Source organism: Crocodylus siamensis, chromosome 4 (genome assembly GCF_052110815.1).
Source record: "Crocodylus siamensis isolate JL-2025a chromosome 4, ASM5211081v1, whole genome shotgun sequence".
Lineage (NCBI taxonomy): Eukaryota > Metazoa > Chordata > Crocodylia > Crocodylidae > Crocodylus > Crocodylus siamensis.
The window spans coordinates 84853849-85142206 of record NC_143398.1 but is presented as its reverse complement, the minus strand read 5'-3'; the positions used below and the strand labels follow the sequence as shown (position 1 = coordinate 85142206).

Genomic DNA, 288358 nt, shown 5'->3' with positions numbered 1-288358 from the left:
GGACTTGAGTCTTGAGCACAAGGGGTCAAGGAGCCAGAAAAGCAATCTGTAACTGGACAAAGGGTCCAAGTTGGAACCAGGAAAAAAGTATGAAGCCAGGAAGACAACAAGGAGGATTTGCTGAAGAGTGAAGAGAAAATGATCTTTCCTTATAGTAAGTAGCTGAGTAGCAGTATCTAGGGAGCTGAGTCTGCTCATTGTTCGGCTCCCTCTGGATCACTTCCAGCCTTGCTTTTGCCCAGAAGAAGCTTAAGTGACAGAAACTGATATTACTGTATTTTCTCACTTAATGCACGCTACAGTTTCCAGCAGCTGTTTTTTGGGGGAAAAGGTTCATGTTGTATGGGAGAAAATATGGTAACTGAACGTTGACCCTAATGGGTGGTGCTGCTAGGCGTTCATGGTCTAATTTTAATGGTGTGTTCCCTTTACTCTTTTTTTCTGAATTTAGTGGAATTACTTCTGATTTGCACATAAAAGCAGCACAGCATATTTAGACAACAAATTTCGCCAAATCCCTTTCCTCCTCCCAAAAAGAGAAACAAATCAAATTTGCCATGGATTCATTTTTCTGGACTGCACATTGTTGAGCTAGAAATTGGTGAGGGATAGACATTCTGTATGTTAGGGATTGTTTTTGTAAGAAGTTCTTTGCACACTACCACATGGGGCTGAGGAGAAGTGGGGTTGGAGAAGGTCAGGGGACTGGTGAAACAGTAGCTATATGGATTGAATAAATGTTACCTGCTGTGGGAGCCTGGATCCACAGAGTAACTTTGGAATATAACACATGCTGACCACTAGCATCTATGGACATCCAATCAAACAGCATAGCTTGCTAAGTTTCAGACTGAGGTCATAGAACTGGTACCTTTTAATACAGAACTGAGTGTGTATGCTGTTTGGATTCTTTAATGTTAAGTGCACTCAGATATGCCATCTGAATTTACTGGCTTTTGTTGGCTCATCAGTTTTGTCACTGAAGTTTGAACATCAGTTTAAACTGAAAGTTATTTGTGAATTTGCTGGATTGATATCACTGCCCATATTCCCATATACTACCATTCTTAATTCAGTTCCTAACTAGTTTATTTGTACAGTTGGTTTCGAGCATTGTTTCTGTCTGCACTTGGTTAAAATTTAAATTAGCTTCCATGGTTACAAAGGCTACATACAGACAGTCAAAAAGCCCAAGGCTGAATTGATTCAGTCTTTGTAGGTTAGTCTAAGCAGCAAAGATTAAACTGAGATGCAAATGGACAAACATTCAGTTTTGATTCAGAAAATGCAGCCACATACCTGCAGTGGCTCAGGTTAGAAGCCAGGGGACACTAGAGTACAGCTTTCTGACAAGTAGCTAGCATGGGCTGTGTGTTCTCTTCCTCTTCATGCTGCCCCTGAGGTCTCTGGGATTTGCAGTCCAGAATCACAGCAACAGAACTCTGCAGGTTGCTCATCACTTCCTATTCCTGCTTCTAGGTGCCTCTTGGATTTATAGTCCACAGTTTCAACCAGCAGTAAGTTTTTTAGTTTGTCTGGGGGCGGGGGGAGGGAGCACCTGCCTCTCCTTCCCGCCTACCAACCCTACTTCGGAGCAGACAGCACAGCCCAGGCCATCCCAGGGCTGGGATGCTGGTGGACTGTGATTCATCTTGAACCAGGAAGGGGTCTGGGACAAGTTTCATAAACTGGTTTGACACTTAAGTCTGATACTGCATTCAACCAGGTTTATCGTAAACCAATTTCAGCCATCTTGAAACCTGTGTATGTGCATGGAACTTCTGTTCTGTTACTAGTTTAAACCAGTTTCTGAAGACTTAAATCAGTTTGTGTGTCAGAGCCCCCCATGCAGTGTGGGGCAGTGGGGGGCAGCAGGGATTGCTCCCCACTCAGTAGCACCCAGTGAGCACTGGGGCTTTTCTTTAAAGTAGTGAGCTGGGGCCAGCAGGGGCAGGCATGGTGGGGCTGGGGGAGCAGGGAGGGTTGAGAGGGCTGGGGGAGTGGGAGGGAGGTCAGGGGGGCTGGCAGGGGTCTCCCCATGGTCCCCTGCCCCAGTCTTGCTCCCCTGCTCCTAGTACTTACCACTTGGAATGGCTGCAGCTCCCTGCTGCAGCCACCAGGGACTGCCCGAATCATCAAAGCTCTCTGAATCTTTTCCAAAGATTAAGAGAGCTTTGAATTGATTCGGACCTTTAAATTGGTCCTGTGATTCGATTCAGATTTGGAGATTCAGCCACCGAATCGGGCCAAATCGCCTCCAAATTGAATCACCACCTGAAGCTTTGCACAGCCCTAGTGGGTACCTTGGACAGATGAGAATCAGGAACTGGAGAAAAGGATTTCCTATTCAGATAAAAATACAGAAAAAGCTTCAGTTCTTTGCCATCACCCCTACCACTTATGGTGCCTGGGGATGTTTGATATCTATTAGTGTGTCACATGAGAAAAATATGAAAGGAAAAGAGGAGTGCTGTGCTGGACGCCTGTCTACTGAATACACTGAGATCTGACAAACAATTTCTTCTCTTAAAATATGTCAAATTTGAAAGAATACTTGCAATTAAGCTACCAAATTCCTAGCAAAAGGCCCTTTCATTTTTGTTATGGCCTTATGAAAATAGGGCTATGAACAATTTTTTGCTAAGGGCAGCTTTTTAAAGGTATTTTGGTGTCTTGCTTTAGCTGTTAGATGTTTAAATATCTTTAAAAATCTGACCCGAAATATTTTGAGTTGTACCTGTAATGAAGTGTTAAATGTAGTTTAAGGATTTTTGTGCTTTTGCTCTAGTAGACTGAACACTATAGTACAATTGATTTACAATACTCAGAGCAGCTTAACTGTGAACCTGCACCTTTTTTATGGTGGGGGTGTAACATTTACAATCTGTTTACTGCCTTAAGTGGAACAAAACAAGAGTTAGGGAAGAACTAAGTGTAGCTATATTTTCTAGTATTGTATCATAACCAAAAGTTGCATGCTGTTAAGTTACAGTTCCATTAGGGTATGCAAAATAGGATCCGGTGCTAAAATTATTACCTTGCAAGGCAAAATATTAAATAAAAGCCACATTCACCGCACCAGTTATTTCATGCTATGAAGTATTCACTGGATGTTGTTTTTCACAGCTGCTCTTTATAAAGCACGTTATGATAACTGTTGAGTGCCGTAATGTTCGTCTGTATATGGTAAATATTGTATGTATAGATAAGTAAGTAGTTTTCCACAAGTATGTTTATATGAATTGCAGCCAGTGCTTCTCCCTGGAAAACTATGCCAGTGTAATGTCAGGTTTTGTTTAGATTCTTACATACCTCACATCAGTATAATGTCTGTGGGTCCCTCACAAGTGCTTTGAGTGTCATGTTTAGCATCTCTTATATTCGGGCTGAAAGAAATGTGGATTTTAAAATGTAATACTTGGTGTATGTGCTGCACAGTGTGGCTTTTTTGACCTACAGAAGGAGTGCATGGTGATGTTAGTTGTAATGGGGTTTGAGCCCTATGAGAGTTCATTTCACTATCTTGCACTGGTCCTTGGGAAAACTCAGTCTTCTGCACAAGAGCTCGCCCTGGGAGGTGGACAGTTCCATTTTGCCTGAGGACTGGAGCTGTTGTCTGAAGTCCCCTCCATACAGCTGTAGGTGATCTTTTGAGGCACAGCTGATGGGGGAAGACCCAGTCAAGGGCTAAGGCATGGGCCCATCCCATATTGGAGAATTTGTTCTAACTTAACCTGGGGGGCATCCTGTGGCTTGAGCCCTGGCCAGTTACCCTGGTTGCTTGATCCAAGCCAGTTTTGTTCCAAATGTATGTCTGCAATTACAGAAGCTTTAAACTTGCTTCTCACTGGGGTAACTATGCTTCTGTAGCTAGAGTGCTACCAATACCAGAACTAGTTAGTTCTGTCTGCAGCATAGAAATATCCTTGGGTATACAGGGCCCAAATCACTGGGTGTCTTCAAGTGAAGGATGTGTTACTGCATCCTAATCATAAACCCTAAACCAAACACTAAAGGCTATAGAATTTAGTGGTAGTGCCCCTGCCAGCTCTGCCCAGGTCACTAATACACATACATGGCTGATGTTGTGGGGTTTTTTTTGGTTATGCTTTGAGTAAGCTGTCCCTGGATCATGGTGTAATAGAAATTTAGGTGGACACATGTTACAGCTCCCCTGAGAGAGCTTTAGAATTGGGAAGGTGCAAAGGCAAAGTAATGTGACTTTTGCCACCTCCTTTCTTTCATTCTCACTGACTTTTCCAGTATAAAGGGTCAAATTTAGTATGTAAATGCCATATTAGTGTAGACAGTGGCCATCAGCATGAGCATTTTCTGAATCTCTTTGACTAAATGTTGTTGGTGTTTTTTGTTGGTTTTTTCCTCCCTTTCTTGGCTGTTGCGTTTGAACTGAAATGACCTGCAGTCATCTTAGAAGCTGAGCTGTCTGGAAAACATTTTGATCGAAATAGGACACGTTTTTTCCAAATGTTTCTTTTGCCTTGTGCTTGTTACCTCCTGATGCCATTTGTCCACAACACCACCTGCCGTCAAGGGCAGTGTTGGTCATTTGAAACATCTTTATGTTCATCAAGCAGCTATATCTATTAGGTGTTATTTCTGCAAGGAGTTACGAACTGGATGTAATTCAAAACCCACTCTTCCTCCCTTCCCTCCCACCACCAAGAATCTTCTCATTTCATGTGCAAGCAGTGATGAAACTAGGTTGCCAGGAACTCAGCAAGCTTGCTTGCTTTATACCAAATTTAGCATAACATATGTACAGCTTATTGAGGAAGTAGGCCAATATTTCTGAAGTATAGTGTAGAAATCCATCTGTTTTTCTTTACTACAAGCACTGCTGACCCCTTATCCTAATTTAAATAGGGCCTGGTAGCAGGAGAAGAGATAATAAACTGTGAAGATGGAGATTGGGATGAGGGAGTGTTCCAGCAAATATTTTTGTAGCTCCCTCCTATTGCTACAAAAATATTTTAAAACTCCAAAAAGGTTGAATTTTGGAGATGTGCAGGAAAGCACAAAAGAATTCATACGTGACCTTGATACGTGGATTAGAAGAGGGCCAAGCAAAGATGAAACTGAGATTAGAGGCTTGAATGACAGCAGGGAAGTTATATTTTCCTCCTTGATAGGGAGTGGGGAGAGGAGAGAGCTAAAGGGTAAAGATCAGGGGTTCTCTTTTGTCCTTTTTAAATTACATTGAAGTTGATGGCAGGTATCCAGAAAAAGATGCTGGAAAGACATCTTACTGTTGATGTAGGGAGTTACGAGCAGAAAGGTAAATTTGTTAGCTTCAGCATGAAGATGGCATGTTTTGCAGGTTGATCACAAAAAGAATAGGAAGGAGAGGAGAGGACCAATGACAGAGGCTTGTGAATTCCACAGAAAGAGGGGAAGAGGAAAGACCCACTGAATAGGTAAACTGGTGATCAGAAGCAAAAGAAGAACCAGGTAAAATGGTGTCTCAAAAGCTGATGCTGCTCTTTCCTTCCTCTTCTGTCACCCTCATTGCCTCTTTTATTCCATCTCCCTCTTCCTACACTATCCCCAAAATCATATTATACTACCCTTAGCAGTTTCAATATTTAGCAGACATAAGACTTCTAAAATAAATCATGCTTGCACACAAAAATGCTGTCAGTGAGGTATCTGTAATGCCCAAACCACTCAGCTCAGTCTCACACTACTAACCTTGTCCTCAGTGAACATGCATCATGTGTTAGGGCTGTGCGAAGTGGGCCTTATTTGATTCTGATTTGGCCTGAATCAGGGACAGGGATTCAATCCGTTGATTTGGATCACTGTCCCTGATTCAATTCGGCTGAATCTGAATCTGATGATTTGATGCTGATTCAGTGAATCAGCAATTCAGGCACAGATTGAAGTTTTATTTCTACATACTTTGAGGTAGCAGCGTGGCTTGTGATTGCTGCGGTGCTGGGGCAGATGAAGCGTCCCACAGCAGCATGGGGGGTTCTCCAGCATGCTTGGCAGCAAGCCCGGAAGTGGACTGGAAGTGCTTCTGGTCCACTTCTGAGTCTGCTGCCCAGCATGCTGGTGAGCCCCTTGCGCTTCTGTGGGATGCTGCATCAGGGCAACAGGGGGCAATGCATTTCTGGAAGCAGGGAAGGTCAGGGCTCCTCCACTTCCAGGGATACACCCCAGAGATTGCTGGGGGCATGTCTCTGCAAGTGGGGACTCCCTACTTCCCTGCTTCTAGAAACATACCTTGGATATCCTGGAAACGCATCTCTGGAAGTGGCTACAGTATGGACACAACAAAAGAGAGCGGGTAAAGCAACAAGGTCCACCGGGGCTGAAAAGACCTGTGTTCCATTTCCACCTATCATTAACCTGCTGAGGGACCCGAGCGTTCAAACTTGCTACCTAGAGGTATGTAGAAAAATCATTTAAAGCTGTATCTATATCCGAATCGCCGAATCTCTCTAAATCGATTTGAAGGATTCTGGATTGATTTGGAGAGATTAAAGGGTCCTGTGATTTGATGGAGGTTTGGCCACTGAATTGGGCCAAATCTCTGCCAAAATGAATTGGGGACTGAAGCTTCGCACAGCCCTACCATGCATTGTCTGAAACCACTGACTTAACCAACTAGTTGGCTCAGTTTTCCTGATTGCTATCTTTTCCCACTTGTAGGTTTGTGAGAGTGCAAGAGTAGTTGAGGTGATCTCAAAATTGATTTAATTATTTCATGAAGAATAAATTGATCCCAGTGCAATGGAAAGAACATTTACATTTTTAAGGCAACTGTTTAGCTATAGGTCTACCAGCTGCAGTTCATTATTATGGGGTTCATAAGAAATGGCGGCCAACTAGGTAAGTCTCCCTGTACAGCAGGATGATCCTGAAGTGCATATGTTCATACAAAGAGAGTAATAGTAATAATATAAGCATAGTTAGCTCTGAATTCCAAATGTTAAGTAATTTAAATGACTTGCTTAACAGAGCAGGCGGGTTTTTTTTAGCTACTTTTGCTGTTGGTTAAAATATAGTGGTGACACCTAGATCTTATAAAGCACATTTTGTCATCCACTCAGAAGTTAGCTCCATTTTGGATTATTCTCATTGCCAGGTTATTGGCTTTAGTGAAAGTGTGGGTCTCCATTTGATGTTTTATCATGAAAAACCATCAAGTGTCTTGGTTTTGTCCCAAATTAGAATGAAACATATTAGAAATTCTGAAAAATGTTGAAGGGCTGAAAATTTCTTCCCATCCAACTGTATTGGGGAATGCATATGGAGAAAAATCTGGGACAAGCTGTTTTGTGCACAAATGATTTGATCATAGCCCTCTTTGCCTATTTAAAGGTGTTTAGAAACAAATTTCAGTTTCTTCAATGTTTGAATTTATTTTTACTATATGTTTATCCAATGGGATTGTATAGATTGCTGACTAAATGTATATGATGAATCATTCATGGTGGTGTTAATTACAAGCATTCAGAAATCAGGAGTCACACCCTCTAAAATCAAGAAGTTGGGTTAAGCAGAAGAAATTAGGAAAAAATGACAATTTGAGTTCTTATTTGGTTTCGGAAACTTGTATGCACATGAGTCATATTTTTAATTTTCTCTCTGCAGCCATAATGGCTAAGAAACTTACTTTTTAAATGAAAGTTGAGGTTCTTACAAAATAACGTGACACCAGGAACCAGGACTTTCAAAAATACAAGAATTTAGATTTGCAATAACATTCAGATGAGCTAGCAATTATATAACTGAGTTTTTGATAGGAAGGATTTTCAATTTCAGATTATTATTGGTTCACGTAAATCACATGGAACTGTTTTCACCCTTTTGTTGGATCATCTGAGATTTATGAACTGTTTCTATTTACTGTCACCATCTAATCTTTGGTTACAGGTTTGGATTTGCTGTTGTACAAAATTTCATAGGAACAAACTTTTTGTTTGGATGAATATTTTTTGAGGAACCAGTAATGAAGAAATACATATGAAAAAGCCAGGTGAAACTTGGCTTCCAATTCAGTGACTGTTTCAAACATGGTTTTCATACTATTTTAACAACTTTAAAACTGATATTCTCCTGACTCAAAAGAACTCAACAGCTAGTTCAATTTTAATGTTTTTATGTAGTTGGCCCTAAATTTTACATTTGGCTCCAAAGTCTGCAGCACTTGTGTAGGTCTGTGAACACCTGCAGGCCTCAATTACCTAAACACTTTGTGAAAACGTACACTATAACCATGGCAGCACAGTGCTTCCACTGTTAAATGATACCTCAGCTGAGCAAGGGTTTACCAAGCAAATCTGTAGAAAGGGCGTCCCAGAGGATGCACCCTCTTAAAATGAAGTATGAGGAAAATACACTTAAACTGAAAATAGCAGTCTGTGTATTTCAGAAGCAACAAAAAAATGCCAAGAAAAGCATTATAGTCATGCTTTCCAGCTTAAAACAACATTTAAAAATCAGTTCAAGAAGCTTTCTTTTGCAGCTAGAATTCAACACCAGCATGGTTTGAAGATTTTTTTTTATATCTTGCCACCGTATAGATAGAAAATGCATCTTTAAAAAGCATCAATGAAAAATTGTTGCTTTTGAAAAATCAAAGCGTATTCATTACTCGGTTTGAAAACCTGCTGGCAAAGAGGATATCCTGGAAAAAATGACAAAATAATGTGCCAGAAAATATCCAGAGCAAAAAAGAACATCTAAACCAGAGAAATAAACTAATCAAATTAGAGTGAACAACTGACAGATTTATCAGGCTGACAGCTGTAATCCCAAATAAAGAGTGAGTCTGCCTTGTAGTAGTATCTAGTATCCAGCTGAGAGCTGGGGATGGAAACCTTTATTTTGCTTTTATCTAAGAGCTAGTATGACAGTTTGAGCTGTCATGGAACAAACATCATCCCTCTCACAATGTTACACAGTGGTTTTTGCCTTTTACATGTTGCCTAGGGATTATCTTCCTGAGTAAGACTGCTCCTTGTGATGGTTATTAACAGATTAGAAATGGTACAGGACTGGTAAAAATGGACTTCTCAAAACCATTTGCAGTTCAGATATTAAAACCAGTTTCTACCAATTTACTCTTAAAGGACATGAACCTGAAAAATAAATGGCATAGGAATTAAAACCGATACCCCCCTGACTGGGGTGACCAAATCTTAAATATGGTCACTCTAGTCAGACTGTACTGTTGTCAGTGTCGTTTATAGTGTTGGGAGTAGCAGGAATAAATTACATCTTAAAAAGTGGTGTTTTTCCCTATAAATTTCCCACTAGAAATGCTTTGCCTAGATGACTATATCAGTTCAGCGTTGCCAGCAAAGCCTTCTAGTGAACGCATAGCCATTGAAGAATTGCCATCCCACTGACCTTCAGCAACACTTAATGAGCATAAGGGATGAAGTCACTTTTGAAAATGGACTGAGGTATTTTTGGAAGTTCACCTAATGGTTAGACACTTTTTATTTTTAAATAAAAGCTCTAATTCTACAGAGTTGGAGGAAGGTATGAAAGAGCTCCAGTGTGTCCCAGCTGATTCTAATTTCTGGCTCAAACTGGAGAGGAGGGGGATAGGCAGGTCAGGTGATAGATCTATATCTATATCAATTTTTCCCTTCTCCGCCTGCGTTTTCCTTCCTACGCAGTGTAGAATTAGTTGGTAGAATTATTTGGCCGTTGTCAGAAAGGAAGGGAATTCAGGTTTCTGTTGTACCGTATGATATGTCTATTCTATTTAGCGTCAAACCTCAAGGTCACCTTCAGCTAGCCTGAACCATATAAGCTCCATCTTTATTACCTTGTGGCAACAGTATGCACAAAGCATGAGCTAAGTGTTTTTGTCAGCAAGTTTAAATTGGGGGCAGGGCAGGTTTGGCTTGGGATCAGGACTGAGCAGCAGTATAGACACAAAGCAAAGAACTTCCTTCTTTTGATACCAAAAAAAATTGGAAAATTGAAGAGGAAGGAGGGTGTTTGTCTGCCTCAGAATGCATCCGCTCAATTATCTCCCCCTCCTCCATAATGGCAGTCACTCAGCTGTGGCTCCCTGCTTCTCAATCCCTGTGGCTGTCAGTAGTTCTTTGGTGGTCTTGATTTTGGGGACAGCTATTCTTATGGTCACTAAATATACTCAACTGTCCCCTAAATCTTAGAAATTTAAAATGAATACCAATATAGAGCAATAACAGCCCTTCCTCACTGCTTTGCAAAAGGTGGGGCAGGAGAAAAATTGCATGCAACTTTGCTTTAAATATCTACTTATTAGTGATCTAACAGCTATTCTCTTATTTCAGGCATGGAATATTTGTCAGATGTTCCAGTTTTCAGAAAAAAGTTGCTGCAGCATTTCATTTGATGAAAAATAATATATAATATAAAGACTTCAGGCTAATAAGTTATTGTATTGTCTTTAATAATACACTGCTAGTCAATACTATTATCATATGCAGGTGACCTAAAGGTTCCTACTAATGACCATTAAAATGATTAAATTCTTAATTTCATTTTCCCAGTGTAACCTGTCATTCCCTTTCCTTTACTGAACAGTCCTTGCCTGTATATCAAGTAGAGATGAAATGTACTTGCAGCACCATGCTAGTGATATGAGTTTCTTGCATTGCCATATCATTATTGCAAGAGTAAAGCTTTGATTGTCTTTGTCCTCTGAGACTCCAAATAGTTACACAGTGGAAAATGCCACCTAATAAATTTAAATGTCCAGGCATGCTGTTATTTTCATACTGGACATATTTATTATTGTGATTATTTATTAGTTGTGTCTAGAATGTACTGGGAACTTTTCGGCATGTATAATTAGACATAGTCTCTGCTCTTTGAATGCTAAAATTTTGCATTCTCTTAGGATGAATGGCTGGTTGATCTACTCTTGAAATCTGACAAAGAATACCCCTATAAAGGGCATGTCTTACTGTAGTTAATATGTCTCAGTACAGCTCTAGAGATATGAAATGGAGTCTTGCTTCAGATTGGTGCCAAAGGTTGCCCCAGTTGATCCACCTATAAATAGTTACAGGGTCATCTCAGCTGAGGAATCAAAGGTGGCTGGATATGCTGCTAGCTGCATCAGTCCCCTGTGTCATTACAGAAACACATATGCCTCAGCCAAGCTAACTTAATGATCCGCAGGGCTTTGGTGGATCTTGGAATGTTTTACTTCCTGTTTATCTTGGAAAAAGAAAAACAGTAATCCATCTCTAATGGGACCACTGTTACAGTATTCTACTATCCATAAAATTACATCTGAAAAAATGTAATTTTCCATCTAATTGTACTCAATAAGAGTGCTCATTCATTTTATTATGTAAGTTATTTTCAGCCAAAATGATTTTTTTGACCTTGTTTAGGCTCATTACTTTTGGAAAGCTATTGCCAAGAGATGGATCTTACATTTTTTTGTCAAAGTGGTCCATTATCTCTGAAATGAATCTAGTCAATAACTTATGTCACAGTAATGTACTTCTTATTGCAGATGTTTATGACTGCCCTCTTCTGGATAAAATCAGAACTATTCAGGAGCATATCATAAATCATAGACCAAGGGTGGCCAACCTGTGATATGGGTGCCACAAGTGGCACAGGTAGCCTTTAATGTGTGGCATGTGGCCGATCAGAGAGGGTACAGGCAGCAGAGTGACAGATGGGCCAGGAAGCAAAAATCAGAGCAGCAGATCAGACTGGGGAAGGGGATCAGAATGGCACTTGGGGAGGGTGTAGAGCTAATTTGTAACATGCCTACTGAAAAGGTTGCCGCCCTACTGCCCTAGACACCCAGAGCTGCAGACATGTTTTAGACTTAGAAAGGTTCTCCTTTAGATGAAGAAAGTACATGTGGAGGGAGGCTTTTGTTTTTGCAGCAATAAGATTTGAATTTTGCCTGTGCTGCTACTCTGAAGTTCTGAGTGGAGCACAGCAACAGACTTGAAATCATTAAGTTGCCATACTGTTGTCACAGTATACAGCATAACACAGTTAAATCCCAGTTCAAAGCTAACAAAAGTTCAAAACTATGCCTTGGGGTTTTCAAATATGGCCAGCTGGACTGCAAAAGCTGTCACTCGCCAAAGTGGTGTTTTCATCATGTTCTGCACCACAGTACCACAGCTAGGCTGCCCCCGAAAGCTGACATGAAAGAAAAATTGGTAGGAAATGAGAGACTGTTTAGAAGTAAAACAATATTGAGCTTGTTGGAGTGGTGGTGTGCAATCAGTCAAAACCAATATTCCACACAGTAAATTTTGCATTTATGGTGGAAAGAATGTGACCTCCTAAGCAGGCAAATAACTCTGGCAGCTGCTGGATGCTCTGTACGCTGGATGCTTCAGCTCCGGTCTCTGGTTTAATAGTGTAGTGTGAAAACTTAGGGTTCAGCTATGATTCTGCCACAAGCCCTCTCACAACTCTGGGACAGAAGCAGGTGTTTTATATCACTGCAGTATGCGCCCCTCTCCATGTCTGAGAAATACACTGCTATCTATCTGAGATACTTTGGTCTCCTGTCAATCAGGATGTGGATAACTTTGCAGTCTTTAATGAATTTAGGTAGGGAAGTGTTGCAAATCCTCACATTACAGATGTGGGACTGAGGCACAGCAAGGCTTAGGGACTTGCCCAAGGTCACCCAGGGAGTCTGGGGCAGAGCTGGGAACAAACCCCAAGTCTTTCAAATCCCAGGCTTATGACACTGCACCATCCTGCCTGTGGTGGGGGCTGCAGGACTTTTACCTCCTCCCTCCCTCGTCTTAATCCTGAGGACTAGCAATACTTGCCCTTCAAGGCATGCAGGGATTGTTATTGTACTGAGCTCCTAATATATCTTGGCAGCTTTGAGGACAATTTGGTACCAGATGGAGGAAAAAAAGCAAGTTGCCTGCCTTTTTACCCGATGGATAAAAAGTAAACATATTTACATGTTTGAGCTGTACATTTATGAACAATAACTTTAACTAAATTTGCAATTATTTTTTTTTCCACTGGCAACATTTAGCATCCTATTTTGCTATGTTTCCATAGTTTTTGCTGTGTTGTTTAGTTGTGATTGGTTACTTAAGTAACTTACAGTTGTTTCAATTCTGTGATTGGATGAGAGTAATTTATAATCAGCAGGATGACTTTAAAAGAACCACTATGACTTTGACTCGTGGGAAGAGGAATGGGGTTTAGCAGATAAGTACAATTAAGAATTTTAGAAAACTTTACAGCCCCTCCTCCCCCTCTCCCCCCTTTTATGACTAAACAGGCCTTACCTATGGGATCCTGTCTAGAAAGATCAAACTGCCATATGATTTGTTTGCTGGGGACAGTTTAGAGTTAAGATTACTCATTTCATTTACCTGTGAGGGTTATGATCAGAACTGCGTTTGACGTATTCAGTTGCCTCTGTGGTAGGGCATGAACAAAAGGATTTGAGAACTTTCATCTACCTGCTGTGTCAAACTGCATCCCTGGAAACATAACCTTGTGCAAACACTCTTACATGTATGTGTGATGTATGTATCATATTCTAGTTTTGAGGAGGTAGACATTTGAAGTTTGTTACTGAGTGGCAGCTGCTCAGTTAAAGCTCAGCTACTGAAATATTTGGCCGGGCAGTCACAAATGCAGGTGTGAATGAAATGTGAATATTTTTGGTTGTATTTGCTCAGCTCTAACTATAATCAAGGGTAACTATCCCAAGTTTAAATTCTTTTACACCAGTGGTGCTCAACTTTTTTCCTTGTGGGGCAGGAGGGGCAGATGTGCAGTGTCCAATCTGTTCGTAGGCTGGATCTGGCTGGTAGCCCTGATCTGTCACCTGGGGCAGCTGTGGTAGGGCCCCATCCAGCTGCACGCAAGGGTCCATGGGGTGCAACCAGGTCCCGATCCAGCCATGTGGGGGAGGGGGTGTGGCCTGGTTCCATCCCAGCTGTGTGGAGGGAAGGGGGCATGGTCTCACCTTTATACAGCCATGTGGGGAGAAGGGGATGTGGCTTGGTGCTGATCTGGCTATGCTGAGGGAGGGGATGTGGGACTTTGGCACTGGGGGAAGATGTCAGTATTAATTGCCACTGCTCCCCGGCTGCCAAATTTCCTGATTCCTGAGGAGGCCCATGGGTCAGATACAATGGCTCTAAGGGCCACATTCGGATTAGCACCCCTGTTCTAGACAAATACTGAGATAATATGATGGTAGATTAGGTCAAACAGGGATGGGGTAATTTTAGTTCTGTTTGCTCTTATCCCTGTATTAGAGATGGGCAGTCTGAAGCACATAGCTGTGAAATGACTTGCCCAAGGTCACTCATCAAGCCAGGGGCAGAACCCAGACTCTCAGTTTAGTGTGCCAGCAACTTGGCCACACTTTTGAATTGAAGGTGTTACATCCTTGGGTGTTATGATTTGAATGTTTTGTCACTTTACTTAAAAAAATTAATCCGCTGTCTTTTATGTGCTTTTGGCTCCAGATTTCCACAAGGGAAAAAATATAGACAGACAAGGCCACCTCAATGTAGATCCCACTGACACCAATGAGAGTTTGGCTTAGTGAAGGCAAGGCTAGTTCCACTTACCAGACTGACGGCTTTCCTTACAAGAATACATCTGCATCTTTTCTTTCACTGTCTGAATAGGAGTTGCAAATGTGGGTAAAGACAAAGGCCCAGATTCACTTGACCTGTTAAGCATATAATTGCCCAAGTGTGATTCTATTCCACGCTACTCAAATCCCTGTAAAAGTGGTGAAACAAAAGGGGAATGCGTTTTCCTTCTTCTCCTTGTGTCTTTTGTGTAACTCAGTCTTAAGGCTCAGTTGATGATACTTTATAAAAATAGATCTATTCATGGATGTTTCAGGACTTGAGCAGCGTGGAATAGAATCACCGTTAAGCACCTATGGGTCTCGTCACAGGTTACTTTTAGGCTACACAGAGAGTTCTTAACATGTGATTGCCCACATGCATTGAAATGTGAAAGCTAGTTTTAAGCACCCTTTAATCATCACATTTCAGTCTTCCTGCATCCCACAATACAGTTTCCTTGCCCCTCCTTCCGCTCTGTTCTGTGTGAACAAACTTTCCGCTTCCTGAACTCTACTGCCAAGGAGATGGTACTGGCACCAGGCCAACTCCTTCTTCCGCTCCTGGGGCTGTGACCTTCCTGTCCCCAGGGGTGCAGCTCCATGCAAACAGTACAAGCTAGCAACAGCTTGACTTACCTCCAAGCTATCCACCTTTGCCATAAAAAGGACGAGCCAAAGGGTATCTCCCCTGGACCCCATCAGTCTACATCCAGTAGGTAGAATAAAGTCTGGCCCTTATGTATTTTGATTAGTTTTGGGACAAGCTAATTTATTGCATGCTAAATAAATTGGTTCAAATCCTGTAAGATGCTGAGCAGCAGTGGTTCCGATCCTGTTCTACTGAAAATAATGGCAAAACTGTTATTAACTTTTACAGTGCAGGGTTAGTCCCTGTAGACTCTTCAGGGATTCAGCACCTCTCAGGGTCTAGCCCATTATGCCAAAAATAGTATATTATGTAATAACTCTGAATGCACCTTAATGTGGTACAGAATGGCAATGTTCTACCGTATGTGGAATGATCCAAAGCCAAACAGGAAAAAATATTTTCGTACAATATGAATGAGGTTATACTCTAATCATATATTCAGGAATTTACACAACATACTGAACCTGAGTTTCTGACAGGCCTGCGTTATTATACTATATTTTAAAACTTATTCCATTGGAAATAGTGTGAATATTTATAAAACACATAGGACCTGAGTGATATCTCATAGGCTGATGTAAATAAATTCACTCCTCCAGTGTCACAGGTGAAAATAAAATAGATATAAACCAGGGTTAAGGTGTTATGAATGTGTCTGAATAGGACCTTGTTAGGGATCAAAATTAGACCCTATGATGGAAGCAAACAGAGCAAGAATCACTGTGTTTGATCTTTGGTGTTCATGTAGGCCTAAATTGTGGTCAAGTCTAAATGGCCCATGGTGTATTTGGTGAAGCAGGGCCTCACACAGACAGATTTGCAAGTATAAATTTAGATCATCCTAAACTGTGGCCACATCAGAAAAAATGGGCAAGGAGGAACAATGTCATAGCCGTATCCTTTGCATGCCAGTGGCATAACTAATAGGACATCAAAGGGGAACAGTCCCCCCCCCACCCATCATGTTGCATAAAAAGCTGTAATACATTATTTCTTGCAATGTCTGGGAGGTACGTTGGAGGAACAATTGTTCTGGGGAGTGTCTCTGCCTCTTCGGGCAGTCTATTTTACACACCTTTGCTCCGATCTATTTGCAGAGGAACAATTTAGCTTACCCCAATCAATAGCATTTGAAATACATAAAAGGAATAGTTCATATTTGTAAATATTGTTTAAGCAAATGACATGGCAAATGAAGTACAGGTGACCTGAATCTGAGCTGATGCCTGGCACTTTTGTTTATTTTTCAGTCTCTTATAGTCCATTAAGGCTGTCACACTGCATGAAAAGTTCACAAAATGCAGTTTTATTATGATTTATCCTGCATTCATTATTTACAATAGCACACTCTGGGTGTGTCTACACCTGTTGCTACATTGCCATAGCAACACACTATGGCAACATAGTATCCATGGCTGTCTACATGTGACCAGCAGCTATATCGCCATAGCAATCCCATCATAGTGCACCGCTACAGCGAAGTAGCTGCTAAAAATAACCGTCTACCATGTGTACGGCACAGTACAAGCAGTTACTGCACCGTGATTTAGTACTTCCAAAATCATGGCAATTTAGTACTTCCAAAGGGAAGTACTAAATCATAGCACATTAACAACATCTCCATAACGACACGCATAGATGCGACCACTGTGTGCTAGCTGCTTTCCTACTGCTCAAGATAGCAGGATGTTTTTTCCTCTAAGCAGCTTAGAGTCCATGGACAACAAGAGACAAATGGGTGTTGGTCAGATGAATGGGAAAGTGTATGTGAACAAAAGATAATTTATATGCAACAAGGATTTTTTGGGTGATATTTTTATTGGACTAACTATGCGGTCAGAGGAAATCAAGACAGGCTTTCAAGCAACAGAGAGGTCAAATGATTCACTGGAAATAGTGAGTCTTTAAAAAAGTGCTTAGATGTGGATAGGACAGGAGCCTGCTCAAACAAGTCAGATGTTCCAGAGGGGCATGTATGAAAGAAGGTACAGAGGTGATTGTGTGAGAGAAGATGATATAAATGGAGGGCAATGGGCAACATGTAGCTATATGAGTGAGAGAGTTGTGCAGATGTTTGTCATTGTTAGTGGTGGCAGTCCCTCAGTCTTCCAAGTAAATAGGGAAGTCATCAGTAGTTCATAGATGACTGAGAAGGCTGATCCGAGATCTGCATGTTCTGCTGGAGACATACTAAATAGTTCCAGGAGGATGTAATGTACATGTAGTGATCAACTGAAATAGGGGTGGCAGAGTCCATGGAAGAGTTCAGAAAGAGGACTTACATCAGCAAATAGATGGGCAAAGTGGATGATCTCACAGGCTGCCTAGCATATATGCAAGAATTGGGCTCTAACCGTTCTGCGTGGTCTCTGGGTTGTAATATATTTTACATATTCTACTGATCCCAGTGTACACATTCTGTTTAGCATCTCAAATGTTTGTTGGTTTGTCATATAACTTATGCCATGGGCCAAATCCTGCTGATTTTTCTTACATGATACTGTTGACGTTAATGGAGTTACCCATGTAATGAAAATTTGATCTTAAGTTAGTATTTTGGCACAAAGTTTATCTTGACTTTTATTGGATGAGTTGCACCAAGTTAAATACATCTGTTCTAAACACTGTGCATTGAAAAGTCCTATGTTAAAGTCTGCCATAGGAAAACACTACCAGCACATCATGGCATGCTCCTTCATGCTCCTTACATGCAGAAGAATAAATGGTTATATATGATTTCAGAGAAGGCTGCTGGTTTTCAGTCTCTTCAGGAAATTGTAGTGTTTGTTCTCTTGGACAATATTCTTAGTCTGAATAGATTAAACTCATTGCCAAAATTATGGCCACAGTTAAAGTTAATTATATAGTTGCTGGAAACAATCAGAAAAAAGATAATTTTTCACTGTAGACAGTCCACCCACTCATGGGGTCAACTAGTTTCACATACTTGCCATTTCTCACCACAAATCATTAGGGAGAAACCAATAATTACTAACTCTCTTTTGTGGAGGTGGGTGGAGGAAGTGGAGGAAGGAATTTCCTTTCAGACTTTTTTGTGTTCTACGTAGCCACATCCAGTAATGAAATAAACACAATATACTCCTGATTTTTTTTCAAGTGTTTTTCAAACACACATTTATCATGCCACTTGGGAGAAGTACCTAAACATGATTCACTGCTATCCTCTGCTCACAGAGGCAAAAGGGTTGTGAGGGAGAGTGTTAGGATTTCCTAGCTCCCAGTTCCATGCTCCATCCCCTTGAATGGACTTCCCCATTTAGTGAGGGATGTTTGTAGCAAGACAGACCATTTTTAGAAGGTTTTTGCTTTTTTTTGTGAAACCCAGTGACAAAATTATGTTATAAAACAAACCTTTTCTTCTTTCTTCTGAGATATCCTAGAGGGCTGCAGAGAAAGCTCCTAGGTGGGATTTCGTCTTATCAAACATCAGAGTTAGGTGAAAGTAAGGTAAGGACAAGTGTTTTTCTTCCTAGCAAGAAGATCCTAGTGGTTGGTATCAAAAGGATGATTCTGAGTTTGTTTGGTTTACGGGAAAGTTATCCATTTAGGTGTAAAAAATACTGGCCCCTGGGCTCAGGTCATTCTCTCCAATCCAGGAGAGACTCCATTGTGTGCTGATCTTCTTTCCTTCAGTGAAGAAGGGGATAAGTTGCCCACTGTGGTAGCTCAGAGCTCAAGACGATGAGCAAAACTTGTCCTGCGGTTGCTAGACTGCTACTAAAACCAGAGTAGTCTAGTAAAGACAGCAGGGGTATGCCTATGCTGGAATTAATTACTATTGTGGCTGTAGCGTAGACTTAAGTATACAGTGTTATGTTTTTTTTATAAGTTTTTATAAAGGATTCTCCTGGAATAGTCAGATAAAGCTCTGTTTATTTTTCAAGTACTTTAAAGGAAGTCTCTAATCCTGTGTCAAGTGTTGTACACAAAGGACCACAGGACTGGTAGGGGTCTCCTAGAGCTTTCTATGCTCCTCACTGGAGGATGATTTTTAATGAGTGTAGGTCTTAAAACCCAAGTGACTGTCTTATTCATAAAAACCTTACTGCGGTAGATACATACAATATCACAAGACTGTTTAAAATTATGCTGTTGTTGCAACTTTTCTTTCTCTTTCAGATGTTATTGTGAGATCTGGGAAGAGACGAAAGATTCTCAGGCTTTGTGATCTGCACCAAAAAGTAAAAACAATAGGGAAAGGGCAGAGATCAACAATAAAATGAGCCTCTAAGGGTACAGACAGAAGCGACAATTTTTGTCTGATCTGTCCACAGAAAGTGCATGGCTGCAGACTGCTTCAAAAATGGCTGATCGTGTGAAAATCTGAACCCCTGATGCATGAGGGTTCAGATGAAGACGTTTCAAAAGTGTCTTCTGTAGTTTGTGTCTGTGCTGTCTGCCAGCCTCCAAGCTGTCTTCAGAATGGGAGTGGGGAAAGGGAGCAGAGGGAGTTTGGTTTTGTTTTTTTTCAGCCCTGACTGGAGGGTGGGGTTGGGTGTATTGGAGCCCCCGTGAAGGTGGAGGGGCTCCAATTTACTCCCCACCCTGCGCTGGCTGGGAAACCCCTAGAATGAGCTCCCTCTGCTTACTTCCCCCCCTCCCGTTCTGAAAACAGTGACAGGCTGAAAGGGAGGAGTGGACATTGCTTAAGGAAAACCGGCTCCCCTGGAATCTCTCCCCTGGAACCAACAGTGAACTTCTGTTTGGTCCCGGGACTCACTGTAACTCAGAACACTTCCTGCAAAGTATTCTGAGTTACAGTGGGGAGTGGCATTTTTGTCTGCATCCTAAATGTTCTCCTTTCATCAAACCCAGGAGAGCTGATAATCCTAGATCAGTGAAAGTCTGTAGAGGCTTTACCTACAGAAACATGATAGAATCAAAGGATTTAAAAATGTTCTTTACTTGATCTGGGGCGGGGTCCTCTCATTCTTTCCCAGAGTCTTCTACATTCTTTGTTGTCCCCATATTTTGACATTAATTAAAAAAAAGCTACAAAATCTCTTGACTGATCATTGGAACTGAAACCCTTGGTATAAATGTAGGTCTTGAATGTTTAATATTTGAGACCAGACTGCTGAATTTTTGAAGCCACTTCTAAAAAGAGGGAAAAGAATTTTCCCTTCCACTTCTAGAAACAGTAAGACCAGCACATTTAAAGTCATTCTGTACTTAGGTATCAGTGTGTTCTGGTTGGAATGTAGCCAGTACCTTTTTGAAGGATTTGTCATATCTCCTCATATGCACACACCTTTTGAGCTGACTAAAAATATACTTATCTATTATTCAACAATCTCTTCATCTTTCACCTTGCTGCTGGGTTGCTTTGTAAAACTTTAACAAAAAGCTCATTTGATGGAAGTGAAGATAAGGAGCCAGCACCTAATGTGGATTCCTTCTGCAGAGTCCTTTGTGGAACCCATATAGTTGATTGTTTTTTTTCAAAAAACTTTTAGAGAACGTTCATCTGTGAAAAGAAAGAACTGGCTAGATTTCATATATGGTTTGCATGTATAGCATAGAACAAAGTATTTTTTCAACCTTACTATTAAAAATAAATAATATTGCAAAAATAGTGAACTAAGATCTAGTATTTAGGCATAGAAAACCAATTGGTTTACAGACTGATGTAATGAGTAGAACTGCTCTGAAATTTTCTGCTGAAATGCATTTTAATTGAAACCTGCTGCTTCATCAAAGAATATTTGGGAGAGATGTAACAAATTTTGACAGTTCTGAACAAGAACGATTCTGAGATGTAGCATGGAATCTATGGTTATGAGGGAGATGAATGACTATCTGACCTCATTGATGCAAAAGGGATATTTTGATACATTTCTTGATTTGCAAAAAACGATCAAAACATTTTATCTTTGTTCCCATGTGGCATGAAAACAAATTTTAAAAAGTTGAGAGTTGCTGTGAAACAATTCCTGCCTTCTGGCCAGCTCTAATTCTTTTCTTTCCTCATACTTTTCTTTATAGAAGTACTCTCCAGAAGTAATTCCTATGTAAATAGTAAAATATGTGACAGTGGATTAGAAACTGTGTTAGCTGCTAGTGTTAAATGTGATTTTGCCCTTAATATGGACAAAGGACAGATGCCTTTAATAGTGTGCTACCTTGTCACACAACAGTCCTTGTCTGCTCCAAGGGCAAAACTATGTTTAACTCTGTGTTAGTTAAAATGTATGAGTTAAAATATTTTCTAACACTGCATTTTCCCAGAGCAGCAAGGGTTTTAGCTATTCTAATTTTATCTTCAGTAATGGATTCCTAATTTTATTGTTGTGGCTGTTTCTCCCTCAGGGAATCTGGAAATGAGATTCAGCATTTAAAAAGACCTTAGCTATAATAGACTTTTAATAAAGAAATCAATAAAAAAAAAAGTATTTTTGACTATAAATCCTAAGCATTTTAATACAGTGACATAAAACGCTGTTGACATTCTTTTATTGCTAATTTTTCCAGTGTTGTCTCATTTAACCACTTACTTGTCCAAGGATGTTCAAATATACATCTGGAAACTACCACAGAGACCCCTCTGGGTGGCATTTGTTAAATCTTTCACTAGAGTTCTGTGAGTTGTGCTAAGTGTTACAGAAGACTGTGTGGATACTCAGGTGTCCAAGCAGCTTTAAAACAGAAGAAAGCTTTGTAGCCAGTGTACGATTATGACATTGTCCTCAAGAGCCTGTTTTTATTGTGGAGTAGCATCAGACATGTCCTCTGCTGAGATACAAATTGGTGAGATGTCAGTCAAGGCCTGGATGGAGGCTAAAGGGGTGTGCATGTACATGGTTCTTTGAGATTTCTTCAGAGAATTGCATACAGAGATAAGCAAGAGTTTTTTTAGCCTCTCGGAACAAGTGGATCCTTGAAAAATGTTGGAGGCTAAGGTGACCCGTGGAGAGCTGTTGTACCTCTTTGCTCTATGGCTCTCCCTTGCAGTGTTATGTGAACTGTTCATAATGTTTTAAGTGAATGGGTGCTTACGTGAATAAATACCTCAAGATTTTTTAAGGCCGGGTTACCACAATGACGACCACCTCTCTGATAATAGCATCAGTGAGTATTTGAGAAATCAAAAAGCTGAAACTTATAAGCATCTTAATTTACATGTCTAGAGAGCAGCCAAAAAATTGTCATTTGTTGGGTCTTGTTTGCCAAGTATCAGCCTAAAGCAAATTTTTACAGCTGAGTCACAAGTGCCTGCTAATAGGAAGCTCTGTACAATCACTGTACAGTTTTGCTGTTAAAATTGTTTCTTTTGCAAATGTGAATCTGTTTAGTGACTATTTCTTGGTGCTGCTAAAGATTCTGAGTAGCTAGGCAGTTTTGCAGTCTCTGGAGCACATTAAAAGTGCTTTTTGTGACATAAACATACTGTATTTTTGAAGTATGAATCAACTCTGTGTATAAGTTGACCCCACATTTTCAGGTTCGGTTTTAAGAGAAACAGCTTTTCCCTTCAATACAAGTCCATAACTACAGTTATTGTCCCTATAAAATCCCAGAGAATCAAATAACCAAAGGAAGGACACAAAAGAGGAAATGCATTAAAATACTAAAATAAAAACTAGGCTGAAAAAAATTCTGACTTGATATTTGTATTGCAAGCATAAAAATGCTGCAAGTTCAGAAATCAGGATTGTCAGGTACTTGATTGTCAGGCATTTTTCAGGTCAATTCCATGTATAAGTTGAATGCAATTTTTGTGATTCTTTTGGAGGAAACAAAAGGTAGATAAACTCAGAACAATAAGGTAAATTCCATCTAATGACACGAACAGACATTTGCTCTCCCAGGAGACACTCTCCTCAGAGTGATTTAACTCTGGTTGTTCCCAAGTTGTTTTTCTCCTGGAATGGCTATTTTTACCTTGGAAGAGAGTCCTTGAACATCTGTATACTCGTGGCTTCTCCTGGGAGAGCAGTGACTCTCCCAGGAGAAACTAAATGTCTGTATAAGGCCTGAGTCTTATTTAGGCAACTAGGAATGTGATTTGGATCTGGTCCTCACTGCAAGTTAGTGGGTAGCCAGGCCTGCTGTGTACAGGTTTCTCCACCAGGGTTGCCAACTGTCCATAATTTTATAGATGGTCTGTAAAAATCCCGCCTTGGAGGCACAGCCCTGCACCCAGAACCGTAACTGGATAGGGGAAGGAGAGTGAATGGGACAATGGTACCCTAGGTCATTTATGCTCACTGGACTCCTGCACCAGGGTGCAGTGAGCCCGTCCCTCAGCTACAAAAGTCAGCCAGGAGCGGTGGCAGCCACCACCTGAGCATAGACAGCAGGAGCAGGTAAGATTCCTCTCCCTCTCCCTCTCCCTCTCCCTCCACCCCTTTCCTGTTCCCTAGTGATCAGCATAATTCCCCTCTGCCCTACCAACCTCTGTCCTGGGTTCTGAGTAATATCTTGCTTTGCCTCTGGGTGGGGGTCAGGGTGTAGGCTGGGAGGGGTGGTATTGTGTGTGGGTGTGTAGAGGACCTCCTGTACTGGGTTCAGTTGGATATAAAAGCCATTGCTGCAGTCACACAGGGTTGCCAACCCAATTCATTTTGGTTTTTACTGGTAGTAAAAATATGTCAGTAAAACAATTTGTAAAAAGTTTGCAAATTGTCAGTAAAAAAAGATAAATTCTTGGGTAGTGCTTCCCATACAGTACTGCCAAGAAAAATAATGGCTACTTGCATTGCACTTTCCATCTTTACTGTGCCTTACAAACATTAAATGAAATCCTATCCTTACAAGAAGTGGCTGCTGCTGGCTTCACATCTGGCATGAGAGTTATCCTGCTGGCTCAGAACAGGTTGGCTCAAAGCTAATTGTGGGAACATAGCCAGTCAGTGACTCCTGATGCTGTTCCAAAAAGTGGCAGCACATATGACCCCAACTAGCACAAGTACACAACAGTACTTGTTGAATGCAGTTCAGGTTACTTTAGCTATGCAGTACATGACACCCATGTGGAGCATGGCTGTGCATGATAACCAGGGCCAGCTTTATTACAGATAAATTGCCCTCCCACAATTGAGATATAACATTATCAAGATCCTGTTAGGCAATACTTAGAAAATCCTAGTTTGCATATTCAGTTTTTAAATTCGAAGTAGCTTCTATATATAAAGATAAAAAACAGAGGCCTAGCAGGGCAGTGATGGTGTAAAGGAAGTAGCCCCCGAAGGCAGTGCCCCTCCTGCTGTCTCGGTCACCCTTGCTCAGTTACACTACTGGATGAAAATGTACTCGCAGGGCTTCTCAGGTGACTTGATGATGCATGTGACTCTCTACAATAGTGCATTTATTATCATTGGTTTAATTTGACAAACTCACTTTCAATCCTATCTAAATAGTTAAAATAAATATAAAAATATTGTAGCTCAGGATCCATTGAATTTCATGTAATAGGACACATACTTAAGTTAGGAGGAAAACATCACAAATCATATATTCATACTATACTGATAAAGACTGTTCCCAGCTTCTTTAAAGCTGCTGAGTCACACCACTGTGAAGAATACATTCTTCTGGAGTGTCTCGTAGGTGGGGAACAAAGTGTTATAGTTCAAAAGATGCATTGTGTTACAATGTTCAGCAAGAAAGAACTCTGTCCTCTTACAAATACTGAAATGCCTCATCCTACAATGCTTAGAAATAATTGGATATAAAATGTTTTGGGATCTTACTGATGAATTACCTGCCTTTTGATAATTGCTGTTGCAGGTTTAAGATTTGCTCTGGCTCCCCTAAAGGCAATGATAAAACTAGCATTGACAGAATTTATTGTAAGCAAGGGAATGCCTTATAGATTTTTAGGGCTAAATATTGCAGTTTATAAGTTTGATTTTTGCAGGAATGGAAGTTAGCTGGTGTGCACTCTGCTGGCCAATGAGGTTTCTGTAGAGAACATTCTTCATTAGCTTCAAAAAATTATTTGCTTTATGCATTTCTACAAGTGTTTTATGTACACGGCAGATTTTTTGCATCCACATTGATTGTGTCTAGTGCTAATTTTTTTTAATTGGCATGTCATATGGTACTAGATTAAAACCTTACAGAAACTATTGAATCAAAGGAGTTACTTTTTATTAACCAAACTTTTGACCTCAAAGGATGATATTGCTTTGTTTGATAGCCCTATCTTCCATTAAAGTTTATGGGGCATAATTCCCCATCTGTAAAATTAAGGCAATAAACATTCTTTCCTCCTCCCTTTTTTCTGTTTCCATTATCTGCACTTCAGGGCAGGGACTCTGACACATTTGTTCTTCATATGTATGGGGTGCTTAGTACAACTGGGTCTTGACCTAAGGGGGGTTTCATAGCCATTACTGTAATAACTTATGAAACCTTCATTGCTTATCATAGGTGATCTGGGTTAGGCAAGTATTTCAACACCTCACTTAAAAATTGCCTGGTTTTGTATATTTAAGTTGGAACCAAAAGACATGTTTTCAGTTTGAAATTTGCAGATGCAACTCCTATCAACTATATTTAACCATTTAATATTTCAGAGATTTCATTAATTCACTTATCTAAGTTATTGTACAGTAATGCAATATTTTGGAACTTTGTCTTGCTGATCATAAGTTACCTTGTACGACTTTTTTCATGGTGTTGCTTGCACAGTACCTAAACCAAACGTTTAACACTAATTAGTGTTCCTCATTTTTTTGGGCATTAAGTTTGAAACCTTGGGGTCTGCTTTGCAGGTGTGCTCAGCACTCACAGATGCAATTGAAGTACAAACAAGGACACAAAATACTGAATAGAGTTTCTTTGTTGATTCTTCCCACCCTGTGTCTGGAATAAGACGGGGATATTGTAGAAAATATTATGTGATTGTGAAATTAAAACCCATATCCTAATTCATGTGTGCACAAACACAGACACACTTAAAAAGGCACAGGCAACTTAAATTAGAAAATGCCAGAATTCTTGACTGCTTGACTTTATTCTTTTAGTTCAGATTTTTGTCTGTCTCTGATATACAATAGCCATGTCTACATGAGACACTGGCTGCACAGTAGCCTGATACTACTGCGCATTAGCTTCATGTGGCAAAAACTGGGACATGAGACTACTGTGCAGTAGTGTTAGGCTACTGTGCAACAACGTCACAAAAAAGATGCTCATCAGTGCAACTTGTATACAAGTACTTGCTTATACAAGTATACAAGCATCTTGTGTAGGTGAGGCCAATATATTTGTAGATGTGTGTGTGTTCTGAGAACAATAGCAAGATTAGCATACCCTCAGTACTCAGTGAGCCTGGTAAGCAGGGAGAGTGCTGTGAACCTCAGCAATTGTATCTTGTTATTATGACACTTATTCTTTATCAGCTCCTTTCATTTTCCCCAGGATTGTCATTGAAGGCAGAAAGTTTTTGTCGTGCAGGAAAAGAAGAGGACTTGCACCCTCTATGGGCTTTTCTTTTTATTGCTCAAATTGACTAGCTACCAGGGGCAGTACCTTTAACAAATGTAACATAGTCTGGAGATGCCATGAAAAATCTGGCTCTTGGCTGCGGGGGCTGCCTGTCCCTTTTTCAGGCTCTGGGGCCCGGGAGCATGGCCACCTCCCCTTGCGGGGTCTGCTCCCTACTGGGGTCTCTGGCGCGCCAGCTGGAGGAGCTCCAGCCCACAGTCCAGAGACTGCGTGCCATCAGGGACTGTGAGCAGGAGATAGACTCCTACTGCCAGGCCCTTCTCCCCCAGGAGCTACAGGGGAGAGCTCCGTCTCCCTCCGCGACTAAGGAGGACTCTGGGACCTCCCGCTCTGCCCAGGCAGGGGCATGGACCAAGGTGGTCAAGGGCCTCAAGGCCTGCCGCACCAAGGCCCCTGCCCCGCCGGAGCTTAGCAACAGGTTTGCACCTCTTGCAGCCCTAGCAGAGCCCATGCAGTTGCCAGCTCCTGCAGGCAACCCAGGCTCAACCACAGCTACTGCCCCCACTCTCCCCAAGACAAAGTGTAAGGTGTTTGTTGTGGGAGACTCCATCCTGCAGGGGACTGAGGGGGCAATCTGCCGCCCCGACCCCTTAGCCCGGGAAGTCTGCTGCTTCCCGGGGGCCTGCATCCGAGACATTGCGGAGAGGATCCCACAGCTCCTCCGGCCTACAGACCACTACCCCATGCTCCTTATTCATGTGGGCACCAATGACACGGCTCGGAGCACCCCCAGCCAGGTCATGAGGCGCTACAGGGAGTTGGGAGTGGGGCTTAGGGGTCTGGGAGCTCAGGTGGTGTTTTCGTTGATCCTCCCAGTCTCAGGCTATGGGCTGAGGAGGGAGAGGAGGATCCACGCGGTGAACCAAAGACTGCAGCGCTGGTGTTATCGGGAAGGCTTTGGTGTCCATGACCACAGCCCGCTCTTTGGAGAGAGAGGCAGCGAGCTGCTGGAAAGAGATGGCCTCCACCTCTCTCCCCTGGGGAGGAGGCTCTTCTCAGCCAGGCTGGCTGACCTGCTCCACCGGGCTTTAAACTAAGCCCGCTGGGGGATGGGGGGACTACTGCCCCTGCTGGCCCGCTGAACGGCCCTTGCAAAGCCAGCGGACCAAGGCACTTAAGGGGGCACTTAAGGGAGCCCACCCCTGCCCCAGCCCTGGCACAATCTGTGGGCAAGGCAAGAGCCCCCAAGGGCACACTTACTTGCCTGTACACTAATGCCAGGAGCCTGGGCAACAAGCAGGACGAGCTCATCCTCCTGCTCAGTGCAAAGAAATACGATGTCATTGGCATAACAGAGACCTGGTGGGACTCCACCCATGACTGGACCACGGGTATAGAGGGCTATACCCTGTACAGGAGGGATCATGTTGACAAAAGGGGCGGGGGTGTACCTGTCTATGTGAAGGAAAGCTACATGTCCCTCCAAGCTGATGTTGGCGACCGGCATGGACAGCTGGAGACCCTCTGGGTAAAAATTCGTGGGGAATTCGGCACAGGGGACACAACGGTGGGAGTCTACTACAGACCTCCCACTCAAAGTCCCGAGCTTGACCAGGAGTTCGCCCGGGAACTGACTGAGGCTGCTTGCTCCAGGACCTTGGTTGTCATGGGTGACTTCGATTACCCGGACATCTCGTGGGAAGATCACTCAGCTAAATCTGAGCGGGCGCAAAGCTTTCTCTTGTGCGTGGATGACCTCTACCTGACTCAAGAAGTCTATGGGCCAATGAGAGGCAAAGCGCTGCTTGACCTGGTACTGGCTACGGGGGATGACCTAATCGGTGACCTAGTGATTGATGGGAAGTTGGGTGACAGCGACCACGAGCTGATCACCTCCACCATCCACCGTAAAGCTGGCAAGTCAGTCAGCAACACAGAAGTCCTTGACTTCAGAAAAGCCAACTTTGACAAGCTCAAGAGGCTAGTCGGTCAGGCCCTCAGGGACCATGACCCCAGGGAGATGGGAGTTCAAGAAGAGTGGTTGCTTCTCAAGGAAGCGATCCTCTGCACAAGCCAACACGGAGGAAAGGCAGCAAGAAGGCACAGCAGCCCCCCGGCTCTCCAGAGACCTAGCGGACCTACTGTGGCTAAAAAGGAAAGCCTACAAAGGATGGAGGATGGGATTCACCTCCAAGGAGGATTACTCCGCGCTGGTCCGGTCCTGCAGGGACCAAACCAGGAAAGCCAAGGCTGCAACTGAACTCCAACTAGCTTCAGGCATCAAGGACAACAAAAAGTCCTTTTTCAGATATGTGGGGAGCCGGAGGAAAAGCAAGGGCAATGTTGGACCCCTGCTAAACCAGATGGGGCAACTGACAACTGACACCCAGGAAAAAGCCAACCTATTAAATAGGTACTTTGCGTCAGTCTTTCATCAGTCACACGGGATGCCCATGCCTGCTATGGGACAGGGAAATCTGGGTGAAGGGGATCCCCTACCCTCCGGCAATGCTGACCTCATGAAGGAACACCTTGAGAAGCTGGATACCTTCAAGTCAGCTGGCCCCGACAATCTGCACCCCAGGGTACTCAAGGAGCTGGCGAGTGTCATAGCCCAGCCCCTGGCACGGATCTTTGAAAACTCCTGGCGCTCTGGTGTAGTGCCCGAAGACTGGAAGAAGGCCAATGTGGTGCCGATCTTCAAGAAAGGGAGGAGAGTGGATCCGGCTAACTACAGGCCCATTAGCCTGAATTCTATCCTGGGGAAGATCTTAGAAAAGTTTATTAAGGAGGCCATCCTTGATGGACTGGCCCAGGCTAACATTCTAAGGGACAGCCAGCACGGGTTTGTTGCGGGTAGGTCTTGTTTGACCAATCTCATTTCCTTCTATGACCGGGTGACCTATCACCTGGACAAGGGAGAAGAGATTGATGTCATATATCTTGACTTCAAAAAAGCTTCTGATCTGGTATCCCATGATCACCTCTTGGCCAAACTGCCCAGTTGTGGCCTTGGCTCCACCATGATCCGCTGGCTGGGAAATTGGCTTCGTGGGCAGACCCAGAGGGTTGTGATTGATGGCAGTCACTCATCATGGTGCCCTGTGACCAGTGGGGTCCCTCAAGTCTCTGTCCTGGGACCCATACTGTTCAACATCTTCATTAATGATGTGGACATTGGAGTCAGGAGTGGACTGGCCAAGTTCACCGATGACACCAAACTTTGGGGCAAAGCATCCACGCCAGAAGATAGGCGGGTGATCCAGGCTGACCTGGACAAGCTCAGCAAATGGGCAGACGAGAACCTCATGGTGTTTAACACCAATAAATGCAAGGTTCTCCACCTTGGGAGGAAAAACCTGCAGCATCCTTATAGGCTCGGCAGTGCTACGTTGGTTAGCACTACAGAAGAAAGAGACTTGGGGGTCATCATTGACCACAAGATGAACATGAGCCTGCAATGCGATGCTGCGGCTAGTAAAGCGACCAAAACGCTGGCTTGCATCCATAGATGCTTCTCGAGCAAATCCCGGGACGTCATTCTCCCCTTGTACTCAGCCTTGGTGAGGCCGCAGCTGGAGTACTGCGTCCAGTTTTGGGCTTCACAATTCAAAAAGGATGTGGAGAAGCTTGAGAGAGTCCAGAGAAGAGCCACGCGCATGATCAGAGGTCAGGAAAACATCTTACGATGACAGGCTGAGAGCCATGGGACTCTTTAGCCTGGAAAAGCGTAGGCTCAGGGGTGATCTGATGGCCACCTATAAGTTTATCGGGGTGACCACCAGGATCTGGGGGAACGTCTGTTCACCAGAGCGCCCCAAGGGATGACGAGGTCGAACGGTCACAAACTCCTGCAAGACCGTTTCAGGCTGGACATAAGGAAGAAATTCTTTACTGTCCGAGCCCCCAAGGTCTAGAACAGTCTGCCAGCGGAGGTGGTTCAAGCACCTACTTTGAACATCTTCAGGAATAAATTGGATACTTATCTTGCTGGGATCCTATGACCCCAGCTGACTTCCTGCCCTTTGGGCAGGGGGCTGGACTCGATGATCTCCCGAGGTCCCAGCCCTAATGTCTATGAAATCTATGAAATCTCTCTCCTTAAATAATGCACCTATCCTATAACTTTTTTTAAACTTACGAATATTAGATACTAGTTGCTATGTTTTCAGTCATAGGTAGAGTATTATTTTAGGTGTGTGAGCTAGCTTTATTTAAATTAATGTATTTTTAGTGTTTTTAGTTTAATATTCATGAAAGGGTTTAGTTTAATATTCAATGATATCCCTGTAGATTGAAGCCCTCTATATATCTACAGAACAGGTACAATATGAATTATGTGCTGGTAGCACTTCAAGGAAACACTAACAGCAATAGTAGGTTAAAGGGGTGTGCAAAATTTCGCTGGCTGTATTGTTTCGATGCTGTTTTGACTTGTTTTGATCTCAAAACAACAAAATCAAAATGAAACAAAGGGCTTTGAAACTGCCTTGAAATGAAATGAGGGCAGTCAAGAGCTTTGAAGCTGAAGCTAGGCTTGCTTACAATAGGAGGGGAAGAGAGGGGAAGGACTGTTCTGATATTGACTGTGTAGCTGGGCAGAGACTGTTATCTTTCCCTGAGGTCCCTTCCAATCCCAGGGCTCTTGGGGAGGGATGGAAAAACAGCATAAAAAGCAGCATTGCTTGAACTAGGCTGCTTTCTGCCTTGGGGTCAGTTACTGAGCTATTTTCTACCAGCTCAGCAGCATCAGACAACAAAGGCTACCATTCATTCCCTACTTGCTAGCCTGGAAAGTGGGATTCATTAATACCTTTTGCTTTCTATGCCCTTTTATTTTCTTATTATATTCATTGATTCCTTTCAATTTATTCCTCCCCCAAAATCCACTTTTTGTTGTTGTTATTCTATTTTGATTCTTTTCAACTCTCTGCTTTCTCTCACAGTGTGCATTCCATTCACTGTGCAGGGAAGCACAGCATAATTATATTGCATATTATAATATAGAATTTATATAGGAACACATACATACTTTTATATCTTTTTATATTATTTATTACACACATACATACAATTATCTTATATACATCTAATACAGAAATCAGACAACATTACAGGAGAATACACAGATTTTCCAGCACACCAAGGCAAAGACAAGACACTATGAAACACACTATGAAGCATACTGGAAAGGCAGCTGGCAAGCTTTCAGGGAGGGACAGAAGAGAGGATAGAGGGAGAGTGGTAAGTTCCCCTAAACTGAGACGCAGCCTATTTGCTACAAGCAGCAGGCATGAGGCTTCCACTAGTTCTACAGGCAGCAAGGAGAGGGGAGCAGCACCAATGCCACTGCCTCTCCCTGAGTCTGCATCCCCTCCAAGAGCACCAGCCATAACCCCCTCCCACCACCATGACAACAAGCAGCAGCACCACCATGACAGTCTCCTCCACCCCCATTTCACTTCCCATGCTGAGCCTTCCAGTGCCAGAGGAAGAGCTGGAGCTGGATCTGAGTGTCATAGCAAGGGAAATTCTGGGGAAGGAGGGGGAAATCATCTGAGTTTGTGCTCTGTACCTCTCAAGTTTCCCCTAGAGCCAGGTCTCCTTCCCCAGAAGGCACTTCAGAAGAGGCTGAGTTAGAAGATGCGGAGGCAAGTGGCTCAGCTGAGTCTGCTCTTTCTGTTGCTTTGCTTCTTCCTGCTGAGGAGGGGGAAATTGCAGCATCCATACATGCACCCACACCCCAGAAGCGAACTGGTAGTGTGATCTGGGATCATTTTGAGCTGGCAGATGAAGCAAACTGGTAGTGTGATCTGGGATCATTTTGAGCTGGCAGATGATCCCACATATGCTATCTGCCTGTACTGCCAAGCCAGAACCAGCTGGGACAAGGGAACAAAACCCAAGAGCACCACAGGGATGCTGATGCAGCTCTGCAAGCACCACCCCCTTGCCCTTGCTTCTCCCCAGCCTGGCACCAGTGGGAGCATGCCCAAAGGGAAGTCTTCTTTTCGCTCCAAAGCCTCTGTCCCCCCAAAGCAGAGGCAGGCCACCCTCGAACATTGGGGGAAAGGCAGACAGAAAGGAGGGGCACCTTGCAAAGGCGAGCAAGATCACCCAGACCTTTGGGGAGATGCTTGCTGTGGATGGCCAGCCCTTCTCCTTAGTTGAGTTGCCTAGGGTTCAGGTAGCTCATAGTGCTTATGGCCCCATCATACCAAGTGCCCACATGCACCACCTTCATCAGGATGGTGGTGCCCTCCCTGTATGAGGCATGCAGGGAATACTGGAGGGAGCAGCTGCACAAGGCAGGTCCACAGGTGGCCTTATACTTCACCTTGGACATCTGGAGCAGCTGAGGTGGAGATCATGCCTACCTCTCTCTCACAGGGCACTGCTGTGACCAGTCAGGCCATCGGTGGGTTCTCCTTCAAGCTGAGGTGATGGATGAGTCCCACACAGCAACAGAGATCATGGGGACCACAAACTGGTTGGTGCGGGGGTGGCTCGTTGGGCAGGGTAAGCTCGCCCGTGAGTTCATGGTCACCAACAGTGGGGCCAATATAGTCAGGGTAGTCCGTGATGCTAACTTTGTTGGCATCCAATGTGTGGCACACAAGTTGCATGTCATTGTCAGGGATGCTTGGGAGGAGGACAGGGCTGTTGGTGACAGCGCCAGCACCACCAGCAAGCTCATTTCAATATGCAGAAAGATGACAGGCTACTTCCACTGGAACATCAAGGGGGCAAGATGCTGTGGGACAAACAGATAGAGCTGAACATCCCACATCAGAAAATCATGCAGGACATTGAGACTCAGGGGAACTCTACATACCTGATGCTTGAGATGCTGGTGGAGCAACAGAAGGCCATCCATGAGATGGCCTTGCTTGGGGAGATTGGGGTCAGTGGCCCCCTTAACAGACCTGAGTGGGATACCATCTCCCAGATCTTGGTGGTCCTCAAGCCCTTCCTCAAGACCCCCAAGACCTTCAGCACCGGCAATGCCCTCCTTAGCCAGGTGATCCCTGTAGTGAGGGAACTTCAGAGTCAAATGGAGAACTTCCATGGGATCAATGTTCCTGGCTGGGGCAAGTTGCTGTCATCAGATGTGCAGTCACTGGTGAGGCAGCTGAAGGAGGGCATCAGGAAATGGCTTGAACCCTTGTGGTCCAGTACTGTCCATGTGCTGGCTGTCATGTGTGAGCTGAGGGTGAAAGGCAGTGTATGCAGCAGCCAAAGCCTGAATCAGTGGATGGAGGTGCTGGTGAAGTGAGTCAGGGAGGCAGAACAATGGAGGTGGGGAGATGTGGAAGAGGGGAATCCACTGTCCCATGCCAGCATGCCATCCACCAGCCAGTCTCCTCCTCCAGCACAGGTGCTGCCAATGTGAGCCAAGGGCATGTCTTCCATGGTGAGGTCCAGAGGCACCAGGCTGCACCATCAGGCAGGTAGCACTCAGGCCTTGCTGGCTGCCTATCTCATTGAGGATGTGGAGCCACTGCTGTGTGACCCCTTGGCCTACTGGGCAAGCTACAGCCAGATGTGGCTGGATCTGGTCAGAGTTGCTCAGGAACAGCTGTATTGTTCACCGACCAGTGTTCCAAGAGAGGGAGTGTACAGCATTGTGGGTGATGTAGTGACACCCCACCACCCTTCCTTGGAACCTGGTTTGGTGGAGCAGCTCATGTTGCTGAAGGTGAACCTCCTGCTGCTGGGGTTCCTCAAGCTCCAGGTGCAGATGGAGTGAATGCCACCTGCCTCACTCCATCTGCACCTATTTCCTTTTTTCATTTTTTTAAAACCATTTAATGCTCTACTCTCAGAACTGGAGGTGGCACTCATTGCATCACCAGCCAGCAGGGGAAGAACATGTCCTGCTTAACTCATGTGCAAGGACAAACTTGGAGGTATGGGCAAGGGCTATGGGGAAGGAGGAGAACCCAGTTCCTGGGCACAACCACTAAAACTGCACTCTACCAGGGTTGGGAGGCCTGGTGGCAGCCCCAGGAAATGCCAGGACCAAGGATCCCCCTGGTGAAAGGTGGGTAGGAGGTGCCATAACCTCCAACTACCACATGCACACACAGAGTCCTAGCTGGGGAAAGCCCAGAACTGTCATGCCTTTGACAGGCCTGAGGCTTGCTGGTTGCAGTGGAGTTGTGAGGCTCCAGATAAGCTCAGGTTAGCTGCCTGAGATGCCAGCTTTTGGGTTGAAAAACCCTTCATCAGGCTGAGGAAGCACCTACAGTTGGTATGTGTGCTGTTCCTGGATGGAAGGAATAGTAAAGAAACCAGAGGCTTGCATGTAATGCAGGCAAGAAAGCCAGTCAGTGAAAATGGAAATAGAGTTATCAGGAGGTGAGGGACAGACTGGGGTGGGGGGAAAGGGGGGGATGTAGCAGCACAGGTAAAAGTGAAGAGGCACCTGGGGAGTCAGATGTCTGGCAGGTTGAAGTACATCAGAATTCCAATGTCTATATTGAGTCCATGACTTTCTGTACTTAGGAGGTTGGTAAAGTGCAGTTCATAGGCTTGTCTGTGAAAAGTGGTTTGTAAATCCCTTTGAGGATCAGGCCTGAGAGATTGGAGACAGGTGGTGTTCTGTTGTATTTGATAGATTTTTGGTATGTGCTCATTTTGGTGTGCAGTTGCTGCTTGGTGTCTCCATGTATTTTCCATTAGGGCGCTTCCGCATTATAACCTATGGGCAAAACAGCATTGAAACAGCGAAACAATTTTGACAAAATGAAACGGAACGGAGTGCTTTGAAATTAAATGAAACTTAAAATGAAACACTGTCCCACTGAAACGGCAAAATGGAAGTCAAAAAGAAATGGTGCTGTTTCGCACAGCCATAGTAGTTTATATGAATTTTTTCTTTCATGCATCTTTTACGTTAACAATCAGAAGGAGTATGTATATTGCTTCCTTTTGTGGGAACACTGCCAAAAAGTATTCCTAACCCATCTGCTACTGCTCTGTATGTGCCAAATCTGGAAATAAGGCAATGAAGACACACAGGCTAAGTACAGACAGTCAAAAAGCCTGAGGCTGAATTGATTAAATCTTCACAAGCTGTCTAAGCTGTGTAGATTGAACAGATGAACAAGTGAACAGACATTCACTTTTGATTCTGGAGATGCAGCAATGCCTGAAGTGGTTTGGACCAGAAGCTGGTGAGTGCTAGAGCATGCCTCCCTGCTGGGCTGGAGCAGGGAGCTTGGACAAAGCCAAACCCACCTATCCTGTGAGGTGGGGTTTGTGTGGAAGGTGCAAAGCATTCTGGGATGCTGGGGGACTGAGTTAACTTGAACCTCATGGGAATCTGGGACAGAAGTTCAATAAACTGATTTAACCTAAATCAGTTAAGTCTGATGCAACATCCATCCAGGGTTATCTTAAACTAGTTTCAGCCATTTTCAAAGCAGTTTATGCACATTAAACTTCTGTTGTATTATAGATCTGAGTCAGTGTCCAATCACTTATACTGGTTTATGTGCATCTTGTGTCCCTAGCCAGAGAGTGTTCCTCCACCTCTCCCACCAGCTGCTCTATAGAACACTGTCTCCAGAGAGTCTGAGAGAAGCAGCAAAGATCACCTACTGCACAGTTTCATTGAGTCATTTCTGGGTTTGGCCTCTTTAAGTTTCACAAAAGATTCTCGTTTCTATTGGACAACTAACCCAGGATTGTGTCAACTGTTTTGTTGACATAAAGGAAAGGCTAGTAGTGCCTACAGTTAAGGTCACATGTCAATTTTCTGTTATAAGCCTCTCTTTTCAGTTCCTTTTAACTGCCAAATGTTTGCTACTTTGTTTAAGTTTTTCATAGCATCTGCCTCAGGCTGAAATTTTAGTTCTCCACTGAACTAAACTAGCAGTATCTCTGAGCATGATTAGGGGAAAATAAGTTTCCTCCATCATTCTTGAAGGAGTATTATTGAATACCTTTGAGTTTCTTTACCTAGGTAACCCCTTTCATAACTCTGGTGACTGTATTTATGGTACAATGACTGGCATGGGATAAGGCAAGTGCTGCTTTTCAATGTTTCATTCTGTTATGCAATTTTTTTGCCATCAGCATTGTCACTAAGCCAAGGATCTTCAGTAGCAATATCCTAAGTATACTCCTGACTGAATTGGGGTCATGCTAGAGCAGTTGGCACCTATACACATGCAGGGAGGCTGTAATTACAGCACTTCAGAGCAGGCTGAATTGAGTGTGTTGGGCCGTGAACCTGTGCTGAAAAATGGCAGTGGGGGCATGTGGCAGGGCAGCCTCTAGGGGTGCCGTGACCTCCCCTAGCGCCCCTACCTACCATGCCAAATTGGGTCTCGAATACACCCTCTATCTCGCCTGCCACATCTTGCTAGTAAATATCAAAGGGAGGCTGCCTTCCTGCCCTCCTTGGCATAGTGCCCGCCTTACTGTACCAGGGCTCTGGTCCAATTGCCTGCCTGCACCCTCACAGGTGCCCCCTTGCTTCTCCCGGGCTCTCATAGCCTGCACCGGGCCCTATCTCCCAGGTTCTCATAGCCCACACCGGCCTTGCCCTTATACCGCCGCCCGCTCCTGGAGCCTTTCCCATACAGACAGTGCCCCACTGGGGCCTTGCTCGCGCCCCCCGCCTGCACTGGGGCCTTGCTCGCGCCCCCTGCCCGCACTGGGGCCTTGCTCGCGCCCCCTGCCCGCACTGGGGCCTTCTCACAGTGGGGCTCAGGCAGCCTCAGCCTTACCTGGCCCCAGAACCCTTTCCTGGGTCTTATGCCCACTGGGCTCATCCCCATAATTGCCCACCCTGGGGCCGGGGTCAGGACACCCCAAAACACAGCACCCTCTGCATCGCCAGGAACCCCCCCTACTGCTGGGGAGCTCCTATGAGGCCTCCTCCACCCCTACAGCCTCACCCGGTCCTCCGGTTGTAACTACAACAACAAAACCAAAACTCCCACTCCTGGGTTCCAACATAAGTTCCAAGCCAACCTGGCTCCCTCTCACATATATCCTTATCAGGGTTTCCTCCCCCAGGAACTGTCAAGCAGATGCTCTCCGGCCATCCGGCTTCTCTATTATGTTCTGCTCTGCTTGCTCCAACAGAGCTCCCTCTTCCTCTTAGACTGCCAGCAGGGGAACTGACTCTGGCCTTGGCCTTCGCTGTTTATAAAGGCCAGGCCCTGCCCCCTTCTGGTCAGCTGACCCACTTGGTTGTCTTAGCAACCGCCACCTGTGCTGCCCTGGTAAGTGGCAGCTGAGTCCATATCCCCTTATCCAGTAGCAGGCACCCTAGTGCCCTGCTACAGGGCACTTTAACTAAAGCTTATTTGACAAGCTTTAGTTGAAGTGCCTCAGCCACCATTTTTCAGTGCAGGGATGCAGATACATGTGACACACCAAGCGCTTTAATTAGGACAGCTCTCAGAGCCAGTGTAGTTAAAGTGCCCCTCCCCAGCACTCCCAGAGCATGTATATAAGTGCCCAATAAGTCTATCTAAAGAAAGTTAAACTACATTCAAAGTAGATGCCTGTGCTGGATACTCAGAGTAAAAGTAGTTAGATTGAAGAAAAAAGCTAAGATGCCAGAGTGGGCAGAATTATCAATAGCTGTGCAAATGGCACAGATGAGTTACCTGGCTATGATCAGAGAACACCAGATAACTGGATCCCCAAACAACTCTTCTTTTGGCAGCCCCAAGGCAAATGGAAGAGAAATTAGCTCAGAGGGACACTTCATAGCATGTTAAGGACTGAAGCAACCTTGTAGGTTAATATTTGAGCAAATGACAGGAACCAACCCATTATAGGGTTATTGGTGATTAATGATCACAGTGTTATGCATCTCAGGGCACAGGAATTAGATTGGCCTGGTCTGTGCTAAAAAAATTCTTATAGCTGTTTTGTCAATTATTTATATTCTACTGTTGTTATACATGGGTGTGTTCACTATTTTCTTTAGAAGGTTAAAGTTTGTTCAGGAACACTGGGGATCTGCTACAACAAGTTTGTGATGATTCTAAAGCTGAAGATACAAATACACTGCTTGAACTTAAGTGCACCCCTGCCAAAGATTACAAGAGAACTAAAGAATAGTGCAACAGTTAAATAAATAATGATTTATAGAGCTTTAAAGATGTTGTAAATGTAGACTAAACAGAAACAGGGTAAGTTACACTGATGTTGCGTATGTAATGTACAACATTTTATTTTTACTTTTAACCTGATTGTTAAAACTGTAATGCTTGCTGTAACAGATCGCCCTTCCCAGTGCCATCTTCCTAGTACTCTGCGCCTTGGTGGGGTGCCCTTGGATCCTTCTTTGGGTTCTTATATCCCACCCTATACTTTCCTGCCAGGTCTTGATGGAAAATAGGACAATGTTCTTGTGAGTGGGAGGCTGCCTATTGTATTGGATGTTGGGGCTTTTCCCCTATGTGGGACTGACCCCTGATTTTCTCTAGCTAGGCCTCCCCATCTAAACCCACTAAACAGGCTTTGACTCTGAGGCTCTAGCCTTTTCCATTGTCTTGAGGCCCGGGGCTCCTTTTCCTGCTCCAATCTGGAGCCTGGTCCAGAGGTCTGGGCGGCAACCCCACAGCTGGAGGGCCGCAAGCCCAAAAGCAGGGGACAACCCTGAGCCTGCAGGCTCCCAGGCCACAAAAAAGCCCAAAACAAAACAAAATAAAGCTGCACCATAGGCGCACCAGAGCTCCCTGGCTTTTAAGATTGTGCCTCGCTGACACTGGGATTTGCGTTCTTCTCCGGGGCTTCTCACTGCCCCCTCTATGGGGCTGTGGTTTCCACGCCACTGAGGGTCCCCTATGAGGCCTCCTCCATCCTCTAATAGCCTCACCCAAACCTCCGGTATAACAGCAAACAAAACACTAGCCCCTGGGCTATAACATAACTTCAAACTGTCCGGCTAAAATCTCATTCAAGCCCGCACGATTGCTCCATCCCTCACCAGTCTCAGGAGCTGCTCATATAGTTCAGGCCTCTTCCTTTTAGTTGCTCCGGCAGAGCTCCTTCCCCCTTTAGCTGCCAGCAGGAAACTCCCTGCCTGGACTCAATCCTGGGGTTTAAATGGGAGCCAGGCCCTGCCCCTTCCGGTCAGCTGACCGCTAGAAAGTGTGGGTCACTGGCTCCCTCCGGTTGCCCTAGCAACCAGCACCTGAGTAGTTATTCCAGCTCTACAAGTAGCAGGCACATTAGTGCCCTGCTACACGCAGTGGAAATGTGTGCTTTTTAGTTTGTGATGCATACTGAATGTTATGTGCTCATCATATAATATGGCCTGCTGATCAGAGCCTATGTTGTCAAAATGTTCTGTGACATTTTGAAAATATTTTGGTGATATTTTTTGTAAAAGTAGTTAATTTTAGCTTTTGAAACGACGAAAACTTTTGGCTTTCCCTTTTGTATGACACAAATAATTGAATAGGAATTCTTTTGGAGGAAATTTACATGTTTCAACCAGCTTCAGATGAGGTAGCATTAACTTATTTCAATCTCAAATAATAAAGTACACCTCTGTGAGACTCTAGGTGTCTTAACATAATTTATCTTAAACATTTTAAAGAAATCTTGGTGGTATTTAAAAATGTTATAACAGGAACCCAGTCAAACTTGCACCTCTACAGACTTCTTCCTTTTGATGGGAAGCAAACCGTCAGCTGCTTTTACAATAGTCAAAGTACATTCTGGGAGTTCAAGTAAAGAAGGGTAAGTAATATTCACCCCATTAACAGATTGTAGGCAGCATAGGAAGTTTAGGGTCAAGCCATGTTACAAGTAGAAATAAGGAATTTTTCAGGAAGAGGGAGATGATAGACTCATTTTTATAGATAGCTGTCACTGGGCGCATCTACACATTTATTAATGCACCATTGTTGCAGTGCATTAAATTTAGTACTTGTATAATCAAGTACTAAATTAATGTGTAGTAACTGGCACTACTGAGCAATAGCACCGGTACACGCCTTTTTAGTGACACTATTGCACAGTATTGCTTAATAATACTGCTCTGTAGTGTATTAAAACTGTTTTAGCTGTGACACACTACTGAACAGTATTATTAGACTACTGTGCAGGTAATGTCTTATGTAGATGTGCCTACTGTGGCAGCAAGGGAACAGCCTGAGACAAAGAGAGGAGAGGTTAAGGGCAAAGAGGAGGCCAGGATTAGCATGGTATGTTTGAGTTTGAGGAGGAGCTCACTCATGGAGTAGATAATGATGTAGCCAAGGAAAAGGATATACAATTTTCAGGGGATGTGGAAGTAGTAAGGGAGCTACTAAATGTGTTTAGAGGGAGGGTAAGTTAACTGTTTTGTGTGTCAGAGGACTGTAACTATACGGACATGGCAAAGCACCAAATGTCTTTATAATGAAGCCAGAAATCTGCCACATGTCTCAGCCCTGGGAATTGTTGCCAGTTTCCTGAACAAAGCATGTCCAGGGATTTATTACATGAGTCTGTAGTTAGAGCTGTGGAAATGTTTGGCATATAAGCCAAACCTGCAGCTGTTTGGTCTAGAAAAGGGGGAAAGTATCAATTTTCACAGGTGCAGTTTTGCTCTATTTTATTAGAAAAGTTGTTCTTAGAGTTGTTTGGTCAAAAATTAAGCTCGCATTTGGCTGAAGGGGGAGCAGTAGCTCAAAGGAAAATTTCCACTTGCCATGATAACATGCAGGCAGGATTTTACCCAGATGATATATTCAAGTGGCTTCCACAGTAGGAAACAGCTTAAACTGGAAAAGTCTCAGTGCTCATGTTACCATTTCTAAGACGATCTAAGCTGTTGCATGACCAAGTAGGGCTATGAACAATGTACTGTGCAACAGCTTCCACAGCCCTAAAAACCTTCTACTATAATCTCTAAGTCTTTTGTCCAGGATACAGGACATTCTTATTAAAATTGGCATTATCTTGCAGATGACATAAAGTTCAGGGTGGTAGTAGATAGGCTGGAAAGTAGGGCTAGGATTCAGAGACATCTAGACAAATTGGAGGATTGGACCGAAAAAAATCTCATAAAGTTCAGTAAGGACAAGTGCAAAGTCCTGCACTGAAGATGAAACAATCCCATGCATCAGTTCATGCTGGGGACTGACTGGCTGAGCAGTAGCTCTGCAGAAAAGGACCTGGGGGTTACAATGGGCAATAGGCTGAATATGAGGCAGCAGTGTGCTCTTGTGAATAAGGCTGACAACATACTGGGCTGCATTAATAGGAGTGTTTCAAGCAGATCAAGGGAAGTGATTATTCCTCTTGATTTGGCACTGATGATGAGGCCACATCTGGAGTATTGTGTCCAGTTTTGGGCCCCCTGCTACAAAAAGGATGTGGACAAATTGAAGAGAGTCCAGTGGAGGGCAACAAAAATGGTTAGGGTACTGGGGCACGTGGCTTCAGAGGAGAGGCTGAGAGAACTGGGTTTATTTATAGGACACTGAGAAACAGCACTGTTTCGTTTCAATTTCCATTTTGCCGTTTCAATGGGACAGAGTTTCGTTTTGATGTTTCATTTTGTTTTGAAGTACTGTTCCGTTTCACTGTTTCTATGCTGTTTCAGTGTTTTGCCCATAGGCTATAATGGGGAATCATGAAAATACTTATAACTTTGTCTGTTCTTGTCCAGGTCAGATGAAAATTGAACCTTTTGTGGGTATGAAGCCTGCCAAGTTTCAAGGAGATAGGTGCAGGGGTTTCTGGGAAACTGCATCTCATGGTGCTGACATGCAAAACTCATGTCGCTTGCTGGCAGCCTCCTGTCCTCCCACAGACAGATCTGGGGGCCTGTACCCCCGGGAGGGCTGTGTTGGACTCCTCCCAGGGGTGCAGGCCCCCGGATCTGTGCTTGGGATGACAGGAAGCTGCCACTGCGACCTGGGATAGGCGCTGGGCACAGCCTGAGCCCAGCACCAGGAAAACTAGTACTGCTGCTGGCTCCAGGCAGCAGTGGCAGCCTCCTGTCATCCCACATGCAGCCCACGCCCCTGGGAGCAGTCTGAGCTCTGTGCGGCTGGCAGAGTCAGTCAGAGCACAGCCCTTGCTCTCCCCACCTCCCGCTGCTGGACTGCACTCTGAGCATCTCCGTCAGCCCCAAGGAGCTCAGCCTGGTGGCAGGAGGCAGCAGGAGAGCCAGTGGCAGGGCCGCTCAGAGCACAGCCCTGTCCAGTGGCTCTCTACCACCTCCCACCATCAGGCTCAGCTCCCTAGGGCTGGTGGAACTGCTCGGAGCGCAGCCTGGTGGTGGGAGGTGGGAGAGAGCCAGGGCTGCACTCCAACTGGCTCCGCCAGCCCCACAGAGCTCACCCCACCAGTGGGAAATGGGGGAAAGCCAGGGCTGTGCTCCACCTCCCACCACTGGGTTGAGCTCTGTGGGGCTGGCGAAGCTGCTCAGAGCACAACCCTGGCTCTTCCCTGCCTCCTGCCACTGGGCTGCTTCAAAACTCAAAACGTTTCAAAACTTTCAGAACATATCAACTGCCCTCATTTCATTTTGAATCTGTTTTAAAGCTTTTTGTTTCATTTCGATTTCACTGTTTCGAGCTTGAAACACATCAAAGCAGCTTTGAAACAAAACACTAGGCAAAATTTCACACAGCCCTACTTATTGAGTCTACAGAAGAGGAGTGTGATGGGGGATTTAACAGCATTCTTCAACTACCTGAAGGGGGATCCAAAGGGGATGGAGCAAGACTGTTCTTAGTAGTGACAGATGACAGAACAAGGAGCAATGGTCTCAAGTTACAGCAAGGGAAGTTTAGGTTAGATATTAAGAATAACTGGCTATATTAGTAAAGCACTGGAACATGCTACCAAAGAGGTTGTGGGCAGTGGCGTACCAACAGGTGTGGGGGCGGGAGGGGGCCATGCCCCTGGGCCTTGCCCTGGGGGGGCGGCAGCTGGCCCTCCAGGGGGTACTCAGAAGTGGTATGGAGAACGGCCAGCTGCACTTCTGGTTTCGCCACTGAGTACTTGGTGCTCGGTGATCAGCTGCTGGGGGGCTTTCCCCACCCCCTGCTAAGCAATTGGCTGTTGGGGGGCCCCCCGCTCAGCGATTAGGCTGTGGATGGGTGGGGGGTGCAAATGCAAGTATTGGCCACTGGGCACTGGAGACCCATGGTATGCCACTCATTGTGGGAACTCCATCCTTAGAGGTTTTTAAGACCTGAGTAGACAGAACCTTGGCAAGGATGATCTTGTTGGGGATGGTCCTGCTTTAAGCAGGGAGTTGGACTACATGACCTTTTGGGGTCCCTTCCAACCCTAACTTTCTATGATTCTGTATTTCTATCCCCTTAAAGCTTAAGGGGATGGGAAGTTTGGGGATGCTAGTCTAGTGAAGACAAGCACATGGTTCATATTAGAGGAAACAGGTTATCTTCACTGTCCCTTTGCCAGCACCCTGATAGAACTTCAATCATTTCAATTTTGAAAGGCAGAGGCAACAGGATGAGGAGCAGGTGAACATTGCTAAAAATGGGACATAGGTAATGTTGGACAGTGGTGTACACATAGAGATGACCCTAGCAGGGTGCAAGGCTTGGGGCAAATCAGCCTGTGTGGGGCCTGGACATGAAGAAGCCAGTGGTGGCAGTGGGGCTGGGGAGCAGCTGGATGTAAAGTCACCAGCTCCAGGTGGGCCCTGTAGAAGGAGCCGCGGCTGCTCCACCCAGCTCTGTGGGGCCCCCAAAGCGCGGGACCCGGGACAGTCACTCTAATTCTCCCCCCTAGGGACAGCCCTGTGTGCAGAACAGCTGCTGTTGCTGGGTAATGGTGCTCAGTGTTAACTACTTCATGTTGGAATGCAAGATGCTGTGACTACAGTACTGAATAAAGCTGCAGGCTACAGCAAACAGCTGCCTCTGGTTGCTGTGCTGTTAGATTTACCTGAAGTATGAATAAAATGCTGTAGCCATTGAAAAGAAAATTTCTCCTTGCTTTTATAAGAAGAACATCACAGGTCTGGGAACAGTAATAAAGACAGCTAATATTTCCTCTCCTGATTCTTCAGCATTAGAAGCAGGACAACGGCTAATCTTGTTGGCTTCCAAATATGAACTAAAAGATTCTTCTCTTCCCAGTTACCAGCTAGTCTATGAGTCACTTCTTTTTAATGCATACCAGGCACAGCAGCATTGTTAAAACTATTCTTAAATGGTATTGATCACTTCTGCCTTTTAGCAGTGTGTATGAACTATCTGCCTCAGCAGTTATGAGTCATTCTCAGCCCTCAGCCATGTGCTGTGGGAAACCCAGGATGGGCATAGCTAGATTTTTATTAGTTACAGGTGTCCTCTGGCTGTGGCTTCCTGTGTCTTCCTGGAACGCCTACATTCAAAAAGAAATCTTTGTACTTTACTGGAAATGACCATTTTGCAACTGAATTGGGACAGATTTCTATATGTCCTCAAAGGAGACAAAAGTATTACGACAAGCAAGTGACTTCTAGCACTTCTGGCCTGACAAGAGAGTGACTATCCTTCAGTTCACCTTCTAGCGTGTTGTTAGATATGAAGATCTTGTGTGAGTTTTGCGGAAGTGTCAGACAAGTAACATTTGCTACAAGTTCAGCTACTGAGTCTGCTCTGATGTTTAAGAATTCTTTGCTGGCAGTGGCTGAAGGCTTTGGCCCCAGGCTCAGAGCTGAAACCAGAGCTGAGTCACTGCCTGCCCTGGCCTGGGGTGGCTCATGCAGCAGGGACCAAGGGAGTGTGGGGGAGGTAGTGTGGTGGGGGGGAGGGGAGCACCAGGGGAGGCTCATTGCAGGCAGGACAGGGTGGTACCATGTGGTGCCTTTACGTGTGCTCCGAGGGGGGGGGGGGAAGAAGGGGACCCTAATTAGAGTGGCTCTCGGGAGCTGCTTTAATTAAAGTGCCCTCAGTGTCTCATGTCTTCAGTATCCCATGCTTCAAAATGTCAGCAGGGGCACTTTAACTAAAGCTCATTTGAGCTTTAGTTAAAGCACCCTCACCGACATTTTGAAGTGTGGGGATGCTGAATACCTGAGATGCCAAGGCTGCTGGAGCATGCTAATTGGCACACTCCAGCCGACTTGTTTAATTGAATCTGCTCTGACACGTGGTAATTAGTACACGTTGGAACAAGTGCCAGGCATGTGTGTAGGTGCCTTTAGAGACTAACTTGATTCAGAAAGACAAAACTTTCAGACTTTCATAGTGCTTCGTCAGATGCTATGAATTAGAAACTACCTGACAGACAAAAAGGAGAGAAAAGGGATAACTAATTTACAGCACAGTGAAAGGTGGCTTCATGTTTCATGTTCAGACTAAGGTTGTTCAATACTTGTATTCATTGCCTACAAAATATATATATTAAAAGAGTGCTATTAAGATTGCAAGCTGAAACCCTCAAATATTAGTAAATTTCAGAATTAAGGCTGCAGTCTTGGATTAATCTCTTTGTGCAGATAAGTGATTATATAGATTAATTATATTACTGTATTTACTTGAATCTAAGATGAGGTTCCCCCGCTCAAACGACATGCCCAGAAGTTTTGTGGTAGTGTCAGGCAAGTAACTCATTCTACAAGTTCAGCTAGTGAGTCTGCTCTAATGTTTTAGAATTCTCTGCAGGCAGTAGATGGAGACTCTGGCCCCAGGCAAAGCTGAAACCAGAGCTGAGCTACTGCCTGCCCTGGGCTGGGGTGGCTTACTGAGCAAGGACCGAGGAAGTATGGGGGAGATCATGTGCTGGGGTGGAGGCATGCAAGAGAGACTGCACACCTGGGGGGGGCACCATGTTGATGTTGCCTGCCCCCTCCCCGCCATCTTACCTTCTACTTCAGCTCTAGCCCGACTGGGCCTGAAGCTGCCACTGCTGCTTCTGTCTGGGCAGGCAGGGTGGGGCTGGGTTGGGGCTACCACATCAGAAGGCAAACATCAGAGGGGTATGTGTGCAGAAAGTGGGTAAGCAGGCAGTAGGGGGTACAGAGGGGTGGTGGGGGCAGGCACAGGAGGGCAAGAGGTGAGGGGGGAAGTAGCAGGGGATAGGTACATGCACAAAGGGGCAGGGGGCAGGCAGAAAGGACAGAGAGCCAGGGGGCAAGAACAGGGCTCTAGCCCTGCTTTGGGGGGATAAATTTAAGATGAGCTTCCACTGGTTAGATTCTGTACATGAAACATTATAACAAATTCATAATTATCCAGTGTAGAATCTAATTACTGGGGGGTCATCTTAAATTCAGGATCCTCTTGAATTTGGGTAAATACATTATTGTAATCCTTTTTTTTTTTTCTTCCAGATCAGGGCTCCAATTTCGTACATATGTGAGAGTACAGACATTTCAGCAAAGAGTTGAAGGTACATTTCTTGTGAGTCATACTTTCTTTTTACCTTCTCCCCCAAATCCCCACCTATATCTAGAAGCCTCTATGCTCCAGTAGTGACAATGTTCAGATAATAAATTGTGTTCTTGCCATCCTGGAAACCTCCCCCACCCCCTTCCCCTTTACCCCCTGAAGAAATAAGTCTAGGTAGAGGGGGAGAGGGGTGGAAAGGAAAGCAGCTAATCAAATACTACCTATGTTACAGTAACCCAAAGATCTTGGATTTAAATGTGACTTCAAAAAATCATTACATAACATAGCCCTGGTTTCAGGGAAGCTATAGGATGCTGAATGGGCTGCATCTTGGACTGTGTTTAGCTAAACATAGGACCATATCACATTACTAGATTCAGTTGTAAAGTTTTATTTTGTAATGCAGATAAGCCCTGAGGATATCTTGGCTCAGCTGAAATGACTGGCAGAGCTCCAGTGGGGTACGGATATCACTCAGTGTGTCTAAAGGCCTGTAGCAGACTTACCTTTCAGAGCTTGGGTTGAATCCCAGGCTTGAGATCCTGCTGTTTTGATTGGTGGAGCCCATCCACCAATCAGAAGGCAGCAAAAGAAACAACATCATGCCCCTTTTCTGAGGGGAGGGGGAGAAGAGCTCCCCCCGACCTGACTGAAGACTGTGAACTGTCAGGTCCGGAAGACTTCAGGGGGCGGAGCCTTGGAGCATATAAAAGGAGCCGCGCCCAGCACAAGGGGCAGATATGTCGGGGACTGAGAGGGAAGAGCGGTGTTTAGAAGAGCTGCTCTGCAGGGTGAAGCACTAGCCCAGGAAGAGCCCCTGAAGACTTCTATCAGTGGGGAGCAGCGGACGGCTCCAGTGGTTAGGTTCTCACTGCACAGCACGGTGCGCAGACTGTGGGAGCTGCATGAAGTGGCTCAGGTCTGCAACCTCTGGTCTGTGGCCAGAGACACAGTGCACAGGCCAGTGCACGGAGCAGGATCTTTGGAGCCCCTGGGGTTCCCAACCCCCAGAATGAAGCTGGGAGCTTGGTGCAGGAGGCGCTGCACGGAGGGTGAGAGACCCTGAGAGCTGCTTGAGATGGCTCAGGTCTACAGCTGCTGACATGGGGCAACAGCTCAGTGCAGAAGATGTAGCCCAGAGGGTCTGGGAACAGACCAAGCCCTGGTGCTCCACAAGGCTGTCCAGGCCTCCAACCCCTAGCATAAGGTGAAGCGTCCACTACACACAGCGGTGCCTGTGGCCCTAAGCCAGGACAGCAGCAGTAGAGTCAGGCGGCAGGAAAACCTGGTGGGGACAGAGCTTGACCTGGAGAGCAAGAGGCAATCCTCTGGGACTGCGGAGTAGTAGTAAGTTACCCTGGAGAGAGGGTCCCCACAGGGGAGGCCCCCCCCCCCCAACTGGGTGTGGTATATCTGTGTGTGTGTGTGTGTGTGTGTGTGTGTGTGTGTGTGTGTATAATAGGGTTTACTGTTTTGTAAACTTGTATATAGATTATATATATATGTCCTTACCCTTTAATGATTTTGTTGTGATAATAAATCTGTATATGGTTAAGTAATTGATTGACTGGACCTGAGTCTATAGGGGACGGAGGCAGCTGCTGTGCTGTTGTGTCCTTCCACAGCACACTGCCCTGCCAATAATTCCCTCAACTGGAGACGGAAGTACAAACCCATGTACACCCGGGCTACAGGCCTCCTTTGTCTCTGCTCTTTCAGGTAGCTCAAGTTATCAAAGGGGAAGGGGATAGGGTATGAAGAGTCTCCCATCTGGATCCCCCTGAGTTTTGCACAGTCCCTCTAGGTTTTGGATTCTTTCAAAAACTGTTACAGACAGAAAAGTGACTGTAAAAATAACCCCATGAAGTTCTTTACTTTCAGAGTGATTTCTGAACAAACTTGCTCAGTGTCAAAGTCAAAAGCTCATTTTTCTTTCTGCTAACTCCTCACTGAGAATTTGACATTTGGCTTTTCTGTCTTACTGTTTCTCTAATAATAAAAACTTTGCAGTCAGATGCAGGCCTCAAAAAAAAAAAAAAAAATCCTGCAGAGGATGATAAAGTTGTGGAATTTCTGCTAGGAGAGATTGTTTCTCTCCAAAGCCTTACTCTATATTTGGTGCTCTTGGTATGGAGGTAAAGGCAAGACAACAGGCCTGGCTGTTTTCTGTGGAATTACTTCCACCCCTGTTTGCGTGGACACTATCAAAGAAGATCGCTCAGGTTTCTGCTTGTACTGTCAATTCCCCCGATGGCATTTTGGGAACTGTGATGTGAGGAACCAGCAAGAGGGCAGATAATGAGGTAGCCATAGTTGGGGGAAATCTTTAGAGAGTAATGCCAAGGTTGTTTCCCCCAGAGTGTTGAGATACTGAGCAAATTGAGGGGCAGAACCCAACCAGACCAGGGGCACAGTGGCAGACCTGGTTAAGAGGTTAAACATAAACTATTCTGACTCTTACAAAGCTTTCTGCTGTGTAAGAAATGGTTTGGCCCCTTGGTAGGTATGGTAATAAAATGGAGAAGACACAAGTGTGAACAGTATTCATTTGCCACTGCCATTTTTCAGCACAGGGACATGGCCCAACACACTCGATTAATTGAGTCTGCTCTGAAGTGCTGTAGTTACAGCCTCCCTGCACGTGTATAGGTGCCAGCTGCTCTAGCATGACCCCAATTCATAGTATGGCATTGTGGCAACATAGCAGCGAAATTTAACTGTGTGTTGTGCGATGCAGTAACTGCCCGTACTGCGCCATGCTTTAGAACTTCTAAAAGGAAGTACTAAAGCACAGCACCACAGCAACATCGCCGTATAGCAATGTGTAGACACACCCAACCTGTAGTAAGAGATGGTATGAAGCCATAAGAGGGCAGAGAGAGCATAAAAAGGCTGCCTAATGGGCAGGGGTCAGCAATCTATGGCCTGCAGCCCAGGTCTGGCCTGAAAAAGGAGTGGATCTTGCCCATGAAGTTCTGATCCAGTCTGCAGTTTACTAAAGTTGTACCAATCCCCAGCCATTTGATCTGGTCTGGTTCCCTAATGGCATGCTGATTGCCTCTGGATATTCTAGCCTGGGTTGGAGGGCTGTTCTTCCTCACTGTAGCCCCTACTCGGCACTTTACTCAGAGTGGCTGGAGGGAAACAGTGCTGGCTGGGTAGCAAGTGCTGGCTCCGTAGCAAGTTGAGGCCTATGTTAGTAAAAGGTTGCTGACCCCTGCTTTTGGGTGTAGTATGTGTTTGACTGTGGGCTGATTACAGGCAATGGAGCCTTGCTTTGTTAGTAAAAGGTTGCTGACCCCTGCTTTTGGGTGTAGTATGTGTTTGACTGTGGGCTGATTACAGGCCTTGCTTTTGTCACTCTGGGGGGAAATTTGAGTGACCACAGGACAATGGTGGTGGAATTGGTCCCTAGGCAATGCAGAGACTGCAGTTGCGTCTACCTTCAAATGGATGTTGGAATGAGTGGACTGGGAAACTCCTTATGCCCTATACCCTCACTATGCTCCTTTGTAAATGCCAGCCACAGTCTGACCTTTAATAGTTGCAATGTGAGCCATGGTATTTTCTAACTCAAGTCATGCTAGCGAGCTGAACGCAAATCAGAAGTAGTGCATTGCCTTAATTACCTCTGTGCAGAATGAAGTAATATAATGCCTTTGGGACTAGGGGTGGCTGTGCACTAACAGCGCCAAGTATGGGATTTTTTTTCTTGTGTTTTTGCACAGAACTAATTGCTCTAATAATATATTTTAAAAATCATTCCATGATGTGTTCCATTTATTAAGAAATCTTTAGTCAAAATGTGCTGACAAACTAGAGAATCCTCCAGGTACTGGACATGTCAAAGGTGTTCAAATGTTACCATATACCAATTGTGAATTAAAAATCCAAAGAGGCAAGGCAAAAATCTTCTTTAACTAAACCTGTTGAAGGTGAAGACTACAACATGCTAAATGTTGGGGTTGTAGTGCTGTAGAATTCAAGAAGGATTTGTTGCTAACCATAATCAAAGGAATAAGATTTCATTCAAAAAGATACAGCTTTGGGCTGACTGCAGCATCATAGCTCCTATCCACATTTGACAGGATATTTTAACCTTTGCCTTCTCTTTTAAGTTTGTCTTGAAACACGGGTGAGATTTTCAGCTGGTATAAATTAGCATCATTCCATTGAAAATGGATTTACATCAGCTGAGGAGATGCCCAACCTAAATAAAGATATGGGGACTGACTCTGATCTAACTTACACTACTTTTACATCACTTTGTTGCTTCCTTTGATTTCAGTGCAGTAATTTTCCCTTTACACCAGTATAGTTGAGACCAGAGTATCCCATTATTTTTAGTCATTACTTTTGCTGAGGCACAATCATGCTTAATAGATGCAAAAAGAAAATAATTAAACATCAAAGCCCTTGGGAGGCTTGTACTTAATAACTTCATTCTCGAATACCAGAGGCCTTGCTTAGAATACAATAGGCCATATTTATCGCTAGAGATGGATTGAATTTAATGTTTAATATCTTTTCAATAAAGGCCTTTATCCCATATGCTCCTCAGTACTATCTTTTGTTTTGAAAATCCTTACTTTTTTTATTCTCCATTTGATTTTATAGAATAGTATTTGATTTTTAAGTTTGCAGTCACACATTGACTGTTGAAAAATAGGAAACATTGCACATTTTCACTATTTTTGGTAGACATTTAAAATATTTAGCAATTTGCCACACATCTCTTTTTCCTCCCTAAGTTAGAAAATGGAATTGCTGAAAATCCCTGTCTTTTAATGTTTCCATATACACGTATTTCAGTGCAATAAAATACACAGTTAAAACTCTTTCAGTTTGTCCTCTGGTACCTGCAGTGTGAGGAGCATTCACTTTTCCAGCTTGCATATCTGTCCAACAGCATGCCAACAGCTGCCCTACATAGTGTGTCCACAAGAACTGCACAGGTTGACCCAGTGAAGAGGGAGAAGCTTGAAGGCATCTGGCGTTTCACTGTTGGCTCCTTCTAAACCCAGCTCAACCTCCAATCCACAGGCCAGATGTGGCCTGTGGGGCCATCACATTTGGCCTGTGGGACTCCTCAAAGGGTGAGAAATGTGGCAATGGGGGCGCAGTGGCCATTAGTACGGTCACTCTTCCCCTGCTAAATTCGCAAACCTTAAGCCCTGCACTACTGGTCACAGCCAGGCTGATCCTTGTCCTCTGCACCTGAATCCAGGCAGGCCATACTCCCTTCCTCTCTGTGAAGCTGAGCCATTCCCCTTTTCCCTGTGGAGCTGGGCCATGCTTCTTCTGCCTGCAGGGCTGAGCCATGCTCCTTTCCCCACAGGACTGGGTTGCACCCCTTTCCCCCTTCCTTCCTGGGGCCACTTTTGGGGTGGACTATGCCCTATTTCCTCCATGGGGCCAAGCCCATGCCCCTTTTCCCCCATGTAGCCAGGCCATATCCCCTTCTCCCGAAGGGCTGGACTGGCTGGCCACACCCTCTTTTCCCCGTGGGGCCAGTCCTTGTCCTCCTTCTCTTCCAGGGAATGCTACATCCCTTCTTCTCTAGAACTAGGTTGCAGCTGGGTTGTCTCCCACTCCCCTCCATGGGGCTGGACATTCCCACTATACCTGCCTATGTGTCAGATTGGGATCACTGGTGGGATCTGGCCCACGGATGGACAGGGCACTACCCATCTGGCCTGCTGGGGAAAATGGCTGAACACCACTATTCTAAACCATTAAAAAAAAATCTTTTTTAACCATTGAAAGATTTTTCAGGAACAAATCTTGGCCCCATTGAAATTGATGGAAATTTTGTCAGTGACTTTTTTTTTTTAATGAGACCAGAATTTAGTATCATAGAAAAGTAGGAATGGATTCTGGATGTCATCCAATCCATTTCCTGTTCCAGGCAGGATCAACCCTGACTAAACCACACCAGCCAAGTCTTTGTTTAACCTGCTGTTTAAAACTTGTAGGGATGGAGATTCCACGACCTCTCGGGTAGGTTGTCCCTGCTACCTTCACAGTGAGAAATTCTTCCTCATACCAAGCTCAGCCTCCCTGTTATGACCTGAGAACATTGCTCCTTGCCCTGTCCTGAGGCCACACATAATAGTCTCTTATTATCCTCCATATAACCACCCTTCAGGTATTTGAAGAGTTTATCAAATCCCCCTTCAGTCTTTTTTTTTTTTCCAGACTAAATAATCTCAGTTTTTTGAACATTTATTAGTAAGTCATGTTTCCCAGAACTCCAGTAATTTTCATTGCTCTCTAGTGGATGCTATCTGATTTGTCTGTCTTTTTTGGAGCATGGTCAAAACTGGACCAAGTACTCCAGCTCAGGAATGCCTGTGCAGGCTGAAAGTGTAATAGATGATAAAATCTATTCTGTTCTTTTCTCCATTTGTGAGGTGTCAGTGCACATGACTAGGCTGGGTTTTTTAGTTCTGCTTGACTTTTTATTATTTATATAATAATCAAACAGACCTCCTCAGAAGCAAATTTGCCCCTGATTTTATGTGTAAAGCATGAATCTAGATGCAAAATTTCTTGGTGTTGAGATGGTTTGGATGCTGTGTTCTGATTCTGATCCCGCGTTAATTTCAGTAGGAGTTAGTTAGCTTACAACAGCAGGAATATGCCCTAAAATTGGGAAATTATGGGTGATTAATTATACCGAGCATAATGGGGAACCTAGGGTCCCTGTTATGAAACAGGATCAGACTCACTGTAATGGCCACTGAGCGAGTAAACAAGAAGCTGAGGTAAGAAATGCTAGCCAGAAAACAGGCAATAGGGAGAAAGAAAAGAGCTGCCTCCATAAGCAGAAGGACCTGGGAGCTGGGGAATAATTGTTCTCAGGTAATAATGGGAAGAGTGAGATAAGGGCTTGCTTGTGTAGCCCAGGTAATTGGGGTATATACTCCCCCTCTCCAATTGAAGGGGATTGTTAGCTGGCAGTTCTGCTGCAGGGAAACTGCAGACTGCTCAGTTTCCCTCCATCCCTATAGAACCAGGCCAGGACAGTCAGGGGACTTACCTATATACAAATGTATTTACATTCACTTCTCACAAGGGAAAGGAACATGGATATAAACATATGTGCAATATATATATTTATAAGATATCTAAACCAGTAACATAAACAATACCCTCTGGGTAAATGACATAAAACCTTATACCAGTGCTCAAGTTACAAGTAAGTATCTGATCTGAAACAGATCAACCCCAAAGATAAACTCAATCCCGAGGGAAAACCACAATGCCCTTGAGCTTTTCCAAAGCTCTACAAAGAAGCTGTTAACTTTAGGGGGGCCCTCCCAGTGAGACCTCCTTTTTCAGGAGCCCTTAACTAACCAGGGGGGACTCCCCCTCCCCTGTGAGAATCCTTTTTTCCCTCCAACTCACAGCTCCCAGGCCTGAAGGGTGGTTCTTGTCCTCTGTGCCAGGCTGCTCTCATGCCTGCAGTGGGCTTTGGGGAGGCTGCTGTCCCCTAGAACAGGGCTCCACTATGCAGGGCTTCTGGGGCCTCTGGCATGGCCCTTTCTGCTGGCTCAGTAGCCCGATCACCATCTGGCTCTCTGGACTCAACCTTTTGCTATGGGTCAAAGGCCTGGGCTACCATGCTCAGTCCGCTTCTGGACCCTCCGTGCAGCGCCTCCTGCACCGAGCTTCCAGCCTCATTCTGGAGGTTGACGACCTGAGCTGCCCAAGCACTCCAAAGGTCATACTCTGTGCACCAGCTTGTGTACCATGCCTCTGGCTGCACGCCAGAGGTTGCAGACCCCAACCGCTTCATGCAGCTCCCAGGGTCTGGATGCCATGTGCCGTGCTGCACACTGAGAGCCTAGCTGCTGGAGCCGTCCACTGTTCCCCGCTGATGGAAGTCTTCCAGGGCACTTCTGGGCTACTGCTTCACCCTTCTGAGCAGCTCTCCTCAGCTCTTCTAAGCCCCACTCTTCTTTCTTCTCTGTCCTGGATGTGTTTCCCTCATGCTGGGCATGTAGCTCCTTTTGCATGCTCCAGGGTTCTGCCCCTGAAGTCTTCCAGACCTGAGTGTTGCAGTCTGCAATCAAGTTGGGGGTAAAAAGAAGAGAAGAATCCTCTCCCCCTTCCCTCAGGAAAGGGATGTGGCTTAACTCCTCCTGCTGCCTCCTGATTGGGGGATGGGCTCCACCAATCAAAACAGCAAGATTTCAACCCTGGGACTCAACCCAAGCTCCAAAAGGCAAGTCTGCTACACTTGGAAGTGGGGGAAGTGACAGAGGAACAGGAAGTAGAGGGAGAAAGCCCAACTGAAGGAGAAAGCTCTGAGGAGGAATTGAGTCCTCATAAGGAAGGGGAAAGAGAGACAATGTGCTGAGCAACCCTAGTAGGGGATTGGACTTTGGGAGCCCAGGGGTGGGTTACACAGGTGGCCTTCACTTGCCCTACAAAACTGGCTAGTTTTACCAGCAGCTATAGGACTGCCTGGTATGCAGCTGTATGAGACGGCATACCCCTTTTTTGCACCTGAGGCAGGGTGCATTGTGCTAGGGCAGGAGCCAGATTTTCAGTTTGTTTTCTTACCAGGAGACTGGAAAGGGGCTAGCAAGGGGAGGTTTGGAGGTTCCTGTAGTGCCAGAGAGGCATGGGGTGGCTTGAGCCTGCCAGGGCAAGCCCAATGTGCAAAAAATAGAGGAAGCAGAAACTGGGGCCAGGGACCCAGCAACTGAGTGTATCAGAGACAGGGCAGGGGGCCCGTGAAGGAATTGAGGGACAGGACGTGAAGCTAGAAGGAACTGGACAAGAAAGAGATTGGACTTGGGGCCAAGAGCCCATTGAAACTGCTGATTATTGACATCTGTGAGGCATGGACATGGCTGTAGGGGTGGTTGGAGGCCATGGATACAGTCTTTAAGGCATTGAGTGTTAAGATAAGAAGAAAATAGTGGTAGGACCTAGACCAGTGTGTGTGTCCTTTGGGGCTCCGGGCAGCCTCCAAGCATTTTTTGGAAACAGCAAAGGTGTGGCAGGTGAGTGAGGGGGAAGGACTCAGAGACCAGGTAAGCAGGAGTGGAGGGCCAGAGAAGGGGGCTAATACAATGTCCAATCTTGTCCTGCTACTCAGAGTAACCTGATAAGATGAACCAAGAATGATTGTGTTTTTAAAACTATGGTAAGCCACTTAATTACTGTTGTTATAGGTGTAATAAAAGCTAGTAAATAAGTCAATTAAAACAATTGATTTGTACCTCAATGCATGTTTTTTCTATCCTTTTCATATTAAATTACAGTTTTTGGAGGGGTACAACTTGACCATAAATAGTACTCAAGTGTGAAGCTTAGAATGTGGGCTCTTAAAACAAGTTGACTTTTTTGTATTTAGTTAAGACCCACTTATTTATTTTAAAGTCAAAAGAAAAAAACAAAACAAAACAAAAAAAAGGGAAGGAAAGAAAAAGAAAAACAGCAGTATAGGTTTTCTGATAAAAGGAAATGTCTCCTTTGTTCTTTCTTAGCTCCTGATAAACTTGCAGACTGATCTTTCATTCCTTGTTCATCTGAATCATCAAGTTGAATCATCAGATTTTTAACGTGCAAAGGGCACATGCAGGAGTATAGCTCCTGGGTCTAACTCATGGCGATTATAGAAATCATCATGAGTTAGACTGATCCTCCCAATCCAATAGACCTTAGCTATTGGATTGGGAGGGTGGAGGAACAGAATCAATCCGGGAGAGAGGCTGCATATTCCCCTGTTTTCTCCTGAGTCTGTTTCCCTGGCTCTGCCCTCACTCTCAGGGCTCCATTGCTGTCTCTGAATGGGAAGGGTGGGGATAAGACAGGGCAGGGAGCACTTCTGGGGTTTTATCAGCCCCATTGGACTGTGGGTGTGGGTAGACTGGAGCTCTCTGAGGTAAGGGGCTCCAATCCACCTGCACCCCCACTTCAACAGGGCTGAGAGAACCCCAGAAGGGACCTCCCTCCCCTGCCTTCTTCCCCTCTTGTTCAGAGACAGCAGCTGAGCCAGGCAGACAGAAATTAATGAAGTGAATGGCTTCATTTGAACCCTCATAAAATAAGGGTTAATTTATTGTGTGATAAGAGGGCTCTGCAGCTGTGCTTTTTGTCCGGATACAGCTTTAGAGCAACTTCAAGTGGCTGGTCATGCGACAAATGTCATTTTTGTCTGTGCCCAAAAATACAGGGTTGATGTCCTTGTTTTTGATTGACACTCCCACATTTTGCAGGCTGTTAGTGTTCCTCAATACATATTTTTATATGAAAAATAACCATTTGCTTTTTGTTTCAAGGACTTTTTGGGTTGTTTGGACTGTAAGCTCTTTCAGGGAGGGATTGTCTCTTCCCAAGTACCTAGGAGAAGTGGATTCTGACCTTGGGTGGATCATTTAGGCACAGCTGATAAATAGTTAATACTTGTGCTAAATATACTTGGTTTGTGTGTTTATCGTTTGTATTCCTGACCAAACTCTGAGGTTCTTGCCACTTCTCTTTGTTTTGCCTGTTCCATCTCACATAATTGCTATCAGTCTTCTAAGAAAGGAAGTGTAAAATGGATTGCCTCGGTCACTTTTTAGCCAGCTGTAGGGAGTGATCCTTGAGCACTGTGGAGTATCTCAACCCCCACAGGAAAAGGTGTAGCCTTTGAGTATGGTGGGATCTAGGATTTTGAAGAGGTAGGGCTTGTTATCAAATATAACAACACATTTTCTCCAGTTAAAGAGAAACTAGATGCTTTATTAATGTGTGAGGGGGCTAGCATTATATTGTTCAGTTTAAGTTCAAAGCAAAAAAACAAATACAACTATTGGAATACACACTGATTTGCTAGAGTATATATAAAGTTAAAAAACCCCAACAAACTAGGCAAAAAGTAGTTAACAGATATTACAACATTAGTCCTGTAGTCATTATAGTTAAATGGATATCTCTTTTTCAGATTTGTAAAACAAAATCTAGCCACTTTGAACATCTTGATAGTGCATCCAGTACTTCACTGCAGTCATTTCTACACCTGAGTTAATAAGACCACACCTGAGTTAAGGTTTTTAGCTAGACCTACAAACAGTTTCAGGACTTGTTAACTGCTACTCTGGGAGTGCTTAAAAGGACTCATTTTAATACTCATTAAAATGACTCAGTTGTATGACAGTGTGATTCTTCTGTACATGTGGCTATACACAGGTTCCTCTGCTTCTCTTTCTGTCATTCTAATGTTCTCTTTTGATCTGTTTAGGTTAAATTTTAAATGAATGGCTTTTGAAATTGCCCAAACTGAGTGGGAAGTGGAGTACAAGGAAGAAGCCCTTATAACAGGGGTGGGTAAAAAAATGTGACCAGTGGGGCCCCTAAAAAATTTAGAAAATGAATATTTTTCTGCCCTGGATGCCTGTCATGAGGCCCTCCAATGACTTGCCAAAACTCAGTAAGTGGCCCTCCACTTGAAATAATTGCCCACCCCGCCTTATAAGATTTCAAATGTGGATTAATGATTTCAAATGGAAGGAAATAAGTACAACAATGGAGAGTTATTTTAAAATGTCTGCAGGTTGTTCTGGAGTGGAATTTGACAAATATTCTGTTTTTCTCTTTGCCCTTTTTCAGTGCTCTCTATGCAAATTTATGAATGAAACTTTACAGTATGAGCCAACTTCTCTTTGGAGTAAGAGAGGGTATGGTAGGTGGTATCAGTGGCAGTTTTGTATGGTGAAATTTCAAAGTGGTTTCTTGCTGTAGGTTGTTATACTTTATTCCAGCGGTACTTTTTCAGTTAACGTACCTCTTGGTCTCGGAGGGAGACTTCACGTACCCTCTAGGAGTGATATTTCTGGTGCGAGGTTGAGCCATGGAGCAGGAGTAGGATATCTGGTTTCCACGCGCATGCGTGTTTTATGTCAGTAAAACCCTGGCAATTCAAATTGCTAAGATTTTTTTCTAGGCCCTTCAGCCTGTGTTAGACAAGGTATGAAACATATCTCACGTACCTAATGAGCCTTCACGTACCCCCTGGGGGGTACATGTACCCCCGGTTCAGAACCCCTGCTTTATTCTATTGGGCAAAGCACTTGGCAAAGGGTACACTAAATGAATCAATAGTGCTTTTCCATCTCCAGTTTCAATTATATTAATGTCTGGGCTTATTGTTCACATGAACTGATAAAAAATATATTATTATTGCTGTCACATGCTAGGCAGGTTAAACTTTTACTGCTTTCAGTGGATTTCTCCTAAACTGCTTTAACATAAATGAGCCAATTAGTATTTATGGTACAAAGGATGCAACAGATCAGTCTTGCAGAAAAAAAAGTTCTATTTAGTCACTTGGAGTGATTTTTTTTTGTGTGTGTGGTAGGGATGTGCAGATTTTCTTGCATCTTGCAAACAGTATAATAGAAGGTACTTTAGTGAAAGTAAAGATTGTATAGGAAATATTGTTGCCCAAAATGGAATACCAAATCCAGTCACATGACCTTTACTAAAATAGATAGTCATCATTACTAATGCAATTAATGCAGGTGACTTACTTGAAGGACTATTTGTATAAACAACAGTTGCTGTTTTGGGCCTCTGGTCATTAGCAGTTTATGATAGATGGTATCAGGGATAAAAGACACTGGTAGATTCAACCCTGGTTCTAAAAGAACTGAAGAAATAAATAATTATCATTAGTATTTGTCAACAAATTCTAGCTAAACACAGTGAAGTTCTATCACTACTCTATACATGAAAAGTTGTTATCTCTGTGTCATTTAGATATATTTTGAACTGGTAACAAAAATGGTATATTTGCAGTATAAATTTTTACCTCCAGGTAATTGGTAGTCATTGAAGTTAAGAGCCAGCCGTTATTGTTATAGTGCTTTTCATTAGGACATCTCAAAGCATTTTTCAGCTTTGAGTAGATTTATTCTTAAAAGTTTAAGCTAGCTTTACAAGCCCACATAATGTAGTGCTGTATTACCATCCTCATTTTATGGATGATAACTGAGGCACAGAGGAGCTATGGGCTACATCCAAGAAAGTATTTAGACACCTAACACCTATTTATGAGCATAAGCTCCCATTGAAATAAATGGATGCTTGGCCAGCTACATATCTTTTTGGATCTGGCCCCAGGTGTGGTGATCCAGGGTCACTCATGGATGTTGGTGGCAGAGTAAGGTAGTGAACTTGTGTATCCTATGTCCTGGGTTAGTGCCTGACCACTGGATAATCATAGTTTGGGAAGATGTGTTGGAACATACCTTAAATGTGTATTCCAGGCTACAGATATTTATGGTTTCCCCTAAAATGAAACTGAAAAAAAAGAAAAAAGAGTAAGATTGGTTTGAAGGCAAGACGAAACACTGCAATTGTAGCAGCTAAAAATTAATTATCCTCTACACATTTGAAATGGATGCCTACAAGTACATTAGATTAAATTACAGATATAGATTTTTATTTTGGCAAAACCTTTTATTGTCACTAATTTGAAGAATCTTTTAATTGCTCTGAACTGGGTTCTGTTATTTTGCTGTGATTTTAGTATGAGTGAGGAAGTTAGACACTTTGCAAGGTGTATGAATTTTTTCATATAATTTGCCTTTTTGATTTCATGTCTTTAGGAGGCTACAAAGGTTGGACTGAAAAAGGGTAGACCAGAATTTCTTATGTTTCCCACTTATGTTTCCCATTTAAAGCTATTATTAATGTGCTGTATGTCATATCACAACTATATTCACCCACAGATTTTTTTATCCTTTGGATTTTCACACCTTATCTGTTGTTTTGGTCCTGGGTATGACTGTAAATTGCACCTGACTAGAGGGCCTAGTGACAACATGGTGGGCTATGTGATGGGGTAGCTTCTATAACATATCACAATGTTGCAACATTGAGTAAGGCAAGTATAGGGTGCCTCAAAACCCTAGCCCCAACTGTCTTGTGAGTACTTCTTGGTTGGCTAGAGACCAAGGGACATCATCCTAACAGAAATGTGCCCTCACTGAGGCATTAGGCAGTCAGCAGCGGTTCTTATCTGTTGCTTTCTGGCAGAAGCTTCAACCATTGAGACACTGAATATCAGGACTTGGTCTGGTCTTTTGATCATGACCAGACAGAGGGATGACCCTGCTAACTATAAATTGGTCAGTCTGACTTCAGTTCTGGGGAAGATCTTTGAAAAAATTATCAAGGAGGATGTCATCCACAAGCTCGTGTCTGGTGGGGTACTGAGAAGCAACCAGCATGGCTGTGTACAGGGGAGGTCATGCCTGATAAACCTGGTGTCCTTTTATGACCAGGTAACTAACCACCTGGACATGGGGCAGGAGGTGGACATCATCTACCTAGATTTCGGCAAGGCCTTTGATACTGTTTCCCATGAAGTCCTCTCAGTTAAGTTGGAGAGTACTGGCCTAGACTAGGCTACAGTGAGGTGGATTGGGAACTGGTTCAGCAGCTGATCCCAACAAGTCTCGATTGATGGGGTGGCCTCATCCTGGAAGCCTGTCTCCAGTAGTGTAGCCCAGGGATCTGTGCTTGGGTCCGTGATTTTGAATATCTTCATTAATGACTTGGATGAGGGAGTGAAAAGTGCAGTGATTACATTTGTGGACAATACCAAACTGTGGGGACAAGCGGGCACATCAGAGGACACATCAAAGATTCAGGACGACCTTGACAGGCTGGTCCTATGGGCTGAACAAAACCAGATGAGGTTCAACAGGGACAAATGCTGGGTCCTTTATCTGGGTAGGAAGAATCCTCACTATATCTATACGATGGGTGGGGGTTCACTGGCTGGCACTGCATCCGAAAGGGACCTAGGGGTGACTATTGACCAGAAAATGAATGAGCCAGCAGTGTAACAAAGTCATCAATAAAGCAAGTAGAATGGTGGGGTGCATCAGCAGATATCACCAACAGATTCAGGGATGTGCTCCTTCCCTCTATTCAGCATTGGTGATGCCACAGCTGGAGTACTGCGTGCAGTTCTGGGCACCACACTTCAAGAAGGATGTAGACAAGCTTGAAAAGGTGCAGAGAAGGACCACCTGAAGGGCCTGCGGGACAGGCCCTATGAGGAAAGACTTTGGGATCTGGGACGTTCAACCTGAGCAAAAGAAGGCTGAGAGGTGATGGGATAGTCTCCTACAAATAAGTCAAGGGAGAACAACAGGAACTAGGTGAACAACTTTTTAGGAAAGCCCACCTCCAGAAAGATGTGGACCAATGGACACAAGCTAGTCAAGGAAAAGTTTTGGCTGGATATGAGGAAAAACTTCTTTTCTATATGGGTAACTAGAATCTGGAATACACTTCCAGCAGGGGTGGTGCAGTTGCCATCTCTGGTCTTTAAGAGGAGGCGGTCAAATATCTCACTGAGCTCATTTGAGCCCCATACCTCCTGCCTGTGGCAGGGGACTATACTTGCTGATCTTATAGGTCCCTTCCAGTCCTTCTTTCTATGATTCTATGATTATGTCTCAGTCATCTAAAAGGGGGCTGGAAGGTCTTGGGCAGCCTCCACTCCTCCACACTTGCTTAGGCACATGAGTTGAAGGTCTAGGTGTGATAGTCACAGGACTCTGAATTGGGGCATGGCTTATGCCCCTTACGATCACAAGCGGATTCATCAGGCACCTGATTTAGACCTCTTACTACAGAATCAATGGTTGCCTACCTGTTATTTGTGTTTCTTCTACTGAATCAGTTTCTAGCCTCTCCAAGCTAATTTGGGATTATGAAAACAAAGATAGTATCATCTATGAAAATGGCAAATTTTGGTTCCACTTTCGTAATAAAATATATATGTTCAGTAATAGACTATGGTTTGTCTAAGAGATAAAAAGGACTCATCTATTAAAGACCAGATAATTATTTTCTTTTTCTGGGTACTTTCTTTTCCTAGTCATTGGTACATTTATCTGACCCTTTGTGAAATGCTACCAGTTAGGCCTGTGTGAGGCAACTAGTATTCACTTTGGATTTGGATTTGGCTGATTTGCGGGACGGTGATTTGAATCGCTGTCCTGAATTGATTCAGCCAAATCTGATTTGGAGATTTGGCTGCTGCCAAATCAGCCGAACCTCCAAATAATACAGGCCCCAGTTCCTGGCTGTTTGAAGAAAAAAAAAAAAAGCCCTCACTTACCAGCTGCTTCTAGGTAGGGGGGAAGGGGGCTATCCCTGATGCCCCCACTGCCCCATGCTGCATGGGGGGCTCTGCCACAAGCCCCCCAACCCCCACCTGCTCTCTCAGTCCCACCCCACCATGGCTGCCCCACCTGCTCCAACTCCTGGCCCTTTAATTTAAATAAAAAAAGAAAAGAAAAAAGCCTAGACTCACCGGCTCCTGCCTGGCAAAGGGGTGCTCCCACTGCAGCAGCCGGGTAAGTTGGGGCTTTTTTTTTCATTAAAGGGCTGGGAGTTGGGGTGTGTGGGGTAGCCATGGTGGGGGGCTGGGACAGTGGATGGGGGTTGGGGGGTTTGTGGCAGAGCCCCCTGCACAGCATGGGGTTAGTGGGGGGCAGTGAGGATTGCCTCCTCGCCTTGCAGCAGCCAGTAGGTGGGGGCTTTTTTTTAAAGAACCAGGAGCTGGGGTGGGTGGGGCAGCCATGGGGGGGCAGGGGCAGCAGATAGGGGTTGGAGAGGGTGCTCAGGAAGACTGGGGGAGCAGGCAGGGGATGGGGTCTGGCAGGGTCCCCCCATAGTCCCCTGCTCCCTCCTCCAGCCCCCCCACCCCCTGCCCCCTACTTACCAGCATGGACTCTCGGGTCCAGCTCCGTGCTGCAGCAAGCAGGGACTACCCAAATTGCTGAAGCTCTCTGAATCTTTTCTGAATTGATTCAGAGAGCTTTGAATTGATTTGGACCTTTTAATTGGTCCCCTGATTTGTTTCGGATTTGGAGATTCAGCCGCTGAATTGGGCCAAATCCCCTCTGAATCGAATCAGCACCTAAAGCTTCGCATGGCCCCACTACCAATCATGTGTTTCTCATTTGCCAACCATTTGAGGAATGGCAGAGGTAATCCTTACTATAGTTTTGTCATTTTAGTTTCTAGAGTCCAGGTTCTAGAAAGTGTTCTAAAATCATGAGCTGCTTACTCCAGATGATAGCTCATAAACTTTTCTCCTTGTTTTGATCTGTTGGCTGTCATTTCATAAACATATATAGGATTTGATGTAATAACTTTCTAAATATTTTCCAAGAGCTAACATCCTGGCTATGCTGATGTTAGTATCAAGTATTTAAATAACAAGATAAAAGTTTGTTGTGTCAGAAATTCAGTAGAAAAATTTATCATATTTTTTCTTTGTGGAGCGGGGGGAAAAACACTGCTAGTGAAGCTGTTTTTCTTTTATTTATGAACTCTGACATTGCACTCCATTCACTTTTTTATTTTGGAGAAAACTTTAGTTTGATGAATAGGAGTTGGCAAGTTTGTAGTTATTTTGATCTTTTTGGTGGATAAAAGAATTATTTAAGAAATTCCTCTTCTGGTTCTCTTGCATTCTTTTTACTTTTATTCCATGCTATATATGGTTTTTACCTAAGTGGTTTTTATTTTATTTTTTTTTATTTTTATCTGTCAATCTTTGTTCTTTATAATGGCTAGTTCATTTAAACTAGTTGCTTTCTCTGTTTAGCTTAGATTCATGGAGTCAAGTATAAGCAGACAGGAAAAAAAGGTCTGGATATCCCTGAAAGAAGAGCTACTTCAAGGGCTGCTCTAATTAAAGGGCCCTGAGTTTCACATGTATTAGTGTTCCCACCCAGAAAAATGGCAAGGGTGTGTGTGTGTGTGTATGCTTTAATTAAAGCTTATTGAATGAGCTTTAGCTAAAGCACCCCCACCACCATTTTTCAGCATGGGGATGCTGATGCACGTGATGCTGGAATCTGCTAGCGTGCGGTAATTACCACACTCCAGCAGAGTTGAATGATCGAACCTGCTCTGAGATGCTGTAATTACATGCTGTAATTACATGGGTATAGGTGTGCTTTTGCTTCACAGCATAATCCAAACGCTAAGTGCCAGGGATTTCTATCTTTGTGTAGCACAGTGAGATCCCTATCCATGATGAGGGTTCCCAGGCACTAATGAAATACAAGCCATAAATCTAATAACAATAATAATGGTAAAATCTCCCCTGCACACAGACTGTGGAGTTCCTTTTACCTCATTCTGAAAAAAACCTAGTACTGTTAATGTTGAAGATCAAATGCAGGACTACAAGGATGTATTTGAATCAGAAAATGTGGTTCAGCGTTTCTCTTTATTCAGTCAGTTCTTGTTGAAATATTTATCAGCAAAGACTGAACTTTAAAGTTATCTGTCACGATTTAGAGTAAAAAACCTCAACTCACCTGGCAATATAAGAAATTGGATTTTATTATTAAAGTCAATGACAGTAACATTCTTGAACAAAGAGCTACATTGTCCAGTCTAGGAGAAATCATATTTCTGGGAAAAAAAAGGAAATATAGGGGTAAAATATACACATCAAACATGTTCTTAGACTTGCCTTTCTCCTGTGGAGAAGAGAAGCTTGTTGCCAGCCTTGGCTAGCCTAGGCTAAACTGCAGAAATATGGCTAAGCAGAAGGCACCAAAGCCTGTTTCTGTGCAACTCTAGTGTGAACCTTTGCAGATGTGGTAACTAACTTGGTCAACAAGTAAAGGAAGCCTTCACAATTAATCAAAATGCAAGGCCTGAAAGGAGATGAGAAAAGGCCAATACATTAAATGATCTATATACACTACATCATAGATTTATCTTAAAGTATCATGAGTAGTGATTTATAAAGCCAAATGTATTAGATGTTATTCTGCTATAATAGACATATTTTTGTTAAGAGGCTGAAATAATCTGTAAAAACAAAAACAACCTTGTCAGAGAAGACCATAAACTAAGAAGAAACAGGCCAATGTTGAGCACAATGGGAAGAAAAAGACATAAGAAACTCTTTCTTTCCCAAGGATATAAATCCTAACTGATACCTTCAGAGTCCACAAGAGATCTGATTCAGTCCAGTTCCAAAAATTTTAGTAAAAAAAATGTAAATAAATCCAATCAAAGATCATGTATTGAAATATCAGAACCAGCCATCTATAAATATTGGGCATAGGTTAGATGGAAATTTGAACAGCTTGGCAAATTCAAAGGGTAACTACAGGCATTCAGAAAGCCAGAGCCTGAACTGATTTGATCATTGCAGGTTAGTTTAACTTACATAGATTGAACCAATTTGCAGGTGAAAGGGCTGAGCCAGGACAGCAGGCAGATGCTGCTGAGGGTGGGCCTGCAGGGGCCAGGCTGGGCTGGCTTGGGCCATTCCTAGCTGGCTGCAGCTTGGGCTGGGGCCATGGGAGCTGTGCACCTGGATTGCTCCTGGTTCCACACGCTCAGGCTGGCCCAGGCTGTCACAGCGCTGCAGCCGGCTGGGAAGGGCCCTGTCCCTGTGGCTCAGCCCCAGCCAGCTCTGCTATCTGCCTGCCTCACCCAGGGCTGAGGCTGGGGCTGGGGCTACGGGGCTGAGCTGAGCCAGCCCATAGACACTGCTGAGGGCAAGCATGGTGGGGCTGACTTGACCCAGGCTGTGGCTCTGGTTGGGACTGCAGGAGCTGTGTGCAGAATACTTATGGCATCCTGTGCTCAGGCTGGGCTGTCATGGAGCTGCAACTGGCTGGGAAGAGCCATGCCCCCATGGACTCTCTGCATCCATCCTCATCCATGCCTGCAACCAGCCTGACTCAGGCCTGGGAGAGGCAGGCAGATAGGGCTGGCTTGTGCTGGGTCACAGGGGCAGGGTTCTTCCTAGTTGGCTGCTGCTCTGTGACAGCCCAGGTTGGCTTGGACGTGTGGAGCCAGGAGCAATCTGGGTGTACAGCTTCCGTGGCCCCAGCCGGAGCTGGAGCCAGCTGGGAAGCGCCTGGGCCAGCCCATCCTGGCCCCTCCATGCCCACCCTCAGCAGCATCTGCCAGCTGGCCTGGCTCAGGCCCATAGCTCCAGCCCCAGCCCCAGCCCCAGTCCTGGGTGAGGTGGGTGGATGGTGGGGCCGTGGTGGCCAGCATCTGGCCATGCCTCCGCTCCTGCCACTGGAGCGGTAAGGGGGGACCCTGATGGGGGCTTCTCTGTCCTGGCCAGGCAGACCGCAACTGTGGTCCCTGGGGGGAGAGGGGAGGGATGGGAAGTAAACCCACTTCCTGCCCCTTTGCATCGGGGGGCCATGCCAGCCAGCATCAGGCCATGTCTCCGCCCTGCTCTAGCTAGTGATCAGAGGGGCAGAGACAGGTCTGCTCTCTGGAACAGACAGCCCAGGCCAGCCCAAGACTGAAAATCATCCTGGGATGCTGGAGAACTCTGATTTAACTTAAACCAGGAAGGGGTCTGAGACACAAGTTCCATAAACCCGTTTGACCTAAATCAGTTAAGTCTGATGCTACATTGAACCAGGCTTATCCTTAAACCAGTTTTGGCCATTTTGAAACTGGTTTATGTGCACTGACCTTCTGTTCTGTTACAGGTTTAATCCTGTTTCTGATCACTGAAACTGGTTTATGTGTAACTTCTGTCCCAAGCCAAAAAGACCTGCTGCCAATCTTCATGCCACCCTCCTCCCTCACTTTTGAGTCTCCCTAGCTGGTATAGGTGAGAATCTATGTTGTGCTGCCCAGGGTGGCCAGATAGACTTTGAGATAAATGTTTGTTTTTATGCTTTCAAGTGCAAGCAAGTGAAAGGTTGGCTGTAGATGTGTTTCTGCCTCTCTTTATCAGTAGCCTACTTACAGGTTTACTAACAAACTACTTCCACTTCTATATTCACTCACACAGCCTGCTCCACAGGAAGAGCATCACATCTGCTAAATTTTACTTTCCAGTTCACCTGCTTTTACAACATTTTCACCCTTACACAATCGATGCCATCCAACCCTCCATTTTCCTTTACCCATCATTAAGCTCATGGATCACACTTACCTTCCATCTAATAGCTAACAGTCACCATGGGAATAAAATCTCTTTTATGGCTATAACCTACACGGTACAGCACTGAAATGAGGCATATTGGATCTTTCAAGGTATAGACATGCACCCCTTTGCTTTGATCACAGAGTGGAGCCTGGAGAATATTTCATTCCCCACCCTAGAGAACTATGGCTCAGTAGACTTCATATCACAATATGAGCTCTGTCCAGCTATTCTAATGAACTGATCCATGATTCATCCAGCAGTGAATGCAGTTTGGGTACTTGCTGGTAATTCCTATTGTTCATTTGGAGGGGGGAGGGGTGGTCCTGAGTAATGAGAAAAACTGAAATCCCCATAGGCAGCAAGGGCCCCACATATCCCATATGTCTGGGAGAGAGAGGAGCTATTACACCACCGTATGCTGAGATTGGCTCTGAGAAATACCACTTGGCCCTAATCCCGCCACTTATCCTGCTACCCAGTCACAAATACCCTCTAAACACCTCCCCTCCTACTCTCCACCCATTTCTGAACTGAGTCTCTCAATACCCATTCCTTCTTTTTCCTATTATCCACTATATTTGCTTTCTTACAGCTCCAGACCCCTGGCCCCCCATTTCCCTCTCAGCAAGTATTCACATGTGTAATGTATTTTCTCTTCAGAAATAGCTTGAGTGCCTTCTGAATTTCCTGCTGGACTCAGATTACATTCCCCCTAAGTGAGAAGCCCATAGACCAATGGTTCTCAGCCTTTTCAGAATCCAGTCATCTCTCATTAGACTTGAGCTCTTAGCTGTCACTCATTTTTTTCAGTATGGAAAAATAATCAAGTAATTCTTCTGCTGCAAAGAACTCAAAGGCAACAACAGGTCATGCAAAATTTGCTCATGCAAAATTTATTTATTTATATTATTTATTTATTTATATTTATTTATTTATTTATATTTTTAACACCGTGGATTCCTATTTGAAATCTCTGGTTTTATCTTGTGAATCATGTTTGCATGCCTAGCAGTGCTAACTTTGTATAGTACTCCATGGCACCTCTAAAAGAATTTCAAAGCATGTCATGGCATCTTGGATGAGAATCACTGCCTTGGACAAAGGCAGTTTGTAGTGACTGCCACAACAGCCTATCTTGCCTACTGCCCCCCTCCCCCCCCCGACTTGCCAAGGGTTAAATTTGAATAGTTACTTCCTGGGTGTAGGTCAGTTTTGGTGGCTTTCTCATGTGCCTGATCTCAGGCAGCAAGTCCTTTTGGATATTCAGGGTGTGTCTCCTCTATAGCACTACCACTTGAGAGAGTTGCAGAGAAGCAAACCCTCCCCACTCATTCTGCATGTGCCAAACCAGGAAATAAGGAAGTGAAGCTGCCACGGGGTTGTGTTTGCACTGCTGCTTTTGAGCCCTCTGTCTCCAGTGTGCTTAAGAATGGGGATGCCCTTATGAAGATTTCCTTTGGGTTGGACACATCTGACATGAGACTCGGTGAGCAGGCCATATTCTCAGTTGCAATCTAAAGCAGTTGCCCAACAAGCACGTTTTGTATTGGAGGCAGTGGTGTTGGCTGGAGAAAAGGTGGTGGCCAGGACAGCAGCAGTAGCTGCCAAAAGTCTTGTCCCCCTCTTTTAAGATGGTGTCCAGGGCTGGTATCCTGCTTGCCCATCCCTATTTATGCTACTGCTCTGAAGACTGCTTCAGAAGCCGCATGTGTACACACACATACACATGGTGCATGCATCTGCAGAGTAGCCCTTTTGGCTTGTGCATATTAAGCTTCCATCTACACTGCGAGACATACCCTATTTTTGAATATCACTTTCAATTTTGCTTTCATAAATGGATAACAAGTGATGCAGTGTAGTAGCTGGGGTAGATGGCAAGTGATTGAGAACACATTGGGCATGATCAGAGCTGTGGTTTGATATGGAAGGCTAGGGACAGACATTCAAAAAGCCTGAGCATGAATTGATTCTAGCTTTGCAGGTTAGTCTAACCTGCAAAGATTGAACCAGTTTGTAAGTGAATAGACATTCCCTTTTCATTTAAAAAATGTAGACACGTGTCTGCAGTGGCTCAGGCCAGAAGCCCAGGGGCACTAGAGCAGCCCTCTCTTCCATTCACAGGGAAGCTGAGCTGAGGCAGGGGAGGTGTGGCCAGGCCCTAGCAGGCCTGAATAAGACTAAGAAGGGGTTTAAGCCCCAACCTTGGCCTGTGAGGTTTGGAGGTGGGGAAAGAGGGAGCATGGCCAGACCCCTGTGGCTTGGGGTGCTGGGGGTGGGGGAGGGATTAAGACAAGTGAGGAGGGGAGGGAAGAGCTGTGCTCACCCCAGCAGCTCCCTTACTGCCAGGAGCAATCCAGGTACAGAGTGCTGCCTCACCCCCCAACTGCTCCCTCTCCCCCATGGCTGTGGGGTGGGGAGGGGGATCTTTGCAGGGCTGCCCTGCCCCAGAGGGGGACTCTGCCCTCTCCTCTGCTCCTGTGGGGTGGTGGTGGGGCACTCTGCTCAGTGCTGGGGGGGAACTCTTTCCTCTCATCCTCCTCTCTGCCACTGTGGGGCCCAGCCCTGGAGAGGGACTTTCCCCTGCTCCTCCCCACCCCACGGGGTGGGAAGAAGGGTGTCTGCTGTGGGATAGTGGGGGACTCTGTGCAGTGTTGCCCAGACCGGCTCGGCCCAGCCTGGGCGCGTGAGGCAGCTGTCACTGAGCCACAGTCCCTGGGGCTGGCCCTGCCCCGACAGCTCAGCCTGGCCCAACTGAGCCCTGGCTGAGGTTGCCGCAAGGCAGGGCCAGGTTGGGCCACAGGGGTGGGTCCATTCCTGGCAGCTGCAGCTCAGTGATGGGGATGCTGAGCCCTGTCAGCAGTGCAGCCTGGCTCAGCAAGCACGGGTGGCAGCTGGCTGGGCAGCAGGCTACCTGGGTGCTGTGGAGGCTCATGGGTCCGCAGCGAGCCCCTGCGGCAGTCCCCCGGTGGAATGGTGGGAATTAATCCTCTCCCTACCCCTTTATCTTTAATGTGGCCATACTGCGACAGCTGTAGTTCCTGTCAGTGAGACAGGGTAGGGAGGGGTGGAATAAACCCCATTCCCTTGCTACTCCAACAGCAGGACGTGACCAGATGCCATTCTAGCATGGCCCCGTTAAGGTGAAGGGGGCAGGGATGGGGTTAATTCCTCCCTCTGTCTCTTCTGGCCCGCAGCCAGGGTCTGCCTACCCCCACCAACCCCTCTGCCTCCACTGCTGCCTGGCAGACAGGCAGATCCCAGCTGTGGTGGGGGGTAGGGGAAGAATTAACCTCCTCCCTGCCCACTTTGCCTTAACGGGGCCATGCCAGCTGGTGTCTTGCCACATCTCCACCCCTGTTCAGGCTAGAGAGCAGAGGGGTGGGGCTAGCCCTGCTCTGCTGGAGTATAGAGCCCAGCCCAGAGAGCTTGCTGGGGGACTCTGATTTAACTTAAACCAGGAAGGGGTTTGGGACAGACATGGCATAAACTGGTTTGAGCTCAATCCGTTAAGTTTGATACTACATTCAACCAGGTTAATCTCAAACCACTTTTGGCCATTTTTATACTGGTTTTTGTGCACCAAATGTCTGTTCTGTTACAGGTTTAAACCAGTTCCTGATCACTTAAACAGGATTATGTGTAATGCCTGTACCTAGCCTAAGTGCATGCAAAAAATATTGGTAAATATCTTGACATGTTTAAGGAATGCTTTTTTTTTTTTCCAGGCAGGTGACAGTCTATCTCCCTTTGCCCAAATTTGGTACAGTAGCCACAAGACACAACAAATATCAAGACAATCTGAGTGAACATGTGAATTTTATAACTTTTGGCCTTTAAATGTAAGAGGGTCTTAACTATGACAGCTGGCACTCTAGTCTTCCTTATGCTTAACTTAATTACTAGTAAAATACAACTGTATTATATAATTTGATCACTTGCATCCCTTTTTCTTGTTTTCAATGTAAAATGACAGTTTTACTACAGAAAAAGCATTTTTTAAATTGAATAATTTATCCTGCATTTAGCTGACACCCTGCCAACAACAGTCTATTCATTTTTTGTCTTAGCATCAATACAAGCAGGGTTTTTCTGTTACTGTTTATTTTTTGGCTAAAGAAGCCATCATTTTTGGAATGAAATGGGGGAAAAAACTATATCCTCTATTGTATTGTACTGGTCAGACTAATTATCTCTTTCAGCCTTAACATCTGTAGAAAAAGTGTGTGTGTGGTTTTATGTATGTTAAAGATCAAAGATCAACATGAAATGGGGCTGAAAAGATCTTTTTTGAATGCTTTCAAGATCTGGTGATATTTTGCAACATAATATGTTCAGCTGTGCTCAGTTAATGGAGCAATTGCTCATGCAAAATTTCATTTTTGGTCAAAGTTCTAGATAAATTACTGAGATAAAAATATTTTTATATGAATGTGCAACTGCTCATGCAGCTTTATCATGTTTTATGCTTAAAATAGTCTTTAACACATTAACATTAATAACTTTCAGACCAATTTTGTTCCTTATTTAGAGCACTCAGTGAGGAGTTACTTCAACTTCTGTTTTACAGACCATCTTGTCTCATCCATATAATGGAAAAATGTAGTTTACAAATGCATTCTTTTGCAGTTGTGGTCCTTATCCTAGGCTGAAGAGCTGCCTATTGGCTAATCTTGAAAATAAATTGACAGATAAGCCAATCAGACACAAGGGAGGGGGATGATTTCAGGTCACTCCAGCCAGTTATTCTGCCCCTTCTGCCTCAGTGTAGAAAGATATCTGCATCCAGGGTAAAAGACAAAGTGCATTACAAGAAGGTGACATTACTGTAAGTCAGAAATACTGGTAATGAGATGGAAGAAAGCAGAACAAGTAAAATAAAATTGCCCATGTACTGTTAAGCCAGATCTTGCATTTCCCCCTTACAGTCAATGGATGTTTGTCTTTATAAAGACTGGGGACTATAAGGTTTGGCCCTAGGATATTAAAATTAGGATTGGATTCAGAAAAGTCTTAAGAATCTATTCATCAAGAAGGAGATGGCATGAGAGATGGAATAAGAACAAAATTCTTTTGCCTCTGGTTTTTATAGTTTTCAGAGGTGGCCAGAGCAAGTATTCTCAAATGGTTTACAACTGCTAGTGAAGGTTTGGTGGTTTGCCAACAGAGGCATGTGACTCCAGCCACCCTGGATCTGTCAAGGCAATGTACGCAGAGAACACCATTTGGTAAATAATGTTGCTAGTAAAAAATTAAGTTTGATAAGCTGATTGCAGGATTGAGCAGACAGATTGCAACACAGTGAGAGAGAGCACACAGAGAGAAAGTATTGGAATTAAAGATAAATTCAAATTTGATTTGCTTTCCTTTCTCTGATCAAGGTTTAGTTTGGGTGAGATTTGTTTTAACCTGCTGCTTCACAACACTTTTATTTGAGAGCAGTGCTTTAGGAAAACCCCCATGTTGCCCTGATCATTTGAACCCAGGCTTTTTACCACTGAAGAAGTTCTGAAAAGGCTCAATGTTCCTTTGAAGTCAATGGGCGGTAAGTGTTTTTAGCCATAAGCGGGACTAAGCCCCAGGAGAAGCAAACAAGACAAGAACTACATAAAGAGTATTCTAAGCTTCCCTCATGCTCCTGTCTGTGATATTATTACCCAGGAATTTTTATCAGTTGCAGAGCTCCTGACTGGTAAAACAGCACCTTTGTGTACAGAGCAAGGCATAATAACTTTCATCAGTAGCAAAAGCTACAGTTAAAGGACTACAACTCAGCTTTCAATGCAAATTTCAGTGTTTCAAATACAGGCCAATTAGCCATCTGCAATAAGAGATTCTGAAGGATTTTATTTTAAAACTAAGAAGTGCCACCAAATTACTGCTTATTTTTCTTGAATAGAAGAGCCTGGCATGGCTTATCTCTGTAAAGTCCTTCTAAAGTATTGAGTGGAGAGTAAGGAAACAATTACATTACATTTCTTTCCTTTTTCATTTGCTGCTTCAGAGATAAGAGACACCACTGGGTAAGCAAAGAGCAGGGGTGCGCGTGTGAGGGGGTGGTGGTGGTGGTGGTGCAGGCTGACAAAAATCTGGAGTAAATATAAACATATTAATTCAAAGTAAAGGAAATAATGAATCAAGAGTTTGAAATTCAGCAACATGTTTTAGAATAATGAACACAGGAAAAGAAAAAACCTGCTGTGACAACTATATAATTGTTGCTAATGCTAGTTACTTAGCCAGATTCTAATACTATGAAATAAGGTTACTGCAGTCTTTTTCATTAGGAGCTATTAGTCTGTTGATTAGAGGGTGGGGTGGCAAAATAGCTAAGGCAGTGGTTCTCAACCTTCTTAAACCTGAGGCCTCTCCTCCTCCCTTCAGAAAATGCCAGTTCTTAGCTTTAATTTATCTCCTAACTACAGAAAAATGATCAAGCAGTTTCTTCGGTTGGAAAGAACTCTGACAGATCACAACAGATCAGGAAGTTTGTGACACTACAGACTCCTGCTTGAAATCTCTAGGTTTATCTTGAGGCTCCCATGTAGGTGTTTGCACCCGCAAAAGTATCTCACAGCAACCTGGTTGAGAATCACCAGAAATCTTAACATAGTCCTAGGCCTTCAATCCTGGAGGCGAACCAGACGGGGTGGGAGGGGGGGAACCTTTCAAGCTTGCCTCCACTCTCTGCCAGGGTGTGGCATGGGCCTAGTTGCATTACATGGTCGGCCTTGGCTCTGTTTCCACTGCAAAGTTGAATGCCTCCCTTAATGTGGGGGCCTATTGAGCGATTACTGGGGACAACTAAAGAAAACAGGGATGGGAGTGAAAGTCAGAGGTTCAAAATGAGCACATCAAGGTGCACAAGCAACTGGTAGGCAGGGCATGTGCCCCCCCCCCCCCAAATTGGTCCCCAACTCAGCACTTCTCAGGACGGGGCAGTTTTTTTTGCTGTGTGGGCCAGCCATGTCTGGGGGGGGGGGCATTAAGCCACGGCACAGAAGTATAGGAGTGGATATACAGGGCTTTTGGCCTGCCCACAGATTGTGCCCCCCAGACTCAGGAGGCACCAGTCACCCCTATCAAGGTGGGAAGGTGCTGGTGCCAGTGCCCACTGCCCTCCAGTGACCCCAAGGAGCTAGTGGGCAGTGCCCAGTGACTGTCCCCAGAGATGTGAGCATACCAAAGGCAGGAAAATGACCCTGCAATCCCAGGGGTCCTGCAGCCTGATGCCCTTCCCTGTCAGGCCAAGTTTGGGGGGCACCAGATTGCCAGTTGGGTGTTGGGGGCCGGATGATGGCCTCCAGTAGCTGATTGCTCAGCCAGCGGCAAAACAGGAGGTACACTTTCAGTTTCACAGCTAGCGCATCCAGGGGGCGCACGGCGGATCTCAGGGGGTGCACGTGCACCCACTACGCATCGCCACTGTGGTCAGGGCAAGCTTGGTAAGGGCCAGGAGGTTGACCAGGCCTTTTGATATGTCACTGGGCAAGTGCAGGCTTTGGCCCACCAAGTAAAAGTTATAAGGCCGCATCGGTGATGGGGCCAGTAAGAAACGTAACAGCCAGAGCGAGAGGCACAGCTGTACAGGGAGTACGCTGAGGCAGCGCCCAGTAAAACCGCCCAGGCATGCGAGCGGGAAGGGGCAGGGAAACGCCCCGCCGGCCCCAGGGCCCGCGGCTAGAGCCCCTCCCGGTCACCTGCCCAGCAGTGCGGCAGGGCCAGGAGGGCGCCGGCCAGGACGGCCCGGGCCCGCTGCCCTCGGGACACGGCGCTGGAGATAGAGCGGCGCCTGCCCTCGGGGCTCGGAGCCAAAGGGGGCTGCGCCGCGCCTCGCCCCCGCCGTCAGGCCCCGCCCACCTGCGCCCGAGCTCCGCCTGCCGGGCGGCGCTGCTGTCAGGGCGCGGGCGGAGCTGGGCCGGGCCGGGCCGCGCCGGGCGCTGCTGCCCCGTGGGCGGCGCGGCGCTGCCTCCCCTGCCCGGCGGGATCCGGCGCCGGCACCATGTTCAGGCGAATCCTGCAGCGGGTAAGAGCGCGCGGGGCCCGGCCCGGCCCCTCCCTGGCGGTGCCGGCGGGCTCAGGCCCCTTCCTCGCCCGCCGTGGCTGCGAGCGCGCCCGCCCGGCCTGGGGGTGCTGCGGGCCCGGCGCGGGGCGGGGTCGGCCGGCGTCCAGTTCCGTCTGAGCGGGGGCCCGCCGGCGGCCGCACCCCCGGGGGCATGGGGCTCCGGTGCGGCCGCCTCGCTGCGCCCTCCCGGCTGGGGCCGCCCCTCCTCCTGCGGAGCCGCCGCGGTGCGTGGCCGGCGCCTCTCCCCCTCGCCTGGGCTTCGGCTTTCCTCGGAGCGGCCCTGCCAAGGTGGCTCCCCGAGCTGGGGTCCCTTTGGTCTGGGGGAGCCGGCTGGGAGGCCACCGGGGCGGGGCGGGGGAGTCTTCGTCTGTTGAGTTCGGCTGGGGGAGAAAAAGAGTCGAGTCACTGGCCTCCGACAGCTCCCCACAGCTCCCCGGCCCTGTCTGTCGTGTCCAGCTCCTGTGGCGTGGACGTGGTGAAAAGCGCTGGGGGGCTTCAGGTCTCCAGAAGGTTTCGGGTCTCCTCAAAAGAAGGTGTCTGCTGAGGGGAGACAGGCTTTGAAGCAGGGGGTCTAGCAGCCGGGAGCGGCTTGGTGCCCTTTGGCTGTCTCGAGTAGTCCAGGCAGACAGTTGTGCACGGGGAGACAGGGTGTTGTGTGTCTGCGTTTTGGAGCCCATCACAGCCGGGGGTGGCAATTTTCACCCAGAGAGCCTGCCACAGCACCCTGGGGTGCCTTCAGATCCTTTCAGGAGTACCACATAATATTAGCTCATTTATGTTTACAACTGGTAGGTTTACAAATGATTTGCAAGATAAACTCCAAGATTTCAAATGGAAATCCATAGTTGTGGTCCTTCTGAGCTCATTGCAAAAGAAAAAAACTGCTCTGTTATTTTTCTGTAGGTAAAAAAAAGAGTGAAAACTAAGAGCTGGCCTTCTCTGAGGGCTGCCTCACATTGGCATAGATCTGAGAGAGCTCTAGATAGGGGTGCCACAAGTCTAAAAAAGGTTGAGAAGTCCTGGCTTAGGGCAACCTTAAGCTTCAACAGTGTTTTTGTTGTCATTCCTAAATAGACAGCCAAAGCATGCCCTTTTGGAAGTTATTGTTTACAAGGAAGAGTTTCCTTTCTGAAATTTGTTGGAAACCAAATTAGGCAGCAGCAAAACTGGAGTGCTGATCCAGTTAAGTATTGTTCATATTAATTAGGTGCATTTGATCCTGGGAGATTACCTGTGTTTGGAACAATTTATTTAATACAAGGAAAACATTAAGTGATACTGCTGATTGATATTTTGTCCACAGCCTAAGTTTAATGTACGAAATCTATGATCAAAGACAAGACCAATATAAACACCTTAATTTTTTTCTATGTAGACAGTTGTCTCTTATTTATTCATTTCTAAAACATCTTTAAAACAAGTAGAGTCTCCATGTGGTTTTTGAAACGGAGTATTGTAGCACTGTGGAAAACGAATTGCTATGAAAGCAGAACTGTTAATGGCCGAGTTAAGGGGAATAAAAGAATGAACAGAAGGACAAGGGCCAGATTTATTTTTAAAGATATGGCTTGAGAGGGAGCTGTCTAAATACCTTTAAAACTCTGGCCACAAGGGACTGACTAGACTTCTGAAAACCTTACTTTTTTGATAATCTTGTGTTCCTTTAATAATAATAATAATGTATAAACAGTCTATGTCCGACTTATCCTGGGAGTTGCTGGTAGGAGGTATATAGCTGACAAAATATGAGGAAGACTCCTGATAGTCATTGGCATTAAAAAGCATCCATCACTCTTTACTTTGTCAATTTACAATTTAAACTTTAAAACAGAGTCCTCAGAGACAACTCATTAAAGTTTTTTTAGAAAAAAGAACCCACATGGGCCTTTAGTGTGTGTCATTAGTACAGCAGATTGATAATGAAGGAAATCAAATAGCTGGCACATATTTCCTTATGTGTATTTTAAGTCAGTTTTTTTGTTACTTTTCTGGTTGTTATTTGAATTTGGTTAATTCCCTTCTGCCTAAGTTTGATAATAGCCACTGTTAATGTTATAACTTGCATACTGAAATTATGCACCAAAGGGAAACCTTTTTTTATTTTGACAGTCTTCATTTGCCATAACAATCTTAAACGCAGTCGCAACTGAGCAGACCTCACTTCAGTTTTTGAAGTTAGCACCTCCATGTCATCTGCAACTTGGAACGCTTTCTGGCTCTTTAGTACAGACTGTCTACATTGAGCTGATTGTTTCTTAACAGAACCAAGAAACAGCTTCTCTCCTCTGTCTACCCAGAGCAATTTCTTGTCCAGCCTCATTTCACTGCTGCAGTGTCCTTTTTGACTTCCTAGACCACTCCATTCCCTACCCCCCATGTATGTCTATCCAGAACATTTTACTGTTTTTTATTGTCTCTTGCCTGATGCTTGGATACTCTTTTTTAGGGACATCCTCTTCATCTTCTGTATGCGCAGTGCCTAGGATAAAATAGCACCATGACTGGGGGCTCTTAGGCTCTACAGTAATCCACATGATAAATATGGGGCATGTGTCATCTCTGAACTTGGAGATTGACCTAGAAGGTGGCACGTTCATCAGCTGTTCATGGCATCCCATAACGTTTAAAAGGTGTGTGTGTGTGTGTGGGGGGGGGGAAGAAGTTAAGTCTAGTAGGTCACAGTCCAGCAGTTGGATCTGTTAGAGGTAGACCCTTGTACTTGTATGGAATTCCATTGACTTCAAGGATCTGATTTTTAGCATGGGAACTGAAGACTAAGCCCAGTTTCATTTTCTCTTGCTGTAAAGTAGGTGACACACTTCAAAAAAGGAAATATAATTATCATATTACATTGCACAGTATTTGTTCCTAGCATAGGAGAGAGTTTAGGTAACAGTGTTGTCTAGTATGTTTTCTTAGGTAAAATGTTACAGAGTGAGCTCTGTTTAAGTACCTGGTCTTGGGGACTGTAAAAGGTTATGTGGTTGTCTGAATTCAATGTGAAGGATTTTCATTAACCTCAGGAATAGTCTGCTGATCTTTTTGTACTTCCTTAAGGCTTTTTACCTTGTTTCTTGGAGTATCTTACAGTTCTCATAGCATCCTGGAAATTGACAGCACATCAGTTCAAGACTGGTTTTGAAGCCTTGAAATTGAGGGCACTCAGTCAGTTTCATCAATGATGCAGTTAAAGGGAGTACAACTAGTTACAAAATTGGCAGCATCTTAAACAGTTTATATGCTGAACCAACATGCAAGTAACCAGAATTTACTGCAATTTATGATACAAACAGTACGCAAACAAAGAAAGCACGAGTGTTCGCACTTGCTGGTATGCATTTGTAGAGGGAGTTTGGAATGATGTTACTACATGTTAATTTGAAATGTGGAATATCTTCTAGGTCAGTCAGGGGCAACATTTTTGACAGGCCTGCCACACAGCCTCCTTGGGTACTATTGTAATCCCCTTTTCCTGTCTGATCAGCTGCTCTGCTGTCTGCTCCTTGCCCTGTGCTCCTTGCCTGATCTGCTGCTTTGCTTTTTTTGTCCTGCCCTGTGTTCCCCAACCAAACTGCTACTCTGCTTTCTGCTCCCTGCCTTATGCCACTGTGCTGCCTTTTCTCTCCCAGTTTGTTCTGTGCCACACAGAGGCCGCCTCATGTCACTTACGGCACGCATGCCACAGGTTGGCCACACTTGAAAACTATACCATTTCCCAGGAAGATTCCAAAGAGAAAAACAGATTGAATATGAATAAAGCTGTGAAAAGAACCAGACAAACATGCTGCGAATTGCTTAGTACTAGGGAGTTTAATATTATTCTTTCTTCATTCTTGTGTTTTATGTTTTGTTACTTATGGAATTCAGAATAACTGGACAGTAATACCTCATGCAGTATTTATATCTGGACTGAAAAAAATTGTGTACACCCATGTCCATAACACTAATTTAAACCTTTAAAATATATTTTATTCTGAACTGAAAAAATACTTAAGTTAGTGCAGTTGTAGGCACAGAAATGACTGTTCAAAAAGACGTAGGGATCTATATTTATACTTGGTCATTTTTATGATATTTGCTGAGTTCACCTTTTAAAAATATACTTTCTCTCATTTTGAAACTTCCTTTGTTTTTTTTGAAAGGAAAGTGGAATTCTTTTTCTTTTTTGTTGCTAGTGATGTCTTTTTTTGTAATTGCTTAGTTTTGATGATACATGGAAAGAATATTATGTTTTTCAGTTTGTTCTTCAGCAGCTGTATTGACTGAAGTGCTAACAGTAAACGTGTACATATCAGAACAGTAAACAAATGCAACTTGCACATAAGAGTCAAGAAGGTGCTAGTTTAACATAATCAGTTTTCCAAGGTTAGCATACTTAAGGCTTTACACTTTTGTTTTTTAAGTGTATGTTGTAGCTCTGCATGTCTCTATGTAGATATCTGGGCTCATCACCTGTACTCTAGTAATTTATGCAGCTGTGAATAATTAAAAAAAAACAAACAAGTTCCAGTCAAACAAGAAAACCAAAACAGTGTCAACTTACTTTCTTTGGTTATGTATTGTGGGCCCGATTTATAAAGCTGTGCATATATACTGAGATTTTTTCACTAGTGCATGACACAACCACCTTTATGGTAAGAACCTGGATTTATTGTGTATAAATACACAGGCTAGGTACAGACGCTGAAAAAGCCTGAGGTGGAATTAATCTAAGTTACATGGTTTTCTGTAAGTAGTGCAGTTTAGATTAGTAGTGAACAGAACACACTTTCGCCCTTTGGTGGGGCGGGGAGAGGGCAAATCTTAGATCGGGTTCTGTCATTTTTAAACCAGTCTGTGTGTGTGCTCAACTTCTGTTATGGGTATAGACCAGTTTTTGATCACTTATGCTAGTAAAAGTATAATGTCTGTACCTGGCCTTAGTCAGTCACAGCTGAATCCACTAAAAACTTATCCATCTACTCTGCTGAAAAGAATGCATATAAAATGCAACTTTTAAAGGTCTAGCATAAATGCATTTGAGGTTTCAACATCTACATAATGCCTTAATTAAGAGGGTTTTTTTTCTTGGCAGCTTGTCTGTATTGTATTGATAGTGGACATTATGTGCATTTTTCCCCCCAGATCCTGATGCTTTGGTACAAGAGCTCCTTTAACTGAGGAAAAAGCATGCTCTGTGATCTGGGACAATAGTGTCTTTTTAAAGTAGCATTTCCCTTAAAAAGGGTCGAGGATTTTACTAAATAGCATTTAATAATTTTGTTTGGTATTTGCATAATACAAGCAATAAGGCATGAATGGGGTGCATTTCAGTGTGATTATAGCGTGCCTACAGTGTTTTATAAAGCAGTGGCTGTAATCAACTATGTGGTAATAGTGGCTTACATTTATATAGTACCTTTCATCCTGAAAGTTGTAATAACAGTTCATTTGTAAATGCCAAATACTACAAGCTAGCAATAGTTACTATGCATAAAACAAGGTGAAAGGCAGACACCTCTGAGGTGAAACATGGCAATTGTTTAATAGTGTGTAGGAACATTATGTAAGAATTTACAACAGAAAGTGAAGAATAGTATTTTCTTCTTCACTAATTGTCTGAGCAAATTCCGACTCTTGGGATTAGCTGAGCTTCTCTTGGTAAGATATGCACTGATATGTTCTGAAGTGAGAGGCTAAAATTGTCCACTTATCAGCTAGCTTTCTGCCTGTCTAAACAGGCTCAAGAACAATCTTTTTGTGCTGCTGCCAAAGCTGGCTTGTTTGCCCTTCCCTACCCCAACTTTACTTTCTATTTTATACCTTGGCTATTAACGGCCCCAAAGGAAGGTATTGAAGGCCCTTCCAGCCCTAATTCAGTGATTCTCTGAAGATCTGCCTTTGTTTCAGAAATTCACAGAAAAGTTGCGTCCATTAGTGCAGATATTCTTTTGGTATAACAGTGGTCTGTTGTTACTTAGGGTATCTTGTGAACTAGGAATAGTTTCAACTGAGGGGGACTCAGCTGGCTTTCAGATATCTAGAATAAAAATTTCTTCATATTAGTCAGTTTAGGAAAGTCTTTGTCATTTGACTTAAGCAGCCCTTCATTAGAGCTTCCTCTGCGCAAGAGAGTATAATCAGCTGACAGAACAGACTGGAGTTACATGGGAGAAAGCTTTGATACTTGATGACTCCTGCCCCAGAACAAATGAGTCTGTAACTTCTGTGGGGCTTTTCAGTGTCTTGAGGTGCAAGAATGGTATCTGAGTGTTACCTTTGTTTAGGAAGCCCATAGCTTATCTATTAGGAGGGCAGCTACTGACTTTGTCCAAGTTGAAGAAAAGTATTCTTAACATAAAATGCAGTGTTCTCATTTGTTTTTCTTCCTTCTGTTTTAAGACAGACGGGTCATGATTACATCAGCAGGAAATTTCTTTTGGATATGCGGACTGTCGGAATAAATTTTGCAATGGGGATCTGCAGGACTTTTGGATTGCAAGATCTTTTTGGTGGGGACCAGTTTTCCTCTTTTAACAGCGTTGGTTACTTCGTACTTTATGGGAAGCAAATTCTTAATTACTGAAGATGTCTCTTCTGTGTATTTGACTGGAGAGAGAGTAGTTTCTCCTCCTGGATAACACAGGAGTGGTAGATGTAATGTGATCATTTTAAAAGAAGTCCTGATTTTTAAATTTTAGAAGCAGGTTTGCCCATGTGTTGGACACTGACCATTCAAAAATGCCTGTGTTAAAAAGACCGTTCCTTTCTCTTTGGAATGATAACATTTAGAACTATACTGACCGTTGGTCCATTTTGCTCAGCACTGATGGTAACACCGCATATAATTTCTTTTTCATTTACACCAAGCCAATTCACTGACTTAAGCAGAGTTACTCCTTCACCCTGGAGTGAGTAAGTTAGCTTACTGTGAACGTGGCTTCATGTAGTACAGTTTTTGTGTCTTGGTCCTTTTGGGTGCCTGCACACAAGCATGGAGGCTGCTTCGCACTGTAATTAGAGCGCATTGGAGAAGACGCAATTAATTGAGTCTGCTGGAGCGTGGTAATTACTGTGCTTCAGCAGCATTCTGCATCTTGTGCATCAGTGTCCCTGCGCTTCAAAATGGTAGTGGGGGTGCTTGAACTAACGCTCATTGAACAAGCTTTATTTGAAGTGCCCCTGCTACCATTTTGAAGCGCCGGGACATGGGTACACGAAATGCTGTGGTACTTTAATTGAAGTGGCTCTTAGAGCTGCTCTAATTAAAGCACTGTCCCCTCCCTTCCACCCCTGGACCAGTGTAAAACTGCACTTTCATTCCTGTTTAAGGTTGCAGGTTTTTCCCCCTTACTGTTTGCCCATTGCTCCTTTCCCTTTTACTGTTGAAAGTCTTATTGGCCATTGGATCTTTAGTTACAGAAAATAGCTGTCTCCTTCAGTTGTGATAGTAGCCACATATCCACCTCGCCTCCATTTTTAAGGACTTTATCACATGAGAGATTGAGCAGAGAAACTCCAAAGGGGACAGTAAAGTGAATGCTGGATCCCTTAGTTTCCTAGTGGGTGGCCTTATACTTACTACTTTGTTACAGGCAACCTCTGCTTAACACCGTTTCACTTAGCGCTATTTTGCCAAAACACTCCTTTGAAATTGATACCTGATTTCACTTGGCGCTCAGCGAGTTTTGTTATAACGCTCGCAGTCACCTTCTTGGGACATTAAAAACAATTGCAGTTGCCATTTTGGGTTGTCAAATACTTTTGTTTCACTTAATGCTTGTTTAACTTAATGCTTCATTTTTCAGGACCCAATTAAGAGTGCTAAGGAGGGGTTGCCTGTATTCATATGGAGCAAGAGGTTTGGATCAACAGTAGTTTTAAGAAATCTACTTCATATGGTAGTAAAATTCCTTCTCTTCTCAAGTTTGCTTTTGAAGCTTGAGGTTCAAGATTCATATTTCTTCATAAGTAATTGTTTCATGTGCACTTTACTCCTAATCCTCAAGGTGGGTGGTAATAATTTCCAGTGTAAGTTGCATCTATTTATGCATGATGCTATTCCTGCTCTCTTTAAGGAGACAGCAGTTGTGAGTACTCATCTTTATCTAGAACATGGCTGTTCATACTTACCTGTTGTATAAGAACTCATTGCCATATTTTCTTGCATAAAACATTGCTCCTGAAATAATACATACTTTGATTTAAAAAAATTTTTTTTTTGAAAAGCAGACTGATGAAATTTCCTCTCCCCCACCCCTGAATCGTGGCTGCATAGAGCAGGAGCTTAGCCAGTCTTCATGTAACTCATGGTCCTTTTCCTGCTTAAGTAAAGCTGAAACTCCTATTACTGCTAAAGACTGATTTCCAGGGATCTTGGTTTTCTCTGTTTAAAAATCGAAAATTTTCAGATTAAAATACCCACAATCCATGTCTTTCCATGTTTAAAATGAAACACTATATATGTGTGCGTGCGCATGCGCACACACACGCACATGCAATTTGGAAGCCTACCAGTGCCTCATTCATTATAATAAAATAAATTCTAGATACCTGTATATTTTGGCTTCATTTTGGTTTTTTTATCATAGAAAATCAGAGCTCCCCCGTCTCCTTTGCCCACCAGAATGCGGGTTCAGCTGTGGCTATCCCCTCCTGTGCTTTGTGGCGCTAAGCAAGCCTGATATGCCACCACAGCCCCCAGTCCCCTGGCCCTGCTGGGGCCCCTCACTCTCAACCAACAGTCCCCCCCTACCCCCAGCTCTACTGATGCTCCTCCTGACCCACAGTGCCCCATCCCCACTGGTGCCCTCCTGACCCACAGCCCCCCAACCTTCTCAGCCCTGTTGGAACCCCTCATAGTTTCTAGTCCCTTCACTCCTGATCCACTGCCCCCTGGCCCTGCCAGTGCCCCTCACTCCCAATTCACAGTCCTCCACATCCCCAAGCCTGCTGGTGCCCCTCACTTGCAACCTGCTGCTCTCTGCTCCCAGGTCCCAGCCTCCCAGTGTGTGAGAGGGGATGGGTATGTGGGGAAGGTGGGGTCTGGGCATAGGCAACATGGGGGGGTGGCAAAGGGGGAGGCACTGGTGGTGAGGTGGGGGGCCATAGGTGATGCATGGGGGGTAACAGGGAGGATGCAGGGTTGTGGCCTGGCCAGATCCCCCAAAATTTGCTGTAGCCCCCCCCATAACTCCCCTCCTAGCACCACCACTGCCTGCCCAAAGCAAAGCCCGGCCTGGCCCTGGCCCTGGCCCTGGCCCTGTGTAGATCTGGGACCACATGCCCCCCCCCCATGCCTTCTCAGATGAGTGGCGGGAGCAGCAGTAGGAGCTGTTGGATGAGTGGTTCCTGGATAAGCTGCGCTCAGCCCTCTCCCTTCCCGTGCCTCCCAGAAGAGCCGTGGCTCTGTCCTGCACGTGCCCCCCCTGGGCTGGGCAGTGCCTGCCCCAGCCCCACTCCTTTCCTTACAACAGGGGCCTTGATCTCCCCTCCCATCCCATTCCACTACACCAGTCTTACCAGCTGCATGCTGATCTCCACGCTGCTGGCTGTTTTCCTCACCACCTACATGCTGTGCTGTAGCTGCACGCATGCATGGGTCCTTTATCGGTCAAATTATTGTACACATCAGGCTGATTTCCGATGCAGACAATTTTCTTTATATTGGTGTTGATCCTATATCGGAATAATGTGTTTTTGCACCTCTATTTTGAAATGATTTGTTGTTGAGAGAAAATAATTAGTGTCCATCTCATTCAAATAATGTTTTAATCTCATGTTAGCCTCCTGTACACAAGGAAGGAATACTAGGAGATGCTGCCCTTTCTGCTATATATTTCATAAATCCCCAGCAAGCAGGGCTGTTGGCAGTTTAGCTTTCCCTGAATAGTTTTTCCTTTTTATTTCCAAAATGTAACAGAATATTTGGAAATATTTTTATTGCATATTTCTCATCTCTGAATTAGTTCATTGAATCTTCACTTTTTTTAGAAGAACTCTCTCTCTTTGTGAAGTATCTCTCTATAATATGTAGAACAGCAGCTGTTTGGTTATTGTTTTTAACTACAAGTTCCATAAAGTTTTTGTCATGCACTTTTTCCCACACCTCTTCCTGTTTTAACATCTCCTTTCATGTTGCTTCTTGCCCAGTTAATTTCACAAGTTATTCCAGCCTTGACTGTCTTTTCTTCTGCAAGTCACTGTCCTCTTTTCCATCCTGTTCACTAGTATGCAGTGCCTTCCCAATCTTGTTCATCAAGTTACTGATCTCATCTTTCTGAACAAGTGCCATGACCTCCTTCTTGCTGTGACAGCTTCAAGACATTACCTAACTTTTATATTTGGTAAGAAAGCAATAGATCAGGACTGCCCAATTTCTGGGCAGCCAGGACAGGTCACAGCTCACCCCAACTCCTGGGTCCTCACAGAGTGCTTAAGGCACCCCCACACCACAGCACAGGCAGCTTGGCTCCCCCTCCCCCAGCTGAATGTACCCCATGGGCTGCCCAGCTGTTTTTTTTCTGCCTCCAGCCCCCTCTGCCTCCAGCCCCACATGCCACTCGGGCAGCACCAACTAGTGCAGGTAGCCTAGCTTCGTCCATGGGGCCAGTCAGGAGGTGGTGGTTGTGTGTATGGCTTGTGCAACTGGGAGAGGGGAGAGTGGGGGAGCTAGGCTGCCCAGTGCTGTGTGCATGGTAGTGTGGGGAGGGGGAAGGTGCCGGGCAGCCTGGCTCCTCTCATTCACCTAAGCCATGCTGCGTGCACATCAAACGTCTTTTTTCTGGCCATGAGGGGGGAAATTTTTGCCCTCTTAATTGTTGAGCTCTCTGCTTAGAAGCAGGAGACAAAACTAGCAGATAACGTAACAAAGAGGACACAGACATGGTGGTTTTAGCAACTATTTCAGTGATAACTGAAAGGGAGATTGTGACAAGAAAAACACACTCCTTTCCTGGCTCTTGCAATGGTTGTTATTATCTACCTCTGATAATCTGAGGTTCCCTTACCTCTGTTTACCTTGTATAACTGAATCTTCAAATAATTCTTTAGAATGTCCTGTGTATAAACACCACTTTGGTCCTTAAATGATGGATTGGACTCATGTTTAGCCTTGGCAGATGCAAGATTTGAAATATACTGCAATTCTAAAATTAGGAAAGAAATAGGGGCACAGGGGTACCTTAAAGTCTCTGTCCCTCAATTAGAGGGAAAAGATCACAACTGGAGGCATCTTTAAGAGAGGATTAGTGATCTGTTTAAAAAATAATTTACAAAAATTGTGTTAAAATTATGCTTGATCTAAATTCATGGATATCTGTGTATATATTTAAAACATATGGATAACTTGAATCCTTCTTATAAAACAAAACCCTCTAGCTTGCCTATAAATATATGTCATTTTAACTCCCTGTTTAGATTTGTATAGGTAACTTTGATTTGTATGCATGTGAATAGCAATTGGTTTAGAGATCAAAAGTAAAGACTTGCATGAGAGGAAATAAATCTGTGTGTGAAAATTTCCCAGAAATATCAGGATGCATCTAAGGGTAGAGAAACTGTGCTAAAAGAATACTTTGGGACTTACTAATTCAGTAACTTCCTTACTGATTCTTTATTCACCCTTTCAAGAGTATTCCTATGACCATGTCTATACTTCTTTCTTAGATTTCTCCTACTTATAAAGCCGAATAGCGGTGTCTGATGGAAGTCATTTAAATGTCCCCAAAGTGTTTGTCTAAGCTCCAGGAGGAGTAAATGGGTGGGTGTTATTTGCTTGGTAGAAGATGTCTTGTTGGGGGAAGGAAGCAGCATAAATATTGCATATTTTTTACTCTAATTAAGCATTAGAACTTTTGAAATGGATAAGAAAAGCAAAAATGAATTTCTTGATGAAAAGTTGGCTGAATGCAATGAGGTTAATAACTGGGATTTCTCTGTTAGATTCCAAATGAATTAAAATGTACTTAATTTGCTTACAGTTTTGAATTTGTAATCTGTAAATAGCATATTTACATTTTGCTTCCAATAGGGGATTCATTTTATAGGCTTTCGTCTTGAATAACCTTGTCTAACATTAATTGGAAGCTTGAGCTGCTTACAGATGTGAAGAAAAAACTAAAACAGTGCTTTACTTTCAGCTTAGTGCACCCCCGCACCAAGTGCAGTGCATGTCCAGAAGAGGCATTGCATTGGTTTTACCTGGCTCACCTAGCTTCTGTATAGATTGGGCGCTTCAGCAGGCCTTTTTGGCGCTTTTATCTAGTAGCTGATTAAATCAGCTTTAGATAAGTGCCAAAAAGCCTGCTGAAGCGCGCAATCTATACAAATGCTGAGGTATGTCCTCTTCTGGTAAAACGCTGTTTTTGTGGGTTTTTTTCCATGTCTATCAGCGGCCTTGATATATGAAGCAGACTTTGCCTTCCAAATTACAAAAAATAATTTGCTGGTGTTCATTTGTATTTCATCATGTTGGGGGATTTTGTTGGCTTTTTTTACAAAATAATCCACCAAATGAGAGGCATTTTAATACCTTGTTTTGAGGAAAGCTATCAAATGTATAGTCTGAAGACAGTTTTCATTTAACTGTATTGTTAATCTCAACTTTAGTTTCTGAGTTTTTCTTGTTGAATACCTTAAATTACTGTATTTACTTAAATACAAGATGAGGTGTCCCCTGTCTCCCCCCCCCATATGCATGGGGGGGGAAAAAGCCTCTTATATTATTATGGCATTCAAGGAAACCTCATTAATATCATTAACTACATTGTCTATTGTTAAACTGCTGCCAAAAGCAGCATGTGCTCAGTAATCAACTGAAGTTGATTAAATGCAGCCCATGCATGACTGGTGCCACTGATGGCACCTACTGGGAAGTGGCTGTGGTGGTCTTGAAAGTGGCCATGGCCCTTCATCTAGTGCTGTCACTCCCTGGCCAGTGCTCACAGGGTGGGAACCGGTGCTCCTGCCTGCCTCCCCTGCCCATCACCTAAGTAGGGAGTGCAGCCTGTCAGGGGGGTGCATGTGTACCCCTTTGAACCCCTTATGCATTGCCACTGATGCAGCCAACACTCAACTTGACTATAAAACACCTGGCCCATATTGTCAGCCCTGACACCCTCCCCTTGGTGCCAATAATTCTTGGTTAAAAAAAAAAAGAAAAAATAAAAAAAAATCGTATCCAGGTCAAATTGGCCAAATCAGCTCTAAATCATACCAATTGAGCAGAATTCAGTCGTTCCAAAAACCATACTGATTGAGCAGAACTCAATAGTTCTAAATAGCATGTATAGTGCTACAACCAGAAGCTCCTTCCATCTCAGACTCTCATGCTGGGACTTCATAGACTCCAAAATCCATTGGGAGGCATCCTATGTTCAGACCCAAGGCTGGAGGTTCTGGGATTCAGATGCCCTCTACACTTGATCTGCACCATGCTTGCTATGACAAGGATAGGTTGGTGCAGCCCACCTGAATATGAAAGATGGTAGTGCCCATCTCATTGCATGGAGTACCCATTATCTTCCTCAGTGCCAGCTCTTTTTAAAGTCATGGTGAGCTGCTACACTGCATACATTTTAACTGAGCTGTGCCTTTCTTTTCCATTTCCAATGATTGCTGTATCTTCACCAATCTTAAATGTCTGGTAAATATCATGAAACAGGCCTCCAAACTGTTCACCTGGAATCCCTCTGTCTCCCCCTTTCTCAGCATGTTGCATATGATTATTGTGACCTCACCCTGCATTAGGTGCAGCTGGACGAAGTTGCCTTGCACCTCATCTGCATATAAATTTTTGGGGATTCCAGGACTTGTGACAAGAACACCTGGTTCCAGTCATGAATTGGGGGTGCTAATTAACAGGTGGATCCTTTGTGAGGTGAGGCTATCTATATACATATCTGAGCAAAATATGCTTTCTCTTGCCTTCTATAGCACCTACATCAATCAAGATAATGTGAAGGAGAAAAATTATTCTTGTTTTACTGGCATAGAAAACTCATTTATGGAAAGGCTGTGATTTTTGTCAAAAGTGTATTGAGAGCTGAGTTCTTTCATTGATCCCCAACTCTTGTTCTTCATATTGACCAACCTGCACCACCCTGGCTTTCATGCATTTTATTGAAATAAGTATAATACATCTGCAGTTAATTTCAGTAAACATCACTGATTAGAGATTCTCTGAACAGTATAGATGGGAATGATTCATTGCTTGGGCTTCTATAAGTGTGTAAAGTTTAATAATGTTTACCATACCTATAGGTATATCTGTGGTATAATGTAGACATACATACCTTTTTATTAAGCTTGACCTAATGACCTCCCATTTTAAAATTTTGGGGCAGAATCATGAAAGCAGTTCAGTATAGGCTTAAGTCATCCACATGTTCAGGAAACTACTTGACCCCCACATTTGTCTTGCTAGTTTTATACAAATCTCTTAAACATCCCTAAATACTACAATAAATGGTCTGGGCTCTGACCATTGATATATTCTTGCTCACCTAAAAATAATTCAAGGTAGTTGCATACTAAACTTAATGAACATATTTGCATGTCTGGATATGATTGAAAAATGCTATTTCTAACCTACTGTTTTCCATTTGCTTCACATCTACTTTAGTGAGGAACATTTAGTTTTGGTTGAAGCTTGTTCTGACTTCCTTTTGGCATTATTTTATAATAGTGTGCTGAAAGTTTGTGTGTGTGCAGCTTCTTTTGAGGGGACTGTTTTTAACTATTTCAGAAATACTAAATAATATGTATTTGATGTAACACATTTTGATTAGTATGAAGTATAACTATAGGTTGACTTGCTTTTAGCTTTTTTTGGTTGAAGATTGTATGAATTGTATGGATTATATGAATAAATCAAAAGGGTGAACTATATGAAAGAAGGGTACTGATTTCTATACAGTTATAAGAATTGCTTCTTGATTTTTAAAATCTGTATGTTCTCACCTTGGTAGGATTAAACTGGGGTTATGGACAAAAGCAGCTATCTTTTAGCTGCTTTTAAAATGGAAGGCTGAACTGCTTAGGGGGACACGTCAACTGTTCTGATCTGCCTGCTTTTGTCTTGGTACAAGTTACAGTAATTTAGCTGATTTTAACCATGAATGAAACCATATTGGTTGTGCTACACTTTTATGTCTTCAAATTCTTGTAGTGATATTTTACATCCTAACGGTTTATCTTGGTATCATTTGAAATTGATACCACTATGTCTGTCTATCTGGAATGCGCAGGTCGCTCCTCAGCTATTTGTACACAATCTTGGGGAGCTTTATTTTGTATCAGGCTTTCAAGGTAGCATTTGGAAACTTTAGCCTTAAGTTTTGTTTGTAAAACTTACTGTGGAAATGAGGGAAAGAAGAGGAAAGCCCTTGACCTTGGAAGTGCCTAATTAAAAAAAAAAAATCAGTCTGTTGTTTTCCTTTGTCCTGCCCCTGTGAGCATCCAAGGAGGCGTAGGTTGGGTTCTGTCTCTGGGGCCTCCGGGAGCAAGCAGGCTTTGGTCAGGCAAGCCGCTGGTGATTCCATTCTGTGATGAGTTACTTTCATTAATGGGTGCTGAAATTAAATGTTTCCTATTTGTGCCAAGACTTTCCCCTCCTCCTCTTCCCATGTGTTTTGGCTTCACCTAATTAATCTTTTCTCTCTTCCTAATGAAATTATGATTTCATAGCTGAATATATAGCTATAAAATCCAGGAAGAGAATACAGATTGCAAATTCAGTTCTCTTTATTTGAAGGATAGGCACCTGCCTGGGGTCATCTGACCCCAGCCCACTTTCCTGCCTAGGCAGGGGGTTGGACTCAATGATCTGTTGAGGTCCCTTCCGACCCTAACATCTATGAGCAGTGGTAATCTATGGGGTCACGTTGCTTGTAATGCTGTTGACTCTGCTGGCGCCCAGCCCGATGAATGATGTGGTAAATCATGAGCCTTTTGACTTAGCACTAATAGCATGCAGTTTGTACCAACACCCCTCCCCCTCTTTAAGCAGCACTTCTGTGTGTGTGTGTGTGTGTGTGTGTGTGTGTGTGTACAAAACCCCCCAATTTATTTTTGCTGCTCTAGCAGCGGGAGGGGGACAAATTCAAGGTAAACCTTCAATAATTAGATTCTGTCCCTGGAAAATTTAAATTTATAATTTTTTCCATGTACAGAATCTAGTTATTGGGGGGTCATGTTATATCTGGGGTTGTCTTATATTTGAGTAAGTATGGCTATTTAACTGTGATTTTAAAAAACAAGCACAGCTTGGCTTAATTCTTTTTGTGCTAAATTGCTGAAAGTGAAATTAAATAGGGGTTTATTAATAGTCATCACTCATGATGTTTTGAGAATTTAGCAATAAGTTTTTATGGAATGTTACTGCATTGACGGTTTATGGATTGCTTATGAAATTGTTCAGTGGATTGATGAAACTGTTGTAAAATTCTTGTGCAAATGGGTAGTTTTAATTTATAGCAGACTTCAGAGAGGATTTAATATTTTTTTTAAATCTTTTCTTTTTCAGACTCCAGGCAGAGTTGGATCCCAGAGCTCAGATTCGGATTCCTCTGCAACACCTGGAAATGCAGTGGATGTGAACAATGAAAGCTCGTCAGAGGTACTATAGGATAGTAGTACATGGAAATAGAGTCTCAAACTTGGGATCTGATCAACCTCATTTGTTGAAGCTTTAGGGAGATGATTCAGGGACCTTAACTAAATGATCCTTGTGTACATTGGCAAATACATGTGTGTGGGTTAAGAGAAGATTTCTTTGTGCTGATTCTGTACATGTTCGTTTCATGTTCAGCTTGTATGCAGTGAAGTATGAGCAGGAATATCTGCTGATATAATAATTGCACAGCAGTGATTTTTACACTTGACATCCCAAATGACGTGCATATTGCAGTATACAAAGAAGTTTTAGTATGTTGCGTGGTTTTTGCATTGCTATTTTGTCAGTTGCTTCAAAGGCTCATCAGGAAAAGCCTCCTCAGGCATAGGGTTTGTGCATTACTTTATCTTGATACCTGTCATAAAACTTATCTTAGGCTGTCTTACAAATATCTTGCATAAATTGATTAATGTGGTTATTGGTTGCATACCAAGTAGCAAATGGTACTAATTGAAGCTCCCTGAGGATCTGCAACAAAGTGCAGTGGTCATTTTAATTGCTGCAGGTAAATCATTGTTCTCTTATACTGAAATATCTAACACTCTTTGAACCTCTGATATTTAAGTATTTATAATGTTTAATCTTAAAAGGTATGGTGGTCCTCTCTCTGCTATGTAACTGGCCTGAGAACCTTTTCTACAACTACTTTGTGAGCAGCCACCCAAACCTGTTTGAAGGATCTTCCACCTACTGTTCTGTAGAACTGGGAGTCCCTGTTTATTCTGTTCTATCTAGGCTGGTTTCATAGTTTCATAGTTGGTAGGGTTGGAAGGGACCTGAGCAGATCATCAAGTCTGACCCCCTGCTATGGCAGGAAAGAGTACTGGGGTCAAATGACCCTGGTAAGGTGTTTGTCTAGCCTCCTCTTAAAGACCCCCAGGAGCCAGCACCACTTCTCTTGGAAGTTGGTTCCAGATCCTAGCCACTCTGACAGTGAAGTAGCGCCTCCTGATATCTAGCCTGAATCTACCCGCTGCCAGCTTGTGACTGTTATTTCTAATCACTCCTGGTAGTGCTCGGGGGAACAGGGACTTCCCCAGTGCCTGCTGGTCCCCCGCTGACTAGTTTGTAAATGGCTTGTTTGGTGGTTTTCCAGCCTAGAACACTTTAAAGTGCCGAGAAGTAAGAAAATATGTTTGGCCCCACAGAAGATCTGGGTATTTGCTCAGAGACTATGATCCTTCTATAAACAGCAGGGCTGGGCTAGAGAGAACAGAAGGATGAAGGACGGATATATTATTTGAACTGGTTGGACTTTTTTGAGTTAAAATCCCTGCTCAAAGCCCTCTTTTTTGTTGGAGGTAGAGCTCATGCTTGAGGATACAACTCTGTGTTGCCATATTTTTGTTGGAGATAGAACTCATGTCAAATCTACCTGTCCAAATAATTCATTCCTCTGGTAAACTTTAGCCGAAGGTGCTGAGTTTCTTGGACCCACCCAGGCAGTGCTTAGCAACTTGTTTAGGCTTCAGGCTGGAATGACCCAGTTCATGTCAGAGAATGGTGAGTGCCAGAATCTAGCTGCCATGGGCACTTTTCCCCATGACAGCATGGGGACAGCCACCCACTGCTGAATGCCACTGAAGTCCCATATCCTGCAGGCTGGATGTGGCGCCTGGGCTATAACTTGCCAACCCTTTCTCTAGTGCACCCGTCTACCTTCTTAAGTACTGTATCATTTTTTCCCAGTGGACTACACTGTGATTTGAAAACCCTACATAGAGAAAATAAAATCAGTTTTTCAGTTTGTCATGTGATATGCTCATCTAGAAATACTTTTGTTATTGCCCCATGTGTTAGATGAAAATGTGAGATGTAAGACTGTTAAATTAAATCAGCTATTAAATAAAAGCACCAAACAGCCCTGCTGAAGCACACTGTCTATACAGAGGCTGGGGAGCTGGGTCAAACTAATGTGCTTTCTCTTCCAGTAAAGCACTGTTTTGGAGTTTTTCCCCCCCCATATCTGTCAGTACCCAATTTGAACTCTCACCAGTTTTCTGCAACTGTTAAACTGGGTTTGCTAACTTGTGTACAATATAATTCTTTCTGTTTGCCTTTCTGTTTGTTTTATGAAAGCTCTGAAAAACGTATAAAATATGTTAGATTTTTACATGATACTTTATAATGGATAAATTGTGATTGCCTGTATGTAAATTGTCCCTTTGTACTACAGAGCAGTACCAAAAACCTTTCAAAACTGGTTAAAAATGGTTAACAGTCTTATGGCAGCATGTTCAAACTTAGTCGAAGATAAATTGGTTTATTTTCACATTTCTAATCATGCTTTTGTTTGCCTTTTCTATTATGATCTCATGATCTGTGAAATTGTCTTACAAAACTTCATAAACAAAAAGATACAGCCTCCAGCCTTCTTTGCTTTGTAAGAATTTTTAAATCCACCAATTTGACACCTTACCTGTTCTTACTCTTTCCATTGTTAGTTTAGATTAAAAAAAAAAATAAATGTACATTTCACAGGGCTTCATCTGTCCACTTTGTATGGGAATGTTTGTGACACCTACTGATCTGTCTGAACATTACCAAAATGAACATTTTGGGACAGAAACAAGAAGACAGGAGCTTCGTGACCTGCCTACAGTTACTGTGGGTCTTGTTTATTTGTTTCAGTGGCTTGGTAATGGGCTGCTTAAAATAAATTAAAAGTGTTTCCTTTCTGGATGCTTGGGTGTCAGCTTATTCCACTTTTTCTTGATGCTTAAAAAAACAAAACAATTATTTTTTTATGCATGCTTAAAACATGGTAAATTTAGTAAACATATATTTCATGGGTGCTCTTTGTCTCTATCTTTCTGGTTTGCAGCTGTCTCTCAGGTGGACTGTCTCTGATATTGGTGATTTTATATTTACATATTTTTGGAACAGTTTTTGCCTGATTTTATTTTCCTTTGAAATTCAGTATTTATACTTGATATACTTCTGTATTTGTCATGATAGTGAACCTAAAGCATAAGATTTTGCTAAATCACTGATGCAATGTAAATTTCATAATATAATTAATTAATTAATTAACCTTTTTAAGAGACTCTTAAATGTCCCTCTGGTTTTTGAGGTATAGCTAAGTTATTTTTGGAGTTATGGAACAGGGAGGAAAACATGGAGGAAAATTGGAATCTTTAAAATCTTTTAAAATTCCATTTTTAAAATATTTTACTAAGGCACCTCAGCTATACTGGCAAAGGTGCAAGGATAAATAGCATCTGATAAAGCTCTTAAGTTATTTTTGTTTCCCAATAATTTACAAGATGACTTAGTTAAGTAGCTTTTGTGGTAGGTCAACTTTTGGACTTCTAAGGATCAATCAATCCTCTGTCGATCAAGTCATCTGTCTTAAATGTGTATGCGGGGGGACATATGGCGAAATTGCTGACACTCAGGTAGAAAAAAAAAAAGAGAACTATAGCCATATCAGGAGCTTATTGGAAAGGAGTGGAAGTTGGATTAAGGTTAAGGATGGCATTCCATTTTAATACGTAGGTGGACGTATTTTACATCATAGAACAATGAGTCTAGAACTGGGGTTGGCAATATATAGCCTGCAGACTGTATACGGCTTGTGGACATGGCAGTGGGGGCTTGGGGCTTCTACCATGGGGTGGTGGTGGTTGATGGGCCTTAGTGTCTGTTTGCCTCTGACCTGTGCTGGGTCGTTTTGGCCTATGGGCCAAGCGGGTGGCCTGGGACCAGTCCATGGGCTGGATGAACGGCACGGGGCTGGCCCTGCAGGCCAGACTGAACCCATTGACAACCTGACAACCTCCTCACCGTCTTTCTTAGCTCTCCACACCATGCCAGATCTAGTGCCTGCTCTGGCTTGTCTGGGACTGTTGCAGGCAGTGCCTGCTTTGAGACCTGTGCTGCATGTGTACCCTGGACCAGGCAGAGTGGGCACCACATGCAGCAGGGAGGATGGGCATTCTGGAGTGTGGGAAATGAGGAGTCTGGGTATTGTGATATATCAAGATAGCAAGGCATGCAAATAGGAACTGTAGGGATTGCTTGAAGATGCTCTTGATCCTTTTTTCAAGATGCAGTGCCAGCTGGCTTATAGTTGAGAAGATCTGGCTTAGTTTTGTGAGCCATACAACTTTGATATTTGGCTCCTAATAGTCCATTAGCACCAAATGTTGCCTTTTATTAGTAGACTAGCAAATTGCCCATCAACAATGACCAGGAGGATGGAGGTGGGGGGGAAGCTTGGTAGCCCTATCCTTAATCCTCCCTGCCCCCATGGCTGCTGCCACCTCTCAGGAGTTGGGGGAGGGGCTTAAGCTTGCCCCGCTGTCCCTTCCATTCCCCTCTGCCAGCACCCTGCACCACTGCTGCCAGGTGGGGGGTGGGGGGGTGAGGCCAGGTGGGGGCGGGGTGAGGCCAGCTGTGCGGCCTCACTTCTCCGCTCCATCCCTACTTTCATGGTGGCACTCTGCCACCTCCAGGGAGCAGAGGGGGAGGGGTTCTTTCAGAAAGCAATCAGCATGCTCCAAGAGCATTACAGACAGACTGATGGACCAAGCCCTCTATTATATTAGAATTGTGGTTGTCCTTACTGCAAGAAATAACAATAACTTTATCATTATGCTTAGATAGGGTGAAGCAGAACCCTGTCTGGACAAAATCCTGCCTGAGAGACGGAGGCGGTGAGCATGAGGCAGGGGGGTCCTAGGTGAGGTTGGGAGTCTTACTTGCCCCAGAGACTTGGTCATAGAAAATTAGGTTTGGAAATGACCTCAAGGGTTCATGTAGTCAGTCTGACCTGCTCAGAGCAGGACCATCCCCAGCTATATCACCCCAGCCAAAGCTTTGTCTAGCTAGGTTTTGAAAGCGTCCAAGGATGGAGCGTCTTCTACCTCTGGATAATCTGTTCCAGTGTTTTACTACCCTCCTAGTGAGAAAATTCTTCCTGATATCTGACATAAACTTCCCATGCTTCAACTTGAGACCATTGCTCCTTGTTCTGTCATCTGCCACCAGTGAGAACAGTCTAGCTCCATCCTCTTTCGACCCCCACCCTCTTCAGGTATTAAATCCTCCCTTAGTCTTCTGTTCTGTAGACTCAATAAGCTCAGTTCCCTCAGTCTTTCCTCACAAGTCACGTGCCCCAGCCTCCTGACCATTTTTATTGCTCAGCCAGTCAGCCCCCACCCTTGCTGGTACATGGGATTGTTCTGTCCTAAGTGCAGGACTTTGGACTTGTCCTTGTTGAACCTCATGAGATTCCTTTTGGCCCAATTCTCCACTTTGTCTAAGTCACTCTCAACCCTAGCCCTACCCTCCAGCGTATTTGCTACTCTCCCCCGCTTGGTGTCATCTGCAAACTTGCTAGGGTGTACTCTATGCCATCTTCCAGGTCGTTGATGAAGACATTAACCACAACTGGCCCTGGGACCGACCTCTAGGGCACTTGATACCAGCTGCCAACTAGTCTTTGAGCCATTGATTATTACCTTTTGAGCCCAATGCTTCTGCCAGAGTTCTGGCCACCTTACAGTCCATCCAGCCCATACTTCCTTAGCTTGCCTGGGAGAATGTTGTGGGAAACCATATCAAAAGCCTTACTGAAATCAAGGTACACCACATACGCCAGTCTCCCTGCATCCACAGAGCCAGTCATTTCATCATAGAAAGCAGTCAGGTTGCCGACTGTTCCTTTTTCTCCTCCAAGTTCTTAGAAATGGATTCCTTGAGGATCTGCTCTGTGATTTTTCTAGGGACTGAGGTGAGTCTGACTGGTCTGTGGTTCCCTGGATCCTCTTTCTTCTCTTTCTTAAATATGGGCACTTTCCAGTTATCCAGGACCTCTCCTGATTGCCATAAGTTTTCAAAGATGATGTCCAATGGCTCTGCAATCTCATTAGCTAACTCCCTCAGGTGCCTCCCATCCAGCCCCATGGAGTTGTATACGTCCAGCTTTTTCTAAATAGTCCCTAACCCATTCTTTCAACACTTAAGGCTGCTCACTTCCTCCCCAAACTGTGCTGCCTGGTGCAGTAGTCTGGGAGCTGACTTTACCTGTGAAGACTGAGGTAAAAAGGCATTGAGCATGTCAGTCCCTTGCTGTTGCTGCTGCTTACAGCAGTGGTATGGTACTGGGGGATGCTGTTCTGGTGTCTCCTATAAGTTGGAACAGGGTGGTGCCCTGCTAGTTCATGCTTTATTATGCTAGTGACCTCGAGGCCTCTGTGCCATTCATTCCAGTCACAGTCCAAGTGTCTTCCATCTTTGGGACCCTTTATCTGTTTCATTTACAAAGCAACCAGGACTCCAGTGATTGTGTTTAGTAGCTTGGAACCCAAGCCTTCACATTCAAAGATGGTGGATGCCTGATGAAAGCAAATTTCCTACTTGCATGCAGTTTTACAGAACTGCTACTTAGTATCTAATTTAATATACTTCAAAGTTTCTGTCGCTTTTTTTACTCCTTAATGAGCTGTCGACAAGTTAAAGAGTTTACTTTCTTCTAGCTGGCAGGTCTTGAACATTGAACCTGGCAGATAAAATTCAAGCTCAGTTGTTTCTGGCTCACGTCTCATCAATGGTAATACAAAAGCTACAGGAAAATCTTAATTAACGATTAAGTTTATATGTGTGCCAAAACAGATTCCAGCTCTTCCTTCTAAAGCTGTGTTGAGTCTGCAGTACTACTTGAGTAAAACGTAAGATTTTTTTTTTTCTTTTTTGGTAGTCAGAGGTAAATGGATAAGATGAAGAATGAAAGTAGGTGCAGCTATATTGAATAGTGTCTTTTACACCATTTCTCTCAGGACATGTATTGTCTAGGAAGATCCCCACTTTGTTATCCTTCATATCAGTTTGTGTGTTGTGTTTTGACTGGTACAAAGAATAGATTTGAATCCATTGTCAGTCCCTAACCTCATTTGCCTGTACTTTTAACTTAAAGTCTAGTGCAGTTTTTTGGTCAGTACATAAGCCTTTTGAAGTAAATGATCATACATTAGCTCACCCTTGGGATGCTTCAGCAAGTAGTTTAATCCATTTTGGAGAACTTCTTGGGAATTCAGTTAATTGCCTTGGTTAGTGTTCAAAAAATAAATCCAGGAAACCACTCTTTATTTTACAGCTCTGAAAAGCATTCATGTCACCTTGCTTTATATTGATCCTCAATATAATCAGGTCCTAGATGTTTACAAGGAACTGTGACCTGTGTCGGTGGTCTGTGATCAGACCACATTAGAATTTGTTTTGAGGATAATATGTTTGTGTACCATACCTGCTTTCATGGTCATTCATTAGTGACAATTATGGAAGTCTTTGACTTCCATGCAAATATGAATGCTAAATATGGGATTGTTTTTCACAAAACCCATTTTGGGAATAAAGATGGTTTCTAGGCAAAAATTACGGCTTCTCCCTGAGCCCAATTTTCAACTTGCTCATAACATTTGTGTTTCTGTGAAAATAGGGGCTTAGTAAGAGTAACTGTAGAAGTAAGACAGGTGCTATTTCAGATGAGTGGGTAGCTGTGTAAGTCTGAAGTCAGACAGAAGTTAGGCCAGAGTGGCACCTCAGAACAAGGGACAAGAATTGGCAACACTTTGCCAGGCCAGAGCTTGTGACTTAGTGTCTTGCTGCATAAAGCAAATCTCTGCCACCTAGGGTGCCCAAGCTGCCTGTGCTTATTCTTTTTGTAGATACCTGGCCCTTCTGCAGTGAAGTAAGCACAGGCACATGGTTCTGCAGGGGCCTGAGCAGCTCCATGTAGCTGTATGCAGCTCTTTGTGGTTGTATGCTGCCTGACCCTCCATGTAATGCAGACTGTCAGATCTGACCTCTTCCTGGGCAGAATGTGCATGGGGGCTGTAAGTTGCCAATCTTTGCCCTACAGGCTAACTGATTCTGAAGCATGTGCTTTTTTAGGCAGGAGCAGGCTATTTGTCAGCTGCAGTGAATTAAAACTGAAACTGTGTACATGAAACTGGTGTTTCAGGTTAAGTACAGGCATTCAAAAAGCCCGAGCCTGAATTAATTCAATCTTTGCAGGTTAGTTTAACCTGCGAAGATTGAACCAAAAAGCAAATGATTAGGCATTCACTTTTGGTTCTGGAAATGCAGCCACATGCCTGCAGTGGCCCAGACTAGAAGCCAGGGGTGTGCAAACGTGAGCCCTGCCTTCCCTTCAGGCTGCAGGGAAGCTCAGCTGAGGGAGGGCATGCCCAGACCCTGGCAGGCTGAGTATGACTGGGGAGGGGTTTAAATCCTCACCCTGGCCTGCAGGGATCCCAGCTGGGGTCTGCCCGACTTTTTTCTCTCCTGCTTGTGGTTCAGCACAGCCCAGGACTCCCAGAGACCCTCCTCCCAGCAAGGGGGTGATCCTGCGGCGCCTTCTCAGCCATTAGGGCTGGGGTTTCGCTTGGGGCAGCCCAGAAGCAAAGGTCAGATCGGGAGGAGGGAAATGGCCCTGAGCTCAGATGGGGACACACACAAGAGGGGTTGTGGAGGCACCGTCCTGGATGTGAGCCCCACCAAGCAGAAAGGCCCAGGTTGGGGGACGGGGGCAGGGAAGGGGTTTGAGTGTGTCTGCTGGCCCAGGGCAGAACTGAGCTGAGCATGCAACTGGGGCAGCAGCTCCTGCCCTGCGGCTCCTTCTACCTGCTGGAGAGTGGTGGCCAGGTCAGACCTGGCCTTCACAGTGGTGCACACAGCACGGGGTCACACCCTCTGCCCCAAGCGCCATCACCTGCATCTCCTGGGCCACCAGGCACTGACCTGGGTACAGCCTCCTCAATGTTCCTCAGTGGTGGTGGTGTGGCATGATGCCATGTACCAGGCACAAAGCGCTACCCTTACAGCTTCCCAACTGCCACCATCGGGGGTCCACCCTGGCTATACTGGTAGGTGCTGCCTGCGCAGTCAAACTATGGTGGGCTGCTGGGTGGGCAGACGGTGGCAGTGAAGCTGTCCATCAGTAATGCACAAGAATATAATTATTAAGCTTAAATTAATTTTACATTTGAATCGCCTCAAATGCTTTCTCTTTTTATGTGGGAGGACACCAGGAAATTCAAGTAGATCAATTATTATATCTATTTTCATAGACATCAGGGCTGGAAGGGACCTCGAGAGATCATCAAGTCCAGCCCCCTGCCCAAAGGGGCATATTTATTGATTGAAGGATTTATTAGTAAGGCTGCAAGTAAATCTTAGCAAAAAAATTGGCTATACATATAGACAGGGTGAATTGAAATAGTTTTTTGTTGTAAGATTCCCTTCCAAAGGCAGATAAATTAGCCTCTGTGGTTATTGACATTTGTTATTATGTTTACTGACATTTTAGGTCATAAAAGTTGAATTGAGTGGAAAACTATTTCCAACAAAGCTCCTCAGCTTTCCAAAAAAAAAGTCCTTTTCTGTATTGGGATGAAACCAAGACTTCCTGAAATTTGTTGCCTGGCAAGACACCTATCTAAGAATAACCATGGCTTTGTGAGTTGGGTACTCACTTAGTGGGAGATGTAGGTTAAAAGCTGCCTGTTTTAGTTGGAAAAGGGACTTAAATACTTGTCCCTCATTCCAAGTGAGTGTCCTCACAGGCAGGCTCCTGGCTTTTCTGATTTTCACCAGAAATTCTATCATTAAGGCTAGGGAGAGACATGTGAAAAACCTGAGCCTGAGTTTATTCAGTCTTTGCAGGTTAGTCTAACCTGGCTAGGATAAATCAGTTTTGTAACCAGGCAGACATCCCAGAAATGCAGGCATATGCCTGCAGTGGCTCAGGCTAGAAGCTGGAGGAGGCTAAAGCAGCCCCTCCCTTTGCTTCCACAAGGCACAGCTGAAGGGGTGTGTGGCCAGGCCTCAGCAGGGTGCTCTGATTATTCCTGCCACCACCCCCCAGCAGCCCAGCAAGAAATGTTTATCACCCTTAACTCAGTGTTTACCAATTCATTAAGAAAACAAAGCCTCTTTCCAGTAACTAATGGAGCTCTTCTTAAACAGCTCTTCCAAGGAAGGACAGTAAGCTACCTGTTGATTAGCTCTAAAAAGCCTGTCTGCCTGTTGTTTCCCATAGCACAGACCATAGCCAGCATGTGGTCTGTTAGCTAATGCTGAGGTGTCTGTGTAAGCCAGAGGCAAGGGGGAAATAATCCCTGTTTAGCAGGGAGAAGCCAAGCAGACACTGTGCCTGCAAATCCTTGCCTAGCTGCAGCCACAGCAGAGGGGAGGGGCCAGCCAGCCCTGTTATGGAGCATAGAGCCCTGCCCAGCTCAAAGAGCATGCTGGGATGCTGAGGGTGCCTGGTTTATCTTAAACCAGCAAGGGGTCTGAGACAGACATTGCATAAACCAGTTTGAGCCAAATTAGTTAAACCTGGTTGAATGTAGTATCAGACTAATCTCAAACCAGTTTCAGCCATTTTGAAACTGGTTTATGTACAATGAACATCTGTTCTGTTACAGGTTTAAATCGGTTTCTGATCATTTAAACCAGTTTGTGTGTAATGTTTGTCCCTAGCCTAAGTGTTACAAACTCACTCCATTGCTTAGAGGCATAAATGGAAACCTAGTTAGCTTTGTAAAAAGTGTTCAGTCTGTTTCAGTTCTCCACTGCTATCTTTTGTGAGTTGTTACTATATTGTATAAATATTTTGATAAAATTTATGAAATGTCAACTCCTAACTGTAGTATGTGTGGAAAAGTTAGTGCATGCCATAGTACATGGCTACTTTCCTCTAAAAAAAAATAAAATAAAATAAAAAATAAAGTAATGGTGTGCTAATTTTATAAAAATCAGCCCTTTATTTATGTAAGTGCCTCACCGTCCCATGTAAGCATCTCAAACCAGCTATTTTCTCCCATCAACTTACGACTTTAAATTAAAAATATATATATTTTAAAAATTGCTCCCAAGGTGCATCAGAGGCTGAGTGTTTACAGCTGAAGTAGAAATCCATTTAGAAAGCATTTCTAACCTCTGTTCTAAAAAAGGATGGTCTTAGGTAGTGTAAATTAATATAGCTCAAGTCAAGTCTTCAGCTTCTGAAGAGTATCTTGCAAAGTGTTGGCATGGGAGCAATTTGAAAAAAGATAGATCTTGCTGACTTAATTCCTTCCCCAAAGCAGAGTTGGCCATTTATTGGAGCTATGCCAGTTTGACCCAGCTGAGAATTCGACCCTCAGGCTTACCTAAGTAACTTTATAATGAATATTATAGTTGTAACACCAGCATTTTGCCAGTATGCAACATGTATATCATAATAATCTAATTAATTTGGGTACCACAGAGTGTTGTGTTTATTTCATGGTCAGCAGTTCAGTAACTTGGACCTCACTGGAAAATCTGTTTTATGTTGCTGCTGTTTGTGTTCAGTGCACGAGTGTTTGATATCTTCTCTCAAAGTTGATCCAGTTCCTATAATGAAGTGGCTAATATTCAAGATGCTAACATAGTATTCTAAAGAATATCTCAGAGTTGGCATTTAGGTACATGTGGGAGAGATGGAACCTGGAGCATTGCACTGTACAGTGGAAGTGGCAGTTAAATCTTCCTTTTGCATTGTTTCAATATGTTGTCCCTGATATAACTATACTGCTGTAAAAGGCAGCTGGTTGACTAGGCTAAGAGAAAAAGAATGAATTATTTGCTTTTATGTGGCTATCAGCTCTGTTATCACAGCATCAATATCACATCCATTCTTCCATTCTACAATGAAAAGTACACTCACATACCACTTAATGCTTCAGATGAATCAATTATTAGGACAGGAGAGAGAGAGCGCACAGCATGTCTACACATACCCTTCATGGCAAGTGTAGGTTTAGATACGATCAAGTTGAATATCTTCTCAACACTAGCATTTTTTTAAGCATTACATCTTAAGAGAACTTTTGAATGTAATGGGCTCATTGAGATTAGTTCATTTGGAATTGTTTACAGACCTAGCGTGTTTATTTTCTCTAAACGTATGTTTTTAAAAGAATATTCACAAAATAGGAAAAGGTTTTTTTGCTATAATCTTGATCTTAAATTAAGATGTTCCCGTCCAGTGGTCTCGGACCCTCCACAATCTTTTATAAATATACTAAGTAGATAACCTGGGATTTAAATAAAAACTCAAGCTTTTGTTTTACTAGTCACAAATAGCAAGTAATAGATGGGTGGAGAGGGAGTGCCATGCTATTAGTGATCTGCTTAACACAACATGCAGTTTAGGTGATATACTATTAGCTTTGCCTTAAACTTAATTTAATCCTGTTATGCGTTGTTGTCCTTCATGGACGAAGACGACAACATCCGGGGGATCGAGGGGAGAAAGAAAATAAGTAGGAAAGAAAAAGGGAGGGAGGAAAAAGAAAAGATAAAACAGAAAAAGGAAAGAGAAAGGAGGGGGGTGGAGGCTACATCATGTGCATATGTAGGTCATTTATAATCCTGATCTTTGCCTTGAACAGTCTGCTGCAGCAGGGGCAGGAGAGCCATGAGGACTGGTGTCACGGAGTCACGTAAGTGCCTTGTGACTGCGAGTGTGATTGGCAGAGCTGCCAATCACCCGGGCAGCTCAGGTGCTGGTTACCAGGGTGACCAGGCGGGTCACATGGCCAGAAGGGGGCAGGGCCGGGCCTTTATAAACAGCTTAGGCTGGAGCCTGCCTCGCAGTTCCCTTCTGGCTGCCGCAGGAGCTCTGCGGCTGAGCTGAGTGGCCCGAGTTAGTAGTCGCAGCCTTACCACGCTAACCGGCCGCGATGATGCGGGGGACAAGAACGCCCTAAAGGGAGGTAGGCTTGAGAGTCTTGGTGGGGGCTTGTGTTTATGTTTGGAGCAGAGAGACTCTGTGTGGTTTATGTTACAGCTGGGTGGCTTGAGCTTATGTTACAGTTTGCACCGGAGGACCGGGTGAGGCTGTAGGGGAGTGAGGAGGCCTCACGGGGGCTCCCCAGCCGTTTGGGGGTTCCTGGTGCCCAGTAGGGGCACAGTGCCAGCGGAGCACTATTGTCTGTGCCGGAGAGGCACCGTATTGCGCCAGGCAGGCGCAGTGTGTGGGGTTGCAGACCCCAGCCCATAAGGGTGGTGGTTTGCCTAGTGGGGGCAACCGGACCCAGAGAAGAGTAAAGGGGACAGGCGTGGCAGCGGTTGCCTGTGCCCCTAGCGTGCAGAGCGCGGTAGCGGCCCCTGAGAGGGTAAGGCCCCAGAGCGGGGCAGAGAGAGAGCGCGGTAGTGGCCCCAGAGAGGGCGGCAGTATCAGGCCCCAGAGTGGGGCGGAGAGAGAGCGCGAGGAGCGCGGTATCGGCCCCAGAGGGGACAAGACCCAGTACAGGGCGGCAGCTTTAAGCCAGGCCCAAAGGGCGCCGGTATTAGGGCGGCGGTAGCGAGCCCGGCCCAAGGGCGCAGAGCGCGGGCTGGAAGATAGGGCGCCAGGCGGGCGAGGAGCCCAGGGTGCCTAAGAGAGAGAGAGAGAGGGCACCAGAGGGGCGAGGGACCGTACAACGTCCCCCAGAACAGCTGCGAGGCTTGGGGCATGCTGAAGGGGAGGTTGGAGGCACGCAGAGCCCTTAAGGCGGGGCGCATAGGGATACCCCAATTCGGAGTAGGGGCAGGAACATCGGTACCATCAACTAGGGGAACAGAGGCAGCCTCCCATACAACTTATTTGTCATCAAAGTCGTGGCGGGCGAGATTCTGAGGGTGCTGAGTCCACCCTAACGGCCACTCCTAGGCCCCACTCCCTCACAACTGGATATAGGAGGTTTTCGTTTTCCTGGCCACACATTTCCTTCATTGGTTCTGCTGTGCGTTGCTGTTCGAAGGCCAGTGCTCCATTCTAGATTGATGACCTCCAGGATGGATGGTCATGAGCAATTTGCTCCCACGACTCCAGGTTGATGTGAGCAAATTGATCTTTAGTGACACCTTTAGAGTGTCCTTGTACTACTTCTATAATGCACCGTGAAAACGTACTCCATTTGACAGTTTGCCGTTTGTGTTGGGCAGTCTCAAAAGGTGACTGGCTTATCTCAGCTGTGGAGTTTCAGTAGAGTGTGAATACTGGGGAGAGCTGATCTTCTGAGCACCTCGGTGGCTGGGATCTTTTTCTGCCACTTTAGTATCTTTTGCAGGCAGCACAAATGGAAGTGGTTTAGTTTCTTGGTATGACGTTGGTAGGCAATCCAGGTTTTGCAGGCATATAGAAGGGTTGGGAGAATGATGGCTTTGTAAACCTTCAGTTTTATTGACATTCTAATGCCTCTATGATCCCAGATGAACTTACTGAGTCTGTCGAAGATCATGCTGGCTTTTGCTAGTCTTGCATTGACTTAGTTGTCAGTGTGGACAGCATGGGAAAGTGTGCTGCCTAGATGGACAAACTTGTCAACCATCAACAGTTGTTGGCCTGTTGGCCTATAACTGAGATGCATGGTTCCTGGGATGTTGTGCCAGGTGAAGGTTGAAACATCACTTAGGTCTTCTTCGTATTGATAGAGAGTCTGAAGTTGTCACTGGTTGACAAGAGTAGGTCCATGGACTGTTGTATGTCAGCCTGTGAGCCTGCGCATAACATATAGTCGTCAGCGTGCCTGTTTTTAATCCTGTTATATGGTATAGCAAATGGAGCATAGATGCTAATTTTGTTATGAAAAAAGAGGAAAAAATATGTAAAAACTTATCAGTAAGATTTGCAGGAACATTCCAATTTCTGCAAGTGAAGTTTGCAATGTTAAGGCTGAAATACAGAATTATAGCTTATGACAGTATGGGCGTGTCTACATGTGCTTTTTATGTGTGCTTAAACTTAATGTGCATTTGCCTAATGCAGGGGCGGGCAATTATTTTGGGCGGAGGGCCGCTTACTGAGTTTTGGCAAGCCATCAAGGGCCGCACGATGGGCAGCCAGGGGCAGATCAATATTAATTTTCTAAATTTTTTAGGGGTTCCATCGGCTGGATAGACTGGCCTGGTGGGCTGCATTTTGCCTACCCCTGGCCTAATGTATGTTAAGGCAATTTAGGCGAGCGTCTACACGTGCATGAGCTAATATGCCTTAACGTGAGCATGTGGACCAACTTGGGACTCAAGTTAGTTCCAAGTCAGTGGACACAGTGCCAATGCAAGTTAGCCATTTGCACCTAAATTTGATACCTGCTTTATGCAGGTATCAATTTTAGGCATGAATAGCCTAAAATCACCATTTTTAAGGCTCATTAAGCATGTACACACTAGACGTATGTCCTTAATGTGCCTTAAATTGGGCTAAAAAGCACCTTTAAATTGGCATATGTAGATGCACCTATATATCACTGAAGAGTGGGTGTTTTGAAACACCAATGCATGTGAAGAATGAAGGCAGAGCCCTTTAATCTTGCTTATACAAAGTTATAGAGTCAAAAAATACAAAACGCCGAGGATTTACCTACTGTAGATTCTTTAACCTCAAGTTAATAGGCTTCTAGTTAAACTGAGGTGGTTACTGTGCTACAGGCTAGTCTGGAAATCTGTAAACTGTTTAAGGTCACTTCATGGCAATTACTTTAACTAACCTAAATAGATTGAGTACAGGCAAAGTAAAAAGCAATACTGTATGTCTGCTGTAGGTATTCTGCAGTTTAAATGGATGATACTAATTTATTTATATAAAATAGATAAATTTGCTTGAGGTGGTTTTCTAGCTGGCTTGCTTATGGTTTCATCAATATATATAAAACTAGAAGTAATTCCATACCTCTCTCTATTTCCTTGCTATTAGTGTTACAAGCCGTCAGGTATTTCAGTAAAAAGCAGGAACTTGATATGGGTATCATGAACCATGAGTGGGCTTTTCTGAGGGTCTCAGTTTTTCAAAATTAAAAAAAAGGTTGTTAGAAGAGGGATCTGTTCCTTTGAAGGAACTTCCATGTAGTCTTTTCTTTTTTTAACATAGTCATCCCCCAAACACTTTGAAATATAGTGGCTGAGTTCTTTGTAAAGAAATTTTAGTTTTCTTACTTAATTTAATAGAATTAAATATTCTAGCTAAAGAAGTAATATTTATAAATGGTATAGTTGTTTTTGGAAAACAGCACTGAATAATGAAGAGAATGTTTGTGCAGGCCTTTCGGATATTTTTTTAAAATATGTTTTTATATGAGTCAACACACTTTCCTAAGTATTTTGTCCTGTTAAATGATATTGGTGAAAGTCTTATAATCAGTAGTATGGGAAAAGCCAAACACAACATATTTTTTCCTCCCCTAACAGGGCTTTATTTGTCCTCTGTGTATGAAATCTCATGGATCTGCTGAAGAACTCTTCAAGCATTATGAAGCAGTTCATGAATCTGGCATCGATTCAAGCCATGGAGGAGAAGGTCATCCATTACCCAAAAGGTGGAGCGGCATTCATTTGCATATACACTTGTGTGTCAGTGGTAAATAGTCTCTAATTATGCTGAATCCTGTATTAATTTGAACAGTTAATTATCCAGTGAACTGTTTACATTTTGATGCCCCTTTTCTAAATGCAAGTAAAAGACTAATTAATACTATGTTGTCTCATACTGTCCTAGCAATTGATGAAAATCAATTGTATGTAGTAGTGTTGTTTATTCCATCATTTTCTAACTGCATCAGCCTTATCTGATAGTAGCAGTATGGCTAGTTAGAAAACAATTCCATTATTTTTGAGGTTGCAGAATATTACGTTCTGTTGAGGGTTAACAGGGAGGGCCTTGCCGGTTTAGGTACACCTTGTTTGGGTAAGTACCCTAATTGCAGGCTGTTGGGTAGTCCTAGGGTATTTCTTTCCCATCTGTCCTCCCAACATTATGTACTGGTTCTGAGAGACCTTCTTAATAATTGTTTCTTTTTGGTTAAAAAGATGCATTTTGGTTTTGATAAAAGTTCGATGTGGTAGGTAGCTTTTTACCAGCTCTGTGCAACAGTTGTTGGGGCAGCTCTTTGTGTGTGGCTTGAACGTTCCCAGAAACTGTATTTGCATGCTTATGTTTGGTCTTTGATGGGGAGAGATGTGGGATTCCAGTTGTTCCATTATGTTTCCTTGTCAATGCATATAGCGAGCTGTTATAACCTGTATTGCTTCTACTTTGTGGTTTGCATGATTCTCTTGGTTGCACACTTGAGGCAATATAAGCAGCTTAATGTAGCTATGTACAGCCTGGAAGAGTGTGATGCCAGTATAGCAAAGGTACAAACTGCACAACCTTTCTCTGTTAAATTAATGTCTGGGAAGTAACAAACCGCAACAGAAAGAATTAGGTTTTTGGGTAGAAGTGCAGTTTCAGGTGTGGGTTTATACTTCTTAAAGGGGATCTGTAAAACTGGCAGTGTGCAATTCCATGTTTTTCATCTGCTTATCAATATTCCCAATTTACAAGTAAGAGGAGGGGGAGAGGCTTTTCATTTTACTTTCTAGTGACAGTCTTGTTAATTCAATATGCTCTGAGTTAAGCTGGGTTCTTTAACCTCTAATTATTACCAGTAGTGAAGATTATTTAGGACAAATCCTTCCCTTAGCAACTACTTGTTTTAGTGGAGCTGCGTAACGGAGGGACTGGGACACAGTGAATTCTATGTGATGATACAAAACACAGAATAAAACTCAGATTACATCTGAGCTTTGAGTGTGCTGGGAAGGAAGAAAAGTGAGCAAAGTGAGTTAATTTGCTTGCTTTCAAGTAAAATAAACCGGTATTGTTCTTTGTGACGTTTGTATAAATGCTGCGCATAGGTTCATTGAGTGGGGGTGATGCCATTTTTGCAATCACCTAAGAGATATTTAGATCATACTGGGTCAAAGAATATTCATGCAGTTAGTGGAATAACAAGCAGGGTTTGCACCCTGGACAAAATGTCTAGGGATGGAGCTTCCACAACTTCTCTAGGTAGCTTGCTCTGATATTTAACCACCATTATAGTCAGAAAGTTCCTCCTAATCTCCAACCTAAATGTCCTCACTTTACTTGCTCTTAGTCTTGTCCCCTATGGCCACAGAGAATAGTTTATCTCTATCCTCTTTATAATTGCTCTTCAGGTATTTGAAGACAGTTATGAAATCCCCCCCTTCCTTCTCTTCCCCAGGGTAAATAACCCTAGTTCTTTCCGCCTTTCTTTGTAAGTCATACTTTCCATGCCCCAATCATTTTTGTTGCCCTGTGCTGAACTCTCTGATCTGCCCACATCCTTCTTGAAGTGGGGCCCAAAATGGGTCATAGTACTCTGAGTATGGCCCCACTAGTGCTGAAGAGAAAATATGAATCACTTCCCTTGATTTGCAAACGACATTCCTGCTACTAGAGCTTAGTATGCTGTTGGCCCTTCTTTTTTCCCCTTTCTTTTTCTTTGCAACAGAAACACGCTGTTGGCTCATATTCAGCTTATGGTCTACTCTAACCCCTGGGTCCTTCTTGTCAGTCTATCCATTTATTCCCTAGTCTTTTTGTATATTCAGTTATTCCACCTCACACGCAGGACTTTGCACTTGTCACTGTTGAGTTTCATCTGAGTTTAAACAAATAATTTCATATTAATTTAAGCAAATAGTTTTTACTGTATAACTCCCATCCACACAGACTTTTAGCTGGTGGAATATAAGTTGTTCAGGGCTTTGGTAGTTATCCTTTATAGTTTGGCTTCGCTTTACCTTTCATGTTAAGAACAGTAAGAAATTGAACAAGGTTGGAGGCCGAGATCATTCTGTAAGTGGAAGAAGTCAAATGAGAACTCTTGTATAAAAAAAAAAGGGCTATTTTTTCCCGACTGTGGCATTTTCAACGTTTCTTGATAGCATTGTATATTTTTAGATCAGAGTTTTACAGAAAATTTTAAAAAGTGAACACTTTTAAGATAAATGTATACAACTGTGTTAATCTGTAGTTTGTTAAACTAGATATGTCCCTTGAATATTGCTTGCTTGTCTTTTTAATTTCATTAACCATCTATGTTAACTTTTTCGGTTCTCACTATCAAAGACAACTATTACAGAGGAACTGACATTCTAACCTCCTGTCTTCACCGCTTTCCAGTGATGTGAAAGTATTTGTTAGTGTTTTTCATAACATTTTCTCTGCTAAAATGTACCATTTTGGGGTGAAATATGAAACAGCTCTTCACTGCTTTGAATAATTAAGGATCATATGGTACAGTTCACAATACTCGAGCATCTGTTATGTAGTTCTGGCCAGATTCCAATACCATTTAACTACATCTTGCCTGTCTAAGGAAATATTTACACAGGGAAGATGTTCCATTTGTTTGTCATCTTAAGATGTAAACATGAACCAGTTTAGTTACAGTGGTCTAACACCCTGTATAGACACTTTCTCCTAATATAAAGCCTTGTTAACATTTAAAAGGGCTGCCTAGCAAGGTTATACTGGTAGGACTATACCAGTAGTCTCCTCTCACATAAGTGTGAAAAATCTTAAGATGTGCTTACCTCTCCAGGCAGTGGTGTGCTCAAACATGGCACATTTTTCCATATGTACTGCAGACAAAATGAGGGGTGGAGCTGTGTTTTATGCAGCACTGCACTTGTGCTAATCAGAGACTGAATTAGCTAGCAGGTGCAGTGCCTTGTGGCTCTTTTGTTTCAGATTTGAGGTAGTGTGTGCAGAGCAGATGTGGCATGTTAGAGCATAATGCTCTGTGGAGCAGTAAATGATGGTACTGTATGTATATGCCGTAAGTGGTTTTCACCAATGTAGAGTAAATTCCTTCCCAAGAGACATAAGCTACCCTTCCCCCCCCCACCCCGAAGATCATTTTTCATACAGGAAATGTGGAAACGTCTGTGATTTGGGGGAGGCATAGTAGTCATACATCTGTAAAAATGTTAGTTAAACGTTTCCAGCTGAGAAACTCCTGAATCCTGTTGTTGCTTTAAATGGATACAACTATTGAATCACTACTTAAACTTGCCTTGACTCAGTTGTACTATAGTGCATTCTACTGTGATTGGAATTTCTTGGCGCTCCTTTTGTACAAACCAAAAATGATGAGATGTTGGCATTGTTATAATAACTGCTGTATTATGCATGCACACATGCTGTGTTTCAGTGGTGGGATATGATCCTCAAAATTCAGCTAGCAGGCATAAGACATTAGAAGTTTAGGAGGTATTTTAGCCTCAGATCTCAGTTTCCTCCTTGACTTATAAAATCAGGCTCCAGAGTGAAGTTTGAGAGTAATGGACTCCCGGTTTTAAACAGCAGGCCTTCAAATTAGCAGAACTGTGGTGTATGTTGAATCGCTCTGCAAGTGAGATCCTATATAATGTTTCCATTCAGAAGAAATAAGACGGCATTCTACCTTCTAGTGCAGCTCCTTTATGTGATACGGAAATTGAATGGGAATTATTCTGCCCCTTTTATGAACAAAACTTGTAACAGTTAAATAGTTTAAAGCATTGTTTTGCAATTCTGAATTTGTGTAGTTGATCTGTCCTGTAAAAATATAATTTAATATTTTAAGGGAATTGCAAAAACCTCCCATTTCTTTCATGAAAATAATATTTTGCATCATGGATATGTTAGATTGAAATACACTTATTCATGTTTGATGTCTTAGTATTTTAGATGCTTAGTTTGAAAGCTAGATAATGGTTGACTTAAATCCAATTTTAGTTCCAAAATTCAGAAATTTAAGAGTGTATTAAGGTATTGGCATGAGGTTCTGTATGACTGTTTTGTAAAGACAGTTCTTAGTAGGTGGTATTATATGTATTAATGAACTGCTAGTTGTTAATTGTCATTAACCATTAGTTGTTCATTTTTCCACTCCATGGATTACATGCATCCAGAGATGAAATATCACTACTCAGACAAGAAATCCAAGACTTGCAAACTTCACTTAAGGTTTGAAAAGGCTTTTACTGGCATTATTTCAAATTGTGAAGTGTATTAGCAAGCTTAAATTGTACACTTACCATATGTGCTTTTCATCTCCTTCCTCTAGGAGGAAAGGTGGTACTCAGAAGAATTGAAGAAGGAACTGGAAAAGGTGCAAGGGCAGCAGCAGCAAGTAATTGCTTTAAAATACTTGAAGCAGGTTTACAACAAGCAGTTAATTATCAACATTGGCATTTGAAGATTAATACCCTTTTTGTGAGGCACGTGGCCTGATTTCAGTAATTATATAACTTGATTCTAAATAAACCATTTTTTGACAGTCATTTCTGGGTTTTAAGACTAAAGGGATATTAATGTATTTAGTGCTCCTTCCCTCTAACGCATGCCATGTAATCTTGATTCAGGTTTTTCCTTCCAGTGTGGTCATCTACAACCTTCTGGTATTTCAGCTGATCTTTTAGAAGCTGTAGTAAGATTTTGCTTCCAACATATTTCGGAGGATAGTAGTATAATTAAAAACAAAAGAAACCATAAAATCCCATATAACCTAACTTGTGTAGCAAAAAAAATTAATTATAGTCTGAACCCTCTTAACTGGCTAGTGGAAGTTCTCGTGTTCTAACTTATCTTCATATGGTAAGTTACTTCAATGTGTAATTATACAAAGCTCAGAAATATGCACGCTGGGTGAAATTTATCCCTGTCCAGAGGGCCAATAAAATTCATATGCACCAGATGAATGATATGTAAGACTTGTCACTCCCATGCAATCAGAAGACTAGTCACCAGAACTTTCTTGGGTGAAAAAAATCCCTTTGTTTTTTATTCTCTGTATTAGCGTGCATAATATTTGCACAGACAGATTCACGGTAAAGGGAGATTTGTTACTATTGCACCCTTTCTAGTTTGAGAGTGTGATGGCTTAGCAGTACGAGGGGATGGAACATTATGTTGACCTTTTCTGTTCTTCAGGGGTAACTCCCTTCAGAGAGATGCTTAATCAAGTACACAAATTGCTTCACAGCAGCAAAGCCTGCACATCTATTTCAGTACCGTTTTTAAAGTTTCCAAGTATGACACTCATTTTCAGATGCCACAGGAACTGTCCTTAGAATTGTTTGTTGTCTTGATTGCCTGGTAATGCATTTATTCTTTTTTTCTTTTTTTACTTTTATTTATTTTTTAAGGAGTCTAAGCCTGATGGTTTGACACCTGCATCTACAGGTAAAAAAACCCACATTTTAATACTGTACTTTCTACTTTGCTCTGAAAATTGTGGGAGCAAGTTCATTGTATTTTCTGGCGAAATGATGAATAGTCTTTACTTGACTTTAAGGCTAAATGCTGCAATTATGTAAAATTGTCTTTTTGTATAAATATATTCCTGTGCATTTATAAAGGTGACCTCTGCCATTCATGGTACATAAGAATGTTAGAGGAGATATTTTGCTTCATTGAATCATTCCTTGTTTTTTTTTCTGAGGAAGATGTCTGTGACTGTGGAAGGACTTCTAATCATGGTTTTGATCATGCCTTCAACAGTTTCAGTCATCCAAACAGCTAATAAAAGACATGTGCCCCAGAGGGGGCGTGGAGACAAATTACTGATGCTTATTATATCAGTTGTCAGTGCTTGTTCTGTTTAGTGTCTTTCTTTCCTACTTTCTGCCAAAGAGAGTGCTTTTTTTGTTTAAAAAAATCCTGCATACTTATAATTTTTCTTCCATGTGATATTTGTATGGGGCACTCAAGAATAATAACTTTCTTATGTGTGCGCACTGTCTCCTGCTGATCTCTATTATATGACTTCTAATAGCATCGCAGGGCTGAAAAATCAGCAGCATACAAAAGTACTCAAGCTGGATATACTGTCTTTTTCCATTGGTCAGAATATGTGCTTTGTCATGTAAAGTACTGAGTGTTCTGATTGGCTTCAGCAAAAAACTCTAGCATGTGAATAGTCTTAATGCAGCGAATTGAAAGTTAAGTGAGCTTAGGTTGATTATTCATTTTCAGTGCTTTTTTATCAATGTAACTGTCTGTATAACCTTACTCTAATTTATTTTGGGAAAATTAGCATAAGACTCTTCTTCTTATAGAACTTGAATCATTAGAACGGCAACTAGAAGAGATCCAATTAGAAAATTTTAATATTAAGCAAATGAAAGACCTGTTTGAACAGAAAGCAGCTCAACTGGCTACTGAAATTGTGGGTAGGTATATACCATGCAATCCCATTCTCCTTTTGTCTTGAACCTTGAATAAATTATCTTCTGCCTAACATCCCTCTTAACTAGATCTTAAGGCCAAGTATGATGAAGAAATGAGTCTTCGAGAAGGTGCTGAGCAGAAAGTGATGAATTTGACACAAGAATTGCAGAGAGAGAGAACTGTAATAGAGGACCTGAAGACAGAGCTGGTAATTTATATCATGATAGTTATTTAACTTATCCTGACATTCCCAAAATAAAGGGGGGGATGGATTTCAATTGTTTGCTCATTCCAAATGCATTTTTAAAACAGACTGTCGCCATTGAATTTGGAGCTCTTTGCAGAAGAAAGCATTCAGAAAATACCTGTTTCATGTCCTAAATTTCCAGTAACTTCTCATTGCAGAGGTGCAAATTATGCCTACCCTAAATATTAAACAGCTTGCATTATACTGCACAAAATATGTTAAAACATGCTAACTATCTAGTACATTATTTTAAGGTTTCTGAGTAGCTTCCTTTTTCAGGAATGTCATTATGTATTAATATTTGTACCTGCCTGTTTAGGCCTAACTAGGCAACCTTCACTCCTGGAGAGTGCCACTGCTAACTTCAAGGGTTATCTAGATTAAGAGGAAAAAGGTAACGTGTTTCACTCTTGCTGCCACCAGGCAATCTAATTCATAAGACCTGCTTACAAGGGCAATGGTGGTGATTACAATGCTGACAGCTGTCAGTGCCTTATTTGTGCTACTGATTATTTGGCACTTGACTTTGTCACACCAAGACACATTGTGGCTCTGTAGAGGTACACTATTCAAAGATTAGTTTTCCCTAGCAGTCTTTTTCATGATCACAATTTGAGGAACCTGGCCAGAGATCTGGAAACCTGCCTTTTATATAGGGTGCAGCAAAACTTTTTAGGTGGTGGCCCTTCCATCCTTCTGTCATCTTCCTTTAATGCACCCTGACACTCATGTTCTGGATCCTCCATCTCCTGTTTCTTTCACTCCTCTCCTTCCTTCCCTTGCTTTCTCCTCCCACCTTCAGTCCTCCCCCCACTCCACACACTGCTGTATTCTACTAGTGGTTGGCCTGTTTTTGTCTGACTCCATTTTATCCTACTACTACAACCTTCCAGCTGCCCAGTTTTGCTCTCCCTGCTCATTGTACTTCTCATGATCTTCTCTCCCTTCCTCCTTCTCTCTTTACCTTTTTCCTCATTCTTATGCTTTTTGCTTCTCTGACATGAGCAGTTCCTTTTCTCTTCCCACGTCAGTGTTAAATGTTGTATCTGCTCCTCATAAGAGCCCCGCTAGCAGAGCCTTTTTATAACATATGGAGTAACCAACCCACCTTTTGGAACTGATCTGTCTGTCAGTCAGTTATTGCTTCCCTGATCACTTTGTTAATTTCTTCCTCCATCCCTCCTCTTGTTCTGTTATCTTTTTAGTTTGGAAGCCATACCAGGTTATAGTGTATATTTTGAACATCATCAAATGTATATGGGATCTAGCTCCTGATTGAAGTTTTGCATTGTCCCACAGTATGGATAGCAAATGTCTACATTTATCTTTTTTTAATCTCTCGTTTTGTGAAAAACTTTTCCTTTTGCAATTTTTTCCAATAAGAAACCTTGTGAAATGAATGTGGAAGTCTTTACAGGGCATGAAACCAAATTGTCAACACTTCTGTTGTTATCAGATTTCCTTATTACAATTACACATTGTGTCACTATTTAGCTGCAAAGGCCTGGTCAAGAGGATGTAGCTGTTCTAAAGAAGGAGCTGGTTCAAGTTCAGACGCTGATGGACAAGATGACTTTGGAACGTGAGAGAGAATCTGAAAAACTGAAAGATGAGTGCAAGCAGTTGCAGGCAGAATATATTAACTCAGAGGTAATGAAATCATATAAAAAGGCTTTATGTGAGCCTTAGCTTTGCCACAGTGGTCATATGAAAATGACTAATGTTAATCCATCATAATGAATAGAATGTTGATTTTCTAAATAACCCAGTAGGGAGTTTCTTCATTACATTAGTGTTGAATGCATAATTACATCAGCAGTATTTATCCTAACAACTAATCTTTCTTTATACGAAAAGTAGAGCTTTGCGATAGAAAACGATATTTTTATAAAAATATTCAGTGAAGGAGAAGCAAGTTCTCATGTTGGTATGCATTACATCCTTTCCAGAGAGAGAGAATGAGAGTGATATATTTATGACTTGAAAAGAACAGTTATTTTCAGAACTTTTTTGTAGTATGCAGGCAAGAATAAGTTTTTAGTTGTTGTTGTTTTGGTTGTTAACTGCAAAGTTGACACTTTTTTTTTTGTTTTTTTTTGTTTTTTAAAGAAAAGAATGTTGTTATATTTAATTTTTTTAGTGTTAATTAAAACTGAAAATGAATCATTTGGTACAACATAGAGAATGATTTAAATGTAGCAATTTAGGGAATGTCCAAGAGGCAAGAATTATTTGTGCTAGCTTTTTATTGGAAAAGCTGTATAGCTTGGAGAGCCGTTGGACAAGTTTTGAGGCATCAAGTGCCCTTCCTCAGGTCTAAGAAATAGGCAGATGCAGGCTGACTGAGTGTCGGAAAGAAGAGTCTATGCAAATGCAGTCTCCTTGGAGGAATGGAGGAGGGCTGTGAACTAGGAGTGAAACAATGTTAAAAGGATTCCTTATAAGAAGAAAAGATCAATAGATAGGAAATCTAGTTAGTGACAGAGGGAGGCCATTCAAGACTTGAGTTTTTACTTGGCAGTATTTGCTCGGTTATAATGATCCATAAAGACATTGTTCGGATGAAGTCCATTTTTTTTTTTTTTTTTATGTTGGGTTATGGATTCATAACAGCAGGGTTATGAATTTCTGTTCCCAGGCCAACCTTGGTGGTATTTTGTGAATCTTTTTTGAGCACAAGCATTGTGAGATCAGAACGGGTAAATGTGTTCTGTGAAAAATGTGCTCCTGCTGGTCTTCATGCGTCTCTGTCCTATCTGTGTATTTCGTGAGAATTCATTCTGGTGCATAGTTCCACCTACTTAGTTTCCCTGAGGCCATCTGGTGACATACTACACATGTAGGATCCATGTTAATTGTTGTGGCTCTGGAGAAGTGTTCACAGGGTTTGCATTTAGTTCTAAGGCAGAGTTGTGTCCCATTTGGAGTCTCCTGACTGGAGGGAGATTGCATTTGTTAGTGAGCAGGACCAGGAGGATGCTTGAAGACTGGGAGCAGGGAATCTTTCCCTCAAGGTCCTATCTTTTTTAATTGTATGTTGCAATTGTTTGATCCTTGTTATGGGTTTTAGTGTGGGATGGTATATACCAACCAACATAGTGCAATTTATGAGGGTGTTATTTTTGTATTACAGTAGGTTATTGCTAGGCATTCACATTACTTTTTCAAAGATGTGATATGTTTCTCTGCTGGAGTGTCATTTCTGGGGAGGTGTTCTCATACTTCCTAAGAAATCAGGGCAGTTGACTAGTTACCTCAGGTGCCTGTACAGGCAGTCCTCCACTTACAGCGTTTATAAATTGACACCCTGTTTCAACTTTATGACATCAGTTTTGACTTTACAATGCTTGATCTGATGTGACAAGTTCGCCGCATCGCTCATCCCCTTGGAGAACATCTGTCCAAACGTCTTTGGACACTTTCTTTAGGAAAACTGACAAGTCTCCAGAAAAACTTGGAGCCGAGACTCCTGAGAAGACTCCAGCCAAGAACCCTTCAAAAAGTCCAGCAAAGTTGCCTCAAAGAAGTCCTTCCAAATCAATATGATTGCTATTTACAATATAAAGGCATTAATGTAGCTATATTGCTCATCTATAATTGATTGAGCACAAAATTCTGGGGTGTTTTTTGGTGAAAATAGGGTATCGGATCTTGGTTCAGGAACCAATCCCCCATTTAAAACATTGTTTCTTATGAGGAAATTGGTTCTAAATTGCAACTTTTCAACTTACAACATGGTTTTCAGGTTTTCAATTGTGTTGTAAGTTGGAGGACTGCCTGTACACAAATGCACGGAGCCTGGGCAACAAGCAGGAAGAATTGAAAGTTCTTGCACAATCGGAAGTTCTTGCACAATCAAGGAACTATGATGTGATTGAAATACCAGCTACTTGGTGAGATAGCTAATGTGACTGGAGTACTGTCATGGATGGGTACAAACTGTTCAGGAAGGGCGGGCAGGGGAGAAGAGGAGGAGGGTTTGCACTTTATGTAAAAGAGCCATATGATTGCTTATAGTTCCAGTATGAAACTGGAGATGGGCCTATTGAATGTCTCTGGGTTAAGGTTAGAGGGGAGAGCAACAAGGGTGATGTTGTAGTGGGTGTCTGCTATAGACCACCAGACCAGTAGGAAGTGGTGGATGAGGCTTTCTTTAAACAGCTAGTGGAGGTTTCCCAGTCACAAGCCCTGGTTCTCATAGGGGACTTCAATCACCCTGATATCTGCTGGGACAGCAGATCCTCAAGGAATCCATTTCTAAGCACTTGGAGGAGAAGAAGGTGATTAGGAACAATCAGCATGGATTTACCAATGACTAGTCATGCCTGACCAACCTGATTGCCTTTTATGATGAGATGACTAGTTCTGTGGATGCAGGGAGACTGGTGGATGTGGTGTACTTCGAGTTTAGCGAGGTTTTTGATACAGTCTCCCACAACATTCTCACAGACAAGTGAAGGAAGTGGGCTGGATGAATGGACTGGAAAGTGGACAGAGAACTGGCAGGAGCTTCAGGCTCAAATCAAGGGCTTGATGTCTAGTTGGCAGCTGGTATCAAGTGGAGAGCCTCAGGGGTTGGTCCTGGGGTCAGTTTTGTTCAGTGTCTTTATCAACAACCTGGAAGATGGCACAGAGTGCACCCTCAGCAAGTTGGGAGTTGACACCAAGCTGGGATAGTAGCTAGTAGATATGCTGGAGGGTAGGGCTGGGATTCAGAGTGACTTAGACAAATTTGAGGATTGGGCCAAAAGAAATTATGAAGTTCAACAAGGACAAGTGCAAAGTCCTGCATTTAGGATGGAATAATCCCATTCATCAGTACAGGCTAGGAGCTGACTGGCTGGGCAGTAGCTCTTTAGAAAAGGATGTGGAGGTTACAGTGGACAATAAGGTGAATATGAGCCAACAGTGTGCCCTTGTTGCAAACAAGGCTAATGGCATACTGGACTGCATTGGCAGGCGTGTTGCCAGCAGCTTGAGGGAAATGATTCTTTCCCTCTGTTCAGCACTGGTGAGGCCCCATCTGGAGTACCGTGTCCAGTTTTGGGCTCCCCACCACAGAAAGGATGTGGACAAATTGGAGAGAGCCCAGCAGAGGGGAACAAAAATGGTCAGGGGGCTGTGGCACATGACTTGTGAGGAGAGGTGGAGAGAATCTGAGCTTAGTTTAGAGAAGAGAAGACTGCAGGGAGATTTGATAGCAGTCTTCAACTACCTAAAGTGGGGTTCAAAAGAGAATGGAGCTGGACTGTTTTCAGTGCTGGCAGATGACAGAACAAGGAGCAATGGTCTCAAGTTGCAACAAGGGAATTGTAGGTTAGATATTAGGAAAAAAATTCTCACTAGGAGGGTAGTAAAACACTGGAACGTGTTACCCAGAGAGGTGGTAGAATCCCCATCCTTGGAAGTTTTTAAGACTCAGTTAGACAAAGATTTGGCTGGGATGATCTAGTTGGGGCTGGTCCTGCTTTGAGCAGGGAGTTGGACTAGATAACCCCTTGAGGTCCCTTCCTGCCCTAATTTTCTGTGATTCTATGATTCTGGGTAAAAATGTTTTTCAGGTTGGTGAAGTGGGTGTAATGAGTGTTCTTCTCAGAGCAAATGCAGTGGTGTCTGGGGAGGTACAGCTTTCTTGGTGTGAGTGGGTTGGCTGATTTTGTGGGCAGAAATGTGGTGGTCCATAGGTTTGCTATATATGGTGGTTTGTAGAGTACCACTCCAGATGCAGGTTGCGGTGTCCAGAAAGTTGATGTTGGTGTGGGAGTATGCCAGAGAAAATTTGATTGAAGGGTGGTAGTTGTTGAATCTGCTAGAAATCAAGAAATGAGTCTAGGTGTTCAGTCCAGATGAAATATCTCTATGCAGCTCAGGTATAGTGCAGGTTTGGTGGTGCCACTTGCTAAAAATTCTTCCTCCAGGTAACTCAAGAAGAAGCTGGTATTTTGATACCATTATGCTACCAAATAGTCCTTTTCCAGTATAGTGTATTCCGTTTGGAGATCTGGCTTAAACTGTACCAGCAGAAGAATGCTATACCACATCTCCATGTGGAGGCTGTTGGAATAGCTGTAGCAGCTGAGATCCTTTTGGGTGATTATAACTGCCTATGCTAAAATGTTTCCCAGTATAGCTATGTCTTGTAAGGGTATAACTATCCCTCTTTCAAACTCATTTGTATGCACCAATAAAACAGAATGGCAGCCATTTTTTTTTTTCAGAATAAGTCATAGGCATGGGAGAATAGGATTAATGAGAGGCCCCTAAACTTTCTTGAAGGGAAGACCAAGGTTTTCAAGGATCCATTTGCCCCTTAATTTACTTTGTCCTAAACAGTTCGGTAGCTGTACAGATGATTGGCACCTCAGTATTATTGCCTTCCCTGAATTTTAGAATGACACATTCTAGGTCTGTCCTCCAGAGCTGTAGAGTTATACAAGGCAGAAAAGCAGTTATTTTTTTAACTGCTTTTTGAACTGCTCAGTTCCTGGCTATATTCTCTTTCTTTGTCCTGTGCCAACTCTGAAGCATGTGTGAAGTGGTATGAGTTGTAATAGTAGTACAGTGAGTCCAGTACTATCTGGTTCAAGTTGATGTATTCATGTTTAGATGCAGCTTTCGCACATTAATGCAAATATCCATGAAGAAAAGAATATTGCAGTTAGTGACCTAAGTAATGTGGTTGTGTGGTGACACAAATTGCTGAAGAATTGTGCTTTTGTTATGAATTTGCTCGTGTTGATGCTTTAGGATTAGAAGTTGTATTTCAAAATGCCAGCTCTAGTTTTATGGTTTCAAAGATAATCATTAAGTGCCAACTGAAAGTGAAGTGATATATAAAGATCTACCAGAACTGAAATCCATAATCCTGCAAGACCTATTTCTATCAGAGTATGAATTAGCCTTGTTTACTTTGGGTAGATTTAAATATTAGCAGAATTAATAGGTTGGTCAGAGTGGCACTTTAGAGACTAACTGATCAGAGTTTTTGTAGGCAACAATGTACAAGCTAGCTGATACAGAGCTGTTTCATGTTGTTTGCCCTTTATGAAAACTAAAGTGTATATTGCTGTTCATTTGTGTTGGGTATAGTGGGAGACATGGGGGGAGAAGGGTGTTGCATTGGTGCAGATCGATTTGATGCATATATCAAGAATATCATGCATGTGAAGGGATTAGAAATTGTGCAGAACAATGCTTATACTTAGGTCACCTGCCTGAAAAATTAGAATAGGCACTATTTGATTTGCCAGTTAGTAGAATTTAAATGTTAGGGTAAGTATCGCTGATTTTACATTTATTTAAAATGTTGCTATCTTCTCTGCATCAAACTCTTAACATATGTGTGAAAATAATAAATGCAAGTGAACTATATTAAGAATAAAACTTTGCTATTTAAGGCAAGCAGTGCTAGATCTGCCAAACTTTAAAAATGAATAACAACCTAAATTCATAATGCTTAAATTTATGGGTGTTTTTTTCTTAGTTGGGTTTTTTTAATACACTTGTGAAAAGTGTTTGATTTGAGACTGCTAGAAATTTGAATCTGTTCATCTACATCATGCCTGTCTATAGGGCTGGTAATGCAAGCTTTTCTAGGCCTCAGCCTTGTTCTCAATCAGCTCTGGGGCTGAGCTGAGTGTGTAAAAATAGACTAGACTATGTGGCCTTTGCCTTTGTTAGATCGTGAAATAATATCTTACCCTGTTAGGATTGATTAATTTCCCCCTCCTCCCCCAGTAATTTTTTAAAAAAAGAAACAGCTTGAATCAAAGGAGTTTGAGAGACAAATCTGTTTGTAAATGGATGTTTGTCCTTTACTGAGAAATGAAGTTAAGTGAAAGAATTTATTTTTTCCATACTTGATGTTTTCCTTAAATGTTGGCTACGTCATCTTATCCTTGGGATTTTTTCTTTAGCCTTCATTGCTGAAGATTAATAGTAAGGAGTACTGTGCGGAATGAGATTAGTAGTTTAACCTCTTTAAACTCGAACAACAGATTTTAAAAATGGTGTTAATGTCTTGAAAAGATTGATGGGGGTGGGAAGTGGGATTTTTGAAGCCATATTCTAGCTATATAATTGGCTCTTTGGTGCATCCACTATTTTATTTTCTTAATACAAAGTGAAACTTGAGGGAGTTTCATGTTAGTACGAATATGATGAGTGATACAAGTATTCATCCCATGTTTGATTTCTGACTAGTGAACCTTGTGTGTGTGGTAACCTAGCGTGTCTGTACACGTGCTCCAGGGTGGGGTGCGAGGGGGCATTTTAATTGGAGCAGCTTGCAGGAGCTGCTCTAAAACGTCTGCAGCGTCTCATGTATTCAGAGTCCCCACATTTCAAAATGGCAGCAGGGGTGCTTTTAACTAAAGCTTGTTTGACAAGCTTTAGTTAAAGCACCCTCACTGCCATTTTGAAACATGGGGACTGAATACATGAGACGCTGCAGCATGCTGAACTATTCCGATTAGAGTGCTCCAGCAGACGTGATTCACTGAGTCTGCTCTGACGTATTCTAATCAGAACGCATCGGAGCACGTGTAAAAGTGCCCCTAAACCACAAAAATGATCCAAAAGCCTTTACTAAAATCAGTGGAAAGAAGTACTTAATTTCATATGCAGTGCTATCCTCTGTACCCTGTGCATTATTTTGCTGTAGTTAGTTTAAGTGTATATGGATATTGTAGGTTTGGAATTGACTTCCGTTATCTTTAAATGTGTCTTTAAATCACCTGCCTGTCATAAGCATAGATTTTGAATTGTTTTGTCCTGAGTAGTGTATTTAATTCTATACATATAATGTTCCTTTGTCTTGTAGGGTTCTTTCTTAAAACTGAATGCCCTTTAAGGGGGATGTTTTATTGCAGATTGTGTGGATTTGTAAATATATGGCTTGTATCACTGCTTGTTTTCCACCTTTCATCCATCATTTTTATTTTATCTTTCTGCTTTCTTATGGAGACGCTTAAATTTGAGGTAACTTTTTTTTTTTTTAAAAAGCTTTTAATCATTGCATTGTAATTTTGTTCTTTGAAGAGAATTTCAAGTTCCTGTTCAACTGATATATTTCTGTTTGTCCATTATTCATTGCAAATGCATCAGCCAGCAGATACAAATGATTTGTCATCTATTTGTTGCCTGTTTAGTAATGCAATGTGAGTTTTTATTTTTAACGACAGTTCGATCTTACAGAAACTGTTTCCTATATATTTTTATTGTTCCTAGTGAAAATGGCTCCAACAGTCTCTGACTCGCAGAAATTTGCCAAACTTCTGTATGTCTTACGCATCACTACCTGTTTTGCAGAATACCTATAGGATTCCATAAATTTTCTCACAAAGCTGTTTATCTGTACAGTGGGATGCTCAGGGTGTTTTTAATCGACAAGTTGGCAACAAAAACAGTATGCATGCCTTTTATTTAAACAAATAAACAAAAAAGTAAGAGTTAATAGCAACATATATTCATATACCAAATGTGCTTATCTATTCTTTCTGCTCTTCTTTTTATGAGCAAGACAGAGTGAGTAATTTGTCTCTGCTTATTAGCTGTTTACATTTATCTGGTATCTTATACATTACTCTGTGTAAAACTTCTGAAAGACGCATGATCCTTTTTAGGAGGGGGATGCAATTTATATTAACACATGAGCTTGTGATCAATGTTTATTTTTTCATACCTTCCACAGAAATCTTATGGCTTCATGCAGTTTGGGAAATGGAAATCAGCTATAAGAAACGATGCTGTTTATGCACAAAGTGCATTTTATTTTTGTTATGCATCTTTAATAAAGAAAACTGCTGAAAAATGTCTTTGCAGAAACATTAAAGAAAAGAATTAGTAGCAGCCAAATGAGATGTTGAGATTCATTAAATAAAAATTTAACTAGGGAACCCAATATTTATTCATATTTTATTAAAAGTAGGTACTTTGTCTTCCAGTTTAAAGATCAGATCTTAATTCCTACATCTGTGTATGGAGAAGCTTTCTATACTTGTGTATAACTGTCCTACCACATCCATTTTTCCCCACTTGCATTAAAGTCCTGGGGTCTTTGCTAGGGAGGAGTAGTGACCAGGCATATATTGAGTCAGAGGCATGACAGGGCAGTTTGGCGTCCAGGCCAATGGTAATGTGTGGAGACAGCGGTAACTTCCAGCTGCTGGTGCTACCAATATGGTTATGCAGTTGCGGCGGCAGCTGTTATTTTTCTGTATCACTTCCAAGTTGCTGCCAAAGGGTGCCGCTATGGTCTTTCCACCTTAGGTTACTGTATTGAGTATTTGTCCCTGGAGGGATAGCAGTGGATGGTTTCTCCAGGGATAGGTACAGACAGTCAAAAAGCCAGAAGCCGAATTGATTCAGTCTTTGCAGATTAGTTTAAACTGCATAGATTAAATTGAAAAGCAAGTGTACAGACATTCACTTTTGATTCAGGAAATGCAACCACATTGCTGCAGTGGCTCAGGCCAAAAGCCAGGAATGCTAGATCTATCTAGCCTGTCAGCCACTGGCAAAGGGAAGGGACTGAAGCTCCAAGGCTTTCCCCGCTCCCTGCTTGACTGGAGGGGGTGTGGCCAGGCCCCAGCCCAGGCCTAGCACACTGAGGGTCTGCCGGAGGGTGGGGGGAGAAAGAAGGGGGTGGGGAGAGTTGCTCCAGCCAGGCTTTTATCTGCTTCCAGGCTGATCTACCTTGTTGGGGGAGGGGCTTAAACCTGGCCTGCAAGGTACTCCAGGCTGGGTCTGTCAAGGTGAGGGGGGCAGCCCCTGCCAGGCTGACGAGGGAGTGGTTGGGGAAAAAGGTAATGGCATTGAATTCATCAAAGTTTGAACAAGAATAGCCCTTTCCCTGTGGGCTGTGAAGGAGATTTTAAACCTCACTTCCTCCCGTCTGCCTTAGCCTGCTGGCCTGCCTGACATTTGACCATACCCCCACTCCCTCTGCTCAGGTGGGGAAAAGCCTGGCAGGGGCAGGCAGACTAGGCTGTGGTCCCCAGCTGGGTTTCCTAGCCCTACCCCCACCCCTTTGCTCTGGCTGGGGAGCAGAGGGGCAGGGCCAAACCTGCTCCACTGGAGCAGACAGCCCAGCCTAACCCAAGGCTGCAAAGCGTCCTGGGATGCTGGGGGACTGTGAGTTAACTTGAACCAGGAGGGGGTCTGGGACAGAAGTTCCATAAACCAGGTTGATGTAAATTAGTTAAATCTGATACTAGAGTAAGTCAGGTTCATCTTAAACTAGTTTTGGCCATTTTGAAAATGGTTTATGTGCACTGAACTTCTGTTCTGTTATAGGTTTAAACCAGTTTATATGTAACTTCTGTCCTTAGCCCAAAAATATTATATGCCTTCATCACTGTCTGTGAACAACCCAAAATTGTTATTTATTCTCATGGCACTTCTGTAAGGTTAGAGAACATTTGTTTTCAGTTTACAAATGGAAAACTAAGGCACAGAATAAGTGAAGTAACTTTCTAAAGGTCAGGCATTGGTGAGACCTCTGCTGGAGTAGTGTGTCCAGTTTTGCATCTCACACTTCAAGAAGGATTTGAATTATCTGGAAAGACTCCAGTTCTGAACAGCAAAAATGCTTAAGTGCCTATAAGGCTATACTTAAGAGGAAAGGCTGAAAGAGCTAGGGTGTTATTTAGCCTGGAGAAGAGAACACTGAGGGGGAACACGGGGGGATTTGATAATGGTCTTCAAATACCTGAAGAGTGATTACAGAGAGGCTGGCGATGGGCTGTTCTCTGTGGCCATAGGGGACTGGATTAGACACAATGGCCTCAAGCTGCAGCAGGGGAAGTTTTAAGTTTCTGAGGAACTTTCTGATTATGAGGGTAGTCAAGCACTGGAACAGGTTACCCAGAGACATTGTGGAATCTCCATCCCTGGAAGTTTTCAAGAGCAGGTTGGACAGGCACTTAGAATCATCCCCAACTAAACCATGTCAGCTATCTTGGACAGAAAGCTTGACTAGATGACCTTTTTAGGCCCCCTCCAGCCCTGCTTTTCTGTGATCCTATGTAGGAAGGCTGTGGGCAAGCTGGTGTTGGAATCCAGTCATCTCAAGTACCCTTTAGTACCTTAGCATGGTACCTTACTATTGCAGGACTGTGTTGCTCCAATAGAGCCTGATGGACTCCAACCCAAAGCCAGAGCTGCAAGAAACGTTAAGGTCTCTATGCAGATTATTTGGAATCTGTCCAATCTCAGGCTTTTTGCCTTTTGCACTGTATTTGGTAAACATAATTTTCTGGAGGGGTAAAAACATGAAGGGGTCTTGGTTAGATCTCCATCTATTAATGCTTGGTGATTGGGGCCAAAGCTTACCCTGTAACTTTTATATAAGAGAGACTAACTTACTTTGCAGTTTGGTTTATATTTTGCCCTTGGATGTCCTGTCTCTATTTGTTAACTTGTCTTTTGTTTTTGGTTTAGGCCACCATAAATCAGTTGAGAGCTGAGCTTGCCAAAGGTCCTCAGGAGGTTGCTGTGTACGTGCAGGAACTACAAAAACTACAAAGCTCGGTTAATGAACTAGAACAGAAAAAACAGGTGAGAATTTTATTACTGTATCTGTATATTCTACATGTATGCAGAAATAGAACAACTTGTTACAGTGAAGGGAGTACTAATAATCCACAGCATGTTTGAAGGTTTTTTGTTTTAAGTTTAAAACCTAAGCTTTCCTTGGGTCTATTACAAGTACAGTATAAATTCAGTTGTGTTAATACTTTCAGCTTGTATTAATACGACATAATATATTTATACGGTATTGGCCATCAAAGTATTCAGAAGTCATTAATCATGCCCCAAAATATGAATCCAAGCTTAAAAATTGTAATTAAATACATTATGGAGTCATTTTTATTTCCTTTCTGGTTTATAGACTATAATTGAGTTGTTATCAGGGTTTCTTCACAACTGTGACAGCTAAAAAATGTTTATTATGCTCATAAAAACAGCCCTCTTCCCTTGCCTCTGCTGCAGGATGTAGAGTTTTAAAGAGCTCTTAAAAATCATGAATTGCACATGGAAAAATAGTAAAATAAAATTAAAAGATAGAATGTTCCTATATTTTTGGTCATTTCACCTCTTGTAGAGGTAATAAAACATATGTACACAGTAATGCATGTTGTAATTATATTAACACTATCTGCTTGTTTTGTAGTTGTATGTCACAGCTCTACCACTTTCAGCATACATCAATCTAATGTGGTAGTATTAGGGTCATCAGAGCTGGAGGGAGAGGATGTTCTTGTAGTATGCAGGTACCCACTGGGACAAGTGCAACAATGCAGGATCTGTCACAGCTTGCATCTGCTCAGTTATAGCATTGTGTGAGGGGCTTGTGCTGCTCAGGACACATTCAGCCTGCTTTCTTCTTGGAACAGTAAGGAGATTCCCAATGTAGTAAACCAACCTGTTGTCCCTTATTTTGTGGTCAGCACAACATCAAAACGGAACCTTTTTAATTGTGTATGCTTGACTGGGGGTTAGGATCTAGGAAAACCTAAAATTCAGAACCTAAATTAATATTTGTTTGATATCAGAATTGTGGATTGGGATAACTAGAGCTCAGCTGCTGGTTCCTTTCAGCCTTAGGGTACATACAGATGTTCAGAGAGGTTAGATTGCAACAAATCTATGTACAGAGAGGTTAGATTGGTCCATCACCAGGGAGGACTATATTGTGGTTGCTCGAGGCTGCAGGGGGGCGGTCAGGAAGGCCAAGACAGAGATGGAACTGGGACTAGCTTCCCAGATCAAGGACAACAAGAAGTCCTTTTTTAAATACATGGGCAGAAAGAAGGTACTGGCTAACATGTGGCCCCTGCAAGACGCGCTAGGAAATCTGGTCATCACACCAGATGGCAAAGCTAATTTATTTAACAACTTCTTTGCCTCCATTTTCCTGGGCAGGGACCGAATCAGCTTCCCCACTGGGACCCCCTCAGGCCTCAGGGGAGGTGCACCTAGGCCAAGGGTCAGTGAGGATCTAGTCAGGGAACTTCTGGAGGGACTGGATGTATTTAAATCAGCTGATCCGGACAATCTCTACCCCAGAGTGCTGAGGGAATTAGCTGAGGTCATTGCGGGACCCCTGGCATGGCTTTACGAGCACTTGTGGTGCTCTGGTGTGGTGCCAGAGGACTGGAAGAGGGCCAATGTGGTTCCCATCTTCAAAAAGGGAAGAAGGAGGACCCGGGAGACTATAGGCCAGTTAGTCCTACCTCGATCCTGGGTAAGCTTTTTGAGAGAATTATCCTGGCACATGTCCACGAGGGGCCAACGGGGGTGGTTATGCTTAGTGACAACCAACACAGGTTCATTAGAGGCAGGTCCTGTCAGACCAACCTGGTGGCCTTCTATGACCTGGTCACAAAATCCTTAGATGCAGGGGTAGCAGTGGACATATTCTTTCTGGACTTTAGGAAGGCCTTCGACACTGTCTCTCACCACATTCTCATTAAAAAACTGGGGGACTGCGGTGTTGACACCCACACAGTCAAAACTGGTTGGAGGGCCACACCCAGAGAGTGGTGGTGGATGGGTCATTTTTGACCTGGAGGGATGTGGGCAGTGGGGTTCCGCAGGGCTTGGACCTCGGCCCCGCACTCTTCAACATCATCATCAATCACTTGGACGAGGGGGTAAAAATCACCCTGTTCAAATTTGCTGATGACACTAAGATGTGGGGGGATGTGGGCATGTTAGAAGGAAGGAATAGGCTACAATCGGACCTAGACAGGTTACAGGGGTGGGCGGATGAAAACAGGATGAGATTCAGCACTGACAAGTGCAAGGTGATGCACCTGGGAAGGAAGAACCAGCATCGTACCTACAGGCTGGGGAACTCCCTTCTCGTCAGTGCAGAGGGAGAAAAGGATCTTGGTGTCATCATTGATGCCAAGATGAACATGGGCCGACAGTGTGGGGATGCAGTCAGGAAGGCCAACTGCACCATGTCATGCATCCACAGATGCATCTCAAGCAGGTCCAAGGAGGTGATACTTCCCCTCTATGTGACTGGTCAGGCCGCAGCTGGAGTACTGCATCCAGTTCTGTGCGCCCCACTTCAAGAGGGATGTGGACAACATGGAGAGGGTCCGGAGGAGGGCCACTCGCATGATCAGGGGGCAGCAGGGCAGGCCCTACAAGGAGAGGCTACGGGACCTGAACCTGTTCAGCCTCCACAAGAGAAGGCTGAGGGGGGATCTAGTGGCCTGTTACAAACTAGTCAGAGGGGACCAGCAAGCTTTGGGGGAGTCCCTGTTCCCCCAAGCTCTTCCAGGAGTGACTAGAAATAGGTCACAAGCTGGAAGAGGGTAGATTCAGACTAGATATCAGGAGGTGCTACTTCACAGTCAGGGCAGCTAGCAACTTCCAAGAGAAGTGGTGCTGGCTCCTACCCTGGGGGCCTTTAAGACAAGGCTAGACAAACACCTTGCTGGGGTCGTTTGACCTCAGTACTTTTTCCTGCCAAGGCAGGGGGTCAGACTTGATGATCTGCTCAGGTCCCTTCCGACCCTACAAACTATGAAACTATGAAAAATGGCCACCTGATCTAACTTAGTTTGTCCGGGTGTGGACCTTATGTTTAGATCTCTAGTTAACTCGATCTAAGTGGTCACAGCTTGTAATAAAGCCATATTATGGCTTTATTTTAATCTCATCTGGGTTTATTTGCAACTTTCTGTATCTCTGAATAGACCTAAATAGAGATGCTGTCGTTAGTCAACCTGCCAGATTAATTTCTTTCCTTCAAATGTGGAATTTCCTGTCCCTAATTAGAAGCAGTGGTTTCAGGATATAATATATTTAAATTTCATGACTCTGCAGACCAAAAATAGGAATATTATAACCTAGAAAAATGGCTTGTCAATTGATATCAGAATTTCATTCTTTGGAAGGTGTAGAGATGTCCAATTAAATTTATCAAAAGAAAAAAAAATATTTGAGATAATTTTCTGCACATTTGGTGGCTTCCTCTGACGTTTCTCTGTATAGTTGTACTCAGAACAACTAAGTCATTAGATTTTCAGGTGGGAGTTTAAAATGTAAAAGTCTGAATAAAACTTTTTTAAAAAACAGTTTCTCTGTAACCTGGAAGTGGCATATACAAAAACTTGATTTGGCAATTTTTTTTTCTCAGGGTTGTATCAGAGTTATGTAAATTGCTTGTGGCATCTTCACTTGTGAGTAATGTGCCCATCTTAAGCTCCCTGCTGATTAAACCTTGCATGCACACACAAACACTGGGTATGCTGTCTTACTTTATTTTATTCATGGTCTTATGTCTTGATATAAGCACGAATTATAAATGTATCACTATAATCATGAATTTTTAGTTTGTGCAGTGTAAGGAACATTTCAATATGTCATTAAACATTTCTGTTTTTAAAAAGGACACACAGATTTTTCATAAGCTGCATCCTATGTGAGGGAAATAACTTTTCAGAGGTGAACCAATTTTTTTTGGTCACAGTCCTAATTGCAAATTACTTGAAATGTGCCTATACTTTTTTATATTTAATACACTTTTTTTTTTCCTTCATGAATTCACATTTTTAATGTTAGGTATTTTTGCCCCTTATTTTTTTCCCCCACCCCAATTCACCTCAAAACATGTGGCCAAAATCTCTTATCATGTGTTGTTTTATGTGCCAAAACAGAACTGGAACAAACTAACATAAAAGCTGTTCAGGTCAAATTATGCCCCATGCTCACCGGCTGCAGCAGCAGTGACTGGGGCCCTGGGAGCTCATGACAGAGCCTCCCCATTCATCACAGGGCAGTGGGGATCGGCCGTGCCCACCCCCTACCTGGCACCTGTGCGGCAGCTGTCACATCACATGGGTGCAGCATGGCTTGGCAAGGCTCTGTGGGGCTCCGTACGCGGTCAGGCTCTGGGTGATGGCTGGAGCTGCCCCAGCTCCGGGACAGTGTGTGGCGCCCTGCCAAGCCACACTGCACCTGCGCAATGTGACAGCTGCCAGGTGTGGGAGAGGGGGGCAATCCCCACTGCCCTGTGCTGCGCTGTGAGGGGGGGCTCTGGCATGAGCTCCCAGGGGCCCTGATAGCTGCTGCTGCAGCTGGTGAGTGTGGAGTTTGTTTTTATTTTTTTTAAGTGCTGGGACACTGGGGCTGGGTGGGGGAGCGGGCGAGGGGGTGGGGTTCTGCTTACTGCCAACGCTGCTGCTGCTGCCTGTTTGATTCAGAGGAGATTCGGCGGCCGAATCTCTGAATCCAAACTGGCTGAATCAAATCACTGTCCCTCTGAATTGGCTGAATCCAAAGCCAAATTGAATACTTGCCGCTTTGCACAGGCCTTATAGGAACCTACGAAATAAAATAACTTCACGGAGGAAGGGAAGAGACTGAGATCACACTACCAATTTAATGTAATTTAATGTACAAGTAGCATTTGCCAAGAAATATAATAAGATGCAATTTAAAATTCAAATTATACTTTCCTTTTAATAGAATGATTACTTACTGGCTCAGAATTGGAGACCTATAAAGAGACAGTGAGAGTTCCCAATTGTACCTCTTCCCAAAATTTAGAAATGTTAAATCAATCATACAAATTGTGTACAGACTGATCTAGAGTACTTGTCACAATTTGTGTTATTCCCTACCACTTAAGGTTGATGAATATGAAATGAAAAAAACCCCTCTCAATTTCTGATTTCTTCTCCACTCCACTTTATGGAGTGAGTCCTCACTTGTACCAAGCTGGTGCTTACTTGAAGAGGTAATGGAGGAAAGGTAGCTCTAAGTCAGCTTTGAAGTATCTCAATCCAAGGATATAGGGAAATGTTCTGGCCAAAACTTTGCTTCAGTTCAGTTTCGGAAGAGGTCTCTTGGGACTGGTACATGCTCACTGGCTGGTTCACTGTCGTTAATAATGATGTGATAAGCTGTTGCACAGAGCAGTTTCTCTCATGACAGCCTGTTTATACAGGTGCGAATACACTCATTTAAATTATTGTGAAGTGTACCACAGGGAGGGCACAATTTGTTAATAGGTTATGGAGAGGTTCCTGAAATGTTATATTTTGACTCCCTGATTTCATGAAGCAGCAATTATTTTCGCTACTGTAAACGAAGTCTAATTTAGTAAGGCAGCATTTTGCAAAGGGCAGGACAGGACTGGAAGCATTAAAAACTACCCAGCAGGTGTGGAGAAGCCTTTTAGTTGTTCTCCAGAGTCTGAGCTAATGTTAAAAATTGTCTCCAGCTGTTGTGGTTGTGAAAAAAATCTTGAAAGCCCTATTTAAGTGCAACTGGTGTAGCAATTTGTGCACATGTTTGTAGAGTTCCTGAAAGGACTGTAAGGGATGAAAGGCTCCTTTCATTTCACTGGGTGACTTGGACACCAGGAATAATATTTCAGATTCTAGCAGTTATCCTTAACTATTTCACTACTCAGTGAACCTTGGAAGGAAGAAAAGGAAGTCGCATGTTGTGTAGATTTACACATGCAGTTCTGAATAGCTGCTCACTTTTGCTGTTCGTTCAACACTACAAATTGCAGTATTCTTCTTTAACAACAGGCATACTTTTCCTTAGCTCTCAGTGGTTTAGGAAACACTTTGGTAAGGAAGTGCCTACAACTTTGTGGGCTTTTCCCGCTGTTGTTTCAAGATTAAATTACCACTTGTTTCCTTTTTGTGTCATTCACCTTTAAGGTGTATCCGAGTTTTCAGGGTTTCATTGCATCCTTGAAGCAACTCTCGACTAGTTGCTGGCAAAATAGTTTTTAATCCAGGTATGAAGCTGCTGAAATGTTAATATAATTATATAAAAATATGAAAATAAAGGTGATTTAATTTTTCTGGTGGTACTTTTTCTGCTTAAATATTTTTGATAATAGTGTTGGTCAGAGGGCATTTTTAAAGTATTTTTAAATTAAAATGTTGTGATTTGCATGGTTGAAATTATGACCCAAGTAGGAGTTTTGCTGTTGATTTTACTGGGGTCAGGATGCCATCTCTAACCTTCCAAATATGTTGTGTGTGCTGGGTTTGCTATTGCGTGTTATATGGGAATTTATAATATTATGAACAGAAACTTTCTTCAGTTTTTTTTTCTTAGAAATACTGTGGAAAATGTTACTGCAATTTTATAATTGATATATCAGCTTTAGCCTGGAACACTCATTTTTGGCCTTGGTGTAAACTGTAGAATGTAGTGTTAGCATTGTCCATGTTTCCATTATAATTTATGATTTTTTAATATGAACTATTGCAGTGTATTTGACACATCTTCAGTTCATAATGCCTTAAGTTGTGTTGCAAATTAGCTTTCTTAATAAAGCCATTAAACTTTGCTTGATTAAACTCATACCTTGTTATTCTTGCATGCTGTTGTTTTCTCTTAAACTAATCCAGAACAAAATCAAATTACAATTGGTCCCTAAATACTGTGAAGGAAGTATGCTTTAAAAATACCCAGCATAGCTAGGATTACATCCCTTGCTCTATCTTCTCTTGAACTGATGCATTTCAAGAATGACAAAACTGATATTTTTAACTGCTAGGTTTACTTGAGAGTTCTGGCATTTTTGCCAGTTCGTTAACTCAGAAGTGTGTGTGTGTGTGTTTAAAAAAAAAAAAAAAAGGCTTCTGAAGAACACACTGTCCATTTAAATTGCAGGTAGAACATAGATGCATCTAGTGCATGCAGTAGTGCTACATTAGGAAGTTAAGTGAAGAAAAATGATTTATTAAATTCCATCTGTATAGGAATTTTAGGTAGATAGCATGAGTTCCCCAAATTGAAATTTGACCTGAACATCTATGAAGACATCTGAGATACCAAGAAAGTACCATTAGATACTTAAGGACAAGACAAGTAATCCTTGGTACTACATTAGTTAGTTACATTAGTTTCTGAAAGAGAGTGAACTTTCTTCAGGAGAATGATCAGCCTTGACCTGTAGGGACAGGTAGAAGGCAGGCTAGATTTGCAAGTTGAAGTTTATCAAATGCTGTGAAAAGGTCGGCACAGAGCAGTATATAGAATGGAGAGAGTGATTTGAATGCAAAAGGTGGGAAGGGGGAGGGAGGGAGAAGTTTTGGGAGAGGTAGGCAAGCAGAGAACCCATAGGAAGAAAGATATCTCAAAAGCTAATGGGATACAAATCCATAGATCCTGTTTAAGCTAGACTTAACACAATCCAGTTTGCGGATGATTTCTTGTTTCGCTTCTTCCATTCAGATTAGTTGCAAGACCCTGTTGTCTCAGTGAGAATAGAAGTCTGGCTTCGTTGATTTGAGGGATGCACACCTTTAAGGATGTGGAGGAGGGATTCCTGTAGTTACAATACAATGCCAGAACTGTAACCACTCAAGTCAACGAAGCCACGCTTAGGCCTTGCACTGACCCGCTACAATACCAGCTCTCATCTTGTAATACAGAGCCAATGTTTTGAGTCATGATGTGAGTTTCTCATTCTAATTACCATTATTAGTACCACAAGTTATAGTTATTTTGGCAGTCTCTCTTTGAGAGGTTCCTAATCTGGATAACAGGAACAGGAGAATGACCGTTTTGCTTGAAATGTAGTGACAGAACAAAATGAGGAAACTTGTTTGAAAATGTGGAGCCTTGCTGGCTTACACAAAACATTTAAAAGAATTTGAACCACAACTGTAAATATGCAGTGAACTGTATGTAAGGCTCAAGTACTTTGAATATGTAGGTGATCGTTTTATACCTCAAAGCAGTTTTTCAATGTGTCAATTAAACATCTTCCAAGATGCTGAAATAGCATTGAATCTGGTACCTTAATGTGAAGAGGAAAGCTCAGGAAAAGGTTATCTTCAACCCAGACTATAACTCTATGATATGTATGTAGACCTTGAATAACATGATTTAACATTGAAATGGTTTACTGCATAGACTCTGGAAAGAAATTCAAATTTCATATTTTAATTTCTGTTTCATTCCTCCTTCGCTCAGTTTTAGAGGCATTTATATCGTGAGTGAATTGCTTACTAGTCTGGATTAACGTTCATAAGGGGGGGATATCTGAGTGATAACAGTTGATCCGATATAAGCAGACTTGTAATTCAATTCAAATTTAACTACTTTTAGAGTCTGACAGAAAAGCTTCTGAAGAAAGAACTGGATTACACTGAATTAGAAGAAAGGCATAGTGAAGTATCTGTGAGTAAAAAGAACATACAGGCAAGCCTACATCAAAAGGATCTGGACTGCCAGCAGCTTCAAGCAAGATTGTCTGCATCTGAAGCGTCATTGCAGAGGTTACAGACAGAACTGGGTGAGAAGGGAGAAGCAAGCCAAAAACTTAAGGAAGAACTGTCGGAAATAGAGACTAAGTACCAGCATCTCAAAGCAGAGTTTAAACAGCTGCAGCAACAGAGGGAAGAAAAAGAACAACATAGCCTACAGCTCCAAAGTGAGCTCAGTCAAGTGAGTTCCCTTTTCATTTTGTTTATTGTTTTATCCTACCAGGGCTGTCCAACATCCAGGCAGCTGGGACCCACATGCCACATGGGTTGTAGCCCTAGGGGCTGTGTAAGGTGCAGGCTGCAGAGTGAGGGTCACTCGCGATGTAGGCAGCACTCCCTAAACTCTCCTACCAGGCAGGGCAACTTTAGTGCGTGCCCCTTCCACCTCCATTCTGCACACACAGTGTAGGCAGTGCCCCCACACCTCAACCATCTCCGCCTCAGCTATGCATGTCATGGGGACAAGCCTGGCTCTCCCCTTTTTTCTCTCTCCTCCTGCAGTGGCCATACCAGAAGCCCATGAGCCTCATGCTGTGTAAACCTGTGGGGGCCACCAGTTGGGCAACGGTGTCCTATACTTTTCCATATGTATTTGTATAGTTGTAATCGCACACAGATACCTTTCATCATTAGCTAGCATACCACACGCCCCGCGTCTGTGGTTGGAGTCCATACTGTGGGAGGGAGGGAGGGGGAGGTCCCTGCTTGAGCAGCGAGGGAAGCCAGGCAGACCCTGCTGTGCCTGCAGTCTCTCTCTGAGCTCTGGCTAGAGAGGAGAGGGGCAGGGCCAGCCTGTTCTTTGGAGCAGAGAGCACAGCCTAGCCCAGTCCAGCTCAGGGCTGCAAAGAATCTGGGATGTTGGGGGACTCTAGTTTAACTTAAACCAGGAAGGAGTCTGGGACAGACATTGCATAAATCAGTTTGACCCAAATCAGTTAAGTCTGATACTACATTCAACCAGGTTTATCTCAAACCAGTTTCAGCCATTTTCAAACTGGTTTTTGTGCACTGAACTTCTGTTCTGTTACAGGTTTAAACCAGTTTCTGATAACTTAAACTGATTTATGCATAATGTCTGTCCCTAGCCATAGAGACTTATTGGGATGAATTCCTACCGATAGCTTTTTATTTTTTAAAATATTACTGCTGTCTGCTTAGCATAATTTTTAGGATAATTTAGTATTTCTTCTTGTATGAAAGAGTGCTCATCCAGCTAATTGATTTAATCTATAAAAGCCGCTGCAAATGGGTCTTTTGTAATTTCCCTTTTTTGGGAGTATATTTGCATTCTTATTGACTTAAAGTAGTTGTATTCTTTTGTATCTTGCGTAAGGATTCCCAAGTTCATCTTACCCCCACCCATGAATAAATAACAAGGGATCTTGAGGCCCGTCTGCCAGTTTCCTCTTCCCTAGCATAGCACAAGCTAATGGCCGTGTTGCACTCTTTGGTGTTTTCCTCTTTCATTATTTTGTCTCATTGTCTTCCTTGATCAAATGGTGTACTGGCAAATGAAAATGAATTCTGGTTCATTGGGTTTTCTTCACAGATGCAAGTGAACAACTATCACTCAGCTGTAAAGTTTTTGAAAGCAGTAAATAAAAAGGAACAAGCAAGATTACTTCTAACTGCTCAGTGGAGGAGAGAAAGTTGTAATAGGATGTAGCTACAAAAAAGTTCTAATTTGAATATTGAGATGTTACTTAATAGTAAAGTTTATTGGATTCTATAGCAGGGTGGGTTTGATTTAAATTACAATTCAAATCACTGGGCAGAGGAAGCCTTGATTGAATCATTGTTTTCTTCAAAAAGTGCATTCTTGTTGTTTTGATATAACCTTAATGCATATTATTAACAACTCAGAGATAAAAGTAGGTTTCATTTTTAGAACATACACACTATACATTTTAAAGCACTGATTTATTTTAATATTTTTTTCAGTTTAATTTTGCAGCTACATCAGAAAACTGAATTATGATTTGGTTATTTTATTTACCAAAGCTAATTGAAGCAGATACTTGTGAAGTCATTGGAAGGTGAACTATCTCCAATTCACTAGACAATTCATGGCTATTTGGGGGATATTTTTGCCAGGCTGTATTAGGAGGACAACAACAACGGTCACCAAAAACAACAGACGTTTAAATTGCTTTATTTAACTGAGACAACAACCTTATGTATTTTGGATATTTTTTTTTCAGCAACAAACAGATAATTTTTTTAATAAAACAAGCATATGTATTTCTGAATTTTTAACTGTTTTAGTTATAAATGTGAAATGTGTTTTTAACGAAAATTAAATAGATTATTTCAGCCTGGTCAGCATGAGAAACTTAAAATACTGGGTTTTGCAGCAAACTCAGTCTTCACCTTCCTCTTCCTGTTTATTCATAAACCTGAAAAGACAGACGAGCTTTCCTGCTTTTGCAGTTCCCCAGCAACTTCTCAATTTAGAATGAATTAGTCCAAAGGAAGAAAATATCCGTTCTTCACCTCCAGAAGAAGCTACTAGCATTTTCAAAGCTCTGGATCCACGTGCTTAAGCGACTTCCATCAGTTCACTTGTGTGACTTCCTTTAAAACCTCATCAGCAAACATGTATTTTTTGAATTGTTCAACCTTAGCTCTGAAATTTATTATAGTTAGTATTATGGATGGATGATTGCTGGATGCCCTTAACATAGCCAACTCCTTTTCTTCTGCATCAAATGCACATGGAAGCCATATGTTATTTGCTTGGGGCTTTTTCACTTTCTTCTAGATTTCTTCTCATCTTTGATACATTTGCAACATTTACACGCCAGGGAATTATGCACAGAAAAATTCAAAATTATGCAAAATGACTTGTGTGTGGGTTTTTGTTTTTTTTTATTTTATTTTTATTTTTTACAAATTAAACTAAATAGAACACTATTTGAACCTTCTTTAGAAATATATGCAGATACTTGTGTCTGGGTGGTGTGGAGTGTGGTTGGAGAGTGGGTGTTGGGTGCGTGTGTGTCTAAGGGTTTGTGAAGATGTGCAGGGGTCTGGGGGTTTTGTGGAGGAGGTTGTGAAGGGGTGTGGGTATGTATGTGAGGTTTATGGGTGGATGTAGGTATTGGGAGTGTGTGGGGTTTGTGGGTGGGTGTGATGATCCCCCTGTGCACAGTCTCTTCCACCACATGCTCCCCTGCACAGCTTCTGCTGCCATGCACTGCCGTGTACAGCCCCTGCTGCCACATGCCTCCCACACTGCACCGCGTACAGTCCCCACTGCCAGTAGATTCTTGGAGTGCACATGGTTACAGCAGGCAGAGCCCCCGGTGATGTGCGGCTACAGCGAATGCTGGGGGCTGCATGTGGCGGCACAAAGCCAGCCCAGTTTGGCTTGTTGGTGCGTGCCTTCAGGCCATACCAGGCTGGCTCCCTGCCAGCACGTGGGGCTCACAGCACTGCAGGTGGGAACCATGTGGAGGCCTGGGTGCTCAGCTGCAGCCATGCGCCACCAGGGGCTTTACCTGTCCTGGACAGGAGCACCCCAAGGACCTGCCATTTGCTGCTGGTGGTGGCGGGTCTGTGCACCATGGGGTGGGGGGCATGTGGCTAGGGGGCCCACAAACCCCACATTCACTCCCATGCCCAGCACCCTCTCCTGCAGGCAGGAGTTCTCCTTCACACTCACCAGCTGCACCCTGAGGAATTGTGATATTATGCGATTATACACAGTCATGTGTTTTTATGCGCAAAATTATGCAGGAGTATAATTACATAATTCCTTGGGGTGTAAACATTGTCTGTGACAAAGCTGTGCGCTAGACATTTGCATTTTTTTCACAGTTTGTTACAGCTTTTACTGCTTCTTTTTGTAAGTGTTCTGCTGTGTGTGCATTGCCTAGTGTATCAATTCTTCTGTTATAGAATCATAGAAAGTTAGAGTTTGAAGGGACTTCAGGAGGTTATCTAGTCCAACCCCTTGCTCAAAGCAAGGTTGTCCCCAACTAGATCATCCCAGCCAAAGCTTTGTCTAGCTGGGTTTGGAAACCCCTCATGCTTGGAGTCTTCCACTACCTCATGGAGTCTTCCACTACCTCTGTTCCAGTGTTTTACTACCCTTCTATTGAAAATTCTTCCTGATATCTAACTTAAACTTCCCTTGCTGCAACTTGAGACCATTGCTCCTTGTTCTGTCATCTTCCAGCACTGAGCATAGCATAGCTCCATCCTCTTTCAAACTTCCCTTCAGGTACTTGAAGACTGCTATTAAATCTCCTCTGTTTCCTCTTTTCTAGACTAAATAAGCCCAGTTCCCTCAGTCTTTCCTCATAAGTCATGTCCCCCAGCTTCCTCACCATTTTTGTCACCCACTGCTGGACTCTCTCTAATTAGTCTACATCCTTTTGTAGGGGGGGCCCAAAACTGGACACAGTCTCGAAATGTGACCTCACCAGTTCTGAATAGAGGGGAATAACACTTCCCTTGACCTACTGGCAACTGCCTACCAATGCAGCCCAGTATGCCATTAGCCTTCTTGGCAACTATGACACACTGCTGACTGATATTCAGCTTATTGTCCACTGTAACCTCCAGGTCCTTTTCTGCAGAGCTGCAGAAGCACATATTACTGGATCACACAAGCACATATTCCTGGATCATTGTGGACATTGCTACACCCATCAAGACTCAGGTTAACAATTTTCCCCTCTAGACTTCTTGTACACTGTTCAATTTCTTTCTCATACACTTTATCAAGCAATTTGCCTTCCATATCTACTCTTTTGGGTGGACTGTATCCTGGTCATAATCACTGAACTATGTCAGTGAAGCATGTGTTCTCAGCCATATGGAAAGAGTTTGTTGCATAAACAAACGAGCAATTTTTTTGATCAATGACCTCTTGCTGTAATCTGCTGGTTCTTACTACAAACTGGTTACTTGTGGTTGCTTCTGGGGTGATGGAGGTTTTTCTTCCTTTTTGCTACAGGTGATATACTATGTGATATACATTTTAGTGAAACACTGGTATCATTAACAGATAACTCTTAAACTATAGGCAGTGGTGATGATGTTGAAGATAGATAGTCAAAATCCTGCAGGTTGAGGATGCATCCTCCTGAACAAAAAAAGTCAATGCAGTCACTAAAGTACTGCTTATTTAGTATTACTAACCGCACTCAAGACTACTTTAGAATTGAAGCTGTAAATGGAAGATGTGCGTATTTCAGCCACTATTTTATATCACAACTGCATTAAAAATGTGAGTTCCATAAAGTAATAACTATATTTTTTCTCAAACATTTTTGTGAGAATTCAAGTAGTTCAGAAGTTCACCCAAAGGATGTTGACAGGGAAGACAGACAATCCTTAAGAAAGAAGTATGAAATAAAGTTTACTAACCTGGAGATCCTGCTTGTTCAGACATGTTCCATTGTCATCTTCAATGCAGCTTCTTGAGAAGGAGCACTTCTCATGATGGTGTTGCATTTGGGCAACCAGGTCTCGCATTTCTTTGTTGCACTGTCTGCATGTTTCACGTGTTCCTGTCTTACCTACAGGTAGAGAAACTTCATTAAAATATTGATAAACAGGGTCTCTTTTACAGCCTGGCAAGCCTGCTGCCATGATAGGTTTTCCCTTCTGCCATACCCTTCCCTCACTAGTGGAACAAAAGTTCTAGATTTTTGCAAGGCCATCATCAGAAATGTGTCCCTCAAGACATGTAGCATATTCTGCTCAAAATGTTTCTCTTCTGTTTCTACTGCCCCTCCCTCCTTGCATTTATAGCTAGACGACTCCTCCTTGTCCAGAATGACTCCACCACCAACAATCCTCTATTCATTTCACTTGAAATTTTGCACTTTTAGAGAGAGCTGTAAGGGCTTGACTCTATACACAAATGAGAGGTATAAGGGCTTGACTGTATACACAAACTTGCAGAGAGATGATAGGACTTATGGGTAGGTAATCAGGTCTGTTATCTCTCATCTTCATATACTGCTGTTAATAAGGATGTTGTCTCTGGAGACAAATCCACAGATTGAGACCTGAAACCAAGCATCACAGAGATGCTTAATGGAATTTTCTGTACTGAGCACTGAGTCCCATTGGGTAGAGTGGTTTTCTTTCATCTTTACTAATCTATAGAGGAGCCACTGGGAACCCCATAAGATTGGGCCCCTAATATAGTCCATGGCCTATAAATTTTTTCTAAAAAGGTTACATGAATATATTGTCTCAAATAATATATAATTAGAAGTTGTAATCCCTATTCCATGATGATCTTTGAGCTTTAACATATTGTAAATTAAAACTATCTTTATATAGGTTTTTTTTAAAAACATCTTAAAATATGATTAAAACAAAAAAAATCTGATTTAAATAAAAAATCCAGTGTTTTAAATTAAATCATTGATTTTTATCCACCCGGGACAGTAGAGTTGGACATGACCTCAAGAGGGCATCTAGTCCACTCCCTGCTTTAGGTGGGATCATACCAGGTAAAAAATGTTTTAACCTGTCTTTAAAAGCTTCTCACAGATGCCTTGCAACCTGTCTAGTCCCTTTAGTGCTTAACAGCCTTCATAGTTCTTCCTAATTTCTAATCTAAATCTCAGCTCTTGGAATTTAAGCGCTTTACCACTGTCCTGCTGATTATCACCTTCTTTGTAAACAACCTTATTTACATTGAAAGACTGTTATAAAATCTGCTTTCAGTCTTGTCTTCTCTTTAGTCTAAATAATCCCAATCCTTCCAGCATTTTTCTTGTATGTCATGTTTTCTGTGTCTTTAATAATTTTTTTGTTGATTTTTTTTTTTTTTTTTTCCCCCCCCCCGTTCTTCCCTGGTTCAGGGGTAAGCAACACTTTAGGCTGGAGTGCCAAAAACACCCCAACCTCAACTCACACCTTTACTTGGTGTGCTGGTGCAAATAGCAGGGGAGCAGTGAGTGACCTAATCCTTGTTGCTGGATGGGTACATGCATGCCTCTGGGCATGTTGCAGGTAGGGGCCAGGGCTGTGCTTCCTTGGCCCCTTACCTGCCATGCCCCCTGAGGCATGCATGCAGCTGGCCATGTCTGTGGAGCCCAGGTTGCTTGCAGCAGGTAGCACCCAGTCTGCAAACAGCTGCACCGGTGTCTGGAGCCCTGGCAACCCCAGCATCTCCCCTACCATCTGCCTAGGGGTGTGTGTGCAGCCCTCATCATCATGGAGCCTCCTGGTGGCCTGCCACAGCTGTCCTGGGATCTAGGCAGCTGCGGCAGGCATGCTGCAAACAGTTGCACCTGTGTCTGGAGCCCTGGCACTGGCTTCATGGTAGTGGGCCTGGGCCTGACATGGCGGAGGGGAGGGGAGGAATGGGCCCATGCCTGACCCGGCATGCAGGGAGGGGAGAGAGGAGTGGGTCTGGGTCAGATGCGGTGGCCAGGTGGGGAGGGGAGGAGTGGGTTTGGGTCCAACATGGTGGGGAAGGGGGGGAGTGAATCCCCCCTGAAGTGGGGGAGTTGAATCCCAAATGGCCAGGGAGAAGGGCTTGGACCGGAAAGTGGGGGGCAAACACGGGGCTCTGTCCCCACCTGCCCCCCACCCCCCCCAGTCATTCCTGATGAGCAATTTGCTAGTTTTCTCAATAAATCCCAGTGTGCTTATTGTGTTGTTTAGAATAATATGACATTGTTGACTCATTCAGCTTGTGATGCAATATAATCCAGAGATCACTTAAATGTTGGTACTTTGCACTTGTCCTTATCCAGTTTCATCAATGTTTATTTCAGATAATTTTTTCAAAGTGACCTTTATAAATTGAACTCTAATTCTGTTCTCTAAGGTAGCTGCCATCTCACCCATCTTAGTGTCATTGGCAAACTGTAGTACAGATTTCCCTCACTTTTTGCGGGTTCTGTATGTGTGAATTCGTTCTTTTGCAATGACCCTTTTATACCAAAAATTCATTATATGCGAGGTAAATTCACTCATATGTGACTGGTGTGGTTGAAGCCTGCCATCAGCTGCTTTGTGCAGTGCATAATGGGAGTGACACACACCAAAATATAGCCTCCTGTGTGGATCTGTGCTCCTTGCTTGTTGTCTGCGACACATGTTTCTGTAGTTGCCATTCACTACCACCCTGTGCTTGTCTGTGCTGTCTGCTGGTATTGAGTACCAAAATTGCCTTGTAAAAGTGGTAGAAATGGGTCTAGGGGCCAGTACTGTTGAGGTCTTGGAACATATCCCTATTTGTTACATTGTAAAGTGGGTTCCCTTTATGCAAATTCGAGTTATGCGCTGTTTTCCAGGAATGCAGGTACAGTAGGGCTATGCAAAGGTTCAGGTGCTGATTTGATTTGGAGGAGACTTGGCTTGAATTGGCGCCTAAATCTCCGAATCTGAATCGAATTGGGAGACCAATAAAAGGGTCTGAATCAATTTGGACATTCAGTGATTTGGGCAGCCCCCACTCGCCACTGCAGGGAGCTGGACCTGGGCTCTGTACCAGTAAGTAAGTAGGGGGTAGGGGAGAGTGGGAGGAGGGGGAGGATGACTTTGGGGGGACCCTGCCAAACCCCATCCCCTATTTACTCCCCCAGGCCTCCTGAGGTCCCTTGACCCCCCCCCCACCCCACCTGCTCTCCCAGCCCTGTCAATGGCTGCCCTGCCCAGCCCCAGCATCCCAGCTCAGAAAAAAAAAAAAAACGCCCTGCAGTCATTGGCCGCTGCCAGGTGGGGGCCCCAGGGAATCCCTGTTGCCCCCTATTGCCCCGTGCTGTGTGGGGGGGCTCTGCCACGAGCCTCGAACCCCTGCTCACTCTCCCAGCCCCATCAGTGGCTGCCCCGCCCAGCCACAGCATCCCGGCGCTTAAAAAAAACAAACAACCCCACACTCACTGGCTGCAGCAGTGGCCATCGGGGCTTCTGGGGGCTTGTGACAGCCCCTCCATGCTGTGTGGGGCAGTGGGGTGCAGCAGGGATCACCCCCCTGCCTGGGAGCAGCCAGTGAGCTTGGGGCTTTTTTGGTAAGGAGCTGGGATGCTGGGGCTGGGCGGGGCAGCCATTGTCAGGGATGTAGCCTGCTTGATTTGGTCAATTTGGCGGTGGCCAAATCTCCAAATCAGATTTGGCTGAATCGATTCAGGACAGTGTTTCAAATCACTGAATCGAATTGCTGTCCCCCAAATTGGCCAAATCCGAATTTGAAGTGAATACTAGCTGCTTCGCATGGGGCTAATAATGTACAGCATAAAGTGAGGGAAACCTGTATACGGTTTTTTTTTTTGTGAAATAATTCATGAAGAGGTCAAATAGTATTAGTTAGATGAGTGTTGTAGGGAGATGGTGTCAAAAGACAAGGTATATGCTCCCCACCCCGCCATCCACAAAGCCTGTCATAGTCGGACAAGGAAATTAACTTGGTTAGGCACTATTTATTCTTGACAAATCCATGTTGGCTAATATTCTCTTGAGTGCTTACAAATTGATTATTTTATAATATAGACCAGTATGTCTTTTAATTTTTGTTGGGTTTTCCTACCAGAACCTGTAGGATCTTGCCATATGCTGATTTTTATTGAGTATGATCTTTTTTTTACATAGAATTTTGGGATTGATTCATAAATGGTCAATATTAGTTGAAAGTTGACTGAGGCAGGTGCAGATGTGATGCATGTTTTTGAATATATTTGAACATCGTGCATTAGACTGGAGAGAGAACTGTGTTTCAAGACTTCTATTCAGACCTCTGACAAAAACAGTCCATTTCAGCTTAGTAAACTATACTACTGTTTGCCTTAACTTAAAATAATTTTAGAAAAAAAAAAGTGTGCATCAGCTTGATACGTTCCCCGAAGCTTGTAGTAGATTACATTACAAGCTATACATACATAGTTTCTTTTGAAAGCTTGTGTGGCTTGGCAAGAATTATAATTTTTTTTTAAAGACTGATGGAGGGAAAAGCTGATGTTTTGCAGCGAGGAAGTTAAAATTTCAGTTGTCTGCCTAGCAGTCTTAGTTGGTGACACTATTACCATCTGTCTAGATAAAACTTGAAAACAAGCTTCAGAAGCTTGATTGGCAGACAGAGGTGAGTTGCAGACTGAGGGGATACTACAAATCAGGAGAGGTGGTGAATTGATTCTTCTCTGTATCGGTCTATGAAGTGGGAGATAGGGAATCTTGGATTGATTAGGGAAGGAATGTAAATCATTAGGGGTGCACTGATAGAGATTTTGGGGTGAATACCAACGGCCGGTATTTAAGGAGGTATATCAGCCAATACTGATCCAATTTCCAATACAGCTGCCTCCAGCTGGTAAGTCTGGTGTGGTGGAAGGGGCATGGGGAGGACAGATCAACTCCCCCCGCGTTGAGGCAGGAGGCAGGGGCAGGTCCAGGTGCTGCTGGGGGCAGGCAGGGCTGCTGCTTGTGGTGGGTGAGGTGGCTCCCACCACTGCTTGCACCCCAGGAGGGCACGGGGGGTGGCATGCACCCCCCGCATCTGCACAGGGCAGGTTGTGTGGGGCTCTTCTCGGTGGGGACTGGGCTTAGACCGGGTGCCAGTGGCGCTGGGAGGATGCTGCATCCACCCCAGGTTTCATTGCTGGTCCGCACCCACTGCTGCTGCCACCAACTGCCCAGTGCAGCCCTGGCTTTTCCCGGTGCATGGGGGGAGGCAGGGTGTTGAGCCAGGGCTATGCCAGGTGGCAGCAGCGGCAGCGCTGGGGTTGGAGCGGCAGCGAAATTTGGGGCAGATGTAGTATCCTCCTACTTCCTCCAGGACCTCCTTTGAACCCAACCCCTGCTGAGAAGAGCCCCACACAGCCCCGGTCTCAGCCCACCCCGTGCAGATCTGGGTGGGGCACATGCCTCCCCCGCCACCCTCCCAGGGTTGAAGCAGCAGCGGAAGCTGCCCCCTCCCTGCACCTGCCTTTCCTGGCCAGCACCTGTCCCTTTCCCCTCCCTTACCATGCAGGGTGTTGATCTGCCCCCACACTCTCCTTCCCTTTGTCCCCCCCTGCAATGGACTGATTAGTTGGAGGCAGCTCTCCATGCTGCTTGAGTGCTGCACTGTACCTGCACGCAGCACCGGCATTTATCAGCCAAATTATTAGCCCCATCTGGTCAATATCCAATATTTTCTTTATATCAGTACCAATCTGATATTGGACCAGTGTATCTGTACAACTCTATAATTCATACATCCTTAAATGATAGCATAAAAAAGGAATTTAATTTAACCCAGAAAACCTGTCCCCTGAAGGGGAATTGCTGAGGTTCTCTTATTTAGACGTAATGGAAGAAGGACTTTGGGGTGAATTGAGAGAGTATTATTCAGTATACAATGACAAGGCATTCCTAGTTTTTCCTGTATAAATGTATTTTTTCTGCTCTTTTTGTACATTAGGAAATATTTCTCTTTTTCATATAGTTTGCTTAGCATGTAGTTTGGAATGCTAGAAGTAGGTTTATCATTATTTTTCTATTTTCCTCTTACTCTGATTTGATTATTACTCTGAAATTGAGGATTGTCATTGCAGGAGTTCAGTTTTCTGAAGACCTGTATACTAGTTACAAAATACAGGAATGTTATACATTAACTTAATTGTGTTGTGAACATCAGACATGTATGTTGCTCTCTCTAGTGAGATATAGAAATGATGTAGTGATGTCAGCCTCAACTAAAATCATGGTTTTGGCAAGAAAATGGAAGATGGAAAAGATGGAAAAAAGATAATGTTTGTTTCTACAGATAACAGTTACATTTTAAAATCGTTGCATATTGAGTGTAAGTTTTTACCTTATTAGGAAGTTGATATGTTGAAAGCTTCTACAAAATTAATATCTTGTATAGCTCCAAAGACAGCAGCATGCCTTTTGAATGCAGGGATTATCAGGGTGTTCCAAATTCAGGTGTCAACATAAAAGACAATTGATGGGGGGAGGGAAGGCAGAGGGGTTAAAGAAGAATGTAGCCCTTTGTGTACTTAAGGGATATTTGCTGACATATTCTTCATCATGCAGTTTAACTTACTTACGTCATACCTTTTAACCCCCATATTTTTTCCTTATAGTTAATATTGGTTATATTTTGTATGTTTCTGTTTATGCCAGTGTCTTGAACTGTGTAGTCCCATTGGCTTGAAGTTTGTTGCATGAACAAAAAACCCTATAAATTTCTTCTCATCACAGAAGTTGATAGCTTCTAAAAGTTTTTTCTTTTTGGCCACATGTTCTGGCTCTTGGTTCTACAAACTCATTGGTTGCTATGATGGTAAAGTAGAACTTGCTGTAACATGGATTTTGTTTATCAGCCTCCTTGAGGAGGAGTATTTTGGTCAGACTTCACCTATTTATCCGAAACTATTTACAAAAGGCATAGTTAATGTTATCATTTGCTATAGATTGTTGGAGTTCAGTAGGTCAAGCAACCATGGCTTTTTATAATCTAGACTATGTACTACAAATGCCAATAATCTGTTTATAACATTTATTGATGTTTTGATCTGTTTTATAAATGCTGTGCAAGTATACTGGTAATACGTGACACTTTTGTGAAATGTTACTATATTATTATTGATTATGTTTTTCCAGAAGCTTTTTATACTGTTGATATTTTCTCACATCAGTAGTTTGCTTTTGCTGTAAACTTTCATGCATTTACTCAACTCCTGCATTGTTTTCAGAAATGAACATACCGTATTTTTCGGACCATAAGACGCACTTATTTCCCCCCAAAAGTGGGGGGAAAACGAGGGTGCGTCTTATGGTCCGAAGGTGTGTGTCCCGGGGAGACGGGGCGGAGCTTGTCCGCGGAGGCGGCGGAGCCCGAGCAGGACACCCGCCGCTTGTTTACACCGGAAGCCGGCGCCCGTGCCGGTGGCCGGGAGCCGGCAATAAAAATGGCTGGCCACCGGCACACATAGTCTCTCCTGCCATAAAAACTGGGTGCGTCTTATGGTCAGGTGCGTCTTATGGTCCGAAAAATACGGTATTTACCTGAATCCAAGATGGCTCCAACTTTAAGATGACCCTTCAATAATTATATTCTGTATATGGAAAATTAGTCAATTTGTTATAATTTTCTAGGTGTAGAGTGTAATTATCAGAGGGTTGTCTTAGATTCGTCCCCCCTCTTGTCCCCTCTCCCTCCCCCCCCCCCCCCCACCTGCTATTCTGGGAAAAGCAGCAACAGTAGTCAGGTGGCCCCCTTGCACTCTTTTCTTCACCGTCCCCCCCACCTCCACCCTCTTACTGTTAGATGCGACTCAAGATCCATTCCCTGCCTGGTCATGCAGCATAAGCCCAGGGCTGGAGTAGCACCATGGCCGATTGGCCAAGCAGGGAATGGAGTTTCCATGTGCTCTGTGTCTATGAGGGAATGGAACCAGAACCAAGCCTGACAGTAAGGGGTAGGATGGTACGAGGGAAGGCCAGGTAGGTTCTGTGCCTGGCCCCAGCCCAGACTCAGGGCTGGAATCTCAGCCATAGCAGCCACCCCTTCAACTTTGTACTCAAATCCAAGATGAGTGGCCTCTTTTCTCCATTCGGCACTAGTCTTGGATTTAAGTAGATACGCTAATATTAGCAATTGATATAAAACCCTCCAAAAGTGTATAAGCGAACACTGCTTATATTACCATGATGCAATTACTGTTTCACCCACATCCAGAATGGTTTTTAAGTCTTAGGTGGTTTATAGTGTTGGGGGTAACTTAACTGCAGATCCTCATAGGGGTCTGATCCACTCAGTGTTTTGCTTTTAGAGATTTACAGAGAGTATTTCATTAGTTCTGATGCTTCTACTGACCCTACAGTAGTTCTGTGCATACCTCCACTGGTAGGGGTTTTGTTATGTAGGGATTGTTAGGAAGTAACTGAACACCTACAAAATGAAAACTACAGATTTGGGGGGTGGGGTGGGAGGACAGGGTATGGCATGGGCCTTCTTTAAAACTGACTTCTGGGTGGGAGGGCTGAGCAAAAAAACTAAATAAACGCAACAGCTCATTTAGAGAGCGGCACATTCCTAACTTGTGTACACTCCTGGGGAGATTCCCAACCTCAGCCCGGCTGGAGAGCAGGCTACAGTTCCTTGGCGAGGTTCTGGAATGTTAGTTATGGACACAGAACTGGTTTAGAAGATTCTGCACATCACATTGAGAAAGTTCATACGTCCGTCTCCCCTTCACCTGAGGAATGCCAGTGCACTCAGGGTGAGCTGAAATCTCACCTTGGGCTGGCTGAAACACTGTTGCTGAAGCCAATGGAGCATTTTAGGACTTGGGTCGTGGTCACTGGAGAAGAGAGAAATAGGGATGTTCTTTCCTGGTGCACCCATCACTACTTGGCTGTTTTCTATGCATGGAGGAGAAGATGATGCTTTAATCCTAGTTCTGTTCCCTTAAACCAACAGAGCTCACCTGGAGGGACTTATTGAAAGCAGTAGTGATCCTTTTGGATCACCTTTCCTCCCACTAGAAGGCCCTTCCTTTTTGCGCCTTTTCCTGCATGGGTAGTTGAATGATATTGTTCGTGTCAGGTAGACTCTGTTACATACTTGCAGAGTGTTTTTGATGTTTTATTAGTACTGTTCTTACATAATAAAAAAGAGGAAAATTACTATATTATGTGTTGTTAAGTCTTAAATTCAGTATAATGGTTGAAGAAGTTAAGACAGTACTTTCTTCTCGCCTGCAGTTGCACAGTAAACTTCTGGAAACAGAGCGCCAGCTAGGTGAAGCACATGGTAGGCTTAAAGAACAGAGACAGTTGTCTAGTGAAAAACTGATGGATAAAGAACAGCAGGTGGCTGATCTGCAATTAAAACTATCCCGTGCTGAAGAACAGGTAGGGGTTATGCACAGGATGTAATTTCATATGTAGTCTGACATTGGGCTGTGTGTTACATTTGCTACCTGCTTTTAGTAGTGTTGGCATTTTTAGCTTATGTCTATCTGAAAGCTTTATTAAATAACTTTGTTAAAATGTAATTGTATTTCATAAAATACAACTGCCATGTAAAAATCTGCCTGCCTTTTAGGCAGAATTGTCTGACTGACACTTTGAGTTTTAGAAAGCTAAAATGATAAAATGATTTATTTTTACCTATTTAGTATGTCAGGTCCTTTGTCCCCCTGTCTGAGGGATCTGATCATGCCAAAAGATCAACATGTATTTACAAAGCCCTTTACTCTGTGTTAGAGGACTGCTGTGTTTGTGGTGATATTTTTGGGAGTTCAAGTCCAAGTAGAAGAAATAGCAGGTGTGGCATAACAAGATATGAGTGGCATGTGTAGAGGTAGAAACCAGTCATTTTAATAATCAATTATGTATCCATTTTTTCAATAAGAACCTATATCTATCCATCTATCTATAGGTACATGAACACTCACTGCTATACACAGACTTGCCTGTAAAGTTGAAATTTTTTAGAGTTTTATGCTAGTTCAGTAGTAAGTTGTTGACTTTAGTAGGAATCATATGACTAATACTAGTTAGTACTTAGCTTTGGAAAGTGTATTAAAACAAACATTGATGACATTATTACTAAATCTGCTAGTGATGTAAATTTGTACCTTTGCTGCAAATTTCACTCAGCATAGTTGGATACCAAGATGTAAAATAACACATCTATTACCTGGCATGGCTTTCATTCTATGAAATATTCCTATCGCCAGTAGTGACAAAAACTTCAATTTTGATTCTTTGTTCTAGAAATGGCATGGCAGATTCATACTTTAAATCTGTTGGGAAATACGTGTTTAATGTACAGTCTTTTATTATTATGGGAAATACCGAATTGTGCCTGTCAGTGTTCACTCCAGAACTTGATGTTTTAATTTTTTTAAGCTAAAGGAAAAAGCAGCAAATTTCACCGAATTGCAGCATCAGTTAGATAAAGCCAAGCAGCAACATCAGGAGCAACAGACTCTTCAGCAAAATACTACAGCAAAACTGCGAGAAGCCCAGGTAAAATAAACACTATACCTCTCCTAGAACCAGTACACTGTTGTACTTAATATTGCTGATCTATTATGACGCGTGATTTTCTAATCTCACGTATTTCCTTTTCTAAAACAGAGTATGCAATAGCTATTTATAGAATTTGATAGTTAACATCTTATGCATTAGGAATAACTTTAAAGGTCTCTGTAAATTAAGAAAGCTAATATGTGTTTTGCTAGAATGATTTGGAGCAAGTATTACGTCAGATTGGAGATAAGGACCAAAAAATTCAAAACCTTGAGGCCTTGCTGCAAAAGAGTAAAGAGAACATCTCCCTGCTAGAAAAGGAAAGAGAGGACCTGTATGCAAAAATTCAAGCTGGTGAAGGAGAAACTGCAGTTCTTAACCAGCTGCAAGAAAAAAATCATATGTTGCAAGAACAGGTAAGAAATGCAAGTAATTCCAATACACAAAACCCCCCACTATCTTGTGATGTCTTATATAACAGCAGTGTCCTTTTGTTCCCATCTGTCTGCAACTTCAGCCCTCACTGTACTTTGCTGTTTCTTACAGTATTGCACTTTGAATACCTCATAAATTTGACAGGTTTTGTGTCTTATTTGGTGAGTGTTCTCTCCTCCTGTTCTAATAGAAGTAAGCATTGAGGCTTTCCTGTAATAGGGATGCAACTTACGTATGGACCAAGATATGGGTCCATATCATTTTGTGAAGAAATATGTAGTGTTAAAGGGAAAACATCCTGTATTTTTTCAGATGTGAGAGAGAGTGAATCCTGTGCCGTAAGTGTGAGACTCCTTTCAGTGAAACTCAAGTCGCAGTAGATGTCACCTGTATGTTGTATCATTTTAGTATAAATTAGCATCATCCACTTTCCACTGGCTTCTCAGTTCAGGAATTGCTAGCGGGCTATCAGTAAAAAGGTGCATACATGATAGTATGGTATGAGAATGATCGTGCCTGCTAGCTATGAACTTCTTGTCAAAACAGAGCAGGAACTTGTCAAGTGGTCATGTAGTCCAGAAAGAGAACCTTCCAAGAGTTAATATCAAGTTTGGATCATAAAACCTATGATAACATTTGAATGTTAGGGTTTCTTTTATTTCTTCTAATTAACATTTTGTTTCCCTTGTAGGTCACTCAGCTAACAGAGAAGCTAAAGAATCAGTCAGAAAGTCATAAGCAAGCCCAAGAGAATTTGCATGAGCAGGTGCAGGAGCAGAAAGCACATCTAAGAGCCGCTCAAGACCGTGTGCTCTCCCTGGAAACAAACATTGCTGAACTAAATAGCCAGCTCAATGAAAGCAAAGAGAAAGTATCCCAACTTGATATACAGGTGACTGAGCTATATACTAGTGAACACTTTGTGCTATATACTAATGAACAATTTTATTCACAGTTGGTTATGGAAGAAAGAGATCTGAGTACATAAAGCTATTAGGCTAAGTTTATACCAAAGATTGCTTGGTCTGAGCAACAGATGGCTAAGCAGAGTACCATAAGCAAGATACAGTCTGGCAGACATCCAAGATGCAAAAGTCAGGAAAAAAATTAAACAACAAAGCCAGGACCTGTCTCATTAAAACTCTTTAAGTCGCTAAATGTTTCAAGGTTAATAAGCCCATTCTGCCAAATGTCTTTTGATTGTTTTGGACTCCTCGCAGCAAGGTGAGAGCCAGTCAAAGCGTGGTTCTGCTATGATCAAGTTTAGACTACTGATTTTTCACTTGGTTTTGTATCTCACTGTGTGTAGCATTTTTTGACTAATACAGTAAAACTAAGCAAGTAGTATCTTGCAAGGGAATGTTATCACATTTAAGAGCTTGCTGAAATATAAGGTAGCAATCCACTCAATCTGTAAGGAGGTGTGCATTCAGGCATGAGGAGATATGCATGTTTGACTAGAAGCTTGGTAACTACTCTAGGCTTGCCTTGATAAACATTTCTGGAATCTGTGTAGTAACTAGTAATGGTACATGGGGTTTGATTTGTAGCAATACCTTTTACTTGGTGTAACTGTTAATTTTGTGAGAGGAAATCTTGGTTGATTAAACTTACAGTTAATTACTCCTCCATCTTTCTGCTAGTTCTCTTAGTGTTATTTTTGAAAGAAGTCAGTCTCCAAAAGTGCAAGGGGGTGGACTCTGTAGAAACCATTTAAACCCATAATGAGTTTCTGTTAAGTCCATGTGGCTTCTGCTATTGCCTTTGAGGCATGGCAGAATGGGACTGTTAACAAGGGAGAGAAAGTTCCTACCACTAGTTAAAGAGATTTATATGCAGTCAGATTCACACTGACACCCTTTGTATTTGCTCATCAGATTCTGTTATTTCAGGCAGTAGGAACAGAAAAAGGGGCCAGTGGTACCTAAGGGTGCAGTCTCCCTTGTATAGTACACGCATCAGCGAATACGGCTTTTTTCTAAGATAAATACAGTAAAATCCCTGTTATCTGGCACGAGTGGGGAATGGGGGGGTGCTGGGTATCTAAAAATGATGGGGGGAGTGGTGGTGGCCACCCATGGAGCAGGGGGTTGGGGGATGGTGGCAGCTGCATGCCAAGCAGCTACTGTGCAGGGTGGTGAGTGGCAGCAGCAGCCGCGTGTGAGCTTTCCCCACTCCCTCCGCTTGTGTCTGGCCAGCTGGCTAGAAATTCTGATTAATAGAGTGTTCTGGTTACTCAAATGCTGGATAATAGGGATTTTACTGTACTTGTAGTACTTTCTGGGTTCTGAAAGCATGCACAACCTCAAGTTTGGGTGTGGCTGGGGTGACTTGGGCCTAATTCAACTTACCGTGTCAAGGGAAGTCTTTCTTGACTATAGAGGAGTTGAACTGGGCTCAAACTCTGAAAAGAAATTGGTAACTAATTTCATTTTATTGTGTTGTGTTCTTTGTTCAGATGTCTAAACTACCTTGATAGCACTTATCTTATATGTCTTGTATCCAACACCTTTTTGTGTGAGTTACCAAAATTTACCAATAAATGGGTATAATATTAGTGGTGGATAAACTTTTCCATTGCAGCTGCCATTTTCTCTTATCCATAAACTAAAAACAGCATTGGTGCATATTCTTTCAGATAAAAGCAAAGACTGAACTGCTGCTTTCAGCAGAAGCTTCAAAAACTGCTCAGAGAGCAGATCTTCAGAATCACTTAGACACTGCCCAGCATGCACTACAAGATAAACAACAGGTGGGACACAATAATGCTACTAGGTAACCTGCATAGAAAATCAGAGAGATTTAGGTGGGGGAGGGGAAGAAATCAAACCTGTATGTTTTTGCACTTGTTATCAAGATGGGTAACTATGTAATGTATGTTTTGTTTTATTGGCTATAATAAAGTTGGAAGGGTGGGGGTTTTGGTATGAAAACCAATGCTCACTGTAGAATTAAGAATGTAAGTGCCATATTGGGTCAGATCAGTGGTCTTATCTAGCCCAGTATCCAGGCTCTGGCAGTGGCACAAGTGGATGTTATAGAGGGAAAGAATCAAACTGGATCTCTCTACAGTGATGTATCCCATATTCCATAACCTCTCTGGCATCCACCATTTTTAGTTTAGAGATCAAAACATCTCCAACCATTCTGTTTAATAGCCATTAACAGATTTTCAACCATGAATTTGCCCAGTCCCTTTTTGAACCTGGCTATACTTTCTGCCTCCACCACCTCCTCTGGCATTGAATTCCACAAAAAATAAAAACTACTTTTCCTTGTTAGTTTAAAAGCTGTCACCTACTAATTTAAGTAAATGCTGCTTAGTTCTAATATTCTGGGACTTGGTAAACAACAGTTCCCTGTTCACTTGGTCCCTGTTCTTTGTGATTTTATAGACCTCTATCCTACCCTGCCATGGCATTCTTTCGAAACTAGAGTCCTAGCCTGTTCAGTCTTTCCTGGTATGGTGACTTGTCCATGCCCCAGTCTGTTTTTTGTTGTGTTTTTTTTTTTTCAGACGGATTTTATGCTTTGAACCTAGGCCTTCATTTTTACAGGAATTGTTTCTAACTGGCATGATGGCTAAGGTCCCTGGCACATATTCATTTAAAGGCACAATGGGATCAAATTCCTTGATTCTAACAATTGTACCTCTTGTCATGTCAAAGATCAGTCATGCTTGTTATACTTGCTGGTACATGGGGAGCCTGGGGTCATAATCATGATTCTGGACTTTCCCTGCACTGGTAGACTGAAATCTGGGTACTCAGTTTGAGACCTGGTGCAGTCCTTGGCTGGAACTGACAGTCAGCTGATTGTCAGCCCTGGCCTCGATCTGCTACACTTTTAATTTATGGTGCTGTACAAACTAGCTATAAAAATGTTCTACAATACAGAATAGTGTAGAACATTTGTATAGCTAGCTTGCTATTTTATGGTGCCTTAAATTGGGTGCCCATGTAACACCCTTGCCATTAATGCTGTGACTATCATGTTAATTGCAGCATAAATGTAATATGTAGAGGAGGCCTAAAGGATTTACAAAGTGCACTTAGTAAAGCAAGGCAGCGTTTTTGTTGGCAGACTCAAATAAATAAAACAAAGCTGTGCTAAATTAAGGTAAAGCACTTATTCCAAAATAAACATCCACTCAGACTTGCACCAAAATAATAACAGTGAATTTAAAATCACACACACCTAGTTATGTCAGTAAGATTTTTTGGGGCGTACCAGCCCTAAATAATGGCCTCTTATTTGGGTGTTCATGTTAAAACCAAAATGCAATAAATTAAATAATCGGAAGCAAAAAGTTACCAGACTGACATCTTAGAAATGTGCGTAATTCCAAACCACTTTCAATTACCACTATTATATTTTTTGCCTTATGAGGTGTAGTTACAGACCTTCTGTAGTAATTTTCCTTAACTATAATAAATATAAAAGACAAACCTCAGTCTCTTACTTTAAATGATGCTGCTGCACAGTTATTTAAGCTGCTACACCAGTGTCATAGAAATTGGTCAAGCTTTCTGTGGGGTGCCTGGTGCTTTGATGATAACTGGTGCTGTAAAAGACTAGCAGCAGTATATACTCTTTCTGTTAGAAAATAACTTTCTGTGTTATACCAGTAGTTCTAAATATAATCCAGGAGCCATTAGTGGTCTTGAAAGCTGACTGGGTCCATGCTGTTGGTTCTTCTTGTTTCCAACAGCTAAATTTTAAGCTTTAGATATTTTTGCTCATTGGAAATCAATGCTAGGAACTGCTATAGTTTCATTTGGTTTGAACATTTTAGACAAATGGCAACATTTTAAGCATTCATTTTGAGACCTTTAATAATTTAAAAACGGTTAGTCATAATAAAATTCATTCAATTATATTTTATTTCACAGGAGTTAAATAAGGTCAGCACTCAGCTGGATCAGGTTACAGCTAAGCTGAATGATAAGCAGGAGTATTGTACACAGCTGGAAGCTAATCTTAAAGAGTACAAAGAGAAACACTTTCATTTAGAACAGAAAACTGACGAACTAGAGGGACAGCTTAAGGTTTGTATTAAATGCGTAACTTCAGATTTTTAAAGCTGTCTTTCTCTGTGTAGAGTTGCATGTTATAGATTAACTGGATCAGAGATGCATAAGCTTATGTAAGGTTCAATTCTTCCTGATTTCAGACCAGTACAGCTAACTACCTCTCTTTGCTCCATGTATAGGAACAACATTGAGCAGAGCTGTGCTTAAATTACAGGCGAGAGGATGACACTATTTATTGCACTTAAATAACTTTATTTTTCACCATTATTCCCTTTTTTTCGGCAGATAGCAAATTTCTGCCTTTTCATTATTATTGTCTCTTCTACACCCATATTTCTTTAACTCTTAATACTAACACTGAGCATGACACAAGGAAGTTGTTAAAAGTTATAACTTACACAGAGCCTCTACCTTTATGGGCAGTATTTTCTGTTTGTGTGCATCAGGAAGATAGGGCTATCTGTCTGTTTTTTAATTATCCTATTTAAATACTACTTTCTATGCTGACTTCTTATGGTTATCACATTTGAATTCAAGGGGACTTTTGAATTTGATTTTCTTTTACCTGACATCTATATTTGATATATTAGTGTACATAAAGTTGACAACAAGACAGGCAGTCTTGGAAAAACAGGCAGCCTTTCTGTGTACCTGCTTAAGGCATAATGGTCCAGACCCCCAGATGCTAAGGGGTTAACTTGGCTACCATTGAAGTCAATAGTTTTTCTATCACCCTTAATTGAGAAGTAAAGTTCTAGGTCACATACAGACATTCAGTTGGGAGAGTTATTAATCTCCCAGTAGAAACTATGAGTGTACAGATGTCCCTGGCAGACAGTGTGTCACTTGCTGGACACTGCTCCTGCTTAGCAGGGAGCAGAACATTCTCCCTTCACAATTCTTACCTTGTGCGGCAGGGAGGCACTGAGAAGTCTGGGTCAGGTGGACTGCTCTGTACACTGCCATCTCTCTCTAAGCTGACTGAGGATGCTGCAGAGCATGCTGAAATGGGTGCACAGGGCCCCCCTGGCTGTGTAACATCAGCATTACAAGCTCTCTGTTCTTCAGGGGCTCTTCAGGGGCTCAGCATTTGAATGTCTTTTCACACAATAAACTTCAGCACTCCTCACACAGGATTAAATTGCTCCAAGGTGCAGCGTCTACATGTATGCCCAGGACAGCAGCAATTTGAGCTGGGACAGAGCAGGCCTGGACCTGTGGGTGGCAGTGTTGGGCGGCAGAGGGGTTAGCTGGGCACAAGGGTGCAGACTCTGCAGAGCTGTGTGGCTAGGTGGCAAGCGGGAGTCTGGCCCCTGCCTGATCACCATTTTACATGTGTGTTTCGGCGCAGTAAATGACTCTGCCGTAAGATAGTACTGTCCTACGGCATAGTTAATTAGTTTACTGTGCCCTGTTACCAGTGCATGTGTAGACTGTGATGCTTTACTGTGGGGCAAATTAGTTAGCTCAGTAAAGTGCATGGATAGATGCAACCTCTGAGTAAGCTTTTTCTACCAGGAAATCAAACCCAGTAGAATTCTCTCAGATCATTTGAACATGTGTATGCAACCCTAAATGCAATATGATCAGTTCATGCATAGGAGTTTTTACAGAGTCTATCCCTAGGGTGTGCATATATTTGGTGTAATGTTTATAAAACACCATAAGAAATATACATAATCACAGAGAGAGGGTGTGTTGTTCCTCTTATAAATTATTGAGCGTGAACGTAAGTCTTTTGAGTCTCTGGTAGAAATCTCCCTTGCAAAGCACCTCCCTCAGCATCCACCCTTCCCAAGACACTAAACTTGTCAGTTATACTGCACTGGCCAAATCCTGGCCTTCCACAAGAAGTGATCTATGCTTATTAATACCCCCACAGAGTAGGTAGGATATTGCTGTTGAAACCTTGGCAAAATTTTGACAATATAATTGGACTTAAGTACAACCCTGGGTATATGCCAATAAGCTTTCTTTTGCAGACAACAGTAAGGTGGGTATATTATTTCTGTTTTAAGAGAGAGTTAATGTGTGCATGATATTTATTACTGCACTATTTTCTGATCTAGTAGTGAGATCTGGTTGTTTCACTTGATGTTTCTGGTCTGCCATATACATTTGATGTTGCTTTTTGGATCAGTATACATACATGATTCATACAACTGAGCAGCAGTGGAGAATTTTATTTTCAGGGTGGTGTTCTTTGGTACACAAGGAAGATGGCAACTCCATGTAGCTTGAAAGAAGGGGCTCTAACTTTTCATAAGGATGAGGGGAGAAAATCTCTGTATTTTTTTACAGCATTATAGATGAAAAGATATCTCATCTCATATATAAGCATAATTGTTTTGTGTCCCCACTTGTTCTGTAACTTTTCCTCCCTGTCCTGGTGGAGTGTCTCAAGTAGCTGCATAAAATTTACTACAAGGAAAATTGCCTGATTTGTCAATACAGTTTTTCTGCTTGTTCATTTTTCTTCAGTTTCGAGATGGTATTGCTAATATCACCAGAAGACAGTCTGTGTAGCAATGTTGTTGCATTGTGCCAACAAGTAATAATTCTCTGGGGTTTTTTCACTTTGGTGTATGATAGTTTGAGAGTTTGGGTCTGCAAATGCATTGAATTACTAAAGTTCTATGCTTATTTTAAGCCCCTACATTGAGACAAAGCTGCCCACAAATGAAACTTCAGTTTCTAGGATGTATCGACTTGTGAACTCTGTTGCTGCACGTGTGTGATTGTATGTCTTTTTTCCAATTCGGCGTAATTTGAATAAATAAATAAAATAGATTTATTTGTTTAACTTAGGCTTACTTGCAGTTGCAGCTCATCTTGGTTATTGTTACGTTAATACGATGGTCAGATCCTCAGCTAGTGTAAATGGCCAAAATCCCCTTGAAGTCAGGGGAGCTCCATTAATTTATACCAGCTGAGGAATTGACCTGAAGGGCACATTTTTATATAGATAATAACAATTCCCTTTAGGATATTTTTAAAAAACATTTGCAAGTTTAAATGAGCAATTTCTTCATTCCATTCTCTCCCTCACTAATGGAATACTGTATGAAAAAGTATTCAAAATCTGTTTAAATCTACATCATGGAGTTGTCTAGGAACCTTGATATTTTTTTGTGGGTTTTAGATTGCCATGAAATAAAGGGTGTGGTGGGTGTGCCCTGAGGACTGTGTATATGGTAATAGTAGCTTTTTTAAACTTTTCTTTTCAAGAAACTTGAAGCCGACAGCCTTGAAGCCAAAGCAAGCAAAGAACAGGCTCTTCAGGAGTTGCAACAGCAGCGGCAGCAGTGTACAGAGTTAGGCCTTAGGACAGCAGAATTGAGCAATCAACTCAAAGCAGAAAAAGAAGTGTATGTTAACCCTGTTTAATATCCTGCTTTTCAGATTGGGAAACCTGGATTCAAAGTTGAATTGGACTAGATTTATGTCTGTATGCCCAAACTGAAATTTCTAGTCCGTACACTTCCCTGAGTTCCAAACTCACCCTAAACTTGAAAGTAACTACACATCTTATTTGCCTCACAGAGGAGAACGGGGTTGCTGTCAGTTTCCCTTCTTGCGCTTCAGCCACTGCTTAAATGCTAGGTCCCATCTGCCTGCATGTCAGATGAGTTCTAAGTAATATCAATGCATTTCTTCTTCCCTTGTCTCACCCTTCTTTGTACAACCTGCTTGTTGCGTCATCAGTAGGAAGGCGGCTGTCGGCAGGCAGCGTTATATCACTCAGTTATGGACCCTTCCCAATATGGGATTCGTAACTGTATTACGCATGGTAATGAGAAACATCAGCATGACCACCTGAACCTAATATTGGCTGGGAAAAAGATGGTTATATTATTCTAGAGGAAAAAAAACATATTTGTGAAATTGTAAGCAGACTTAAGTCTAAGATGCAAGTGGGGATAGGGGCTTTCAACATATTTGGTCATTACATACAAGCATTAAAGCTGGTCTGGATGTTTTAACTGCAAGTGCAGTTTTTCCAGCAGTCAGAAGAAGCCTTTTTTAAAGCATAAGCCCCATCTTAATTTTGTGGGGAGAAGTGCATGTGACTCCCAAAGAGCCAAAGAGTAGGTTGTCATTTGATCTAGAGGTCTCAGCCTGTTCAGAGAGCTGCTCCTGAAGATGCCTTAGTTATGTAACATTTCAAATATCAATTTGCGGTGAGCATTTAAGCTCTCAGAGGGTAGTTTATGAATGTTTAAGGAAGAAGACAATCTGAAAATGGGGTTTTAGAGTGCAAAATATATTTAATTAGAGAAACAAACATCTACATACCAACTGAAAAACGATGGTGTAGATCACGTGTACAATTAACATTCTTAATTGTAAAGTGTTAGATTTAATTACATGAACTTTGGCAGAGTTTTAAAAAGCTTGTTTCATGGTTCTACTTTGTATTTACAGTGTGTCTAATACTAAATTGGATCTGCAGAAGAAATCTGATGCCCTTGAACAAGCAAAACAGCATATTTCAAAGCAAGAGGGAGAAAAAGCAAGCCTTAAAAGGGACTTTGAGAAATTAAATCAAGAGACAACCAAACAACTAAAGGAACTAGATGGCAAGATACAAGTAATGACGTCAGAGCTGCAGCAAACCAAGTCAGAGAAAGATACTTTATTAAAAGACCTCACCGTTACCAAAGATAAACTATCAAAAACTAGTGAATCCTTGAAATATACAAAAGATGACTTAGAAAAGGAGAAACAGAAAGGAAAAGCAGCTTTGGCAGAAACGGTTAGTCATGGTTTTCACCTGGCATCCGGTATTGGCCATTTTTTCAGTTAGCTTATACGTTGTTCATCTGTGCTTTGCACTCTAATAGGAAAATTACTTCTAAGTTTGCAGAAGTGGTGACTCTGTGTGAATTGCCCCAAGGAGAACAAAACTGAACTTTTAATTGTGTTTAGTATGAATTTGAGCTGGATTTTTTTTTTTTACTTGTAAACATTGGTTCATACCAGAAACCAGTCCTATGTGTGTTAATATGGGAAAAGAAATCAGACACCAGTGATGAACGTTGGTAACAATTGTATGTGAAGTGTACAAGGAGCATGGCCAGACCTCTAAAAACAGATCATGAGCCTTGATACTGTTTTTATCAACTTGTTAGTGTTTTATTTTTAGACTTTCATGCCAGCCTGTTAAAAGGTTGCTTTCACTTTCAGGAGCATAGCTGTGTGTACACATTACTTTGGGAAATAGCAAAACTGTGATGGTGGTGGTGCAAAAGCTGTGTGCAGGTCAAATGAATTTGTGATCTAAGTAGTAGCAGTGTGGTAGTGAAATGTTCAGCCAGGAATAATCCAATATTGCAATAAAATAACCTTTTATGGTTGTTACTCAATTAAAAAACCTACAGTCTTTTCTCAACCCTTCTTCTCTTCCCTCCCCCAACTTTATCTGACACTGACATCACTGAAGATAGCTTTAATACTACTTGTAAACTTTCTGTTTTTAGATTTGATTGTTGTTACATTTTCCCAGTTTCTTTTCCTGTTTTGTATTGGACCTTTTCCTCAACCCCCATATATGGCTATTTTTATTTTTGCGTTAGAATAGTCTTTACTTACAGTTAAAAAAAATAACACTTTCTTCCATCTCTTACACCTTCTATAAAAAGCCCTTTGTTTCTTGTCTGTGACTGAAAAGTTTTATTTAGCTGCTTAACTAAGTACAGTTGTCTTAAAACCGCAAGGATTAACTTTCCTGTCTGAACTGTTTTAAAAAGAACACAAAAACTTCGCTTCCGGTTCTCAAGTCAGCCGCATCTTGCCATTGTCTTCAAGACCAAATCCTATTCAATAAAAAAAAAAAAAAAATGACCACTTTAAAACTGGACTGACAGAATTCTGAGAAGAGAGCACTGTCCAGACCACACTGCCATTATATTCATGCCAACATAAAGGAATTTGTCTAAAAATTGCCTGTTGGCAAAAATATTAAACAGATCTTGTTACTAGTAAATACCTGATTCTGTCACTACGTTGAGTGCAAGTCTTCTGTATCAGAAATAATGATTTGTTCCTAATATATTTTTCAGTGCCCCAGGAAAAAAATCTTCCTTTTCATTCCTTCATTTTAAAGCTGTAGCCCTTTTGGCTCAAGTACACAGCCATCACCCAACCCTTAATTCAGTTAATTGTTCCCATTCTGGAAAGCACTCCTGTACTTGCTTAGCTGTAGTGACCTGGGAAGACTGACTAGAGTTGTGTGTCTACTATAGGTACAGTTCATAATGCATTTCCAGAACTGAAATATTTTGGCAAAAGAATCTATAGTAGTATATGATGACTGCTTTGTAATGCTCACTCTGATTTTTTTTAAAGGAAAAATCATGCCAAGATTTAAAACATCAACTCCAAGTGCAAACAGAATCTGTTGCTAAAGAACGGAATGAGTTGAAAAATTCACTTGAAAAACAGGAAGGGGTAAGATTCCAAACTTCATCTATCAGATAAAAAGACTGCTTTTTAAATTACATATTGAAGTGGACAAAACAGTTATTCTCTCAAAGACCCCAAGACAAAGTGATACTTGTAGAAGATTGTATGGATTTTAATATGGTCCCCTCTCTTCTTCCATGCACAGGGTACAGTTACAACACTTGGTCCTTGTCCATCTGCCTTCTTGTATGTTTTGAATTTTGGGGTGTGTGAATTGTTAGGTATTTGAATTAACATCTCTTAGAAAGATGATAGTTCATATCTCTTAATGTGTTTTGGGCTTAGACATCTACTTACCCCTTTTTTAGTATGCTGTCTGCGGTTTTGGAGGAAACATAAAATCTTCCCCCCAAACCGTTATCTTTGTAAGGCGTAGTCTGAATTTTTAACAAACAAACAGTTAAATCTATTATGTTACCCTAGAATTTAAAAAAGAAGAGACCTGCTAATAAGTTTTTTATGGCATTGGCCCTATTCTGCTCCTGTGTTATAAAGAAAATCCAAATGTTTAGAAGTTATTAACTGTAAATCTGAAATGTAGTGCTACACGACACTGACTAATAATGATTATGGTAAAAGTCATATGTGACTTTTTTTTTTTTAAAAATACAGATTTCTAAGCAGTTGACAGTAGAGCTTGATTTAGTACGAGGACAAATAGTGGAATTTCAGAGTCTTCTGAAAGAGAAAGAAAAGAGCGAACAGAATCTCCAGGGGAAACTGAGGGAGCTAAAGGAATCGTTTGATCAGAAGAAAAGACAAAATGAAACGTTGCAGGCTGAATTAAAAGCTGCCCTTTTGGAAAAGGTAGCTCTAAATTTTGTTCATTCCTCTTACTTATAAAGGAAATTAGTATGAATTCTGGGGCATGATGCTGTTTCTGGGTCATTATCTAGGTGATGAAATAGCTTTTTCAGGAATGGCTGTATGTTTCAGCTATCGCAAGGCCAGGATATGGAGTTAAACCCATCAGATATTGTTCATGGTTGAAATGATAAAAAGCATTTGAATATGAGGCCCCAATACTGAATTATGGGATTCTATGAAATTACGATATGTCACTGAATTGATAAAACTAGCTAGACCTGCTGCATTCACTTTACCGCATCCAGAGGCAGCATTGCAAAAGTTGCTATCTTGTGCAGCAGTAGGCAGTGCCATGAAAGTAGTTCAGACACAAATGTTTTAGCATTTCAGTATCTGGTAGTTTTAAACTAATTTTGTGCAGTAAGAAAAATGTCTTGATGTCATTTGAACATTGTCCATTAAGGTAAGAAATTCAGACAGTATAGCCATAGGCAGATTGGTGCTTGTGGATTTTGCTGTTACAAGGCTGAGTTGGAACATTTTGTATCTAGCGAATCTGTATTGCAGCAGCTTCCTACTGTTCTGCTAGTGGGAATTAAAAATATTTAAATTAAAATATTATTTAGATGTTTAAAAACTGGCTGGTCTCTTAGAATAAGTAATGCCTGGAGTGTAATTAAAAGAGAGGCAATTTAAATCTCTGTGTTAATCTAAGATATTACAGTTGATTTAAACCTACAAGAGGCTGAATATAACATAACTCAGTAATCTTCCCTTGCTCAATTTTGTATCTGGTGTGAGTGGTGGCTGCTAAAATTTGTAAAATGAATAAAAAATAAAATAATTGTTGTGTTTTTTAATTGATAATTCCAATATTTTGTATGATGTGTGCATTTCAGGCAGAATTAGAGAACAAACTGCAGCAACAGACGACATTGTCAGCACAGGAACTTAAAGCAGAGAAAGGAAAATTAGCAGAATTGCAGAAGGTCCATGAAAAACATCAAGAAAATATGGAAAAACTTCAGTTGGATCTTTATGGTAAAGAGTCTGAACTGCTGGCAACAAGGCAAGACCTTAAGGTACAGTAAGTCATTTTAAGGTCAGAAGCGACTTAATAGATCCATTTACTTCAGGATAAATATAAAGGAGCCAAATTAAATCTACATAAAGGAAAACAGTCTTACTATGTTATAATTTTTCCTTCTTTTCTTCAGGACAAAACACATACTGGAATTAATTTAAATGCGAAGTGCATTGTCCTGACATAGAATGCCCTTCTGATTCACAATATTTTATAGCAGTAATATTTGGGTTGCCAGAAGAAATTTAAAAAATAAAACTTTTTCAAGAGCGTGTCCTCCAAACTGACCTGTGGAATGCTCTTCCTTAGTCTTATCCTTAAATATACCGTAGTTCCTGGCACAAATACTAATGAGGGTAGCCATCTTGCTGACATGCTAGGAATAACCCAAATCCTGTTTCTTCCAGAAAATATCTTTTTTAATTCTTCTCTTTTGACACAAGTGTTGATAATGCTTCTTGGCTTACATTCCTACAGCAGACACATTCATTCTGCATTGCTGTACTGGGGTCTCAGTTGTTTTGGCTATATTGTATACAGTATCTGCTCAACATGTAATTTTTAAAGAGTGTTTTGTGGAGAATCTGAAGCTGGAATGGCAAATATAAGCAATTTGGTCTTGTTAGTGTTTGGCTGGGAAATCTTCAAGAAAGCTCAAATACTGCTGGAACGTTAGCAGTTAACAGGCATTCTTTCCTCTGAGCCAGTGTTAGACCCTTGTCTCATTTGCTGTTTAATATTGCTTTGTTTGAGAGGTTGTCCTTTAGGAAGAGGGGTAAAACTTGGCTCTGATCATTCACAGTCATTAAAAGACTCTTGGTTCTTTCAGAAAGGTGGGCATACTGATTTTGAGTGCCCTAGCCAAACTCCAGCTTGGGAGGTAGTCTTCCTCCCTACAGTATTACCCACTGCTCTTGGTTAAAGAGTTTGCATTAATCTTCTGTTAGTGTAGATTGCATGCTATGTTCTGTTGAAGTGGCAGCTCAGATTCAGCAATGGTTGAGTGAGTCCCTGGATTCAGTTTGGAGTGTTTTGGGATGGTTATAAAATGACAATAGTTAAAAAAATTCTATTTCATAGAGACTAAAATACACCAACCAATTTGAACTTACTTCCCTTGACTCATTTAGACCATTATTTTGTAATGGATGTTACCTGTGAAAGTATTGGGCTGACTCTGCATGGTATTATGCTTTCTTTGTGAACAGATACACTTCTGAACTATTAGCTGTTGCAAATATACCTCAGACAAGCATTATGTAAAGTAGACCACAGGGGCAGCTATCAGAATTGGAAAGAATTGTGCTGTACATGTTTAAAATAGGGCTGCTACTGCTCTCCATGTTTCAACTTCTGCATAGACAAAGGTGAGAAGAGTGACGCAATAGGAACAAATTGTAGATTGATGTTTCTGTGGAGTTTTTACAGCGGTGCCTAGAAATCCCAAACAAAGTTAGTGCCCTTTGCTGAAGGGCTTTTTAAATATTTGCTTTTTTTCTTTGCAAGCTTTTGGAGTCAGACGCTCTTCATCAGGCAAAGGTGAAATTAAAGATTTTAAGAGTTCTCCTGGTTAGAAAAGAAGCTTCATCAGGCCAAGCAGGAATTGGGTATGGTAAGAGTTTTCCCAGGTAGAAAAGCTAGTTTGTGAAAAGCTGCTCTCTGAGAATGCAAATGAGGAGGAGACTATGGCTGGTGCAGGCAAGATACCTGGGGTTTTCAGATAGCAGGTAGGATGTGGGGTGCCATAAATCCGGTGTTAATATTTAGTCCTTGGGGAGGATATGTTGCTGTTGAATTTGGCTTCTTTCTTCTTCACGTTGTGAAGCTTCCATTTCAAACAGCAAAATCCAATATCTTCCAACATCCCTGGAAAAAAAAGAGCAGCCCATAAAAAATTAAGAACTGTGAGCTTGATTTGAGGCTGGATGCAATTGTTGATGGGCAGATGGAGCAGAGCAGTACCACCTTGTGTCTGAGTGGGAACTCCATGCAGCAAGCTGTTAGTCAGGGCTGTGTGGCCCATTGGGCCTCTGTAGTCCCTCCCACCTTCAGCCACTGCTACCATTGTGTCCCGTTGACCGTCACCTGCCTGGAATGGCTGCTTGCCTCACAGGTAGGCAGGGCTGCGTGGCCCTGGGCAGTCTGAAGCAGGAAGCAGAATTCCCAGTGCACACACAAACTATTGCAGATCAATATTGGTGGTAACTTCTGATATGTTAAGGTAGGGTTGGGCAAAATAGTGGATCCAGCCAGTGACTGGACTCCCATTTCCCAGCCCCTGCTTGCGTTACTCTGGCAGGTCTCTCCCAGGAGCAGAGGGGCTGTGGCAGCGCAGGGCCAGGGTCTTCACGGAGACTGGCCCAAGGGGCATGCAGATGGGTGGGAAGCTTCTCTGGGGCTGGGGCAAGGTCCAGGATCTTGCAACAGTGAAAGTGTAGGCTGGAGCCAGGGCAGAGCCACAGTCCATTGCCTGCACACCTCTGGGTAGCGGATTGTGGCTCTGCCTTGGCTCTGGCTTGTGCTGTCACCACTGTAAGATCCTGGCCTCGGAGCGGCTTCCCGCGCAGCGGTGCACCTTGCCAGCTGAGTTTGGGCTGGTCTCCATGAAGACCCTGCCCCGTGCTGTCTTGAAGCCCCTTAATCTTGGGCATACTATACATCATTGTTCAGAGTATATACTTAAAACAATTTAGTAGAAAATGTTTCATAGTTTCATAGTTGGTAGGGTTGGAAGGGACCTGAGCAGATCATCAAGTCCGACCCCCTGCCGTGGCAGGAAAGCGTACTAGAGTCAAACGACCCTGGCAAGGTGTTCATCTAGCCTCCTTTTAAAGACCCCCAGGGTAGGAGCCAGCACCGCTTCTCTTGGAAGTTGGTTCCAGGCCCTAGCTGCCTTGACAGTGCAGTAGCACATCCTGATGTCTAGTCTGAATCTACTCTCTGCCAGCTTGTGACTTATTCCTTGTCACTCCTGGTAGTGCTCGGGGGAACTCCCCCAAATGCCTGCTGGTCCCCCTGACTAGTTTGTAACAGGCCACTAGATTCCCCCCCCCTCAGCCTTCTCTTGTGGAGGCTGAACAGGTTCAGGTCCCTTAGCTTCACCCTGATCATGTGAGTGGCCCTCCTCTGCCAGGGGTCCCACAGTGACCTCTGCTAATTCCCTCAGCTCTCTGGGGTGGAGATCGTCAGGACCAGCTGATTTAAATGCGTCCAGTCCCTGCAGAAGTTCCCTGACTAGATCCTCACTGACCCTAGGCCTGGGTGTGCCTCCCCTGGGTCCTATCGGGGTCCCGGTGGAGAGGGTGATCCAGTCCCTGCTCAGAAAAATGGAGGCAAAGAAATTGTTAAATAGGTTAGCTTTGCTGTCTGGTGCAACAACCAGATTTCCTAGCGTGTCCTGCAGAGGCCCCACGTTACCTGGTAACTTCTTTTTACCCCTTATGTATTTAAAAAAGGACTTCTTGGTGTCCTTGATCTGGGTAGCTAGTTCCAGTTCCATCTCATCTCTGCCTTGGCCTTCCTGACTGCCCCTCTACAGCCCCAAGCAACAGAGGTATAGTCCTCCCTGGTGATGGCCCCTCCCTCTCATCGGGTGTACGCCTCCTGTTATTTTAGTTAAAGTAAGTAAAAGGAAATGTTGTTGTCCATACAGTCCAAAATGCTAGCAAGGAAGCATTTGGATAGTTGACAATTAATCACTGAACTCTGGAAATTCTTTCAATAGAGGAGTTCTATAAATCTCAAGTGCAACCTCTGCCACCCATTGGCTACACAAAAGTATGCAGTGTTGGGGAGGGGAGCTGATATCAAATAGATCATTAAGCCAGATCCTTACCATTTGGGTCTGACACCCACCCAAATTTTGCCTGGGGGTTATAGATCCCTGGCATAGCTTCGTTTATTATAGATAGAAAGTATCTTACTTGCAGCCAGTTTGAAACATTTGAAGCATTATTTTCTTTTCTTATAGACTAACAAATCCTGAAACATACGAATTTAAATGATCTCAATTTTCTTTTGCATCAGGACTTTTAGCAGAGCCAACATAGTCACTGCAGACCAATTCTGAGCTCTCGTGATTTCAAGAGAAGTTTTAAATAATCTTGATTAAGTCTGAGTCGGAGGAGATCATTTCTTTGTTTTAAATTTTCTCTAAAGAAAAATAAAATAGGAAAGGCCAAACTGTTTAACAGAACTTGGCACAAGGATGTTTAGGAAGCAAATGTTACACACATGTAGGGATGCAAAGTCCCTGTCACACATTTGAGATGACCCGAGGGCTCCTATAGTTTCTGGGTAGGATTGCAGGGGATGTGTTGTACTGTGCTGACAGCACCATCTACTGGCATGTATAAGGAATATCAGTGTGAGGCTGTTGAGCTGTTTGCTGACCAGCTAAAGGAACTGGGAGGATACAGTATGATGAAAAGCAGGTGAGAGCTGTTTAAGTGAAGACTTGCATTTGAATATTTAGGTGACTGTTATGTGAAGGCTAGATGTAGATCAGACAGCTTCTTCAGTATACTCCATTCCTCCTCGTCCTCCTACTCCTATCAACAGAGCTGAAGGATGGAAGGACTGATTAATGTCAAAGCCTGGGTTATAATAAAAGAACACGCCACCTAACTTTACCATCAGCCAAAGTGAAAAGAATTGGTTAAGTAGGAGGCAGTGGGAAGTGGGACAGTGATAGAAATAATACATTAATCATTTAAATTTACATTATTTAAAAAATAGTTTATACAAAATAATATATATATGGTTTAATTAAAAACAAATTAAAGATATGACTTGTCCCTGCCCCACAAAAATTGTCAAACCATTTTACATTGGATGAAGTTAAGTGTGTAAGTGATGTTACTGTTAAACTATGGTATGGACTTTAATTCGTCCTATATTTTAACTGCACTAAAGCTTTTACTGCATTTTATTCAGTGACTAATGCAACATGCATAAATATCATTGGGAGCTGGACCAAAACCAAGAGCTCCCTTACTTTCTCTTGGTGAAGTGCCTGCCTCTGCTTGGTTGTGGAAACAGGCTACGTTTTGCTTGTTAAGAGAGCATCTGTCCTAGGACAGTTGGGTGCTGCATCATCTGGGATCACAGTGTGCAGGCACCTTTATCAGATACATAAGGGACAGACATTTGCACCTGCCACTGTGTTTAGCATTTCCTTTGGCTGCCTTTGGGGACTCCCTGCTCAGTGCTTATGTGCCCTGAATGTTCTTAAGACTGCTCAGCAAAAGAAGAGTGCCAAACCTATCCCTGGGCAGAAAAAGATTGGCCTCTGGAAGTGCATAAAAAAAGTTTTACCAACTTCAGTTAAAATTATGGCAACCCCTTAATGAGATGTAAGAAAAGATGGTTGCTTTCCACTTGGTTTCTGGACCTTTTCACATGAACTTTTTACCATTTTTTCAAGTTGCAAGCTAGAAGCTTTTTCAGCAAAAGCTGAGATACTTAATGTAGTCTCATAACTCCAGGACCTACAGTCTTAAGAAAACATGAAATGTTCTGAAACTTGGGGGAGGAAAGTGACTGATTATCATGTGAGTTTGGAATGCTGTAATAATAGCCATCTTTTTATTATGAGTGAAAGTACCCCGGAGGAAAAAAACAAGCTTAAATCTTCGGGTTTATTTTTTTTTAAGAGGTCATCAAAGTCATTAAATCTAAATGAAACTTTTATTTGATGGCAACTGTCATCATTTGTATACAGCAAGGACCTTTTAATTTAGATGTGGTTAAAAGCGAAGTAAATTGGGACTTGAATCTTGTTATGACTTCTGTGAGTACATGCTTGTACCTTCTCAATAATTTTCTGTTCCTTTGCTTTTTGCTAGGGTCAAAGTTTTCTTGCAGCACTTTTTTAGATTGAATTGTAAACTTTTTCAAATCACTACCTCCACTCCTACTTTAACTTTTGTTGTGATTGATAGTTGTTTGCTTCTCTCATAATTGCTTATCAGCTGTTAACTTAAGTGACCAGTTCGAGTTTGAGTAACTGGGCATGTCTACACAAGATGCTAAAGGCACAGTAGACTAATTCTGTGTTTTAGTGGGGCAGGCAAAACCTGTGCTAGTGTGCAGTGTTGTACCCTCCACTCACTCTAAATTAAACTTTGCTTTAAAGAATTAACCTACAGAGCTACTGAGCATTACTGCTCAGCAGCTCTGATTACAACATATTAAGTTAGTACCTGTAATTACAGGCACTAAACTTAATGCGTCATAATTATGGTATATCAGTTGAACGTGTAGACTTGCCCACCAGGTGGTAAAGGTAATTGCCTTCTATGATGGCTCCCAGAATGAATGTAGGCATTGTCCTAACAATATAGAGTACAGTTCTTGCCTTGAAATGTTGGATCTCTCTAGGGAAGGTAACAAAGCATTAGAGAAAGGGATAAAACAGAGTCTGGATTGTTCTTTGGCTCTCTAGGTTAATTCTTTAAAGCAAAGTTTAATTTAGAGTGAGTGGAGGGTACAAAACACATTCTAAATAAATAATTAAAAGATTATCAACACAACATGTGTGAATGTTAGTAATGGAAGAGCTAACAAAGTTCTAAACAATTTTAGAATAAGATGCAAGGTAAATTAGTTTTGGAAAGCCCTTTTTTTTAGGTGCTTACTGCCAGCCTTTTGCTCATTAGTACCCTATAAAGCTGTGGCATCTCGTTTGTTTGGCTTTGCTCTCTTCATTCTCTCTGTCTCTTTGTATTTCTCTGTCTCTCTCTGTCCCCTTTGCTATGGTGAAGATATTGCCCAGTTACATTCACCGTTGTTTTGAATTCCTTTCTGCTTGCATCCTTGTGCATGTGAAATATAATCTATGCAATCCTATTATTATACCCTACAAAATGTTGCTTTTCCTACTGCAGTGTTTATGTGAATATTATGTGGTCTTTGAATCCAAAATGGAACCAATCCCTGCTTTAGATTTTGTTTTAAAAAGAAGAAAGAAAAACTATAAACCCCAAACGGTTTAATTGTGTAATTATTGTAACTGAAGTTTGCAACTATTATAGAGAGATTTTCTTTGGGACAGTAAGGTGTAGATTCTAGGTCTTAAAAACTTTGACGGGAATATCTGAGCTTTTCTACTAGATAAAAGGGATGGTTGGATGTCAATTAAAATAAAATATGTGTAGTGGAGTTTCAAGAATGGTTCAATTCAGGTTTTAAAATGCTTGATTTAACTGAGACCATAAAACATTTCATTCTGAAAATATATGTTAAATGTTAGCAAGCCATATGCTATGCATTATGGCTTGCACGTTCAAAGCACTTGGGCCTTGTTAAAACAGGAATGCAGCTGAGCCTCAGAATGTGGTACCGAGTGCTTCTGAGAAACCTCACACTATAGATTTCTCAGTTCTCAGTGTGTTCAACTACCTTCAATTCAGCATGCCTAGAGATGAGAACATATTTGTAAGAGTTCATTTTCTGCTGTCTTTTCCACTGCACAGTTGAAACATGTAAGCTACACTTCTGTTGCTGGGGACGTTATGAGGGAAGGCTCTCTTTCCCTAGAAGTTGCTAGTTGTGTTCTAAAATTAACAACTAAATAGTGCACATCAAATGCTGATCTCTCCGTAAAGATTTGTAACACAAATGTTTATATTATTTTGGCTAATGTGGAGCCCTGGCTATTGCAGTTGAGTACTGACAGCTTATTGCTATTTTTGTAATTTAGTCCATAGAGGAGAAACTCATTTTGGCTCAGGAGGATTTGGTTTCTAGCAGGAATCAAATTGGTAGTCATAATCAGTTGATCCAAGAACTTAAGAAAATGCAGTCTACCTTGGAACAGGATGTGTCAAAAAAAGAACGGCACCTGGAGGAGCAGAAAAAAATGTTGCAAGAAATCCAGAAAGACAAGGTATCTTGCTTATCCACCTCTTTCCTCTTTTCCTTTTCTAATTTAAACTTATTTAAAGATGCATTAAGATTTCTCAGTGTGTGCTATGGTAGTTTATATTTATGCTTCAAGCTGTTTATTGGACCACTGATATTGAAATATTTTAAATACTTGAAATGATAGTCTAATTCAAACCAAAGTTGGCAAAATTTAATTTACTGTAAGATTCAAATAAACAGATTTCCTGTTTTAAAGATCAATCAAATGATAAGTTTTTCTCTTTAAGTTGGTTGTGAGCAGAGAGATAAGGCAGTCATATTTCATCAGAAATTTTTACAATGATACATTTCCCCCAAACATTAATTTTGGAACTATCCCCTTGAGTATGTTCTTTATTTTTGTGGACTTCTTTTTGTGAAGGTTTTGAAAGAGAAAGATTTGGTGAATGAAAAATGTAAAACAACAGAACTCCAGGAAATAAAAAATAGGCTAGAAAAAGAGACTGCTGGCCTGAATGAAGAGCTTAGAACCTACAAGCAAGAACTGCAGAAGGTATGTGGAGATTGCACCTCCAGGTAGTGAGGTGGAAGTGGAAGAATATGCCCTATTACTTACATGTCCTTACATGACATGTATAAATTGTAATTCTGTTTGCTTTGTGAATAGAGTGTTATTAAATAATACTGTTTTTCTGTTCTGTTAAGTGGCCTCCCAAAGGTTAAAAAACAGTACTGACTCAGGAATAATCCAGGATCCGGGTTTTCCATTCACAACGGAAAAACATCATAAAACCCGGATTTTTTCATTTTAAGGAGAAAAAGTTGGGAAATAGCGGGTTTCCCCTTGTAGGCAGGTAGAATTCCAGCCTGTAAGGGGCTGCAGGGAGTGGGAGGAGTGCAGTCAGGCAGGAGGTGCCGTGTGCATGTGTGTGCTTACACATGCACATGGCAGCCTGGACAGCTGCTCCCCACAGGTAAGTCTGGTGGGGGAGTTTTGAGGCCCCTCATAGTGAGGAAGGGAGTGATGAAGGGAGTTGAGAAGGCTACTGCTGAGCCTGGCTGGTGTGTGTGGCTTGGGGCCAGAATGTGTGGCTGCAGGCCCCAGGCATGGAGCGGGACAGAGCAGTGGGATGGTTGTCTGGGGGCAGCAGGGAGGCTGGCTCCCTGCTGCTACTCCCAGAAGGCTCATGGGGGGCATATGCTGTCCAGATTTGTGCACCCTGTTGTCCTCCCCGCAGGGCCTCCACAGCTCAGCAGGTGAAACTTGGTGGGGCAGGGCAGAGCAGGGCAGAGAAACTCAGTGCCACCTCTGAGCCCTGCACTACCATGGCGAGGCTCCTTCTTCCCGCTTGGCACTAGCAGGGTGGCAGAGCAGAGTTGTGACCTTGGCTGTTGCTGAACAGGCATAGGGTGCCTCATCTTGGCAGCTCAGGGCTCACAGCGGCGGCACCAAGTTTCTCAGCCCAGGCCCACTCTGTCCTGCCATGTGGGCTCCCACCCCCTGGGCTGCAGAGGCCATAGGGGGAGGGCAGCAGGGCGGGCAGCCTGCATCCCTCCATCCCCTGGGCTCTGCACTGGCTGTGCTGCCTGTGGGGGAGCGGGAGCCAGGCTCTATGCTCCACACTCCTGCAGCAGCCACCACCTCCCACAGGTGGCATCCAGGGCTTGGATGTTGCTGCGCAGGACAGGGGGCTGCAGATGTGGATCTCTGGCCCCACAGCTCTGGCAGCTGGGGCCCCCTCTGGCAGGGCTGGGGTGTGGGGGCCGTGGGTGGGGAGTGAGGGGCAGCAGCAAGGCCCAGGAGGCTGTGGGTGGCAAGTGAGAGGCACTGGCAGGGCTTGGGGAGCTGTGGGTGGGGAGTGTGGGGCACCAGCATGGCCCAGGGAGCTGTCATTGGGGAATGAGGGGCACCAGCAAGGCTGGGAGGCTGTGGGTCAGGAGCAAGGGACAATGGCATGGGCAGGGCACCAGCATACCGGGGCTGCTCAGCACCACAAAGCTGGACTTGCATCCTGGTGAGTGAAAGGGGCAGGGGAGCGTTGATTTTTCCATGATAAAAAACCCCAAATCAACTGGTAGGCTTCCAGATTTGTTTTAAAATTGTAAATATGTCAATAAAACATTGTGTTCAATGGATACCTATATGTACATGGTGTTTATAAAGTCCCTGTGCAACTCCAAACATTAATAACTTTGGCTGTACACATGATAGAAGCAAACTGTAAACAGTGATTAAAAACAGATTTCATTAAGTTTTAACACAATACATCTAAAATTTCTAGACTTCGACATGACTACCATCTTTTGTGATACATTGTTCAATCCAATTTTCCAACTAATTTTGAAAGTTATTTTCTTTTTCAGTTATGGGGCCTGAAATAAAATGAAAACAAAATGATGCTTACATTATGTTAAAAAAACTTAATGAATTATGCTTTCAATTGCCGTTCACAGTTTGCTTCTATCATGTGTATATCCAGAGTTGTTGCAGTTTACATTTGCACAAGGTCTTTACAAACACCCTGCATAGTGGCATTTCATTTTCATCATGGACAAATGTGGATTTTGGGGGTTTTAATCAGAGAATTCCATGGTTTTTAAAATCGGAGAATTTGTGATTTTTAAACGGAGAAAAGCAGTATCCCCAGTAATAATCCAGGTCTCCTGAGTGCTGTTACCTAGTCTCCACCTCTCTCTCTCCCCTTTCCTGTTTTTTAAAGTGAGACTCCAAGTGATTACCTTTCATTTACGGTTTTTAACAAAGGACAGGAAATGAGACAGCTTCTCTGTGTGCTCTAGCTACTCAGAAGTTGGAGCTTTTCGCAGTGTTTCCCTTCTTGCCTTCCCTACCCACCAAACAATCACCAGATTTCCTAGTATGATTATAAATACTCTTGTTATTAAGGGAGGTATAACAGGAGCGTCAAAATGGTCTTGCATATCTGTTTTCAATCAGAGAAAGAGATTTATTTTTAATTTTGGAGAAAGGGAAGAACACTTTGCTCATAGCCTGTAAGTTTATAGAACACATTTTTATATAGTATTACATTTAAATGGCTAAATCAGTATGGCTGAAACTGTTTGAAAATTATTTTTTGGGATCAGGCTAAATGCAAATGACTGTCTTTTTTTCTTAAGGAAAAGTAAGAATTTGGAGGTCTGAATGGAATTTTTAAAATAATTCTTAAACGTTTTAATAACATTTAATACATCAAAGTATACTTCATTTCACATATTTTACTACTTAGGTTTTTTCTGAAATATAATACTTTTAAAGAGCTGTTGGTTCATTTTCTACATTTTATTAGGTGCCATTTTTCTGGGTTATAAAGATGGATGTTCCCAGAAAGTGAGGGGACAGGATGGGCGGGAAGGTAGAGGTAAAATTGTCAAAATCAAGAGACTAGGACGCATTTGATTTGATTTTTGGTCAACTTCTATTACAATGATTTCAATTATTTTTCAGTACATATCTTCAGTATATAAGATGCATCTTAATTTTAGGCCTCCTTTGTGGTGAAAGTTTTATATGCTGGGAAGTATGGTTATAGCAATTTATTTTGTTAGGCATCTAATGTTCAGGGTGGCTGGGCCAGTAAAGACATAATCCCTGATTTAAAAAGGCAACACAGCAACAGTAACAACAATAATAATGTATGGGTTTAAGATTATTTCTAGAAATTAGAGTAAAAACATGTTTTTACTTCCAGAAACAAAAGGTATGTTCTCTGTCTCTGTCAAGCAGTCTAGTCCCAATGCTATCCTGGATATTGTAAGAGCTAAATAAAATTCTCATTCACTTCCTAAAACTTCTCCTTTAAAGAAGGAAAAAAACTTATGCAGACAGTCAAATTGAGATGTCAGATTTATACTAATTTCCTGGGCCCTGTGCAAGTACTCAGACTGAAAGCAAAACCACCTCCAGTTATGTTGTGTCATCCACTCAAGAAATTGGAAAAGGTGGGGAAAAAACTGTGTAATCTCAGGGTACTTTTTTCTGTCTCGTCTTGCAGATCTTAAGATCTTACTGATTTTTGTAACAGCTGCTTATTGGTCTATGGTATTTATGGAACAATGCTTCCTGTCAAATAAAATGATTTCTTCTACTATTGAATTTATTTGTACTACACAGTGGGAGCGTCTACACATGTGCTGTATTGCGCAGTCCCAGCAATGCCTGGGTCATTTTGAACCTCACTGCGCAGGAGGAACAAGCTACTGTGCAGTAACTTGTTGCTCCTGTGCAGTAGTGGCAGATCACAGTTAGTGCCTGCCAATGCTACATCACCGTAGCGCATCCATTAATAAGTAAAACGTTTAAGAAAGACTTATTACCACATTTGGCTCAAACATGGGCAAATATTTTCAAACACAAAGGCTAATAGAAATAGTTTCTTGTAATTGTTTCCATATGTAATTTTTAAAAGAAAAACATTTTCTTCCTGTCACCACAGTGCTTGTAACTTTATACCTTGCGCCATTTGTTAGGTAGAAACTTGATTTAAATTGAATTTTACTTAAAGAAAAATTAAATAAACTAGAAAAGTGAAAGTGAACAGAGAAAGAAAGGAAGAAAACAGAGTTTCCCCTCTTTGTGAAAAAGTAAACTAGAATCTCAAGGTTTTTTTAAAGATCTGAAATAATAAGAAACTTAATTTGATACCATCATGATTTAATTGAAATTTTGTGCTATAAAGGCATCTGCTCTTCTAATAAAACTGATAAAGATATGGTCTCTGAAGCAAAGTTATGGGAGGTATAGACATAGGTTACAGGTAAATCTTACTCTTCTTATTTTTAGATTCTGTATGATATTTTAAACTTGCATTTTAACAGGAGGTGGCAAATCTGAAGGATGCCAAACAACTATTGATTCAGCAGAAACTAGAACTACAGGGCAGAGTAGATAACATGAATTCAGCCCTCGATCAGGAGAAGAAGAACCAGCAAATTCTAAGAGATAAGCTGAAGAAGAAAGAGGAAGACCTGAAGAAGGAATATGCTGAGCTTGAAGCTAAATTGGTCAGCATTTACAGAGTATAAAAGGGGGCCTTGTTAGCATATATGTTTTTGGATCTTTTCAGAGAGAGTGGAAGGAAAAGAACATGTATTATTTACATTTTTTGATCAATGGCAGTAAATATTTTCCAAAATCCTTCCTGTGAAACAGTTTTGTAGGAAAATTCAAGTATACCATGTTCAGTCTGGTTTTGACAAATTGAAATAAATTAGTAGGGGAACAGTTAAAGATATTTTTTCTATATAATACTTATTTTTAACTTAAATCCTAATTTAATTTTGAATTTGTGAAGAGACTGTTAATCTGAGTCAAGGAAATGAAAATTATTAGAAGAAAAGAATTTAGTTTTCTTTTGCATGTAAGAAATGTTGTCCTACTAGTAAAATGGATTTGTTTGCATATTCACAGATGTGTTTCTGTCTCTGTGAATGTCTTCAATGTTCTGCAGAGATAAATACCCATGTCATCTTAATTGTTGAAAGTGCTTTTGCACCAAATTGTGTGCCTAGACTTTGTCCAGCATAGCCTACATCTCAGTCACTTATTTAATGGCTCACTGTTCAATGTTTATTTCTCAGCGTTCAGAGATAAAAGAGAAAGAAGAAGAAAACAAAAAACACGAGGAGGAAAAGGCCAAGCTCACCATGCAGTTCACAGCGCTGAATGAAAACCTGGCCACAATGAAGAAAGAATGGCAGAGCAGCCAGAGGAGAGTCAGCGAGCTAGAGAAGCAGACAGACGACTTGCGTGGGGAGATAGCAGTATTAGAAGCAACAGTGCAAAATAATCAGGATGAGAGGAGAGCATTGCTGGAGAGGTGAGTCCTCGAATGCTGTGTGGGCTGTGGTTTCAGTGAGAGGAAAATGCTCAACATTCCCAACTCAATGTTGACTTTATCAGGTTTGTGCTGGTACCCCTAAATATTAAGATCCTTTTGGGGTCGTCCGGATTGATTCCTACGTATATAAGTATCAGGAGGCATAGTTGGTGACCTCCAATTTTCTTTTGCATGTGGCTTAGAAGTCTGGAAGAATGGACGGACTGACTACGTTTGTTGGTTGTGGGCAGTCCCAGCCCCCCAGGGAGGGCTGTACCTCGACTGAATAAAAATTGACCAATCAGTCCTGTCAGTGATGTGGAACAGGCTAATGAGCCTCCAGTATTAAAAAGAAGAAAAGAGGTGCATTGGCTTTCAATATTGCCGCCAGTGCATTGACTTTACGGTTGCAAGTCTCTAAAACCTCATTTAAAAGCCAAGATAGGCTTCCTAAGAGTCACTGGGCTTCCTGCAAACGTCTACAATTCTGACACATGACTGTCTTCTGCTGCCCCTACTGAAAATCTCTTGAATGCTATAAGAGCAGAGATCCTTTGCTCCAGAAAGCACATGGCCTGTAAGGTAAAAAGGGCCTGCATGGGTGGGAAGACTTACATGGTAGGATGACCCTCTGAGGCCTGCAGGAGGAGAGACATCCTCTGTAAGATGTAGGAAACTCTGCTCACTTGTCCTCCCTTTTCTACTGTTAGGCTGTTTTGTGAATAGAGTGTCTTTTTTCTCCTGGTCATCATCTTTGAAAAATGAATTGCATTTCAAGTGCAAGGGAATATGTTTGAGACTCTTTAACATCAGTCTGTCTCCAGCAGTCACACTGTACTAAATTTATCAGTGCCAACTTTTTGTAGTAATGGATGTTAAAATCTTTTGAGAGGTAGGCTTTTAGTGAACTATATTTGGTATGATGGCATTAAATCCAAGCTGGTGAGCGAGCCCAGGAAAGCTATCAGTTCTTCTGATGGACTCTCAAACCTGTAAAGCAGCCTGCCGGTCTGTCTTGGAAGACTGTTCTGTTATGAACTTGTATAGAGCAGTCTGCTTCAGTGGAGGAAATGAAGTCAATCCTGACCTTACTGTCTCCTACTTGTTGCTAGCATTGAAAGTGAGGGTCAGTGTATGAGCTGACATGTCTTTACTATAACAATTCAGTGTCCCAGCTAGAAAAGAATACTTATTTTTACAGTGATATCTTTCATTCTTCTTTCTTTAGTCTTCCAGCATTTATTTCTCCCAGGCTTTCTGACAACCTGCCACAAAGTTGCTTTGTTTGCATTAGCTTCTATTTTGTTGTCTATCTGCAGGTGTATCAAAGGTGAGGGAGAAATTGAGAAGCTTCAAGCCAAACTCATGGAAATGAAGAAAAAGTTGGACAACACAACTGCAGCAATGCAAGAGCTAGGCCGAGAAAACCAGTCGCTACAGGTACACATCCCACAGAGATGGCCAATGTGATGCCTGTATCTGTATGTAATGATGAGAATCGCTTTGAAGTGAAGGGAGCCTTATCACTCCAGAGTGGTACATTTGGTATCAGTAGGAGCTTCATGTCTGTTCAGAATTTAGTCCATAGATTGAACTTCGGAAAGTCCCTATCTTTTTTAAATAGGTGTGAACTATCCGTTCAATTGTTGCCAGGCAGCACCAGCCCAAGCAGGGTGAAGGACCCAGGGCAAACCAGCCCATGCGGGGCCCTGACCCCACTCCAATCCCATGCACCCTATACCCGAAGAAGCTGCTGCTGCTTTGGAGGGGGCGGGGTGCTGAGTGGCCAGACGTGAAGCTGGTGGTGGCAGCACAGAGTTGCTGTGGTCGCTCTGCCCAGCTCCATGGGGCCCAGGGTGGTTGCTCCAATTTGCTCCCCACCGGGATGGCCCTGTTGCCATCAGGTATCAGTTTAATTGTTGCCCAGCCCTAACCCCACCCCCAGCCAGGCCATGCAGAGGACAGATCTGGCCCAGCTCCACAGGGGAAAGGTGTTGTGGCAGTGGGGGAAGGTGGCTGTAGGTATTGCCACCACTTCCCTGCTGCCAAATTTCATGACCTGTGGCCCCATGGGCCAGGTACCTATGGCTCCACAAGCCACATTTGGCTCATGGGCTGGAGGTTGAGCACCCCTGCTTTATACTGAGATTGACAGATTGTGTGTGATGTAATGGAAGACATATTTTGTTTACCTAGATCAAACACACGCAAGCCCTGAACAGGAAGTGGGCAGAAGATAACGAGGTACAGAATTGTATGGCCTGTGGGAAGGGCTTCTCGGTGACTGTGAGAAGGGTGAGTGTCCATTGTTTCCTTGTTATCCTTTGAAGTTCTGGCATGAAAACAAAGTTAAAAAGCGTCTTCAGAAGATGCTCTTGTATGTAAATATCTCAAAAAACACATGTGGCTTATGTTGCTTCAGGTGGCACAAATACATTTCCAAGAGCTTAAGTTTGCCTTGTTTATGTACTGCTTTAACAGTATTAGTTTGCTGACTCAACGAAGCAATTAAATCCCTAGTGTAGACTCCGTTTTTACTGGTATAAATCTAAACTTACAAAAACTGCCCCTGTAAGTTCAACCCTGGTATAAAGGAAATGTAGTCCATTGAAATCCAGTAAGGTTATGCTTCCATGAATTTGTCTCAGTACTTTAGCTTTTAATTCTATTTTTAGCCCTGACTAGATGCAAGACTAAAAGATTTCACACACTTTTGCTGTGTAGTCACATATCGTTCCTGCTGCTTTTAGCTCTATTTCTGAGCCTAAGCTACCTTATAAATCCAATAGGTAGTTTCATTCATTTAAAGGGACTGGTTTAAATCCAGAATGAATGTGCCTTATGGGATCTAAACAAGATTGTGTAAAATTTTCAGAGGTGCTGAAGTGACTTTTGAGACCCGTTTTCCTCAAGTGACTCGGGTGTCAATGACTTTCAGCTGGACTTTGCTCCTAAATGCTGCTTAATGCCTATCTTTGAAAATAGGATGTGAACATCTAAGTCAATCAAGCACTTCCTAAAACCTTGCTCATATGTCTTTTGAAAGAGGAAGGACTTGTCTATTGATGTAAAATGCCACTTAGCTCCCTAATTAGGGAGCCAAATTATTATTTGACAGGATCAATTTAGCCTAATGTTAAATATTCAACTTCAGCATCAGAATTTGAGAGAACTGATCTGATGTAATATTCCTGTTTGAATGCGTTATTTCTAATTTTCTGTTTTTGACGTGTGGTATTTTCCTCTTTCACAGCATCACTGTAGACAATGTGGAAATATCTTTTGCGCTGAGTGCTCAGCAAAGAATGCCTTAACTCCTTCTTCTAAGAAGCCTGTCCGGGTCTGTGATACTTGTTTCAATGACTTGCAAGGATAACTGGTTATCTCAAATGATGTGTGTTACACTAAAATTAGAATTTCTGTTGATGCACTTCGTACAGCACTCAGACTACTATTCAGTTTGGACAATGATTGTAACACTTGGCAAAATTTAGTATATTTTAAAATGTTTATTGATACCAAGTAAAACTATTGTATTTTTTGTGAGACATGGGCTCAAATCATCCATAGCTTATTGCCATTTACCCTGGAAAAAAGATTTTATGTCTAGATTAGAAATACCCAGTTACTTGTAAATAAAGTTTAAACAGAGGAGTAACAATGTATTTTTTTATCTTTAATTTTTTGTTCAAAAGAAAAATGTTTATGTGATATTGCAGCTAATTTTTGTTTCCTTTTGAAATGAGGAAGTTGCAAAAATCTGCCAGGATTCTGTGTATCAAATATTGCTGCTTTAATGGCATAATTATAATTAAATTGTTGCATTTAACTGCATAGCTAATATTCTTTATAAACTACTAATCATTTTCTTTAGGACTTTCATGTTTGCCTCTTTCCAGTCCTACAATGAGAGCAAATAACAGAAATTGCATGCAACCTCATTGACCTCTGTAGGGTCTGCCCACATGCAGCTTATTGCAATGTCAGTGCCTATGTCATTGCCCAACTGCAGCATTTGGATATGGGGGCATTTTTACATGTACTGAATGGTTCCAGTATCTCTACAGACAAGGAAAGAACAGGAAAGCAAGTTTGGCTTCTTTCCTAGGAAAATTATGTATTCTCTCTCACTTTGATTTATTTGACCATCCCAACTATTTGCATCTGAGAGTGTTTATTTAATTTTTTTTTAGTTCTGTTCTTACCCTGGTCACAATGGAATTCCACAGAAATCCTTGGTTGGTCTTTCTATCAGCTTTCCTATGCTATATTTCCTACTAACAAGCTTTCTTTTGAGACTCCAAGAGGTTCACATGGTCTTGTTCCTTTCATTGCACTTGATGGAAGAAGCTGAGACCAGATTGTCCATAATAGAGCTGGTCTTTTCTGCTTCATCTAATCCTGTGGTGCTCAATCATTTCTTAAGCCCGGGTCTTGCTTGGTACAAGAGTTCCATTATTTGGCCTGCTCGTATTGATTAAAAATGCTGCTGTTTTATTTATAGAAAGGACAGTTGGGCTTAAATAGGAAAAAGGAATATCTTGAAAACCTGAAAAAGTAAGTATTTATTCTCCCTAGCTGTGACACAGAAGGTTTTAAAGCATTGCACATATACACATACCCCTTTTTAATGTGTAGGCAGGAAAAAAGGAATAAGTGCTTACCTACAAGTTTGATTTTTTTTTTTTTTTTGTCTGAAGATGGGCACTTGGTGCTTGTGACCCATTACAATTGGATTATTCCTTCTCAGCTTCCAAGAATGAAGGCTCCTCTTTCCTTTAAAGGTAAAACCTTTCCAGCATCATAACACAGTGCCAGCAGGTAGGGCTGTTCAGAGAAATTACGGTTTCTCGATCTCCTTTGCCCAAGGTAAGAAGATAAACTGTAAATTGTAACTATGAAAGATCAGCTGTCTCCAGGCAAGGGTAGCTTATTTATTTCCCATTTTCTCTCTTTAAACCAAAAATGAAACCTTGTGGCTAAGAAAGAAACCACTTTGAGGAAATCCTGAAATCCCTATATTCCTTTTTTGGAGATGTGTGTGTGTAGGGTGAGGTGAATGGGGATTTTTCTTTGGGGTGCAGCCTAGTGCAAGTTATGGGGTGGCCCAAATGGGGGTAGGAGGGTGTTCATAATGCAGTGGCTGCCTATTTTAGTTGAGAAAAAATTATGAGTAGACTAGCAAATTTTTACCTTATTCCCTTGTATGCGCCCCGTGCTTCCTCAGCCATTACAGATGGGAACTAGCCAATGGTGAAACCAGTCTCTGAGTGTGGCAGGGGAATGTAAAACAATGAAAGGAAACCAAAAAACCCTAGAACTGGTCATACTGGGGGACATAATATATGTGGCTTAGAGGTATGCACTAAAAACCAGGTAGCTGCATGGCAAAATTACTTGAATGATAGGCTGTTGCTCTACCAGCAACATGACCAGATTAATCCTGTAGGCCTGATGAATGAGATCTCACAAAAGAAGATCTCTGAAAAATGTATAGGCCTGGTTAAATCCTGAACTAATCTGTTGGGAAATAATGATATGAATGCTTTGAACCATTTCTTAGGTCATTCATCCAATCCTAGTTTTGCAGGAAATTTTAATTAAAGTATAATTTTCTTTAAACAGAATCCAAATGTTCCAAATGCTGCCTTTGTGCAAGGAAATCCCCTTGTTGTGCAGAGATAACTATATAAATGGATATTTTTGTAGGACAAAAATGTGGGTCAAGCATTGCCTCATTTAGGAAAAATTTATTTGTAAGGTTTTCAGATGGAAAAGGCCATGAAACTTACTAAATCTTTTAATCAATGTAATTGTTAGCAGGAACAAGTAATAGAAGACTTGAAGAAGATGCCCATTAAAAAGAAAAGATTTAGAGAATACTTGAAGCATCAAATTAGTCCATCTTCTACTAATCTCTTGTTGGTGTCTCAGCTGGGAGACCACTATAAAGAACTGGGAGATGAGGGTGCTGGTGTGGGGACAGGGGGAAACAGCTGGAGTGGGGAAGGAATAAGTCACAAGATTCCTCAGGTTTGGACCTTCAGAAAGCTAGGACTTGGACCCCATCATGAACACACCTAGAAGGCAGTTAGTACAAACATTGCTGCCCATGCCAAAAGACCACCAAGATAGCTGATACGCATAGGCAGAATTGGAATTAAGCTTTTCTCCTTCTAGGTTTCCTTTCATGTGTGCCAGTGGTCTAGCTTGCCTTCTGACAGAGCCTGACAGCAACTCCCATCCAAGCAACCTTAGTGAAAGCACTCTGTTGCGCCTATTACCAAATCTATCAGCTGCAGTGGCTATTCCAAATGGTTAGGATCTCACACTTACATGTAGGCATTAAAAGAGAAGTTCAACCCTTTGCTTCAGGGCTTTAAAGCTTCACTGAAATAATCTTACAACTCTCAGGATATTGCTACAGAAGCAAGAGACCTTCAAGCATGAATCCTCAAGCCCAAGTCTGCTTCTTTGCCCCTGTTAACAGCTCTCTATGTCTGTAAATGCTGGGGAGGTCAGAGGTGGCTGAAAAAAAGAGTCCACTTTTTTCTTAAGAGGCACATCATATGAACTACAGGAACAGCAAAAGCTGTAGTTGTGGAAGCAGCTCAGGTTGCGTCTTAACATGCCTGACATTGGTGCCCCATGGCACACCATGTTGGCTCCTAAACTGGAAGCTGTACAAGCCTATCTATGTAGTGGTCTGAGCAAGCTAATCAGTATCATTGTGTGACCATGCCAGTTAGCTGCTTCCAAGCTAAGCTGCCTGTAGTTTAGGAGGCAACCCATATGAAACAGGGACCACATGGTGGATATAATGTAAAGCAAGCCTGGTTGGATATAACGTAAAGGAACCTGCTGCTCGGTTCCTACCCCAAATAAGGCTTTCCTACTGTATTGCTGTACAAGGTGGGGTGGTGGAAGTGGCGCACTATTGTAACGTTGAGCCATGAACAAGAGCCCTTTAGTCTTAGTTGGATAAGCAGTGCTGGAAAATTTTGTCCTTTGATGCTGGTCTCCTGCAGGCTCCTGTTCTCAAAAAGTCCCCTTCTTACTGGGGGACCAGGGACAGAGGACTATAGAAGAAAAATTACAGTGGAATAAAACTCAGACTGGAGGGGTCTAGGAGCTGAAGAGGCTACTAGTAGTGGTTAGACACTGAAGAGTTACAAGTCCTTCCTCTCTAAATAGCTCTACCTTCTGGCACCACAGTGTCCTGTTTGAAAAGGAACGGGAGTCCTTGAAAGCTAAAGAGTAACCAAGGTATAATGGATCATGCAGTAATTGGTGCACACAAGGGAGAGCAATCTTGTTACTCTGATTTAGACCGGAGCTCCTTACTGGAAAATATCTTTGTACTGAAGCAGGAAAAGATGTGGGGGACGTAAGTGTGAAGGAACCTTGCCAATATTTGCAGTATGTTGCCAAAAACAATTGATTTTTTTCCATTTGCTTGTTGGAAGAGAAGTGACCGTCAAGATTCCCTGGAGAGCAGTAAGGAACTTTGAAAAACGCTAAAACGTTTGAGTAACTTTAAAAGTAATATGGGGTGAAAGTTTCTTGCAAAATTGAGAACGACATATGTGGCAATAGGAAAATGCAGGGACCTAAGACCAGAAGAAAAATGAACATGTCTGGAGGAGCAACGTGAAAGCTCTGTAATGGCAGTGAAGCTTGAAGACATTGAGAACCAAACTAGTGATTAAATGGAACCCCTCCCAGAAGCCCAGGAGGATCTTTTTAATATAAAATAAACAAAACAGCAATTTTGACAGCATTAATTTAGTTGTAGTTTGTCAATAGAGTATTGTCTTCTTGGCTGGAATGCTCACTAACTTATATAAGTAAATTCCCTTTGCTATAAAAGGGGAGCTGTATCCCTAATTCCTCAGCATTCAAGAGAAGAACATAATGCCAGAGCATACAGAACAAAAGAATTCACATAGGCGTCCAAAGCCATCTGCATGGTTATTGAACTGTCTTGATCAATTTTAATTTTCCAAATGGAAACTCCTGTTCTTGTCTTCAGTTCCTTAATACATTTTTTGAAATTAACACCTACATATAGTCTAACCAGAAATCACTATGTGATTTGCTTTTCAGAAATAGCAATAACAAGGAAATAAAATCCCTCAATAGAAATTTATCTTTGTGTCTTTGGGCTATTCCAAACAAAGTTTGTGTGTGTGTGCGTGTGTGTGTTGAGACACAAAGTTTAGACCCACCTGTAAGATTTTAAAATATTGGGGGGATGAAGGGCGGGGGGGGAAGAGCAGGGCATTTGGTAGTAAATGTAAACTATTTTTGCCTATGTCCAAGACATTGCTCAAATTTACTATGCACTCATTAGATAGCAGGTATGTGAGTATCCTTTCACTGGATTACATAGAGTACATTTTGACACTATATGGGAAAAATCTAGTGTTAACCATCTGAGAACAATGATGTTAAACCTCCAGCAAATCCTTTGCTGCTTTTTCCTACATCTTCCCACCCTAAATTAAACAATTCAGTCTTCATTGCCTGCATTTTAGGGATGGAAGGGGGTGGGGAGAATGATTTGTGGAGGGCATGTTCATTGTTTATATGTCAGCAGACCAGAGCTGGCAGGTCCAGATCTCCTGCTGTTGGCTTTATTGCAAAGTACTTTGCTGTATTAAGTTAAATCCCAATTCCTGGCACCAAAGGGACTTTAAAAGAATGTCTCACTGGGTTAGCAGAAACCAGAACTTTTTATAATCATGTCTCCCAAATGCTGCTTGTATAGAATTTGTCACTTTTGTAAGAAAATAAAAACCAACAAAAAATACCCAACCCACCACTTGATGCCATATATGATTTCATTTAAACTACCTCTCAGTGTAAAATCAACCAATTAGTCCAGTTTAATAGGGTTTCCGAACTGTAATGTTATGTAAAAGTTCTAGTGACTGCCAAATTTACAAACGTCTGTCACCAAAAAATTAACGTCTTTTTGTATGCGTTTATCCAATAGATTCAAACTATTGTAAACTCGGTTATATTCTTTTAATCTCTGTAGTTTTAGTCTTACAAACTCCAGTTATTGGGCAGGAAATAAATCATTGCCACAAGCTTTCATAGTTATGGTCTGTTGGACTTCCACCAGGTCTCATATACAGCTTAATTGTATGGCTTGATGAATGGTATTCTGTAATGGGTGCGTGCCACAAGTTATATTGTCTTGTTTGCCTCTCTTCTGAATTTAATGATCAGTTTATTGTCGCAGAAGTGAATATTGGGCATACAGTTTACTAATTTTCTGTATAATTGTATAAAATAGAATGGGAAAAATATTACGTTCTTACCCAGTATTTCTAGGTAATGTATTATGGATAGCCTTATAATGCAGTCTTACCTACAGAACACTGCACTTCTTTTAAACTGGATTATATGTTCATGGTATGTATTGGTAGACTTTGCATGAACATTCTTTTTCATCAAAGTTTTGATTGTTTATGTCCTACTTTCAGTGTGTTGTGTTTACGATTTGTGATCATGTAGTTGTGCCTTATTGTGAAAGGGTTTAGTCCAGTATGCACTGTAATTCCTAAACTCTGCGATTGGAAGGTGACTATAGTTGTGGACAAGAAAATGACACCATGCATCACCTAATTCTGTATAAAATATGATGGACGGCTGTTTGTTGAAATGTTACTCTTGTTTTCTAATCTGTTAAAGGAATGATAATAAAATTACATCTTTCTGATAGACTGGCTTTGTGATTCAGAATGATCTTATCCCGTCTTAAATGACAAAGCTACTTTAAACTGGATTTTATTAATCTGTAAATGAATTGTCAAAAAGCAAGCTTGGCTTTCTACTTTTTGATTTTGATGGTAAAGAAAGTTTTCACTGTACATGAGGTGATCATTCATTAATTCATTCCATATTTGTGTCTCATTTTTTCTCCATGCTCAACTAACTACTAGAGAATGCTGTTGGGTAGATTAGGTTCTTTGCAAGAGAACAGTAGGTCCTTCCTGTCATTGACTTATGCTTCTTTTGTTCAATATCTGTTGTAGTCTGGATTATCTTGGCATAAGTGAGAAATTTCAGTTTGCTTCCTACTCTAATTGGGAAGTCTTTCTTAGCAGGTGCTAGAGAACTCAAGACAGTATTAGAGTTTAAAACTAACAAAAGGAAGTTCTTTTTCACACAGTGTAGAATTACAGGTTGAAACCATTACCACCAGATATTGTGGAAGCTGACAGTTTAGATAAATTCAAAAAGGGATTAGACAAATTCTTAGACAAAAGGGGCATCAGTAGCTATCGAGCATGGGAGTTAGGGATACAGTCTCTGAATAAGAACTTCCTAGACCTTAAATGCTAGAGGCTGCAAGTGAGAAAGGAACAGTGGGGATCAGCCCTCATCTGTGATCACCTAGGTTTGTCTACCTTGGGCGTGAGCATGTGTACAGGCAGTCCTCGTCTTACAACGTTTTGAGTTGCAACATTTTGCACTTATAACATTTATAAATTGACACCCTGTTTCAACTTTACAATGCCGGTTTTGACTTTACAATGATTGATCCAATGCAACACCACACCAGCGAACAAGTTCACTGTGTCACTCATCTCCCTGGAGAACATCTGTCCAAACTTCCTTGGACACTTTTTCTTTAAGAAAGTGATGAGACTCCAGAAAAATCTGCAGCCAAGACTCCTGAGAAGATCCCAGCCAAGAACCCTTCAAGAAGTTCAGCCAAGTTGCCTCGAAGAAGTCCTTCCAAATCAATATGATTGCTATTTACAATATAAATACATTAATGTAGCTATATTACTCATCTATAATTGATTGAGTACAACATTCTGGGGTATTTTTTGGTGAAAATAGGGTATTGGGCCTTGATTGAGGAACCAATCCCCCATTTATAACATTGTTTCTTATGAGAAAATTGGTTTTGAGTTGCAACATTTTGACTTAAGATGCAGCTTTCAGAAACCAATTGTGTCATAAATCCGAGCACTACCTGTATTGTAAAATCATATTTGAAATATTGATGTCCTCCCTGGAGCTGCATTCATTCATTAGAGGTACTAGGGCTACTGTAGTTATGTCATATGAGATTTGTAGACCTGTAGTAGACTGAGCCACTCTTTCTCTTTCCTTGTGAATTGTAGGCAAAATTCTGTTCCTGAGTGTTGGGGAACCATGGAAAGACATTGGAAGACTATCAGCACTCAAGTGTTTTAGGGCAAGGGTGGCCAACCCATGGCACACACACTACAAGTGGCACATGCAGCAATTTGATAAAGGTATGCAGCAGATCCATCAGGGTTCAGGGAGAACTGCAGTTTGGGCAGGGAGGAGAGAGCAGAGCAAGAGATCAGACAGTGGAGCGGATCAGCATGGTGCTTGGGGAGGTGGCAAGGTTTATTTTGTGGTTTGCTGGCTAAAAAGGTTAGCACCCACTGGTTCAGGGCATGTCGGTATGTCCTCCAAGATGCATGTTCCCTATGAAAACTCCTGCAAATGAGGCAGTGTTGCTGCCTTAGTGCAGTGCTGAGTATGTCTTAAGTCTATTTATTGGCATAGAGCCTAAGAGTGGTGGTCAGCACCATTCTGAAGTGTCTACATTATTATCTTTTTGGGATTTAGCACATACAGAACAGGAGTGTTCATGGTCAATAGCTAACCTGGATGCAGAGCACCAGCACACTGATGGAAAAGTTAGGTTCCTTCAGAAGACCTGGATTAAGGACAGCACTAGAGTGTAAACACCAGTTAATTCTACAGTAATTGCAAGTATTGAGGCACTAAGCTGATTTCTACTGAATAATTCAAGTATCGTGTTTGAATTTTCAGCTTCATAGTGGTCATCAGTCTTGAAGTCATAGTGATTATCAGCTTTCATATATTTATCAGCTTTTCATCATATATTTACCATATTTTTTTCATATATTTATCAGCTTTCATATATTTATTCCCTTATATAATTATTCCTTATTTCATAGACATTAAGGCTGGAAGGGACCTCAGAAGATCATTGAGTCCAGCCTTCTCCCCCTGGGGCAGGAAGTCAGCAGGGGTCATAGGATCCCAGCAAGATAAACATCCAAATATCTCTTGAAGGTGTTCAAAGTAGGTGCTTGAACCACCTCCAGTGGGAGGCTATTCCAGACCTTGGGGGCTCGGACAGTAAAGAAATTCTTCCTTATGTCCAGCCTGAAACTGGCCCCCAGTTCTGTTCTGTGCACAGGGCAGTGCTGGCTGCTCGCCCTTGCAGTCATTGGAGACTGGGCCGGGGCCTTCTTCCAGGTGCTCCAGGGTGGGGAGATTGACCACCTCCCAGCTGGGAACATGGAGTGTGTAATTTTGAATTTTTCACTTACCTTCAGAAAGTGACCTGAACAATACATGTTTTAGTGAGATTGTAAACTTGGGACATAATCAATGAAGTGTATTGAATTGTAACATTTCAGCACAAAGTATATTTTGTGAGATGCAGCTATCCAAGAAAGAGGAAAAAGTAGCTCTCTAAGGCCTGGGCTGAGGGTCAATGAGGGCGTTGTTGCACAACAATTTTGGGTGTCTCCTGGAGCTCTTAATCCCTGGATTGTCCACATTAACATCTAAAACTAGTTTTAGGCACTCATTATGGGCATTTGTACACATGCTTGTGCTGCAGCACTGGGCACTTTTAAAACCGCCCGGGGCTGCAGCGCATGCATTTGTATAAATGGTGAAATACATGCCAGCGCTGAGGAAACGGTGGTGGTGGCGGCACGCTTTTGAACTAAAGCATATCAAAGGTGTCAGTTCAAAAGCACACTGCTTCCATTTTCTCAGCACTGATGTGCATTTTGCTGTTTCTACAAATGCATGCAACACAGAACTGAATGGGTCAGTTCACATAAGGAGCAGACTCCATTCAAGTCTGCTATGTTGTGCTGAATCCTGGTGTGTCGGAGCAGACAAAAAAAAAATTTGTATAAACGCCCAGTGTGACTGAGAATTATGCCACTCCAAGGCAGAATCATGTCTGATGTGTGTTATCCAGCTCGTGTTACACTAGGCAGTGCCTTAGTGTAAACACCCCAACCACTATCCCTTTCTGCTCTGGCCTGGTCTAGGCTCACTCCTCCCTCCCTGTCCTTCCCATTGCCCCAGATTCATGCTAATTGCTCCCCCACTTCACTTACTTGTGGCTGTCTGCACTCTGGGGGAGCAGACAAGGAAGGGTTAAACTTCCCACCCTGCCTGAGCCACTGCTGCTGCTCTTTGGGTGGGCCTAGCTTGGAGCAGAGCAGCAGCTTGGTGGTAGCAGCAGCACCTGGCAGGCAGGTTTAGCCATTCTCTGCCTGCTTCACCTAAGACGGACAGAATTGGGGGGGAAGGGGGGAAACCTGAGGGACAGGAAGGGAGCCCCAGAAGGGATGGTGAAACTGGGGGGAAACCTCAGGGGTTGCAGGGGGGAGCCTTTACTTTTCAATCCTCTAGGACCCTGGTGGCCTGAAGTGTGACTGCTCCAAACTGAAGCTAGTACTGACAGCAATCAACATTTGTGTGGCTCAGTGTAATGTGTAACAAAGTCCTGATATAGAATCAGAGTTAGTTATTTTAGAACCACAGGGGGGCTGGCATCCTTTCTAAGTTGCGGGCTGCAACATCCTAGCACCCAGCTGGTATATACTAGGTAGATTTGGCAGTGCATCACCAGTGGTAGGGGCTGGGGGGTGGAGGAGTTTCCTTCATCCACGCCAGGGCCAGGAGCTGGGAACTGCACCAGCACCATGTTTCCCAGCCCCATGCTTCTTGACTAGGGAATGAGTGCAGGTACCAGCCACAGAGGAGCTGTGCCATAAGTGGGCAGCTGATGATGGCATTCACACTGTTGCTACTTGTCCCAGTCTCGGTTCCCAGCTGCAGAATGGGCAGTACGGAGTTGGGCTGGACAGCTGGAAGCTGCCTTCATTTCACCCTGCTGTAGCTGCAGCTGGAAGCTGGCCAGCTCCAGCTTAGTTCCAGGCAGAAGGGAGAAGCAGCAGTAATGTGGGTGCACCTACCAGCTGCCTGCCCCCGGTGCACCCCTCACTGCCCAGCTCCAGCACGGGTGCAGGCAGTGGTGTCTGGCTCCATACCATATCCAGTGTCTCTATAGGCTATGTTTGGCCCATGGTTCATATGTTGCTGACTCCTGGAATAATATATTTGGGAGGGAAATCTCAGAGGTTAAATCAATTGACCAATTGATCAGAAATGAAACACTGGCATTTTATTCTTTCTTCAAATAAAATAGCCACAGGACAAAAGGTTTTTCGTTCTGTTTATGTACATTGTAACATTTTGTAGTTCACTCACACAGGTTATCTGGGATGTGAGGAGGAGATTTTTCAAAGGCACAAAAGGCAGTGAGGGGCCCATCTCCCACTGAAAATCTATGGGAATTTAGGACCATTTCTACCTTTTACAAATCTGCCCCTATAAGTAAAGTATTAATGCAAGTAATACTTGTGATGCACTAGTTACTAGCTAGGAAAGCCTATACATATATTCAACCACAGCTACAGATCCTTAAAACTTAAATGTTATGGAATTTATTAGGACAGGGGAAGTGAACTCAGAAATATTCCTTCTTGACTTTCTTAGTTGCATTCTCCGAGGTGCCTTTCTCTTTGTTCTCCATGGGGTGGTAACAGCACTGCAGCACCTCTCTTCTACCAGGGCTTAGTACAGACAGTCACAAAGCCCAAGGCTGATTCTGATTCAGTCTTTGCAGGTTAGTTTAAGCTGCAAAGTTTGAACCAATAAGCAAATGAACAGACATTCACTTTTGATTTGGGAAATGCAGCCACATGCCTGCAATGGCTCATGCCAGAAGCCAGAGGTGCTACAGCATGGCTTTCTGGTAGGTAGCCAGCATGAGCTGTATGCTCGCTCCTTCTTCCTGCTGCCCCTGAGTTATTTGGGTTTTGCAGTGCACAATCGCACCAGCAGGGCTCTGCAGGGTTGCTCATCACTTCCTCTTTCTGCTTCCAGTTGCCTCTGGGTTTGTAGTGCACAGTCGCAGCCAGCACTAAGTAAGCAGGTCAGGGCGACTGCATGCTCAGGGGAAGGGGAGTTTAACCCTCCATCCCTGGTTTCACACCCCAGCAGGGGGTTGAACCAGGAAGGGGTTTGGGACAGAAGTTTCATAAACTGGTTTGACCCAAATCTGTTAAGTTTGATACTACATTCAACCAGATTTACCTTAAACCAGTTTCAGCCTTTTTGAAACTGGTTTATGTGCACTGAACTTCTGTTCTGTTACAGGTTTAAACCAGTTTCTGATCACTTCATCTGGTTTATGTATAACTTCTGGCCCTAGCCCAGAAGTTTCCTCAGAGCTGGAAGTGCCCTTGAGCTTTTTCTGGTACTGACTCTCTTTAATCTTTGTTTCATTCTTTTTCTCCTGTGGCCAAAAGTCCCCACCTTGATCCCCAACTAGTCGAGTTCATGCCCATCTTTTAATAAACTGAAATGAGAAGAAATAACTTTGTTACCACCAGTTTAATTGTCTCAAACTGGATCTGTCAGTTTAGGATTTCTCCAATTTAAATTTCAGAGGATTCAGCTGCCAAAGAAAAAATGGAGCTTTTCTTAGTTTCATGCGTCTTGGCATAATTGGAGACTGCAGTTTTTATCTGTGACATCCATGTTTTCTGTGACAAGAAAAAATGATACCTGATAAACCTTAAAAACCATTAAATAATTATAATGCATAGACTTCTGGAACTTTTAATTGATAGTTCGATGTTGTTTGGGGCCCTCTTTCATGCCTTAATTCTAGAATAAAGGCTAGGTTATAAGCGAAATACTCCAGAACTCTGGCATCCAGATTCTTTGCTCTGCTAAGGTCACTTTACATTGGATAGGCAGGCTGTACGAAGTGAAGTGACCTTACAAAACCAGACAGACCAGTGGTGAATCCCCTTTGCATAGAGAAACACTGCATCCCCACTTCCCAGCACCACAGCAAGAAATAGAGTTTTTTTTTCTCTTGATCTTCCACTAGATTAAGATATGTTACAGATGTGGTAAAGCAGGATACTTGTGACTGGCCAGTTCATCAGGGATTAGAGAGGTGTAGTTGGGTATCTCTCAGTTATCACTCCTAGTGTCTAAACACAGCTCTCCTGTAGGTGAGAACTGGAGGCTTGGTTCTCTTTACTACAATGTGAGGGGTTCCCTGCCCCTCCACCCAGTGATACCAGTTATCCAAAGATAGAGCTTTTTCATTGGCCTTCTGGACTATATATAATATAATGGCCCTGTGGGGCCAGCTGAGTGGTGTGGGGCTACTTCACTGGCTGGATCAACCCCTCTCCTTCCCCAGTGAAGAGTGATGAAAGTGATCTGATGAAAAATGTCTTTCATTCAAAAGCTTGTCTAACTCTGTCCCTACTATCCAGTTGGTCCAATAAAAGATATCACCCTAAGAAATTCTTGCCTCTTGCATAATTTCTGGACCATTGTGGCTACAGCATCACTCTTACATTGCCATTGTATTCTTGACACTGCAAGGCGTGTTGTCTGCCATGAATGCTGCGTACCCCTGGACACTGGGGGGGCATGATGAGCTCCCACAGGCAGCAGTGGCACTGTCAGTGGTGGGAGCGTGGCAGCAGTAAGCGGAGAGCTCCTGCAGGCAGCCACAGTGCTGTCGGGTGGGGGTGAGCACCGACCAATAATCAGCGACCACTTGCAGATGCTGCTATCGACGGTGGCCACCAGCAATTGTGGAGTGGACTGCCCGCAGACGCCACCAGCAGTGTCAGTGGCTGGGGGGGAGGAATCAGTGACCACCTGCAGGTGCCTCCGACAGTGTTGGCAGTGCCTTTTTGCAGGGGGTGCACTGCCATTCTCAAGGGTGCATGTGCACCCCCTACACATCGCCAATGTTGTCTGCTGATTAGTGACAGCACAGTGTGGGCAGCTTGGTACGTGGATGGGATTTGCATCCTTCCCCGCTCTGCTAAAGTGTCCTTGTATAACATTTGATTCACCTTTCACTCTCACGTGTCTGCAAAGCATGTCTGACTGGACTCATTAGTGGAAAAGGAACAAGAACATCTCAGAGAATGCAGTAGACTTCAGAGCTGGCTGAGAATTTTGGGGCCTTTTTTGAATAAGGAATATCAATGAGAATGCAGCACTCTTGCAATTTAATGGCTCTCATACTTGAGTAACATTTGGGGTACCCCATCCACTTTAAGGCTCTGCCAGGAGATTTCAGATACCATATGGTCTTTACTTTTTAAACCCAGCTGTAACTGGGTTAATTGCACAACAGCTGTAAGTGTTAAGGCCTGTTGATTCTCAGAAAATTTGCTGATTGTGAAGTGTATGTGTGCTTGCTTGCTTATTAGCAGTTGAAATTAGGCCAGCTCAGTTTACACAACCTGCATCTGATGTTATTGTAGGTTTCCGGCTTTATAAAAGGATGTCCTTTTGTTTTCACCACATTACATTGGTATCAATTAGTAATGCAACTGAAACTTAATAGCAGGACTTTATTGGCCAGACTGATATAGCAGGACTCTAAGATGGTGGATATAATTGGGGGTGGGGTGGGGTGTTGTACTGTAGTTTCTAATTAGTTTCAGTACACATACCAGATGGAAAATAGTGACTTAGAATTTATTACATTTCTCTGGTAAATACTGTCTACCATGTGCTGCATTTTTAAAGCATTAGTGTTACTTGAAAGTCTAATTTTATTATTCCAGATGCTAGTGAATGAAATAAATATAGCTAATAAACCAATCTTTTTATCTTCTGTGAAGCATTAAGCCCACTTTTAGATTACTACAGATACAGTCTGGTGTGCAAATTAAGAGAAATTCATATAACCTTATAATCAAGCGAGTTTTCTCAAAAGACCTATGGGATTTTATACCATGCACGTTGAAGCATAGTTTTATAGATGTGCATAATATGTGTGCAAAATATGATAATATGCACTTTGAAAATATGCTCTGGGGTGATTAAACTGACAGTGTTAGTTTTACGATCTGAACAGTATTACGTGACAGTCGTTTGTCTCTTTTGGAAGGGCTCACTTTATCGACTCCTGACTTTCAGAAACCAAATCTTTTAAGACAGGGGTTCCCAACGTTTTTATGCTGCGGTCCAGCAAACCTTAGCCCAGCAGTGGCTGCAGCCCAGCAAACTGTGGCCAGAATTTCTGGCTGGAAGATAGGTAAGGATACCCCAACCCTCCAGGTGTGTGGGTGGGCCAAACCCTTTGCTGCCGCGGGCCCACAGAAGGAGCCATAGCCTTTCCACCCAGCTCTGGGGGGCCATGGTTTTCCAGTTCATGGCCACTTCCGGTCTGGCAGCTGACCGGGCTGTGGACTGACAGCCACCCCACCACAGCTTGGGGATTGAGAAACCCCTGTTTTAAGAGATCAGACATTGAAAAGCCAGCAAATAATTGTAACCTATTGTGGATACCAATACAATCGTGGGACAGGTAGCAAAATGAGAAATTCCCTAATGCCTGGAAGACTTTCTTTCATGTAAGAAAGTAAACAGGATCATCTTTTTGTCAAACTATCATTTAAATAAAACTTTACATGTAAAAAAGCTCTTGTAAGATACTTACCTTGAGAGGCTCTGTCTGTGCTTGTAGTAAAAAGACTGCTATACATTGCTGGTATCTATTTTCATGCTGTATTAAAAAAGCATGCCGCAGGCCAAAGACTGAAAAAATAACAGATATAGATGAGAGAGTGTTATCTGACATAACTGCCATTCTAAAGGCCTGTCAGACTGATTTCAGGTATAACAGACCTTGGTTTTCATCAGCTTTTACTGATTTATTATTAGAGAAATGTACAATGGCAAGTTTAATGTTAAACTATAGAAAAAAGCTTCTGTTTCAAGTTGATTCTGCAATTAACTGCTGTTGAGTCTTTTATTAGGAATGAAAATGATTTGAAGAATCATTTGGGAGTTGGACTAGATGACCTTCTGAGGTCCCTTCCAACCCTAATTCTCTATAACTCTATGAAGGTGAAATTCTGTGTAGGAGCTTGAAAATCCTGGCAGGAGACTCTGCTGAATTCCCTAGAGACAAAGCTGGTGTGTGGTCTGGGTTGGGTATTGTGAAGTCTTTAGGACACCATTGTAACCTCATGACTCCGGGTTGCCCAGGGCCTGGAACAATCTCAGGTGTAACTTTGGGACATGGATAAATGTGTTTGGAGCAAAAAAGGGAACATTTCAAAAGGGGAGCTGCTTATTGGCGGGGGTGGGGGTATGCGGCAGCTGTTAAGTTCTAACAGTTCCATGTGGACCAGTTCGAAACAATACAAATATAGCAAAACAGCTCCAGCTTTGACACTGTTTTGTCCAGGGTTTAGGTCAGAGCTATTTTGCTACATTTGTATTGCTTCTGGCTTGTCCATGTGGAATTATTAAAACGTTACAGCTCCTGCATGGTTTGGAGTATGATCCTATGATTTGATTGCCCACTCCTGCCTTGAAATAGTTCCAAATTAGGGCTGTGAGAAACTTCAGTCCCTGACTTGATTTGTCAGAGATTCGGTGGTCGAATCTCTGAATCTGAATCAAATCAGGAGACCTTTTAATCTCTCTGAATTGAATCAGAACCCTCCAAATTGATTTGGAGAGATTTGGAAAGATTCAGTGATTCAAACACAGACACGGCTTTAAATGTTTTTTCTACATACCTCAAGGTAGCAGGCAGCTCGTGAATGCTGAGATGCTGGGGCGGATGGATCGTCCCACAGGAGCATGGGCCCCCCCCCCCAGCACACTAGGCAGCAGACCCAGAAGCGGACCAGAAACACTTCCATTCTGCTTCAGGGGCCACCGGGGAGCATGCTGGGCCCACCTCCATGCCCCCACTGGCTCAGTGACTGGTGCCTCTTGGGTCTGGGGGGGCATCCGGGGGTCCCCCCGCAGCCAATTGCTGAGCTGAGGGTACGGGGGGGGGTGCAGCATGCTCCCCTGAAGACCCAGAAGTGAACTGGAAGTACTTCTGGTCCACTTCTGGGTTCACTGTCGAGCATGTGAGGCCCTCCTGCGCTCCTGTGGGACGCTTCATCCACCCCACCGTCTCAGTGTTCACAAGCCATGCCTGGTACCACAAAGTATGTAGAAAAAATGTTTAAAGCTGTGTCTATCACTGAATTCCTGATTCTCCCAATCAGCATTGAGTCTTCAGATTCGGATTCAGCTGAATCAAATCAGAGACGGTGATCTGAATCAACAAACTGAATCACTGTCCCCGATTCGGGCCAAGTCTGAATCCGAATTGAATATGGTCTGTTTTGCACACCCCTACTCCAAATGTGTGTGTGTGTCTGTATTCTTACTTGGAGGCCTGTGGAAATAAAGTCAGCTGTTCCAGGCTGCCCCAAAGGTTGCAGCCCTGCGAAGTCTATACCACAGCCCCGTATGCTGCGGCCTGTCCCCCCACATAGGTAATCATGTGTTTTGAGAGAGAGGAAGCATCAGTTTTCCTACCTGCTCCTAAAGATGTTGCAGATTCTTATTAGTTTATTAGTATTGTGTAGTGACTTCTGTGCAGATGTTCATGCAGAGGAGCCTCTGCTGTTGCATGAGTTCATAGTGAAACAGGACTACAAAAGGTATTGGTTCAACAGAACATTTAAGCATGTGCTAATGTTTACATGTGTGTCTAGACTCACCACTGTTCAAAGCATGTGCTGAAGCATCTTTAATTTGAATGACACATCACAGCTGTACTTTTTGGTTTTTATTTTTCAGTGGTGGACACAGGGGGTTTCCTTTACCCGGCATGTTTGTGGGGGCAGAGCTTCCAAAGAGGGGCTCTCGAATAAGAATCTGGAGATTAAGGGTAATGTTCTAGGTTTGTTGGTAGAATTCACCAAGACTTCCATGGAGCCAGGATTTTGTACCAAGTACTTAGTTATAAAGGTGGGGATAGTGGCCACGTGGATAATGTGTCTATGTTGTGGCTTCAGAAGCATTTGTCTCCGCCTTGCTCTGGTCTCTTGCCAAAAATGGCATTCCCCCTGCCCATCTCCATTAAGCTTGGCCATCTGGGCTGGGGTGTCAAAAGCAGCTGAATGTGAGGCTAGCCATATCACACATCTTGGTGGACTTGTTATGTATAGATATTGGTGAGCCCCAGCTTTGCTGGGTTCAGGCAGCCTTCTGATTTAGTCTGAGAAGGTCAAGTGGGGATTTTTCCTGCTGCTGGTCTACAAATTGGCCTCTTTTTCCTCCCTTAGCCATGTCCAGGGGCTGCCTCATGGCACTGAGCCTTATTGTGTGGGCTGGATTCATTTAATTGTTTTACCCCAAGCTCACAGTGATACAAAATAAAAATCTGGCCCATTTATTTCATATTCCATACTATTGGGAGAATAGGGCAAAATTCAGTTTGGAGAATGAGGGGAGGAATCGTCTCCTTACTAATGGTTCCCTTGCTCTGATGACTTCTACCAGACATCCCAGAGAGCAATGCAGAATGCTAGCTGCTAGGACAAGCCTTCTTTCTAAGTGTACTGTGTGTGATGAATTGCCTTATCTACTTATCTAGCCTGCATAGTTTGCTATGGAGCAGTGAGTTTTTATAGAATATGTTGGTCTTTTATATAATGACACTCATCTGAATGTCTCCAAACACTCCAGGCCTCAAATGCAGAAGACTCCTTGGAGCCACCAGCAGGTAAAGCGATATATAATATTATTTTTATAGTTAGGAAAAGAAAGGCATGGAGTACTAGATTACTGGCCCAAATCAATCAACACAACAAATGCATAGCAGCACTGGCATGGGTAGATCCAGGATGGTAGCAGCAGTGGTGTAGCCACAGAGAGCTCATTAGTCATGTACCATGCAGCTGAAGGGGCTGTGGCTGCAGCCCCTTGCTTTGATCCTAGGTCATGTGTAGATGAAACGAGAGGCATATGTGCATGACACTTTAGTGGGCTAAATGCTTTTGCACCATTTTAATGGTGTCGGTGTTTGCATGCTGCAATGACATATTGCGCATTAATTCCAACCACTGTAGGAAATTCGGCGGTGTAATGCGCCTTAAATGACTCCTTTGAGGAGTTTTATTTTGCTGCCCCTACAGCTGTGGAGCAAAGCACCAGGCTCCGTGCGGCTCTGCTGCAGGCAGCCTGGCAGCAGCCCGGGAAGGCAGGCTCTGCCCAAGAAAAGTGGTGAGCCTGATTTTTCTCCTCCTCCTCACTCCCTCGGAGCCTGCCTACCTGAGTTGCACAGGGGCCCAGTGCTTCCCTCTGTGGCTACAGTGCCCCCCGGGACTGCCTGAGCCAGGTGCCTGTGAGCGGATGCTGCCTGGGGTGGGGGGCTGCTGCTGCCAGTCCTCCCCCCCACACCCCTGTAGCCCAGGGAAGGCAGCTTGCCTTCCCCTCCCCATCAGAGGCAGGTAAGTCAGCAGGGTGTGTGCATGACACAGGGGTTTAATCAGCCCTAAATTGAAGTGGTATTTTTTAAAACCCACCGCTTCAATTTAGGGCCCCTGTTTCATCTACACACGGCCCTAGATGCTAGTGAGCTCTCAGCAGCCCACGCTGGATCCCCACCTCACATGTCCTCTGAGCTTTGAGTTCACCAGCTTGAGTCTGTCCCAAGTTCCTACTTGTATACAGCTCCGGAGCCTGCTGCTTCCCCTCCTCTTTGGGGATGGGAGGGCAGGAGGGGAAGAGCAAAGGGAAGCAGGGATTATGGGCTGAGCTTGTGCCCACCAGCGGTGAGCTTATATTGCTTGTTGCACTGAAGAGCAGATGAACTATGAGAGCTCACTGGTTGTGGGGCACATAGGCAAGGTTTCCACCATGCTGTCTCACCATCCCTGGATCTGCCCCTGAGTTATAGCCCCATTGCTCAGAACTCCTGACTCCTAGTTCTGTGGCCATTAATCAATGCAGCTAGACTATTTTTAAACATGAAATGTTCTGAACTACTCAGCGAGGCCCTCAGTAACATTCATGAAAAGGAATGAATGGCAGCAATGATTATTAATTTTTAATACAGCAGCATATCTATGTCTACAGGGCAGGATTCCTCAAAGTCGCATGTAAGTTTTTCTTGAGAGAGAGATAATAAGGAATTGCAAAGATAACGTCCAGAGTGGAATGTTAAAAGGAAAGCAAATGCCAAATGAAAAGATATGTTGCCGCTTACAGATATTCAAAGATGGATTTCCACAACTACATTTAACTACTAAGTTATATCTCTAGTACATAGTCCTGGCATTTCAGTATAGCTTTGCCTTTAGGGAAAGCTTTTTAGCATTATGAGGGTAATATTCTACCTCTCATTGGACTGATATGTGGCAGGCTTCAGGCTAGAATTATACTGAATAATTAAAGAGCTCTTGTCTACAGAGAGAATTCTGCCAAGATAAGGGTACTACTTCCTTACTACTCCAATGGCATATTACCCTATTCTCTCTCTGGATGCTGTTTTCAAACCGGATTCGCCATCAGTAATATGAAGGACATGGTGTACTTATTAGATTTAAAAATCAGGCTTTTAACAGTTTAATTTGAGTGACCTTGACGAGTCACAACAGCCCAGGACAAATACACCTGAGAACGTTTCCAAAAATATTAAATGCTCAAGACTTATCAGTCCATCCATAAAACTTCAAATAAATGTTCATTATTACCAATCCCTGTTTTCACATGAATGTTTAACTCTTGGGCTAAAAAATCCATTTTCTCTTATTTTTATAAATCCTGGACTGATACTTTTTTTTTAAAGTCAGGGTCACAAAAATTGACTGGAATTTGAACACTGGGGGGCCATTTTTTCTGTGTTTTTGTAGTGCTAAATGCAGTTGGCCTTGGATAGGACTGCAGATCTACAATGTCACTACTGTATAAATATATAATAATAAAGGCTGTCATGGGTATAGCCCATATTAAGCAGTGTGTGAAGATAAATGCTCTTCAGTTTGCTTATGAAGGAGGTAGTTTTTTTTTTTTCCTGAGGCTGTGAAAATAAAGCCTCAGTGGGTACATCTGCACATGATGTTAACAGCACAGTGGCCTAAAATACTGTGCAGCAGTGCATCCCAGTACGAACAGTGCTAATACGCTACTGTGCAGTATTAGCCTACTGTGCAGTAGCATCATTTAAAAGGCATTTGTTGGCGCTACTGCACAGTAACTCCAGTTACTGTGCACTTATTTAGTACTTGATTATACAAGTACTAAATTAAATGAGCATTAACTACTGTCCATTAATGAACATGTAAGCACACCCAGTGAAAGGATCTTTTAAGTTTGAACCATTTCAAGCATTGCCTGAAGTTGGAAAAAGGCTTGCTGACCATTGAGAGTAGGGGGCTTTTTTCCAGCTACATATAATCATTAACCAGCAGAGTTATTTGGGGAGGGGGAGGAGGAAGAAGAGGAGGAACCATGTAGTGGTATTTGTATTTAGTAACTGAGCTGTGATTAAAATATTAACTACAGAACCCTGCCAATAAATACCTTAATTTAATATCAGCCAGCAGGATGACACTCTACTGTGATCAGAGAGGGAGGCAGCTAGCCATTTTAGTCTGGAGTCAGTCAGAAGGTTTGCAAAAGCTTGTGCTCTATGTCTTATTTAGTTACTCTATAAAGGTGCATATTAACTTTGCCTTCTGATTTTACTGTGATACCAGTATTGGAGACTGGCTGAGTCAGTCAAACCCTAGGTACCTTTTAAACCAGAGACTTTTTGCATATGTTTATGGGTGAGACCTATTTTTACAAGCTGTCAGCACCTTTTGTCTGAGCAGGTACCTTGCAATAATCTGAATTCGTAATGAATTTAGTATGAAAAGACTCTTTATGGTTAAGATGCTCTGATCAGAAGCCACTCTATCTGTCATGTGATCTCCTTCTCCTCCACTGTTACTTATTAGGCATCAGAAATTGTTCAGAAATTGAGACGCACACAAAAACACAGACAATTACCATATTTACTCAAATCCAATACAAGATTTTTTTCTCCCCATTTAACAGAAGTTTCTTGTCTTGGATTAGAGTACAAGGGGGTGGGGAAGCAGCTCTGACTCTGGTTCAAACCCAGGTTCAGAGTCAGAACTGCAGCAGCCACCTACTTCCCACACCCTGCAGCCTCTGAGCTCAGAGCTGCTGCTGCCACAACTACTGTTGCATGGCAGAGCCAGGGCAGGAGTGACCATGAGCTCTGTGCCCTGGGCCAGAGTGGAGCTGGAGCCACTAAGGGTAACCAGTGGGGAGGGAGAAGAGGCAATGGGGGTGGGGGAGCAGGTGGGAAGGGGCAGGAGACATGGTGGGGGGGGAGGAGTGAAGACAGTGGGCAAAGGAAGGAAGGCAAGTGCTATATGCACTTGTTACTTGTTATAACTTCCCATGTATAGAATCTAATTACTGGGGGATCATCTTAAAATCAAAGTAGTCTTGGATTCAGGTAAGTATGTTATTTCCCTGAGGTTGCTAAGGCCTTTGTGGTATGTTGTGCCAAAGTCCATAAATTTCTCATAGGGCCTTAAGGGGTGCTTTGTGACCTCTGGACAATGTTCTTGTGGCCGTTTTAGACTTATCAAGTGGTTGCCTGAGGTTGCAAGGGGCTGGGCTCTATCATCTGGATGGTCCCATTTGATGCTGGGTTTACACTATTGTGTTGTCCCAGAGAAGGAAGTTAATTGACATTCTTATATGAGCTTTTCTGATCTAATATTTTATGCCAGTATACTAATGAGGTGAAGGAAGTTCTTGGATGCTTAGGGTTTGTGGGCATGATCGAAGAGGTAAGCCTGTAGGGATGGCCCAAAAGTGAAGAAAGCAGGGACTTCATGTCCTGGGAGATAGAGGTGGTCCCATGCAGCGTGACTACTGGCATAGAGACAGGAGCAGGAGAAGGAGCACTAAGTTCTTTCTGTACTGATGTATAGAAGGGAGTAAAAGCATGACAGATGAGATTTTAATGACTTGTTCTTGGATCTGCTGCACCTTTTACTCATATTCTGCTTCTGCATGAACTGTACTGCTAAAGCATCCCAAACTACTTGTGACTGAGATGTTTCTCAAGCAACAAGATGCTGGTATGCCTGAACTGGCACACCTGAAATCACAGAGGCAGGGCTGTCCTTGCCTTTAGCCCCTGGCTACAGGTCAAGTGACATTCTGTTTGGTTTCAAGTGGGTTGGTAAGGAGATGCATTACACAGATGCACAGCGAGGTGGTGTCTGTAGCATGTTTCAGAAGCCCTTATTTTCCCCCCGCTAGTGCAAATGCTTTTTTTCTCCCCTTAAACTTTTTCTTTACTTCCTGTCTTGAGTAGTGCTGAATGCTGGCAAATCAGGATAAATCTATTTCAAGGTTATCACAATTTCTATGGTGAAATTACAAACTCGCTCTTCCACAGTGCTGAGCAGAGGGGGTGCAGGCATGGCCAGGCCCCAGCAGGATGTACTGATTAGGGAGGGGTCTCCCCCCGCCCACTGCTGCTCCTGACCAGCGAGGCAGCCAACATTTAGTTACACAGCAGGGAGTTACATGGAGTTAACATAGCATTTAGCACCCCATCAAAACAAAAACCTTTCTCACTAGTTCAAGTTCTTCTTAAACAGCTTGTTCCAAGGAAAGAACAGAGGGACATTACCAGCTACCTGTTGATTAGCTCCAAAAAGCTCTAAGCAGACAGCATCCTGTCTGCCTTTGTCCTGTCTGCCTTATGCAGTCCCCTCTCAGCATTAGTTAGCATACCACATGCTGGCTATGTCCGCGGTGTGAAAGAGGGGAGGGGAGGAATCCCTGCATGGGCAGGGGGTGGGACAGGATGAAGCCAGGCAGATGCTGCTGTGCCTGCAGTCTCTGCTGGAACTCCAGCTGGGGAGCAGAGGGGCAGGGCCAGCCCTGCTGTGGAGCAGAGAGCCCCACCCAGGGCTGCAAAGTCTCTGGGATGCTGGAAGACTCTGGTTTAAGTTAAACCAGGAGGGGGTCTGGACAGACATTGCATAAACTGGTTTGATCCAAATCAGTTAAGTCTGATACTACATTCAACCAGGTTTATCTTAAACAGCTCTCAGCCATTTTCAAACTGGCTTATGTGCACTGAACAGCTGTTCTGTTACAGGTTTAAATCAATTTCTGATCACTTAAACCAGTTTATGTGTTATGTCTGTCCCTAGCCTTAAGAACATCTCTATCAAAGGGCAGCAGGGAGGTGAGTGAGCAATATAGAGCTTATGGAATTCGGACTCCCAAACTGCAGCCGTGCAAACTTGAAGAGCATAAAGAGAACAGCCCATAGGTTTGTGCAGGCTGGTATTCTAGAGCAGGAGATTTGGGACAACTGTACAAGGCTTAAAAGTAATGGAAAATCTATTTAAAAAAGGGTTCCCCCAACTGCTAGTTCTCCTGGACAAAACAGTGTGTGTTACACAAAGAAATATAACTTGCTAGGATCTTTAAGTCTCCTTCTGTACGTGAGGAGACATGCTTGAGCCCTGTGATCCATATGTAAAGGAAAACCTTTAGCCCAATGTTTAACCCACATACGAGGCTTTTTGTGCTATGTGTTTATAGCACATGAATATACAAAACACACATCAACATACCTGTTACATGGAAAGGGTCAATATTCTTTAGAACCAATCTGTCTAGTGGAATGGGCTGATCTAGGACAATGCAGAACCCACCTTCTTTTATGAATAATTGCAACTCCAGTGTAAGGGAAGGGCAGACAGGTATCAGACCTGTATCTGAACCCCCATATTTCTGGAAAAAGAAAAGGAAATAATTGGATGATATATTCCTGGATGGTTGTGCGTGCTTAGAAACTCGTGACATAGAATTTTTGACCCAACTGGTTTTCTACTCACACTGAGGCACAATGCTGCCTCATACAAGAAGCAATTTCTAAAGAATTTCTCCCTTTAGCAGCAAACCTTTTCAAGGGCTCCTCAGCTTTGGCTCAGGCCCTTTGCACCCCACCCCCCATGCTAATCTGTACACCTCAGAAAATTTCCATGGAAGAAAATAACTGCAATTTCTTAAAAAATTACTTTGAATTCATCTGTCATTTCCTGCATCCATCTATGGAATTATTGCCTAGTATCACTGCTTGGGCATTGTCCTGAACTTAATTGATTATTTTACTCCAAAATACCAAGGCATGAGATGCCTTAATGGTCTTTTGGTGGTTAAAATTTGCTAATACCTAGGTCTTATTTCAACAGTAGATTTCATTTTCAAACTGGTTTATGTGCAGTGAACAGCTGTTCTGTTACAAGTTTAAATCAATTTCTGATCACTTAAACCAGTTTATGTGTTATGCCTGTCCCTAGCCTTAAGGACATCTCTATCAAGATCCTATGCTGTTAATATATGACCTGTGGAATGTTCCTTCTATTCTTTTCATGTCTTTGTGACCAAATATTTAGCAGAATTCACTGGAATGTGACATATCCATACTATAAGATCTTTTGCTGTGGCCTCAAACTTGTGACCTCTAGGTTGTTAACTGAGCATCTTAGTGCCCATAACTCCCCAGCCCCTTAGGGAATGGTAGTAGTATCTGTGTTCAATAATGTGCCCAGGATGTCACAGTGCCATTACAACGTGCAGAATTTATTAGCATATATTGATGATAAAACTACCATGCAGGAATGGAACGTGATTTACTCTCTTGCTATTAGAAATCTTTTGGTGTTTACACTTTTTAAAAAATAATCCTTCCAATAAATTTTAACAAATGTTCTCCAGGATACACAAAATAATAATAAAGCCCTACACATACAGTATATGCGGACATTTCTGTCCATTGTTACCTTTTTGTTACGTTTCATTTTGGTAATTAACAGGAAGTCATCGAAAAGAAAGAGGTAGACATCAAGGAATCTTGTACTTTCTGAAGAGATAAAAAACCGAAACAATAGTATAAGGATGTGTGCTTTTGAATCTAAAGCAGGTCTGTGTAAGAGTGTGCATCTCACTTTTAGATTGGAATGACTTAAGTTTCCTCTGAGAGACCTTTTATTAAAGCTTGTGTATTTTTGATGATACCGTGTATGAAACATTTGGTTTTTATAGGTGATTTTGAAAAAGAAAAAGAATTCCCATTCTGGCCTGCTATTACCCTTCTCCTTTGTTTTTTGTTCTCATAAACTCTATGCTTGAAAGACCTACATCCTTGTGATCTTAGGGCATTTATACATGTACTCCTGAAGTGGGGGTGCTTTAATTAGAGCACCTCCAAGACCTGCTCTAATTAAAGCTCCCAGAGCATCACGTGTATCAGCATCTCCAGGCTGAAAAATGGCAGCAGGGGTGCTTGAACTAAAATCATCGAATGAGCTTTAGTTCAAGCGTTCCTGCTGCCATTTTTCGGTGCAGGGACACTGATACATGTGACACTGAAGTCTGCTGGAGCATGGTAATTACAGCTCTGAAGCACCGTAATTAAAGTGCATCAGAGCAGCCTCTCTGCATTTGTATAGGCACCCTTAGTCATTAATATCTGTGGCATGTGTCAACTGCTTGGAAGACTGACAGTTTCTTATTACAAAATAGTTTGGATCACGTTTGGAGTATCTTTGAACAGACCTGCAAAGAGCGGCTAGACCAAAAAATTCACACGTGGGCACCAGGGATTTTTAACCCTTTGGAAAATGCAGATATTTAAAGAAGGGATGCTCTACTATTCCGCGGGGCCCTTAAAATAGTTGTCCAAAAACTGATACCCTCAGGTCATACTTTCACATTGAGATTATAAAGGTCCTGCAGAATCTAAACAAAACAGAGTGGAATCAACTTCTATCAGTAGCTTGCAGGTAAGGTTAAATAATTTAATAAATGTTTTTCATAGATTATTTTGTTATTTTATATGTGTGTATCTAGATGTAGAAATGTTATTTCATATGCACACATTTAGATGTCTTCAGGTATAAAGCCCCAGTTCCAACTGTGTGTAGATATGCCATAGCTTAAAGAATAAGTAATATTTTAAAAGAGGGTTGGAACCCCAAGAAGTCTACATGTCTGTGAATTATTTAGAGTTTTTGGGGTCTCTTAGTTCCATTGGACTCCCAGATTGGGGCTAGTGCCTCAATCCACCTTTAAGAGAATCTCTCCATTGGTTTCAAATCCTATCTTTATATTTTCTTGCATGCCTATGTCTCATTACTATCTTTTCCAGAATCACTTCTTCTCTGTCCTGTGCACAACCTTTTCTGTCTAGTTCCATTGTCTCTCTCTCCTGTTGGCAGCAACATAGTAATTCCTATGCTATCACTATTTGCCTGCTACATTCTTCAGCCTTCCCTCCCTAGTCTCCTCACCCCTCCTGTTACTTTTGATGCCTTGGATGGGAGCATTCAACACAGAGAACATTTAACAAAATCTAACTTCAAAAGGTTTGAAGCCATTAAGTGATTTCACTTGCATAATGTTTGTTTGGGAACATGGTCTCCTAAAACAAATTTCAACTCTTTGTCTTAAAGATCAGAATGCGATGGCCCCATCCTTCACTTGTAGTCAGGGTAGTAGTAATCTTTCAGAATCCGTGCTTATTCTGAAATGTTTTGGTTTAAAAACTAATTCATTTACTGTGGCTTCTTAAATTAATGACAGTAACTAGAAGTTATAATTATATGTTATGGATTGGCCACTTGCTAGAAGGATGTGTACACAGAGACAACCTATTTTATCTTGCCAGCCATACAAGACACTAGAAACAGATGAGGTGGCTTGAGATCTTGCTTTCTTGGGCCATTTCAAGGCCAAAGCCTGGTATAGTTCCTGTTGTAGCACCTTGTTGCTTAGCTAGTCATAACCAGGGATCCTAGTTTTCTATGGGGAAAAAGCAGAACTTTTCCATTTAAAAACCACAAAAATCCACATCTTTCTGTGACCTACTGAAAGCGCAGTGATGTCCCATGGCAAGTGGTACCATTTCTGCTTTTATTTTTGCTATGGTTTTTGCCCCCCTGTCACCGATTGGCCAGGATGCAAAATTGTGGCAAAAATGAGAGAGCAGAAATGCCACCTTGTTTTTGGTCAGTCATGGAAAAACATGGATTCTGTGTTTTTTCCATGTTTTTCCATGGCAAACAAACAAGATTTCCTGGTCATAACATTTATCATAGTGTTGCCTAGATTATACAGGACTAAATTGTTTCCTGCAACCTCTATGCAGGGATCATTGTATATGTTAGTTATCCTTACCACGTTCATCATTAGCTTCCACTTCCTACGGTGGCTACAGCTAATTTTTCAAGATCTCTTTATTGTGAATAAGGTACTGTCAATTTGGGCAGGTATTCCTTATGAAAGCCTACAAATAACTGATTCTTTGGTGGGAGTTTTAGTTTTGAAAGTGGGAAGACTTGTAGTCATTCCAAAGATTTTCCACTGTAAATTCCGTGTACGCGGGCCACTCACTAGAAATCCTGTTTCCCACACATGTGTATATCTTATACTTCAGCCTGAAGATTAGAGCATTTCTCTCAGGCATGTGTAATATATTAGGCTGATGCAGGGATTAAACCTGGTGGCAGGCTCAAATTAGGATGCTAGTCCATGTCTATTTGTTTCTTATAGCCTCTAGCATAAGTTTTCAGTAATACCAGTAGGAGAAGGAAACATTTGGTCCATGGGAAGTCTGTCAATGTAAATATATTTCTTAGAATGAACATTTTATGTATTATTCTTTCAGCTTTAAGGCATAGCAAGGAACAACCCCATTTGAGAGAATGGCTTTAGTTTAAACAGCGTTAGGTACTTTAAATCATAGACACGTGGCTCAGAGAACTTCACCCCACCTCAACATTGGTATGTATGAATGGATTTAAATCTATCTTTGCGACATACTTTTCCCCCATTGTTCAGCATTGCACTGAATTATGTTTTTCATTTTCATCTGGAAAATGGAAAAAGAAGTCAAACCATGCAGATTACTCATTCGTTTGGCAGCTTAGCTGTTTCTCCTCCTTTGTATGATATACTGTCATTTTTGTTTTCTTCATCCCTATGTCTAGTTAATATATGGGGACATAGATTTTTTTGCACCAACCATATACTGTATGATTCTGTAAAGCTAACTCTTAAGTAACATTTACCTGCTAGAGCTAACTTCCCTTCATGAAGAAGATGCCTGTTTGCGGAAGACAGGATGTTTTCACTCAGGTTATCTCTCAAAATATGTTTCAAACACTTGAAAGAAAGAAAGAAACAGACTATCACACAGATTTGATTAAGAACTGAAAAGTTACCATTGTTAGAATCTGGGAACAGTCTTAGAATATTAGTATTATAGGCTATTCAGGTTCAGATCAAGCTAAATCAGCTAACAACAAATCATGACCCTGTTTTTCAGCAGTACTATGGATTAAACAAGTTTAGTTTTTTTGAAATGTCAAACTGGGATCTTCTTTTCTAGGTTGAGAACTGCACATGAATTGAAATAATCCTTAAAGTGAGTCCCACTTGGCAATGTTACCGTAATGCTACTTCTAGGCCAGCTGCAATCAAGGGAAGATCAAGAGGTGACCACAAGGGTGAGGAGTTCACACAGCACAAAGTAGAACACATTCCCATGGAAAAAAACCACTTCATATTTTACATATTTTACTAATGCTGATGTGAATTTCTTTGGTTCAACTGTGGGAGGGAGGAAGATGACAAATACTGCACAGCTCTATTTTGAAACTATATTAAAAGAAACAAAGAAATCATATCAACTGTACTTATCCAAATTATTCTTTGGTTACCATATTTATTTAGCTGCCTGAAGGAATTCCCAGGGACACTTGGAACAGATGCCTTCCCAATCTCAGAGCCAAGTGAGGACTGTCATAATTGTCATAATACAATAATAATACTATCGATAATGGATATAGTAGATCTCCCTAAGTGCTCTATAACAGTCTTCAACTATCCTTAGACCACAGTGCTAATATATGGCAGATGTGGATGCTAAGTGCATGCTTTCTTCAAAGCGACAGCTATGAGAATATCACTTAAATATTGCTTGAAAAACTTCTCACCTCTGGAACAAAGAACCTTTTGTCACGATCCCAAAGCTGAGGCCAAATGATGACCTCCTGCAGCTGTCGACATTTCTGAAAATTGTCCAACCACTTTACTTTACCTTCAAGATCCCCTGAAAGAGATAACATGCCATTTATTCACATATTCCACCATAATGGACCCAAACCCATTACGCTGACTGCTGACCAGTGATTCCAGTGGAAGCTGAAAAATGATGTGAAATCCTAGCCCTGTTGATATTGGTAGCAAAACTCATTTTGACCTCAGTGGGGCCAGGACAAGTTGGCATGTCCTGTTAAATACAGTTATGGTATGTACCAACCTTATCTGCAAATCATTTTTCATTTTGTTTTGTTTTGCTGTGTTTTAAACATTCAAATGCATCTTAACAATTGGAGCCCAGACTGAAGTCTGCTGCTTGGAGAAAGTTATTTAATTATAAGGAAATTAGCTTATGTTAGACTGTTAGAACTGGCCAGAGTCTTTAAAAGGAAACTTGAAGAAAGAAATTATTATAGCATGTTACTGGATCTCAGGCTAGCTGGGACTTTAGTCCATATGTAAAGAGAAGAGCATGTGTGAAGTCTTTGGAGGATCAGAGCCTTAATGAGCAAAGCCATTTAAAGGACAACTAAATTTGGATGTAGAGCGATTTTGTTGTACATTCATAACATGAAAGGGAATGCTGGACGTAAAGATATTCCTTGTTCCATCTCACCAGGTTAAATCATGGTTTCTCTACTTTACGCATGAAGACAGGAAGATCAGGCACTAGATCCATAAGAGGAGTCAAGTGCTTAAGTTCCACAAACCTGCCACTTTAAGGCACCAAAGTCCAAAATGTGCATTCTCAAAACCTTTGATTAGCTGCTGTCTACACCTAGAAGTACCTGAGATTTCTGGTACCTAATTTTTTCACCAGTGAAACTTGTTGAACATTTAAAACTACATTTCTGGGCATGCCCAGTTACCTCAGTCCTCATAGTACTGAGTAGCTAGGTTACTGAATCCATCTGATTCCATAAACTAGTCAAAGGAAACCTACTTCATCTGCAGGACCTGACCTGTAGGTTTTTTAATAACATACTTACCACCAGATCAAGATGTGTATGTGAAATGCAGAGGACTTTTACCTAGTAGCTCAGTGATCAGAGCACTCACCTGGGATGTGGGGTAACCTAGATTCAAATGCCTCCTTTGCCTAAGAGAATTTGACCGTTAAAATTAAATACCTACTGACTGTGTATTTGAGGATGGGAGTCTCAATCCCTCCTGAGGAAGCTGTTCCACTCGGCATGGAAAAATTAAATGTTCATTGGATAAGAGAGGGAGCATACAAGGAAAAGCATGAAGAACCTGTAGCCTACACGTTTGAGCACATGCTTGTGAGACTCTGGTCCTTTTCCTCTGCTTTAATCAGTGTTCACATATTTGATATCAAGTGGTTACTGGAGCAGGCGGTGGAATACAGGTCTCCCCTTTTCTCCCTGTGGGTGAGTACCCTACCTATTTGGCTTGTCATTCTGCTCCAGTGAATATATAATTATTTAGGTTCAAATCCTGTCTAGCAGAGAAGGAAATTGAATGGTGGTCTCCCACATCCAAAGTGGGTGCTCTAAGTACTATTGGAGAAAAAGGTAGGGGGTGAGGGGAAGATTTTTCTCTGGCATGAGTTTTATGCAAAAGAGATGGTGTAGATACCTAACTCCAGGAGGGTTCAGGGCTGTGAACTCCAGCTGGAGAAAGGCATTTTACGCTGGGCAATATGGGAATGCCCAAGTGCTGAAGAGGGGTGAAACTTAAAATATACCCCTCTTCTTAGTGTTTCCTGTTGGTTATTTTATGATGCTCCCTCCCCTGTATGCTGGTTCTAATGGATCCCTTTCTTTTGTGCATTGCACATAATTCAGGGCATGCATTTTGCTATGCAGCTTGGCACTTAATGGCTAAGCCTTGCCGAACCCAGGTAAGAAGTCCTTTACTGGATCTAGTGATAAGCCTCTTACCAGAATTGCTTCCTGATTCAGAGTCCTGTGCAGAGATCAGTAGGCCAGGCATTTTGCAAGTTGATGTATTTGCTATCTATTCATATCCTCTGACATCAATGGAAGTTGTATCAGGCTACTGGAGATAGCTCTTATAATGAACTTTATAGCTTTTAGACATTTACAGCCGAGATAATAGATTCCAGGAAATGACGGAAATAAAACATTATTTATGTAAAACATAAGCCAGGATTAAACTGTCTGGGTCTACCCATTATTTTCTCGACAAGCTGCAGAAAATTTTCCTTAGCTAAGATTGCTCCCTAGCTCCTTACATTTTAGGACTGTAATTTGGGAAAGGTCATTGGCATAATACGTCCCAAGTTTGTGGAAATTAATTCTCTTAAGGCTTAGCCTTTCCAAATCCTTCCTAGATGCAAATCCATCTCAAAGACCTCTTTGTCTAAGACTTTCCTTGATTCATTCCAATTTGTGAGCTGCTCACTGCTGCCTGTATGTCAGTGCAAAAGATTCTGTGTAAATACATGCGTCTGACTGATTTATATATCTCAATACCACGTAGAAGGGAGCCTTTGACAAGTGAAATGTGGTGACAGCTAATTTCAAGGAAGAGGAAGGACTTAAAGGGGAGAGAACATTTTTCATGCTCCATCTCCATTGTTAAGCAGCAAAAATAGAGTTGAGTCCCACATATATCATTGCTGAGTAGCTCAGAGAAACATGACTTCATTTTAGCTACTTACGTATGGACTTTTCCACCTTTTCTTTAATAGAACAGATGGTGGCTTTCTCTGTTGAGTCATTACTTCTTTTCCAGATGATGTTGAGGAGGAGGGGATATCGGGTCAGTCGATGTAAAGGAGCAACTAGCAGTTCTGTCAGATGTAGCCGTTTGCACTGTTCATGTTGTTCACACCACTACTGAATACAAAGGAAGTGTATTTTCAGATCAAAGGCTTAGGTCTTTTCTCTGGCAGAGAGTTAATAACCAATTTTCTGCACTGGCAGTTGATTGAAATAAAATGGATGATGAACTTCTCATACCGTAAGAGCCCAATCCAGAACCTAGTAAAGTCAGTAGAAAGGCTCCCGTTCATTTCAAAAGTGCTGAATCAGTCCCACCAGTATATATTCTGGATATATAATTTTGGTGGTGGTAGAGTAATGTTGTAGCCACAACAGTCCGGGAATTATGCAAAAAGCAAGGAATTTTGTGGTTGATGTCTTTTATGGGATCATGCAGTTGGTTCAATAAAGGATATCACCCACAAAAATCCTTGCCCAAGTTCCCCATTTCTGACACTGCAACAATTACTGTAGCAAGTAATTCTTTTGTTCACTGCTGAAGTTCACCACGAGGTATCTTAATATAATTTATTTTCGAGACATTCCTTATCTCCAGCTTTTGATTGTTTTGCCTTTACATGCATGTCTACAGCTCCTGTTGTTATTAAGGAATTGCAGCTATTTCAAACCCTGAAGGCTATGGTACATGCAGTATTCCTGATTGCCACAAGGGGGCTTCTTGCAGGACTACAGTTTGCATGTGAGTGAGCTCATTTTACAAAATAAAAAGCAGGGAAAGTTTTAAGATGGTCATTATTCAGCATGTATATAATGTGATTTGCCCATAATAAAACTGCCAAGACCCCAGTCAAAGCAGTCTGTGATCTAAATTCTCCATGATCTAAATTCAGTGCAAATCCAGATTGATTCCCCTAGATATATGTAGTGTAATTCAAAGCAGAATTGGCCTATTGAGTTAACTTCAGAAATCCATGAATGATAACTATTCTGCACTGGCAAGAGTGAGTTACAAAGGATGAAAAATTTCAAGTATAGTGGAGAGTTGGGTATTTGAAACTTGATTGAGCTGGAAAGCCAATTAATTGTATTATCAAAACCATCAGCCTGCAATTGAGTTTGGCTCAATGGCAAGGCAATTTTGTGTTTGTTTACAAGTGCTTTGAGATTTTAAAGCATTACACAGTACTGTATCTTGTTGTTTTTAATATTTGCTGTACAGTACTAGTATTAAATTATAGTTTTCGGTACTTCCTACTATGGCATTTAATTATCTAAAAAACCTGATTATCTAGAACTGATGGTGACACTAAGTATTCTGGATAATTGGCTTTCTGCTGTATGTAATTATGGTGCTTTTGTGTTAGCCTCCCAGCTTCTTGCTTCCTCCTACTTGATCTGAAATATATTTCATTTTCTTGTATCTCAGGAAGTTAAAAAAGACATTTACATCAAGGAGTTGTTGTTTTATGTACATCCTATACTGTCAAGGGATTTTGTTCTCTCTAAAGTGGGTCACAGAAAAAGGAATGCTTTCTTCCTATTTGGATACCTAAAGTATGCCTTTGGAGATGCACTGAAGACTCATGAAAGCATGCAAAAGCATGGCCATACATCATTGCATACATCATTTTGGCACTGTTCATGCAGGCCCTCTTAACTTCCCCATTAAAAGAATTCAGGCTCAGAATGAATTTAAGAAGTGTGGATCTTATTTTGAATCTTGTGCATGTAACAAATGAAGTTATCATGTGATTATGGATAGGGCTTCAACAGGTACAGCTTCTGTGGCAAAAGGACCATAATACCCTCTTCCAACCCTCCAGATGATAGCTTGAGGCATTTGTTCCCTTGTTCTAACTCTTTTGTGTCTTGATTGGCTTTTACTAGATCACAGACTCATGGTCTCAAGTGGTTATGTGAAAAACTATTTGAATTCTTGGTGTTGACAAATGCCGTAGGCAGTGGCCAGCTCCCTTCTAGCTTCCATATGTTCTGAGTCTACAACTCTTATGGGCTGGCATGTGGACCACTTACTTGTATAGGTAAGCAATAGTTTATAGGGATAGTGCCATTATCTTTGTAGCTACTACTTTTATACCATTCAATGGCAACAGGAGTTCACAGTTTGCACCCTAGAATAGTGACTGGTTTGGCCGATTACATTTTGAGTCCGAAGTCTAAGCTAATTCTAACACTTAATATTTCTATACACAATTAACAATATAAACTGAATGCTCATCAGAATAAAGTTGATATTGAAAAGGTACTGCATGAGCATATTGGGTAAAATCCCAATACCTTTCAAGTCAAAGGAGAAATTGCCACTGAGGAAAATGGAAATAGCGTTTTATCAACTCAGTGGTAATTTTTACAGGAGAAATGGTATGATAGTATTTAAAACAGTATTGCTTTCAGTCCCCCTTTTCAATCCATTTTAAAGTACTTTCATAACTAAAAGCGCTAAATGAGAAGGGGGAAATGACAACAAAACCATCACTTTACTTTCAGGTAGATTCCAAAATCTTCTCTCTGTCTCAGGTTCTCCAAGTAAAAGACAGCTGAGGTGTAATTAAGGCAATAAATCTGGTGGGTTTGACAGAGGTTGCCATGGAAATACTGCAAGACAAAAAGGTTCAGAAGTTTAACAAGAGTGAAAAGGGACGACATCATGGCAAAGGGAGAAATAAATGGATAAGGAGTAAATTGTGCTCAAATTTTGCTTCAAACAAGAAAAATGGGGGTATAACAAATGGTAAATTTGTTAAGGAAAAATGCTTCCTAGCAGAACTCCTGCCATTTTACAAGTTTTCGTGATGTTCTTTGACTTCATTTGTGTATAAAATGTAAAAGTAGGTGATAAAAATGCTAGACTATGCAACAGTTTTACATAGCTTCACATTTAAGGATTTTCTAATGTACATACTGTGCATGTTGATGGCTCTGAAAAGCATCAGGTGGAGCCTTTTAATGCTGACGAAGTCAATGGCAGAACTCTTGACTCCCGTGAAGCTAGAATTTCACTTACTGAAGCCTACTCTCCAAAATGCCTGAAATCTAAGGCAGTAGGAGCAGGAGAGCCACAATGAATACCGTATTTGCCTTTCTTTTTTTAAATCTCCCTAAAGAGATGCAAGAATTGCACAGGTGGCATATGTGAATATCCACATTCCTGTCCTCTGGGATAGTGTCTATCTTCGCATTTTTCAGGAAGTCTTCTGGTGTAGCTCCAGCTGCAGCTAGCTCAAAGTAAGATACTCTTTTCCTGTGTACATTACTGTTTCTATTGTTGCTACCACTACTGAATCCCACAGGAATGACTAGATTGGTGGAAGAATCCCTGAAAATTGCTAGTGTAGGCATCACTGGAGGACAAAAAATCAAAGGGACTGGAGGGTAGGAAGTGCTGAAGAAGAAGGGAATAGCTGCTTTCAGCTGTCTGCTGAGCAGCAGCATGGCAACACCTTTCTCCCACTGATCTAGTACAGTGACTCGACAAAAAAAAAGAGTGATCACAGATGGGAGGAAATAGGGGGCTGATAAGGGAGGCATCCAGAGAAAATAATATAGGGAGGAGAACCTGGCACAGAGGAAAATGAAGAAGCATGTTTGATGTGTATAGACTCAGAATGGTTATGCCATATACAAGGATGTGATATATATTTAAACAATACAGGAAGGAAATGACTTTAGGTCAGGACTCCTCCCATACTCTTTATATATAGTTTTTCTGATGGCATTAGCAATGACAGTCCAATCTGACTAGTCCAATCTGATGGGCATTAGCAATGAAACTCCAATTTGACTAGTTAAGAAATTTCAGTGTGATCGGGGTAGGTTTTAGGGTAGTAGGTGTGGTAAACATGCATGTAAGTTTGCAAAGGGAGTGGGCAGCTCTGCTTGTTCTGGATGAGCTCTCTTAAAACAAGTTTAACAATGTGATGGGTGTGACCTCCCCTCCGGTTGTACACTACTTCAGTAGAAATAAAATGTATCTGTGAAAGTTGTTTTCTAAGTGATCTGCCTAACCTCCAGCTATGCTGCTCTGACATGAAGGAGATCTTTATAGAAAAAGTATATAGAGAAAAAGCTTTATAGAAACTTCATCTGTGCAAGAAGGAATATTCCCAGGTGCTGATCTGAAGGCTCACCCATGAGAAGTAAGCACCCTTACACATCTTGTCTAATTTCATGTCTCTCTTGCTTCAACTGCAAAGTGCATTTTTTGACCTTCTCTTTCTGACATAAATGCATTTCAATATGTATATTTTAAATAGAAAAAGCCCTACCAAGGCAAGATAGTCCACTGCACTTACTTCTACCCCTAGGGAGATGCTGAGCAAACAACAGCACGTGACAAATGTTGGTTTCATTGCTTAATGCACTAATGGCAGGCACTGGGATACTATGGTGAGGAGTGTGCTATAAGAATCTACATAGAACAGCATATTGTGTTCCTTTAAAGCCTGTTACCTTTGTGAGCATGGAGATGAAATCCAGGGAGGATTCAGATTTGTTGATATAATCCTTAATGATTTGGAAAAAACTTGTCACAAAACTGAGACTCACCTAGTTAAAGAAAGAAAAACAGTCTGATTTAATCGTCCGAGCTTTATTTTCATTGCGGCTAACTTCTAAAGCCCCCATACTGCAATAGAGACCATGCCTACTGGATAACTGTGTGCATGCGCTGAATTCTACTGAACTCTATCAAGTCAACCTGAATTATGCGCTATGTACTGAAACTGATCTGAAGTTAAAACATAACTATTAAAAACATGCATTTGCATCTTGTTAAGCTCTGCTTGGCAAACGTACTGTAACTAGATCACACATTTCCAATTAAACTTACTGTTAAACAGTAGTTAAAAAAAAAAGACAGCTCTCCACTGGAAACTATAGCAAACCAATGATTTGCATGAGGGTGATGCTGATCTGATGTGACAGAGCACTGTAAATGATCAATGAAATCTTCAAATCCATCTGGAAAGAGACTAATTTTTTTTATTTGACCTTATTTTGCGTTACTGAAGGTGGTAAAAAAAATCCTTTAAACTGAAAAGGGAGCTGAATATAGGAACTACCTTGGTAGGCAAGGAATTCTTGCAACAAAGTTCATTTAAACATGTTTTTGGTGGGACAAAAAGTCTCCTATCTGAACCTCCACATTTTGTGCAGACAGAGTGGTTACCTTTGTGAAGCCTGTATTTACCACATTGTGGAATTCACATGCACACAGTAATCCTCTACATGGAGAATAGAAAAATGGCTCCCGGCTCTCTCTGCACTATTTGAAAACACAGGCATTTTAACTGCAACCACTGTGGGTTTTTTTAGCTTGTATGTAAGCCCACAGCTTTTGTGGGGGCCGGTTGTTTTTGGTATACTATTTACTCTTTCATTTTGGCAAGGGGTATTTTATATAATTAATAGCACATATTTATGACAAAGGTTTCAGTGCAGTATCTGTTTTTCGCCCACATTTGACCATTATGGAAGTCACTATATTTAGATGCAAAGAACTGTTTTTAAAACAGTTACAGGAAACGTATGGAAGTCTTAAGTCATGAGTATATTCCACTCAATTCTGGAATATTTTCATCCTTTAAATTGTACACAATACCTCTTTCCCTCCAATCAAAGACAGGGAAAGGGACAGATCTGATGCATTTTTGACATTTAGCTAATCTGTTTGGACACCACAGGTTTTGAAGTGGTAAGTGCAGCAACGATTATTATTTTTATCATTTCTCATTATGAGATTTGAGACTGAGGCCTCTTGGGCTTGGCATTGCGTAAAAACAATAAGAAACAGTCCTTGTCCTGAAGACCATAGAGGATAAATAGATAAGAAATACAGTGGGTGGAAGAAGAAACAAAGATGTAGAAAGGTGCAGTGATTTGACTGAGATCACGCAGCAGGGTGGCATACCAGGGGAACTAAACAGGTCACCCCATTCCTAAGCCAGTGCCCCAGCCACCATTGCTTTCTAATAGAGACAAAGCCTATTATACTTTAAGCACTAAGAAATGCAAACCACTTAATTCTCCCAATCCTTATTACAGAACAGAAGAAACAACAAAAAATGAAATGTGAATGGTCATGTTAAATCTGTAACACTAAGGAGAAAGCGCTCATGACAAAATTTTTCTCAGTAGGTGAGATTTGATTTTAGTGATCACCTTTCTTAGCTGTCTTTTTGAAGGTCATACACTCTCCGGTCTCTCTTTGTGAGGGTTGTATTCCAAAAAAACCTTGCATAAAGCAAATTTGCATAAAGCGAAACCATTATTACATGTAATTAATAGAGATGTATACCAGCCTCACTCTACTGCTTCCCCCACCACAAACCATGACAAATTCAAACAGTAATCGCACGATACAATAACTGCTGTGTGGAAAGGCTGCGAGATCTGTACTGCAAGCATCGGCACGCACAGGGGGTGTGTTGCCAGGGCAGCATGGGGTGGGCTGGCGAGGCACCTGGGGCAGGGAAGCAGGACGGCAGGGAACACTGGCTGCTCGCCGCTCCTGGCCCTACCCTACTTTCCTTCCCTGGATGCCTCTCCAGCCCAGGAGACACAACCAGGCGCAGCTGGGAACAGTGGGGCTGGGCAGAGAGGCTAGGAGCTCCCTGCTGCATCGGGTCATGCCTACTGGGCTGCGGAGGCACCTGGGGCAGGGAGCAGAGAATGGCGGCTGCTCGTCCTGCACTGCCCTGGGGATGTGCCTCTTGTGCCTGCTGCTCTTTAAGGGGCGCAGCCCCATGCCACAGGAGATGGGCGGCCAGGGTAGAGGGGTGTGGGGCACTGGGACCAGGTAGAGAGAGGAGCCAAGCTGGGCCCAAGATCAGGACCAGGGCCCATTGCGCCTGTGCATCTGCCCCTTCCCCCTGGAAGTGTGCACCGCAGTGGGGATCTGACCTTCTCTGTCCCCCAATAAGCCAACAAAGGCTCTGTCCTGCTCCCCACTTGGGCCCTGCAGCTGTGGCCCTGGACTCCAAGCACCACCTAGCTCGACAGCAGCCCCAGCCCTGCCCAGCTTCCTCCCTACAGGGGCCTCAATTCCTCTTTTCCCCCCACTTACCTGCCGGATCTGCCCTCCAGGCTACTGGGGGCCATGCGCATGTACTGTACATGCACATGGCACCCCCTGTCTCTCCGCCTGCCTTCCGCTTCCTCTCAGCTCCCTACAGGCTGGAAGTCTGCCAGCCTGCAGGGAGCTCATTGGCAGCTGACTTCGCATAAGATCAGATTTTTCTTGCACAAAATGAATTTCTGGTATAAATAAGGTCATCATATATAAGTGAATTTGCACAAAACAAATTTGCATAAAGAGAGACCCAAGTGTATCGCTGTAATGTGAAAGTAACGTGTATACCAGGGAGCAGACTACTGCCTCTTAATTTGGACTACAATTCCCAGAAACCGCCAAGGGGAGGAAGGGAAGAAAGGAAGAGGAAGCTGGATGCTGGAGCAAGGGCGGGGGAGAGAGAGCAGCGTGCAGGTGGGACCTGGTTAGCCCTGCACAGAGGAGTGCACAGCGGAGCTGGAGATCACTGGCTCAGTCAGCCAGGACTGTGGACTAAATGAGCTGGACTCAGACTTGGGGGCAGCTGTAAGCGGCTGGTTGAGTGCTCTACTAAAGGCTTGTCTGGGTGTGGGGGGAATTTAAGGTGCAGAGTGTGTATGTTATCATAGTGCTGATTTTTTTATTTTTATTTTATTCTATTTTTTACCTTTTACCTGTTCCCTCCCTTTGGCCCATTGGCCGAACTCCATTTCCCAGCAGCCCCTGCCCACGTGGCTGGGGCTGGTTTCCATGGTGACCCCAGCAGCAGCCCTGCTGTGATAGGCCAGGGTTTCTGTGGAGCACTGGCAGGCTGCACAGTAGGGCATGGGGCTACTCCAGAGCCAAGGTTGGGATCTTGCGGTGTTGACAGCATGGTCCCAATCTAGGGCAGAGCCATGATCTGCAGCATGCATGCTCCAGGCAGGGATGTGCAGGCAGCAGATCATAGCTCTGCTCCAGCTCCTTGCAGTGGTGACAGTGTGGTCTGGAGCCTGGGCAGAGCCGTGATCTGCTGCCTGCACGTCCTTGCCCGGAGCCCGCAGGCTGCAGATCGTGGCTCTGCCCTGGATCTAGACCATGCTGTCACTGCTGCGAGATCCCAGCCCAGCTGGGGAGTGGGAGCACTGGATGTAGTGCCATGGCCACTTCTGCCATTTCCCCTTTCCACTTGCAATTGGCGGGGGGAGGCACGGGGGGGCACATGCTAAGGTGACACCAGTCACCACAACTAAGGTGGCAGCAGTCACCCATGGTTATGACTCTGGCACAAGTTAGAGAAGGTTAGGGAATACTTTAACCTTCAGCAGCTACAAACAGGTCCCAAAGATTGCTAGCCACCAACTGAAGAGAAACAGACCACAGCACACTCAGCTCTCATTTTTCCACCCACTTGTAGAAACTGAGGGGTGAATAGTATACGAGTCAACTATATCAGCTCAACATCTGTGAGATATTCTTTTATGCCTGGGGAAACCTATAGCTTGGGAGGTGAATGTCCTGCCAGAAAATCACAAAGAGATTAATGTAACAGACACTCTTTGTGTCTATGCAGTTGCTTGATAAAGGGAGTTTGTTGTTGTACAGGTCTTGCTAGCCTGATTATTCTGCAATAATGTTTGTAATAATGGGGAATGCCCAAAACATGTCCTTTAAAGAGGACTCTAAGAATGAATTTCAAATTCTGTATTACAATTACTTTTAAAAATCAACAAAAGCCATATTCATATTCCATTCTGGAACCAACTTCCAAGAGAAGTGGTGCTGGCTCCTACCCTGGGGGTCTTTAAGAGGACGCTAGATGTATACCTTGCCAGGGTCGTTTGACCCCAGTACTCTTTCCTGCCATAGCAAGGGATCGGACTAGATGATCTTCTCAGGTCCCTTCCGACCCTAGAAACTATGAAACTATAACCACAATTCAAATTGTGCCTACTAGTGAACATATCTGAAAGTCATTTGAACTGATGACACCTTACCCAGGCTTGATTTGCCAAAGGAGAAAGAGAGTTGTTAGGATCGGCTCCAAGAACCAGGCTGTATGGCAGAGTTCTCTGTGTGTACTTTCCATGGTTCTTTTGCTTTTTGCTTAAAAGATATTTATATTTTTTCTCACCTGGCTTAACTCCTCCAGATTTGCAAAAAGTCTGCGCAAATCCACATCCAAGAAGAACTCATTGCTTTGCAGGTGTTTTAAAGAATTCATAAATATCTTTAAGGAGAAAATAAATGCATATTATTTACTATCTATTTTACTTAAAAGTAAGTAAGTAAAAGGTTGTGGAGGTGAGGGAGGCAGGGAAAGGTAGAGGTAGGGATTTATGGACCCAGTACTGCTTCTTAGGCTAGGCAGTCATTTGACTGACAGGCTACAAACTGACTGTGCTTAAGTCACGTAAGAGAACTGTTTCCTGGCTTGCCCAAAGCTTAAATACTGGACCCTGAGACCTGGCTCCATTTGCCCTCCTTTTCTACCATCCCCCCACCCCACTTGAATTCAGCAGCAGGGGAAAAGTGGGCACGAGGGGCAGCAGCGGCAGTGGCACTTATATTCTGGGGTCCAAAGCTGCATGAAAACAGAGACTTTGGGCCATGGTGATCACCTGGTGAGTTCAGAGCTTGTGGCACACACACAACTCTGTCAGAAGCTGTACTGACACACTGGTGAGTGCAGAGAGCTCATTGTGTGCGTGCCCAACAGTCGAAAGCAACTCTTGGGTTCATGGTGGGTAGAAATCACAGTAATTCAATGCAACCCCAACATAGAGAAAGTGAGTGGAGAAATATAAGTTATTTAGTAGACATGGTTGTTGTGTGTAGGGGTGGGAAGGGCATGAAGGCTCTAGACCAGTTGTCAAACATGGCCCCTAGGCTGGATCCAACCCACAGAGCCCTGCCCTTTATCTCCTGGTGCTGCTCCTGGGTCTGAACTGACCTACATGGGGCACTGCATGCAGCGAAAGCTGGGATATGTGCTACATATGGTGCCTGTCCTAGCTACTTCGGGATTGCCTGGGCAGGTGAGTGTGGTGTATATCCTGGAGTGGCTGAAATAGGCACTGTGTGCAGTGCAGTCTGGCTAGAGGCATGTAGCTGATCCCAGACCAGTTGGAGTGGGCCCTGGATTACATTTAACACCCACTTCAGCTGGACTGCGCTCCACACAACACCTGCCCTGGGATGTACACTACACAGTGCCCAGCCCAGCTGCTGCAGTGCTGAGATGCATGCAATGCCTGCTCCAGCAAATCTAGGACCGATGCTGCACGCAGCGCCTAAGCACACCATGCATTGCAGGTCCTGGCTAACTGGAATGAGCACTGCCTGCAGTATGGTTCCCAGAGCAGGTGCTGTGTACAGTGTGCATCCTGGAGTGGGTGTTACATGTAGTCTGGTGCCTACTCCAGGTGGTCCAGAATCTGTTCTACATGCCCCCAACTGGACTGCGCTGCACATGGCACCTGTTCCAGCTGCCCTAGGAGCTGCATTGTATGCAGACTGGCTGGCGTGGGCTCTGAATCTGGCGTTCTTGGGGAGGAGAAGGATCCATCAGGGGTCTGAGTTTTGACGCCCATGCTCTAGGCCTACCTTTACATTGGGCTCTAAGTGGTGTGAGAAAGTAGTATGATTACCTTGAGGGAGGGCCTTGTACAGAGAAAAATCAGATCAGATTGGATCAAATCAAATCAAATCAAATCAGAGGGAGCTTCAATAGAATCAGTGGAGCATTTAATTGTGATAAATCTCTAGAGGAGCAATAAATCAGTAGAACCGTGAGAGTTTCCCAGCTCATTTAGAGAGAAAATAGATTTGTCTGCTGAAGGATGATTAAAATGGGATGGGCAGAAAGGCATGAGAATGTCTCATGTGAGAGTCACCTGTGTACCTGCCTTTCCATCTAGGCTCTCACACCACGCTCCTTTCTAAGGTGTCTGAGTACCTATTCTTATACTGATTCTTACCAGAAGAGCTGCTGGGAAATACCTGAGGTACTCACTCACTTTCTTCCATTTCAGATCTTTGAGTTAGTATTAGAAAAAGATGCTTTTATCCTTGCCTTTATTATTCCTATTTCTCCCCATCGTAAAGGAACTGTTTCAGTTTCTTCCTTGTCTTTTGTCTTTATGGCATTGTCTCCTAAGGCTAAACTACTACTTAGTATGAAATGTGCTTTCTCAAATACAAACTTTTCACTGGAACATGCCCATATTCCTTTTGAAAGACAAGTGTTTCCTTTATAACTTATATAATGTTACTGTGCATGCCTAGATGCTAGTTTTACAGCTTTGCCCCAGCTTGTTCATCTTTGAAAATGCTTCTGCCCTTGACCAGGATATAAGGAAGAGCGGAGTGGCACCTTAGAAACTAACTGGTTCAGATAAGTACAAGCTTTCATAGGTGACATCCTAATGCAACGGTGGGTGAAATGCAGCCCATGGGCCAGATGCAGCCCACCAGGCCATTCTATCTGGCCTGCAGGGCCCCTAAAAAAATTTAGAAAATGAATATTTATCTGCCCCTGGCTGCCTGTCATTTGGCCCTTGATGGCTTGTCAAAACTCAGTAAGTGGCCCTGCACTGGAAATAATTGCCCGCCCCTGTCCTAAGGTTTCTCTGAACCAGTTAGTCTCTAAGGGCCTTTGTACACACCATAAAATTGGCCTTTAAAGTGGCTTAAATGCCCCTTTGCACCGCTTTAACGGTGTTGCTGTTTGCAGGTTCAGCGGCATATTCCATTTTAATGGCGTTGTTTGCATGCTCAGCAGCATTTTTTGCTTTAAATGACTTTGGTACATAGCAACATAAAACACCTTCAAGGTGTTTTAGTTTGCTACCTAACAAAGCGCAACAGTGCATGGGGTGCTGAAGTTGACATGCTCAGGACTTGGTGGGCCTTGCAGAGCTCAGGGGTTGTGGGAATCGGCAGCAGCCTCTGCAGGCTGGCTTTGCTGAAGAAAAAAAAAATGGTGAGCCTGATCTTTTTTCTTTCATTCTCCCCAGAGCCTGCCTGCCTGTCTGAGCTGTGCGGGGGTCTGGTGCTTCCCCCTGTGGCTGTGGGACCACCCGGGCTGGGTGTCAGTGGGTGGGTGCCACCTGGGAGGCCCCCATGCAGCTTGGACTGTTTGGTCCACTGGCAGCTCACTCCCTGCCCCCCCCACTTCCCTCCCGAAGAGGCAGGTAAGGATTGGGCTCCCACCCTTGTATACATGCCATGGGGGTTTAGTTCAGTTTAATTCTGTCTAAATTGAAGCAGTGTTTTTAAAAACCCACTGTTTCAATTTAGGGAGAAGTAAACCAAATTAAACCCCTGTGGCGTGTACAAGCAGCTTAAGGTGCCACCCTGCCCTGCCTCCTGCCTGACTTCAAACTAATACAGATAATTCTCTTGACTAGGATACAACTGAGTTTGATTTTTTTTTCAGCTGCAGGAATAGCTTGAAATACTGGTATTACTGGCCTGCTAAATTTTATATGTTCATGTTCTAATCTGGCTGACACAGCCACACCTTTTAGTCCTCTCCAAACCCAGTTGTTAAGCTAAGAGTACAAAATGTTATAGGCCAGTAATCATAGAATATTAGGGTTGGAAGGGACCTCAGAAGGTCACCTAGTTCCAACCCCTTGCTCAAGGTAGGACCATCCCCAACTAGATTATCCCAATCAAGGCTTTGTCTATCTGGGTCTCAAAAACCTCCAAGGATGGAGATTCCACCACGTCTCTGGGTAACCCATTCCAGTGCTTTGCTACACTCCTTGTGAGAGAGTTTTTCCTAATATCTAACCTAAACTTCCCGTGGTGCAACTTGAGGCTGTCACTCCTTGTTCTGTCATCTGCCACCACTGAGAACAGCCTAACTCCATCCTCTTTCGAACCCCCCTTCAGGTAGTTGAAGGCAGCTATTAAGTCCCCTCCCAGTCTTTTCTTCTCCAGACTAAATAATCCCAGTTCCTCCAGCCTCTTCTCATAAGTCATATGCCTCAGCCCCTAACCATTCATGATGAAACATTTAGCATTACCAGTCTGAATTTGGTGTTCAGATACAGCGATAGCAAGATAAATTGTGAAATTGCTGCTGGTGCTGTTGAAAATGAACCAAGAGAAAGTGATGCCAAGTATGGAGAAGAGGCAAATAATGGAGTAGATTTCAATTGGATGAAATGAGCAACAAAACTATGGAAAAAGGTTGACGAAAAAAGACAGGTGATGCATATATAAGAAGAGCATACGTAATGCAGATACAAGAATGAAAGGTTATATATGATTTCCTTTCTCCTGTACTGTTGGCAGGACAAACAACTCGTTTAATTTACTGGAGAAAGAAAATCTGGAGTTACCATTTTGAGAACCAGCAAGTGGTCCAAAAAGTAAGTGCATTCGCTTGTAAAGAGTTCCCACACAGCCGCTTCTTTCTTCAGTTCTAAACAATCATCAGTGTCTTTCTGTTCAGTCCATTGATTCTCTACAAATTCATGCCAAGTTTTATTCTATTGATGGGAGAAAAAGAAGACATTCGACTTATTTCATGTAAAATAGCTGACAAAATAACATACATGAATTGCTGCAATATATTTGGCTGTGTACAATGGCCTTGACAACTAGAGTTGGCATTCCTTTTTTGAAGGTTTAACAACAGCAACAATAATAATAAAACCTTGGCTTTTTATTCTTAAGTATGATAATGTGCTATGATAGCAATAGATAATAGTATTTTGCACTTGTAGCATATTATATCTGAAGATCTTCATGTGGTTTGGACAGAGTCACACAACACTACCATGAAGCGATCACAGAAAGTTAAACGTTCGCAGGTACTTAGGTATCGTTCTGCTTAGCATTGCAATACCCGGTCCAACTTTTAGGTGCTCCACCACTGGGTGAAATCCTTAGCCCCAAGTTAAGTACATAAGGGCATTTTTACACTGGCACAGAGGTAGGTCCTGGTAAGGGCAGAGTTTAGCAAGCCTGTGCTCCAATTCAGCAGAGCAGTTTTGAACCTAAGCCAGATCCTATATTAGTGCTCGACCTGGGACACGCACACATCTCACAGATGTATGTTCCCAGGCTATCTTTGGCCTAGGCATGGTCTGAAGACAGCACAGGATTGGACTGTATTGGTATGGCAGGCACTCCTCTGCCTCTTTAGAGAATCCTACCTGGGGCTTCCAGGGCTCTGGTTAGGGCTCCAAGCAGCTGATTGGTTGTGGATGGCACCAGCCCTGTGCATGCAAACCAGCAGAAATTTAGGTACCTAGGAGGGGGCGTAGTTGCCTACAGACTGTAGACTCTAGCTGAGGGGTGGGCAAAATGCAGCCCGGGGGCTGGGTGCAGCCCGCCAGGCCATTCTATCTGGCCTGCAGGGCCCCTAAAAAATTTAGAAAATTAATATTTATCTGCCCTGAGCTGCCTGTTATGCAGCCCTGGATGGCTTGCCAAAACTCAGTAAGCGGCCCTCTGCCCAAAATAATTGCCTGCCCCTGCTCTGGCCCAAACAGGGTAAGTCACCGGATGATTGGTAGAGCTGGAAATAAGCCACGATTTCCTGACATTTAGATTATGTACTATTCCACGAGATCAGCCACCTATTGCAAGAATTATAGCTTGAATTTGTGCACGTATTTTGCATGTAGATTGCACATATTGATTAAAGGAATGGGAAAGACTCGTTTTAAAAAGGGATAGTGGAGATAAGAGTTTTAAAAGAGTCTGATAGATAAAGCTATCAATACAGTACATTGAGTAGTTCAGTACCTTAAAGCTGCAAAACTCATAACCACTGCAGTCTGTAATTTTAATGGTCGAAAGACAGTTTTCCAGGTCAGACATTTGCTTTTTGTCTTTACTCTGTTTAAAGATAAGCAAATTCAACATACGTTATTTTGAAGAGCTAAGTAGTCATACTAACTGCAGTATTTTCTCACCTGCAAGTACTTCACCTCTAATATTTGATTTCTTTGCCAAACAAAGCGCAGCGGCAGGAGTGAGACTGCAGCAACTGTCATTTACTTCTATGTGTTGGAAATGGGTAGGAGCCAAGGTCAGTGTGGCCCTTTGGCACAATGAGATCTAGTTACTGAGTGCAGCAGTCTTTGACAGTTGCTAACCTGGAATATAACAACTAATGATGGGCTGTGCTCAAAATACACATCAGGGAATAAATTCTGTGTGCTTTGCTCCTGTAAAACTTCCAGTGCAATCAGAGATACAGGACTGGGAAATTCATGAGGTTAAGCCTTTTTTTTCCTTCAGAATATTCTCATCTTGAATACTTTACTACTTTAGGCCACACATTTAAAGACAACACTGTCTGGTCAAATTTAGCATGACACTGAATTTCTGTAAAAATAAAATTTCATGCCACTTAAGAGTGAGAGAAAATGTTTCATGGGGAAAAAAGAATCAGTGGAAGGATTCTTTTAAAACCAGCTTTGCCTGTAGTGTTTGCAAGCAAGCCCAAGCCAACACCATTGCATTTAGTGCTTTAACTTTTCATTAGGTTTTGAAAGTAAATGTTGATTAAACTGTGTGATTTGCTTGTGATAATTCTTTACGTGCTTAGGCTTTATTAAGGAAATACTGGTGAAAGCTGAATTTTGAACAATGCTGATAAATTGAAAACCAAAGTTAGGTTTAAATAATCTTAAATTCATAACTGGAGCTGGGTTGATTAGTTCCATAAGAGAATCTGAGGAGGAAGCAAAACTAGTATTGCAAGCAGCTTTTAAATAATGAAATCTTGCAAACCTTTATGTGTGCATCATTCACACACACAAAAAAGCCCCAGTCTCAAGATTAGCTACCGATGTTTGAATTGTTTGTGAGCAGTTTGTTGCACGTGTTAAATAAAGAACCTCGATTTTCTCATTCATAGCTTGGGATCCTGGAATGACCTATACATATATTTATCTTTCAACAAATGAGCAGCTCAAAAAAGACAAAGTTTAGGTCTGAAGTCTTAGAACAATTTTAAAAATGCAGTGCATTATTTAGGCCTTAAAAGAACTAATATTTGCAAAATTGTAAAGTGAAATCAGGCAAAAGTGAATACTGGCTAATCTCAAAAAATCCTTGCAGTCAGAGTATAGGCTTTGGCAAATAACAGTTTTACTAAAGTATTGAACTCAGTGCAACTTTTTGTGTGTGTAAAATTAAGTACCTGTATAAGTGTTTACTGGGTTAGGATCCATGTCTGGGAAGATTTGAAATTAAAACATTTCATATTTGCAGCAAACCCCTTGCGAGGTATTTGTTTGGGAGTTAAGAAACTTGAGTAATTTTGACTGATAAACTGGAGAATTTTGCTTGCAGGAAACAAGAAACTCAAGGTATATTATTCAGTGCAAATTGATCAATCATCTTTTAATCGTGCTAGTGCTCAAGGACAGGAAAGTAACATAGACTTGCTATTGAGTCTTACCAAAAGCCTAACTTGCCTGTTTATTTTCATTGTTCAGAGTGCCAGAAAAACAGTGGATAAATAGCATAAGCAGAGAAAAAAGGTAGATTTCAAGTAGCTTTATGACTTAATACTGTGATGTACTTGGGGTGCGTAACTTAGAAAGGGAAGTGTGTGCACTCACTTTCAAATAAAAATTTTTAGGTCACACTCCATAGATACAGATTTAACTTGGGCACTAGCCCAGAAATTCAACATTATTTTTAAACTGAGAAGCATATACATATTGTCTCTGTTAGTTAATAGCAATAAACATAACTGATTTCCTCTGTGCTTCTACTGCTCTGAGGGTACAGATAGAGTTGAAGCTCATTAGCAACCATAGCAGCACTGGATCTGAATTTGATGCAGACCTCCTACAGTGAAATTACTAATAAGCATGATGATATGGGCTGTTTATTAATATTGAAAACTGTAAAAATCAAACGTTATGGTATTTCTAAAGTCACAAAATAGGATAATGGGGAAAAGGAACTAATTTAAACAAGGGTACGCGCTTCATAACCCTATCCAAAAGCACATTTTCATTGTTTTATAATTGAAGTAACAATAGAAGCTTGCCAGTTCTGTACATTCAATATTGGTGCAGTATAACAAATATATTATGGCCATCTATATTAAATAATACAAGACATATGTAGAAGTAGTTATTTTGTTGCATCTTCTTCTCATTCTGCAAGAAGAGATTTTATTCACCAATGCTAACTTGAGGAAAACAAATTCTTGGGGTTCTTTTATTTATTTTTAATCATTAAAAAGGCAGTCTAATTGCCTGCGTGTAAGACAAAGCACTGAAACAAGGCCCTAAGCCTGCTGATGCCACTGGGACTTGAACAGGGCACGTAAGCAGGTGTTTAATGGAGGTCTAATTTGACAAATGAAAAGTATTTTTCTCTTTCATGAATTGAAGTCATAATTAAACCATGTCCTGACTTTGCTCTCAAATAACCCTTGTGGCTTTCACTTGAGAACTGGTCCCTGTGGATCCCAGCCTTTGCGGGCCAGTCTGCATGGATCAGAGTGCAGGATCAGGGACCTCCTAGGTACAGCAAGGAAAATAGCTAGAGATGCAATGATATAGCCAGCTGCTACACACATGGGCAGTGGTGACTGGTTGCCACTATGCCACCAGTGTAATTGAGGGGCTATGGTGGCAGCTGTTTTCTTTCTTCCCTCCCTTCTTCCCAAGTTGGTGCATCTGTGTGGGTCTCGGATTTCAAAAAGTGGGGTGTAGGAGATGCCACTGATGCCATGGGGGAGGCTGCAACCCCCCACTGTGGGTGGACTGTGCCAGGGCTTCAGCTGCCAGGGAATTTTGGAGCCCCAGCGTGGTTAAGACCACTCCTCCCCCTACTCTTGGCAGTACCACCCTTCCCATTTCATTCCCCTCCCCCACTCTCCAGCAGAGGTTGCCTCTGGGTACAAGAAGGGGGAAACCCTCCCACTGCCACCACTGTCCCTGGCTGCCCCAGGGGTGGGGGAAGTTCCAGGGCTGCTCCTGCTCTGCTCCAGCTGGGGGCATCAGTAAGTGGCAGTGCCCAGGACAGTGGTGATGGTGATAGCTGGTAGGTCCCCATCTCCAGCACCTGCTTGTGGAGTAGAGAGGGCTCTCAGGAGGTGGGCAAGGCACAGGAGTGCCTGGAAACTCGTTCCTGCTGCTGTCCCCTGCAGACCCAGAGGTAGGGAAAGTCCCAGGACTGCTTATGCTCCACTCTAGCTGAGAGCTATGGGGGGCAGCTGCATGGGGTGCTGGGTCAGTGGCACTGACAGAGGTTGGGTCTTTGCTCCCTCTCCCTCTCCTGCAGTTTGTTTAGGGCCTCCAGCCATGGGGAACAGGTGTATGAAATGCTGGGCAGGGCTGGGAATGGCACCTGCTCCTAGACTGGAGGACATTTGAGGAGCAGGCAGGGAGCAGGAGGGCTGGAAAGGGGGCTGCAGGGGATCCAGGCATAAGGAAATGAATCTGCTGGCATGTCACCTTCACTGTGGAAGAGGGGTATGAATGTGAGCTTGGATTCATCACTGCTGGTGCCCAGATCAACTGTCCCAGTTACCCTGTCCTAGTTATATCACTGGAAAAAAAATCTTATTATTGAAATGATCAAAGCAAATCAGAAGTGACTGTTGCAATTACTGTTGTTTCAGTTGTTCAGTCACTGGAAAAACAATCTCAGGAAATTGTAGGCAAGCGAAGATGGACACAGGGATGGGCTCTAAGTGGCAGGTACCGCTTTATTTGTTACTGTTCTAGGAATAGTTCAGTGGCTTTGGAAGGGTTATGAGGTCCTCTCCGTGTAAGCCATAACACGAGCTTACCCCTAACATTTGCTTCAATGTTTGAATGCTCCCATTCTGTTCCTTATGAGGTTGTTAGATTACCACAATGGGGCCTTTGTCTGGAAAATCCTTGGCATCTTCCAATTTTCTACAAGTACAACATCCACAATTTGCAGAAACATCCTAGCATGCTCTAATTTTTGTGAGCTGAGCTCACCCATTGGCCTTTTATCAACAGTGGATATCAGCCATAAATTGTAATTAACTGAGCATCCTTATAAATGACTGAATAACTAAAGTTATACAGCAATTGATCTAACTGTACATAACTAACCTGGTGAAGAAGGTAAGACCGCTTTCCTGTTCCAAGGTAAAAAACAAACAAACAAACAAAAAACCAAAAATAAAAAACCCACAACCCCAACACAAAACAACTTCCTCTAGCTCTGTGCCAATTTTGGCTCCAGTGGGAAAAAACTTCTTTGTTACCCCCGAAGAAGCTGTTGTTCAGTCTCATTGTATCCTACATCATTCCTAAGCCACAAACAGGATGGAAATGAACAGAGCCATCTCGGGGAGCAAAAAGCTCAGAACCCAGGTGGATGTTTAAATTGTTAAGGAGAGTGGACTGCAGAGTCCGTCAGCAATTTTCTGCTTTTTTCTGGTGATGGGAGGGAAAGAGCCCTCCCTATGTTGTATTTTCTATTTCTTACGTACGGAGGTTCTCCCTCGGATCTCAGTCTAATCAAGTTCTCCTCACAATGAGTCGGGTGCAGATATCATCACATAGAAAATAACTGTTAAAATAGCTAATCTTGCAGGGTGTTACACACCTTTAAGAAATAAATATAAATATAACAGAAACCTGGACAAAATCCACTTAATTCTCACAAATGCCCACTTTCTAATGTAAGGGTTGCTTGTACAGGTCTTGTGTGCTTGAGTTTGATATCACAGGGGGCTAAATATCTGACAAGGGCCCGAGATTCACTTCCTATTTTGTTATATTTTGGCCACATTTGGAATATTTCAATTAAGTGCAGCTGCGTGCCATGCACAGTGTTACATGAATGCATGATGTATGAGGGATATTTAACCTGACCTCTTGTGTAATGCAGGCTAGAGAACTTCAGTAGAAGGCAGGGGAGGTTTGCACCTTCTGGACTAACCAAGAGAGCTGAGAGAGATAGAGCTAGCTAGCACATGCTATCATAAATTAAAGCACACCACATTATCAGAACATCAGCCACCAAATGCATTAATTGTGTATACATTCACTGGGAGATAATTCATTTTGCTTTTCCCAACACTCTCTAGGCATCTATGTCTTTCATCACTGCATTGTCTGTGTGCTTAATGGCATTACTCATCTCTTTGAAATTAAGCATGTGCTTAAGTACCTGGCCAACCAATGCTTTTACAGTTAATTTTCACTACCCTCATTTTTTTCTGTAAAGGCAGTAAAATGAAAAAAGATTTTTAGCTTTTTAGAGTATTCATCTCTGGAACATACAGTTAAAGGAAAAATATGTTGTGAAGTACTCACAGCTCCTTTCTTGATGAATGGCCACCTTGACTTTTTGGACTCTAATGGGTGAAACAAATACATATATGAATATTAGCTTGTGGCTACGTTTTCTTAAAGAAATCAAGAATATTTTTTCTTAAGGGGAAATAAAATTATACTTACTGTAGTTACCTGAATCCAAGTTAACCTGGAATTTAAAAGCCCCTCCCCAGTAATTAGAGTTTAGACAAGGAAAATTATAAATGTGTTATAAGTTTCCATGTATAGAATCTAATTACTGGAAGGTTGTCTTGAATTCATCCCCTCTACTGCCGTGGCAGGGGGAGCAGCATTAGGATGAGGGGCCAGATGCCTGTCCCTTTCCTTCCATACCTGCCCCTTGCTTCCCACCCTCACTCTTCCATGCCTCTGCTTGCCCCTCCTGCTTTGCCCCCTTAATCCATGCCTGTCCTCCCATGAGCCCCACTTACCCTCTGCTGCAGCTCTGCTCCAGTTCCAGGGCAGTCAGCAGCAGGGATGGCCCAGGCCCAGCCCCAGCCCAACTTGGGAGAAATGGCAGCAGCTCCTGGCTGGGTCGGGGCTGGAGAGATCAGAGGTTGAGCTGGAGCAGAAGGTAAGGGGTGGGCAGGCTGAGTGGTCTCCCCCATGCTCCTTTCATGTGGCACACATTGGTGTCCCTGGCGTTCCTCCGGCTGCAAACCCCTGCCCCTGCCAAGTAAGCCATCCTGGTTGGGGGCAGGCAGTGGCTCACCTCTGGTTTTAGCCCCAAGATAGCTGCCAAAACTGGAGCTAAGCCTGTCTCAGCCTGGTGCTTCAGTCTAAGATGAGGCTTTTTGTTTTCTATCTTGATTGGGAGTAAAACCTCCTGAACTTTGGAGTCAAGTAAATATGGTAACTAATCTTTAACTTTTGTGTTCAGGAAGATTGTGGCCAGGCCTAAAGCTCAGTAAGGTCCTTTGAGTCAGGCCCTCCAGGCAACACTGATGTGCACCAGTGGCTGGATTTTCAGGAGCTCTAAGCATCCTGAAGTCTCATGGTCACAGCAGATGGTCAGCACTACTGAGAACCCAGCTGCAGGGCTGCATGCTGTGATCATGGCATGATACTGCACGAATAGTCAGATCTCAGGTTAATTCTTAAAAGATGTCATCCACCTTACAAGTAAACTGGGTCTGTCTGTTATTTTGTGGTGTTGTTTCTATAAAGGGATATTTATAAATATAATTATGCCAATATAATAATACTGCTATGTAACATCAGTGTAACTCATTGTTGTGGGTGTTTTCTTATGCTGAAACAAGAGTACAATACCAGTAAATCTCTGTGTGTGGACAAACCCTAATAGCACAATCCCTGATTCATGAATGCATTTAAGCACACTTACCCTTCAGAATTAAGCATGTGCTTGCATACCACTGCAATAAAATGAAAGGTCCACACCATCTTCAAATCCTATTTTGATATAACTGCAAACTGAATTGTTCAGTGAGAACACCTTATCTGATTGACAGCACTTGATTTCCCCTCATGGTTCCTAGACTAAATCTTGGCCTTAATGAATGGATAAACTTCAGCATCAAGTCAGTTGTAGACTAAGGAAAGACCTGTATTTGTTTGGCTTTGAAACAGGTTGCTAAATATCAAGCAACATCCTTATCAGCCCACTGATAGTTAAAGTTTAACTTGCTTATTTATCTCTTAGAATGTCTTTTAGAGTTAGTGTCTCTTTTCATAAATGAATGGTGATGCTAATTGCTGTTACTGTGATCAGGATTTGTTAAATGGATGTACTGAACAGCAAAGATCATTGATAATACCTAACATGTACAGAATTTATGAATTAGGCATCTGCATCCTGAGCAGTGTTAGTTTATAGCTGTTATATAAACCATTTCACTTCGTATGCATGAGCAGTGTTAGTTTATAGCTGTTATATAAACCATTTCACTTTGTATGCGTGAGGAGTGTTAGTTTATAGCTGTTATATAAAGTCATTTCACTTTGTATGCATGGTCTTTAAGAATGTGATGCAAGCAAATCCCATCCTGTGCCTGACCTGCATTTGGCAGCAGTGCTGAGTGGTGCAGGTAGTCAACAGCAGTGTCTGATACCAGGAGGTCTCCAGGGAACACTTCAAGTCCTGGCAGACTTACTACGATGGAGCTGCGCCTGCGTTCTGCTGATCTGTTTGGAATACAACAACACATTTAGCATCTCTTCAATATTAGGTCATTTACAAATTGCTGACTACCGATACCCAGCACTGCCACCAAGCAAAAAACCCAAAATCAGAAGGTGCGTAGTGAGGGATTTGGTTTAACTGATTGCCTATAAATGTAAGAGACTGGACTCAACGTCCTGGGAGGCTTCTTCTAGTCCATGTTCTTATGAATGTAAGTTCCTGGCATATGACAAATTTGGGGGCTCCTTTCTATATTTAACTGCCTTTTGACTGTTTAATGCTGTTTCAGATTTATAAACTTCTAGAGCAGGGGTGCTCATTCTCTTGTCTGTGGGCCATATGTGGCCCATGGGCCCTTGAAATCTGGCCCATGGGGCTCCCAATGGGTTGGGAAATTAAGTGGTGGGGGAGCTGTGACAGCAGCGCCGTTCCTGCCCCAGGCAGCCAATCTGAGCCAGGCAGCTTCTACAATTCTAAGCCCCATGGAGTACAAGCCTCATGGGGCAGGTTGGACTTGAGCCATGACCCTCCCCTGCAGCCAGCCAATCTGAGCCAGGCCATACCCTTTCCCTCCATGCAGCCATGCCTCCTTCCCTTCCCCTGGCCAGTTTGGGGCCAGGCCATGTCCCCTTCCTCCTGAGGGGCTGGCCCATGCTTCCTTTGTCCCATGGGGCCAGGCCACATGCCGTCCTCTGGCACAGCTAGATTGGGCCGGGCTGTCCTCCCTCCCCCACCCCCCAACTTTGTGCCAGATGGGGCCCTGTAGTATCTGACCTGGGCAGGGATTTGGCACTACCCATCTGGCCCACTGGCCGAAAAGATTGAGCACCACTGCTGTAGAGAGTAGTCACACATTTCAAATTCCTGAAAAATCCCAATATTTCAAACCCTGCCATTTAGGGTATCATATGCCTCAAGGGCTAGGGACAGAAGTTACACAGACCAGTTTAAGTGATCAACTGATTTAAACCTGTAACAGAACAGAAGTTCAGTCCACATAAACAGCTTTCAAAATGGCCAAAACTGGTTTAAGGTAAACCTGGTTGGATGTAGTATCAGATTTAACTGATTTAGGTCAAACTGGTTTATGGAACTTCTGTCCCTGACCCCTTCCTGGTTCAAGTCAACTCACAGTCCTCCAGCATCCCAGGGTGCTTTGCAACCCTGGGCTGTGCTGTCTGCTGCAGTAGAGCAGGGTTTGCCTCACCCCTCTGCTCCCTAGCTGGAATACTATCACTCCTCTGGCTGCCTGAGGACGGGGTGGGGCAGACCACCCCCTCCTGGCACTGGACACACACCTGGCTGCCAGCTTTGGGTAGGCAGTGGGAGGAAGGTTCCCACTGTTGGCCTCCTTCTACCATTCTGGGCAGACACTGGCTGGGGGGTCCAGTGCTGTGTTGGGGGTGGGGGTTTCCCCAATCCCCTCCACGGCTGGCTTGGAGGCTGAGGAGGGGGTATGGCTGGGGAAGTCATGGCTGGCTCCCTGCTCCAGCTGGGTGAGGGGAGGAAAGACCTTACTGTGGGCTTTCCCCACCACATCAGGCAGACTGCAGCTGGGGGTCCGGTGCCAGGGCGGGGGGGGGGGGTTCATTTTCCCCCTACCATAAATTCTAATAATGGAGGGGTAATGGGGAGAGGAGAAAGGAATTGTTTTCTAGTTATATATGCATGAACACAGTGCTTAATCCAGAGGTGTCTGGTCCCCTAATTTTGGATTTCAGGTGTTGCCACAGTACAAATGTTAGTGAGCGGGCATGGAACAGTGACTATACAAATATTGTAGAACAGTATTAAAACTGCTAATGAGCACCCCACATCCCTATTTCCAGTACAGATAACCTTCTAGTCATTTTGTGCCTGTGCAAGACAGCTGCTACAAACTGGTGGGTTAACAACTTTTTATATAGAAATTGCTAAAATGGTAAAGGCAGCAGTTTTTTCACCTTGGATTTATTATTCCATTTTAGAATTTTCTAGTATTGATCCTTAAAAGTACTTAATAACAATCTGCTTTGACCTGGACATAAGTTTCTTGACAACAGTTATGCCAAATGGCATATTTGCTAGTCCTTGGAATTGAATTAAAGAGTAGGTTTACTGAAATCAGATATAAAGGTCTTACTTTCCACAGATGTGTGCCTACTAGGTAGACAGAAAGATCCTTTAGTCTATGCGTACAAACTGAGGCCATGCCCATGGATCCCTCTAGAGCGCATGCATATGTAAACCCTAAAGTACGGAAGAGGCAGAGTTTATTGGAGCGCATGCATTGCCATTCTAACGTAACTATAATGCTTCTCGGTAAGGCGGTGCTACAGTGGGAGGAACGTATAGTGTGTCTCAATGCATTGTTGCATTGCACTGGATAGATTCACCTTCTGTGAACATCAGTGATTTACCTGCCTAAGTGCACATTTTTTGGAATAAATCTGCACCCTTTGGGACAGTGTTTATATTGGATTTTTTTTGCTGATTTTCCTGGCAAAGTAAAGCAGAAATGACAAGCAAATTAGTAGAATGTGAGTCGTATGCAAAGAATGGAGGCATTTCACTGTTGTTTTCTGCCAACAAGTGTTAGGTTCACATTTTTTTTAGAGGGAGGGGATGTATTTCATTCGTACATGCTTGAAAAAATCATGTGCATCTGATGGAAGAATTGGACCACAGCAAGCATAGTAAATACTTGTACAATAATTCTTCCTTTTTGAATCCCTTTTGCCAGTGAAGCAAGACATCAAATGATTAAAAACCTTTAAGTAAATGAGGTTCTGGAAAATTTTAACATGCACTGTATACAGTCACTCCTAGCAACGGAATATACTCTGTTCTAAGGTATGGACCTTGATGTGTTCACACTTTTTTCCTTACTGTCATTTAGAATACGTCTCAGATGTGTCAGGGAACCCATGACCTATACCATGAAGCATATTTATTAATAGAATAAATATGTTGTGTGTAAGAGTAAAAACAGTTGGCTGAATCACAATAATCAGTGGTATAGGATGTTCATAATATTATGAATGTTGCTGACTGAAGGGATTGTTTACATTACAAATCAAGAAGAATGGTTGGACTCTGTTTTAAGGAGTTAGTATATATAGTTTGCTATAGTAGTAAGGTGTTATGTAGTAGAGTGTTATATTCAAAACTATTTGAATGACACGAAGGGATAAATAGGATTTCAAAAGTGCATGAACCTGGACTCTTATCCTATTGAACAATTAGCTGCACTTCAGGGTCTAAGAGGAGCTTGTATAGAGAGAAAAAAAATCAGGATTTATGTATATGGTGCATTCTACAACAGGTGGGTTGGACTGAGAGAGAGAAAATGAATTACTAAACTGAGCGGAAAAGGAGCACTCCATTAAAAAGGGATACACATCTATCCAGTTAAAGGTAGGAAATGAGCTCTCCACACATGCTTTGAATTGGAGGAGAATGCCCTGACATTCCAGTCATTTCCCCTAGCTGTGATAATAGAGGATTAGCTGTAAGATTAGATTAACTGATTTGGATAAAATAAGAGTTGAATAAATCCCTTGCTTAGAACTTGAAGCAACTACTGGGCTTCAAAAAAGAGAAACATAAAAGTAGTAGTTTTTCTTACATTTCAGAAAATCCTAATTTTGGCCAGAACAGTTAGTGGAGATAATGCAGGCTTAGAAAAAACATTAAATAACTTCCTTATTTACTGTCCACAAGCATATAACTCACTTGGTGAAATTTTCAATCTGTTTTTTTGACTGAACAGGCTTGGATTAAGACACATTTATTCATATAAATGTCAACAGCCAGATGCTCAAGATGTACAAATTGGTATATACTCAATACCGCTACTGCAGCTACCAATATACAAATTGGTATATACCCAATGTCCAGTTTGATCTTCTGAAATTTTGAATTCTGTGCAACACTGGAAACCTTTCTGCTGAAAGTTAACACCTGCTCATAGAACTATTTGCACAATCACTGATCCCCCGATCTTGCAGTGTTTCTGTAGGGCCGCCAGATCAAAACAGGATATTTCCATATTAGCTGTAGTCTCCTGTTTACTCAGTGGCACACAGAGACCATGCTTTCCCTTTGCTATAAATTTCAGAGGTTGAAGGATAGATTGGAAATCACAACTATTGAGAAAAATCTAGGAAATTTCCACTATTAAGAATGGGCTTTTAACTGGGCACATACACATATTGAAAGGATGTCCTTGTCTACTGACACGCAGCAAATGGACCCCAGTCTTGAAATTCCTCATGTTAGAGTATTGGGGGATTATGATAGAACTTTTCTATTAAAAATGCTTTAAGGCAGGGAAATGTGGTATGAATGAGTCAGTTAAAGTATAGTCATGAACAAGTCATTTGCCCATTTTGTGCAAAACTGTGTAGTACAGAAGCATCAGCAGCCCAGGGCTTCAATGCTCCTGAACTTTCCCCCTGAAATTTTCAACAGACTGTTCTTTGAAATGAATATAACAGCATCATTAAGCAACCACTTGACATGTGGGGAGGAGCTTGTGATTTTTCCCCTTGTTTTGTGTTCCCCTTGCTGCTGTTTGTTGAGTAAGCAAGCTTTAATTGCTCACATGTTTACAAACGGTGGATTCAGTAGGGCAGCAAGCATGGCCACAGTGAATACAGTTGTAAACAAGATGATAATTCCTAAAAAAAATGTTTGCCATATTAACCCAACTTTTTGGGGAGCTAAGTAATATTCGTTATAACAAATTATTGAGAACAAACACTTATCACTTCATCCAGTACTAACTCCTTAAAGCCAAGAATTTACATATTCTTTCTGGATGGTGGGATTAACACCCCTTTCACAAGGCAGTAATCATGGATCTGCTTCTCTCACACGGGAGAACAATATATAGCTGTTCTGCTGATTTTTCTAACATAGCTTTGGAGAATAAGTCACGCAAGATTTCTAGAGTTTTACATTCTTTGGCTGATGAAATCTGACACTGGAAGTGTTAGTTAATCCAAATGACCAACCCTCCTGGCAATTTGCTGTGTAGTCCTCATACAGCCTGATTGAAATATTATGCAAAATAACTGAGTTTGCCAGGAAGAGAAGGCCACCCTCGATACAAGCTTTGGTATAAACAAGCCAGTGACAGATACTTCACAAAGTGAGCCTATACATCTAAATTAAATGTGAGTTTTATATGCAAGTACATAGTGCAAGCGTTCCACTATTAGATCTGACTCAGACTGAAAAAGAATAAGGAAGTTCAGTTTATAAGATAAAACAAATAGAGACCTACCTTGATGTAAGTAGATCCCTTTCCTGAAAGAGAGACATTAGTTACTTGTTTTGAAAGACAATAACTTGTAATTTTTTATGCAGCAGCGAGCTGCAAGAGAAACATGATAGAGTCCAGGGTGGGTTTCATTATTTTCTGTCTTATGCTTATTTGGCCATACCAAATATGAAAACCTTTAGAACCACTTACTTTTCTAAGTTAGTTAAGCTATTTACCCTTTAACTTACCCCACACAGTCTCTCTGCTCATGATGAGCCCCAGAAAGGGTGGTCCAATGCTTAGGAGACTAGCTTGGGGGATCATGTGATATTGCTAATGGCTGAGGAGGGGGAAACTACATTTAAAATAAATTTAAACAGGATTGAGGTTTTGATTCGGTAAAGCTTTTCAACAAATGCTTGAGAGCATTCTTATTCAGCAAGACATGCTCAAGTGATTTGCTGAAGCACATGGTTAGCATTGGCCAGTTGCTTCTGTGTCTGCCTTGTTGAGTCAGCACCGTAGCTACCGATCAGGAAGGAGAAAACTTCTCGCCTGGTTAGATTTCAGCAGTGGCGCACAGGTCAGTTCAATCTCAATCTCTGTGGCTTGATGACTGCATTGGCCCCTGATTGATTTCGATACCTTATCCAAGAAAGAGGGGAAACCAAGTTCCATTTTAGCTCATATTACCTGAACAGATTCCTGATGAGGAGTGCTTGGCTGAGATGTGCGTTCATCTCCAGGCAGGGTAGCAGAGCTGATCTTCCCACGGTTCTGCAGTGTTTGGTCAGAACCACCATTGCTGAGATTATCTTTGTGATGGGGCAGCTGTGATTTTGGGCCAGCTGGCTCTAAAGCAGCTAATGGAGTTTTGACATTTTCTTTGGAGGACAGTAGTTTTGCATGAAGGCAAGAGGCTAGTGACAACGAGGAGGAGGCAGACTTAATACACTGAGGTGAGTTTTTACAAACATGAAAAGAACCACTGTGCTCTTTCTGGCATCCCAATTTAGCATCATCAAAGCAGTCCTGAAGCGACTGCACTTGGGAGGCAGAGGACACACTATTTCTTAGTCTTCTGAGAGTTGGGGAGGTGGAAATCCTTCCCAAAGCATGTCTGTCAAACTGGAAAGGGGCACTGTAGCATCCATCATACTCTTTAAATGGAAATTTCAGTAGAAATGAAGACTCGCCGAAACCTCTTCTTTGGACAGAGTCAGTTGGAGGCCTCTTTCTGTCTGCACAAATTGATACCACCTCCGTTTCCCAGGGTATGAAGACGTCATTTTCTGAGTCACTGTTTTCTGACAAATCCACATTTTCTACGTGTAGTTCAATCTCCTTATTGAGAAGATGTTCTGCTGTGTAGGTTTCTTTATCCTGTTTCAGAGGATAATCACAAACCGGCTCTTGCATCATTTAGCTACAGCATGCAGATCTATAGCTGATATAAATTACAGAAAACAGTCAGAAAAAAGTCTCAATCCACAAACTACATGTTGCATATCTAACTCTGATTCGTGTCCCTTTTTCACTAATTCCTTATCTCTTACTGAAAATTGGTTGCTATTAATGAATTGGGTTGAAAAATTAATTCCTGATAACATTTTAATTCTTCAAGTTTTTTCTTTATTATAGGATACATAACAACACTCAGTTCTATGATACATAATGACATGTTCAGTCTTCACATCACCGCAGCTACTGAAGTCAATGGATTTTAATAGAGCTCTAACTGAATGAACTTGTCATAAGCATATGATTACCTTATGGATATAAATTTTCAAAAGTGACTAGTAATTTTTGAGCACCCAATTTTGGTTGCTGTCACACCTGCTTTTTAGACGATGGAAATGCACTTGAATTATAGACAAGTCCAACTGAGCACTAGTAATCAGTAGTCACACTTAAAAATTCATGATAACTAAGGACAAAGGGTTGTTTTTTCCTATTTAAGGGTCTGAGCAAAAGTCAATGTATGCCACTCAATACAACGCATCACCGTGCATTACATTCGGATGAGGTGCTGTGAACAAATATCTAGGTTCATGTGGAACCAGCTGCAGAAAATATACCTGGTTTATGATCTGACATTAAACTCCTTTTCATTTTTAGAACTTTTGATTCTCTTTTCACACACTTTACACTTTGTATGTGCACTTGTATTTGATATGCCAGCATGAACAAATGAACCATGAGAAAAATATCCATTGATAAAGAAGCACTGGAATAGTGAGAGTTCAGCTTGTGCAACTGCTAGATACCATAAAGAAAAATTAAGCTTCTAGAGAACTATTGAGCTTCATGTATGTTGGAAATTAATGGAGATAAAGTTCTCTAGGGTAAGTGTTCCTGTGGTTTAAGGTCATTAAGGAAATCTCTACCTCAGCATGGTAGTCATATTCATATAATTGACTTGTACAAACGTAGGGCTGAAAGGGATTTCAAGAGGTCATAGACTCTACCTGCATAGAAGCAGAATCTAGTTGGCTGAATCAAGTTGGCTGAATCAAGTTGGCTAGGACCTCTATTTAGAATTAGCTTTAATAGTTTAGAGTGGATAAGACTGCCTTCCTGCACAGTGTTTCATATCATCTTGGTATCCTCTTGGACATGGCCATATGGATCTAGGGTACTTTGTTCGGTGCTTGGATATAATGAGTATTCTAAGCAGCCTTATAAAAGATAAGGACACTACCTTTCCATTATCATATCCCCTGTATCAATTTTCTTTCAGGTGTTTGGTTTTTCTTGGAGGTTCTGGGGGCAGGATAGTGAAAGGAAGGGGCTGTATTCTTTTTAAAAGATTTCAGGGATGAATGAGAACTTCTATATAGGGTGGAGGCCTTAGTTCAGCAAAGCTTAGATACATGCTTAACCCTAAGGACATGAGTTGTACCTCTGTATTCAATGGAACTAACTTATGTGCTAAAAGATTAAGTATTTATCTAAAGGTTTTGTTTGATGGGAACTGGACTTCCCTAATTTTTCTTTGGTCTTTTTTTTGTTGTCCAGAAGTGACACTATGGCCCTCAACTGTACTAGTGATAACCAGGAATTCACCAGTGCTCAGGATCCCTTTTTCTTTTTTACATTCAAGCACCTGGTATTCACTGAACACTTAAGCAAATAAAATCTAATGATTGTTTATGGCAAGACTAGCATGGGAACCTTTTTAGTAGGGAATCGAAAATGAATACAAGGTGCATTGTGTAATCAAGTAATGAAACCAAAAGTTAATAATTAATCTATAGGAACACTATCTCATCATTAACTGTTGTAATTTGACTTATGTTCCAGGATGAATGGCAGTATATCTTTCAGACACTATAGTAACTGTCCAGCTAAAAATGCACTTATGAATAGTACAGGTAAGAAATAATTCATGACAGTTTGTTAAAAAATGAAACTTCTGATTTTGCTAACAGAATATCTGTTACTGATGTTTATGATTGCTTCAGATCTTTATAAGCTGATTTTTTTCAAGCATACATATTTACATTTTCTCTTGATTCATTAAATAGAGTTTGTGAAAGTTCATCTGTGCTGCTTAGTTTTCAGTTTTTAGATCATTGAATTGTATAGTTTCTGGTTTTTTTATTTGACCAGTCTACTACTTCTCCCAATTCTAAGTCTTGAGTGTACAAATTAAAAATATATTCTGGCAAATACTTGCATATGTGACGTTGCAGCCAATACAACGCAATTGCTCAAATGTTAGAAGGAGGCAAATACAAAAGGATGTTGAACGTGACTGGAATGACTTTGTTTGCAACTCCAATGAATAGCACCAGAAAGTATTTTTGCAGCATTCACTAGTTTCTAATAAAGTATAATTGATGCATGTTCTCATTAAAACTGAGATACACTAAACACAGTTTCCATTAATCACTCACAAGAATTAATATTATGTTTCTGTTTTTCAGCAAAGATGTAATTGCACGATGTTGTTGTGGGACCTCTTTTATGACCTTTACAGATTTTATTACCAGACTGGTGACTTGTTATCAATAAAACTAGGCACTATTCATCAAATAGATGACTAGACCTATGCTGTATGATGTATTATCTTTATCTTTTTAGTTATTAGTTTCCAGGAGTGTTTGCAGAATTCTGCAATTTGCCATGGGTAGTCAAACATATGAATAAGAATTAGCAAAGTTTTACTGTGTCGACATTTTTAAACATACTTGTATAAGAAACATGCAGCACAAAAAGGGTTGTAAATAAAACTTATTCCCCAGAAAGCTCTTGTAAGGCAGAAAAGGATAACAAAAGTCTCAGAGTCTGCATTTTTTTAAACTGAATGCTTAAAGAACTCCTCTCAGTCTTTTCATCAGCAATATCTTCACAAAGCAAAATATGATGTAAAATAAGAGCCCTCCTCCCCACACACGCATAAAAGATACTGCAGATCAATCATTAAACTTACTGCTTTAGACAGATGTAGAATTAGTTTCAATCTAAAACTGACAACTTCCTGCATGTCAATGTCATTTGCAAATATTACACAAAATGAAATCAAGTTATTGAACACTGACTTGCTTAACTCTTGCTTCAGCGGGAGTGATACTGTTTTTCTCTTTCAGAGCTTCCTTGCTGACTGCTAATAGAGGGAACTAGTTTTTCTTCTTGTAGATTTAAGGTTTCTAGGGGATTTGTTTATCAGAAAGGTCAGACGGAAACAGCTTCAGGATCAGTGCCAGTTTATAAAAGGTAACATGATCCATTGTAGCACAAGATTAATAATCTTTACTCTTTATACTAATTTTCTCAGCTCCTTCCTTTACATTTTCCCAGCAGATTGTTCTGCATAGGTTTGTACTGTTAAGGTTTGGCAAAAGATGTCACACTTGGGCAGCAAGAACAGAAAAGATTCTAAAGCCCCCACAATAATTCTGTTTTTCTGCTCATGTCTTAAGTCATTAAAATTGGTTGAATTGTAAATAATAATACCTCTAATCAATCCAAACTTTTATTCTGCTTATCTACTATCAACAGTTAGGCTGTAATTTTAAGCGGTATTGTCACAATTATTCAAATAGTTAGTTTATAATTATTTTATTAATGGAGGCAATTTTTAGCCTATCATTATTTGATAATGTCTGAGTTTCTGAACTTCATTATTCACTGTATTGTATACCTGCTGATTTATATACAACACGGTATTGTTACATTCTGTGCTTGGGTAGTTTAAGGTAATGGTTTAGAAAGAGGAGTCTTTTATTACAAGTTATTCAGAGACCTCTATAATTGTTCATATTTGTTGCACAATATATGTTTTTGGGTGGCTGAATTCAAATGTTTGCAGTGATATGTTATTTGTGTGAGTTTGGGACACTCACTTTTGACAAATATTTTTGCAAACAGAAAATTCGCTCTCTTAAACGCATCTGATGAAAACATGCAATGGAAAGATGCCCCTTGAATTAAAGAGAGATTGGACTAGGTGAAGACGAGAGCAAAACAAATCAAAAGATTTTATTCACAGGAATACTCTCTGTACTTTTCTTCTGCATGTATCCATCTTGGCAAGTAACAAAAAACAATAAAAACCCCCAACAATCTTCTTCCCCATCCATCTAGAACCTGTGGTTTAGGTTTCAAACAGAATGTTTTAAATCAGTACCGTGAATATTATTTTTCTGCTCTTTGGGTGAGCTTTCTGCCCCTTAGAGTGATACCAGCTGAGCTGGAGCAGGTCATCTTGTTTATAAAATACAGATAAGCATCTCCTTTGACCAGGTGAAAGCCAAACTGAATGATACATGCTGAAAAATGGGAGGAATGACAAAGATTTACTCAAATCCAAATTACAGAGCCAACACCCCTATGGCCACATGCAAAAGGTGATTTTCTCCCCATCAGTGACAGAGATTTCAATCCTTTTCCCTTAGAAAAGGAGAAATCATGACCTTTTGCTTTTATCAACCTACTAGTCCACCTTACCTTGTGGTAGGGTTCTCCTTTTTCCTTCTTTTTGCAGCATCTGAATATTGGCAAAGATAAGTGGCTTCTGGATATGGCCTCTCAAGACCTAATCCCTCTCTTAAGTCTGCCTCTGAAACTCTGTTAGAGACTGTTATCAGCTCACCATGCAGGATAAACTCTGGGGAGCCTGAATCTCTTGATGTCTGTGCTGCAGTGGGTGTGACAGCTGGTCATAAATAGCAAATCGTTCCACTCTGCTTGAGTTGTCACACCCGGCCCATCACTGTGGTGTCTCATCTCTGCAGAACTTTTTCTAAAATTTCTCTGTTGCTACCACATGTACAACTCTACTACTGGCAGGGTAGGTAGGAGCACTACCCACAACAAGGCTTCAGGTTGCTGCCAGTGTCAGCCACACCTCCACATTTAGCCCGGGAGTGCATCCAGCAAGCATGCCCTACCCACTAACTACTGCTGTGTGTGTACTGAATCCCAGCAATGAGGAAATGTAGCCACCTGAGAGGGACCCTAAGCACATGCCCTAATGTTGTTCTTGGACTCCTTATCTTGAGCTGCTCCACTGCCTCATTTCTGTAATTTGGCATGTGAGTAGGTGGGGCATCCTTCTTGGTGGGATTCCTGGGGTGGTCATCACAGGCATGTTGTAGACATACCATTCCTGCCCAGCATAGGTCTAATCAATGAAGTGATTAATGTTCTGGCACCCACTTGAACCTACCACTGCTTATGCTGTTGTATGAGCCTGACTGAATCTTACACACATGCGCACCCCCCATCCTCCCTTAACTTGATGCCTGCAAGCTTGATCCTGCAAACTCTTACTACCAAGTGTAGTGCTGCCTATCTTGAGTCCTCCTTCAGGACTTTTTGGCGCCAGCCACAGTAATAAGCAGTGTTCCAGGTAGCAAAGGCAATGTCTGAAGGGAACCTAAAATGGAACGGAGGCTAAAATCAGATGCCAAAATCTAAAACCGTGATCTTGAAAACCATTGCTGAGCTGTCTTCTAACAATGGAGGCACCAAAACTCCACAGGAACCACCACTGCCTCTGGCCACAGTTTAGACAAAAAGGGGATCTCTACTTAGCTATTTGACAAAAGGGGTGCAGGCACTTAGCCTGACAAAAATAATTTGGAGTAATTGATTGTAGACTGAGACACAGACCTAAACAAAATGCTTTGGGGCAGCGTTCGAGACTTGTTTGGGGTCTCAGTATGTCCAGTTTATTAGCTCTACTATGCTAAGTATACTGATTGTGTTGGATCCCTTTCTGAGGTGCCTAACTATGCCCCCCGCAACATGCACATGCACACGTGCACACAGTAGATGCCTAATCCAACACTCAAAAACTCTCCATAGGGGCAGGTATGTAAAAGAGGGTATTGAAACACTGTTTAGGTGTTCAAGTCCTGGCTCTAATTGTAGATGAGTAAAGCACTTGGGTATTTATTTACCCTTTTGGCAGCATATTGAACTCATTGTTTAATGCTCCTTGGACACAGCATAAAACAATCTCACTAGATTACATCACCTAATGGGTAAAAGAAATACGTTAAATGAATAGGATTGGTTTCTACAGGCAAAAGTTCTGTTGCCGTATTAGTTGCTAGGATTTCTACTTAACCTATGGGTGTTGGAACACTTCGTACTTAGAGGCCAGAAGGGTTTCTACACCAGCTATGGTATGCATTGTGTATGAATGCCCCCCTGGCTTTGTGCCACATCTGTGAGAGGCCAAATACTGTACACAAGAGGATGTGCTGGAAAGCACAAAATATTCTGGTGTATTAGAAATGGGCCTATAATTTTGGCAAAGACATAGTACATCAGAATATGTGTATGCCTTATCTAGATGCCAGCAGCTAGGATAGCTTGAGTACTGTGCTGGAGTAACATAGGTATTATAGGCCATGAAAGAAAAGTATGTCAGGAGACCCATGCCTTCTGCACAGTGCATGGGTTATGGTCAATGTTCAAATACCAATCTGTCCTTATGTTGCTCCTTTCCTCTGCCCAGCTATGCAGTATGGGGATGAACAGTGCAACAGTACATGCACAACAGGAGTGAGGAGCCCATTTTCAATTCCAAATACTCTACTAAGGAACTTAAAATGACTGGCCCAGGCCAGCGAGCACATCTTCATCCTAACACATACTTGTTTAAACAGGAGTGATGAAATAATAAACTCATCTCTATAGATATTGGTTTCGCATTAAAAAGATAAATTTTTGCCACAAGTTCAGAGATCTTATGGCTTGTTATCCACTGCACAGCTCCTTCAAGTGCTCTTTAATAAAGAGTCTAATTAGCTTTCACTTAAAAGCAGCTGATGGAAACAAAGGGGAAAAAGCCCAGCATACTGCCTATAAAAATAAAAGTAAGAACAAAACATTTGCCTTGTATAACGTGGCAAAAAGCCACATTACATTTAGTTGAACGTAACAAGATTGTGAAAATCTATAGTTTATTCTGAATTTATCTACAGTTTATTCTGAATTTTAAAAAAATGACAGCTGGATAGACTCAGAAAGGAATTTAGGGTCTTAATTACTTTTTACACCCATAGTCAAATCTAGGATTTTGTAAAGGGAGGTGCAGGAGCAGTGGCCATTGTTGCAGGGATGGCTACTCCCTTACTCCCAGCTACACCCTCCTGTCCCAACCAGGTGGCAGAGTATGCTGTGGGATGAACTGTGGGGACTTTTTAAAGTCCCCAAATCAGGAAAGAATTCCCACCCCCCTACTCTCAGCATCCTCTCTCTTCCCTCCTGTCTTCAGCAGCACATCCCCTCCACTCCCCTGACTTCCCTTCCCCATATGCTACTGCCCCTGTCCCTGTGCCTGGCTGATTGGGGAGGGGGTGGGCACTTTAGAGCTTCTCTTGCCTTGCTCTAGCCAGGCTCAGCAAGGGACAGTAGTGGTGGCAGGGAACATCCAGGAGAAGTGAGCAGAAAGGAGGAACCCTCCCACTGCTCCTAGCTAGAGCAGGGGTAGGAATGGCTCTGAAGCACCCCTTCTCCTCCCCCCCCCCCTTAATCTAGAGACAATAAGAGTGATTGGTGGGGAAGGGTCAAATGGGAGCAGAAGGTATATGCTTCTGAGGACAGAGAACGGGGGGATGCTGATAGTCGGGGGGGTAAGGAGACATTGTGGGACTGGATTCTTATCAGATTTGGGAATTTTTAAAAGTCCCTGCTGCTGCACTCATGGGGTGCGTTCACACATGTAAGCATGTGTGCTTGCAGCAGCTTACATAGAAGTGGTGCAAATTTGAGCTGGGGCTTTTTGCCTCAGTGCACGTGCTCAGACCTGCACTTTGTTCTGGAGCAAATTGTGCTACTTGGGGCAAAATAACCCTGCATCCAGGGGGAGCTAAAGCCTGGGGCCAGCACCTGTGCTGTCCCCAGCAGTATAAAAGGCTGCCCTGTATGCCCAACCATACAAAATCTGTGCTGACAAGCAGCTCAGGGCTACTCGCTTTCAGGAGCTTCTGGGGCCCAGCCACTTGGTACCTGGAGGCACTACACCTTGTGCCAGCTGGACTGCTGCAGCAGCATCCCAAATCCATTTTTAAAAATACCCCCAAATCCACGTTCTTCCACAAGGCTGTCACACACATGCATGCACACATGAGACAGCCATCAGTTGGGCAACACTGTATTGATATATTTACAATGTTAAAGCAATTGGAAGCCTACCAGTGTCTCTATCATGATGATAAAATACATTCTAAATACCTACATGTGTTGATGTGTACTTTTGGTTTTCTTTGCACATGATGGATGTGTGATGGGAGGGTGTGGTGTTTACAGGAAGGGGGTAGGAAGTGGTGTGGGGGAAGGTGGGTAGGTGTGTGGGGAGGGATGTGGGTTGGTGTATGGGTAGGTGTGGGGCAATTGCTGGGGGGACTGTGAGTGTGGGGGACCTTGTGAGGAGGCTGCTCAGGAAGGGTGGGTCCCCTGGCCCCCATAGGCTGCAGCCCCCCCCCCCACAGTACATGGACTTCCCCCTCCCCCACAGGGTCCCAGCCCCCCCACCCAGGGTCCCAGCTCCCCCCTGGAGGGCCACAAGCCCCCCCACCCAGGGCCCATAACTTACCTTTCACAGCAGTAGTGGGAGTGGGGTGCTCTGAGCCTGGTGCTGCCAGCTCTCAGGGACCACGTGCTGGTTCCTGCTGGCCCTGGGGCCCCTCTGCCACCTGGCCAGGCTGGTCCCATGGTGGCAGGACCTGGCGCGGCACGCAGGGACTGTATGCTGGGCCCAGCCAGGTTCTGCTGGCCCTGGGGCTGCTCATGCCATCCATGTGGTCTCCGTGTGCCGCGTCAGGTCCTGCCTCTGCCCTTCTGTGCCTGCAGGGAGGTGGCACACGCTGAGACATGGCCCAGTCCCATGCAGCTCGCTATTCTGGCTTTGCACTGGAGTGGGTCACACAGTTCTGGGAGGCACGGCTCCTGTGCATGCCTCCCAGAGCTGTGTGACTTGCTCCAGTGGAAAGACGGACTAGTGAGCTGCACTGTTCTGGGTCACGTCCTCACCCCCCGCAGCCCTGGGGACATCCCCCGCACCACTCCCTAACCCCCTCACATCCCCCTGCCACCCCTCACCCACCCACACCCATGAATCCCCCCACCTCCATTCCCTAACTTACCATGGACAGCACTGGGGGCCAGGAGCAGCAGAAGCACCAATGGGATGCTCTGGTCGAAACCAGAGCATCTCTTGTGGAGGACTGACTCCCTGCTGGCTCCAGGCATGGTCTGGGACCATGCTTTGGTCCACTCTTCTTCAGAGATTTTTTTTGATCCCTGGATATCCAGGGGTTTAATTTCATCCCCTTTTTTGTGTTCCTGCACATGCCTCTTGCCCCATCTCAAAGGGATTTGAGATGGGGCAAGAGGTATGTGTACTCTCATCTGGACATGCCCATGGTGTCTGAAGGCAGTGGCAGGGAAAGGATACATCTATGTTATTACAGGCCCTCTGGATCTAGTCTTGAGGGGTTTTTATTAAAGCTGGCCTGGTATATATGAATATTGAACACAGTTCCTCACTTTAAGTACAATTCTTACTCTTACGGCTGTGGTTCATGGAGTTACATGTACACAAGGACAAACACACACTCTCTCTGTATGAAAACCCTTCATTAAAAAAACCCATCAAGCTAGAAACTTGCAGTGATTGACAATCGCACACTAAACACACATTGTAGCTAATGCATCTGCACAAAATATATAGAAGAATATTGTTTAGGTTGTAAAGTCAAGCATTCATTTTGGGTTGGCAACTTCAGTTTGGTCTTCTCAGAGGTATGTATTATAATACCATTTTTAATAATATGATTGCCTACCATTTTTCCCCCCAAGGAATCCTGCTTGGTACGTAGAGTAGACAGTACTCACTTTGTGAACAGATGTTATTTTATTCTTGTTCAGCATGTGCCCCCATGTCTTACTGTCCATCACTCAGAGAATTATTAACTTCCTCAAGGGCTTTTTATATGCTTCTCATTGTTATGGGATCTGAATACTTCACAAATATTAACAAATGTATTGTCATAATGCTCTTGTGAGGTTAGTGAGTGAGTGGTGTTTGTACTCATTTTTCAGATGGAAACTGAGAAACAGAGATAAAGGTCAAAAGTGTCCATTCATTTTGGTGTGCAGATTGGGATGCATTAGAGCTGATTTTACATACTACTTAATATTATATAGCCCATTATGTTCAAAAGACAGCCACATCTGTGTTCTCAGTTCTTCTGCAAATTAGATTCCAAGGGTTCAAGTCAGTCACCCAGAAAATGTGGAATGATTAGTGATCTCCAGTTTAAATTACTTGAGCAGCATCATATTGAAACTCGGTGACTAAAATAGGGATTCGAATCCAGTTCTCCAAGGCTACATTCACCCGCTTCATCATGAAACAGTTCTAAGCTACACAACCATCCATGATTTATCTCTAGAGCAGAGATCTCCAACCTTTTTGAATGTGGGGCTGGATCATGAACTTTTTATCACCCAGTGGGCCGGCAGGAGTGGGTGCTCACAGTCCAGTCCAGCTGCAGCCTGGGAGTGAAGAGGTCAAGGGGTGCCACCCTATAGGGGTGCCACCTGACCCCTACGTGTCCTCCCTGCTACCTGGGCAGCCTCAAGGATGCTCCCACACCTGCGCACCTGGGTTCAGCAGCCAGGGGGACATGTGGGGACTCTACAGGGGGGTGCGGGATGTGCAGGGACACTCCCCTGCTCCCTCTCCCCTGGGGCAGCCTCCCAAGCAGCAAAGGGGCCCTCCCTCCCCAGGGCCCATGACTCACCACCCCCAGCATGATGTCTGTGGGTGTGGCAGGATGTGGGGAGGCGGGAGCGGTGCCGGCTTCCCCCTCAAACAGCCACAGCAGCAGTGGCAGCAGCATCTCCCATGGGCCCGGCCGCAGCATCCCTCTGCGCCAGCATCTGTGGCCCCTGCGCCCACCCGCCTGCTGCACTGTGACTTGCTCCAGCCCATGCAGCCAGTGGGGACCGGTGCAGGTTGAGGCCGGCATGCAAATGAGGAAGACCCTTGACCCTTCCTCAGCCCTTCAGTGGCCATTAGAAAGCTGCTGAGGGTCTGGGAGAGGGACAAGGGGTTCCCATCGCAGCACCGTGGGCCACAGAAAATGGCTTGGTGGGCCGCATGTTGGACAAGCCTGCTCTAGAGCCTGTATGTGCTATACCCTGAATGAGGCACCAGTTCTATAGCAAAAAAATATGTGATCTTGTAACTAAAATCTGTGTCATAATGCAGCACAAGAAGACCAAAATAAAATGTCCAAAACAACCTTCATTCTGGTATCTCCCTACTTTTGAGGGCTAACTTTCCCACCTGAATAATATTCTTTTAACACAGGACATCCTCCACAACTCCCTAAATTCACTCATGTGCCAACACAAGCAGTGTTGTTTGTGATCAGACCTCTGCTACTTGAGCTAACCATAGTTGATAGCATGATTTTCATCCTCTATGTCAGTGGTTCTCAATTTTTTTTAGACTTGAGGGGTCCCCTCGTTAGACTGACAGAACCTCTCAGAAAATGCCAGCTCTTAGTTTTCACTCATTTTTTGACCACAGAAAAGTAATAGAACAATTCTTCTGTTGCAAAGAACTCAAGAAAGAACACAAACAGGTTAAAATATTTTAACAGTATGAATTCCTAGTTGAAAACTCTAGATTTATCTTGTGAATCATGTTTGTACCCCTAGCAGTGCCCATCGTCACATCCTTAAAAGGATCTCAAGGTACTTCAAGGTGGCATGGCACTGAGGTTGAGAATCACTGCTCTATTTGGATCAGCAGTAGGTGCTGGCAGCAGAAGAATGGAGAGATCTGAGGAATATGAGTCTCATTCTGGGTTCTGCAGCAGAGTGTTCTTTAGTAAGGACAGACTTTTTTTTTTTGACTGTTCTCACCAGTTTGTTCCCTGTTCCAATATGGTCTCTTCCAATGCTGGCTCCTCACCCCATTCCCTTCTCACTCAGCTAGTGCTAGTCCCCACTCTTCAGGCTTCTTGTTCTAGCCAGTCGTTTTTTTTCCTAGCAATTCACACTACTCCCTCATGCCAACTTTTGGTTTCATCCCTCTGTCATTTTTCCCTTCCCTGTAGTCTCCTTTACTCACTACCTCCTAGAACTTTTCTTTCTTCCTAGGCTTCTCATCCAACTACAGTGGCTGTTCTTCTGCCCTCAGCTCCCGGTCTCCCTCTTCTTTTTTTTTAGCCAGTTTATTCTTTATGCCGTGACTTGTTAAAACTGTCTCTTCTCTTACCTTACCTAATTCTTCCTCTTCCCCTAGCTTATAGGCCAGTCTCTTTGCTTAGTCCAGTATCATTACCCAGTTTTCCATCCATGATCAGTCTCTCCCTCACCAAAGCCATTTATTTCTCTCTTGCTCCCAGCTTCTTTGCCTGACTTTTCCTGGTCTCAACCCCATCTTAACTTCCAGTTCTGATCTCTCTCTCTCTCCCCTTGAATAGTCATTTCCTTACTTCCTTCTGGCTTACTCCTACCCCTACTCTTGGCCAGGTACTGTTCTCCCTGTGTGTTGCCTGTATTGAATCAAGCAGGATCCTCCATTATGTTGCCTAGCTTTAGCAGAGATGCATTGAGAGTACAGGCAGTCCTCGACTTACAATGTTTTGAGTTACAACATTTCACACGTACAACGTTTATAAATTGACACCCTGTTTCAACTTTATGATGTCAGTTTTGACTTTACAATGCTTGATCTGATACAATGCCATGCCAGCAAACAAGTTCACTGCGTGGCTTATCCCCCTGGAGAACATCTGTCCAAACTTTCTTGGATACTTTCTTTAAGAAAGCAAATAAGACTCCAGAAAAACCTGCAGCCAAGACTCCTGAGAAGACTCCAACCAAGAGCCTTTCAAAAAGTCCAGCAAAGTCACCTCAAAGAAGTCCTTCCAAATCAGTATGATTGCTATTTACAATATAAATACATTAATGTAACTACATTACTCATCTATAATTGATCAAGTACAACATTCTGGGGTATTTTTGGTGAAAATAGGGTATTGGGCCTTGATTCAGGAACCAATCCACCATTTTATAACATTGTTTCTTATCAGAAAATTGGTTCCAAGTTACAAATTTTCGACTTAAGAAGCGTTTTTCAGGCACCATTTGTATTGTAAGTTAGAGGCCTGTACCCTGTGCTCTCAGTTTCAGGGATTGATCCTTGCCTTGCCCAGAGCAGCAACAAGTGTAACTGCAGAGAAAGTACTGATCAGGCTGGATTAGGTTTAGTATGGATAGAGTTTTTCGGAAATCTAGCTGTGGATTGATTATGTGGTAGCTGAAATCTCCCAGTGGTTTTTAACTTGGTCTAATTTGGTCAGATTTTTACAGGAACAGCAAACGGCACATTCTTAACATAAAGGCCATTTTTTCTTCAGCCCCTCCCAAACACACGTCAAGGTCCAGCTCCTAAACTGAAACGTATTAGAGAGAATTTTTCAAAAATTTGTACCAGCGGCTAAACAATGTATTTTCTACTAGATTTGCTGCTAAAAAGGCTGAAGTGTTTAGACTATAGTTTTCTAGAAAGTTAAGCCTGAGGCAGATACCAACATACATAGCATTTCAGGCCAAATGGTGAAAGTTTGGCCAGCTTCAGTGATTAGCAAACCTGATTATAAAATGGAAAGCATCAGAAAAAAATTAGCATGAGGCACTGGCTACCAGTGGTGCTGCTATAGGCAGTGCTACCAACTTTGCTTATAAATAACTGCAATCAATAATACCGTGCGTTTCATCCAGATCTATTAGTACATTCTCCAAAAGTGGGTTACTGCTGTTATCCATTGTACATAGATATAATAAACAAAGATAACAACAGCTATAAATAGATGCTGTTTACAGCCCCTTTTTCACATAGTGATTTATGCATTAAAGACTTTTCACTGTGAACATTAGGAAACTACTTTTGGGAACAAATGAAAATATAACCTGTAGAATTAAAGAGCCTGTTTCCTCAGTAACAAATCAAGATTGGAATCAATATCATGCAGCTATTCAAGGTCATTCTTCATAGGAAAGATTTATAAAATTGCAACTAAAAGTAAAGGTCTGTGTTTTTCAGAATCAGCTTCCATAGCTCCAAAACAGTTCTTTAAACTGAAGATCTATATGCAAAGCTAAACAGAAAACAAAAAGACAACAGCATAGCAGTCATTAAAAGAAAGGGGTGGTGTAGTTATCAGAATAATCTTCCTGACTCTTACCAGCATCTGTGATCTTCCAACAGGCTGCATAATCATCATAAACGTAGGAAAATTACTGCAAGTGGCTTCCTGTCCATGTTGTGATCACCGTGCTCTAAAATGGATATCACTGGAATACCAAAGGTCAATGTGAAGCAAGCTCAAATATAATGTGTACTTTAGGGAGAGAAAAAAAGAAATAGAAAGGGAGAAGTTCCCTTGCTCTGCATTTGCTTGGGAGTGTTTGTAATGTTTTGAAATGAGTAGGTTTTTCCTGATAGCCTGAAAAGTTGTATTTACTAGGGCTGTGCAAAGCTTCTAGTGCCGATTTGATTCAGAGGAGATTTGGCCTGATTTGGTGGCTGAATCTCCAAATCCAAATCGAATCAGGAGACCAATAAAAGGTCTGAATAGATTCAAAGCCTCCAAATCAATTCAGAAAAGATTTGGAGAAAGATTTGGAGATTTGGCGATTTGGGCAGTCCTTGCTTGCCGCCGCAGGGAGCTGAACCTGGGTTCCATGCCAATAAGTAGGGGCCGGGGAAGGGGGCTGGAGGAGGAGGGAAGGGTCCATGGGGGAACCCCCACCAGGCCCCGTCCCCTGCCTGATCCTCCATCCCCCTTGGGTGCCCCTCAGCCCCTGCCCACTCTCCGAGCCCCATCAATGGCTGCCCTGCCCAGCCCCAGCATCCCAGCTCTTAAAAAGAAAAAAAAAAGCCCTGCACTCACCAGCTGGTGTGAGGCAGGAGGGAAATACTCTGCCCTGTGCTGCATGAGGGGCTCCGCCACAATCCCTCGTCCCACAGGTGCTCTCCCAGCCCCAGCATCCTGGCACTTTTTTTTTTAAGTCCCTGCACTTACTGGATGCTGCAATGATTGTTAGGGCTTCTGGGGGCTCTCAGCAGAGCCCCCCCATGCAGTGCAGGGCAGCAGGGATCACACCCCACACTTGGCAGGAGCTGGTGTGTGTGGTGCTCTTTAAAAAAAATAAAAAAATGCTAGGGCCGGGTGGGGCAGCCATTGATGGGACTGGGAGAGTGGGCAGGGCATGGAGGCTCATGGAAGAGGCCCCCCATGAAGTGTGGGACAATGGGGGGCAGTGGGAGGATCTGGTGAGTGTGGGGCTTTTTTTTTTAAAGCACTGGGGCCAGGGGGGGGGCACCATTGACTGGGCTGGGTGGGGGATGGGGCCTATTCGATATGGAGAGTTGGCTGAATCAATGCAGGACAGTGATTCAAATCACTGAATCAAATCACTGTCCCCCGAATCAGCCAAATCAAATCTGAAGGGAATAGTAGCCACTTTGCACAGGCCTAGTATTTACACAAAAAAGCCTTTTAAAAAGCCCTTACTCATCAGCAATGAGTAATTTCCCTTTATATAGGGTTGAAGGAAACAGCTTCTATTAAAAAAATAATAACTAACCTTCTCGTAAAGAAAAATAATCTTCAGGAACTTTACTGATTATATGCAGGGTTTGCCACCAAAATATAGCCACAGCTTTGGTGGAACAGCAATGTTACCTAAGAGCACATGTCAACCCTACATTTCTGTTAAGGATAGGAAGTAAAAAAACCAAAATATCTCCCAACTGAAACTGAAGGGCAATTTGAATAAGAAGAAAGAAATTACTCATGCTGAACTTTGGCTAAGTCAAATTCTTGAAGGTGTGGATCGTTAAAAATTTGCTGCTGTCATTCCACAAAATCAGTCAGATTCAGAAAGTCCATGAGTGAGAAAATTAGGTCTTATTTTAAACAGTTCTGTAGTGTACTTGAGGCTAAAAGGTGGGCCATGCAGTTGGCAATTAGCACCAGTTTAACTTTCATGCCCGGCATTGAAAGCAAAATTTGTAGTTCTTGCAAGCCAATTGGTTGATTTCTCTGCAGCACCTTTGTTCCTTGGGTCTTAATCTTGTTATCATGATTTGGGGTCAGAGGAGTAGAACTTAGTGAATTGCTTGATCTACTAATTTGTAAGCATTGTCAATATCTTCAATTCCCTATATTTTCTCCATTTCTGTATGCAATTACTTATTTGGATTGGAAATGGTGCAAGAGATAATCTGTCTTTGAGATAATACTACCATAGCAAAACTGTGACACATGATTTGTATGCTTTCCATGATTTTTATAGGAAAAGGAGCTTCTGAAAGTGAAAATACAAATTACCCAGTCAAATTCTACTCTGTGTTGTTAGTAGAAATCCAGACAAATTCTACTAAAGTAAGTGGAGTTTCCTTTGGTTTACATTGGTATTGGACCAAAAGATTCAAAATTAGTCTTAATACAATGGCTGAAACTTCCTTTGTGCTAAATGCTGTTTACAGACCCACAGAAAGAGGCAGTCTCAGTTTGTAAGGGCTTACAGTAAAAAAAAAAATAAAAAAAAAAAATACAGGGTCAGAAAAAAATAAGGCTTATTTGTTCTATTTCAGGGTTTTTCAACCTGTTTGGATCAGTGTACCCCCAGCAGCCAGATGCAGAGCAGTGTACCCCTAGTGGCTGGGTGTTGAGTGGGGCGGGGGGAAAGGAGGGGTGCACAGCCAAATGCAGAGCGGCAGCAGCTGGCGCATGCAAGCTTCCTCTACCCCCTGCGTCTGGCCAGATGAGTAGCACCTGTGCAGCACTGTGGGATGATACCTGGTGGCACGCTATCCCTGCCCATGCACATACCCCCATAGGGCCTTCTCAAGTAGGGCTATTGTTCGGAGTGTTGATTATAGGTCAGTCATAGGAAGGTCCATGAGGATAGATTCCTAGTGCTACTAAAGTCAATAGAAGTTTTGCCATTGACTCTGTAGGCCAGAATTTTACCTACAAGTTACATGGCTTTGTTCTAACCAGTTCCAACTAGACATCATCTGGAAACAAGCAACAATAGGAAACAGTTTTGAAAAAGATGGCATTCATAGAATCATAGAAATGTTTTATGTTGGGAAAGTTGTTTCTGGAGTAATTGGTTCCATTTATTCTTTTTGTGTTGGATGGATGTTGTAGAAAATCTTTGGTAGTTTCTTTGTATACGTTGTATAATGTTTGGGAAGATGTCTGGATTTTTCTCTTTTAAGTTGTTGTAGCATGTAATGATTTCATTCCTGAGTTGATCTCTTTTGGAGTAGGTTACATGAAGAATATGATTTCCAAGTGTTCTCCTGCAAAGTTGTGAAGCATATTTGGAGTTGTGTGTAGTAGCCAGAGGATTGTAGATATTTAGTCCTCTCGGAATGATGTTGTTTTTCTTGCCTAGGCTTTGAAAATATATGTTGCTGTTGAGTTTGGCTTCTTTCTTTTTAATGTTGTTTTGCCATGCAATTAATACTAACTTGGACTCATCTCTGAATGGTTTTTGATTCCTAAGTGCTGCCAGACATGTAGCTGTGTTGATTTGACACATACCAGATCAACACTCAGGATCTCAATGTTGCACTGTTAGACAGGAGGACATGACACAAGCTACACAAACACCACTATGAATTCACACACACATGTACACATACACAACCTTCCACCTTCATGGCTGTGTGTTAATACTAGGGGCCGTTGGGGTAACTTGGGGCTCGGGGTTACTTAAGGTCAAGTAGCCCCTGGGGTTACTTGGGGTCAGTATACCCTGGGGTTACTCAGAGTCACTTAGGTTTGGGGTTACTTAGGGTTACTGTGGCCCCTGGGGTTACTTAAGGTAACTGGGGCTTGAGGTTACTTAAGGTTAATTAGTGTTAATTAATCAAAGGAAAAAGCCAAAAGATGGCAGAGCGAAGAAGCGATGCCAGGGAGAAGCCAGCAAAGAGACTGGGACCGGAGCCAGAGTGAAGATGCTATGGGGGAGTTGAGCGGTACATGGGGAGAGGGAAACTGGGACTGGGGGGAGCCAGGGAACTGGAGAGGGACTGTGGGGAAGCTGAGGGAGGCTATGGGGAGCCAGGAGCTGGGTCAGGGAGCATCAGGGGAGCCATGGGTGTTGCAGGTTTCATAGTTTCATAGTTTCATAGTAGCTAGAGTCGGAAGGGACCTAGGTAGATCATCTAGTCCGACCCCCTGCCTTAGCAGGAAAGAGCACCGGGGTCAGATGACCCCGGCAAGGTGCTCATCTAACTTCCTTTTAAAAATCCCCAGGCTAGGAGCCTGCACCACTTCCCCTGGAAGCCGGTTCCAGGCCCTAGCCGCCCTGACTGTGAAGTAGCGCCTCCTAATATCTAATCTAAACTTACCCTCCGCCAGTTTGTGACCGTTATTCCTGGTCACTCCTGGCAGCGCACGGGGGAACAGGGACTCCCCCAATACCTGCTGATCCCCCCTGACCAGTTTGTAGCAGGCCACAAGGTCCCCCCTTAACCTTCTCTTGTGGAGGCTAAACAGGTTCAGGTCCCGTAGCCTATCCTCATAAGGCCTGCCCTGCTGACCCCTGATCATACGAGTGGCCCTCCTCTGAACTCTTTCCATATTGTCCACGTCCCTCTTGAAGTGCGGCGCCCAGAACTGGACGCAGTACTCCAGCTGCGGCCTGACCAGTGCCGCATAGAGGGGGAGGATCACCTCCCTGGACCTGCTCGAGATGCATCTGTGGATGCGTGACAGGGTACGATTGGCCTTCTTGACTGCCTCCCCACACTGCCGGCCCATGTTCATCGTGGAGTCAATGACGACTCCAAGATCCTTTTCCGTCTCCGTGCTGGCAAGAGGGGAGTTCCCCAACCTGTAAGTGTGGTGCCGGTTCTTCCTCCCCATGTGCAACACCTTGCACTTATCAGTGTTAAACCCCATCCTATTCTCATCCGCCCACCGTTGCAACCTGTCAAGGTCAGTTTGTAGCCTATTGCACCCTTCTAGTGCACCCACATCCCCCCACATCTTAGTGTCATCAGCAAACTTGAACAGGGTGCTTTCTACCCCCTCATCCAAGTCACTGATGAAGATGTTGAACAGTGCGGGCCCGAGGACCGAGCCCTGCGGAACCCCACTGCCCACATCCTTCCAGGTCGAGAAGAACCCATCCACTACCACCCTCTGGGTGCGGCCCTCCAACCAGTTGGCGACCCATTTGACCGTGTGGGCATCGACACCACAGTCTCCCAGCTTTTTGATGAGGACAGGGTGAGAGACAGTGTCGAAAGCCTTCCGGAAGTCCAAAAGACTACATCCACAGCAACCCCTGCGTCTAATGATTTGGTGACCTGATCGTAAAAGGCCACCAGGTTGGTCTGACAAGACCTGCCACTGATGAACCCATGTTGGTTGCCCCCGAGCATGCATTCCCCCGCAAGGCCCTCCTGGATGTGTGCCAGGATAATTTTTTCAAAGAGCTTACCCGGGATTGAGGTCAGACTAACTTGCCTGTAATTTCCCGGGTCCTCTTTTTTTCCCTTTTTGAAGATAGGGACCACATTGGCCCTCTTCCAGTCCTCCGGCACCTCGCCAGAGCACCACGAGTGCTCATAGAGCCGTGCCAGGGGTCCCGCAATGACCTCAGCCAGTTCCTGTAGAACCCTAGGGTGAAGATCGTCCGGACCAGCGGACTTGAACATGTCCAGCCTCTCCAGAAGTACCCTAACTAACTCCTCGCTAACCCTTGGCCCAGGCGTGTCTCTCTCGGGGCCCGAGGGGGGCCCAGCAGGGAGGTGGCTGAACTGGTCCCTACTTAGGAAGACAGAGGCAAAGAAATCGTTAAATATGTTAGCTTTGTCATCTGGCGTGATGACTAAGTTGCCCATCGTGTCCTGCAGGGGCCCCACATTACCCGGGACCCTCTTTTTACCCCCTATGTATTTGAAGAAGGACTTCTTATTGTCCTTAATCCGGGAAGCTAGTCCTATCTCCAACTCTGCCTTGGCCCTCCTGACTGCCCCCCTACATCCTCGGGCGACTATAACATAGTCCTTCTTGGCGATGACCCCATCTCTCCATTGGGTATATGCCTCCCTTTTAGCAAGGAGACATTCCCGGATGCTCTTAGTGAGCCATGGGGGTTTATGTGCCCTCCTGCTCCCTTTGACCCTTGTTGGGATTACCTCCCTTTGGGCATGGAGGATCGTCTCCTTAAGGAGCAACCACTCACCTTCGACATCTGATTCCCTTCCCCTCTGGGTCCTCAGCGCTTCCCCAACGATCCTCCTTAGCTTGTTGAAGTCAGCCCTCCTAAAGTCTAGGGCTGTTGCCTTGCTGCAGCCCTTTGCCACCTTACGCTGGATGGTGAATTCCAGCAAGCGATGATCACTGTCTCCCAGGTGGCCCATCACCCGCAGCCCCCTCACCAGGTCATCACCTGTGGCCAGCACCAGGTCCAACAAGGCGTCTCCTCTGGTGGGACTGTGCACCTCCTGGGTTAGATGGAGGTCCTGCACTCTGGCTAAGAACCGACGTGAGCGATCAGACTTGGCTGACTGCTCCTCCCAGCAGATGTCTGGGAAGTTCAGGTCCCCCATGATGACCACATCCTTAGCCCTCACTGCCTCTGTAAGCTGACCTAAGAATTCCTGGTCGAGCTCTTCTCCCTGGTTGGGAGGTCTATAGTAGACTCCCACCGTTAAGTCTCTCTCCCCTGGACTGCCTTTTACTCTAACCCAGAGCACCTCAGAGTGCCCCCCCTCTACCCCCTTGCTAATTAACGAGGAAGTATATTCCTCCTTGATGTAGAGTGCTACTCCTCCACCTTTCCTTCCTATCCTGTCCTTCCTGTATAGCCTATAGCCCTTGACACTCACCGCCCAGTCATGCGATGAGTCCCACCACGTTTCTGTGATCCCTACTATGTCAGGGCTGGTGACAGCTAGGAGGAGGGCGAGTTCCTCCTGCTTCTTCCCCATACTTCGAGCATTCATGTAGAGGCATTTGAGGCCTTCAACGGTTGTGCCCACTGACCCCCTAGTCTCAGCAATGCCCCGTCCCCCATCGCTTACCTGTTTCTCCCTTTTGACCATTGGTCTGGGCTCGCTGGCTGTTGCTGGGCCTGGTAGTTCATCGTCTCCTCCGCCCTCATCTTCCCCCTCCCCCGACGAGCCTAGTTTAAAGCCCGCCGAAGGAGGTTCACCAACCTGGAAGAGAACACACGCTTACCTTTAGGGGAAAGGTGGAGCCCATCCCATCCCAGCATGTCTCTCATCACGATGTGCCGGTCATGGCTGAGGAAGCCAAAGCCCGCCTCGAAGCACCATTCCTGTAGCCTCCAGTTGGTCTCCGCAATGCACATCTCGTGACGTCTGCCGCGTCCACTCACTGGCAGGATGGAAGAGGGATGGAAGAGAAGACCGCCTGTGCGCCCATCTCCCTCAGCACGCCTCCCAGAGCATGGTAGTCCTCCATCAGGTGTCGGAGAGGGACTGCGGGTGAACTGGGGTAGCTGTGGGTGAGCCAGGTACCGGGCTGGGGAAACTGGGGGCGAGCCGGGAGTGACTGCAGGAGCTGGAGATGGGCTCCAGGGGAGCAGGGAACTGGAGAGGCTGCGGGTGAACCGGGGTAGCTGTGGGTGAACCAGGGAGCCGGAAACTGGGTTGAGGAAACTGTGAGGGAGCCACGGGTGTTGTGGGTGTCGGAGAGAAGCTGTGGGTGAACTGGGGTAGCTGTGGATGAGCCAGGGAGCCAGGAACTGGGTTGTGGAAACTGCAGGGGAGCTGGGGTTGCTGTGGGTGTTGGAGAGGGGCTGCAAGTGAACTGGGATAGCTGGGAACTGGGTTGAGGTTGCTGCAGGTGCTGTGGGTGTCGGAGAGGGGCTGCAGGTGAACTGAGTGAGCCAGGGAGCTGGGAACTGGGTTGGGGAAACTGTGGAGGGTGCAGGGAGGGACTGCAGGTGCTGGAGAGGGGTTCCAGGGGAGCATGGTAGCTATGGGGGGAACCGGAGAGTCTGCAGGTAAACTGGAGAGCTGGGAACCAGGTTGGGGAAACTGTGGGGGAGTCAGGAGAGGCTGTGGGGGCTGGGAAAGAAACAGGAGCTGCTGGAGGTGGCAGAGGCAAGCCGGGAGAACGAAGATCAGGGAGACAAGGAGGATTGGGGAAAGAAAACAGAGGCGACAAGGCACAAACAGGGAACAGAGAGAGACAGGGAAGATCAGGGAAAGAAGGCAGAAGTGCTGGGACACAAATGGAAAGCCGGGAGATCAAGGAGGAGGAAGAGGAAGGCAAGGTGTGGGACAGCAGGGGCTACAGCTGGGAGACCAAGGAGCAGGGCTGGAAGGTCAGCAGAGAGGGACAGAAAGTCAGAGCCGGGGGGATAGAGGCAGCAGAGAGGAACAATGCCCAAAGGGAGGTTAGAGACATGGGGATTTACTTGGGAGCCTTGAGCAAGACAGAGACCATTTCAGTTTTATTAAACAGGCAGTATACTATACAGCTCATGAAGTTATTGACGCTCTCTCTCTCTCTCGCTCTCTTGCTCGCTCGCTTGCTCACTTGCTCTCTCTCTCTCTCACACACACACACACACACACACACACACACACACACACGGAGCAGGCAAGAAAAAGGCTTGGTGGAGAGATTGAAGTTAGTGTGTAGGGACAGAGTCCAGGTCCTTTGTTTGCTGAAGGAAGGTGGGTGATAGCTACCTATCCTGGCCTGTGAGTTGATCCTCGATGGCTAGTTGGGGTCTTCTCCAGCAAGGTGTTGTCCAGAGGGGGTCATTGGCAGGGCCTTTGGGTGGATAGGTGGCATGGCGCAGTGCTGGTCCAGACGGAGAGGGCGTCTGAAGGAGGTCACATGCTACCACCCCTTTTATAGAGGTGGGCTACCTATGTCTCCTCTGGGAGGGACGTGTCCAGGCAAGGACAGCCCTGCTCAGATACTTACATGCAGATCTAGGTGTCCTCATTGTCTGGTAGGGCACAATGGTGGGGTTCCTGGTTTCTGCAGGGTCTTTGTTTTTCAAATGCTGGGTTTCTGTTCTGTTCCTGAGTGAGGTCCATGGTTCCTGGGTGAGTCAATGCAAGGCAATGGTCCAGTCATTGAGTTGAAGGTCCAGTTGCTGAGTTGATCATCCAGTGTCATTTGTTCTTGGCTGAGTTGGGAGTATAGCAGTTGTTTTGGTATATGTACATCAGACATGTGCACACAATACCCTGTCCACCACAACTGATATGGATAATCAATGCTTTCATACTGGTGGTGTTAGTGTTGGTGAGGACACTGGCATTTGTGTGATGATTCTCCCACTTTATGCCAAGGATCCTCCAGAAGTAGCACTGGTCATGGCATTCCAGGTTTTTCAGGTCATCCCTGTAGGTCACCCAAGCTTCACAGATATAGAGAAAAGTTGGGATTTCCATAGCCTTGAATAGTAGGAGCTTTGTTTGAGTCCTGATGAGATCATTGAACACACAATGATTCAGTCTTCTGAAGGCAAAGCTGGCACATCAGATTCTATACTGGATTTCCTCATCAATGTTGCCTGCCTTTGAGAGATGGCTGCTGCAGTATTCAAAATGTTCTGTCAAGTCATGGCAGCTGAGAACAAATACAGGGTAGGGAAGCTCAGCCAAAGTGTGCTGTCTTTTGATTGATTCAGGGATGTCCGCTCACAAGAAAACTGTTCTTTCTGTTCTTCCTAAGCACTGAGGCATATGCACTGATGATGGTAGCAAACAAATTGTTGGTCAGCTGGAGGCAGTCATGAGACGTGTGTTAATGCCAAGAGGTAATTCAGTCATTTGGTTGACAATCTGGTTCTTAACGGTGAAACCAGTGCTGTGTATTCACCTGTCATTTGCTTTCCAGAGGAACATATAGTCACCCCCTTCCTCCCTCAATTGGTTGTTATCTGCATGTTTGGCCTTGCTGAAACCAGCAATATCAATGTTATATTATGAGAGTTTTTGAGCAACAATAGCCATTCTGTGTTCAGATCTGTCACTGTTTGGGTCCTTTAGTAGGTTTTGTACATTCCAGGATGCAAAAGACATGTTTCTGTTTCAACTTCAATCAGAGTTATCCTCTTGGAAGTGGCTATCCAGTTGGTTAAGGTAAAGTGGGACAACCTATGTTTGGGGCACATTTTCTATCCCCCTTCCCATGTGGGGTGAGCAGGGGGGATCCTTAAAAGGACTGCCCAGTTGCAATTGCAACCATGCTTCTGTCCTGTAGCAAGAAGGAGAAGCGACCATCACGTGACCACTGTCTGCATGTGGATCCATGACTAGGGACTCCCAGTGATTGCTTTGTCCTCATTGTCACTTGCCCATTGCCGCAGGACTTTGTAGAAGTTATGGGTATTGTTATTAGTTATTGTAGTAGATGTTGTATCAGTGAAAGAAGCCTGCATGTGACTTGTTTTACATGAGGAGGCCACTGAACCACACAGATCTTGGCAGAGGAGAAACCTGTGTCCAGTGGGAAGGGGATCCAGGACAACTGGGGTTACTCCTCTACTGCAACCTTCATCTGTCTTTGCAGCCATTGAGAAATATACCTTCTGCATCTGCCTGCTCTGCTATTGAGGTTTTTGTGTTGTGTTGGACTGGTCTTTATCTGATACCTCACCTTTGACCTTACCACAATGGGACACCCTACTAGGAGCACAAGACTCTCAGTGGTGTTGCTCTTAGGGCATCAGTACATGCAAACCTCTCCACCCCATCTGTCCATGGAGAAGGAGACATTTATACAACTGGGGAAAAATCCTGGTCCATTGAAGTCAATGGGAGTTCTATTATTGTCTTCAGTGGTCTCAGAATTTCATCCTGATATTTTTGCAAGCTCAGAAAAGTGCCTTATTATGAAGGTTTTGAGCTGGAATAACTTTCAAATAGTCTGAACCAATGATTGGTAATGTTATTTCCTGTAGGCTAACAAGTGTGGTTTTTCTCTATTGATGTTACAACACGCTATGTGAACCTTTCCAGTTCTCTGAAGCTGAACCTAAGAAGAAATTATTAACTACTTGTTTCCATGTAGTTCTTCCTTCTCAGTTGGGCGGTGGCACCACTCTTTGGCAGGGGTCCTTATAGCCTAGCAGTCTTACTCAAATGGGTCTAAGTCTAATGACTAGGGATCTACCTAAGTCATGGCAAGTGAAAGGGATTTTCATGGGCTGCTCATAGCATCCAGAGCTGATTTCATGTCCTTTTCACTGTGAACCCACCCCTCCCTGCTGACTGGCTGAGAGGGCTGTCCATTGTGCAGCTCCTCCCTTTGCTGCTGGTTGGTGGAGATGGGTGGGGCTGTGTGACAAGCAGCTCTCTCAGGCAATCCTCTGCTCCCTCCCCCCTCCACCAGCTGTGAGACTGGGCCACAATGGCTGTGAGGACCAGTGGCTTCCAATGGGGAGCCAACATTTTAGTTTTAGAAGGGTTGTTTTTTGATTTCTTGGATTTTTGGACAACACCTGATTTTGCAAAATCACAAATTAAGTCGCTCCCTCCTGATGACTGTCCATTTCCTGTCTTTCCCACTACTTCTATACTGATCACTGGTTTTTCTTACAGTAACTTCCTCAAATCATTATGTAAGAATGTTGCAACTGTTTATAGGACTTGTTTGGTACTTTGCTTTTTCTGTATGATAATTCTTAACTTATGGTGTAAATCAGATGCAGTTATTGCTTATTAAAATAGCCTGTTGTTTTTAGGTCTGACACATTTTTAGCATGAATATTTTTGAGTCACTGAAATGCTTGTGGTTTTGTGGCTTGTAGCACTGCTTAGCACCACTTAGTTTGTTATATAACTTCTCACATTCCAGTTCATTTTGAGTTTTCATGAAACTCTTCATTCTGGAAAACAGACTGGACACCTCATGACAATAGGTAATTTTTGAAGATTCCAGTTTGTGAAGGTGGTACAACCTCAAGGGGTTCTTGTGAAGCTTCCCACTTGGAAAAATCTTTTTGTTTTCCATATAGTTGCAAGGATTTCACTGGATTCATTCTGACCATAAGAATCGAATCCATTTTCTATCTTTACTTACAAAGAAAGACTTTGAAATGAATTTATGCATGTCTTGCCTTGTGTGGTCTTTTTAAATGATATGAAAAGGGGGTCTGAAAGGGTCATCTGAGAGTAAAACCACAAATTATATGTTTGTTTCACATTAGATATACAGATTTGGCTACTGAGGAGTAATAAGTAGAAAAATAGAGAAATAAGATTATGATACTGCAAGACCTAAGAAACCAAAATATGACAAAATCTGAGAGAAATAGAATTTTAGGCAGAGTCTTAAACCAAAACAAGCCTCCCCGGCAAAAATTAATGCTTTTGTTAAAGATAGAACGCCACTACTTGCACAGTTAAGGCTTAGGGTGTCAAAATGTATTTTAAAGCACCTATTTAACAAAACTGGGGGGACACCAGACTTGGCATTTCTGTAAGTTCTGTAATGAGCAGAAGAAAAATATAAACAGCCTTATCTACACATAGTAAAGAAGAAAAAAGGAGCACAAGCCTATTAAACAATGTTGCTTTCCTGTTAATGAAAACATCGAAAAAGAGCCTTTGACAAATTGTCAAAACAGTTTTTAATTAAACTGCATACAGAATTGCAACAGAAATCTTGGGTGTCAAACAACAAGCAGCTTTTTGACAAGCAAGTCAGGAAATACACACTCTTATAAAACATGCTTACAGGCATTTTAAGCATACGTATTGGGATTCAGCAACACAGTTTAGCACTCATTTGAAACTGCATTTGAATGGAATGCCACAACTGATAAGGTTGGGGGAGAGGAGCTGTTTTAAAATTGTGAGGGTAAGTGTTGTAATAGTGTCTTGAAGGTGGTTGAGTTTTCCCTTCCTTTGTAGCACAGGCCATGAATAACTTTTATAGTCAGCAGATGTTGCCCTCTGCAGCATGCCAGAAGCATTTCCACTGCTGTAAAAGGAAAAAAAAGTATACGTAAGCTGTCCGGATCAGACAACCTTCATAGCACAAGTAAAATAATGCTGCCTTTTAAAACTTACTGTCTACTTATGAAAGTACATGCTATGACATTTAACCAAAATACTACACTATTTTAAATGCATTGAAGTCAGTTAGGCATGATACTGTGCTTGAAAGAGTAGGGCATTAGAATTAATGGGTGAAATCAGGGCCCTGTTGAATTCACAGGAAAGGAAATGCTCCTATTGGCATTTAAGGAGCCAGAATTTCACTCTTTGTATTAAAACCTCTTTGTATTTGCATGGGGCTAAATCAAAAATAGTTCTCAGATCAGAAGCAGGCTGTGTCAACCGGAAAGTTTGCGGCTTTAGCTTGGGATTTGGGAGGTCTGGGTTCAGTTACTGGCTCTCTTATGACATACTTTGCAAATGCTGGCTACATTACAACTTTTCTCTATGCTTCTGTTCCATAATAGCAAACTGGGGATAATAATCCCGTTTTTCCTTCCATGCTTTATTGTTTTATTTGTATTAAGATTATTAGCTATTCAAAGAAGTTACAGATTCATTAGTAGTTTAACATCTAGTGTGATGGGACCACTCAGTACTATACAAATAATACTGCTATTAGCAGTGAGGACTATACCATTATTAAATAAGGGTCACTGGTCATGGCAGCAAAAGAACAGTGCTCTTTCTGAAAATACTGTGCTCCCCACTAACACCATGCTAAACTTTTAATTTAAAATAGTTTTAGTACTGGCTTCTCAGCAATTAATTGGAAGTCAGAGGAGTTCTTGTCCATCCTGACTAACTTTACCTACAGTAGCTGAACCCGTGCTTCACTGCGGAAGATTAATTTGATTCTTAAATTTTTTTATAATCTTTTGTCATAATCTTCATCATCTTCACTTTATGGTTTATTCATCATTGCCTGTTCCAACTTCAAAAGCTTTCAGACCATCGTTTCCATCCGGTTTTTTCTCTTGTAGACTGTAATTGAAATTTTTGACATGGGTGAGCTACCAACCCCCTGCACTACTCCCAACCTGGAGGACCAGACCAGAGCCCCTTTAGCCAACATTTTCATAGTTCCCTGGAGACCTTCATGGCACTTTAACAATGTAGGAAACATTATTAGATGCACTGTAACTGGTATCTAGGCAATGTTGAATCTTGAGCAAAGCGTTTACTGAACGGCCCTTCATCGTTTTATCACTATGAATCGTGTGTAAGCCAGGGGTGGGCAAAACATGGCCCATGGACTGGATCCAGCCTGCCAAACACTTTCGTTCAGACTGTGGGGCCCCCAAACAAATAGTGTCCCTCCCAGGCCACCCACCCACAAGGGTGGGAGCAAGGCACCCATGTGTACATGCAGAGCCCAAAGTGTACCATATTGTCTAGCTGCCACCCTCTTGGGTGGAAGGGCCTGGTGACCAGCATGCAGCTTCCATGTGGGGCTGCTGCTTTCGCAGCCCCCAGGACTTGCTCGCTTTCCCAGGCTCCTGCTGGCTCTAGGCAGCAGGTGGGGAAGCAGCAGGGATGAGACTGCAACTGGGAGGGAGCCCAGAGTGTGGGGCTGGGGGTTGTGGCAGTGTGGAGCCTGAACCCAGGGCGACAGGGGGCAGTGGCAGCACAGAGCTAGGGTGGGCAGTGTGTGGGTGTGAGGGAGAGGTGGGGGTGTGGGCACCTCCCACACCCCCTCCCTCATGGCATGCAGCCCGGGCAGGCAGTGGCAGCAGTAGCAGGCAGGGCGCAGGCGCCAAGCAGGGCATGGCTCTGGGACATCTCAGTGAGGGGCACAGCCTCCACATAGCTTCCTGTATTGCTGGTGCTCCGGGACACTCGCACAGCAGGGAGGGAAGTCCCACATGCTGGAGCCAGGTGTCTTCCCTGCTGGGGCTGCACAGCACCAGAGATAAACTTCAGGCTCCAGAGCTAGCTGCCTTCCCTGCCTGGTGCTTCCCTCCCCTGCAGCACAGCTCCTGTGGGGAAGGCACCTGAGGTTTCTGTCTGGTGCTGTGCAACCCCAGCAGGGAAGGCACCTGGCTCCAGCACGTGGGGCTTCCCTCCCTGCTGTGCAAGTGCAGGAACTGCATGTGAGTGGCAGGGAGCGCTGGCAATACAGGCAGCCACTTGGAGGCGGGGGGGTCCCCACACTCCCTCAATCTCTTTTATACCCACACCCTGCCTCCACAACCCCTCACATATACACAACCCTCCCAACATAACCTATGCCCCCCCACACATCTACACCCCCTTGCCCCACCACACCCACATCCTACTGAACACCCAGACACAACACACACACACACCGCATAGCCCCCACACACATCACACATACCATGCACACATATCACACCCAAGATGGTGACAAGGGGGCGGGGCAACTGTCAATGGGCAAGATTACACATGTGACCCCTCAACAGCTCACTAGAACTCATTAAGCAGCCCTCCACCCAAAATAATTGCTCACCCCTGGCATAGGCCAACAGATCTGGCCTCTGGAATAAGATATTTAATTTATATAGATAATATGTGGAACTGAATTTATAGCAAAACTTTCAAAAGTGTTGTCTGTGTTTGAGGCCAAGATATTTAAATGTAAGTACTGTCATAATTTGACATCCCTTAGAAGGTCCTGGTTTCAGGGTTTTCAATGATTTCATAGACATCAGGGCTGGAAGGGACCTCGGGAGATCATTGAGTCCAGCCCCCTGCCCAAAGGGCAGGAAGTCAGCTGAGGTCATAGGATCCCAGCAAGATAAGCATCCAATTTACTCTTGAAGGTATTCAATGTAGGTGCCTGAACCACCTCCGATGGCAGACTGTTCCAGACCTTGGGGGCTCGGACAGTAAAGAAATTCTTCCTTATGTCCAGCCTGAAATGGTCTTGCAGGAGTTTGTGACCGTTCGACCTCGTCATCCCTTGGGGCGCTCTGGTGAACAAACGTTCCCCCAGATCCTGGTGGTCACCCTTGATAAACTTATAGGTGGCCATCAGATCACCCCTGAGCCTACGCTTTTCCAGGCTAAAGAGCCCCATGGCTCTCAGCCTGTCATCATGAGATCTGTTTTCCTGACCTCTGATCATGCGCGTGGCTCTCCTCTGGACTCTCTCAAGTTTCTCCACATCCTTTTTGAATTGTGGAGCCCAAAACTGGACGCAGTACTCCAGCTGCGGCCTCACCAAGGCCAAGTACAAGGGGAGAATGACTTATCTGTGTAAGTATAAGAAAACTTGAAATTGGGGATTCAGAAGTTAAGGTCTAAAACATTACTAGTCACTTCTGAAAATTCTGAATTATAGGTTTGTTATTAGGTTTTAAAGTACCAATCTGTATTAAAAGACAGAAATGACAATTAAAGGTAAGAAAATAGGTAACTAGGAACTTGATGCCTATTTGCTGCTTTGGCATCTAACCTCTGTTTTAATAGGTAAGAGTTATGGGTGTTTTTACATGTGCTCCGGGGGTGAGGGAGGTGCTTTAATTAGAGCGGCTCTGAGAGCCGCTCTTATTGAAGCTCCTGCAGCATCTTGTGTATCAGTGTCCCCGTGCTTCAAAAAGGCGGTGGTGGCACTTTTTTGATGAGTTTTAAAAAGCTTGTTTGACGAGTTTTAGTTAAAGTAACCCCACCACCATTTTGAAGTACGGGGATGCTGATGCATGATATGTGGAGGCTGGCTGGAGTGCGTTAATTAGCACATTCATTAAGTCTGCTCCGATGCGCTGTAATTACGTGTCGTAGCAGGCTCCCAGCATATCTAGAGGCATCCAATGTGCTTAAATATTTTTGAGGGCTGGGCCTTAGTTACAGGCAGCTTACCTCTGCAGGAAAAATAGTACATGCATATACATTGTACATATTGATATGTTCTAGTAATTCAGAAAAACTTGGACAACTTTGAATTCTCCTTTACATTATTGTTCACTTATTTTATTTTTCAGTTAAAGAAGGCCGAAAAACTGGGAGGAAAAGCCAGTCCAGTGGTAACTCTCTAAAGATCAGTGACTCAAATGTTAAAAACATTCTCCAGGTTATAAACATAGAGAATAACTGAAGAGTGAACCTCTTGTTTTACCCAGTAATAGATTTTGTATTTGACATGTTTTAGAAGACACAGATTTTCTTATGGCAGGCAGCAGCACCGATCAAGTTATGGTTGCAACAGGTCACTTATCTCATCACTGTTCTCACAAATGGGCCTGTTCTCTCACACCTGACATTCTCTGTCATAGCCCTATTCCTCTATGACAGATCTGGGAGTCGAGATATGAGAGTACTTGAATCTCATGGTGAGGGGAACAAATGGGTCTGCAGAACGAAATAAGTGTGTTGATAAGTTCTTACTAAGGGTGACAATATATGTGCGAGTTCAGTCCCACTTAAGACTCCAAGTCTGGACCTAACTGTGTGTGGGTAGACCGTTTTGCCATTATGAGGCACCACTGTTTACTCAGTGGTTCTATTTTTACTGTAAATTACATCTCCATGTGAGGTGAGATGAAAGAATTTGACCCTAAACCTTTTATATTTTTTCCCTGCTGTATCTGGTTTTGCATCCCGTTTTTCCAACTTCCAGGTTATAAAAATAGTTAATGTATCAGTTTGTTTTTATATTGCTCTTCCTGAGTTTGGCTCGCTCATATCGGACTGTTTTTTGTCGCTTGTCACTCTAATTTGAAAACAATCCAGACTGAGTTATCTAGCCACGGCTTAAAGCAACAGATATTATAGATATGCATGGATGTTCTGCCTGAGGCTCTGAGTTAGTTAAAAATGATGACTTACAAACCTGACAATCATAATTAATCACTATTCCTGTTGCACTTGAAACCAATAACAGTAAATGTCATCAGTTCACAAAATGCCCATGTGCATATAATTGTTACTAGACGGTAAAAATTTAATGAATAAGAAGGGTTATGACAGTTGTCAGAGAAATTTAAAAAACAGCCACCTGAAGGGGAGAGGTAAAGAAAGAATGAGAAATCAGTTCCCTTCCACCCCCTCCAGATGGCGGAGGAACAGGATAACATATATATGTCTTGCCAATGGGGGTAAAAATCACTTCTGCCAAAGCAAACCATTTTATAATACAGCTGTTAAAAAAAGTCTGAATGTGCCTTTGCTCTCAAAAACATTATTTTTAAAAGCTGAAAGTGAAATACAGTCTTCACTGAAGTCAGTGATATTAACCTCATCAGGGCCCAGGGTTTCACCCTCAAACCTGAAATCTTCCTATTTTCCCATGTTCCCTCCCATACACATTCATTTGCTTTTAAGTTTTCTAAGCTTTTCACCATTTTGCTTAGCAAGTAGTTAGAATAGTGAACATCACAAAACCAAACAGATGCTTCAACTGCAGGGTTAAATCATCAAAATACATGCTGGGGGGACACCATCTCACCAAGTGGGGGGGCGGTCCCCCAGTGCCCTATCATCGACTGGGGGGGAGGGCCCCCTAGTGGCCGATCGCCAACTATGGGGGTGGTCTCCCACTGACCAGTTGCCGAGCCCAAAATTGCCAGCGGTGAAATCGGAAGTGCACTTCCACCAGCACTTCTGGTTTTGTGGCTGGCATTTCTACGGGGTGCACGGCCAATCTCAGGGGGTGCATGTGTACCCATGTGATAGTCAAAATGGCTGCCATGTTACAGTGAGGAGGTAGATATGTTTTGTACTAGACAGTCAGACATCTAAGTCATTGTTACTGAATGTTACAGGTTTTTAGGTATAAATGCTGACCAGTTCTATGGTCTATGGGGATGAACAAGCCTGGGGAGCCTTACCTGTTCCAGGGAGGCAATTATATGTTCTGGTTTGAATTCCTGGAAAGAAGTTTTGAAACAGTGAATTGAGACTGTCTCGCTCAGTTCAATTATTGACATGAGGTTGGGACACGCATACTAGACTTAGAGCAAGGAGGTGACAGTCTTGAATAGTGTATAATCCAGGACTCCATGAAAAAGATGGGTAATACCTAGTAAATTTTACATGTAGAGGGATCTTAGGGTATGTTTTCTGTGTAATATTTTTCTCTTAAATAGAGAGAGTGGTGCTTTGCAACACTGGTAAGCTCTTTGATTGACCCAAAGACAAAGCAGATCTGCAGGTACTGAACTCAAGTTGAGACCTATTGGAATAATCACAGTGATATGCAAGGGAACTGCAGTCCTTAGCCCTAGGCTGGAGGGAGAGGGATGTGGGTTCCCATCTGAAAAGGAGGCTAGAGGCTGGAAGCCTGAGGAATGCCCTAAAAGGGCTAAAGAAGGAGTCAGAGGTACAGTTGATCCAAGAACGGTGATGGTGCCAACTAGAACAGAATGGAAAACAATCATCCCATCCCCTCCCATCCCATCCCATCCCATCCCAGTCTGAAAGTTTGGGGGATTTAAAACATGTTCCTGCCTCGCACCGGGGCTAAACAAAGACCTTTCAGAACTTTTTTGTTGAGATTGAAGAAAAGTGAGAGAGCTCAGTACAGACCAGGGTGCTTATGTGGGAGACCTAGATGGAAGTCCCTGCTCCAATGACTATTAACTTAGTTATACAAAAGGCAACTGATCCAATAGGAGAGACTGAGAAGACTGCACCCTAGAAAAGTCCATAGCCCAGGGGTTAGGACATTAATGTAAAATGTGGGATTCAGACGTTGCAGTCCCTGCTCTAATGAAAAAAATGGTTAAGAACAATTTAAAGTAGTAGGAACGATTCCCTCATCCCCACCCTGATTTCTGTTCATTGTAGTGATCCTGTACTGGAAGAAAAGCAAACATAACATTTGAGATTAAGGGGACATTTTTAGGTTGTCTGTGTCCTTTAAAAGTAAAACCTGAAAATTGTGTTTAGCATAACAAGAGCAGATAGTTGAAATACAAATTATTGTGAATATTTAATATTTTCCAGGCATGTATATATTGACTACTGCTTTCAATCCTGAAGTAAAAAACTTGCTCCTTTTTGACAGTCCAGTTGCATCAGTTCTCAAATGTTTCTTTTTTTCTCTGTACTCTTGCATAGATGATATATAGCAACTAGGGGTGGGTTATGACTTAATCTTATACTACTCTACTCCTATCTTTTTAACCATATAAAGCCCTGGAAAAGCAGCCCTAAGTGGTCCAATGAAAGCCCTAGAAACAGACATTAACAAGGGAGTATGCTTCAGGGAACAGAGCATGGGGATGAAAGATATGATCTCATACTTCGTATACCCATTTCTGTCAATTATTTACTGTGTTGCCATGGGCATGCGATGCAACTTTTCTATCTTAAATAAATTATCTAAAATGTAGAAGATGATGATGATTACTTGGACTAATGGATTTATTATTTAATATTTGTAGTGCTTTAGAAATGTAAAGTCTTATATGAATACTGAATATTTCAGTGCTGGGAGTTTATGATATGGTTTTATAGAGAGAAGGCCAAATATTTAGGCCTCCGTTAGTGTATTCTAATTATGAGACATCTTTGTCTATCCATTGTCATGTCTCAAAGTTAATAGCCTCCAAAACTCATTAACTACATGAAGTCTCTTTTGTTGTAGAGGACAATTTAAAAGCAAGCTGAGGCACAAACTACAATGCCCAGATGTGCTTTACTGGAATATTTGAATCTACAGAATCTGACAGATGTCAGCACACTGCTTAAAAATAAAAGTTCTCAGCTTTTTTCTTGCATATTTCAGATTAAACTACATAGCTAATCAGCCAAAGTCAAACTCATGGTCTGACTTATATTTTGTGAATGAGAGCCTAAAACGATCGACTAACATCTGGGGGGATGATGCACACAAAATCATTGGATAGAGGAATTGATAATGAATAGTTAGCTACATGATTAGTGTTGATACTAATTGTTGTATACACATTAAAACATTCATTATGGGAGTCAGAAAGATTGTCATATGGAACTGAACTAGAACCTTCAGTGAAAGCCTGGAGTCAAGACCTTCTTAATAATCTCATTTCTCTATCACCACAGTTCCTAGACCCATGACAACAGCGAGGCAGCAGTCTTGGTTGGTGGATTCTGCTAATCCTGCTATTCTAATAATTTATTTGATCTTGAATTAGGATCACAGTCCCTCTGCTTATGGCTACCTCATAGAAGATACACGGTAATCATAAGTCAAGAAAAGGAAATTCTTGTACTAACTTGTGAATGACCCAGATCTGACAACAGAATAACAAAGTTTGAGTTGAACTTTTAGTTTTAGAAATTGCAGTTTGGCTGTGAGGGCCAATGGAGAAATGATAAAATCATCACTCACTTAAAAATTGTTACAAGTAAGAATGAAACTCTGTTTTCTTTTTTTCCCCATCTATTACAGTCAATCGCTTATAAAATGATGAAAAACCAGACGAACACTAGAGAGAAATGAGCACTGCCTACCTCCCTGAAGTAAGGTGAGTGGGGTGGGGGCAGAGTTGCTAGAAGCCAGGGGGATTGCAGCCATCCTTGAAGTGCTGGTTGCAATTTTCTCATACCCCCTTTGTAAAATCTTAAGTCTGACTAAGGACAGTGGGAACTTTGAGTTTCTTTTCTGAGGTTCTGCTAAAAGGACATTTAAATCTAATGGGATTTTTGTTCTGTTCACCCAACTTTTTTCTCTGATACTACTGTCTTCATTTATTTATTTAGATGACATATAGTTCATCTATATCTGAAGCATATAAAAGATGACACAAACAAACATCTCTCTATAAATAAGAACAAGCCTTAGTAGGATGACCAACTGGTTCTGACAGCATTTGTCACAGAAATTGCGGTTTCATGTTTTTCTAATTTTTATCAGGAGCTCTATGATACTATACTTTGTAAGATGTTGAAACAGATAAATATTCTATTACCACATTTATATTTTCTACTTAGGATGAATGTCTTTGGAAAATATCAGCAAAATGTAGTTAGTCAGAGGACAATGGGCTGCATGCTTTTTCCCATATAAAAAGATGCTCCATTATTTTGCAATAAGATTATCAAAGGCTGAAGATTGAACATTGGAATTTAGTGTAGAAATAATCCTCACAGATAAGTAAGATATGGCTTTACGGGGGTGGGGGGGATTTCTAGTTTCTAGCTGGACAAGTTATGAATATTTTAAAATTATGCCATTAAGTTGCATGGTTAAGCTATCTGAAGTCAGAAACTACAAGTTCATTTTGAATACAACTCTGAGACCAATTACATGATCACATGCAATTCCTCAAGCATAATATATCAGATATAACGCACATTCACACACACATGCATGTACTCAACATTTATCAAACACAGGCATCAAGAGTTGTTTAAAAGTGCACATGTGGTGGAGGTGGGAATTAACTTAAACAGATGTCTAAAGTGAACAAAGGTCATACAATATAAAAGGGAAAAATCTGTCATTTTGACATACTACAAAGACTACTATAAAACCAGAAAGGAGGTGAGGAAATCTTAAGTACAGCTGAGGTTTTTAAGTCTGTAGAAGGACTTAAAAAGAAGCTGTGACAATGAAAAGTTAATCTGCTATTTTATAGGAAATCAAAGAACATAGGAAATGAAACATGAGATCTGGCCAATGGTACCTGGTCTCAAGCAGAGACCAATTTTAAGTATTTCAGAGATGGGGGGAACATGTACATGATATGCTAACTGCACAGTAGCTTAATAACACTGCGCACTAGTACATCACAGCATGGACAGTGCTAATATGCTGCTGCCCCCTGCTATTAGGCTACTGTGTGTGTGTTGGGATTTGTGTCTATTGATGTGAGTGTGTTGGGATTTGTGTCTCCAGCAATGCAGCCAGTCTACTCTTAATCACTGTTCCTCTCTGTCAGGTTCTTGGTGGCACAGTTGTCTTTGCCAGCCTGCAGTAGATTTCTTCATCAGTACAATTCAGACTGGCCTTTTCCTGTTCACTGAGAAGACCTCCCATCAATACACGGAACAAATATACAATTGGGCTCCAACAGAAATCTTCCGAGGAGAAGTCAGTCCAAAAGGAGAGATGATGACGACTGGAGGGATGACTTTTTTGAGAGGGGTGAGTAGTGATTTATCAAAGGGGTGGGGAGGAAGTCATCCCACATCACAGGGGGAAAAGAGGCCAGGAGAGCACTGTAAAGGAGCAGCAGTAGAAGAAATGGTAATAGGCTGAAGTTTCAAGACAAAGGAAACAAACCTGTTCCACCTTGGCCAGGAGCTTATAGGAGAGATGCTTGATACATGCCAGTCTTGGAAGATTTACTTTAACTTTGAAGTGTTGAAATATTCATCTAGATGTAATGTTGGTCTACACTCTCTGCCTTATGTTGATTCTTTATGTGACAAAAACCAGCTGCTATGTTTCCCCTCAGCAGTGGTTACATTGCATTAGTCTGTGATCTGTATAGCCAGTCTGTAAATTCCTTTTGTATAATGAAAGGTGCCAACAGTGTTATAGTTAAAATAGTCCTTTTAACCTTTATTGTTCTGGTTAGTTCCCAGGTGTATAAACCCAGGGGCTGGCTGTTTTCACAGATGTAATTAGATGCAACAGCTGCATCTGGGGCAGTGTCAGTGGTTGCATTGCAGCCAGCGGTGGCTGGGTTGGCAATGAAGCTTCGACTGCTTTTGCACCCCCTCAGGGTCAGCACTCAAGCTGGTACCCTGGTTACACCTCCTTCCATTACACCTCTGGCTGTTTGAAGGGATGTGGAGGTGGGTCAGCTGGAGGTCTTAAGCCTTGTGACTAGGAAGGGTTTCTCATTATGCAGAAACTATATAAGTCTTAAACTCTCCCTATTCATGAGGCATCTCCACTTCCCATTACCAGTTCTTAACCTGTAGTTATATTGGATAGGTGTCCATATTTAGGGAGCAGAGGACAGAACTTGTAGGGAAGCAAAGCTGGCAGCAACAGATATGTTACTAAGACTGACAATGGTGAGTGAGTGGAGTTGAATGTCCTTCAATGGTGAGGAAGTGGGATTATGGAAAGGAAGAAATGGAATGGATAAACTGGGAAAAATGAATGAGAGAAAGCCAAAGCACCTTGTAGTAGGGGCAGAGGAAGGATTGAGAAGCAACCACAGCATTCATGAATGTTTTAAGGGTAAATCTTTGCCATACATCCATCCTCTCAGCTATTTAAACTTTTCTCACCATCTTCTGTGCATTGCTTCACTTGTCAGTATCTCTTTAGTAGCGAGGAGTGCATAGTAGTAGTTGTAGCTTCCCCATGCCCCTCTCCCTCGTTTTGTGATATCTGTGTATATCATTCCAAACTGCAGGCCCTTAGTCAGTTTGGTCTGTTCCCTGCAGCACTCCAACAGACATCTCTTCCAACTTGATAGATTGATGTTTATTATTAACCTTTGTATATGGTTCCATGGCCAGTTTTCCATTCGTGTGACATGGTCCACCCTACGCTAATGTGGATTGATTTTTCCAGTAAGACTTCAGAAGTCATTGTTGCAAATATTCTACTTAATTGCAGATGAATTATGAGCCAAACAAGCCCTTATTTCTTACTAAGGCTTGACTTAGGCCATGTCTCCAGTGGAAAGTTTTACAGGAAGAACTTTTCCTGGCATAGAGCCAGTGACCCTGCAATGTTAGAGGAGCACTTTGACTGCCTTTACTGGGGCTGCACATTCTCAAAATTAGAATTGGCAAAAGATGTGGTTCTCAATGGGTAGAAGTCCCAGTGTCCCTTGTTCCATCATCATCTATTATGCAATGCACTCTCAGTTTGTTCCTCGAGTCCGGGAACTGGTAGCTTAGACTCAAATTCTCATATTTCTTTTCCTTCCATCTCGTCATGTTGTCTTTTTGTGTTGTCTTTTTACCAAGTAATGCCAATTTGTTCACAAAAAATGAGCTAAGAGAAAGATGGACTTTTCCAATATATACCGGATATATCACAGGGTTGGCAGCCTTCAGTCACTGTGACCAAAGTTCAAAATAGTCTCTGTCCCTATGTCAGTGATCACACCAGAGGTATTGTGGGTAGGTTGCTAGGGAACTGGTACAGAAAATTCAGCATCTACAGAGGCACTAGACTGACAGAACAATACCAGTAGGGGATTTTTCTTGCTTAGGCAGGTGTTTAACTTTAACCACAAAAGTCAGGGTTTTACAAGCAGAACTCAGAAGTGGAGATAGAAATGAAAGGCTCTGCCAAAAAAAAAGACAGTTCCCACTGGCAAAACTTTGTAGAGTAGACCAGGCCTCAGTCTTTTCGCAGGCAGAGCATCCACTGAAAATGGAGTAAGAACTTTAAGAGTTTGCCCATATTATTATTGTTTGTCTGTCAGTGTGGTACATACAGGATAATAGCAGGAGATTCATGAAAACAAGATCCTTGCCCAAAAATGCTAGAAAGGGTAGCACTCTTTAGTGTTAAAAATGTTTGGGCTACGTGCCCACTACCCACCTAAAAGAATTGGTATAAATCTGTCAGGGGCTTGCATAAGTCCTGCTGAATCCAGTAATGTAGTTGGCACCACAACAGTAAGTAACCCCAAACCAATTATGTGTTGATTGATAAGTGGCATATTATTTATGAATCCCATGCTGATTATGCCATTATAAGTTAATGGGTTGCCTATTCTTTGAGGACCTTCCAGAAACAAAGGCAACATGATTGAATCTTCTGAAAAAGTTGCTGTAATATGCATTCATTTATAGGTTCATCAGAATTTTTGAAATAAGGGACACTAGTACAAATGATGTCCAGACAATGTGCAGATGATGAAAATCTCCCTTTGTGTAGCTTAATGGCGTTATACTTTATACATACGCAAGTTTTTGGTGCTTAAAATGAGATTGCATCATCACAAACTAAACCACATCCCAATGTAGTTTAGTTTGCAATGATGCAACTTGCAATGGTGCAGCCATTAAAATGTCATGTGCACATGGCAATTCACTGAATGATGTGTACTGAGCCCTTTTGACCATCGGGTATCACTACAATTTTTGTGCAGTGAGCCCTCCTTTTGCAGGTATTTGTAACGAATGTTTTAGGACATCAGGTCCTAAAACATGAATCATTCTTCTGCTGACCTTTTATTATTATCTCATTAAATAAAGAATTCAAAGCCACTGATCTGTAGTTGTCATCTCCTATTTCACTTAGTGTGGTGGGTGTCCAAAGATCCCCAGGGTGTGTTGGAGGTGGGGGGGTTGCAAATCAGGGTGATCTCAGAGTCTTTTGGAGATGAACCAGTTTCTGCTGTACATGCTCCCTTCTCCGTAATCGGGGATAATGCTGTGTGTGGTGTATCCTGACCAGCACTGTTATAGACATACCACATGGCGAAGCATGCTATTGAATGCTGGTCACCTAACTTGGGGTTAATGCTGTGATTGGTCTCACGAAAACACTCAACAGAATAAAAATGACATGTTCTGGCAAAAGGTGTATCCTGTTCCACTAGTTCAGGGTTCATGCACATAATTAATAACTTACGTGGACTGCTGAGGGCAGTTTTCTTTGCTCGTAAAAGCAGTAAGCGGGCGCCCAGTCTTAGAATGGTGGATTCTAGCCTGTAGGCATCATAACATTTTTTTTTCAGTGTGCATGCCCACCCCTTCCCCCTGAAGCCAACCTGCAGTTCCAGGAGGGCAGACACTTTTCCTGGTTCACCCTGGTGACTCATGCTTGAGGCACAAGTCAGACCCGAGGCTTGTGCTTGCCTCACACCAGGGAGGAGGGAGGGGGGCTCCTGGGTGGGTGGTCAGTCTGTCAATAAGACCCCTGTGAGCAGTGTCTTGACACATCGGTCATTGTGTAGCCTGCTGTTGTGCCGCGTATGGGCAGGGATTTTTGGGGTGCAGGGACAGTGAAGTTGGTCTTCCTCTATGGCTGCTGTGCCATGCCTGGTGTAAAGAAGCCTGACCCTTCCTGACAAGTTGGGTGGGTTCTGCTCTGAGCATTTAGCACCTAATACATGTTTAATGGCTCCCCAAAATTGCCTTGCTGTCCAGACAGCTGTCCAGCTGTCAGTCTTTGCAACAACAGGGGAGGTGGGGTCTGGCCCTGTTAGGTGTGTTTTGCTCTGAGTATTTAACACCTAATGAAAGTTGAACGGGTCCCCAAAATTCATTGGGCTGCTTTAACATTCTCCTTTGAGAGACTCATAGCAGCAGTTCTTGGTCGAACAGCCAAGAAGCATACACGTACCAACCAGCAGGCATCCAGCCACACCAGCCATGGGTTCCAGGCAAGCAAGAAGGCCCCAGTGTCGCTATCCTCTTATTTTCTGCCCTCCTCTCCCCTCCTGCATTCTAATCCTGCTTGTCTGTACACCCTTCCCATACTGCTGAATGTGACAGTGGTGATGCTTCCACCACCCACTGTCCTACCACAAACGCTTCCCTGCTACCCAACAGATCCATCCCAACTTTCATTCACCCCCACCCCATCCCTCCACCACTCCTTCCCCCTGGAATGTCCAGAACTGCAGCCAGAGGCAGAAGTGTAGCCAGTGGTGTTTGGCATTGTGGGGGTCGTGGGCATATGGTAATAGGAGAAAGCCCGAAAGTATAGGATAAGTAATGCGGGCTACGTTGGACCATGCCAATCTAACTGCCGTCTCTCTTCCAATTGCCCTCCAGCTATGCCTTGCTTGAGGACTGCCAATGCAGTGACCCAGATCCCTATGTCCACTACCATGACTGGCAGAACTACACTTGAATATTCAATGACACTGAGTACATAGGTATGCCTAGAGAAGGCTTGGAGAAATCTCCCATGGCAGATTTCGTAGCCTGTAAGAGGGGGCAAGGAAAGTAAGTTGGAAGTATGGGGCAAACCCTCCCATCTTCTTTCTTCCCCTGCAGCAAAACTGTCATTTGCACAGTCGAGCAGTGATCCCTCCACAGTGCATACTGCAGAAGAGAGATGCCCGCGCGCTGCGGGTACTCGGGGAGCAGCGAATGAAAAAAATATTTTTTGAGAGGGAGAAGACTTTTAAGGGAGCATTTTAGACCTTTGCTTTTATTTACTTTTATTAATTGCTTTGTACTTGTGGGGGAGGGGAGTGGGGATTCAACAGTGTTCCCATGTTCTCTGTTTGGCTGTAGTTGTATTTATTTATATTTGAATTAAAATTTTATTTCTGTAAGTTTCTGTTTTTTCATTCATGGTACACTTAGCAGTGCTTTAGCAGTCTGTGGGGCATCAGTCTTATGGATGGCAGTTGCTGTTGGTGGTGGGGGACACCCTTGACGGGGTGCTGGTGTGGTTTTGGTGTGGAGATTGCTTTTGGCCTGGGGAGTGACTGCCTGTGCTTGGGGTTCAGGGTTCATTCATTCAGTCTTCTGCTCAGAGCCTGTCTTTTTTCTGCTGAATGCTTGACGGATTTCAGGAATAATCTCCAAAAACCAAAAAATGCCAATTTTTTTAGAGAAGGCATGGTTACAGGAAACAAGTCTTGTCTTGACACTGGGCAGCCTGAATCTGTGCCATGGCATACACAAGGCTAAAGGACCAAGCAGGGCTAAAACATAGAACAAGCATGCCCATAAGATACGCAGAGTTGCCATGGAGGCAGACAGAGCCTCCCTCCCTGGCTTGACACTGTCTGGCATGAAAATGTCCCAGTTGACT

At 43.0% G+C, this 288358-nt stretch overlaps 2 protein-coding genes and 1 long non-coding RNA gene across 5 annotated transcripts; 2 read left to right on the top strand and 1 right to left on the bottom strand.

Moving 5' to 3' along the window:
* Nucleotides 1-75811: 75811 nt before the first annotated feature.
* Nucleotides 75812-190393, top strand: EEA1 (early endosome antigen 1). Of its 2 annotated transcripts, XM_090042681.1 has the most exons (30): nt 75812-75966; nt 92510-92602; nt 95141-95266; nt 108863-108990; nt 113420-113474; nt 113575-113640; nt 114656-114692; nt 115568-115681; nt 115766-115887; nt 117421-117576; nt 128368-128484; nt 137035-137373; nt 151860-152009; nt 153012-153131; nt 153347-153550; nt 154261-154461; nt 156208-156321; nt 158462-158617; nt 161831-161970; nt 163028-163358; nt 164951-165052; nt 165680-165874; nt 166774-166956; nt 174661-174846; nt 175246-175377; nt 179661-179846; nt 180423-180661; nt 181981-182101; nt 182858-182956; nt 183915-190393. In XM_090042681.1, exons 1-30 carry the CDS (start codon nt 75943-75945, stop codon nt 184035-184037), a joined length of 4359 nt encoding a protein of 1452 aa, XP_089898807.1. In that variant the 5' UTR covers nt 75812-75942; the 3' UTR covers nt 184038-190393. The 2 variants fall into 2 exon arrangements, with proteins under 2 accessions (XP_089898807.1, XP_089898808.1); XM_090042682.1 differs by lacking the exon at nt 95141-95266.
* Nucleotides 190394-194907: 4514 nt separating this feature from the next.
* Nucleotides 194908-260068, bottom strand: PLEKHG7 (pleckstrin homology and RhoGEF domain containing G7). 2 transcript variants are annotated; one of them, XM_090042680.1, is made up of 17 exons: nt 259985-260068; nt 244950-245703; nt 244278-244300; nt 238883-239010; nt 236845-236885; nt 231317-231409; nt 229903-230052; nt 225684-225779; nt 220972-221067; nt 219004-219117; nt 216438-216612; nt 213685-213800; nt 212758-212851; nt 209470-209549; nt 208258-208417; nt 199275-199372; nt 194908-196329 (listed from the first exon to the last, which is right to left on the bottom strand). In XM_090042680.1, exons 2-17 carry the CDS (start codon nt 245676-245678, stop codon nt 196222-196224), a joined length of 2301 nt encoding a protein of 766 aa, XP_089898806.1. In that variant the 5' UTR covers nt 245679-245703; nt 259985-260068; the 3' UTR covers nt 194908-196221. The 2 variants fall into 2 exon arrangements, with proteins under 2 accessions (XP_089898806.1, XP_089898805.1); XM_090042679.1 differs by lacking the exon at nt 259985-260068 and adding an exon at nt 250209-250425.
* Nucleotides 260069-282433: 22365 nt separating this feature from the next.
* LOC149865933 (uncharacterized) lies at nt 282434-287804 on the top strand. The gene is made up of 3 exons (XR_016441811.1): nt 282434-282805; nt 287365-287468; nt 287590-287804. It is a non-coding gene; the product is annotated as an uncharacterized LOC149865933 (long non-coding RNA).
* Nucleotides 287805-288358: the final 554 nt, after the last annotated feature.

Bases quoted from the DNA above. Each gene is read 5' to 3' on its own strand.
- EEA1 (XM_090042681.1), top strand. From the start codon at position 75,943: ATGTTCAGGCGAATCCTGCAGCGG. The intron at 113,641-114,655 runs GTAATTGCTTTA...TTATTTTTTAAG, and splicing joins TGCAAGGGCAGCAGCAGCAA to GAGTCTAAGCCTGATGGTTT. The intron at 175,378-179,660 runs GTATGTGGAGAT...GCATTTTAACAG, and splicing joins ACAAGCAAGAACTGCAGAAG to GAGGTGGCAAATCTGAAGGA.
- PLEKHG7 (XM_090042680.1), bottom strand. From the start codon at position 245,678: ATGATGCAAGAGCCGGTTTGTGATTATCCTCTGAAACAGGATAAAGAA. The intron at 219,118-220,971 runs GTAACAGGCTTT...TTTGTCTTGCAG, and splicing joins TCATCTCCATGCTCACAAAG to TATTTCCATGGCAACCTCTG. The intron at 196,330-199,274 runs GTAAGTATCTTA...TTCTTGTCACAG, and splicing joins CACAGACAGAGCCTCTCAAG to AAAACATGGATGTCACAGAT.